General features: G+C 32.3%; 8 protein-coding genes, 3 long non-coding RNA genes and 2 other non-coding genes across 25 annotated transcripts; 5 read left to right on the top strand and 8 right to left on the bottom strand.

The window, feature by feature from the left end:
- Positions 1 to 445: 445 nt before the first annotated feature.
- Positions 446 to 18,386, top strand: LOC143187021 (uridine phosphorylase 1). Of its 2 annotated transcripts, none has more exons than XM_076390950.1 (6): positions 446 to 647; positions 10,436 to 10,559; positions 14,256 to 14,417; positions 14,512 to 14,697; positions 14,775 to 15,107; positions 15,248 to 18,386. In XM_076390950.1, exons 1-6 carry the CDS (start codon positions 613 to 615, stop codon positions 15,428 to 15,430), a joined length of 1,023 nt encoding a protein of 340 aa, XP_076247065.1. In that variant the 5' UTR covers positions 446 to 612; the 3' UTR covers positions 15,431 to 18,386. The 2 variants fall into 2 exon arrangements, with proteins under 2 accessions (XP_076247065.1, XP_076247064.1); XM_076390949.1 differs by lacking the exon at positions 446 to 647 and adding an exon at positions 9,414 to 9,680.
- A 2,542-nt stretch (positions 18,387 to 20,928) lies between these two features.
- LOC143186788 (uncharacterized) lies at positions 20,929 to 40,476 on the bottom strand. 5 transcript variants are annotated; one of them, XM_076390559.1, is made up of 6 exons: positions 40,198 to 40,476; positions 29,615 to 29,817; positions 27,420 to 27,668; positions 25,555 to 25,768; positions 25,164 to 25,298; positions 20,929 to 25,103 (listed from the first exon to the last, which is right to left on the bottom strand). In XM_076390559.1, the coding sequence occupies exons 1-6, from the start codon at positions 40,329 to 40,331 to the stop codon at positions 24,896 to 24,898; spliced, it is 1,143 nt and encodes a 380-aa protein (XP_076246674.1). In that variant the 5' UTR covers positions 40,332 to 40,476; the 3' UTR covers positions 20,929 to 24,895. The 5 variants fall into 5 exon arrangements, with proteins under 5 accessions (XP_076246674.1, XP_076246675.1, XP_076246677.1 ...); XM_076390560.1 differs by having other exon boundaries at positions 25,164 to 25,295; XM_076390562.1 differs by having other exon boundaries at positions 40,194 to 40,294.
- Trnap-ugg (transfer RNA proline (anticodon UGG)) lies at positions 30,628 to 30,699 on the bottom strand. The gene has a single exon. It is a non-coding gene; the product is annotated as a tRNA-Pro (tRNA).
- Trnap-ugg (transfer RNA proline (anticodon UGG)) lies at positions 31,018 to 31,089 on the bottom strand. Its single transcript has one exon. It is a non-coding gene; the product is annotated as a tRNA-Pro (tRNA).
- On the bottom strand, positions 36,481 to 38,088 carry LOC143186789 (uncharacterized). The gene is made up of 2 exons (XR_013003106.1): positions 36,777 to 38,088; positions 36,481 to 36,706 (listed from the first exon to the last, which is right to left on the bottom strand). It is a non-coding gene; the product is annotated as an uncharacterized LOC143186789 (long non-coding RNA).
- A 1,490-nt stretch (positions 40,477 to 41,966) lies between the features above and the next one.
- Positions 41,967 to 42,761, bottom strand: LOC143186802 (uncharacterized). The gene is made up of 2 exons (XR_013003109.1): positions 42,384 to 42,761; positions 41,967 to 42,304 (listed from the first exon to the last, which is right to left on the bottom strand). It is a non-coding gene; the product is annotated as an uncharacterized LOC143186802 (long non-coding RNA).
- A 2,928-nt stretch (positions 42,762 to 45,689) lies between these two features.
- Positions 45,690 to 55,004, top strand: LOC143186835 (uncharacterized). 4 transcript variants are annotated; one of them, XM_076390633.1, is made up of 6 exons: positions 45,690 to 45,866; positions 46,219 to 47,526; positions 47,635 to 48,222; positions 49,221 to 49,429; positions 52,282 to 52,410; positions 52,720 to 55,003. In XM_076390633.1, exons 1-6 carry the CDS (start codon positions 45,845 to 45,847, stop codon positions 54,445 to 54,447), a joined length of 3,984 nt encoding a protein of 1,327 aa, XP_076246748.1. In that variant the 5' UTR covers positions 45,690 to 45,844; the 3' UTR covers positions 54,448 to 55,003. The 4 variants fall into 4 exon arrangements, with proteins under 4 accessions (XP_076246748.1, XP_076246749.1, XP_076246747.1 ...); XM_076390634.1 differs by adding an exon at positions 46,087 to 46,161 and having other exon boundaries at positions 46,219 to 48,222; XM_076390632.1 differs by having other exon boundaries at positions 46,219 to 48,222; positions 49,248 to 49,429; positions 52,720 to 55,004.
- Positions 55,005 to 56,797: 1,793 nt separating this feature from the next.
- LOC143186836 (52 kDa repressor of the inhibitor of the protein kinase-like) lies at positions 56,798 to 58,356 on the bottom strand. 3 transcript variants are annotated; one of them, XM_076390635.1, is made up of 4 exons: positions 58,146 to 58,356; positions 57,659 to 57,913; positions 57,273 to 57,582; positions 56,798 to 57,121 (listed from the first exon to the last, which is right to left on the bottom strand). In XM_076390635.1, the coding sequence occupies exons 1-4, from the start codon at positions 58,214 to 58,216 to the stop codon at positions 57,029 to 57,031; spliced, it is 729 nt and encodes a 242-aa protein (XP_076246750.1). In that variant the 5' UTR covers positions 58,217 to 58,356; the 3' UTR covers positions 56,798 to 57,028. The 3 variants fall into 3 exon arrangements, with proteins under 3 accessions (XP_076246750.1, XP_076246752.1, XP_076246753.1); XM_076390637.1 differs by having other exon boundaries at positions 57,659 to 57,941; positions 58,146 to 58,332; XM_076390638.1 differs by having other exon boundaries at positions 58,133 to 58,330.
- A 1,175-nt stretch (positions 58,357 to 59,531) lies between these two features.
- Positions 59,532 to 62,027, top strand: LOC143186984 (uncharacterized). Its single transcript, XR_013003130.1, has 3 exons — positions 59,532 to 59,702; positions 59,931 to 60,039; positions 60,937 to 62,027. It is a non-coding gene; the product is annotated as an uncharacterized LOC143186984 (long non-coding RNA).
- A 4,827-nt stretch (positions 62,028 to 66,854) lies between these two features.
- Shn (zinc finger protein schnurri) lies at positions 66,855 to 151,649 on the top strand. Of its 2 annotated transcripts, XR_013003110.1 has the most exons (10): positions 66,855 to 67,347; positions 67,435 to 69,196; positions 126,723 to 127,204; positions 131,977 to 134,722; positions 134,963 to 135,083; positions 135,196 to 137,250; positions 139,010 to 139,196; positions 148,360 to 148,608; positions 149,085 to 150,069; positions 150,671 to 151,649. XR_013003110.1 is itself a non-coding variant. In XM_076390628.1 (9 exons), exons 2-9 carry the CDS (start codon positions 69,187 to 69,189, stop codon positions 149,637 to 149,639), a joined length of 6,405 nt encoding a protein of 2,134 aa, XP_076246743.1. In that variant the 5' UTR covers positions 66,855 to 67,347; positions 67,435 to 69,186; the 3' UTR covers positions 149,640 to 150,072. The 2 variants fall into 2 exon arrangements, 1 of the variants encoding a protein (XP_076246743.1); XM_076390628.1 differs by lacking the exon at positions 150,671 to 151,649 and having other exon boundaries at positions 149,085 to 150,072.
- A 14,599-nt stretch (positions 151,650 to 166,248) lies between these two features.
- LOC143187040 (uncharacterized) lies at positions 166,249 to 169,650 on the bottom strand. 2 transcript variants are annotated; one of them, XM_076390973.1, is made up of 6 exons: positions 169,124 to 169,650; positions 168,810 to 169,033; positions 168,657 to 168,725; positions 168,416 to 168,556; positions 166,980 to 167,697; positions 166,249 to 166,525 (listed from the first exon to the last, which is right to left on the bottom strand). In XM_076390973.1, exons 1-5 carry the CDS (start codon positions 169,192 to 169,194, stop codon positions 167,357 to 167,359), a joined length of 846 nt encoding a protein of 281 aa, XP_076247088.1. In that variant the 5' UTR covers positions 169,195 to 169,650; the 3' UTR covers positions 166,249 to 166,525; positions 166,980 to 167,356. The 2 variants fall into 2 exon arrangements, with proteins under 2 accessions (XP_076247088.1, XP_076247089.1); XM_076390974.1 differs by lacking the exon at positions 166,249 to 166,525 and adding an exon at positions 166,626 to 166,770.
- A 2,029-nt stretch (positions 169,651 to 171,679) lies between these two features.
- LOC143187119 (uncharacterized) lies at positions 171,680 to 236,486 on the top strand. The gene is made up of 2 exons (XM_076391115.1): positions 171,680 to 172,891; positions 236,235 to 236,486. The coding sequence occupies exons 1-2, from the start codon at positions 171,680 to 171,682 to the stop codon at positions 236,484 to 236,486; spliced, it is 1,464 nt and encodes a 487-aa protein (XP_076247230.1).
- Positions 211,688 to 213,711, bottom strand: LOC143187241 (E3 SUMO-protein ligase ZBED1-like). The gene is made up of 2 exons (XM_076391332.1): positions 212,096 to 213,711; positions 211,688 to 211,937 (listed from the first exon to the last, which is right to left on the bottom strand). Exons 1-2 carry the CDS (start codon positions 213,709 to 213,711, stop codon positions 211,688 to 211,690), a joined length of 1,866 nt encoding a protein of 621 aa, XP_076247447.1.
- Positions 236,487 to 243,793: the final 7,307 nt, after the last annotated feature.

The raw sequence follows: 243,793 nt of genomic DNA, 5'->3' as shown, positions 1-243,793 counted from the left end.
GAATTCATAATTTTTTAGTTTATTATCTATAAGCAATTCATTAATATTTTACACAAGTAGATATGTATTAAAGGTCAGTATAAATGCTATGACCTGTGACCCCATTATATCAATTAACAGTTAAGTATCTTTTATTCTTATTTTTTTTTTATTAACTATGTTTCTAAAATCATTGTACGTGCAATAATAGAAAAATATAAGTGGTACATATATGTATACTTGTCACGAAAGGGTTAAATTTTCGTGTAATTGGATTTGAGGGCCCTTGAACACCCATTAAACTCGTCCCTGGACCAATGAGAAAGTGGGACGCCTATGGCGCGTTTCCACGCGTTACCACGTTTTATTAAGGCGAATATGTTCGTCGAGAGAGAGAAAAGGACGCCTTTTACGATTGACAGAAAGTGCGCGCGCAGAAAGTGGATCCTAGTCTCTAATGTAGAATTCTGCAAGTTTAGTCCTGTGGAGGAGTTTAGGAAGGATTTAAGAAATAATTTAATAAGAACAGACTCCAATTATTCTATTCTCTCTTTAAACAAAGTTGGTCCTTATTTATTAGTCAAATTGTCATTGTACGAATCATTGTTGTAAACAAGTTGCGCCCAGGAAAGAATGAGTCTTCTACTGGAAGAGGAAGAAATTGACGAGTGAGTGATATCAGTTTTCTCTTGTTTCGATTTATATTTTCTTTGTTGAGATGTTTGTTATAGAAGAAACATAATGTGGTGTCATACGTTTTTTTCTAAGTGAAATGGTGGAAAAGTTTGAGGGTTAACTTTCACATTTTATATACGGAAATCTGAGGTTTTTGTCAAGGAGTATTCTACGACGGAATACGATCAATTTTTGTCTGATACGTTTCTTTGTCGGACCTCTGTCTTTTGAGATTATTTCAGATCTTTAGAGAAATAGCACCTGAATTATTGATTTTATCTATAATTTCGTACTTGGACTCTATCAGGTTTAGAGAAAAATTACAAGAGATAAAAATTGTTTATTTTGTCCTTACGAAGCTCTGAAAATTGTCTTGTAATTTTTTATCAACTTGTTTTCTTTGAATAAATAATTGCAAAATTGATTTTTTAATCGTTTTTACCTCCGATTCTATTAATTTTACAGAAAAACTCCAAGAGACAAAAATTGTTTACTTTCTTCTCATAAAACTGAGAATTTTTTCATAATTTTTTATTAACTCATCTTTTCTATACAGAGCATCTGAAAAGTGATGGAACAAGCGAAAAGAAGGTGTACTGTATGAAAAATCAGCTAAAAATGTGAAGCACAATTTTTTGATGACGTATTTTTTGCGAGAAAATTAACTTTGAATTTTAACCGAAAATGAGACTGTACCCACATATAGGTGTAGCGAGGTACAGGCGAATTGCTTCTTATAGCTTACCGTAAAAATAGTCAATGATCAGACCGTGAATGTTCGTTTTGTCCCGTGTACTCTTCAAGCACCCAAAACTACATTTCTGTACATTTCTACTCGATCATAATTCAAACTCAGTTTTCTCGAAAACTAAACACGATATAAAAAAATATTATTATATATTTTCGACTTATTTTTTCATGTAGAATTATAAGGTTTCAGCTTGACCTGACAGTTCTACGATACTATTTTCAACTCGAATGCTATTAACTCCAACAAAATTTTTCAAGAGACAAAAGTTGGATGTACCTTCAGATTAGTTATACCATCACCGATTTCAATGCCCTTAAAATGTATTGTCAAAGTCATTATTGTGAACAACCTTTCCCTGTACATATAGTAAGTGGTCGGCCTTAGTTTTCGAAATATTTGCATAAAACTGTTGCTATTATTACATTAAATTTTGCTTATACGTACGCGGCCATGGCAGCGTATACGTCAATATGCGACGGCCACTTTTCTACTGTTTCTAGAAACACTGCAACCAATGTCATAAGGGGTGAATTATTTAATTATCGAGTTCGAGCATTGTTTTTAAAATTTTTTCTTAACGGACCAGTCCAAAAAAAATCCCCCAGATGATCCATCCCTTATAAGAACTTTGTGGGTCTAAGTTGACCCGGAGGGCGAAGGTAACTTAAACCAAACCTACTGTCTGTATTTTAAAAGATCTCAGGTATGCTGAGCAACTGGCATTCGGCTCGGAAGTGACCCAACGCCAGGTGTGCATTTTTTTACAACGTTGTCAGATTGTATAGGATAGGTGATCGGATCTCTCTTTTTCCCTTTAAGAATTCGTGAGCGGTTATAATCGGTCAAAACTCCAGTCAGAACTCCGTTTAGAACTCCGGTCTAGACTGTCTTTTGTCAGAGAAAGAAACGGTCAGATCAAGAGTTTCCTCTCACCAATATCGAGTTAATTTGGTCAGCTGACATTCTTCAAAGATAGAAATTTGCTCAACCTGAATTCACGACCAGAGTTCAGCTATATCTAATTATGTTGTGATTATCTCTGTGATCGATTACTGAAGTAATCATGGTAATTGTAATCATTCACTGATTAATCATTATTGAAATAAATCAGTAACTATAGATAATTTTTTTAATCTACAATCATAAATGAATAATTTATATTTTATTAAATGCAGTAGATACATAATAAAATGTTTGAAATGAGAGTTATGTAAATTGAAGTTAAAGGGAGACATATAAATTATACTGTTTATACTAAAATCATAGTTTTCATCAGTTCGTATTACGTACAAAAATTATTTCTTCATTTAATTATCTAATAAAAATGTATTTTCAAACAATTGTTCCAAATATCATTATTGTTATTACATATTATAAAGGAACACCCTGATATGTGAATCTCCAATTTGTACGAAACTTGGCAATTGCATGTTTTTGAACGACAAACGTATTTATGTAAACAGTTTTTTTAAAACATCTATTTGTTTAAATTATAAAATATATTAAAAATAGCATTTTTCGTTGTTTTTCTAAATAAATTTTGATTGATCTTTTCTATAAGCTGAAATATTAAATACGGGTAAAATAGAGCTTTCGATTTTTGCGTTGTAACAAAATAAAAATGATCATCATGTTCATATTTTATGCGAAATTGAACCGTGCAACGAGTAGTTTTAAAAAAATACATATATTATTACGTTTTCATCGTTGTATTATGATGTATACATCCCCATCACTTCATTATTTTTATGCTGTAGAGTAAACGAATAATGAGAACCTTTGAACTCGAACTCTACGTCGATAAAAGACAAGGATAGGAATAGGGACTAAGAAATGTAGAAAGGAAAATTTCTTATTTGATATCAGATTTTCACGCAAATAACACCAATCGGTCCCTTGTATACTCCCGATGAAAAAGATATATAAAATTTGATTTGTAGAAGGAAAGGTCTTACTCGACCTGACCCGCACTTTTCTACAAACCAAGTTTAGATATCTTTATTATAAATAAGTGAAATCATGTCGTGTTCGGTACCATTTTCATCGGGAAAGCACAAGAGATTGACTGGTGTTACTTGTGAAAAAATTCAATAGCAAATAAGGGACTTGATTTTTTCGACTTCATCTTTCCCTTGTATTTTATAGCCACCGTTGTTTTTGGGTATCGAGCTCGAGTGGGAGCCGCCCAGCCCAGCCGTGTCGATAAGGGTTGACTCCAGACTCAAGTCCTGATCGTGACGTCTCTCGCTAAGTGGTCACAGACACCTGACTAAAACTCAATCAGTTAACTTTTTCTGTCAACCTTTTAACCGCTCATGCTTTTATGGTTAGAATTTTGGTCATCTTTTATGACTGTTATTGGTAGCTGAGAGTTATAATCAGTTAAGAATTCCGATCACAACTCCGATCTCGACTTCCTGCTTATATGGTTTTGGTTCGTCTGGGGATTTTTTTTTTTCTTTTTTTTTACTTGTCCACTAGGTTAACTTTATTCTACATATGCTACCACGGCAAGTACGTTTACGCAGAATTCAATATAATAGTAATAATAGTTTTCTGCAAATATGTTGAAAACTAAAATATTTAAAATGAAAAATTTTGTTCAAAATATTGATTTCTGTAACATTTAGAATTCATCGAAATTGGTGATGGTGTGACTAATCTGCAGGTCCACCAAAAATTCTTTTATTTTTCTCTCAAAGCCTTGAAAACTTTTTCATAATTTTTCATTAATTTAGTTTTTCTGTATAAATAAATGCAAAATTTGTTTTTAGTAAGTTTTAACTCTAATTCTATCGATTTTAAAGAAAAATTTCAAGAGATAGAAATCATTTACTTTCTCTTTAAGAATCTTTGAGAATTTTTTTATAATCCATATATTTTCGTAATAATAGAAAATACTTTTGTTTGGTGAACTTGTTGAAAAGACCGTTTTTCTACTGCTTCTATAAACATAGTACTGAACGTTTTGAAGACGTCTATTTTATGTCTATTTTAGGCCTAAACGTCTTTGGATGTAATTTGAACGTTTTTCAGACACCTCTTGGACGTGACAAAGACGTACTGATTTGTAAATTTTGAAGTCTTAAAGACGTCTTCTGAACGTTTTTAGGACTTACACAACGTCTTTAATATGTCTCGGTGTTATCTAGGATATTATAATAACCATTTACAATAACATAAGTGTAAAAAAGCCGCAAAAATTATCCGTAATTAGAAATATACTAATGATAGCCTTGGGCAATGCGAAATTAAAATGTATACACAGTGTTTCATAATTCATGGTACAAATTAGGTCAGGTAGATTTTATGACTGTAAATAAGACGAAAATAAAAAATAACGAAATTGCATGAAGGCTTTATTTTCGAGAAAATTAAATTGAAATAGTTAAGTACACGAGTACTTAATAAAAATCGATATCACGGATTTCACTACAGACCGCTATTGTGACTGTTTTTGTACATGGTACAATGTCAGGACTTATTTCCTATCAGAATATGGCTGAAGAATACATTAAACACAGGATAATAAATAATCAGTGTATTTTTAGTTGAATTTAGTTTGTTATTTTCAATAAAAATATTGTTCAAAATGTTGCTTGTTTCCTGAAGTGCAAAATTGTCATTTTTTAATTAAACTTTTAGGCCTGTAGTTAAATCCATGATATCGATTAATTATTAAGTACGCGTGTACTCGACAGACATTTAAATTTAATTTTCTTGAAAACGAAACCTCCCACGCAATTTCGTTATTCTTGATTTTCGTTTTATTTTCAGCCATAGAATCTACCTGGTTCAATTTGTACCATGAATTTTGAAACATTCATTGAGCGACCGAAGTTACAGTAATAAAGAATTATATAAAATGTAAATGTAAGGCTTATTCTTCGGATCCGCGGAACACCAAGCCTAGTACATAATTTTGTGCATAATTTTTTTATCTTTTACACACATATGGTGGACATTTATGTATAAGCAGAATTCAATGTAGTAGTAGCAATAGCTTTTTGCAGATATATCGAAAATTAGAGTCGACTGTCGATTGTATGCATAGGAAAAACTTGTTTAGAATGTTGTCCCTTATAACATATTTAAAAATCATTGAAATCCATGAACAGGTACCTTTTTGATAACTACCAATTTAAAAAAACAATTTCACAGGGTGTAAAAAACATTAATGGTCGTGGCTTTTAGGGGTGAATCTACATCTCTGGATCGGTGGAGAGTTGCAAAAATCCTGTCCGCAAAATTGTTTATAACATTGAAAGTTAATGTTAATTTTTTTTGTTACGTAATCGTGTTCCGATCATTTAGGGGAGGAAATGTTTGAAAGGAACCATATGCCGCAAACGAACCGTTTATTCAGAAAAAATTGTTAAATATTTGGCATCACACAGTCACACATAAATGCATGAGCCTACCACTACTCTGGTAAGCAGTAACGTATACCCTAATCGTGAACCCCAACACAGTGGCGTGCGTACTCCAATACAGGAGGCCTAGCAAGGTGCACTGTTCTGATAGGCTCATTTCGAGTAACTTTTCTTTCTCTTCAATCAATAAAATTAACAATCGTCAACTATAGGGTTATATGTATATAATGGTAATATGTTTACTTACCAATTCGATGTTCAAACGTTTTATCTCCTTGTTTCATTTCATTCTTGGAAACACGTTTCATTCAGCACTAATTTAGTCTTAATTGTTACAAATTCCCTAATAATAAAACTACTTTTAATAACACTGACAGTCAAACGCTAACGATTATGCACTGAAACACTAATAACAAATACCATTGCTCTACTGTAGTAGACTAAAAAATAAAAACTTCAAATAAGTCATGAAGAAAATCAACAGTCGCTTAGATATGCTTTCGATGTTAGTGTTAAAATGATTCTGATCTGACCTGAGTTTTGTAAGGCCCATTCCAATATTTGAATCTTTGTAAATGCAGATGTTCAGTTAAAGTCCAGTTAATGTTTGATTAATTATTAGTGTTATTCAGAGTGTTTTCATTATTATTTAATTTGTAACAATTAACAGTGAATTTGTTCTGAATGGAACGTTTTCCAAAAAATAGAATAAAACAAGAGATAGAAGGTTTAACATCGAATAGGTAAGTAAATATGTTATCATTACATATAATATTATAGTTTACATCTGTTAATTTTGCCATATAGATATTGGAAATATTGGAAAGAAAGAGAAGTTACTCGAAATGGGCCTATTAAGTCTATGCACCTTGCTAAGTCTCCTGTATTGGAGTACGCACACCACTATGCTGAGCCTCACGTTCAGAGTAAACGCTGTCGCATAGCAGAGTAGTGGTAAGTCCATGATCCTATGTGTGACTCTGCCCAGTTAAACCGATAAAAAATTTTTAACAATTTTTCCTTCATGTTTTTTTTCCTTGATGATTTTTGCTTGACGAAATGGTTTACGACATATGGTTCCTTTTAAACATTTCCTCTGCTAAACAATCTGAATACGATTACGTAACAAAACAAATTAACCTTAACTTTAAATGTTATAAACAATTTTGCAGACGGATGTTTTTACTAATGTCCACCGATCCAGAGGTGTAGATTCACCCCTTCAGTCGTGACCATTAATATTTTTACACCCTGTACATTTATATGTATTTATATTATATTTATATATTGGAAATTTTTTCAGAATCTTTAACCAACTTAACATTGTTTATTGTTCTTTAAGTTGATAACAACTTATGAAAAAATTGTTAACAAAAAAAATTTTACGCTGTTTGTAGTTGCTTAAATTGATAAAAAATTGTGGAAAAATTTCCAAAGCTTTGTAAGGAGTAAATAAATAATTTTTGTCTTTCGCAATTTTTGTTTAAATTGGTAGAAGTCTAGTTAAAAATGATTGAAAAATCAATAATTTTGTAACTGTTTTTCTAGCTATCTTAAAAAATAGAAGTCATACAAACAAATGTTTTAGATGAACGTTAATTGTATTTTTACATGGAGAAGGACTCCAAAATAAAAAATATAAATCGTTATTAAAAAAAAAAAAGTTGGCCTTGAAAACCCGCCCATTTTTAGCTCAACAGAAAAGTTGTTTATACTATATTGTGTCCCTCTTTATATCAAACAATTTTTATAATAATTGTTCCTGTATATCTTTAATCCTTTCTGAAATAGTGCACCGAATCCAGATAAATAGGCACCTTGTAGATATTAATTAATAAAATAACTAGTATAAATTTGTTAAATATATTTTTAATAAAGAAACACTGTGCTACTTAATCTTGATGAGATATTGACCGGGGGATTCCTTCAGGACTGTTGACAGATTAAAAAAATCAATTGATTGATCGATATCAGGTATCATGAATGCACAAGCTTTCCTGGAAGTCAGTTCTATACCTATACAAAAAGCTGTTTGATTCAGTTATTAGTTAAAATAACTACAATTTCATTATTCTCAAATAGAATAAGTGAAAATAAATAATTAATAAACTACTTCGTGCAAACATAATTCTTGATTGGAAAAGTTTTTATATGTTGATAAGATATTAATATTGAGTGTTATTACTGAAATGACAAATAAAAATAATCATGTACAAAGGGATTATGTTTCTAAAGATATAACAAAATTTTGATTATTCGAGTGAGCGAATACAATATTCTTTATAGATAATCGGATGATGTGAAGGTAGATAAGGATTTGTTATATCAAATTGATTTGGATAGAAAACTTCTATCAGAAATTAAAACAGAAATTAAAATATAAAATTACTTACTGCATTGAGAAGTTAACAATAAGCCTAGCTGAAGGATTGAGAAGTATAGTATCTACAATATATTGTTTCTTAAAGACAAATACATAGCTTTTATTACAATTTATTTTATTCCAAACAATATCGTTCAAATATTAACAAATGCGAAACATATCGTACAGTAAATTAGGATGTGTAAAAATCAAAGACTGTTATCTTTTCGTTCTGTTTATATCTCTAAGACTATTTTATCAGTTATTATGCGGTCAACAACCTAGATCAATATTCCTCTCACTTTTAAATGATACTTATTATTTACCCGCATGAAATTCGAAAAATTATTTTGTAAATAAAATTGGTGGATGGTAGACACGAATAAATATTGATCGTCATTAGAGGCAAAATTTATTCGGATAGTTTTATTTATATAATTAACACGTTCGCTGTAATATCTAAATTTCACTTTTTTTCGCCCCATTTATTATTATTAACATCATACTAGTGTTTGTCAAAGAATTATCAATCGACAAATATGACATTTCTGTAGATAAAGCACATGATCGATCGCTATCGATGTTTTCTTCGATAAATCAGACATTAAAAGTGCATCCTGGCGGTGCAGCGCGATGTAGCGATACTAGTTACATATACATCCGACGTACATTTATACTAAAGGCTCGTTCAAACCATTCAAGTTACTTCAATTCAAGTGTGGTAGAACACACCAATCAGTGTGTGTTCCCAGGCAAGGAAAAGTTAAGAGGACCTCAACTTCACTTGAAGCCTAAAAGGATATTTCAAGGCAAAGAAAATAACACTATCACATACAAGAACATTTCGAATCTATATTTGGTCGATTGTGTTTAAGTTTAGATTTAAGATTTAGATTGAAATTAGGTAAATATTTTTTTAAAACGTTACTTTTCAGCTGAACTAAACCTAAGTCAGACTTATGCCTAAACGATCAAATATGAATTCGACAAAATGTCCCTTCGAGGAAGCGTCCCTTCGACCACGTTCCCTAGAACCCTTTCACATTGGCGAAGTCGTCCAAAAATGATTTGCATTCAAGCTGGCAAAATTCAAGTAACCTGTCCAACCTGAACGAACCATAACTGGTAACCATTTGGCAGTGAACCGACGAGGTAGTGGGAATAAGATCGGTCGTCACTCCGATGGGGGGAGAGGGCATATGTATAAAGGTTTCCTGAAGCGTTGCGCATTCTATTCGGGGACTGGCTGTCACTGTTCAGAGTTTCGCTTCACGAGATTCTAGTCTGAACGTTACCAACAAAATTTCTTCCTTTATTCGATTAAACAAACTTCGGCGGCCACTTCGAATTAACTTCCTTTCACTCTATTGAAAAGTGCAATTCACTTTTTCGTGTAAGATAGAGATTCATTCTTTATTGAGATGCCCACGTGCACCTGCGAAAATCGGTTCCGTCAGGAAGAGGACCACGTATGTCAGCTAAAGCCTCCTCTCGAGGATGAGGAATTTGAAGAGGTTCAGGAGTACGATCCCGCGGTTAGGTATGTTTTGTAATATTTCAAGACAGTATCGTACTTAACCTTGGCCATTCGATGTTTGAAATACTGTACAGTGAGGTAATATATCACCGTTGTCTCGAAACAGTGAATAACATACCTATTATCTATTATTTAGTTTTTTAATAATTACGTCTAATAGGCCAACTAAAACTTCAAAGGGATCCATTAACTGTTGACAAGAGACAAATACTTGTCAAACATAATTTACTCGATAGCGAAGTGCACTTGTCTCGAAATAAAAATAAAGGGAAACTTTTTCTATATGATCCTATATTCTTTATACATCAACTGATGCAACTCATTTCTTTCCAGAAAGTATTATTAATAAACTACTTATAACGAAGAACCACTAGTTTAGGAGATATTGGCGAAATGATTAACATTCTAATCTATTTCATAGAAATATGCCATTTTTGTTAGTACCTTGAACAGTTTGCACAATGTCTTATAGGATAACTGTATTCAAATGCGCTTGAAACATAGGAAGTTGATAACAAATTCTATATCGGAGAACCGCTGTTGTGGAATCCGCCTGCCACTACACATAATGCTTTTCTTTAAGTTACATTATTGTCTATTTAAATATTAGGTATTCATTGTCTACTCGTGTATAATTTCTCATGTTTTCTGGCCTTATGGTCGACAGAATTGTATTTTTGGTTAGATATGATAATGTTAGAAAAGCCTATTTTTTCAAAGTAAAAAAATCCACAAATAAACAATGTTATGTGGTACAGGTACAGGGATGGGTCTGTGCGACTCCGAAATCCGAATATCGAGCTGATGGATCAAGATATTCTTTACCATCTAGCTCTCGGCAGTGGCTCCCACGATCTCGTTGAGATGTTTGGCGACGTTAAGGTGAGTGCCCTCTTATTCGTTAAAATTTCCTGTCAATTGTACAAAGAAATCCAAAGTAAATATTTATGTACCGCCAAGCAACCTCTTTGTTTTGCCTTCGTTCGTCTTATCTTCCATATCCATGTAATAGTTTTAATACATTCATCAAATAGCATTGCCATCGTTAATGATTACATCATACGTCCTTGCAAATCGCATACTTGACGTAATTTATGTATATCGATGAACAGACATACGCAACAAAAATCTCTGTCTGATTCTACTGTCGCGAAATATACAGGGTGTAAAGGCCGCTACAGCCATGCGTGATTCGCGGTTCGTAGTGTGGCTTGTTTGTAAATAGTCTGTAGATATACCATAGGACGATGCGTTTGAATTTGGTGCGTGGCATTTCGCCTCCGAGATGGCAAAATTTACGAACTTAAATAGATTTTATTGTTGCACGAACAGCAACGCATAGTGTGGACGAGTTCGTTCGTAATTCGTTGTTGTTCGTCCTGCCCGAGTTTCGGCATCGCTTTGTACAGCCGATAGAGCGTCAGTTAATTTTTTATGTAGTCGTTCGTGGTAGAAACATTATCAACATTTATAATGGAGCGGAGTGATAAACAATGTATAGATTTTATACTAGGCAATTGTTTTAAAACAATAAGTAATCTATGTGCCTTTGCCAGCTTTTATATAAACTTGTTGACCACCATTTATGAAGTCGCCCTTTTTCGATTACAGGCACTATATAGCAATCAGAATACATAAAATAATTGCTACCGCGAAGTCAAATAATATTTTTTCCTCAGGAGAAATCATTTTTCTTTGCCACTATCATTGGTTAACGAGAACCATTCGTATCGAGACATCTCCGCAGACTGAACAAATGTCCTGCTAGACAGCGCAAATTAACGAATCACGAATCACGCATAGTATATACTGTTAATTCGTTGCATCGACGAATTGCACAAATTAGCGATTCGCGAACCGCGAATCTTGAACCGTGCATAGTCTGTTCGGCGTTAAACAATTTACAATACGTGATAATATTTTAAAGGTTAGGTAGGGGAGCTCAGATGGAACAGAAAATATCCTATGGTATAATGTCCGATTTGCCTCCATTTTGCAATAATAATGTTTTAAAGTTAACATACCAATATTCTAAACTAGTGATTAGAGAACTTTGTAATTTCGTAGATACATTGAAGGGAAAAATAGAGTAAGAAAGTCTTAATCGATTTTGTTGTATCTCTTGAGAATCCTCGAACTATTTCCTGCAAAGATTTCGAATGTTTGAAGCTTTATAAAAGTTAAACCGTAAGACATACAACAAAATGCATTAAGATTTTTTGCTGTATTTCAGTCCTTCGGTATATCTTGAAAATTGCAGAATATATGCTCATAGAGCATTTTGTTCCATTTGAGGTTTTCTACCATCCTTTCAAATATCACCACGTATGTTTTTTACACCCTGTATGTGTGGCTCGTAGTAACAAATATTAATGTTTCTCCTAGCATCATATGACAAGATATTCTATGAATAAATAGAACGATATATCAATAGTTTAATCTCCTAAAGATAATATGGCTTGTACACTGTCGTTGCAACAGATTTACATAATTGCAAGGAATTATGTAATTCCATTGAGTTTTATCTTCTTTTACTTTCAGAAGATACACTTTTACAATTTCCTTAATTTATCATGAAAATAGCTGTACGTTTAATTTTGGCATTGTACTACTCTTGATCTAAGCTACCTATTATTTTCAAACAGTCCTGTGTTTTCGTTTTTTCGTTCCCACAACAAAATGTTTACAATACTTACAGTTTAAATTAGTGAATATTTATGTAGGCAATACACTGTGAATTTTACGATTCGCTACACAAAACCTATGGATATTTAAGTAGATATAAATTAATTGAAATATTTATTGAGCGACTGTAAAGTGAGTAAGTTGGTTATAAAGTCTGCATAAATTACACTAATTACATTGCAATACACGATTAAATTTTTTAACTTACTGTTATTTTTGTTGTCTCTGAGACCATTATTTATTAATTGCTCGCTTTTCGTAGCACTTTTCTTACTACTGACTCGACGCGACCGCATTTACAATGCACTCGCAGCCAATATCAATGAAGGTTTTACCATTAATGGAAAGCACACTTCGTGACCTAACTAGAACAATACCAAAAGTTCTGTACACATTCCTCAACTATGCAAGGCTGCTCTTAATCCTTCTGCCATTATTTTCAATTATCTTAGCTTAAATTGCATGTTTCATATCCACGAACAGAGCAAACATTCTTGTATTACAAATCGCAATACATCAAAATGGAAATAAACATTTGCGATACTGTAGATTTAAGAGAAGTGGATAAGGAACCTGTTCGGTAGAAATAGACTTCTCCTTTTGCATATCCATTACTATTCTTCTTTTGTTTAAGGCGCGCCGTTTATTATGACACGTACCTACCGTCATTATTATATAACACGATATCGATCGACCTCATTTATTTCGTATTATGTAATGCGAAAATCAATGCTCTATTTTCCGTATAAAATCCTTTGCTTTATATTGTGTTAAGATCAAACTGTAAAGCCTAAGAATCTACGTATGACGTAGCTACCCTGTTTTGTTTGTCGACGCAAATCGAGAAAGGTCTTCAAAAGTCTCTTTAAAAAGTCACCATTTGTTACTGTTCCCTTTGTTGCACCTTTTGTTGTTTGTGCTTCTATTACCAGCAACAAGTAATGCCGTGAAACCGAAACAAAAAAGTATTCCTCGAAATATGTTACTTCAGTGTGAACCTTAAGCCATGTACTACTTGACACGGTCTGTGTATAGTGCATGTATAGGAAATTCAGGAACCAAATGAAGCAAAGATAACGTGGAAAGTGTGACGTCGCCTGTGGACAATAGATGATTCAAAATGGTTGACACAGCATTAACTTACATTATAAATGATTAAACATAGCGCAAACATATTGCACTCAAGGTTGCAAGGAAAAACACAATATATTATAGGCAACAGTTTAGTTTATGATAAAAATAAAATATGCAGTAGGCTAACTAAAACTATTTTATTTTATAATCTACAATTAGAAATAAATGTATCCCAAACATTTGTGTACTATTCGTATTTTTATTATCCGTTATGCTAAAATATATTTTAAGAAAATAATTAGTCATTTTTTGCAGAATATTATCACTATCTCAATATTGAATACAAATAAATTTTGCAAAATTATAATCTCCAAAATACGTTATAATGAGTACCATTTAAAATTATAAAAGTACAGTAAAAATTAATGATTAAAATATATACTTGTGAAGAATATTTATTATCTTGCATACTTTAAAAAGAATAAATGTATACATTTATTTATTTATTTCTTACAAAACTTAACAACGTATTCAAGTCGAACATTAAAATAGTTTTACATGTTTGAAACAGTGGTATATTGCTCTTTTGAAACTATATATACATCTTGTCCACATGTGACGTCACATAGATGTTTTATATTATTTGCTTTAGGAAAATTATCTGATACTGTATCTATAAGTATATGTGGTCTAAGGTGTGAACAAAATGTTTCTATAAGTCCATATTTGTGAAAACATTTTGGAACATGTAGCAACAAGAAATGAGAAGATGTCCCTCGTCGCTTCAGCGGAGACATAGCTTAATAACGTTTTGTGCAGTTTGTTTGCATGGGAGGGACACCGAAACGTATGGAACAATTCGCTCATTTCATAATGAAGGAAATAGGTTACAAGATTCCAGCAGGAACGACGCTTCAAGACATTAGCCAGTATTCTTATCGATACTCTATGTACAAAGTTGGACCAGTCCTTTCTATTAGCGTAAGTACAGAAAAATTATTTTTGTCAACTGTTAAAAATGCCAATTGATCCAAACAAGTTCTTCCAAATACAACAAGATTTATTTTCGATTTAGCATGGAATGGGTATACCTTCTGTCGGAATCCTCCTCCACGAAGTCATCAAGCTGATGTACCATGCGAAAGTGAAGAATCCAATATTCTTCAGAATCGGCACTTGTGGGGGAATTGGTCTTGAAGGTGGTACCGTAGTCATTTCCGAGGAAGCAGTTGATGGAATGCTCAAACCTTACTTAGAACTGGTAATAGACTCTCTTTCATGAAAACAAAAAATATCTATGAATAGTTAGTTTAAATGAATGGTCCAACTATGTCGCAGCCTGTACTGGGTAAGCTGGTAAGACGACCCGCTCAGCTTGACCAGCAATTAGCTCGTAATTTGAAGACTCTGGCTCACCGTGATGATTTCTACGATACTGTGATCGGCAAAACTATGTGCACATACGACTTCTACGAAGGCCAGGGTCGGTTAGATGGTGCATTTTGCGAGTTCACTGAAAATGAGAAGATGGAATATTTAAATAAGTTGCACGAAGCCGGTGTAGTGAATATAGAAATGGAAAGTCTCTCGTTCGCGGCTCTTACGCATCAGGCTGGTATCCAGTCTGCTGTTGTCTGTGTAACACTAATTGATCGACTTAAGGGCGACCAGGTGCGTGTAAAAATAAAGAATCCAAAATTTAAGCAAAATTTTAACTAAAATTTAGGGACAGTAAGTCGCTTGAAAGAGCCAGCAAACGTTTTCAAATTCAACTTAAATAATTGATTTTAAAGTTATTATTGTGTATATAGGTGCTGGAGCCAAAAGAAGTCCTGGAGGAGTGGCAAATAAGACCACAGCGGCTGATTGCCCGTTACATAACTAGATACCTTCAACGAAAAGGTCGTCTTTCCCTCGAGGGACATGGATCGATGTGTGTCAAGAGTCCGCGTCGATTCAAATTGGTGCAGCAAGAATCAGAAAACTACGACTAAATCGAAATCCAAAAGTTTGATAAAGAATCGCAAAGGTAACATAAGGGAATGTACTGACTGATTCGATATAAATCGAATGGATTCTCTTGTGTTATTAAGCGATTTCTGTCCTCGCCACCCAGCCACGCCGACTTCTTTTCCAAAAATTTTGGAAATATCAAGTGTTCAGAACTTATTTTCCTTTTTTATCGTGTTCTGAGGGCGTTAATATGAAGGAGGAAAATAGAAAACCAGACTTTAAGCAAGAGACTTAACCTTAATCGAGGTAAATCCGAATGAATCCGATTTGTCAACTTATATTGAGTCAGTGCTGTACTGTGACTAGCAGCTAACCTAAAGCTAAACGATTAGCTCAGAAAACGGACCTCCTTTTATTTATTTATTTATAGCAGTCACAACAACGATACATAGTGACTTATAAAATGAAGTTTGAGTTTCTCCCAATTCCAAACAAAAGAAACAATACTTATTTTTTTAAATATACACTGTAAATATACGCTAAAAGTATTTTCTTTATTTTTTCTCTTTTTTTTCGAATAAATTATCTACGAGAATGGGATTTAATTTTAGGTACACTAACAAAGATTCCTTTATTTAATATCTAATATTGTTTATTTATGATTGAATGCTATAGAGAAAGTTTCATAACTGGGGGTACAAACAGAAGCATGGCAATTCCATATAAATTAAAAAAGTAAGTCGTAAATATAGAATAAAATTCTTTGATCATGCGTAATGTTCTATATTTTCAGCTTACTATTCCTTGTAAACTTATCCAATTTCCGTTTGTACCTCCGTTTATGAATTATGTTGTATGAGGTAGACACTTTTTGTAACTTATTCTTCTAATTCTATATAATTTTATGTAAATCTTCACTACTGGGTACCTAAAGTATTGTAGTATTGTCAAAGTTCCTTTTAAGTTTTATAATAATTGTAAAGAGAAGAGACTCAGTCAGAGAATCATGAACCTCGTCGGTTTTACCGTTCTGATGAGGTGACCCAAGTACAAAGCAGGCAAAATCTTTCAAAATATGACTCCCAAAGTACATAGTGTACTTACGGGTACACTTGATCACATATCTATTATCTGTGTACTTTCTGAACAGTTTATTTGAAAATATTACGATTATATGCACAGTGTTCGCACGCTCGTCGACCAAATTCTCTCAGAGTTTGAAAAATCATCGTATAACAAAAAGCCTTTTAGGTTTTGCAATAAGTATATCAATCATTTATTTTGTAAGTCCGGAATACTGTAAGCAGTTCTATTTATTTCACCACGTTGCGAAATTATTAAGCTATTTTTCAACAATGCAATATTTACTACGAAATGTTACGATTTATTCTTTGTACTAGTTGCAGCTATTCTGTAGCACATTCCGTGTACGTACGTATAAAAAGCACATGTGAGCAGCACCTTATATTTCAAATGTGAGATTGGATTAAGAATTGTTGGAGAATAGCGAAACAACGTTCGTGTGTTATGTCCATTTCAAGCATTTCTTATACTCCAGTGCCAAAAAAAATTGAAAAAATATTAGTTATCAGTGATACTCTTAATCTAATCTCAGTGTTATAATCTATGGCCAATAAAAGATCAAAATTATTGGCCATAAGTTAGATACCGTTTCCTCTTTGCAAAACAGTAAAACTGGACGTGATACTTTATAATATTACAATAGAAAAGTTGAGGCAGCTAGCGTTATTAAACGGGTTTGGATTTTATTCGTAATGGTTGCGAGGCAAATATATATATCTTTAAATCGTGTGTTTTTGTATGTTAATGTGTAGTACCATAGTAAATTATTTTATTAACAATTTTTTCAAAAAAACTTCTTCAAATACCTTACTTTCTATAAACCAGGTTTTAGAATAATTAATGTTTTGGTATACCTCTCATGCAGAACGCACAATTGCCTGTTCATTATTTATTATTATAGATATATAACTTTGCATAAAAGTTGATGGTAACTGTTACAAATGTTGTTAATCCTGTCACGAAGTTCTACGTGACGGGTCTTTGACATGTTGATTATATTTCTGTGACACACCGATTCTCGCGTTGTACCGTGTTTATTATAGCAGAGTTAGTAATGTTATACACTTGTACGATTAATGTTATACGCTTTCACTGAAGTTGTTGAACATTAAGTATAAGAATTCAATCTCAGAAAATAAAATGCAGAACTTGAAATCGAGTCTACTTCACAAGTTATTCTTGATGATGATTAATCAGAATTTATTTTCAAATTCGTCCTAAATACGTCTCAAGTAACTCGATTCGATTTCAATGATCTGAGAACAGCCTAAACTCTAAAAATAAGTAATTTAAGAATATTAGAATTTTTCGGTTAAAATTATCTTTTCATTCGATAGGGACGAACGAATCTAACACATGTAGAAAAAAAAGCATATATTGCTTGATATCATGAATTGTTTGTTTGTAATTCCATCAAATTTACGAATAATTTTATTAATAGATCAAATGATAAGTAATTCAGTCTGTGGCATTACGTTTACCTTTTTTATTTTTTATAAACAACGACATATCTGTGATGTGTGTTAAGAAATTGACGAGTATTACAAGTACCAAATGTTATACACATGTTTCCGATCCTCCACATGTATGTACGTATAAGCCTACGTGATGGATCGCCGATATTTAATGTATTCTATATTTATTAATGTCCCACTATTCCACAAATTCTGCACTATTATCTATATTCTTCGATTATCCAATTGCTATTTAATCGATGCAACATCTATGAGAAAGATGTTTAGTGTAAGCTCCTTATAGTACTATACTCTCACTGTGAACATATTTATTTCGATGCAAACTAGCTAATCAATCTTTTCAGAAATTGATTATCGCGACAGATCATATATCGATGTTATTTATTGTGCACTATGTTTTAAGAAGACAATAAAAAAGGATAAATACCGTGTGCTGATATTTTGCCCTTCGGGCAGTGTCCTGACCTCTTCCAAAATGGTCCACAATGGTTCGATATGTTACCCTCGACACACACTATGGCGAACGCGAAACGCGAATCATGTTGGCATACGGCGTTTGAAAAGGCAGTTTCTGACAGTGATTCGCCTTGGTGTGAACACAGGAAAACATGTTCGTCACTAAAGTATCCGTACTATTTGATAGGCATGAAATCAACCAACTAGTCATATTGAGCGTCGATTGACAAGGTTGCGTGAATCGTTCGACATCCACAACCAGAGGAAACGCACGAACGGTTCATTCGTTTTGTGGCCCATTCGCCAACAGGTACTCCAGAAAGATAATATTTGTGACAACCACGAGTGAAATTTTTCTGATAAAAATGAAATTCAGACAATTTAAAGTATTGTTTATAATATTTCTTCAAGAGGGAACGTACAAATGAAAACAATAAGAATGAAAATAAAAGCAATTTCTGTTTTTATTAAAACAAAGAAGACACTTTCGTGAATATTTTAAGCTAATCGTTAAATTGTTGTAGAATCGGAATTAGATTCGAGCTCCGTTGCAATCAATGTAACTCTTAAATTATATAAATAAATTTAGCTCAAATATTTGATCAGGTGTATCAGAACTTCGTTAAATTGTTATAGTAAATACTAGTTATATATTACAGTAATATTAACAATTATTTTGTATTTGTAATATTTTAATTTTAGTAAGACAATATCTAGCAACTGTGTTATAAAAGTAGTTGAACACTACCTAAATTAAACGCACAACTTTGAAATAATTTGTGTTTGTATATTAATACTGTATGACATGTTCCTTTTGTTGTATAATTTAGATTAATCGTATTTTTAGAATGATGAATGAATATGTTGTTATTCTCCCGTAGGATGTTTGTTAAAATAGTCTTAGATGTCAGCAAATAATTATGCATGTCGATAATTAAAGATCATTTATAAAATGTACAAGGGATAAGCTTAAAATATTCAAAAAGTAACCTAATTTCTTTTAATAAAAACGCAAATTACCTTCTTTTAATTGTACTTTTCTCCTTGAAGAAAATCTATTATTTACTAATATAAAAATATTGTTAATATAATAAGACATTTACACATTATAAGCGGGAGTCTAAATAGTCTGAATTACGCCGTGTTTGATTTCATTTTTATCTGGAAAATCTCGTCAATTCGTTGGGAATACTTTCATCAAAGTAGAATAACAAGTATACAAATTTTATATTACTCGAAATAAATATTGATATGTTTCCATCACGCGTATCATCTTTCTTGGAGTACAGTGTCTTACCTGTGGGTGATGAGAAAGGGTCGCTTGCTTTGGGGTAGTTCCCTGCATCGAAGAGATGCGGATCGTCAAGCTTTGATAGATGAACGCACGAAAACTTCTCTTCGAACCTCAAAAAGCGATGGACCAGAATCGTTACTGTGTTTCATGCTATCTCAACTCCCCTTGAGGAAGTTCTTCTGCTCAGGTTCAGGACCCGGAGAATTACAATATTTTTTAAAAAAAGTTCACAGTCAAAGGTCCTGGAATAAATCGCTGTGGAGACAGCGTTATCAAATCGTGAAAATAATGAGAAAAAGTCGGATGATAGTGGGAGAAAATAGGCCTATTCTACTTCGAAATTAGTATTCAACACTAATCACAGATCTCTTACTAAAAAATATCGCCTTCCCCACGTAGCTAGATCCTTTAAGGACAATATCATTTCTTAGCAACAGGAGGGTCGCTTGTTATAGTCAAACATTCTTCCAATAAAAGTCAGTAGCCAGTTGCAGTCTAGAATCATTCCCTGTGCAGGCAACAGTTTCCCAAGTTCCAGTCAAAAATTGTATGAAAGCAAGATAGTTTTGGTCAGGCTGATTGGTTTCGGTCTACCTAACAGGGAAACATCTGTGTCATTAGGTAAGTGAGCCTAAGCCCATTATAGAGTGGCTACTGACTGTACCTGAGTTTGCTAGGCCTACTTTGGGCCTCTGAGGATCTCTTGTAGAATCTTTAATATTCGAGCCTCTTTAGAATCAGTTTTTTTCTAGTAAGAATGAAACTCAACGAACTACAAGTTTTTGAATCAGTCTAATGGTTGCAAGTCTTTTCAAATCTTTTTATTGCGCTTTGCAATTATTGAAAATATAAAATGAATAAAGAAATTGGATAGGGATAGGGATATCTATATATGATTTTCTCTGGAGTTGTAGATAAAGTATAATAACAATAATAATAAATAATAAAATAATACTAATACACATTTAGCATGTATATATGAATACATATATTATATATACATACATTCATATATATATATATATATATATATATATATGTAATTCCATTGTATCATTTAATCAGCCTCTGTAATCGACAGCTATAAAACCGACATGACATTCGGATGAATTGCGCGTAATCAGTATGTGTACATATATCGTGTGTACGCGGAATAATGATCGCCCGGTTTCTTTTTCTTATTGCAGGTGTCGATCGTGGTTCAGGGATCTCCATAGATTGGATCCTTAAGTGGGATAGTTTATCATTATATTTAGTCGCTTAAATCATCACCCTCGTACCGCAACGCCTTACATTCCTACGCTTTTTATCACAATATACTCATTTTCTATAATGGAAATGAAAAAAGGGAAAGCAAACGGTATTCTATATTTGTTTTAATCGGTAAAAACGAAATCCGTAGGATACATTATCGTATGTAGTAGGTCTATCGATATTCACCAGCTGTTTATCGATTTCGGAAGAAAAGGAATGCCTCAACGACGCGTAACGCGACATTTATTCGATTTGATAGTGAAAGAATGTGAGTAACGCGAGGTCAAAGAGAAATTTCTTGTTTTCCTGACTACCTCTAAAAATAACACGGTTATTTTTGAGCTTGCGATGTGTAATATCTCCGACAGGGGATAACCGCGACACGCGTACGGGAATTAGGGCAAACGTTAGGATATTCGTGTCCCCTTGATCGATCACACCTCGTCGGATGATTAGAAGACTGGAGATCGAAAACGTCTCGTGAGCTTTGTGTATCGCTAAACAAGTAGACAGGTTTTTTGGCACACGCTACACTTGCAACAATCATCCATTCATCTCCGTTCCCTACAACTGTAAAGTAAAATCGCACAGATTATTTCGATTTAGCTCGATGATTGATATTCTTCGTTTCACTTGACATTTCTTAACGCTGATTTACTCTTGCATACGTCTGCTTTTACTCATTCATTCTTTCTTTTCTTTCACTATTGTTCCGGCGAATGCCTGAACAATCACCGTACAGACAACTACGTACAAGTATGCATACTAGACCGTTACAATTAGTGTAAATATATTGTCGGATATATCAGAAACCGAAATTCTTTTCTTATTGTTAGCAACGACGTTTGTGGTTGGTGGTTCTCTTTTTCACCTTTAACTTCTTTACAAATTATTCGATACGACATGTGCATTAACACATTCACGCTGGCGTGTACCACTGGTGGCTCACACCGTCCGATAAAGCAAAGTACTCTTAAAGCAGTCGCCTATTGGTGAGAAACTCGAATTGCAGCGCCGGCATGAATATGCTAAATACATACAGCTATATATTTACATATGTGTTCCTCTAATTCAAGATGAGAAAACAACTCCAGCACATTATAGACATAATATCCAACTTATTTTCTAATAAATGCATTTTATTTACACAACTCATTGTACTATATGTATAATATAGGTAGCAGCATTCATTTTTCAAAGGTTTCATTTTAGAGCTTTGATCCTTAGTAAAGAATTTGTAACAGATTCAAACAAATACAGTTCATTACCACCCCAAATTTTTCTAATTCAGTCTGATAATAATGAGATATTTTATAGAAAAATATATGCATCAAGTAATTATAAAATATTTGTAGTTTTATATGTAGGTATTAATGTTCGACACTTTGAAAATGAGCGTTTCAATAACTTATTTAAGCAACTAAATCATAATTTTTAACAAAACAATTTCTTTTATAGTAGATAGTAATATACAACAATAGTAGGTGAATCCATCACAAACCACAAACGTGTTTTACTTCGATATCACGAGATTATCTCGAGATAACAGTTCCGATGATCCTCTTTCCGTTCAACGTTTCATTTAACTACGTATTTACAGGACTAGAGTCTTATCTCAAATCTTACATGCCTGCTCGTATGATACATACACCTAAGACTCCTTGCGATGATCGATGAACTAAAAATAAATCGTTGATGAATGAACTGAACAATTGTTAAAAATAATATGTATAGAAATGTTGGATTGAAAAACTATCAATTCATTGTAATCACCGAACAGGCAGTAAATTATAAGCATAGTACGTGATACCTTAAGACTAAAATCTTAGACTATATGAAATCAGTGCCCACGATAATTTTTCAGCACCATTTCACAGCATTTTCAACGAATCCTAAGAGTCTTTTCTCTCAATTATTTTATAATATCATCAACGCCGCGTTTCACCAATTATCGTGGGCAAACGTGGTGGCTAGATCTTATCAAACAGTGAAATTTGTTAACTTGCCTAAATAAACGTAACAGAAACGCCTATTTTCTTTTTCTCAAGAAATGCTTCTTTCTGTTTTCAAGGTTTCTTTATGTTCGTCTGCCATTTATTATTGGAGCAATTTTGCTACCTTTCCTTCTCATAACACTTAATTCGAGTATTTCTTATAGATTAAAATGTGTTATTGTACCAATTTCCATTTTTCGTCATCATTTAGGTAAATTATGAATGCACTGTGCAATGAATTTTATTAATTCATTGTGTGAATCAGTTTTCAAGCAATAATGGAATGAAACTTATAAATGGTCAAATTAGTAGTCAATGTTTCTGTATGAATGCATATGTTTCCTCTATACCTATTTTTTTGCAATACCTTTTGAATTGCTTAGTATTTTTCGTCACACTATAGTTGAAAAGAACGTATGTATGTAATACGTTATTTATAATTGTATGACCAAGTTTTTTCACAACGAAGAATTAAACAATTTGTTCAAATAATGATTTAAAGTACATCGATAGTCGTACATATATAAAATCGAATGCTTCGGTGGTTCATGATATAATGATTTGACGTTTACGTTAAATTTCTCAAATTAAACGAAAAATCCCTGTTTTATGAAGAATACATTGAACGTTTAGGTTCTCCGTTTTCATTATCTTATTACTAAATACGTAAAAAAACCAGATAGATTGTCAATAGATAGATATTCAGATTAAAGTTGCATAATATTGTTTTTTAGGTAGAAATTTAGTAAGAATAATCAGTACACATGTTAAACAATACTGTCTCCCTAAATTGATTATGTTAAAATGACATATCAGTTGCTAAAGAAAGGTTCTTTTTTTAAATGAAAGTTAACGAAAAAACACATGTTACAAAAAATTATACATCGTTTTTAACGAAAGTAACAAGACAGTCGAACCAAACGAAACTCTTGTAACTTAGAACCGAACATATTCCATCAGCTGATCTATTTTACCTACTTTTTTTCTTGGTCACAATATATACTGTTCACGTTCGAGGCTCTCGTTTTCGTGGCTAAAGCCGAATAAATCTGGGCCAACTATAAATATCAATAGGAGCATGACTGGGTTTGTTTCTCACACTGTTTCAAATGGAAGTCTCAAGGGATCTTACGAAAAATCACAGGCATTTTTATGTAATCGACAGAGAGACTTTAGCTTCGACGATCGGTTTACTCTTCGCGTACATAAAGACTTGCCTTGTACGTATTAAAAGACGGAAAAAAAAGTATTTCTGATTGAGCGTCCTTTTGCGAGAAACAAGGATTGAGTAGTCTACTTAGTTGTTTAGAATGGCAGGATCGTACTTCTTAGTTTCATATGGAATTAAAACGCGCAAAATTGTACACGCTACATTTAGCTAAATAGATACGACATTGTGATAAATACGAGCTTGCTATGAATACGAGGATTCATATCCGGCGCAGAAATTACGAAACGCGTTCAAAGTTCATCAATGATGCAATTAAAGGGATGTTAGGTGTTTTGCAAATAATAAAACACCTAATTTCTTGAAGTCCGTGAACTGTAAAGTCGTATTTGCTTTAAAATGCATAGATACTTGACTCTCGGGCGTGGCATGTCTACTTTATTTGATCTAGATCCCCGCAGTCACGGCCATCGACATCACTGAGCTCTATCACACAACAGAAAGTTGGTTGCCAAGAATGAATAACCACCATAATGGTAATTATCGTTTAGCTAAAGTCGCGCTAAACTCAGGGAACTTCTTCAGAGCTGCTTTTGATTGAAAGCGTCGCGATGCCGTGACTGATACTGGTCGCCTTCGAACATAGTAGCCGATTGCTCCACGGAAGTCGTCCAGACTTCGTGACTTCGCCGAGCAATCGGTCTCCATTCTTTGTTTCGACTTTCCTAAATGGAGGAGGGTTCCTTGTCGCAACGGTGCACAAAGCCGTGCTGCTCTTGGGGTCATCCACTCGAGTGTTCAGGAAGCAGTATGCTGACCGATTTGCGGTTTGCAGATCCGTTGCTAAGGTTACTTGCTGCGTTCGTTGCTGCAAGAGCAGACGGGGGTCGATGCGATGGCGCGACTACACGTACTTCTGGTCGCGGAGAAGCCTCCCTAAGTGGACTACCGACGTTCACCAGGTCTTCTGGGTTGGTCAGGGCAGATGGTCTAAAATGAAAACTGTTCATTCAAAGTTCTGGACGTTGCAAACGGAGGAAAATTACCCACCTGTGTTGGGGTGGTGGTGTAGGCGTTCTTGATAGAGGAAAACTGGCGACTTCTCTCGTTACCGACAGTGATCGAATTGATCCAAATGTTTGGTCTGGCGATAAATTAGCACCGACACTTTGTACCATCCCACTACTGAAACACACATAAATATCTAATAACAACAATATTAATGACACACTATGTATTATGTAACGCTATTTAATATGTACATCTAGGAGCTTCCTTATCCATGTGTGACTTTCTTATTAATTTCTTTCGCAAATAAGCCTAATTTAGTTCTTCTTAACAAGAACTTTCAGCAATCCAATCTAGCATTATCCTGTATCATTAAAGTTTTAAAGACTATGCAATTGGAGGAAAGGTTTGTTAAGAAAGACTATGGTCTCACCTGACCGAACCTGAAGTAACCAAGAATGGCATAGGCGTTGGACATGGGCTTAAAGGCGAACTGCTAACTGAACTGCGAGTGCTGCTTAACACAGAATGGGGGCATTGCGGTGGGCCGACGTGTACACCGCCAGATGCATTTCCACTTTTGCTCGAGGTACGTCCCTTGAGACAGGGAATTTTCGACCATCCGCTAACGTCTTTGCCCGACACGCCTATCGACAATTTTCTGTATTAGTTGGGATTACTGCAAGCAGACACCATGTTTAACCATTCATTTTCTTTCAACTATTAATACTTCGAGGAAAATCTATTATCTATACTTGTTTTGTATGAATCTACGTTAGAATATGTACCTACATGTATCTATTTAGAATACATTTGCTACTCATGTATGTACATGAGTATCTGACGTCAAAGTCTATAAGTGTATAGATGAAATATTAAAGCTTTAATGCTAACATATGGCTATTACGTTAGAATGGAAAGCTATTGACGTTGTTAAGTGGAATTGTTTCATGAAACAAAGAATGCCACATTTTTCAGCTATTATTTATTTGAACAATGATTACGACAGAAAAAAAGACGTAAAGGTTATCGTAAGATCGAGGGCAACAGATGTCATGGACCCCAAGGGCGGAGCACGTCCTAGTTTAGCAGGCTAGTATAGCTATCTATAGCTAGGTCATCCACGAAGACTTTATTTTCTTACGAATATGATTGTTTTTAGTCGCAGTAGAGAACAGTTGCATGCAATTCGAATGATTAAAATATAAAATCTGAGTCAATCGTAGAATAAAACCACGGCGCGGGATTGACCAAACGCGCGCACTAGACGAGAGGAAACACGGAACGATGCTTAAGCAGGTGCTTTATTGATCGACGAATTCTAACATGACGACAGAATGCGAACAACGAAGCAGCTTTGGCTCGCCAAGTTCGTTAATCCCGCTGATGGGACGAGGCTTCTTTCAAATACATTCAGTTTCGACAAAATTTGCAACCCTGCGTGTTTGTTTGTGTCTTTAAAAATCTATAACGTTAGTGCTGTTGTTCAGCCATAAAGCATGATAATTTAATGCTAAAACCGTTGCCACGAAATCCAGTCAAGTGTATTATTACAGAAGATATTATACATAATAAACCCATGGTAATTGGAATAAACGCTAGATTATGGTAATAAAAGTTCTTAATAATGCTTTGTGCATGTATCTCTGCCTGCCGTTTCAGCTTCAATATTTTCGAGTATAAATACCTATCACTTACATTGTTATTCCAAGAAATAAGGTATTTAGTAGAGAGATATTACAGGCAGGATATCCAAGCAATTCATGTACATAAAAATATGAAATTTGCGATTTCAACTTCGGGTGCAAAAGGAGTAACTGCAGCAATAGTTACATATCCAACCGACCAGCGGAATAATTTGATAGACTCGTATTAGCCTGAATTCCGCGACAATCCAATTAGCTGCCCTAACCCTGATCCAGCCTCGTCCTGAATTTCAAGCAATTGACACGAACTAGTGCGCACTCTGATAAATTAACGTTTCCGATAGGCTTCCTAAGACAAGTCAAATTGACGTTCGATGATAGAAAACTGTAAAACGTCTTCAAGAAGCACCGAACTTATCTTTGTCCTATTTCAGCTATTCGCAATCTCATTATCACGCGTCTGAGCGTAATCAAGTTATCAGGAAAAACGGAATTCCTCTATAAAATTATGCAACGAAATAAAAATCAGAGGAAAAATAAGTTACTTCATTTATATTATAACAAAATTAGAAGATCGCAGTTTTTAGACATTGAAAAGTATTTTATAGCAGAAAAGAGACAAAATGTTACAAACATAATACGCAGGACTCACCAAGCATTTTTACACCTTGAACAGGACTCAGAGGGTAAAAGTCTCCGTGAAGAGGACAATGGAAACCGACTCTGCGCTCCCTTCGTCTCGCTCTCCTGGTAAGCATGCACAGCAACACACCAAGGCCTAGCATAAGACAGCCAACAACAATGCAAATCGGCCCAAGAATCCGAGAGTTTCCCGTGAACGCAATTCTGGCTGCATACGAATCCTTATCCTCGTCTTCGCCAGGTCCACGATAGGAGGCAGCTGCAACCAACAAGTACACGTATCAGACCTATATTTCGATTAGATATGTCGGCTATGGTAAAATAACTTTAATCACAATACATTTAAGAATTCTTCTAATAAAATATTCTACGTGTACAAAATGTGGATAAACTATTTAAAAAATTTCATTTTCTTGACCCTCTAAACCAAAACCTAACCTTAATCGCATGCACTCAGCGATCTCGACGCTGCGCCGTCAGGAAACAATTCGTCGACCTCTTTTTATCGTGGTAATTTTTCCCATCTTCTCGCTTTAAGTCCCTCGCTCTTTCACAATGCACCTCTCCTACCAGCAAAAGATTGAGCGTGCACGCTCTCCTTTTTTTCCTAAATTAAACGAGAGCTCGTTTATGCGACGATGAAATTTTTAAGGCGCCCACGAAATTCGCTTTTAACGAAGATTCCTAACTCAAACATTCTCGTTAGTTCTCTTTCGGGGAAGCACAGTATTTTTGACTGCGTTACGTTATGAATGTTTCAAATTTAATCTGCCAGAGTGCTTGCGGTAAAATTCACGCTTCCGTACCTATGTGTTACGTGTTGCTTTGAGCTTGGAGATTTTCTGGTTCCACAGGAACTACCACAGGTAGCCAAAAACGAAAGAAATAGAAAGCAATGAAAAAAAAGGAACTACAACACGATATTCGCTGAAAATGTATCGATTGCAAAGCGTATAACAAGAGGATCGCTATCGGTTGATGTTACTCCATCAGGATTTGCAGCGACATTGCTTAATGTAAGAATCACGAGGTATTAGTGGTTAAAAGGAAAACAGACTCTAGTATTTCAAGTGACCTTTTACTTCCTGAGTACAATATTCATTGATCGATATAACAATCTTTAACCGTTTATTCCAACGATGTCTGCCTGCCATCTAGCCACTGTAGATGTGGTTAGATGAACATTACGATTCTTTGAAAATTAATGGGGTTGAATAACATTGTCATTCAAGTGTTTACTGGCAGCTTTGGCTTATAACAAAGCTTCTTATTCGATATAACTAATCGAATTCTGTCGAAGTACGCCAGAGGCTTCGGATTAGCAGTCTACTAAGTAAGCTACGAATCCAGAGACGTTTTCATCCTTATATAGCATGCCATCTAACATTGGTATTTGCGTTTGTCTTCATTCTACAAATTTAGTACCTTCCTATACTAATTAACAATTTTTTAACAAATCTTCTTTACACTGAAACAAAACAGTTTTAATCCGATACTTCATTCCTTCGACGCCGTCTGCTAATCGAAGAAAAAAAATCTTTTATTATCTATATTTCGCTGTACTTTGTAACTCTGAGAATGGATAACATGTACACCCTGCTCAGACGATTCTGGCCGCGTCGATACCCTCTACTTCTTTCTTACGCGGGAGCCATTGAATAAGAGAAAGGAAGATAAAGTGTCGGTGCGGTCAGAATCGTTTGAATTGTCCGTACGCCTGTGAGCAAGAAGTTGATAAAAACATTTTCCTAGAATATACGTACTTTGCGTGTCAGTAAGACAATTTATACTGTTGATACTCTTCATTTAAGCATATTTGGTAAAAACTTCCATTGTTTCTATCTTTACTTATCTGTACTCGTGCGATTTCCGTATACTATGTACCAACATATTTTGTTTTTAGCAGCATGTCATCTTAAGACCAATGATAACTATTTCTCCGAATCGTATTCCATTATTTCACACGCGAAACAATTCTGATCGATTCGCATTACAAAGGAATTGATTGTGTATTCATCCTGGTCACCTCGTTATTCGTTCGATACGAAAACACTTTCATAAAAACATGAATAACAACCAAGGATTCTTTTTCCTTAGCTCGTTCTAATATTAGCGAACAATTGCGATGGGGCACAATGGTGTCAATATAGTGTATACAGACATACGAACTACGTAAGTAGAAACAATGAGGAAGAAGATACAAACCAGTGAGCACAGCGCCGACAAACATAAAGAGAAAGCCGAATGCCGGAAGAGCAATCTGGCAGTTCGCAGCTATTACAACCCCAGCCACCATCAAACCACCCTCAATCTTCTCTACTCGTAAGCGCGATATGGGGGTTGGACATTTTAATTTCGCGCCGATTCCACCACTCAGCGTACCCTCCTCAGCTGCCATGGCGCTGGGCCTGGAAAAATAGATCAAACACCTTTAGTCTAATATCCATCCTTTTAAATAATTCATACTTTGATTTTAAGCGATATACATATAAATATACATATACATATATATAAATACAAGCCCAGTTATTTAAATTAGTCTATTAATATAACATTAAGGAAATCGAATTTTTCATCAATTACAAGTAAAAATGTATACAGAATAAGTTCTTTAATTAATGTCTTTCCATATAAGTACATTTTCCAGCAGCATTTAAGGATCAATAATTTTCAGTAGAAAAATTGTCGATATCTGAATTGCTATAACTTTGTGAAAAAAGTCGCCCATGCAGCAATGAATCTAGGCTCATTTTTACGTATCCATCCTATCCTAACCGAACATTTTCTAAATTCAAACGACTCTTCGGAATTTATCACAATCTTTTTTCGCGATACAATTATGAATCAAGAAATTATGAATTCAATGGCGAAAGCCTCCTCTTTGCAACAAGCCTTCAAAAACTGATATAAAATGTTTTGTCGCAGATTTATCGCACTTTTATTCAAAGTGCGATAATTCTTTCACCTTTAAAGTTTCCGTAAAATGAATTTTATTTTCACTTTTTCAATCTGCATCCAATTATAAAATCATCTTTGAGAAAATTAAATTCCTCTTTAAAATGTGTCTAGTTGAATGCGAATTCCGAAAAAATCTAATTTAAACATTTCGTTATGCATATGTATAAAAAATATTGATTTATTAATCTTAAAATATACCTTCGGAACATGGGATATTTTAGTGCTGATAAATTATTTTAAAAATGTAAAAAAAAAAAATTGGGCTCAGCCGGGATTTGAACCCGGGACCTCTCGCACCCAAAGCGAGAATCATGCCCCTAGACCACTGAGCCTCTTGTGACTCTTGACGCTATCCTTATGTTTATAAGGTAAAAGGTAAACTAACTCCATAAACAATTATTTATAATTATTTCACTACATAATCACCTTCAAATAATTCAATTCGAATGCGTATATAAAATAATCAAATAACTGAAACTACAGAACACTAAACACATGCGTATCAGAACTTTTTTTAGTAATATCTTGCTATATAATTCTTATATTTCAAATTTGTTAACAAAAAAAAAATTATGAATTTCCATTTTGCGCGAAAAAATTCATATGAAATTATAAATGAAAAAAGAAACATATGGAAGAAAAAAAAACTTGGGCTCAGCCGGGATTTGAACCCGGGACCTCTCGCACCCAAAGCGAGAATCATACCCCTAGACCACTGAGCCTCTTCGATTTGTTTTCTCATGTACATTATTATACCGACACATTTGAAACTAGCACTTTTTCAACTGCATATACATATGTATATTGGAAAAGAATGCCGAATTTGGGCCACTAAAATATTTCTTACTGTATGTTTAAATATTCTGAATATTTAAAAGATAGCCGAAAACATATTACTAAATTGTATGTGGTTTCCTAAATTGTATCATTGGATTAAAATATGAAAATCATTAAGTTTTATTAAGAACAAACTTTACAAAACATATTACACAGACGTCACTATACCTAATTTTCAAAATTTCATAGTAAAAATGAACAATCTAAGCAATAATATTTTTTGAATTTCGTATCTACTCCTATACACGATGTATGAACCAACTATAACATTTTATGCATTTTATTATGTTTTCTTCTTTGATTCTTCTCGTAAGGTATTCAGAATTCTTTTTTGCCTTTAAAAATAGTATTGCTTTCGCAACATTCTACCATTATCTATACTGAACTGACCGAATTTAGGGAACTTGACCAAATAATTGAAAATGTTTTACCTAACCATAATTTTAGTTAAAAATTTCAAAATGTATACAGTAAATTGTAGCTTAATAAATATACTTTATATACAGTGTATATAGTTGAAAGTCACGCTATTTACTTTTGAAAAACTAGAAGACTTACAGTTGGATACTAAAATATTAGTTTCTCAGTTGTTAAAACACACTGCGTTTGCTTCCTTAAACATGAAGTGGTGCTATTTCGTAGTCAGTATTAGATTAACTTAGTATTGTAAGCAACATATATTGCCCGTGATACAGCGCAAATTGATTTACGCATTACGCCCAAATTCGGCAACCTTCCCCTGCACAATAAAAGGCGCAAAGAATCTCATCTTCAATGTGCCGTGTAATAGTTTTATGGAATATAAGTAAAGTATAGCAGCTATTTGTAAGCAAAGCTTACGAAACCATATGTTTTAATAAACTATGGTTCCGGTTACGTAATTATATCCCACGCATACGTAACCATATATAATCATATTAATTACGCAATTCTTACGGAATGAATGCATACCTAGTTACTATCTTCGTGCAAAGTCGCTGAGCTCAGGAAGCGATATAGAAATTTCCCATCTAAAGAAGTCGTACGTAATTCGCTAATACGAGTGTTAACAATGTGGCATTCGCGATGAAGAGCTTGACAAGATCAGCAGCGTTGGTTTTTCGCGACGGAGTTAAGCTCTTGAACTTTGAGCTACCATCGCCCAATTCATATGGACCGACCTATCCGCTCTCGTCATTAAACAAACCGATCTCATGCGCCGCATAATGAAAAGGGTACCTCATTAAATCTACTCCGATCCATGAAAGAAAATAGAGAAAGGAGGGATAAAAAAAGCGAACGCAAATTCACGTTGATAAGTCTGTATACTTATTGTTAGTTCGGAGCAAAGAAAGATCATTTTTTGCGTTATCAATAATTGGGCGAATGAAGTCAGTGTAGCGTAGAATGACCGATTTCCACGCGTAATCGTGGAAAGGGTATATCCGGTCTTCAGCGAAAAGTATTGAATCTAGAACGTGATCGTGCACGTTGCACAGGTGACCGTTGAACAAAGGCAATGGTACAAATTGAAAGAATATCTAGACACGTCGTTGGCAAGTAAAACGAATCTAACAATAAGCAAAATGACCTTGCAGGCAAAGAGTTGTGAACGTGGTGGGTCGACGACCGGTTAGTACGGCTCACGGGATGCAATAAGGAACGCCTTTCTACAGCCTTGACTGCAACCTCCATTACGTACGTCGCTGCTAGCTTCGTCACGTGTAAACGTGCGTCGAATGACGCTTCACTGTCGCTCTTCACCCCACAAACAATACGAACATAACTCTAACCTGTTATATATATCGCGTAGATGGATATTTCGATAATCAAATTATTATTTCTTCTGCTAATCGAACACCAGCTTTCTAAAGAACATCCACACTAATTCGTGAAATCGTTTTCGAGGCAGCCTGCAACACCACTCGTGGAATGATTATCCAGTAGTTTCAAATAAAAATGCTGAAAATGGAATAATGACTCATAATGAGAAGATGACTGTTCGCCGCGACGAGTTCACTATTATCTCGTGCCTAGTCTTTTCCGACGATACAACGCGTTTGCGCAAACTGTAACATGTTTTAAAACGCGTCATCTTCGGATGAAAATTCGGAAAAAGAAAATGATTCTACTGATGTAGATTAGTCACGTCAGATACAGAAATCGGTAGAATAAGCCCCAAGTCAGATATAGTAATATGAGAAGAATAAACCCCAAGTTAAATACAGTAAAGTGAGTATAATAAGCCCCAAGCCGGGCATAACAAAGTTAGTAGAATAAGCCCCAAGCCGGGCACAACAACAACGTCAGTAGAATAAACCCCAAGTCGGACATAAAAAGGTCAGTAGAATAATCCCTGACTCAAGCATAACAAATTCAGTAAAAGAAACCCCAAGTCAGACATAACAGAGTCAACAAAATTAGTCATAAATCAGACACCACAAGGTGAGTATAATATGCTTCAAGTCACACACAACAACAGTGATTAGAATAAGACCAAGTCAGTAGAATTAGGCCTAAGTCAAACGCAGCAAAATCAGTAGAACAAATCCCAAGTCAGACACATTTCACGCGTATTTTAGGTATTTTCTCAACAATTATTTCATTTTCGTCTTATCTTAGCATGTAGAATCAGCCTTTAAAACTTCTGGCACCTGTCGTCGAACAGCCTGTATACATTGTTCACTGAATTGAATTGTTCGTTAAGGGTTTGATAAAAAGCAAAACCGTCATCAACCTCTTTGAATTCGGGCTGCAGTGTTGAAGCCTCATCCTGCCCTGGCTATTTAGCAACGAAACCAAGTGCCTATCCACACGCGAACGAATGACGTGGACGGATGTCAAACTGAATTGGCGCAATGACCATAACCAGGGCCTAATGCGGCAATGAATGTGCGACCTTTCCTTACCGGTTAAAAGAATGGAACTGAACGGAATAAAATATCACAGTGATTTGTTACGCGTGGAACAATTACGCGAGCATAACATATTTCTTATAGTTACATATCTACAATGTGTACAGTATAGTGTGTTTAATAAATGTGCTTTTAACGAAGTGTCCAAAATATTTGTATTTTCATTACTTGAAATAATTAATATTCAGCAATAATTTTCTGATCCAAGCTTCATAGACCTCACGATATTGTGTGTATGTATCATCGTTGAGGAACGTTGCAACTCTGTTCTCATGGAAACCGGTTTGCGAAACGATGACCAATAAAAATAAAAGAAAGAGGAGAAAAAAGATGACGAAAACATACCGAGCAGGGTTATCGCTAGGATAGTGGGACTTGTCGGTGTGAAACGGCGGGCCGAACGTCATAACCGAACAAGTAGGTAGTCGTTGGTGTCGCTGGAGAGAATCCTTATCAACCCTGTACCGATTCTCATTACCGACCAAGTTCCTGCGACCGCCGAACAGTTCTACTAGTCAGCTGATCGCGCGATGTTTCATCGCTTCGCTCACTGTACGCATAATTGCTGGAATTTTTGCGAGACTTCTCCTGCCTGTTACTCTCCAACCAGCGGCTGTTACACCGCGAGGTTGCACGCACGAATCACAGACGAGCCGAGAAACAAAGGGACCAGTCGCGTTCCTTATTCACTTTCCAATTCTCGACAGGTTTGAACCTCTACGTGCCTTCCTGCCAAACCGTTTCCCGAGCACAACAGGTCGTTGTTCTATGCGTCTACCTCGCACACTCTCGCACACAATCGCACTTCGTTTCCCACAATTTGTATCACAGGATCACAGATATCTTTTAGCACCTCGAACCCGTGCTTCGTTCACGATGGACATCACTGTATCGAATCGTAAAAGATCACACCGTTAATGTAGCTAGGCGGAGTAGACTGGACGAAACGCGAGAGGGATCATGAGATTCTCTCGCAGCATTCGCTGCTACTGTCGTGAATAACGGTATCGAGGCGCGGTCGATGTACACAAATCACGCACAAAAATCAACAGAACGGCACTCGAGGAACGTGGCAGTGCATTGACCTGTCATTCCTTTAGCTTCCTCGTTCGGATCAGTCGTCTAGCGTTTCGTTCACATTCGATTTTGCGTCGACTCGTTGGTGAATTTATCCGTAGAAAACTGGTCGCGATGTGCAGCAGATTGCGCGACTGTACGTGAAAAACAGGAATACTCGACGGAAGCCGAGCACGGCCGAGATGAACCGAGAACGGAGAACCAACACCTCTCACTCGTAATGTACGACTGGCGACCAGCTTCGAGTCTCCGAGGAAAGCCGGCCGATGAACAGAGAGCCTCGACACCCCCGGTACCCCTCATCCTTTCCTCGCCTCATGGCACCCTGAACGCGTCATCCCACCGCGACAGAACATGTCGCTATCCTCAACCCCCTGCCTGCCTGCAACAGCATCTCCACCGATATCGGGCACACACATACATACTTGTGTATGTGTGCGTTCAGAGTTGTCACATCAAGCAGCTTCTTTTCCAATTTCTTCGCTGGGTAACGTGAAAAGTAGCATTCCTGGATGTTATTCGTCGAATACTACTGGCAGAAAGAAATTTGAAAATTATTGGGGCCCCGAGACAAAGTATTCAAACGTTTTTCATTGCATCCTCACGAAATACTCTCCGTTCTCATTGATTCGAATCGAATCGCGTGACGTGAAATTATACGTTTTCGTCACTTTTCAACGCGTCTCTTGCTACCTGGGTCACCTATTTTTACTTCCGTTAACTTTCCGCAGGAAACACTTGCACGCCGCCAGCACTCGTTCAGTCTTGAATTTGCAATGCTCCCGCTGCATATTTAGTTCAACGTTCAAAGAGAAAATGTACTTTTAAATACGAGATAAACTGGAACATAGGAATATTTCTGCCAGAAAATGAAATAAGACGGGATGTGCTAGAGTGGTTCATAAGTTGCTTTATTACTTCAAGATTTAATACTGATTTTCTAGAAAGGAAGAGATAAAGGAAGGAAGTATTATTTGTAGTTATGAAAAAGGATATCGTACGACATCGAGAAACTTATAGATGACGCAATCAATATCGTCTATCGAGTATCGAACGTCAGGTCATTCTTCTTACCCTCGACGCAGTCTCCTGAAGCCTGACCTACCCTGAGGTAGGAAGATATTTTTGAAACGAGTGTATTTGAACGATCGATAAAGGTGCTTGAAGGACTGAAAGATCGAATGATTACGAAAGCTACGCCTACGGAGAGAAAAGAAGGAGAAAACCGTTCGTACGCAATACCAACAAGTAAATTATAATTAGTACTACGCGTAATAAACACTAACAAGCATACAAACAAGTATAATCGCAGAAATATAAGATTTAATTACTTTATCTTCACATCAATTTTTCTGACATAAACATTTCTATGAAAAGGTGAGGAAAACATTGTCTCTTAGAAAACATGACTGTTTCCTCTCGTAGAAATCTGATCATCAACTTTCGTGGTAGCAATTTCTTCTTCGAACTCGTTTCTTCATTCCATTCCCCGAGTCTTCTTCAGTTGTCAGAGACTTACTTCCAAGGACACCTTTCATGAAAGTCCTACGTATTAGCTAAATTAGCCAAAATCAAAACATACAAACATCATTGACGCTTACGTCTTACGTGTTTCGTTATTGTCACCGGTTCAATGCGGACGGTCCATCACCGACCGCCATCCATACTTCCAAGTTGATCCACTTAATGATCACGTAAAAAAATATCAAACGATTGATCGTGCACATAATCTCAAACATATTGGTTTCGGAAGGCACGCCAAAAAGAAGGTTGCGAAGAACCGGCGCATCGACTAGAAAGGCCTGCTTCCACATTTCAGGATCCAAATTCGTTTCATTTGTTTCGATTTCGATTTTCGTTTCGGAAACTGGATTCCTCGGATACGTACAAGAACCGCTCAGCTCCTGCATCCAGTTTTCAATCGTCTCGAAAATTGAACAGACCTCGCCCATAGTTCTTTCTCGTTCGGTACGGGATTGTTCCTCGAAAAGCTACCATCGGCACAATCGACGGATAACTGATCTAGTTTGTTCATCGCTAGCCGATGGTTCCTGCTGCGAATGCCAACTTTGATGTTGCTTGCGGTTACCTAACTGCTCTAGAATCGTCATCGGTTAAAACTGCCCGCTTCATTACGAAACTGACAAATATATGTATTAATACGTAATTCTCGTTGATTCAAACAATGATTTAAGGGGAAATTCCAGTCGAAAGCTTTTAAAACACCGTTTTTTTAAAGATTATTCACTTCTGTGATCGTTGAAGAATATGTAGTTGAAAGGGAATTTTAAATTTCTAAAACTTACCAAAGTTATGTGCATTTAAATGGTACCTGCTGCGTGAGTTTAATATCAGCAGCTTAACTTTAAACGCGTTTCTCTCCGAACATCATTTTTCAAATTGGCAAGATAAATATTTCAAAAAGTAATGGATCGCTTTAAATGTATCTTTTTTTAAATTAAAGAATATATCTTTTCGTAGGCACTTAACCTGTGATAGGTTAATACCGTAACCTTTAAGTTCTTCCAAAATTTACTCATTTTATTCATTTTTAAGAGATGCTGGAATTGTGACAAAATTGGTAAAAATATTATGTTTGACTTTAAGGTGTCAGAAAATGATACAATAAAATTGTTTTTTCACTTTCGTAGATATACTGCTTCGAAAGTTTCATGTAGTTTAAAAATATATTCGACTTTTTGGGTTCCAGTTTAAAATCGAGATGCTCAACATCCAAATTTTTCAAGGACCACCCTTTTATTTGAATAAAATACAAAACATACCTACAATGTTTTATATGCTCAAAAGATATTATAATTACACGCGAAAACTACAAATTATCATTTTCTTTATTATTTTATTAGAAAATATCCTAAAAGTGAGCTTTCTGTAGGCGCCCAAACCGAAATTAGACCGAACTCCTTAACACTGAAAGTAGTTTATTACAGAGCATCGTTTAATATAAGGTAAGACTTCCAAACGTACCACTTACTGTGTGCTGACTAATTAATTGTACCTACCTTTTTATTTCCATATATAACAAGATGAAGCACTAGTAATCTGAAAATGTATGGTTATTCTTTAATGAAATCAAATATTTCCAGTTTACAACTACTACAACTTGTTATAGGTGGAATTAAAACATGGGGGGGGGGGGGGGGGGGGGGGGGGGTGTACTCTTACTTTACATACATACGTATAGTACGTACATACATTTCGTAACAAGGTTAAAAGATCACTAATTTTGAAGCGAAAAATTGTCGATACTTGAACTGTTGTATCTGTGTGAAAAAAGATCGTACAGCAGTGTACATGTCGTGCACTTAGACTTATTTTTAAACATGTACTTCCTCATCCCTCTATTCAATTTACTAGAAGACGTTTTCATTTCTTATACTCAGACACGAAGCAGAAAAGTGAAGTTGGCTTTTTACCCCGAAAATTTTCCAAATTTAAACGACTCTATGAAATTTAACAAATTTTTTTCGCGATTCGTTTTACAATGAACTTTAACACGTTGACTGCCACTTTCACTTCATTAAAAATTCTATCACTTTGGCTGTGATTCCAGCTTTAAAGAAAATTGTTTTTAATTCTTTTTCATGATTATTTGAAAATGTTTTGTCTCTTTTACTAAGTGTCGCTGAAATTCTGTATATTACTATTATTCATGATTATGTAACTTACCACTATTCACAATCATGTAAAAATTGTCACCCACATATGGGTGACATGGCAGTCAACGTGTTAAGACAGAATCCTTTACAGCGAATCCTTAAAAGTTGATGTATGATTTTTTATCGCCGATTTATCGCACTTTGAGTGAAAAGTGTATCTTGGGTTATTCTAATGTCGACGGCACATGTTTCATTCAAAGAGTGATAAATCGCCGATAAAACACACTGTACGACAATTGATGAGTGTTCTTTGTAAAGAGGAGGCTTTCGCCTGTAAACTCATCGTAAAATGAATTGCGAGAAAGATTTGTTAAATTCCGAAAAGTCGTTTGAATTTGGAAAATTTTCAGGGAAAAAACTGTTGTCACTCTCCTGACCTACATCCGAATACAAAACCATCTTCTCGAAAATTCAATTTAGGGATAAGAAAGTAGATGAAGAAAAGGCTTACTTAGAAATGAGTCTAGGTAACACTGCTGTACGATTTTTCTTCACAAAGTTACAGTAACTGAAAGACGCACAATTTGTCGGTTTAAAATTAGTAAATCTTTAATTTTGCTGCAAAGTGTATGTACGTTCATTCATTCTCGTAAGACGTAGGTAAATACGTTTGACGCAATTGCTTGCATAAAACGTGCGACGAGGACTAAAGAGCACAAATACTGTGATGCGATGCACCTCCCGTAGAGTGACACAAAAATAAACTCTCGGTAGAGCTTACAATCAATGACGTCATGCACGGTCAGAGTTCACCGGTCAGTGACCTCTATCCGTTCCACTCACCTGGTAGTAGCACTTACGAAACGATATGTATTTCAGCTTTGTGACGTTTGCTCATTGTCAGATTAGTTGTTCTGCGTGAACATGCTACCTAGATCAACGATACGACCACGCGATCCTGCACGAAAAGTAACTCGATACTACTCTACATACAAAACGGCACATCTACGATATGCCGACCGAATACAAGCACAATTGTCCTGAACCTTTTCCCATAATTGTACCAATTGTTATATCAATATCACTGTTCTGAATGTTCCGTAATATTAATACTACACAACGCAACGAGATTCTTCGAATTACTAAACACACTGGTCACTGAGGGCAATTGTAAGCTCGTCACTCGTGTAAACATAACATTTTTTGTTCGATGTAGACGAAATACGTATGAGATTTTTGGGACAGTCGAAAAATTGTACAATTTGGAATATATATACGTAGCTATATGCATGTATATATATATGTAGAAAGGAAAATGTCATTGACTAGCATGAAATTCCCCAGATGGGGGAAAGGATAGAAGAGTCGAAAAAGAAGGAAACACGATGTTCAGCTACTTACTTACTTGTTGTCGGCGTACCCTAGCTGATTAGACGATGACGATTCGTCACTGTCATTATTATCAGCCTCTTCTCTCGGGGGTTGCGCTGCGGCATGGCTCCTGTCGCCGGTCGCCAGGTCAGTAACGAGAGTGTACATCGACGGCCTTTAGATGGTCGCGAAAGGTCGCTTCCTGGACGACATTGTCGTCAGATTCGCGGATCAACGTGAAAAACACTTTTCCTGTGTTGTCCCTAGTATTAAACAATAGTAACCTAATTGAATAGATTCACGAAGAGGGCCAATTTCCTTTACGACCCTTGCACACCCAATCGCAAGTAGCGCCCTCGCACAATCAACTAACTGCTTGTGTACAAATGTAAGCCTGTGGCACCACCTTGTGCTTACTCTTGGGAAACTTGGGAAACTGTCAGAGTATCGTTCGTAAGTGATCGATGTTTGTTTGCTAATTGCATTCCAAAACAACTCTACCTACATATATGCATGAAATAAAGTAGGAAAGTGCAGTTACTGTACATGCATGTATACATACATACTTGCATACATCATGTGTAATATTACAACGTTAATTTAGTTATTATATCATAATTTGTATTCACGGAGCAACTTTTCTTAGTAGCTAAGATATATTTAAGAAAGTGAGATTGAAGAATGTTATTCTGTCCGAGAATGAAAGAAAAATAGTAGTGTAACACGTTCGGCAAGGATACCTATACCTATGTAACTTCTAGACGTAATACATATTTAGAATGGCGCAGCGACCTCCACTGTCTAGCAGACAAAGAAAATAATCGTTGCTCCAGTTGGATAGGCGCCAACAAATGTAGCTCCTTTTTAAGTTCGCCCTCCAAACGTAGCCTTGACTTTCAGGTCATGATATCATTAGCAGGTATCCCGCACCTGCAGTCTGACAATGAGACCTTAAAAGATTAGAATACGTATCTAGATGCAGCTGTTAAATTCATTGATAATGTCTCCTAAAAATATCTATAGGACTCGATCGATTAATTACACTAAATCTTTATTTCGTAATTGTGAAGGATACAAGTACTATTATAACTTTCACAATTAAGTCCTCAGGTTTAAATACAGCATTTTAAAATACAATAATGCTACAATATTTTCAGTACTTCAGCTTTCATTTATTTTTTTCGCGATCATTTAAAAGTTCAAAAGCCAATATCTTTTGCATAATTTTGAAACCTGACGATATGTTTTTTAAGTCTCAAGGCAAGATTGTCAAAATCAACTGAAGTACAGGGTGCCAGGATAGTGGTGGCACGTAATCTTAGACTGTATGTACTTATAGATATGGCCTTAGATGATTGCCCTGAAGCAAAGATAAAACATCTACGTGACGTCACATGTGAACAAGATGTATGTATAAGCTATACTAGTACGATATATACTATGTAGCTATTGCAATTTCAAAAGAGCGATATACCAATGTTTCAAACATTTAAAACTATTTTAATGTTCGACTTGGCTATGTTGTTAATTTTTATAAGAAACAAATAAATAAATGTATGCATATGTCCTACTTAAAGTATACAAGATAATATTTTTTATAGGTATATGTTTTAGTCATTAATTTTTACTTTACTTTTACAATTTTAAATAGTACTCATTATAATATATTTTGGAGATTATAATTTTGCAAAATTTATTTGAATTCGGTATTGAGATAGTGATAATATTCTGTAAAAGGTGTCTAATTATTTTCTTAAAACTTAATTTAGCTTAAACGAGTAATAAAAATACGAATAGTACATAAATGCTTAGAGGAAAATTATTTATTTACAATTATAAATTATAAGATAAAATAGTTTTAATTAGCCTGCTGCGTATTTTATTTTGATCATAAACTAATTTGTTGTTTATATATTGTCGTATATTTCCTTGTAGCCTTGAACACAGCATGTTTACACCATTTTTAATAATTTGTAATGTAAGTTAATACGGCGTCAACCATTTTGAATCATCTTTTGCTCACATGTGATGTCGCACTTTCCACGTTATCTTTGCTTCGCTCGATTCTGAATGACAGGAATCTGATACTGTAAGAGTCATCTAGTGCTTCATCTCTGAATTAAAATTGTTCTTGTAGTCTTCTAAGGAAATTTATTATCATATTACGTATCTTACAAATTCTTTTACTTGGGTGAACTTATCTTAATTATATTTACTTACATTTAGACAGTTAGACTAGATTTAATATAATACGTCTATGTATGTATAGATAATAAAATTATTAGCTGGCACTGTACATAACGTTAGAAAAGTATTCCAGGTAACAATTTCTGTCTGCACACCACAGACTTCTATACAGGGTGACCATTTTAACTGGAGCCCCTCGAAAGTGCTGCCTCTATTGGCCAGAGGTACAAATACAGAGGTGTTGTCCTCATTCTAGGTACTTCTTAAACGCTGGTTGTAGCTTATTATGGAACTGTCAATTTTATAACCTAAATAAGTGCGAACAAATCGATTCCTAGCTAATAATTATTTGCATCGTTAGTACACAAAATTGTTAGTTGTAAAATATTTGCAAACTATTTGCTTGGTTTAATTTGAATTTTTCACTCTATGTCATGTAAAGAATATGAATATAGTAATAATTGTTTGAACAGTGTACAAGGGTTAATGTGCATGGTTAATAATTGTTTGGACATGACTATATGATGAAACAATAATTTAATGACCCACTAGCATTGGAATGAGATGATGAAACACCGTATTCCCTAATTTAAAGGATAGAAGAATAGGTTACTCAATGTAATACTTTGTAGGTTATGCTATTACATCATGAAACTTGTAAATCTATCATCTCTTATATACTTCGACTTATTTATAACAAATCATTCACGTCAGATATCTTCCCCGAGGCATAGAAACTGAGTCTTTTATTTCTGTATTTAAGGGTGACAACAGAATTTTGAATGCCAATTACAGGCCAATAAGTAAAGGAAGTCTTATGTTGAAGATATTGGAGAACATGGTTTCCGATAAATTATTATTATTAAAAAATATGTTAACCTAAGAAAAATGTGGTTATGTAGCTGGCTGCTCTACTGTAATCAGTTTAACGAATTATAGTCATTATATTACAAATACCATTGAGGTGAGACAGTCGATTGGACCTCAAGTTTTGTAACAGGTGGACCCCAAACACTAAAATTTAGTAATAAGTACAGTAGTTTAGTTAGTTCAGGTGTCTATCAGGAATTATATCTTGAACCTTAGTCATTCAATCTTTTTCAACGATAACTGTAAGATTATTATTAATAGTATGTTTCTCCATTATATGAATGATGTACAAATGTTTTGCACTATTGTACATAAACATGATACTATCCTCCTATGAATTAATCTTTTGAATTAGGAAAAATGGTCTCATGACAACAATCCTAGATTCAATATATTCAAATGTTTTATGATTCACTATTGCCAGTATTCCTCCTTTGAATGTCATATTTACCTCCTACCTATTTTTAATGACTACTATTAGAAAATAGGCCAAGAACGCTTATATATTTTTCTTAGAGTTGTTTGAAGCAGAAGAGTTGCATATTTTAACAGCATTTAACATATCAGAACATATCAGAAATTATTAAATCGAAGTATGATTGCATTAAATGTCTGTATAAATAAATAGTAGCAACAAATTTATATACATATACATATTAGCACATTTGTGTTGACTAAAAAAGGGGGGTAAACTTTGCAAAAGGTAACTAAATCCCAACAAAAACACTGTCAGTGTAAAAATATGCGCCAAGTACATCTACAGAAATCCTGATTATTCCAATCTTACAAAGTATTGAAATCAATTAGTAAAGCCAAGTAAATTAGCTTTTTATAGTTTATGTGAATAGTTCAATATGTGCTCTAAAAAATTTGCCACATAAGCACTGCTTCAGGAGCCACAGACAAATTGAAAAATTAAACTTAAAATGTACTTGGCAGGTCCTTTTGCGAAAAAAATGTTTATACCAGGTCTGAATTGAGTTGAGAGAAGGGACTAAGAGAGACTAGAGGGACTAGAAGAGACTAGGACTCTAGGACTATAACTTTTAACTAGTATATCAAGAGTCTCGGTAGAAACTCGCGCCAAGTATATTCGCTCTAAGAATGGTGGGGATGAATCAATTTATACGTCAAATAAGCGATCCTACCAACCATAAAAAATTTAAACATTAGCAGCGACCGAGCTAACAGTCCAGAACTGTATTTTTAGCAGAGTTGGTACAAGCTTACTCGAAACTCCCTGCATTCTCTACATCTAGTTTTGAAAGAATTAATCGAGTGTGTATATGAGTGTACAACAATATAACTGATATACAGATACTACTTAACTTGTTCAAACCTTGCTTACTTTTAATTAAGCTATTGTGGACCATGATTTCGATGCAAAAGGGCCTGCCAAGTACATTTTAATTTTAATTTTTCAACTGGTGGATGACTCTTAAAGCGATGTTTGTTCTAAAAGTGATGCTTATGTGACAAATTTTTTAGAGCACACATTGAACTATTCGCATAAACTATAAAAAGCTAATATACTTAACTTTACTATTTAATTTCGATACTATGTAAAATCGGAATAATCAGGATTTCTGTGGATGACTTGACGCATATTTTTACACTGACAGTTTTTGTTGGGATTTTCTATACACGCACCATGCATCCAAAGGATGGAGCATTAAGTGGACTTTTAGACAAGAGGGTGAAACCGACCTGTTACGGGGCGGAGTACCGTTCGCTACATGCATGTGGGCAACGCTAAGTGGACACTTAGCCGAATTTAAGTACTAAATTAGTCGCGTAATTTCAAATTTGAAATTGCTTGGTAACGTGTACCGCCATTATTGTATATTGGTATGATGTACGTACACTGCTTTTGTATGCGTTTCTTTCTTAAATATAATTCAATTATTGTTTTGAGACACGTAATTGTAGTATTAAAAATAAAGTATTATACAATGTGAAAAACCAGTGCATTCACTATAAAAAACACAGTGCAGTATAATCCCTGTTAATTTAATACATATGCATTCAGTATCAGTTTTTTCTCTTGTATTTTCTGGAAAGCGGTATTTCTAAAGCTTGAATAATGAGAAATCAAATTTATGTATGTATCTAATTTTTTAAGTTTTTAAGTTTTTAACCTTCCATTTGATCTGTCAAATCATTCTCAAATTTAAAATAGCTCCATGACATGCCACGTACAACACCACTTATAGCCCACAGGCAAATGACAGCGCTGATCGCTCCGCAGTCCGCCCTTCTAACTATGACTTCCCCCCCTCTCGTCGGAAGATTCCATCTTTTAGATCCATGATAGCGTCCAACATCCAACGATTAATTCTCGCTACTAAAACCTGTCTCTGGCAGCGCTGACGATCTTGACAGGCAACCTGAAGTTGGCGTTAGCAGTTCTTACTTCTATATGTAGTCAAAGATTTGTATAGTCAATGATATCAGGTGTTCAACAAAGCACGTGTGCTTTTCTTAGAAAATTATAATTTCCTATCTACTTGAAAATATTTTTAAAAAGAATATTTTTCCTCTTCTACGAGAAGCCTTGTGGAAAACATTGCCTTCTGTACATTCCATGGGCCTTCTTTTGAAATACGAAAAATATATACATAAACATGGAACACAGCCCATTTCGAGGTAATTTAAGTTATTTATTACTTTTCACAAATTATTGTAAAGCAAAAAACAGCGATGATAAACATAACCTGTTTCATGGTAAACTGCACTGAAATTACTAGTATTATTATTATTATTATTATTACTATTATGATTATTATTATTATTATGATTATTATTATTATTATTGTTACTATTATTACTATTATTACTGTCATTCTTTTATGACTATTTTTCGCAGATTACTACAAAACAAAAAATGCAGAAAAAATCCTAACCTATTACGGTGCAAGATGTGCTTAAATAATAATAATAGGTGACAAACAATGTATGTTCTTCTGTTTTATCATTTATTTATTATCATTCTTTGCAGATTACTGCAAAGCAGAAAACAGCGAAGACGAAGAACATAATCTCAACTTACAATCTCAATTGTATGCTGAAATTTATTACACCTCGAACAAAAGAGCCAACATTAAATCACAAGCTTCTATTGACAATTCAAATTTTGATGAATTTCACAAAAAAAGCATTAACGACTCGAAAAATTCGATGGAAAATTTCTTTTTAAAAAATAATTTCACTAAAAATCAAACAACAGCAGATACAATTAATGACTCAAAGAGTGAAAACTTGTCTTCAACCATAATAGACAATAGATTGCAAATTAAGTCCATTCTTGACCCAAATGAAATTAGGGGAGTTGAAGATGATAAAAGTAACCTAAATATTCCTTGGAAGGAGGTTTTGGAGGATTCTGGAAGAAGTAATAAGTCTTTGCAATCTGAGAAACCTTTAACGATAAATCAGGAACCAGAAAATTCTGAACGTGTTTCAAGTCATAACAATCTTTATGACTCAAATAAAGAAGTCTATGTAAAGCCAGAAATTCCAGAAATAGAAATAAAAAAAGATGCTGAAGAAGAAGAAGAAAAAGAAAATTTAACTTCTATACAGAATGCAAACATTAAAATTACAACAAATTCTTCAGTTCAAAACTTTGCAAAACAGAATATTAAAAATATTAATGAAATTGAAGAAATTTTGAACACTAAACCCCAACTTGATGACTCCTTTAATATCTTAAAAAAATACGATTTTGCGAAGCTATTTATCAACAAATTGTATTTAGAAAAGTTTGAGAAACTGTCTAAAACATTAGAAGAATTAGAATCAAAAAGAGATTTCGAAGAGACTGACATGTTTAAGAAGAAAGTTGAAGAAGAACAGAAGATTCAAGAACCACAAAAGAGTCTACCAAAATTATCAAGTGTCTCAGAAGAAACAGAAAAAGATTCTAAGTATATGGTTGCGAGAACAGGTAAATTTTCAAAGACTGATGACAGTTTTGAAGAGATTCTACTGTCATCTGATTCGGAGAGTGTCTCCGAAGAGTCTATTCTGGAGGTTCCCATTCCACCGAAACCGCAGCCACCTGTTATTAACTTGGACGATTTTGACGAAGGCAATTCGTCTTCCAATGATGAAGAGGATCAAACCACCTTTATTATCGAAAGAAAAAATAATAAAAGAACATATCCCATTGGCAAAACCTCAGCAGCTCAAATCCAGGAAGATATAATACTGAACTGTGCAGAAGTCCAGAAAGGTGCAGCAAATATCCAAGAAATTAGGGAGTTGAGTAAAAGTATACAGAGAAGATCACAACCTTCTGATGGAAGTAAATATTCTGTTGAAGATAATTCTACTATAATCAAAGCTCAGGAAAGTCTTAATAACACTAGAAAATTGTTTGACAAGATTTTATTTGCTTCTCCTATGTCTTCAGAAGCTTTTGAAACCAGCAATTTTGTTTATGAAAGAGATAAAACTGAGAATCTTAGGGTGGCAATGCCTCAGAATTCTGAACTGAATTTAAACAGGAAAAGGCGTTGCGAAGATGATGGAGCTTCAACAAGTGCAAAGCAGAGGATTACAGAAGACAAAGGTAGATTTTTTGAAAGCAAAGAAACTGGATCTAAGGAAACTGGAAATAAGAATAAGAGTGAAGAAACTTTCGAACTTCAGAATTCTGAATCGAATTTAAACAGAAAAAGACACTGTGAAGATGATGGACCTTCAACAAGTGCAAAACAGAGGATTACAGAAGACAAAGGTAGATTTTCTGAAAGCCAAGATGTTGGATTGAAGGAACATGGGAATAAGAATAAAAATGAAGAAACTGGTTCAAGAAAATGCAAAGGTAAAAATAAGAATGAAGGAGCTGGATCAAAGGACTGTGAAGCTAAACCTAAGAGCGAAGAGGAATATTGGGAAGAATACTTCTTCCGTCCCATGTCAGAGAGGCTGAAAGCCTTCTACAATGAATCTCGAGGAGAGAATTTCGATATCCAGGAGATTCAGAGTAAGATGTCAAGTAAGTTAGTGAAAATAATTATTAATAATAGAATTGTATTCTAATGATACAGGGTGTCCCAAGAATGGTCCCGTAGAAAGTATGTCTCACATCTTGTAAACATAGGATGTCCCATTTTAATCTCGAAATAAATATCTCAAAAAATATAGGAGATATGAAAAAATGTCGAAAACAATATTATTAAACATGTCTGCAGAAGTCAACAGTGAATTTTACAATTGGAACCTATGTTTTTAGCTACATATTATTGTAGCTAATGTTAAGTTAAAAATTATTGATTTTTCAGAAATTTTTATCTTAATATATCAACTTTAAAGAAAAATTTCAAGAGACAACAATTGTCTATTTTATTATTAGAAAACTCTGAGAATTTTTTCACAATTTTTTATCAATTTGATTAACAATAAAGAATATGATGTCATGTTAACTTCAAGAACGGCTTGCGCTAAAAACTCAAAAACGTTTCAACATCAGCCGTAATAATTCACAGTCAAGAACATAGATAATTAAAAAAATCACCTCTGATTTTTGCAGGCCTGTTCAACATTGCAAGGTCAAACGAAAGACAGTGTCATCTGTCTCCCTTGATATCGCATAAGTTTTGTTTAAAATATTTTTTCATTTTTTCCGTATCTTTCGAGATATTCATCTGGAGAGATTAATCCTTTTACTGACAATTAAAAAATCGAAAAACGGTTACAAAATTTTCGATTTTTTTATGATTGAAATAACTTCTGTTTATGATAGGAAAACTACAAAAAAACATATTTTACCTATGTAACTAAATACAGAAATCGGTCTCTGCCTTGCGTGTACGTCGTATAAACTAAACAGTGAAAGGGTTAAAATGGAACATTCTGTATTATTCATGTCTCATAAGAAATCTCGAGAAACGCATTAGAGACAACACTTTTCACTGGACTACTTTTGGGAAACCCTATATATTTTCTTTTCATTTTCTCTGTAGTTAAGCACCGCATATTTTAAACAAATTATAGAGGACCCAAGACTTTGGGCTATTTTAGATGAGGACCTGATGCCAAGCCTCTCGAAGCGACAGAGATTTTGGAATGTGAAATGCAACAATTGTCATCACGAGGGTCATCAAACGTACAATTGTCCGCAGCCTAGGAAACCTCCTCAGTGTCATATGTGTGGCACCCCGGGACATACAGAAACTCGGTGTCCTCAGAAAATGTGTCTCACGGTGAGAAAATGCTACATAGAAAATATTCTTTTATTTAATGTCACTATTTATATATTTTTTTTAATATTTAACGTATGAAATCTTTGTAGGAATTTTTGTAGAAAATACGTTTATTATTACTTTTTTTTTAATATTATTATTATTATCATTAATTATTATATTACTAATATTATTGTTGTTGTTGTTGTTGCTATTAAATAATACGCTAATAATTATAAATATACTTTTTAATATCATAGTAACAAACATTTGGTGTTTCTAAACATGTGGGACATTTTTCGGGAATAAGTTTTAGACACTAGATACGAAGACAATGAAAAAATGTGACTTTCAGGAGTAAATCTACATTTCTGAATCGATAGACATTTCCAAAAGAACCCGTCTGCAAAATTGTTTATAACATTGAAAAATAATATTCTTTTTTTTATTACGTAATCGTATTCAGATCGTGTAGCAGAGGAAATGTTTAAAAGGAACCATATACCGCAAACGAACCGTTTAGTCAGGAAAAATTGTTAAAGATTTGGCAGCGGTTTGATTGTGTAAAGTCACACATAGGAGCATGGGCTTGCCACTACTCTGGTACGTGGCAACACCTACCTTAAATGTAAGGTCCAGCATAATTGTGTGCGTACATCAATACACGAGGCCTAGTAAGGAGTATTGACCTAATAGGCCCAATTCAAGTAACTTTTCTTTCTTTCCAATACTTTCAATATGATAACATTAACAAAAATTGCAATGGCAGAATTAGCAATTGTGAACTATATGCTTATATACAGTGATAAAATGTTTATTTGCCAATTTGATGTTTAAACCTTCAGTCTCCTTATTGTTATTTTATTTTTCGGAACATGTTCCATTCAGCACTAATTTATTCTTAATTGTTACAAATTCACTAATAAAGAAACCACTTTTAATAACATTGATAGTCAAACATTAACAACCAAGCACTGAAATAGTAATAGTAAATACCACTGCTTCACTGTAGTAGACTAAAAAATAAGAACTTCAAATAAGACGGCAAGGAAATCAGCGGTCGCTTAAACGTACTTTCGATGTCTGTGTTAAAACGATTCTGATTGGATCTGAGTTCTGTAATGCCCATCCTAACATCTGAATTTTTTTAAACGTAGATGTCCCGTTAAAGTCAGAGTTACTTTTTCTATTGTCCACCCTTTTTCTTAAGAATGTTTCTGGAAGCACACGCAAAATTGGTAACTGGTTACTGTCAACTCCGAGTTTGGAGTTTTAAGAAAATTGTGCGAAAAGCTCCGAAAGATCAGAACCGTTTTAACAATGTTACCGAGAGCATGTCTAAGCGATCGTTGATTTTCTTGCCCTTTTATTTAATGTATTTAGTTTTTTGTCTATTAAATTAGTTTAAATCTACTTTATTAATATTATATGTATATGTGCAGTATATATGTAGCATAATATGACAGTTATTATTATTTAAAGTATTATTAAGAGTGGTGCAGTGCTATTTGTTATTAGTGTTTCAATGCTTGACCGTTAGCGTTTGACTATTAGTGTCATTTAGAGTATTTTCATTACTAGTGAATTTGTAACAATGAAAACTAAATTAGTGCTGAATGGAATGTGTTCCGAAAAATGAGATGAAATAATAATTGAATGACCTTTTGTAGATAATTTTCAAATTCGTCTTAAAATAAGCTATAATACTAGCAAAAAATATGGTTCCATTTGAAAAAATGGTCGTGATCTTCACCTTACCTTTGCGCGTCCACCAGGAAAAATAAAAATGTCTGAAACATTTATACGTGTAATCAATATTTTTAGAGATATTCGTCTGTAACGCTTTATAATTTCCACTCTATAATCCTATAGTTTACAATTGTTACTTTTGCCATATCATATTGAAAAAGAAAAAGAAGAGTGTGGTAGGCCCATGCTCCTATGTGTGACTCTACACGATCGAATCTCTGCCAAATTTTTAACAATTTTTCTTGACTAAACGGTTCGTTTACGGTATATGATTCCTTTCAAACATTTTCTCTGCTACACGATCTGAATACGATTACGTAATAAAAAAAAAAGATTATTTTTCAATGTTATAAACAATTTTGTGGACGGATTTTTTTTACAAATGTCCACTGATCCAAAGGTGTAGATTCACCAGCTAAAGTCGTGGCGATTAATATATTTACAATATTGAAATGCTCTGTGAAGACAACGTTTAAATTTTTTAATGAAAATCTATATTTTGTATTACATATTTTTGAAGCTTACATTCAATTTATCATCCTGGGAGGATAGATAAATGGAAAAGACATGCTGCAGATAGTTAGAAGATTCGGGGATTCACCGAAAATACCCGAAAATCCCTGAAGGAGTGCTTAGGTAGTATTTGCGGCCAACTGTTCGTGGCTGTCTGGAGGGGTGCTCACCACGCGCGGCGAATCGATTATTTCCTTTAATTACTGAACTACTACAACCAATTCACTTGATATTAAAATTACTATTTAACCAGTACGCACTTGTGCAGCATGATCGATTGACTCCTTGAATGTTACAGAAATGTTAGAAAAGACCATTGCACATCAATTACAAACAATCTTTAATGGTTTGGAATTTTCCATTACATACAAATCAAATAACGTTAATGCTGGCGGCGTCACAACTTTAAACGTTGACAGTTCAATTGAAAATGTTTTAAAAATTTAAACACTGTTGTCTTTATAGAACTTTTTAACGTTCTGAGATAAATCACATACCCTGTATATTTATTTTCAACAGTCTATTTACAATAATCAGTACTGTCAACATATTTACAAAAATATAGTTTTAATATAGTAAATAGATTTTAATAACATGTTTATTTTTTATAGTGTGGAAAAAAACAAGGGACGTTCAGAAAAACTTGTGAAACCTGTCGTACATTATATTGCGAAATGTGCAAAGCTATAGGACATAAATCCAACGAATGTCCTGATCATTGGAGAAAGTTTCATCAAACGGTAGGCTTTATTCATATTTTAGTAATATGAGTATTACATAGAAGAGTTTTCAAAACTAATTATTTCAAACTGTTCATTAGAATTAATATTTGAACAAAAATTGTAACAAAAAATCGAACATTCGAATTTCAAAGAAAAATTCAAATTACAATTCGAATACAAATTCGGATAAAATTTCGAACAAAAATTCAAATAACAATTAGAACAATAATTCAAACAGAAATTCGAATTTCGAATTAAAATGAAACAAAAATTTAACCAAATAATCGCCTACAAATACTCTCAAAAACCTCATAATTCTCATTCCAGACCCGCATCTCCGAGATAAACGTCCCAGACAACCTGTCTGAAGTGATGAAGCCAGCGGACTTGCTTTTCTGTTGCAACTGCACCAAGCGAGGTCATGACTCTTCCACCTGTCACGAATATCAGTGGTCCCAGCACTTTCGAACCCCCTCCTATGTCACTAACTACAGCGAAAGTCCAATGCAAAGAAATCCACAAGAAAAAGACATGATTCCCCTCTCAGTAAAGACTTACGACAAGAACATGAAAATCAGACACGTTTCTTTTCCTCCTGGAAGAGATGATCTCCAAAACTGCCAAATTTTGTTCTCCTATGGTTCTTTTGAAACAAAAAAACCAAGTGGCGAAGAAGTCGTAAAGCAATTTCCCAATGAAGCCTCTGCCTTAAACATTCAAAGCTCTACGACAATTTTGGATCAATTATTTAAGATTGTAGGTTTTCAAATAAAAGTTTTCCGCAACCCAAAGAAGGTTTTAATGGTCAGAGTTCGCTCACTTTTAAATGTTGCGGAGCACATTTATGAAATGTTTTTATTCTGGTTGAACTTACGAGAGGAAGATAAGAAGCTGAATTTGGATACTAACCTTCCTCGGAGTTTGAAGAAACTTCTGACATTTTTAACGACAAAGTGGCAACAATTGAAGAAAGCTGCGGAGGATAAGAATCTACAGAAACGAATAAGGGATTTGAAGAGTTCAGAAAATGCAAAGAATTCTGTATCAAAGGTTTTAGAGGCTCGTGGGAAACTTTTAAAAATTTTTCACACAAAGCCGAAATTCAGTAAGCAGGCGATTAGATTACAGAAAATGATTGGAAGACTGCAGAAAAGGGCGAAGAGAATGGTCGGAGATGATGTTGTTAATATTCACATGTTTGTGAATATTATCGTTGTGTATAATAAACTTTTCTTGCCTAGGGCCTTGACAAACAGTGAAATGCAATTTCTGGAACAGTTTAACGAGAAAGAAAAAGAACAAGGAAAAGAAAATGAGAAATCGAAGAAACAGAAAAAAAAATGCAGTCCTTATGAAACTTTTTTGAAGAATTTGCAAACTTTTAATAAGTCGAATTTCCATTCACAGAGTAAGGAAGAATCTTATTCGCTTTCTTTTAGTGGAGACTCTTCAGGAAATGCTGCCTCGATTAGTAAAAGTGGTGCGAGGAATAATGTCGAAGAAGATCGAAGCAAAAACACTGAAGAAGAAAAAACAAATAGAGTTGCACAAAATCCATCGAAAGAAAATGTTTCAAAACATAACGCAAAAACTACTTCGACTGTGTCACTTGCTCCCTCAACTTCTTCGTCTTTCGAAAACTTCAGATTTGACTTCCCGAAGCCCACAAAAAATATTTCAAATCCTGTGCCTCGCATCGAAGCGAAACTTGATGCAAACACAGAAAAACTGAGTGAAGCAAAAGCTTCCTCTTCGCGACAGGAAGATGAAGTCCTCAGAAGCCAGAAGAAGTCGAAGAAAGCGAAAAAGAACAGACGGAGTTTGGAAAACAGTTCGCATGTGGAAGACCAAGCGTTAGAAAGTAAGGCGAAGAAAATCATAGGTGAAGCTCTAGCATTTAATTTGCCATACATGAATAAGGCTGTTGAAGAGGTTCGCAAAAGAATAAATGATGGGAATATTAAAGTAGAGCACATCGATATGTTGCAAAGACTTGTAAATTTAGAAAAAGAGCTTAGGCAATACGTCAGCTCCTTTTGTAGTTATTTAGAATGAATATTTTATAAGACGAATTGATTTAAATATACGAGTATGAGGGAGGTTTCAGAGATTTTTTGGCCAAGTTTTCTTTTAGCATATTAATTTACATATGTTTCGCCCAGGAGGCCACAGAAAAATTTTTCCCTAATGATACCAACTGATAGACTGCCATGGCTTCACTGAAGAAACAAACTTCGATCGCGGGTGACCGACCTGGCAGTCAACGTATTAATAGAAATTTATGGAGTAGCAAAAGATGATTACAGACTTTGTGATGAACTGGAAACTATAACGAAGAGAAGTTGAACAGAGTTTTCTCTGTATAAGTCATACAGAATCCTTCAAAGAAAAATTTCCTGATAAATAATATGAAAACTGATTGGCCATTTATTCCGACTTATATGCCCCTCGAAAGACCAACATTTTCCGATACTTTCTCAGAATTCATAAAAAATAATTCTCCGAATATTTTTTTATATTTTAAGCTTTACTATTTTCATCTGTTGATACATTGTATAAGATTAATATAAGAAATTATGAGGTAGCGAAATGTGATTGCAAATACATTAAATTCTTAATGTATTATAATAATATATTATAATATATTCTTAATGTATTATATATATAAATAGAATATATGTGTATAAAATATAAAGCTAAAATTCGCTCTCTAAAATTTTATTTCTTTTGAGATGAAGGCTTCAATGTTCTTTTTACGCCTTACGATTATTCATAATATATTGTTACAGAAATTATATTCATTTTATTTTAAATCACTGCAAAAAGAATTCATTTTACAGAAGGAAATAACTACTTTACACATCAAGAGCCACGGTAGAAGCTCACATCATGTACTACGTACCCAGCTCATTGCACTCTGGCCGCAGTGGACCACGCTGACATACACGTAGACACGTAGAGAATATACCCTCCGCGGAATTCGGCAATCAGCACTATCTGGCGATGTTTAAAATAACTAATATCGTTCTTCTACTTAGTCATATACAGGGTGATCAGTTTATCTGGAAACCCTCGAAACTGTTACCCCCATCGGCCAGAAGTGAAAATATTGAAGTCTTGTCTCCGTTCTAGATACCTTTTAAACGCTGGTTAGAGCCTATTATGGAACATGGAACTGTCAGTTCTGTAAACTGAACAAATGTAAATAAATCGATTTCTCCTCAATATTTGCATCGCCAACAAACAAAATTTTTAGTTATAAAATGTCCGTAAACTATTTATTTAACTTAATTTGAAGTTTTCACTTCATGTCATTCAAAACATATGAATATAATAATAGGTTGAATAGTGCACAAGAACTAACGTGTGTGGTTAACACGTTAAGCGCGATGTTAGTCTCTGGAAACTGACAGTGAACTTTTCATTAGGTATAGTTAGACAGCATTAGTCCGTGGGGACTAACAGTATCAAGGTAAAAAATAAACCACCGACAGGTCGTCTGCACGGAAAGTACAGTAAAATCGGCTTCGCGCTTAACGTGTTAATAATCGTTTGGATGTGGCAATATGATACAATAATAAATATTAATAATGATATAATACTTTAATAATTCACTATATAGCATACAAATGAGATGATGAAACACCATATTATTCAATTGTGAAGAACAGTAGAATGGGTTACTCAACCTGTTAGTTTGTCTGTTAGACTGTTACATCAAGAAATCTGTGAATTTATTGTCTCTTCCATGCTTTAACTTGTTTATAACAAATCTCTCACAAGTATCTTACTTGAAACATAGAAGTTGACTCCTATGAGTGAAGACAGTCTTTTCATTTCTAGTTGTAGCTGGACAAGCAAACAAAACCTTACGTCAAGAATATTGGAGAACATAATTTCCCATGGATTATCATTTTTATTAAAAAATGTACTAACTGAAGAACAACACAGTTCTGTGGCTAGCTGTCTTCCTGTGCTCAGTTTAATAAATTACAGTCGATCTATTATACATACCACTGAAGCAAGATATCAAGTCGATACACTAATTACTTCCAGAGAGGCGTTTATCTCTCATTTCATATTACTATCTCTAAACTGTTTGCTATCAACTTTAATCGTTTTCTCTTTCATTGGATCTCACATTTTGTAACAGGTAGATCCCAAATAGTAAAATTTCTCAAGTTCTACTTTATACAAATGACTTAAAAATCTTTTGCGCTATTGTAAATGGACATGACACCATTCTGCTACACTATTCTCTTGAACTTGAAAAAATGGAGTCATGAAAAAAGTCTTAAATTCAACACATCCAAGTGTCTTATGATCCACTATTGTCAGTATTTCTCCTTTGGATATCATATTTACTTCCTACCTACATTTTAATGATCACTATAAAAAGAGGCAATTCAGTTTTCTAAACACTTGGATTTATTCATCATTGCTCCATACTCTTTACCACGAGTGGTCCACGATAGCTGTTTATATAGATACACCTGCTTGTGCGTGGATGTTGAAAAGCGCGCCGGCTGGTCACACTTCCAACAGGGTTGCGACTTGGCAGAGATGTGGAGAGCAAGGACGGGAAGGTGACGGTAATGTGTTGTCCCGTGATGAACACGCTAGCTCAAGATTACTCCTACTTCCTACCTGCTCCTACGTATGGCCTGAGGACAGGACATCTTCGAGCTTTGGCTTTCGCTAACTCTCTCCAATTTGCACCCCTCTGTTTCTGTAAAGTAAGACAACTCAGCAAAAGAGGGGCAAAGTAGAAAAAAAATGTACATAATAATAAAATTTCATGTATTAATTATGAGCATAAAGGTAAGAAGATACATAGCAAAAAGACAAAGCATGCACATATTAGTAAAATTTATACATACCGACAGTATTTTAGAAACATCTTCATTAAGCATTTGTTTATCCCTCAGTTCTTTCAGTAAAGATTGTAAGACCTTAACTTTTTCTGTGAGAATTCTGTTTTTTTGCTGTAGTGCTTTAATTTGTTTATTTTTTTTTACTAATGTTCTATTCATGATGTGCATATAATTGTCGTTATTATTTGTTATATCACAATTTTCAAAGTCGCCAAGATAGGCTCTTCGCTTCTTTCTTGACAATGTCTTTGGTGGTACATTTTCTTGGTTATTATTAACACTATGTATGTCATCATTTATAAATTTATTTTGTGAGCTAAAAAGAAATTACAGTGATGTAACACAAATTTAAAATATTACAGACAGTTCAAATATTAATTATGGAAGTAAACCTTGCTTTTCTATTTTCTGATTCAATCCATGGAACATTGACTGAATGTAGCTCTTGTATATGATGCATTTCAGATACATTTAATACATTTGGCACAGCGTCAGGTTTTAATACTCGTCTTGAGCTCCAAGGATTTTGCACAAAGCAATCATTTGCAAAATGTTTTGAACACACTTTTGTATGAGATGAAGGCTCAAAATTGTCGCGTTGTATTGCTTGTATCCATTGTTTTTTTAATTCCAAATCTTTAGGAAATCTGTAATTTTTCTTTTTTTTTAAAACCGCTACGAATAAAATCTCATACTCAGAAACATTACATTTTTATTTTACCAATTATAGGTTATGCGATATTATATTTAGCTAATATTCAACATTAAGAATGAAGTGTTCTATTTCTGTAACATCCACATCAAAACAAACCTATTGGTGCACGATAGATTGAATTTCGTGAAGCGTTGCTACTCTAGTAATATACCTGAAACACTTACTGGTGGAAAGATGTGTTTGCACCATTCTTTTGCTTCTCTTTGCAGTTTTTAAAACAACAGGTTCCCACCATTATTAATAATTATTTCAAAACTAGATTCACACAAGCTGCTCGTAGCTTCACGTAAATTGCAAGTGTCGGTACTCCAGTTACTGAACTCCAAGGGGGGAGCAAGCGTAGATGTCAGAGTTGAAGACGCGTGTTAGTTCTCCCCGTATCGGTACGCGGTGCTAGCTAGATCACATACACATTTTTGCAACCTGTCAGTGAGCACCAGTCAAATATCTTATATCGATGAGAGTTAGTAGCCGCCATTTTTAAAGCTTCAATGGACTTTACAATTTCACCGTTGCACTGCATTGTATGGTGCATAGCAAATTATATTCTTTCTTCTTTTCTTTTCTGCATATTGTATTTGCTTGCAAAAGTAGGATTCTCAAAATGTATAATCTTATCTCTGTATTGTAAAATATTTATATATAAGTGTGGTATGTGTATCTTAAATTTGTGTATAGTAAACCCAACAAAAACACTGTCAGTGTAAAAGTATGCGCCAAGTACATCCACAGAAATTGTAATTATTCCGATCTTACAAAGTATCGAAATCAAAAAATAAAGCCAAGTACATTAGCTTTTTGTAATTTATGTGAATAGTTCAATGTGCGCTCTAAAAAATTTGCCACATAAACATCACTTTTCGCGGTGTGAATGTACTTGACGCGAGTCTATACCGAGACTCCTCATTTAAAGTAAAAATATAAGTCATTAAATAGATTGGATTTTTATGGAATTTTATATTTTCATAGCAGTTAAAAAAATGGAACTTAAATAAGAGTTTACTTCTTCCAAATACTGTGATTTGGACTTCATTTTTTACATTTTCTATATCTTTGATAATTATATGCAATCTGTAACTTTTTACACAGTTCAAATTTCCATAAATGCATAAAAATTTTATACTTTTCAGATTCTATTAATGTCAACTCGCTAAATGATGTCAATTGTACGATTAATTGAAAGTAATCAATAAAAGATGTCATATACATACCTACGTTATGCACTTTCACCTTTAATTTTTTATTTTAATTATATTTTATAATTTAAGAGGTAAACCAAGGCAAACGTGAATGTAATTTAAAAGTTTTTCATCAAAATTTTAATAAATTTCCACAATTTTAATGAAAAATTTTTTAATTGCGTTCTCACCTGCCCTGGTTTGCCTCACGATTAGTTAATCTTATTCGAATACTCGATGCGTACGCATATATGTATACACAATACATACCATGTGTCGTTCACATTTTACACATTTTAGTTCTCCCCAAATCGGTACGCGGCGCTGTAAAGATGACTTCAACTTTGAACCTGGGAGTTTGGCCGTCCTGTATCCAACTTTGACTATATTTACATTATTTATATTAGTTTTAATTATTTTTGTTATCGCCAAAAATCAACATTCTTTTCTTTTAACATTTAGGTATTACTCCTCAAACGTGTGCAGATATGAAGGAAAGAATATTTAGTTCCAAAGTATAGTCTTTATCTACATAAATTTTAGGTAATACTACTTTTTACTTTGCTATGAATGATAGCGTGTAAATAACTTTAACTTCTTTAAACTTTAACATCCGTTGATTTAATAAATAAACAAATAACATTGTATTCTAGTTCTTGTTCTTATTATCACATAGGATTCGATAAAAGATTAACTTTATTTTCGTACGATATATAAATATAATTTATTAAATGTCTTAAACTAATTGAAAGTATATATTCTTAACTATAGGTACTACTATCAATAAGGAAGATTCCAAGGATCATCTGTGTCAGCATTCTTGCAGGCATTAAGAGCCTTATTATCAAATATTCCAAGGAAGGAATAATTATAAGAAAAGGTAAAAACATTACAGAAAAGTAAGAGATTGCTTTATGTTTTCATATATGAACTACTTTGGGGCAAAAAGAGCTTTTTCCATATATATGATAAGTATTTAAATAAACCTTTAGCAAATAGTATTAAAGCCTAAGTAGTTTTACAAGACGGACAACCCATAGAATGTTTATTTTATTTCTGTACTTCTTAAGTTTACAGGTGTACTTTTTTAGAAGTAGTTTAATATATCTTCTAACAAAGCATTGCTTAAAATGCAAAAAGCATTAAAATTGATTTTAAAACTTGGCTCAAATAATGTAGCACTTTCTAATGCTTTAAAAAATTGAAGTTCAATTCATGTCAGATTCAAATAAACATTATATTTGTGTGCTTTATTTGACACTCACAGATTGAAATTTATCTGTGATCTGAGATTATGGGGTTTTCATCTTCCTATGTTGTGTAATGTGTTACTCTATAGACCTATAGACACTCTATGTAAGCTCTTGTGTTCATTCCTAAAAGATTGTGATTTAAATATATAATGTCACCACCACGTTTACTACTAATTAAGTGCTTTTAGCGGACATGTACTTATTACACTACTTATACAACGAAACAAGTTTAATATTGTAAATGCTATGTTTGCAATACTGATTGCAGAATAACTTGCTATTATAGGTTGCACTTGCACAAATAAATAAATAAATTAAAAAAAAAACATATTTCATGTATGGACAAAATGTTTCTGAAAGCAAATTTATTTTATTGCTCTGGATGCAATGAAATTTTTGAATTTCATAGTACACCAATGAAATAAGCCCTTTTAGCCCATAATGCAAGTGTTTTTATGGTAAGAGATATTAACTCCAATTAGAAACAACCTATTACTTACTTTTTATACCTTCACAATTTTCAGGTATCGAATTACGAAACAGAGTACGCGATTGTATCGCAAAGTTATTTCAAGCAGAGTTACACGTGAATGTTCTTGCTACGAATATGGGTACAAATTTCATACAACTGGTAAGTCTTTTAGGAATAACGTCAGAGAATCAAAAATTTGAAGTCAACGGTAAAAGTATTTATTACATTTTTTATACATGTTGTTTGATTAAACCTACTAGAAATAACTGATCGCATAATGAAAGTTTATCTATAAACACCAAGAAAACGACGTGATCATTAAGGGAATAGTTTTATCAATAGGATAAAATACAATTTTACAAATGCATACCGAAACTCATAGACGGTCATATAAATCCTACTTAGTGCTTTTGATAAGATGAAAATATTTCTAAGAACTAGACGTATTAATCAAGATTGTCTTGAAAACTTGTTTGGATACGTTTGGTAACAGGAGGCAAGGAGTTTTACTTTTGTAAACCCTACGCCTATACAATTTAGTAATATGTTCCAAAAATAATTTTACCATAATTAGTTTCATACAAGTATAATGAATTATAAAAATGATCTCAGTGAAATTTTGACTTCTGTTAGAAGCTCTGTTGTAATTTCCTATATTGTACAAAATTTGCCAGAGTGAGTAATAGCAGTAGATTTACTAGGTCTGAACTACAGATGTCTCAGTTTTATTTGAGGTATGTCCAAGTGGGTATTTATTACTAATAACTGTAAATATTTATACATGTGACATTTACATTAAATTTTCAGAGGGATGTATCGATTTAGAAATTATTACTTTTTTAATGATAAGATCATTTACAAAAATTTAAGGGTCCATAGCTAACAATTTATACATTATGTGTACAAATTGGAACAAACTTTTGCTACAGCTTTTGATGAACTTACGATTCAACTATTTATGTATTTCACAGATGTATTTATACTTTAAAATAGTTAAATAAAAATTGTAGAGAAAATAAACAAAATTGCAGACACAACAGGAAATTCTAAACATTATCACATATGCATACATATAACAACAGTAAATAATATAGCTAATATTTTTTGCTGTTACAATATATGTCAATGTGTAATTTATTACTTTATAGTTTGTTATTATTTATTATATTTTATTCGTGAGTTGTAAACCACAATTTTTTAGAAATTGAATAAAAAAAACTATATTACTACACAGTTTACTTCTATAAACCTCAACTACTACCAAAATATAATAGTTATTACATAGATGAATAAAATATAATTTTTGATATATTACATATTTGAAATAAAATAATATAATATATGTATAATAATATGTATATAGTAATAAAAGTATATATTAACATACCTATATGCTAAACTAATAATCAGAGAATTTTACAGATGCATTCAAGAGCAAAAATAGAGCAAAAAAGTCTTAAATACATTTTGTTCTATCCCTTACAATTTAACTTCTATAAAATTTGTATAAGATGGATCGCGAATTTGTAAAGTTTTATAAAAGTTAAACTGTGAGAAATAGAACAAAATATATTAAAACTTTTTTGCTCGTTTTTTGCCCTTCTGTGCACCTGTAAAATTAAAAAATCCTTTGATTGTTAATTTAGCATATAGATATATTAGATTTAAGGCAATATTATTGCAAAACGAAGGCAGATCGGACCAGAGTTGGACAAATTTTATTTTTTATTCAATAAAATTGTTATTCGTATTATTCGCGAATAAATTTTTGTTTATTAATTGGAATAACTCTGTAATGAATAAATTTCCGAATTAAACAGTGTTTGAACATGTATATATTATTACAAAATTTATAATAATTAAGTTATTCGAAAGTTTCTTATCTGAATAAGTTTTTATTCGGATAAAAAGTTATCTGTTATTTTCGAATAACTTTGTTTTATTCGTGATTTTTATTAGAAGATACTAAAAAAAAAAAATTTACTTGAAATATAATTCGGATAACGCCTAGGACACTATGTGATACTCATAGGACCCTTTTCTCCAATTTGGATCCTCTACCATCCCTTAAATTAAAAGATCAGTCTATATTTGTTACACCCTATATCACTGTATAATATCATCACAGAGGTTGTGATATCATACTTTAAATATTGCCGCGCTTTCCACTGTTCTTGATAACTATATTTCTTTCCTCTTTTACTTACTGTCCAATAAAAAGTAACAGAGATATATCTTTTTAAAGAACTGATATGTATACACGAACAAATGTATTGTTCATGTCCCACGAGAAGTCCCCTACGAAACATTGCTTCTAATGCTTTCCAAGGAACTTCTCATAGGACACGAATGGTACATATGTTATAAAGATCGAAATTTAATAAATTATAATAGTACGTTTAGGCCAAACGTGTGAATGCTCGATCTTCTTCCACTTTAACAAAATTCACATTTGCTGGCTTGGTTTAAACGTACCTTAATTGGAGTTTACTATCTTACGTATTTAATCTTAAGTTAGAGTTATTATTATTAAAATAGGTGATAAGAACATAAAGGATACAAAACGATGAATTTTTGTAAGATTGGGCAAAATGTGCTAATACATTATTTTTTGCTATCAATATTTCTGATGCATTTCAAGATATCAAATATAGTAAGTATTATAGGCATATCAAAACTAAGGGAATGTCCAACAATTTTCGAAGTTATACTTTTGATTCTCAGTTTGATGCTAATCTCATTGTTCGGTCGATTTAAAAAATATATAAGTAGATTTTTTAAAGTCTACCCTGCAAAATAAGCATGTTAAAAGGATGGAAAAATGTCAAGAATCTTACAGGAAAAAAAGATTACGAGGGTGCACGCTGCATGATTTATGAATCATTATGTCGAACATTTAAAACGACATTTCTAACAATATATAAAAATTTAAATCGTTTTCTTCACTCGCTCAAAATTTGCACATATTTCTATGTATTTTCTTAAGAATAAAGCAATATGCATGAACTAACAAATATACTCTTTGTAGGTGTGTTTCAGTAACATTCAAAAGATTGATTTTGTCTATAGTTTTAACAAATCTGAAATAGATAAAGCAGATTATCTCGAGGATTACTGTTTACTATTGTTTTCCCAATACTTGCTATAACAAACAGTTTTGTATCATTCATTTTTTACACTTTGGAAATACGTAAAAAATAGAAACAATAATTCAATTTACATTACTTTGTTTTATTATTTACATAACATTTGTATTAAAGTTGAATTGTACGAATGGAAGCATTATACAAAATTAAAATTATTTATCCCATCATTATATTTTATGTTCGCTATGTTATATTTATACATCATTACTGTTACATGTATATGAATCATATGTATCGTAAATAATAAATATTTAAAATATTTCCTAGGTTTGAATTCGTTGCTACGTTCGCTATATATAGTTTGAAATTACTTTCAGTGAAAGAGTTTTATTTACGCGCATATTATTCACAGTTTTTGATAAAACCAAAGTGAGATCCTACGAATATGGATTAACTTTGAAAAAATGTTTCACGTTATAAACTCGTCAGTGAGTAGTGAGCCTATATTGAAGAAACGCTGTACGTTGTAATATTTAATAATAATAAAAATGCTTAATATTTTCATGTAAAGTTAATTTCTATTTCATAGGCTGAAGGATGAAGCAATCAGAAGAGATTATTATTACGCGTTCTACTCGTAGTTAATGTAATAAGTACCTAATGACCCAAAGAAAAGACTATTAAATACCAAGGCAGAAAATTCGTGTGACGTAAGAAGATGAGCCAGCAAATTGAATTATTTTCCTTTTAACACACTGCACAATAGCACACGGTCGTGATTAAAGGTCTTATTATTGTCTTTAAACGAGAAACATAAATGAAACGGAAGGTGCTTCGAGTGCATGTATACATATGTAGTGACTACCTACAATTCTGCATGAGTATTGTTAACTTTGTCTCTTCATGGCTACGAAAATTTTCGTATCGAATAACGTCAAAGTCTACCCAGGTTGTCTTATCGTAAATAACGTAGAACATAGAAATAACGCGAAATATAGAACACAGAAATAGTGCATACGATCGATGCTTTTAATTTAACCATAGACGAAATTTTCAAAACTAACACACGAGGGTATATATATTTATTAAAAAAAAAGTATTATCTGATTTGTTTTTTTTATTACTGCTGAGTGTAGTATCAGCATTTTCATATGTTTAGTAAATGTTTTATTAATGCAGCTTATGCAATAATATATTTCCCGTCAGAGTATGTAAGTACCTTTTATTTTTAATTTTTTATTGTCATTTCATTTTTTCACTACTAAATTTTATAAAACTCGAGGACAGTCTCATCAGACATATCTTACCCTGAAAATCTTGTATATACGTTAATGTAAGTATTAATAATAACTTTCACATTTTTCTCAAAATTAAGACAGTTATTAGAAGAAAACGAAAATATGATTGGGTTGAAAAAACTCGAAGAATCTATATAGTAAGGTTAAAATATAAATATAATCCAATTAAATACTAGGCTTTCGTTTTATTTAGCGAAACTGCACAAAATTATTATAAAATTATAACAATTTATGTACAATACGATCAATACGTACATATAATTGTTGACTGATAAACTCCTATATATTCAATTTTTATACATATACAAATATTGTACGAAACTACGAATTTCAAAGGATTAATTTATACTTAATTAAATAAATTCCAATATAACAAACTTAATTAAAGATTTAGAAATCAAATATTTAAAAACACGGAAATAATAAAATCTAAATGATTCGAACGGAATTTTAATTGAGTTTTTTCAAACATTAAAAATAAAAGAATGAAAACTTTATGGATATTTCAAAACGATTAAGCAATTAATTAAAACGAATTCAATCTCAGTTTGAAAGGTAATATCAACTAAAGCATTACATATTTTTGTTTTTTTGGTTACATATTACACGATGTTTACAAAAACGATAATAATCGTATAAATACTTTCCATCTTGATGATCTTCTGGCTAATATATAATATTATACAAATATTATGGAAATAGATACCAAGCAAAGTTACAGCACGTGATTTTAATTCGAATTGTTCTTTTCCAAATGAATTGTAAGTATTTTAAGTTTAGTTGTGAATAAATGTTTACCTACAGAAAAAGAATATGTAACCTCTTTTTCTATTATTTATGGTACTAAAGAAGAATAACGATAATATTTTAATATCATATCAGGTAATGTTTTCTATTGCTCCTAGTTTCTACATCATTGTTAGTTGGAAATACTGTATATTTAAATTAATCTAATTCAATAAAAAAACCTAAGCACAAACTTCATACGTTTATAATAAATTGATTAGTAAATTAAGCAAAAACTAAAATAAGAAGCCAAAAGATGGTATCAAACTTGGATTCAAACCCAGGCCAAAAGAATAGAAGGCTGCTGTACCTACACATATACTCAGATATGCGAGTATTCATTTATGGACCGACAATTCAACACCGAATTTGATTTTTCAAGATAAAAGTGGCTATTTCTGATTGTAATATGCGTGAAAAGTCACATAGGGAGCATCTACATCTCCGAAAACTTGATCTCGATCAGAGGAAGACAATGTTGGTCAGCGTTGCCCCTGTTACGGAAGAGCATCTCGAAGGATGGTACGCGTGTGAACGAGTCTTTAAACTTGTCTCGCAGCAACGTCGAATCACCTCGTTCCAGTAGACGGGCATAACAGACCCCCACTCTGTATCAGTCTACGTTCCGTCCAGTTCCGCCGCGCCTCTCCGCGCCGTCCCTTCCCGTCCCTTCAGCGGGGACAGCTCGACAGAGTGCGCGTTCGATACACGGAATCGCCTCGTGGTTCTCGGAAGACAGTAGACTGTCGTCAGCCACACCAGACGGCGCAGCGTTCGCTCACTCGTTGCTTTCTTGCAGATACTCGCCCACTGGTTCACCCACGGTTACTATTACCTCGGTCTTGCGACCTCTCTTCGACTGCTGGCAGCGGCACACTCAGCTTAGCGGGCCGCCAGTTACGCAACAATAACAACACTGTCGAGAGGTGTAGCATGCGCGTGCTGTGCCACCTATACGCCGACGAACGACCCTGGAACGACGAGCTACCGATTCGTCGCCGCAGCCGCAGCCGCAACCGCCGCCGCCGCCGACGCTTCTCCTCTTATTACTACTGCGATCACTTGTTGAAAACTCAGTAGGAGAGCGAGCGGGCATTCGTTTCGCAACACAGACACGCTGCAACGATCGCCTTCGAGCGTGAAAAAGGACTACCGTCAAATAATGCTGGCGATTGCGGTCCAGGAAGACTACAGCAAGTGCGTGCAGTCCTGTCAAACGAGAATTATGTTAGAGAAAGAGTGATGGGTAGCGATGAAGAAGACGCGGTGGGAAACAGTTTGAGTCTGTGTCCAGTGAGTATCACGGGTCTAACTTTTAATACGCGACACGCGCTGTCTGGGGATCCTAACTTATGGAGGATCGGATCGATTCGTTTTCAGTTGAATCAAGAGTGATCGAGTGGGAAATCGTCACGTCGGAAGTGCATTGAAACAGACCGTTTAAAGCACCGCGTCCATTTCCATTGCTTTCTACTTTTTATCTACGATCCAGCAAAGTGAGAAAACTGATTTTCGTAACTCCGTGACTTTCACAACGGAAAGTTAACGTGCAAGAGAGCAAGGATCGTTCGGGTCGAAATTATGTTGGAATTCTTCTCCGTCGAGGATTGAAAAGGAAAAAGTAAGTGACGAAAAAGGAAGGAAAGAAAGAAGGAAGGAAGGGTCGAGGAAAAATTCGATGGCAGAAGAGCCACGAGATGTAATTTCCACAGAAGTACGTGAAGAAATGGTAGGCGAAATACGTTGCGATTAGGCGCCAATGACGTCAGGCAAGAGTCGTGGAACCGTGTAAGTCGCAAGGGGAATTCATTCGTGGAGTTTGTGGTGCGTTTATCGCACAGTGCGCCGTCATTGTATTGGTGGTATTTCTGGTAGCAGTAGTAATCGTTGTAGTAGTAAAGTAACACACATCAGTATCTGCTGGCTATATAGTATTGGTGGTGGTAAGAGTCGTGTAGTGGCCTCTTCTTGGTATCGGTGTGCAGAGCAGTGGCGGGGCTAAAAGAGAACCCGTGTGGAATTACTGCGTGGTCCGTCGTCGTCGTCGTCGCCGCCGTTGTGCTCGTGCTCGTGCTCGTGCTCGTGCTCGTGCTCGTGTGGTGTGGTAGCCAATTATATTTTCTACGTGTGTGATTCGCGGGCAGTGACTAACTGCTTGCCGTTAAGTGTGTTAGTAGGAGATATCGTCGACGAACCCCTTCCCTGCGTTGGTGTGCCGTCTACGTCAGCACTGGTCGGACGGGATTTGCATAGCAAACAGATTGACGCGCTGGTAAGTGGATAACGAGAGAGGAGTCGCGACTCTGTGTCCCACCACGTACCAAAGAGAAGAAGATAGATAGTTCGTGTGCGTCTATTCGTGTTGCTCGCTCGTGCGCCGCCTGTGGAAGAAAGGAAGGAAGAGCGAGGAGAGCCAAGAGACGCAGACGACGGAGCAAGTGAAGAGCTTAAAATAGAAGAATGACTTGGGCTTAAGTACACACCAGGGGGACGGGCAAATAAAGAGTAACCAGAGAGGGTGTCTCCTTCCCGATTTTCTTCCAACGAAATCTGTTTCTGTGCTTTTTCTGTGATACATTTCTATATCGGCGAGTATCGCGCTCGTAATCGTTTTACGAAAAATCAGACAAGATACACGCGCGCGCGCGCGCTTATACATATATATTCTTTACATATGTAATGTATATACCTAGTATCTATATGTATATACATATATAATATATATAGAAAAGCATAATACATACATATATATTATATGTATAGATAGAGAGTAAACACACTGAATGATGAAGTGAAACTGCAGGGAAGAAATCTTGAGAAGACGGGAATTTGTTATCGTATTGAGAAAACCGATTGACCGGTCGTAAGTGTTCTGTGATAACGACAACGTAGTGTGTACCGAGGGATAGAAACGAAGGGTGATTCCCACCTACCACCGTGAGCCTGCCTGACATCTTTCAGTCTCCGTGGAGACGGTGGATTATCGTAAGAGAGAAAAGCTGGAGGTGTTTGCATCTCGGTCTCTCCTACGATGGATCCTAACTCGCGTTCGTATTCCTGCAGAGGCTGCAAGAGGACCGAGGGTCGAGCTATGCCGATGGAGTAACAAGTGAGCGGCGAAGCGGCGTTGCCATGACGACAGGTGAACCATGAGCTACTCCTCTTTCCGCTTTAAAGCAGTCTATCTTTCTCCCTTTCTACCCTTTCTCTCTCCCTTTTCTCCCCTTCCCTTCTCCCTTTCTCCGCTTCATCTTTTCTACTTTTTACTAATATCTTCCCCTCGCTCTTTCGTGTCTCATACCTCTCTACCCATGTATTAGTATTAATTCTTTTCTCCTTTGGAATCTACTGTTTACTATCTCTCTCTGGTCTGCCCACTCCCTCCCCACTTTCCCTCTCCCTCCCTACTCCGTTAGCCTCTCTTCCCGTTTCTCGTGAAATTTATCCCTCTTCTTTCATCTTTCCTCCGTTCCCAGTTTTTTCCCTCTTTTTCATCGGCCGATCCCCGCGATTGTTTCTCTTCGCGTCTCTGACCTCGCGGAACGACACGCTGTTGTTCGTCTTTCAACTTCCCGACGATGGGGATTCTATTCATTCTGTTTATCTACCTGTCTCTCTTCGATTCCTTGCAGATCTTTTATCCCCTGTTTTCTCTCCGTCGACTATTTTCTCCTTCTAGCCCCCCACTCGTGAAAAGAGTCGTGTAATCTCTCGCACTTGCTTACATACGTTTGGCGTGCGCGCGCGCGCGCGGTGAATGTAGTCGTGGCATGCTTAACGCGTAGGTCGTACGATATTCCAAGTACGCTTGGCTATTTTCATGCTACATCGGAAAGACACCTAGCGACACACCACTACGTGCTGTGACGCCCCGCGACGCCGACGTCTTACTAACTCTCGCACGTATCTCTGATTGTTGTGTGTCAATGCCGTAACTCTGAATCGAATGATTAGATCGCTTATCAAACGTCTCAAAATTCTGGACATTTCTGTTTCTCATTTTCTTATGATCTTTTTTAGAACTTCGTTTTTCTCTGTTAACACGTTCCCTGTCATGTGTACTGAAAACACCGGCAAAACGTTATTTTTAAGAGGTGTTTACCAAAATAATTATAGTAATATTGACTGAAGCTAGTCAGGAGTCAGGTTTTTAAACATTAGTTGATGATTTTAGGAAATCATTTGCACATGTTCCATAGAGCTTTGGTTCTACTTCCTCGATATCAAATCACGTGCATATTTCGTAAATCATGTGATCGTACGATTATACAACCTACATATGCATTTCTGTTTTGGGGTAAAGGAAGAAATTGCTCTAATGAAGGGCAAAAAGTATTGGAGTTACCAAAGCTAAAATAAAACTTTAACGAGACTTTGTGAGAATTACTCTAACGAATTATATTTATCTATTCTTTTGTTGTTTTAATAAGATACATCATAACAGTCGATCATAAATGATAAAGACTCAAAAAATATATATATATACTATCTGTTTTACGATAAGTTAGAGATATAGAAGAAAATAATAAGAAGAAATAAAATGATTTATTTTGTTATAACATGCATTTTATAGTATTTATATTACTTTAAGTGATCATTCACTAGTAAGACAACTACGATATAAATCATTTTTACATATTTGTTAGATTTTATAATGTATAGTGTTTTTGACATTACACTGCAGTATTAGATGTTAGATTATGTGAAAGAATCTGTCGCAATAATGCAGTAGCAATAGGAATGTATAATCTGTAGTTAACATTGAAATATGTTATTTGAAACGTGTTTGACCACTTCAATTGAAGAAAATAATAGCTTTTTAAATTTAATTACTTTTCTGCCAGTTATTATTATCCTTTTAAACATATTGTCTCATAATATACTATGATTATAGCAAGTTGAAGTTACAGTGTAGTATAGAATAAAATTATTTATTAATGAAATTTTGAATTATTAATTTGTGTTAACAAAAAAAACACACACACACAAGAGAATACTCACATAGATGCCATTCAAAATAATATAAACATAGGTCATCATAGATTGCAAAAAGAATTTCACAAAAATTTATACATATGTATACACATGTGTTTGAAATGAAAAATTTGTTTACAGTTTACACGATGAATTTTGCAATATATGCTTCTTGAAGTTTGTTTCTTTTTAAGATTGTTTCTGATACTATTAAAGGTACATATTTTTTGCTTACTTTTTATTACTGTTTCGAAAATCTGAAGAGAAAACAATTGATTATGATTTTTATATTATTGTAAAAGAGCTTTTTTACAAATTCCCTCTTAGCTAAAAGAGTTTTATGTATTCTTTGAATTCTATTACAACTACTTGTCTTAAATATTTTTATGAGTTAACATGATATATTAATAATAAAAATAGTAAGAAATCGCCATGTCAACACTGTTTAATTTTGGCAAATAAGCGTTACAAAGTACTTATTACGCTATTCCTCATAGACACATATTGTTAATATATTTACTATTAATATACATACATGTGTATAATATGAAAAATGTATACTAAAAATTTAGATCTAAACAAATTGAATGAATTATATACCTACAAACTATAAAATGGAGCGTTTAAAAATAGAAAGGAACCGCGAATAAACGCGTAAGATGTTATATTCCGGTTATAATAAAATATACATACATGTGTAGATCTCATTCCAGTAATATAGAGTAATATAGACTATAGAGATGGGTTACGTATAGTTAATATTTCATTTTAAAATGTACACATCTAGGTATTAATTAGGTGTAACTTTTTTTGGACACAAATTCAAAATTATAAAATATGAGTCTATTTTTATTACTCATGCTTTTTCAAAAATTAATTATGAGATTTAACTACTACTTTATAATACACTTCTCACATCCATTGGGATATTTCAAAAACATTCATGAAGGAATGCAGTTTTTATAGGTACAAATATGTTTTTAACGTAAATTATAGCTATCATAATATGTTTATAAACAATTACAACTTAGAACATTTCGACTTCAACTAAAATCAAACATTATAAGCGAAAAGAATAGCGAACTGAAAAATAAAAATTAAACGTTATATAAATTATTACAATTAATAATTCAGATGATAAAAAGCAATCAATTTTTACTATGCTATATAGGTACATGGGTAAATTAAATCTATTGTTAAATTCAAATACAACTTCATAGACAATATTGCTTAATTATTTCTCTTCCTATTTTGCAATGTCTGTGTTGTAGGCTTTTATTATTATTTTTGCTAATTGTAAGAAGAAAGTATAGAAAAGGATGAGTGTTAACAAATTCTAATTATAATATGTTATTTTTAATGACTTCCTAAATTGTAAGAGTATCGTTATGAATGTTGTGCATTCGCACCAACTTTGATACTGTACAATGCTTTTTACCACTTGTAAAGTGTTGAGAATCGCTTAGGTACTGTTTTTCTTTTCTACTCGATAACACTTTACGTTAGATCGCAATTAGTTCATAGATAACTTGCTTACTGTAATATACAGTCAAGTCAGAAAGAAGAAAATCTCTAATCCAACGTAACTGTGTTAATAACTCTTCACGTCCAATTTTTTTTATAACATTGTTACCTTCACTGCCAATCTGAATCAACAGACTATCCCAAACTGCCAACCACAAAGCTCCCGTTAACTGAACATAGATCCATCACGCGATAGCGCGTGACCGGTTACTTGCGAAGAATCAGGACCAACGCGTTAGCGCGTGATCGACATCGAATGTATTATAAAAAGTGCACGAGTCAGATTCGTGAAAAAACGTGGAAAGGTTAAGCAGTAACGTAACCTCTAGTAGGCTCTACGCGTTTCTTCCGCTGTTACGATTCGTCGAATTGGCAATGCATTTATACCAGAACGCAATATGTTCTGATGAATTGTACTGTTGTTCTATGCAGGATACAGAGTCGAGCATAGTGCGTTGCGCAGCTTAATACATATATTTATGTATATGTAACCACGACATTAGGATAGTAGGGAAAAGTCTTGGGCATAAGTATTTACATGCATATGCATATTGTATATGTATCGATAATCATTGTTTTGAGTATCAAGCTAAAATAAATTTTTGTTTAATTCTTTTGCAAACGTTTGTAGATTTTCTATACTTAAGATTACTAAAAGACCTAAAATAAATATGTCATTTCATTTTAAAGAAATTCCGATAACTTTGAAATCTCGAAAGCTATGGCCAACAATTTTTCATAATTTTTTAATAATATGAAAAAATGTTTTTTTTTTTTAATATTATTAAAAGCAATAAATAAAAAATAATTATATATACATAACTAACTATAGAGTCGTGTGACTGATGCTTTGTTAACTTGCAAATTTATTTTTTTTTTGTTCATATTGAAAGATGGTATTGATTTTCCTATTATCTGAAAACCCTAGGGGAAGAACTTGATAAGTCACACTTTCGTAATTTTATAGGAGACCGATTTCAAAGTTAGAAATCAATCTCATATTTATAAAACTGTTTTAATATTTGATTGTTAGTTTATACAGGGATTTTATTGATGGTATGGAAAATTTGGGTACTCTAATAATTTTTTATTGAAACAACTTATACAGAAAAGTAAAGTTACTACTTAAAATAAAACACTTTATTTTCAAAATATTCAATAAAAACAGGAAAAATCATGTAACTAAAGTTGATAGATGTTAAGCAGTTCAAATGAAATAGTAGTATTAATAATGCGAAAATATTAATAATAAATTGTAATATTATTAGTATTGCTTATACAGTAAGATTCTTTTTGTATTAAAATTTCTCGAAAAAGTTTTCAGCTGCTGGGCTGCAAAACATTTTTAAATCTTGTAAATCTTTAAAATTTCTCATGGATTTGTTAAGTTATTTCCCTATACACGTTTTAAAAAAATGCTTATATCTCGAAATTTATCAAGAATTTTCCCTTTTCGCTTTGGATAATTAAAATACTCGATCTTAGCTACCAAATGACATCAAAAACAGAAAATCCGAAAAAATGGACTTATCAAGTTCCTCCTCTGCAATCTTCATTTACCAATAACGAGCAAATAAACGTATTACACGTAGGGCAGAAATTAAGAAAAAATGTGGAAACGTTAGTCCATCGTTTAATACATTAGAATATTCATACAATGAGTAAAAATATATCTGATACACTAACATAACTTTATTGTCAATTTGATTAATCGTATCTTTTGTTTCTACACGTAGATATATATAGTAAAATATTTATATCAGACTAAAAGATATTTCTTGATTCATTATACATTGAGAAACAATTTAAGAAGTGAATCTACAGATTGAAATAAGACAAAAATCGAGAATAACGAAATTGAGTTCGAGTCAAAGTTCAGCCAATGGTTTTGAAATTTTACTAGTAGCTGCTACTTTCATATTTATTTGTACTCATTGCTGTTTGCATCCTAGATTGACTTTGGTCCAAACAGTGTTTATAAGAACAACTGGCACTATTTGTTGTTAATTTACTAAATGATAAAAAAATCTTTAACGATTGTAAACACGTAATGGTATATTCCAGGTTATGTTTTTGGAAATGTGTGTTAAGTCTCGAAAGAACTATTTAGGTTTCAAATTATTCCCTTTGTCGCTTTACAGTTTTCCAATGCTATACATATGTATCTTCCTGCAAATTCGATTATAGTAATTAGTAATTGTTCAGCAAATAATTTGTTTTTGTAGTACCTCGCTCATATAGGGGAAAACATTTTTAATACTATCACTAAAATCACAACTTGATTTTAATATTAAACAATTTTGAATCACAGATAATTATGATACGTTCAAACTCAGATTTAATAGGCGTCAAGATCACATTAAAATGCCTAAGTGTTGTGAGTATAGCACATAAATTTAAATAAGATTCATCGATTTCTATTTAGAAGAAATAGGTGCATATTTATTAGTCATCTTCTTTAAATTCAGTCAGTTAAACTTATGTTTATCTAGATATTTATTATTACATATTTTAACACTTTTACAAAACATAAATTTTACTAAATATTATAAGTACTTATTTAATTTTATTATAATTTGAAATTAACTAAGTATTAGATAATAGAGATTAAATGATGTGAAATCCATTAAAATCACACAATTACTCGTAATTTGGAGAGACAATCAGATTTATTTAATTTCTCGATTAAATTTATCAGAGGTACCATACATTCAGAGGTTTTCATAGCGCTCATTCAGTGATGCCATAAAGTGGTTACGGCCTTGTAATAAGTTTAAAAGGATTGAATACACATGCATTTCGTGTTGGAACTACACGCGGTCTCGTAACTTTCGCGGCTTCGATGGATTGGTACAATTTCCTCTTTATCAGCCTATTTACATATAAGAATTTTCATTGTTATTATAAACACGATATATCAAGTACCTAGACAGAGCTGTAGAAAGCATAGGCACTACATATTTCTGAGAATCGACAATTTGTTTACCATGGATCCAATGGTTCAGTAATATAGCTTACAGAGTTTATAACCAGCTATGTATTTTATATTATGGTGAAAATTGTTATAGCTACGTATATCGAGAAAGATGAACACGTTAATATTGCTTTTAATATCTAGAGGTTAAATCCATAAACTCATGTAAGTACAGCTAATTCCAAAGTACGATGACATTTCAAAGTAGAATTGTAATATTTCCGCAAGTAGCGCGCTAGTTTTTACGTAACTGAATCTAATTCTGTTACTGTGATCAGTATTTATGTACATAGCACCATTAATGTTTGCGTTGAAATACATTGTCAGTGATAACTTAAAAATATATAAAAAATATAATTAAAATTTGTACTATTTCACGTGTCGAAAGTGTTTTTCATGGTGGGCTGCATTACATATTATTTACATTACTTTATTTTATACAATATATCAAAATATGCAAGTATGTGTAATGCATGTTTGCTGCAATAATATGACTCCGAAATTGGTTGATTTTGAGTTGCTCTTATAGAAAGAATTGTTTTTACACTAACAAAAGTGACGATATTATATCATTTCCATCAGAGATTTAACGTTATATCGAAATTAATATTGAAATACTCGAAAAAGAATTGTGAAATGTCGCGAATGCATAACATCTAATGTAATTTGTGATAATACGAATCATAAGAGCAACACACAAAATTCCTCTACCGCATAAAATAATGATATTGTACTATGGTGTTAATATTACAGAAAAAGAAAGATAATTATTGAAAAATATAATCAAAAAATGGAGCATATTTACATAATCACTGAGATATAATAAAAGTGAAGCAATTACATTAATTAAAAGTGTTGAAATACAATGTAATATTATTTACTATAACGGTTGTATTGTATTTATATTCTGATTATTATTTTTGTTATTTACCAAACAGATATAGTAAAGAGCTATTAGTCATCTGATTCAATTACGAGTTAATTTTTCTACAATCTGTTTAATAGTAAATTTAATCTTGTACATAATTATAATCATAGGTATACGTATAGGTATTTGCTGTGTACACATGTATGTACACACATACGTAACTTACTGAATTTAGGAGCATGCGCAGTTACGCACACGCAAATTGAAAAGCATTAACAATTACAAAGTTATAATATGTTGTATTATAAATACAACTTCATTAGAAATAGTGATTAGATTTAGATTTGCTGTTGAATTTTTGTGTTAAATATTATATCAGGAATATGTTAAAAAATACGATTATTCTATTAATCATATCAGAATTGAAAATGCCTAAAACTTTAGAAGAACGTTTTAACAGTTTAGTCTTCTATTTCGATATTTATATTCTGTTTACAGTATTTTCTATAATGAATTTCGCGTGATAAAACCTGTGTGCATTATGTGTATTAAAGAAAAGATATAGTGGTGAAACTTGCCGTTAACTGATTGAGTGATAGAATGCAGTAGACTGCACGTAAATAATGAATGATTCACGACTGTAAATTTTCTGCAATATTCTATGTGCAGGATTCATGACCTAATCATCCATTCATATGTAGTAGTTGGTCATTATGGCGCACTGAATGCTATTCAGTCACGAACAAGCTTGGAACTTGCCTGGAAAATCATTAATGGGAATCCATATTGGTGATTGCGAACTTAGTCAATGAGGCGTGTATTTTTCATTATGCATTATTAGTTGTTCAATCAGTTACTCCTTCCTAAATTTCATATTTCGAGCAAGTGTAAATCCTCAAAAAAGAAAATGAAATGTTGCTGCATAAAATTGAAGATATATTTTATAGTGTAGAAGAATAAATTTCGTAAATAATAGACAATTCATTGAATTCGCGATTCGAAGTGAAAAATTTGGTAAAAACTAAAAAATTGCTCACCCTTTTTTATTATTATTATTATTTGTGAAGGTGCAACCTTCAATAGGAAGTTATTCTGCAGACGGTATTACATACATAGCATTTACAATATTAAACTTGTGTCATTGTGTAGGTAGTGTAATAAGTACATATCCGCCGACGGCACACTTAATTGGTAGTAAACGTGATGGTGACATTATACATTTACATCACAATCTTTCAGGAATGAACATAGAAGCTTAGAGTGTTTGTAGGTCTATAGAGTAGTACATTACACGACATAGGAAGACAAAAACCCGTAATCTCAGATCATAGATAAATTTCAATCTGGGAGTGTCAAACAGAGGACACTGCCACAGGACATGATCTATATCTTGTCTCTCGTGTCCACATGAACAGCTAGGGTCATTTCCTAAATTGATTTTAGTTAAAGAGTAGTTGACTATAGTGTACAAATCTGATTCTGATCTGACGAGATAAATTTTTTCCTGTATACCAGGGTTTCCTTCTTTTGCCGTGAAATTGTTCAAAATAGTTTCTACCCTTCAATCGACCCTCATTGAATATAAATTCATTGGTGTTATTGAAGGTAAGTGAGTTGAAAATTTCCCTTAAAATCAGTATAAGGAATTTTGAGAGAACTGTCTGGTTCAGCACTTTTTGTGGCACTTTTGGCTAATTCATCAGCATTTTCGTTACCATGAATGCCCAGATAAGATGGTACCCAGTAAAATTGGATTTTGTTGGTGTTACGATATTTTAGGCGGTGTTCATAAATTTTTTTCCTGATGAATATATAAGGATTAAGACTAATGCAAAGAGAGGGGTATTTAAGGGATATTAAGCAGCTTAAAGAGTCAAAAAATATAATAAAGCTTTGAATATCATTATTGAGGGCAGCGTTAACAGCATCCATGAGTGCAACACACTCAGTCGTAAATATGGATGCATTTTTACTTATTCTTTTTATCACTGATATGTTCAGATTGTGACAGACACAAGCTGTTCCAATCGCAGTGGCGTCCTTGAATTTACTACCATTCTGTGAACATGGAGTGCGTCCTTTTCACGTAGGAGATACTCAATTAGGAGGTTAGGGATTTGGAATTTTGAATCGATTAAAGTTCGACCGAAGTCAGCGTCAGTATGAATTTCATTAAGTAGGGCGGAATAATTATGATTGTATACATTATAACAATTAGAAGAATATATACAATCAGCTAAGTTATTTTAATCTTTTAAACGTCGAGGCAACAATCGATTACAAAGTTTAAGTTTTAAATTACGAGTTTTTATAATTTGTATTATAAATTAATATTCCTATGTTAGAATTAATTTTAAAAAGATAACTATTACACTATTATTATTGGATGTGTATAAAAAAATGTTGGTGGAAGTACTACATCTAAGTCCCAAGACCAATCTTATGGCACAGTATTGAATTTTTTCAAGTGTTTCAATCTGTTTCTTCTGTGTTGCAAAGTAAACAAAACTTCCATAGTCTATAATAGATCGAATAAAATTCTTATATAATATTATTAATGTTACGGGGTGTGTTCCCCACCAAGTGCTTCTGAGAAATTTGATTTAGTGCCCTATAGCACCTTTCTTGCACATGTTCGATCTGTTGTTTAAAAGATATTTTATAAGCAAAAATGATACCCATAAATCGCATTGTCTCACTGGATGCAATAGATACGTTATTTGCCATTATTTTTGACTTTTACAGTAAAACATTACGTTTATTAAAGTGCGGAACACTTTTCTGCGGAAATAAATCGAGTCCTAGATCCCTTAGGTTCTTGTAGATTACAGAAATGGATTTTTCTAAAAGATTTGTACATGAGCTCAGCGAAGACCTTTTACGGTATAGAGCAAGGTTATCAGAAAACTGTGAAACAGTAACGCTCTTAGGAAAATTTAAAATAATTTTGGGAATATAAATATTGAACAGTAAAGGGCTTAGTACCCCATTCTGCAGGATACCTTTATATACCTTCCTGACATTGTTTTCTGCGACGTCTGTGTAGATTGATCTTTCGTAAGTTAGAAACTTTATGAATTTAATTACCTTATGAGGTATTATAATTTTGCATTGCTGAATTTTCTACGCAAATTCTATAATTATATTTCTATCAATTATAAAGCATATTAAGATCATTTAAACGTAAAATGCTTAAAAGCAGTGAATCGAAAGAGGTTAATAATGTCCACTACTGTGTACCTTCATATATTAATTTAAATTCCACTGGGAATTGTATAAATTGCATAAATCATGTAATCGTTTCAAAATGAAAAGTACTTGAAGCTTGAAGGACTATTAAAAAATCTCATTTGAAATTATGATAAATTTTAATTCCAACAAGAACAAGTATTTGAATGTTTTTGCGCGAAAAATTACTACTCCAAACTACTCCAAATTAGAAAAAATAGTAAAAGACAACGTTCGTAATAACTACAAAATTAGTTAACCGCGCAAAATAAAAATAAGTATATTTAATTTAAATGCAAAAAGTGAAGCATTAGTTATGTACTCTGACGCTAAAATGTTTGAAAATTCAAAAAGTGGAGTTAATCAGTTTGACCTGCGAACGACTTAATTCTAGCTTACAAACAAATAACTGGGAATCCCGTGGATACTCGGCCATGAACGGCCTAGGACACGTAGACGCACGGGGTGCATAACCTAATCGCTCGTTCACCGCTCCATCGGTGAGGCGTAAGTTGAACGACGCGATCAGTAGAGTAGAGCTTACTGCTTCTTCTCGTAGCGAGGGTCCGCGAGGAAGTGGGAGAACAAAGGGCAGGAGGTGAGCGCGGTACGGTGCGGTTCGATTCGTTTCAGCCCGTCGTTGCCTGACGTGACCGAGCAAACTTCTATATGTATAGCCTCGTGAGGGGCGTGGAGGGACGCGGAGGGCTAGGGATTTCCTCACGCTGGCGGAGCGCCGCGGGGCGGAGGGAGAGTCGAGCTGAACCGCTCTGAGCGGGAGTCCTAAAGAGACGCAGCAGCACAGCAGGCAGCCATGGACTTGCCTCTGCGTCGTATACATATACGTATATATGTACGCATATGTACACACGCTTTGGCTGGGCGAAGGCGCTTGCGTGCGGGGAGGGTGTTAGCACTTGGTCAGACGAGGCAGGATAAGAGAGGTGCTTCGTCAGACGCACAGCCCAGCCGCACGCGTGACTCATTTGGCTATTGTGGGAATCTCCCGTTCCTCTGCCGGTGGCAGCACTGTACGCATATCGCTGAGGATATTCCCTGACTCGTTCAACGTGGCATGTATCCGTATCAGTATACATATGTATGTGTGTTGTATATGTGTATGTACGTATGGATATGTAGAATATTTTGCGCCGTTTCGTTACTGTTTTTGTGGTTCAATTTATTTAAATCGGTCAAAATTTTATGTCTGAAACACGCTGATATCTGGGCATGTGTAATGTGAAATTATGTTTTCTAGAAACAACTGTTTTTATGTATGTACATGCCTATGGATGGAATCAAATTATGTCTTGAAACTATTTCTAAACTGCTATTAAAAAGCTATGAAAGTCTTTTTCTAGTTACTTGTATACATAAGTAGTGATTATTGAAGTTGGGTGGTTGACTTTGTAAGGAAAGTTGCTACGATTCATTTGAATTCATAAAAACGTTACAAAAATGATAAAAATAGCATAATAAATTTTAAAACTCCTGAAATGCCTCCATTTGACATACAATGGCTACTGCTTGAACAGTTATAAAAATATTCGTATGAAAAATAGTAAGTTGTTAAATTAACTTAGACTTAATGTTTCTTCTATGTCTTCTGAATTGTACAACGTGCTTGCAGACTCTCGAGTTTTTTAGAAGAAAGTAATTGAAATAAACCTTATTCGAAAGCGTACGAATGTGTATGTAGCCGCTGTCGTAAATAGGTCATTTAATGAAAAAAAAATATTAATAAACAGTAGCTAGTTTCTTTAGTTTTACAAGTTCAAAAGTGATATGTATTATATACGTTCATGTTTAGATTCCGATTTATAAATTTCTATTGGTCCGATTACGTGAATTCAAAGCCTGTGCTGTTCAAACGAGGGCTTCCGAGGCTTTTGGGACAAATCTCTTATTCCCCTTCCCATCGTCAAGGAAACTACGCGACGTTATAAAGATTGTCATGACAAATCAGCGTCACCATTTCCAAGAAAACTGAAACACTATGTATGACATATGTATTATTACGCTGTGTTCACACTGGACAGAATTGTTCGCGAACTGCTTGCAAACAGAAACAACACCGCGTCCACACTGAAGTTTGAAAACAACAACAAATTACAAGTAGTTATAGGCTTGTTCGCTGGATGCCTGTGGGCAATTCGCAACTAATCATAATCATATTCACATTTCGTTATTATCATAAAAAATTACGGAAAAAAAAAACATTTTTCTATAAACATTCATTAAAATTACAGTTCATTCCTAGACTGCAGATCTTTATGCATTTATAAGAAATTTTAATATGAAAAAAAATACAGAATTCATATAATATACAAAAAACATATACAAAATAATGAAAGTTACCTACATTTTGTAATAATTGAAGGATGAATGAAATCTTGAATTAGTTTCTATTTCTCTAATTTTATTTATGAAAATAGGAATTTGTAGAAATATTCATGCTCTATTCATTGCTGACGCAATACTCTTCCATGCGTCCATTCATTTAGATCTTATTTTATAGTGTTCGTTTTACCGTCTCACAAGCATGAATGATCATGCCTGATATGATTGATATAATTCAATTAAGATAGGCAAATTGAAATCGTTCGACTACATGCCAATGCTTATTTACAATTAAAGTTGCAGATCGGATGCAAACTGAAGTCTTGAAAGCCAGATGCTCATGAAATTCACCAAATACATTTATGTTACGATATGTTACAAATATGTCTACAGTAGTCTATATACGCTTCGAGCTCGCGAACAGGTCCTTTGATGTACTGATCAGTGTTCGTTGTTTGTTGCTTGCTGTTCCCGAAAATGTGTGCACTGCTGGCGAACATAGTATGCGAGCTGTTCGCGAGCTGTGAAGGTTGTTTTCGCAGTGTTAACCTAACATTCATGCCTTAAGGCTTAAAGGAACGATTAGAAGGCGAAGCAGGCGAATGAGAGACCCTACTATTAGATAGGGTTATCTTAAACTTACAAAAACGTACTTACTTACTTACTTACTTGTCTTCTATTAATATTACTACATACTGTTCGTGTCTCACAAGATATCTTGTGGAACGTATTAGGGACAATGCTTTCTACGGGACTTCTCTTGAGACATGACTTACATACTTGAGTATCTATTATATAATAATAAAAGACTACATTCTTCCTTGATTACGCTGAAATGGATCATACCGTTATATGAGGAATATTTGTCTAAAAATTAGAGTATCTTCATATTGGTTACAATATTAACCATACTTAAGAATGTATCTTAATTTTTTTTTTTTTTTCAAACAAATTTAAAAAGTTTTTAAGAGGAGTACTGATTTGTAACTACATATTATGTAGTCTTACCGAGTTGTATATTGTTACTGTTACGTATATACATACAGTTTATTTATGTAAAAATAAAGTATACAGACAGATAAAATATACAAACACATTTTCGTACTGAAGCATTTCATTGCTGTTTCACCTTTTATATTGAAAATAAATACAAATATTTTTCTTTCGTGGCGTCAACTGATTTAGCAAATGAGCGACTCATAACTACGTATGGTTTGCGATCGTCTAGAAGTTCTCGTTGTCTTTCAATCCACCATAATAAATGTCTTATGATCAGATAACGACATTACCGACAAAATTAGGCAAAAACATGGGTTTACGGAAATCGACTTTTCGTCCTTATATGATAAGATTTTGAGCTGGGAAAGGGTTTGTGCGAAACAAAAGAATTCATTGCAGCGTGGTCTGGTCATGATTTAACGAGATTCTGCTGATATTTAATAATACAAGCGTTACAAAGTACAGAAAAACTCGATTACTCACAGCCGCGGAATGTAAGCATTGTTATCCAATTTAGAGATTGTTTTGAACGAAATCATAACCATTCTGCATTGAATTTTTTTCTTTTGAATGAACTCGTTCCCAGCTCAAATATTGTCATATCAGGACGAAAAGTCGATTCCCGTAAATCCATGCCTCAATTGCTTTTTGCTGGGTTATTGATAAAACAGAATAAAAAATGTGACAAATTTAGTTGGATTTTTGCGAACTAGACGGCGCCTAATTTGGAAGGTTGCCAGTATCTGTGATACCCAAATTGGCGATGCGAGTTACTGAAAATTTGCCCCTCCACTACACATGCCACCGCAGGACTCGCGTGTACAAGAAGTCAGCGATTCGGAACCACTTTGGACAGCTTCGGAAAGCAAAAAAGAAGGCGAATGTAAAATGAACCTTACTCTCTTGCTCTTGAAACTGAAACATTGTCCAAGTCGTGGGTGAGCGGCATTAGCCATGCGCGATCTTCTTGATTGTCTGAGTATTTTCATTTTCCAATTCACAGCTAAAAGAGGACTCTTCGATGTGATCCTCAGAAGGTTATAGAGTGAATCTAGAAATTAAACGATGACATTTTGTAGAATAACTCGTGCTAATGCGTATTTCTTTTTAACAATTGAAACGAATCTATGTACAGGCTGTAATAAGACGCGTGCTATAACTGTGAAAGGCGTCTACGTGTAAAGATAAACCGAAAATATTGACTGTTATACATATATAAGTCCGGAAATGGTGAGGTACACAGATATTAGACGAATCTTTAAATTTAATTTTCCTGAAAACTAAGTACCTTATAAAAAGAATTGTATTCTTTGTTTTTTGTTTATTTTTATATGTATGTAGAATCATCCTCTTCCCGGTTCTATCTGTTAGAACTGTCGTTTCCTGAGTTCAATCTTTCGCGGGTTTTTTTGTTTTTGTCAAGTTGACGCACCTTTCTAGTATTGTGATTTCTGTGTTGAGTTTTGCGCTCACAATGTTACCATACCTGAGGTACGAACGAAATAAAAAGGAAACGTGGTCTTACGTATAAAGAATTTTTGATTATACTAATTGTCCTCGTTTCTTATTAAACTCGCGTCGCGATTAAGTACATTTCAACAGTATCGCACGCCCTGCCACAACGTACATGTTCGATACCCACTATGGAAAGAGCTATGTTTTTTAAATATTTAAATTGCATATAACAGCATTTTACAAATATTGTACGTTTTAAATACAAATTTTAGTATACAAATACATATCTAACACATAGATACATACATTTGAACTTTCTTTTGCCTTTTTCTGTGTATTTTACCGAGGAATTTCCACTGTCTAGACCCTATACTGCGTTCACTGAGAGAACGCAGTCGTTTCGCGCAGATGGCTTCCATTGCCCCGACTGACTTTTCCACTGAGATTGGTGAAGGATTCAAGAGCCTAAAAGGACACGCCTTGCTTCTTTCTACTCTGTATACCTAGTGTCCAAATGAAACAAATGTTTCTATCTATTAAGAAACAATATTTATTGAGATATCAATGTATAAGAATCCACAGCTTATTTGATTATAAAGAAACAGCAACGGTAGAACTGTTTCCTGGATTTCCTACAAAATGTTCGATGCGACCAGGTAGTTTATGACACGGGAAATCTAGGGTCGTTTATGGTATTGCAACGCAGTAAGAATTCTGACTAGTACCAGTACGTTTTCGGTCGACAGAGACGATATTCAAGAAGATTTTTATTTGCTAACAGAGCCGCATTAATACTTTCGGAGAAAATTAAAATCTAAAAGAATATCGTTTGCTTGCTCAAAATTTCTTTCACACCGTTTATGCGCTAACACTTGAAGAAGTGACTTTCTTTAGAAATGGTAGAACCTCCAAGGGCCCAACAAGGGGTTCATGGGTAGGGATGTGCTCGGGAGTGACAGAGCCAATAACTAATGAGCGTAGGCGTGAACTGCGCAAAGGGTACGAAAACTCGTCAACCGACAACTGCGTTCTCCCAGTGAACGAAGTATAGATGCAACAGCGTCGAAACACGCATACGTGTCCGTGCATATGGGATCCTCTGCATTTGTTTTCTTACATGTTGTATGCGGTTGTGTGCGTGTACGTAGCGGCTAGCTACAACGTCAGATACGTTATGTTAATTCTCTGTAAATACATGCACATGTATATGTATACACGCAATGTGTACTTATGTAGAGAAAAGTACAAACATTTATTAGATATCTACAACATTTATGTATCTACGAATGAAAATTTGTATACCAAAATTGCAGTATTTGTGAAGTAATATTACATTCAATTTAAATATTAAAAAATACAGGGAAGTTCTTTCCATACTGGGTATTGAAAACAAGACCTGTCATTTAGAAATAAATCATCATACGCAACTACCCAACAGCCTTCCTTGAGACTAGTATTATTTTTTAAGTACATACGTACGGACAATGTTTTAATTGTTCATAAAAAATGCACTTAGAGATATTCCCCAGAATATGTCATCACTTGACTTCAAGATTTGGGACGCATAAAACAGGGATCCCTATACAACAATAAAAACATACCTCATTTAACCAGAAATTCCGTCCGTGTAAATGAACAGAACAGTACTAACAACCACTGCCAACAGTTTGAAGCAAATCGGATGATAGTTTACACCAGTTTACGGAGTTATTGTTAGCTTTTAACACCTAGAATTTGGATTATATAGCTACAGTATTATCGCGATAAATGTAAAAGAAATGTCTTTCCAATTGCCTGATCTAAATATTCTTAATTCTATATGTATTTAATTTTGCATAAAAATAAAGCAACACATATTCTGTATAATTTATTTATTTTAATGAGGCTCTAGAAATTTGGAACGTCTCGGGCCTCTTGAAGACTAGATTAGCCGCTGCTCTCGTTTACAAATCGAAAAAAGGAAATATTTGGGCAAATGAAAAGATTGTGCCTGGCTCGTGTCGCTTGCCGGCAACTTGAACAGAGTTGAATCTCAATGTTTCAGGAACGAGAGAGTAAGGGTCACATTTGCATTCTCTCTCGACTTGTCGCAACTGTCCGAAATGCCGATCTCATGTACATGTGTCTAGTATAGCAATATATATGTAATGGAGGGGAAAATTTTCTAACTCGTGTTTCCAGTTTGGAACCATAGAGTGACTCCATCTCGCCTACATTAGACAGTCGCGTATCTGTAGGTAATACTATTACTATAACGAAAACTGTAATAGCAGATACTGATCTGTCGATCTCGAAAAGTCACGTGACTACCATACCCTCGTAAGGTTATGTTTCTCCTAAGGAACGAAAGAGAAAAGACTTCTTAGTAATTTTTTTATTTGATGTGATTAACCTCTTTGGTATGATCGTTAGTTTTAATTGATACTATAAAATGCATATAGTCAGTCATAAAAATTTTCATTCACCCATAGAATTGTTTATATCCAATTTATAAAAAGGAATTACGAACGCACGCTACAACAAAATCGTTTATGCTTTCGTATCAATACAGAAAAATTAAAGTTTCTCGGAATATTCATGTATTTCAGGAAGAAATGAAAAGACGTAAACATATAGTCCAGAAGTCTACATACTTTTGAATCATATACATAGTTACGTTTTTATCGTACTACTTTATTATAGGTAGTATAATAAAAAGCATAAACAAGTATGTCAGTGTTGCAAAAAATCATTAAAAACGTATACTTAATATAATATTAATATCTCATAAGTCCTCTTCTGACATTTACAGCAGTTTGCAATATTCTTGGCTTATTAATATTACTGATTTTAATACATCCGCTGTAAGTTCATCTTGGGCCGTCCTTAAGTAAGCTTTTATAGATTTTACTTCTACAATAGTATAGGTATTTTCTCTTCCACCTATTTGATTTGACCCAAGTGTATTTAATTGCATTATTAAGATCTAGTGATATAGGTGATATGCATAATAGTTGTGGTATATTAGCTACAGCTTTGATAACTCCTTAACAGTTTGGGCCGTATACGAAAATAGTAAATTATCTCGTAATATGGTAAAACATTTCAAACGATTCAATAAATAATAAAACGTTCCAATAAATAATAGATTTTCCAATACCATCGTGTTTAAATGTTGGAACTAAATTTCTGAGGTCTATTTGCACGTTTCGTTTACGTTGTTATGTATACATAATATACATCTTGATCTGGTGACCCCTTTTGGGACATGAATAGAGACATAAAGGACACGTATGCATCCTCGTGTAGTTCTTTCTCAATTTAGATACTATAACGTACAGATGTCAACAACGAGATTGGTTTAGAGTCCCCATCAAGTATTCATTAGTAATACCACACAGTACATTGAAACACTTTTAGGAACTCTTTGCAACCCTCGATTTTTATTCAAACATAGCTATCGGTAAAGGCGTTAGTCTCCGCGGCACAATTACACTGAAACAATTATGGCATTCTATATTAAAAAATATAGTTTTTTTTAATTTTTCAAACACTTTGATTTGAAAAAAAGTCTTTATTATCCAAGGTGTATTGAATAAGGAAGAGTTACGAGACTAAATGAATTATCCAAAAAGTGGTTCCTGGTGTTAGTCATACACCAACTCGTTTGTAACTAACAAACCTGGATTAAATATCGACCCTCGGTTTCATATCCAATTGTTTTAATTACAAACTTTGAGCTCCTGACAACATTAAACCATTGTTTTCCCGCCATATTTGAAAATATTATATATTTTATAAATAATAATAAATTATACTCTTCTCTGGAAATAAAATTTCCGAAATTCGAAATTTTTGTATATTGTTTAGTAAAATCAAGCCGCTTTTTCTGCTTCAGTTTTGAAATCAATTGTTTTCTTTTTGCTATTCTTCCAACCTTTCTTATAATTTTTCTGTCTATTTCTACTAACTGTTGCAAGTTTTCTCTAATGGTTGTGTAATCTCTTCTGTTAGTGTCGCTGTAATTATTTTGGGATCTTTTACTTCTTTGGTTGTGATTTGAGCATCTCGATTGTTAAATCTACAAGGTGTAAACAATTTACGTGGTAGTATTTTAGAAAATAGCAGGGGAACTCGAATGTCGAATCGAACTTCGATTTGTCTCCATTTAGTAGTAATAATGATTTCAAATTAACGCACCAGTATGTTATAATAACAATCAATGGGTATTGTAATTTTGCAGATTCACCGAAGGGTAGAAATAGAGCAAAAGAGTTTTAATACATTTCGTTGTATTTCTTACAGTTTTACTTTTATAAAGCTTTAAAAATTCGAGACCCATTTCCTACAAATATCTCAGAGTTCTTAATTTAATTAACTTTTAATAACCATTTAAAAAATTTCCCTGTTTGACAATTGTCTTGCATGATATTTAACTATTATTCGGCTGCACCCAGTATATAATTCGATGGCTATATGAAAACTTTACTGACTAATTGTATTGATTAATTGTACATACAGCCGTCTCTAATGGCTATAGTAAACTTTTTATGGATCCCATTAGTGTCCTAAATCATTATCTTTCATTTAATGTTTTTAATAATGTATTAACCCCTTGAGTATATTTGACAAGTCAAACTCGCTTTGCATTTCTTGTGTCATAAAACTAAATAACTAGTGTAACTGATCAATTATGTGGCATTAAATTGGATTCACGTGGGAAATTTTGTAAAATGAAATCGGTTTCCAAGGGTAACGATACTCATATATTTGAAAATAATGAGTAAACTTGGCTTCAGTTGAAGTTGATTAAAAAATATATCAAATGCTCTTTTTAATAAGCGCAAATTTTTTATAGGGTGCGCTTAATATTTTCTTACTCTGCATTAGTTTTAATGTACTAACATATTTGTAGTTCAAATCCTACTTTCAGCATATCAATTAATAATTCCATTTCTTCTTTGAACAAGATTTTTAACGTTTTCTTTGTCTTGTTGAAGATATTTTCTATTCTTTCATTACTTATCAGATCTTGAAAGGTAGTTTATAAGTAACATCTGATCTAAAGATGAAGGGATGAAAATCTGTACTGGGTTTTGTTTAGTGTTTTATTAGAAATATTTTCATATCCTTATTTTATGCTACCACATGAAATGCAAAAAGGTTGCAAACTAAAGATCTTTTTTTATCTAAAATTGTCTCTTTTCAAGAATAGCCCGAAAATTTTTAAAATAAGCAGCGTAAGGGTTAAATAATTCTATTCTTTTTTTACCAAATTTATTGATTCTTTGGCTAATATACCTACATAAATTTAATTGATCTGCACAATAATGTAAACGACCATTTTTCCTTTCCACATACAGTATTTTTATTATAATTATTCATTATTCATTATATGAATTGGAACAATACCGGATATAAATATAAATTTGTCTATTGCAGAAGAATCTGTATATCTTTATTTGTAGCTACTGTTACTATGACTCAAGCTTTAATATCAAAGTAACGCTTTAACAGATCTGTGACATCGTAAACTTTGTACTTTGTAGCAAGTTAATGACCAGGACAGGTGCTCTGTTTCATAATTTCTGTATGCTACTTCAATACTAATTTAATTGCGGTGTAATTTACATTTATATTAATGGTGTAATAGTTCTGAAAAGTTTGCTAATATAATAAATTCACTGTGTGACGTAAAGTTTTATACGATCTTACTGATCATTTTAAATCTAAATATAAAAGTAATGCTTTTATGAATGGAAAGCTTTTATCAGATTTTTACACTATTTGACAATTCAGCAGCAAAACGCAGTTCTTCAACAGATCTTAATCTACTTAATCATTTCTCTTTAATTCTAAATTTTTTGGGCTTGTTATAGTACTCTGTGATGGATTTAATTCACCTTCATTTGCTCGATATTGTTTCCTTATTTAATTCAGCCTAAATTATATTAATATACTTAATCAATGCTCGATGTGTCATTTCGTATGCAAGCCATGTTGCATGTGATTCATGAACATTCTCATAGACGCAAATACAATTCTCCAGTTCGTCAACTTTTATTTTTCACGAAACTTTGCGGATTTGTTGATTAACCGAAAATATTCGACACGTATCTTTTTTTGCATTATTAAACGTATCGATTGATGTTCTGTACAAATGCTTTAAATAAAGTGATTGCACATTTCTAATAATGAATCCACTTGTATAAACAGTCTCTAGAAATACTTATTAGTTTGACACATTTAAATATTAAATGTAGCATCAGAAATCGAAAGCAGTACCTGGTGATGGAAACTGATCTTTTTACAAAATAGTGCTTTATCTTATTAAATTTAATCATTTCTGCTGCTTTTAATATTGTACAAGATTTTTGGCGAAAAATACCTTTCCTTAAGAAAAATATGACGTGGATATCCACGTTAAAAAACTCCGCGACATCTACTTATATGTTCACACCATTCACATTGAACGCGTTAAATTATATAAATATTAAAAATTGACACTTTTGTTGTTTGCCCTGCAAAAATGTTGATTTTCTCGAAAATGTACATGTAAATACTAAAGATCGAAATACGAAACATGGCAAAGAAGTATTTTCAATTTTTGTGTTAAAAAAAGAAGAAAAGAACAATTCTAGCTCATTCTCATTTTGCAAGAAAGAATGGGAAACAATAAACAAAGAAAAACATACGGTCGCAGCAAGATCGTGCGTCACAATATTGTTTGTGCATTGACCTCTATGATGTTTCCATCATTGTATTACATCTGTTGTTAATATAGAATACTTGCAATACTACGTCTCTGTCGTGCAAATGACCCCCGTATTGATGAAAACCTAGCAGGTGAAGATAATTGATGAACTGTTATTGAGTACCTAATACCTACCACGTATTTGTAAATAACACTGTTCAACACGGGTCTGATTTTGTAAGCGTGAATAAACATTTCTTATAGATTTCGACGTGCTGATTACGAATCTGCAAACTGTTTTTTTCCAGAACATACAGTTTTTGAAAAAATCAATTTTGAAAAAAATGACAAATTTTCAACTTTGGGATTTTTTTGTGCTTTTGCCGTAGTAGTTATTTAGTTGCTCTTTGCTCGAAATGATTCTGTGGACTCTCCCGAATAAAAGAATATAAATAGTTATTAGATTATAAACATCGAAATAGGTTTAAATAACAATTAAAGTGAAAAGGACACCCAAAACGCACCCATTTTTGCTGATATTTTTCTCTTTATTTCAAAAAATAAGGGTCTAGGAGAAAATTTGACTATACCACGCGATAGAGCAACCCTTTTTACTAAGGAAAGCATCAAGTGAATGTTCAAAATTATTTTTGTTTTCAATATAGAAATAAAATAGTTTGGCGAAACGCGCGGCGGCGACAGTGGTACTCAATGACGGCGGCGCGCGCCGGTGAACGCCTCGCCTATCGCCATTGACGTCATTGAGTACCACTGCCGCCGCCGTGTGTTTCACCAAACTATTTTATTTCTATATTGAAAACAAAAATAATTTTGAACATTCGCTTGATGCTTTCCTTAGTAAAAAGGTTTGCTCTATCGCGTGGTATAGTCAAATTTTCTCCTAGACCCTTATTTTTTGAAATAAAGAGAAAAATATCAGCAAAAATGGGTGCGTTTTGGGTGTCCTTTTCACTTTAATTGTTATTTAAACCTATTTCAATGTTATAATCTAATAACTATTTATATTCTTTTATTCGGGAGAGTCCACAGAATCATTTCGTGCAAAGAGCAACTAAATAACTACTACGGCAAAAGCACAAAAAAATCCCAAAGTTGAAAATTTGTCATTTTTTTCAAAATTGATTTTTTCAAAAACTGTACGTTCTGGAAAAGAACGGTTTGCAGATTCGTAATCAACACGTCGAAATCTATAAGAAATGTTTATTCACGTTTACAAAATCGAAAAAAAGTCAAAATTTGTCGAACAGTGTAATTAACGTTTCTGCTGTAAAAAAATGAAAATAGAAACAGAAACACGTGAAAAAACTGAATACGTTCACTGTACTGTGTAAGTGTGTGAAAGCACGGTCTTTTCCCGCCATTTCGTGGCTATTTTCATAATATGTACTTACCACTTGTTGCTTGACAACTTATGCGGTTGTTTTAATCACGCTTTTAGGCCAAATAATGTAAAATTGTGAAATAGCAATTATAAATTAAATAATAATTTAATATAAGAAAATGTTATATTTATTAAAAATGAACGAAAGTAAAGTGAAGTTACAATTAATGTATCGTTTACGACGCCTGTTTTAAAACTGAAGACGTGGTAGATATCGTATAAAGTATAAAGATTTGGAAAAAACAGATCACATGTTTAGACTAATATACGTGACTTGTCATTTTGCAAGACGCACGAGTGGGAATCTACTTAGAGATTATATTATACCTAAAAGTCTGGACTACTATGAACATGAGGGTACTAATAATGATTTCGACTGTTTACATCATTTTGAGTACATTTGAGCACTTAAGTTTGTCATTATTATGAAGTTTAATGTATCCTAAATTAATGTACGAACAATCGTGGGGGTATTTTTTGGTACTTTTTTTCAAAATGATTTCCAAGGTAATAAACTATTTATATGAGAAACTATACATAATACAATTTTATATAAAAAAATAGTAAATTGAACTTATAAAAAATCCATGTCCGTAGTATAAATACGCATTGCACATAGCTGATAGCATGCACTGTTTCCAATATATTTTTAGTCTCAATAATTTTGACGAAAAATCGGTAAACTTAATTTTACGTTCCCTTATTAACATTTTACGATATAAGGATTCATACATTATAGGTACACTTAGAATATTTCCTTCTGTTCCACTGATTGAAAAACTGAGCTCATGCGAGTACGACCTGGTTGCACTCGTAGGTCAGTTAAAATTTAATCAAAATTTTCTTGAGTAGGGTGGGGTTTTATGCCAGAAATCGAACCTTTGACCCTTCAACGATAAAGTATTTTGACTTACGGAAGTACTCTGCAACTCGCAAATGCACATAAAAATTACATCATTAGAAAGTTGGTGTTTTCTAAGATAAGTAATACATACACATTTTAGAATTATTCAACAAGTATTTTAATTTTAATTACCTTCTCTTAAATAGAATCATGATACGGCGCATGTAATGTATGAGTATTGATAAAAATGTGGGGTACTTGTACATGTGAAATTGTAAAGAATAGTTATTTTGTATTGTTTAGTATTTAGAATATAAAATGTAACGTAGAACGCATTCAAAATATCAAACAAATTTTAAGAATAGGTTCTATATACAAAACAAATTAGTATGGACGTGTTCGAAATCACTTAGGATATTTCTTAATTAGAAAAATGTGTGTCGTTTGTAATAATTGTATTAAGTTTCGCATGACAGTAGAAATTAGATATTTGCAAAATATAAGCAATACAGAAGCAGTGTTCATATTGTATTAAAAATAAAGAAATGTAAATTAAGAAAATGTTGACGAAACAAAATTTTATTTCAGTATATATATATATCGAATGTCGTTTGTAGTGGACCTTCATCAGTTGCTTTAGCTTTTATTTTAGCAGGGCACAGCACAAATGTGTGGCAACTGTGCGAGGGTCTTACATAACATCGCGTCGAGTCGTGGTCATCTTGAGCATTTCAAAGAAATTTCCCCTCTTTCTTTGGAACGTTCAGGAAAAGTTGTCACATGTGCTCTACGAAGACTATCGAAAAAGGTCTTGAAAACGGCAGAACCATGTTAGCCATAGTAGTAAGCAGCTTGCTTTTGAGCCATGCTTTATAGCTTACAGACTTATGTATTTACACACAAAACATTATTTGTCATACACATCCATGTTTGTCCTAAAAAAGTAACAATTCCTCCCAGTGAAAATCTTTGTAACTTAACTTCATAAGTTTGGTACAGGATAAGAATTTTGATAAAAATTAAATTACCAATTTCTAGCTTAATATATTTTCACAATATTTACAAAAAAAAAAACTGTTTCATTAGAAAAAAGTAACTATAACTGAAATGTATGAGAAATCAACCTCACATTCAAAATTGTACAAGATGTGTAATAATGTATAATTATATTTTATACATAACCATTGTGTACAAAACTAATTTTAATATTTAGTAAGACATCGTTTATTGTTTATAACTTACAGTCGACGTGGAATTGATCATACTAATTTTTTACTGAATTGAAATCAATTTTGGCGTTCTTTTTCTTTATATTCTTATTCATATTTTTCCTCACAGCTCGTTTCCACGTGTTCACCTAACCTCTCTTCTATACTTTCTTTACCGATAGGGCTTTCTACTGTCTTCACTATTGCAAAATTTTGCTTTCTCTGTTTCGTTCTTACTTTCCATTTTACATAATTCGCTACTCATCACAGCTTCGCTTTGATCTGATCTGATTGTATTCTTTAAATACTTTCCCGCGCAAAACACCTGAATTAGGTATACTATTGATGTTTGTCTTGCTGATTGATGTTGGCTTTATGAAGTCATTTTAATAGAATTAATGAACTGTGACAAGAAATATATTTTTTAATGACAAAATTATGAATGATTAGAGTATTCGAACGGTTGTTCAGGTAATTCATGTTGTGGTGGGAATCATTTTTCTCTCAGAGTTATATTTTCTGATATTTTAAGATCAATGAGGATTTTTTTAAAATGCATGTACACACTTTTATCATCATAATGTAATAACTGAAATCAAAACGAATCCAACGACCTATAATACATTGACTTTCACGTGCGCTTGAGCATAAAAAATTCAGAAATTTTTGGGAGTGGATATGAATAATGCAATAGCTACACTACAGAGATTAATCAAGGGAGATTTATTGGAACAAGTGTTCTAAATTGTTTTCGTTGATTTTTACACATTTGTTAATTCGATTACAGAAAAAACGTCGCGCATTTGCGAGTTTCGGAATGTTAAGGCTGGTTCAGATCAGTCAAGTTACTTAAATTCAACTGATTTGAGTCTACTCTGCCATGTTCAAGCAAATTAACAAACATCAAGAATGTTGCCAAAAGCGCACGTTTTGTTTGTTATGGATTTACATAATCAAATAATCAGTACGCGTCACATCTTTCGACATCATTTTTATTACTCTTCTATAACAAGTTGAATTCAAGTTACTTTTGAACCTAAACCACTTGAATTCAAGCAACTTGATTTGTGTGAACACATTGAGTACAAGTGGCCTGAATTCAAATAACTTCACTAATCTGAACGAGACTTTACAAGCTTGTCGAATTCCTTCTTTCACCTCATCACGTGTTCGAATTCATTTATTCGAAACTGTATATTGGGATGCTGGGAAATATCAGTTTTGCAGATGTAAAAGTAAATTATTATAGTTTTATTTAATCAATTAATATATATTTCCGTGTTTTCTATGATTCCAGCCCTTCTGAACTTCGACTTCATTTGATGTATTTATCTTTACTACTGTCTAAGTAATTTTGCAATAATCTAAATAGGATAATTCGATGGTACAGAATCTGGGGAATACTGGGGAGGAAGAATTTCCCAACTATGATCTTTACTTTTTTATTACGTATTTAATGAGACGTGTGGTCTAGCATTGCCTAGATCCTAGATTCTAGAGCCAAGTCTATGCATATGTTTCCTAATTGTTACCAATATCATTTTGATAACTATTTCGTTAAGAATTGTTAATAACTCTTAATCAATTATTTCTTTATAATTTCTCCTACAACCCAATATTATTTCTGTTCGATGCATATTAGTTTTCACTGTAGTCATTAGAACAGCATTTTCAGTAGACCGATGTGATGTCTCTTTTGCACTACATTGCTGCATAATCTCTATTTCTCCCCTCCAGTTGTAATTTGCTGCAAAAATGGTTCTTTTTCTTCGTGGGAAAGCAACGAAGCGCATAGTAATAAACCTTTATTATCAATAATTTAAAACTGTTATGTGGTATACATTATGTTTTTCTACTACTCGCCAAGATGAGTGTCATGTGGATTTGCGACAATAGTTTTTTTCAAAACGTCAAACAGTGAAGGTGTGCCAAATCGAGATTTACTTTAGTTGAAAATGTTACGTCGATATGTATGTTTATTTACTAGATTTGCTCCGAAAATCTGAGAAATATTTTACACACAAGTAGTTAGATTAGCCTCTATATTAAACTCATACAAATGCCTAATATTATTCACCAAAAACAGACTTAATCGTTTTCCATGTCTAACTATACACTAAAGCTGGTCGAGCTACACTGATTTCATAGCTCAGACAAGCATCAAGTGTTTTATAAAACACAGAACATTGCAACGTCCTGATAAAATGATTTTATCGTTAACAATGACATGTAAGCCATTTGGAACTGTTTATTCTATTACAGTAAAAAATTGACATTGCTTTTCCACTAATCCTACAGAATTAGATATTCCTGCTGGAATTCTGTCAATTACTCCATATCAAACTTTATTATGTAGAATGAATGACATTTCTTTTTTTATACATATCTCCCAGGTATCTGACTACAACTTAACTCTATCATAAAGTAAAGAAACTTAACATTCTTTGACTTGACTTTTAAAAATCTTTCGGGGTTAGATAGGACTTGAAATATCTTATGAATGGGTCATTCCACGCGAAATCGGGCACGTTTCGGAGCAAGTTCTTGTAATTTGCTCAAATTTGAATATGTTGTAGTCTTTAACGATATTTAAACGTGCCCTACAGGATTTTTCAAAATTTTTAAAATTGTTGATTTTACAGCTGTTTGAAGTTAAGTGCTACCTTTTTTTTAAAAAATTATAGCTATTGAACTAGTAAGCGGATGGAGATGAGCTTTACGGTGCTTATAGAGAAAACATTGAAGTTTGTAAAAAAAATTATTTCATTTAAAAAAACTTGTTTTTTAATCATCTTTTTTGCAATTATTTTAAACAAATGCAGGTTTTTAAGATGATGCGCGATTTTAAAAATCTGAAAAAAAAGGAGAATATAGTTTGATCCTTCCCCTTGATGGGCAAACTTTCAAAAAGATGGACATTTTAAAATTGGCCCTGTGAAAATTGCCGAAAGTTGACGCTGCGTCGAGTCGCACTGCCGCGGCGGGCGCATCATCGCTGGCATCCTAGTCGACTCCAGCGGACGAACGTGCGTTATTATTTGGAATCAAGGCGACTTCACCCAACATTACTCTACATTATCTCCGAGCAATTGCAAGGTTTAATGCAATCAATAAATATTGGTAACTCAATCTTCGTCTTATTCTTGAAAACATAAATATAATCTCTTAAATCCTAGCTTTCATTTCGAAGATTTTGGTATTAATGCAGAATGGCACTTTTTTGCAACTTCACATGGCAAAAATGAATGTGAACTTGTCAATAAGTATCATTGACAAAGAGTGAGTTACCAATATTTGTCGCCTTGATCGCAAATAATAACGCACGTTCGTTCGCTGGACACGAGTAGGCTGCCAGCGACAACGCGCCCGCCACAGCAGTGCGACTCGACGCAGCGTCAACTTTCAGCAATTTTCACAGGGCCAATTTTAAAATGTCCATCTTTTTGAAAGTTTGTCCATCAAGGGGAAGGATCAAACTATATTCTCCTTTTTTTTCAGATTTTTAAAATCGCGCATCATTTTAAAAACCTGCATTTGTTTAAAATAATTGCAAAAAAGATGATTAAAAAACAAGTTTTTTTAAATGAAATAATTTTTTTTACAAACTTCAATGTTTTCTCTATAAGCACCGTAAAGCTCATCTCCATCTGCTTACTAGTTCAATAGCTATAATTTTTTAAAAAAAAGGTAGCACTTAACTTCAAACAGCTGTAAAATCGACAATTTTCAAAATTTTGAAAAATCCTTTAGGGTACGTTTAAATATCGTTAAAGACTACAACATATTCAAATTTGAGCAAATTACAAGAACTTGCTCCGAAACGTGCCCGATTTCGCGTGGAATGACCCGAATGTAAGATATGAAAAAAAATTGAAGAACTATGAACTATCGCAAATTATGTTACTCATCTTCCTTGATAATAATTATTGCGCAGTTAATTATATTCTTAAAAAGGTTTTTGAAAACCTTTAACGTTGAGCAATATTGACAACAGTTCAAGTCTGCAAGAAAATGAACTTGAATTAGAAAATTAATTGAAATGTTAAAGAACGAAGGCTTCCACAGAACAATGCGAATTTTCCGCAGCGATTTTGCAGCGAATTGAGAGAACAGACATATGAATTGATAGTGTGAAGAGGATGCCACGAAAAATTCGTCGCAAATTCGCTGCAGCCGCGGAAAATTTGTGTTGATCTGTGAATGTGAAGGCCTTGAAAAAATGATAGAGAAATTAATTTTCCCGCCAATTTTCATTACCAACATAAATGTACGAAACTAACTCAAACCAGTCTGGCCTCATCGACATTTTCTATCTTTCTTTCTCTCTCTCTCTTATTCAATAGCTCCCATTTAAGAAAGAGATAGAGATTATCTATTCGGTCATATTCGCCTGAGCTGGGTGTACATACGCTCAATTTTGTGTACAAGTGTGCTATTATATAGAAAGCTCAAAGATTCAACAGAACCTTCCATTTTATACAATTGCAGTCGATTTACTAACTTTAAATTCTTTGTTACACAAACTACATTCTGCAAGTCTATCGTTGGATGTGATGTAGTGTATCTAAACCTAAAACAGTTTTAATTTTCAAAAGCAATAAATTGTGATATGAAGCGAATTAACAAATTGTTCTAACAGCTTCGAATCCGATGTGATCAATTCGTAGATCAGACTGGAGAAGCATAAATACGTGGAATATAGAATTAAAAATGTCGACCGACTGACAAAATAATCGAAGACGTCGATATTCATCGATTGTTGCTGAGCTTAAAATAGAATAACAAGAAAAAGAGTTCATAGTATAATGTGTAAAATAATATTATTTTATTTTAAATTGGAATGAAGGAAACGATTGTTTCGTTCTTTCAAATATTCTTTCTGCTCTCATAGTTGTAACAATATTGCCAGTATCTGTTGCCAGAAAGACATCTTGTTTTGCTTTTCTGCGCCTTTCGAGAAAAATGTTCAGAGTTATATGTATGTATCCACGTTTACCGACTATGTTCCGAAACGATTATTTTTCGATATTGACAACATTGTAACAGCCATGAGTAAAAAAACAACTGTTTCGTTCATTCAAATTTAAAATAAAACAATATTATTTAATACATTATATTATGAACTGTTTCCCTTGTTTGTTGACTTTTATATTTAATTACACTACAGAATGTGAAAACATCATTGAACCTGAAAATTCAAGTATCGAACAAAATGGAAAAACATGATAAAGTACCATATTTATATGATTATAAACTTTTGAGATCCCGATCACTGCCAGACTCAACTTCAGGTTTTGAGTATCCGAAATCGCAGGTATTTACAAAGTTTCAGAGTCCCGACTTAATTCCAAGAAAGATTCCTAGTCTAAACCAGAAATCTCAGATACTTACCTGTACATCGCTATAAATCAGTTTTAAAAGTTGAGGCAGAAGTTAAAATTTGACGCATGAAATATTCGATATGTTGTTTAAGCAACAGGAAGGCATAGTAGCAATGTTAGCATATTTCAATATTTTTTTCGATCTTTGGTCAACCTATCGATGTGTGATGTCCTCACCGATTTCGATAAACTTTAAAGATGTTACAAAGGATAACATTCTGAACAACTTTTTCCTATGCAGGTACTAGACAGTCGGTTTTAGTTTCTTTCGTGAAAAATCGCTGGGCAGAGCCCCTGGTCAGGGGTTGGGGGCCAAGCCTCCTATTACCTGGAAAGTAGAGGTTCAACTTGGAAAATACTGTCTAGGCTCGGTAGTCTGCCATGGAAAAGGGGGATGGATGTTATACATTTTTGCACGCGAAGCGTGCCACGAAGAAACGAGTGACGAGGTATAACTTTCAATTTATTTAGACTACTCTGAAGTAGTCTTCTGAAGTACTCTTCTGAAGTAGTCTTTTGAAGTAGTCTTCTGAAGTAGTCTTCAGTAGTTTTCTGAAGTAGTCTTCACTAGTCTTCTGAAGTAGTCTTCACTAGTCTTCAATAGTCGTCTGAAGTAGTCTTCAGTAGTCTTCTGAAGTAGTCTAAGAAGTCTACTGAGCTACTTGAAAAATAATCTATTCTTGAAGTAACAACATTATTACATGAAGTATTTCACACGGAAAATGAATTAATGTATTTGCAATTGAATGACTCATATGTGTCATGATGAAATTAATTGGTTTCTTAATATACCGCTTCTATATTATATGTTATATCAGTAATATTTCTTACTATAATATCATTGCACACTTATCCTGTTACTACGTTTACTATTTACGCCTCCCATGTTTCTGTTAAAAATTAAAGCAAGTTTTTTCTGCGATAAATAACATAATCTGTAAGCCTTAGTAATAATATAAAATCTACCTAACATATACAGTTATTATCGTTTCACATATGTATCATTATAATAAGGTATTAATATATTAATTTAGTAAATAGCAATAATAACATTGTTATTAGTATAATTAATATTAATAGAAATACTGTCACTACTATTCAATACTTATTCTGAATATACTTTGAAAAACAAAATTTTCAATTAGAAAATAAATGTTATTTCTCTAAGTAATCAATTCTTCAATTTACTATTTAATTGATCAAATGGAGAACATACGATCAATTGAAATACATTATTTATGAAATAGCAATTTACGTTATTTGAAATAATTGTTTTTAAATTACTATTTGAAATCAGTTTTGCCCAGGTCTGCACAAATTATTATGTGCTGAACAATTGTCGATTTTCGAGCTGCTGCAATTTTGCGAAAAAAATAGTACAGTAGTGAACCTGTGTTTATCATAAAGGGCAAAGCTTCTATTTCGGCATTCTTAGATTGAATTTTTTCGAAGACGCTCTTCTACTTGGCTGCAGGCTGAGAAAGAGAAGATGATTTTTCTCCGAATATATTTCAAATTCAATCGACTCTCTAGTACTCGTTAAATTTTTTTCAAGACTGGTTTTTCAGTATACATTTCAAGTTTGTAATCTTTCTTTGTCATCGAAACTTTAAAAATTGATTTACGATTTTATCTCGCCGACTTATTGTCGTTTTTGAGTCAAAAGTTTGACTCTGGCATCAGAATAGCGCAATGATCCAGAGATCGAAAAAATGGTTAATGTTTGGGCTACTGCAATAAGAAGTGGTACAGTAGTGACCCTAAGTTTATTTTAAATTGAAGGGCAAAGCCTCTACTTTTTATTCCTAGATTGAATTCTTTTAGAAACGCTTTGATACTCGGATGCGCAGTGAAGTATAGGTGGTTTTTCCCCTGAAAATTTTCCTAAGAAAATTGTGAAACTTAGAAGCCACAGTAGATATTTAGAACAGCCACATGCGGTTCGCGAGCCACGATTTAGCCATTGTTGCTGTAGACTGTAGAAGATACGTAATTTGATGTATACAATGGCAACAGTGCTTGATTCGCATTTCAAACTATTAAGCGAAAACGTTGAAAACGCTAAGTCATTAATAATACTGCATATTTCAAATTTCTCACGTAATGGAAGCGTCTCATTTGAAATGAACTAGAATACATTCAATAATAATTATACACCGCTTTGGATGTCTTTTGGCAACGTATGTTAGCAAAACCTAATTAATGTTCACAGTTTCGGACCAATAAATATAACACAAGTTATACACAATGGAAGAAAGTAACTACAAAGTGGACACGAATGAACGAAACATACCGAAATTTTGACCTTCGATTCCGCCATCTTGTTATTTCAGAGAACAAAGAATAAAATACGAGAAAAATGTGAAGGAAAAAACAATAGAAAATTTATTTCATAATTTGCTATCTGTTAGCAGACTCAACTAACCACGAGATTCACACATATGCATATAATTTATGTTTTATAAAAGATTATTTCACGTAAGCCTTTTCATTGTTGGTCGTGTGTAGACATTACTCTAAAAAATGTATTATCCATTGAAATCATTGGAAAACCTCAAGCGCAAGAATTCAATTTTCTACCAAAACATTGCCAGTATTGTAGTCCCAACAAATATCATTTTTAATCTTATTTCTACCACTACAGTGTATTTCTCCTTAAAAATATTTTCGACGTTACTTGCACATGCTACACGAAAATCATGTTTCTCTTTATGAAGTACGCCTTCATTTTTATGACAAGAAATTGACTTACAGAAATTATTGCTTATACTACAGTTAGTAGTTTTCTTGACTAAAAAATACTTGGTTGGTTCTTTTGTAGTTCAGTCATAATAGATGACAACACAATCCTCTTGTAACAGATGATAGTCAGGGGCGACGAATTTCTTCTCCACCGTGGGTCGCTCTCCTAGGGTCTGGATTAGATATTATCTATGTCAGATAATACCTGTTCGTTTATACTTATGATAGTTTGGTTTGTGTAAAATATTAGAAGTGTCTACTTCTTCTGTAATAACCCTGTGTTTATAACAATTGAATTTCATTACCAAAGGGGCCCACCAAATATGTTTTAGTCAAGAAAGCTACGTAGCGTCAAAAATATTTTTAAGGGGAAACACATTGTAGTGGCAGAAATAAGATTAAAAGTGATATTTGTTGGGACTACAATATTGGTAATGTTTTGGTAGAAGATTAAAATCTTGCACTTGGCGTTTTTCAATGATTTCAGTAGTAAATATGTACGATCGTGCGAACTATGTTTTGCATACAGTATGTAGTAGCGATTGAAATTGCACTACCTTACAGGCGCCGATGCTTTTAGTTTGACTGACATAAGACATAATCTGTGTTATTAGCTATTAAAGTCCGAATTCACCTGTTTTACTTAAAATTTTGGTATTTATAACAATTTAGATGTATTTGTTTATCAGGATTATAATCATTTTCATATTCAACAGATTTTATTTTTAGCTAGTGTTGTAATTCTATTGACCACTACAGTACATTAAGTTATGTAGGAGGCTTCTTATTTTACTTCAAAATAGGTACAGACGTTCCGAAAAACAAAAGTACAACACACGCTAAAAATGTTGCTTACTGAATACGAAAGTAATTATGTTGTTACCAAAATTTCAAATAAAAAGGAAAAAGGAATTCGATCTATAATAACCAATGACACAGATGATTACTTCTCTTGTGACAATTAAATTAAACATGGTGGCACTCATAAGATAGTGCAATTGTAATTACCACTACAGTATGCGTATTTGGCGTCGCGATGCTATCGGATTAATCGGACTGCTTAACCTGTTTCGACGGAATGTGCGAGTGATCTACCGCGTCTGGTATCCCTCCATGTCGTACCGAATACCCCTCCCATAATGTATGGTCGCGCATGCGCTTTTACGTGATGGACATCGAACATCCATACAAATGTACTATGGAGAAGAAATCTTGAAAAATGATAAAAGTTACACTTTTCAGAATCACGTCATGAGATCTCAGCAACAGATGCGCCGATTTTGATGACATTAAGCTTAATTGAGAGATTGTACCTACGTTATATTGCGACAATACTAAATTGAATTTTAGGTTTGAGTTATGGATCCAGTGATATACATGATAAAAGTTTTCCATGCACGAAACTCCAAACAATGTACATGGTAGTGTCGACTACCATGCTGCTTGATTATATTCGCACATAGCAATATAAAATATTCAACACATTAGAATATATTTAGAGTAAAAGTAGAAAGAAAAGATAAACCTGTTATTTTAGATTTCAAGCCGTGGTTACCAAAGCATTAGTGCAACGTTTCACAATCCTAAGCAGGGATTGAATGAAACTGTAAATATTTATAGATAAAAGTTAGTTACTTAATTTTAACTTTTAAATTATTTTTTTCTGTTCTAAGTTAACTTTGTATTTTAGTACCTTAAAAAGTCAGTTTCAACAGTTATATTGTATTCAATTAATGAACAGACATTTTAAGGTAACAGATAAAAGTTTTTTTTTTTTAATTAGCGTTATTTAATTATAACACTACATAATTATATATCCTAATGTATTACTTAAAGAATTAAAAGCGGGGTTTATTTTGTTGTAGGTATAGTTACGTAAGGAACTTATCTTTTTAAAACAAAGTACATGCTACAAAACATAGATAGTGCACAGGGCTACCAAAAAGATGAGGATTTAGAAACCCCATCTTGTTAATTGTTACCAAAGTAGTAATAAGGACAGTTATATCGCACATATACATATATTTCAAAAACGTAAAGTCAAAAACAATATATTTTAACAAGAACCAAAAAAACTATTTATGAGTTCAGAAGAAAATTACTTATTAAATAATACTGACATGAAGAATAGTTTTATGTAATGAAAGTTATCTTATTTTAATAATTCATTTAAAGAATAGTTATGCGTTATTTGCAGTAGACGATTTTGTTGTCATTATTTAAATAATTTGTAATTTATACTTCAAGAGTTCTTTTAATAAACTCTACAATTTCCATGTTTAATTAGCAAAATTGTGATAATTAATAGAAGTGTATTTACCAAAGCGATTCATAATTTTAACACGAAAATCACTATTTATGTGCAGTCTGCAGATTTTTATGCATTTAGAGAAATTTGATATGCATAAAAAGTTACAGAATATGTATAATATTCAAAAATATAGAAAATATGAAGAATAGAATATAAATTATAGCTTTTGAACGAGAAAGAAAATTTTTATTTAGGTTCCATTTCTTGAACTATCTTCGTAAAAATATGGAATTATATAAAAATCCGCTGTTTAGTGACATGTAATATTTGTATTACAACAAAAGTAATAGGAATTACAATCTCTTATACTTATACCCACATATGGTACGAACTAGAGTCATCGCGAAGACAAGAAATTGAGTTTGTTTTACAGTTTATTAGTTACAGTCAATTTAGAATCTCAATATCAGTACGTAAGTAGTAGCTGCAAGTTGCAAGGAAGTGAATGGCGTGGGCGAATCTACAGTTAAACTGTAGAGAGCTGTTAGGAATGTTAGTATGACCTCGTAACTTTGTAATTCAATACATATTGAGCGATAAAACTATATTACTAAAAATTCTCGTAGATGAAGCTTATTTAGAATAAACAGCAAGTGGATACCCATCTTAAGATTGTACGATGTCCATCACTTAATAGCGTGTAGTATACAGAGTGTTTAGGTACAGGTGGGGAAAAATTTAAGGAGTAAACGGTAATCAGGAATAGCAAAACAGCGTTTGGGCCTTCGTTAATTAATTGAAAGCGTTTTAAGAAAGCAGTGGTTTGCATAATCACTGACGAAAGGAGTCACCAGTCGCTTTAAATAGCTGTGATGGAAATCTATAATATTCAGTCTGGATAGTGGCTATGTTAAAAGCTTTGTTCTGACAATGCTGCCATTCGATTTGCCAAGTTTTAGGAAAATTTTACCGATTGTTAATTGTTTATAATTAACAGGCGGAGAATCGAGTGTAATTTTATAATTCAAATTTGTTTAACGTGTTTAAGTAACTAGAATGTAGATTTCTCTATTACGCTAAATTTAAGTAAAGATATGTTTTAGTTTGCTTGCTCCTACTAATTAAGGTTGCATATTTTCATAATTACTAGCATCTAAAATCTATATCTTGCGCAAACAAATTTTCAAAAGACTTGTGGAATATATTTCTGAAGTTTTTTTCAATACATAACTTACGAACTTCTGTAACTAATATTCGTTTATTTTTCTAATATAGTTCTACTTAATGTTATTCGAGTATTTTCGCCTCAATTATAGTTTTTATTCCTATTAACAATTTTCTTCATTTTGAGAACCATGTGAAGCAATTTGAAGTTTATTAGCTACATCCGTAATGATAAGCTGATAATAAACATTGTTTCATATATAAAGTTTTCAGAAAGAAGGTAAACTAACTCTGCTATAGTGCTCATGACATGCCTTAGTAATTTGCATGATGTAGCTCTGGCCTCTCTGCTTACGAACATATGTACATCTACCTAATTTATTTAGGAAGGTATGCAGAATATACGTCTGATTCGTGAATCCACAAATATGCGTCGCCAATAGTATATTCGTGTATCTACCCTGCGTGTAGTTTCTCACGGAAGTATTTGAACGATCGCCATTACGCACATCTTTAAACGATACAGATACACCTACATATATGTATATAGGCCTTAAGCTTTTATGACAAGCATCGACATTAATATAAAATCGAATAATCTTCGTAAAAATCATGAAACATTCATCATAAAACTGGACAGAAAGGAGGTTATACAAATACTCGAATGTTTAAAAATGGATGTGTTTACAATGAATTTGTAAATGTGAATGTGAGCTTCATGTAATAATTGTGTAAAAGTGTTTGTAAAAATTAATATAAAAATTCTATTAAGAAGACAAGTTTTGTAAAGTCGATCTTTTTAGTAGAAATAAATCTGTAATTTATTATCTATGTTTATGATATGAAATGTTTCATTTCAGCAAGATAATAATTTGAAACTTACCTACTGCTCGAGTTGTATCTCAAGTGTCTTAGTTCTTTTATATTTGTAATACTCTACAATTTCTCATCTACAATTTCTACTGTTCGCTTTTTCGCTTTCTTTAATTAAACGCCATTATTTCTTAATTAGACTTTCCACTTACTAGATATTAAATCTGTCTTAATAATATACATGCTTTCTGACCCTTTTTTATCATCTATCCCTTGCCTATTTATTTTCTGAATTCGTTGTACGTAAATTGTTAAATATATGCTTTTTCTAAATGCAACCTATATTTTTTATTCTCAAATTCTACTCTACGTGAAGATATGACTAACTTTTATCAAAACGTTTCTTTGACAACTTCTATTTTTTAAGATATTTAAATAAACACAATTGCAAAAGTATTTATTTTTTAATCTTTTTGAATTTGAATTCTATCAGTCTTCAAGGAAAACTGTAAGAGACAAAAATTGTTTATCTTGTTCTTATGAAGTTCTTGGAATTTTTCCGTAATTTTTTAGCAACTTAATTACTTACTTAAACAAAAACGTGATAAAAAATTATGAGAAAATTCCTAGAGCTTTATAAGAAGAAAATAAACAGTTTTTGTCTTTTGCAGTTTTCTTTGAAGACTGATAGAATTCAAATTCAAAAAGATTAACAAATAAATACTTTTGCAATTGTGTTATTTTTAATATCTTAAAAAATAGAAGTTGTCAGAGAAATGTTTTGATAAAAGTTAGTCATATCTTCACGTAGAATAGAATTCAAGAATAAGAAATATAGGTTTTCGTTTTAAAAAAAGAAGTTGACCTTGAAATGGCCTTGAAGACTTACACACATTAAGAAACTAATAACGCGTGATATTGTTTTGATTGTGACCTAGTTGAAAGTGTTGGTGCTGAATTAGTATAAAAGACTTGTAAAGTATTAGGAGTTGTTTTTACTAACCATTTGTATAAAATATAGTTTTAAATGTTGATACCTTTTGCGAATAGAAAATAGAAAAATTCTGACAATCTGCTGTGTAAAGTTAGTTATTATACTCAATACCCATGATGGATGTTTTTAATTTGTCGGTTTCTTCACGCTCATTTTTATATTTTTATATTTTTTTTTTATTGTGTATGAATAATATGCAACAATCATAAAATATAAAATTAAGTAGAAAGGTATTGTAAGATAGAAACCTACCCCACTTTCATATGTATAAAAGTATAGTATACCTACTGAAAACGCCTGTTGATTTTGCAATATCATATTGGAAAGCATGTATTTCTTCGTATCTTTTATCAGCATTTGAACATACTTTATCTTCAGTATACCACTAACTACTATGTTTGATAACATTGTTGATTGTATTATTGATTCTGTACCCCCAGTGTACACATGTATTGTATGTATACATATGTCTGTAGCTATTTCTATCATGTAATGATTTCGTATTGTTTATACATATCCCATATTATGTTTCATCTATACTTCTTTTATTACTTCCTGTTTTTTGTACATATATCTTAATACATACATGTATTTGTTAAGCAGTTAATTCCATTCCAACAAAAATTGTTTTATCGAATTTGATTATTAATAAAAGGGAGTTTTAAATATAATAATAGAATCACATTGTCCGTTAAAAAAATATATTTCTTTGTCGCAGGATTGTTGATCAAGTACAAAAATTCAAATATATAAAAATGAGCATGAACAAATAAAAAGACCGTAACACTTCCGTCATGAATATTAAAGTTCAAATTCATGGAAATTCATTGGAAATTCATTCATTTTTTAATTTTCCAAAACTGATTGAAAAGAAGCCTTTAATCCTAATCTAATATTTGACACTACCTATATATCTATCAACAGCTATAATGTTAGTCGGTTTAGGTACTAACAAGAAATGCTCATTTGAATCGTGATCTCCTCTTGTGAGACTATTTTAATCTGGATGTAGATACACAAGATATATCAATTTATGTATTCGTAGTCAAACGTAAACTCAGCCTTTATTGAGAGCAGTAATCAAAAATATAATATTTCCATTTAAATACATGTCATTGACATTTCCTAGAACTCCTATTTAGAACTCAAAATGATAGTCGTTTGCTTCAATGTATACCTACCTAACAGATCTTTTGGATAGGTTAGGATATAGGATGTTCGATAAAAGGTGTTAGAAGTTTTAAAAGTGATTTCACATACTAAAATAGAAAGAAAATAAAAATAAACGACAGTGCGTTTTAAGCTTCGTTTACTAGTGAGACAACGCCTAATGGCGTGTTTAGACCAAGCGAGTGAATACTCGTTCTTCTCCCACCTTAGCAAAATTCAAGTTATTATGGCGGAATAAAATCGACAAATGAATGAAAGAATGCTCGTATCACTGGAATTTTGTTGAAGTGGAGGAAGAAGGAGAATTCGCTCGTTGTAAACGTACCATAGAATACACGTGAAATGTGTCGGATATGAAACTTATTCCGCTGACGTTGTGTCTGATCTGACTCACGCATGTCGACAGTAGAATAAGTTCCAAGTCAAACACATTTCAAGGGAATTTTAGACATTTTTGCAATAATTGATAACACTGACACAAAGTTCTTTATATAATTTTGTCGTTCTTGATTTCATCCCATTTTGACATGTAGAATCACCTCTTAAAATTTCTGACACTTATTGTCGAACATTTTGTATAAGCATATATTTGTTTTTTCGCACAGCAATGTTACCACATATTAAGCGCCAAAGGTTTCTTTCATATTCATTGTCATCATAGGTTTTTGTCTCGACAAATCATATTTTCCAATTTATACCACACGTAAAAATCTAATGAAGCCAGATTAGAAGAACTAACTGGCCACTGCACAGTTTCTTCCTGTCGTTTGATTCGACAATCGCTAAAAATCGTCTCTAAGAATTGATAGAATGTCTCCAAAAAGTTATGGCGCAATTTCACGGAATAATATAGTGCCTTATGTATTGTTTCATAACTAGAGTTTTCACTAGATTAATCGACATATGATTCGTAATTAAAATTTTAACTGTAAACAGGATCTTTATAAAAAATGCATTGTCGTTTTCTACTTACGCAATGCAATTTCTGTTTCATTATGTTCTACAATATCCTGTACGTTACTTTTTAATTATATATTTTTCAAATAAATTAATTGTGTATTTTATACTTCCAATTCTTCAATTTATAATAGTCATCTATCATCTGTAATAAATATTACGAAACAACTACATAACTTAATTACATTTAGCAGAGCCTGCAATTTTTATCACTCTCCATATACATACATAGACTACACCTCGTTAAAATCAGTATCAAAATCCATTTGAATAATTTCGAAAGTATGCCCTGAATAAGGAAAAAACTCGGTTTTCCTATTAATTCTAACATTAAGTGGTTAACTAATTACAAGGATTAGTCAGCAAGCAGTAGGAAATGTATTATACATGTACAATAGTCTAAACGAACCATTTATGATTCGTAATTGATCGTCTACTGCGCGAATTATACTGTAATGGATCTCTCTACGATCAAGGACCCACAAAGTAACTGCAACAATAACTATAACGAATGACGACTTAAAGGAACAAAGTTTGGCTAAGCTTGAATAAGTCTAGTTTCAGGGGATGGAAAAAGGCTTTCACGAACAGTTATCCATGAGTATAAGTCAATTTTAAAGTTAAATGTGTACTAGCAACTTTATCAATTAACTTTATTAATTACTTAGTTGTTTCGAATGAGCTACATTATTGCTTTTTCGACTGTTATACTGTAACAGAGAAGAAAGGATTGCTATGAGTCAAATTTGGACTCCGTCACCCTTGCTAGTTCTTCAGTTTCCCGATATTTTGAGTCCAACAAAGCCAAAAAACCGATAACTGAATTTTGTATGTATGGATGAGTGTGTCTATTATGTTGGTATCTACATAATTTGTTTTATGACTCTGAACTAAGTTATCGAAATTTCATAAAATTTGGTAGATTCTGTATAAAGGGCATTGATGTTATAAAAGTTTCAAAAAGTTTGGCCCAGATGCAAAAGAGATGTGAGGGAGAGTATAGGGTATCAAATCTGAAAGGAGGTTGAAGTTACAGAAAATTTTATGCTATCAAGTTTTTAGCACATTATAAAAAAACAATTTCGTTAAATAAGATATTTCTTAAATGTCTTCCTCTCCACACCTAAAAATAAGGTATTGGGAAAGTATCGTAACTTCGTTGCCAATTTTTTTATGGGAAAAAGTGAACAGCTAACGTTTTAGTTGCCACAGCTTTTGCATAACCTCAAAGGGCTCCTAAAAGATTAAGAATACTCGAGGTACATTGTAACACTTCATTTCTTGCTGCCTGACATTGTGTGTTCACAGCCGTCTTCTTGTGCCATCTATTTTCATTGCTTAATTGCTGTAAAACTGACTGTTCAGGTTAGTTACAGTCGTAAATAACAGCCAAGTCAAAGTGACTCGACGTTGACCAGGCGAGGGTAATCACGGTTTTCATTTACTTATCAGCTATATGCTAATTTTAGTAGACATGTATTAAGTAAGACATCGTATTATAATTATTTCAAAAATGGTGAATCTTTTTACGATGAATTGTATCTGTTTTAAAGCACATCATTACATGTTCAACCATGAAGCCGCTGCCAGTTCATATGTACACGTTTAACAGCGACAAACGATTCATTCTTTTTGTGTTTTAAACTAAAAGTTCTCCTATTTTCTCAAAACGTCTCGTGAAAGACTGATCCTTTTGATTCATTTCTTAATTATCACATTGGATCAGATATTTCTTTTAGAATAATAACGTAGAATCTTAGGTTCCCCTTTCTTCAACGTAGTAGTTAAACAAATTAAATTTTTGTTGTCAAAAAAGGTGAAGTCCTATTATACTTAACGTATAAGGTCTCACTACTGGATAACGCTATTTTACAGCACTCATGGTTCGGTAAAGGGCCATCCATATGCTGTGCAGATCTTAGGAATTGGCGGAAAGAAAGCTAATCTAATTGGTCATAGCGAATGAAGTCCGTCTACTTGGATAATATATATAATATTCTGTGATAAACTTAGAAGAAAGTTTCAATAAATAAAAACAAGGCGACGCTGTCAAGAAACTGTCAGGTTAAATTGGTAGGACTGAACGAATCAGTATGTTTAGACGTACACGTACCACTACTCTACTCTAGCTGTAATACGTTGGTAGAACTGATGTTGCACAAATTATCCTCAAACAAAAATAGGTCGAAACGAGGAAATGTTCTCTGTACATTTTTTCCTCTAAGGTGACAAAGGTGGAGACTAGCAGAGCGAACGATAAACCCCCTTTGCCTCTGTGCCATCCCAGTCCAATTCCTGAGCACTGCACAGTACTATGTATTCAACAGAGTGTATTGCGACGAGACCTACTAAATTCGTCACACAGTTAAGGTAGTTAATACTTGCTTAATAATTTCTTTAAAATTCTGAACTGGGACATGCTGGACACAGGTATTTCTCAAATATAACTGTTCTGCATCATGTACTTTTAGTGAATATTTGAATCTATCCAGCGATCCATAATAGCATGTGTCGGTAAAAACGAATTTTCTTGCTGTAAGTGCTGCCATATTTGGTATGTACCGCCTCTAGTTTCTCAGATTCCCAGACGTTGATCCTAAAGTATTAAATTTACTTTGGGAGAAAATAAAATTCATTTCCAAAATTATAAATCTTTTTCTTTACATTCTTTTGCAAATTCAATCCTTCTTGTACGATTAATATCGTTAACAGATGTTTTCGTAAATACACGGTTTTGTTGTGCCCAGAATTCCTTAAAATTTTTCGCATATTTTCTAAGTCTTCTTCCGCTTGAGAAGCTATAGTTGGATCACTTATTTTTAGATTGTGACGGATTATCTGCAGCACAGACCTCAAAATTAACATGAAACAGTTATCAATCGAAAGTTGAACATACTAACACATTTATTACTTCTAATCGAGTCTTTCTCAATCTGGTACTTATCCTCGTCATCGTCTTCTTTTTTTATTTCTTCATCGCTGCCTTCATCTTCTTCGTCTTCTTGTATTTTCGCTTCCCCAGTATCTCTCTTGCTCTGTGTATAAATAGCGTGATCCAAAATTGTCAAGCAATTCGGTGAACACCGAAGAAGAAAAGTTCCAGTGCCCAAAGTTTCAACTTGCTAGGAAAATACGCGTGGAATTCACTGAAATTTCAGTCATAATCCTTTTGAAGCTACCAAAAACAGCCCTACCTAATGGTTAAGTTGTTGAATGATGCGTAGCATGTATAGTGACAAAACTTCAAAGAATTAACATCCAGTTTTAAGACCCAGAAAATTAATTAGGAATGAATATGAAATTACAAAGCTTATTAAAAAGAAATTAATTATTCGTGCATCTGAAATTGCATCGAAAGTTCAAGAGTACATGCACGAATAAATCTATTTAGAAACAATTCGAAGGATATTTGATCGTGCTAGATACTAGTTATAAAATTAGAATAGCTAGGAGCAGAAAAGCAATCATCTCTAAAATAAATAAAAAGAATTAAAATACGTTTCAAGATATAAACGTGAATACTAACTTGTGGATTAATGTAATATTTTTAGACGAACGTTAACAAATTAAACAGAAATGATTATTATTAGAACTTTGATTTATGAAAAATTCGATTAATGGAAAGTTCGATTATTCACAGTGTTGTCTAAGAATAAGAAGTTGTTTTTATAATATTTTCTTTATTAGTTACATTTTGCCTTTGGACATTACAAACTAGTTATATTAGCCTATTACTGTACACGCTCGTTTACTCGCCCACCCATTCACTCGCTCACTCACACAAAAAATCGTTTTTTATTTAGCTTTCCATTACAACTATCCGAGTTTTAGTGAACCCTAGTAAGTAAGGAAGAGAAATATGTATTTACCTGTAATGCTCGTATTTCAGTTATACATTCTCTCTCTTTTTCCTCTTTATAAATTGGAACATAGTGAAATTATAATGAAATTAGCTGATGAATATGATAATATAGAATTGTTGTGTTAGTTGTTAAATTTTTATTATAAAGTCTTTATATTTGTTTAATATTAATATCTATAACATGTTTCACTATAAACAATATTTTATATGATTATTCGAACAGTCATTTCATGTTTTGGTTCGGATAATTCTACTGTGCCGAATCCGAATAAAAAAGTATGCAATTCACAATGAAATGTGGAAGTATTTAATTGTAGATACCTACATATTTTGAAATAAAATTTGTAGAAGTACTAACAAATTACAATTCTGAACTTCGTACCACTAGGAACTGATACCTATTGCTGTGTATTAATAGGTATTTCGTTTCTTTCGTATTTTCTTATCAATGTGAGGGATTTTAATTACGATTTAATATTATATAAGCCCGTACGAAATCGCGAGTTTATTTAAGACATTGTTGAGTCCATTCTGAATTCGAATTAAATGAAATCGAGTCGTCCGTTATTTTCTGTGCAACTTGAATCTCTGCAAACCGCTACTAGGGTTTAAAACGATGCTAGGTAGCCCAATTAAAAAGGAAAAGCGATATGTAAAACTAAAACATGTCTCGTAGGAGAAATATTCATGAGCAACAGAACTGACAAAACTAACTGATTATTGAAATTCATCATGATAATTATAATCGTTAATATCATCACCCAGATATTTTAGAACCTCTTATAAAATTTATGATTATCGTAAAAGCACATTGCACTATAGAGTACTTTCTATCTAAATGCATCTATATGTTTGTAGACTCTACTCTATGTATATCTCTATATCTCTATGATACTCTACATATATCTTCAATCGACTCGGAAAACTAAACAAAATACGCTCCAATTTAAATGATCATTATTCTCATTTCTTGACAAATATTAATTTTTGTTTATACAAATTCCTATTTTCATAAACACAATTAGGAAAATAGAACCTAAATAGAGATCTCTTTCACTCTTGAAGTATTGTAAAATGTATTAAACCTTCCATCTTTGGTACATTTTTAGGGGCCATGAGGATTGTACATTTTTGTACATATTAAAATTTCCTATAAATGCATAAAAATCCGCAGTCTAGTTATTACAACTACAAATACCATGGTTCACGCTTAAATTCCAATAGAGAAGACGAAAATAATAAAAATTGAATATTTTGTAATTAATGCTTTGTAATTTTGTTATTACTGCTTGGGATACTAGTACTCTACAAAAAACCTTCAGTAATAATAAACACTACATGTTTAGGCGCCTACAAATGCAAAAGATCCATGAAACAGGCTGACTTACAAAAAGCTTGTATATTTTAATGTTATAAATACTTCAATCTTTTTTGTTTTCAAAAGGCAGCAGAATTCAATAATGTAAATTCACTTTAAAAAAAGGAAGTGAAATGTTGCGTCTACGCAATTTTGAGCTTTATTGAGTTAAACATCTGTAATTTTAAGGTGAACTGATCTAAGTCGCATTTTCTTGTTTTCGAGACATTGGTGTTTAATGATTTTAACTTTTATAATGTCTTATGAATTTGTGTCTTCTTGAATCCTTATTTTTACGTGAAAACAATTCGTTTAATGTTATTTCTTTTTTGTGAAAATATAAATTCTGTATTATATATTTCAATTAAGGCTTTAACTCGATTTTTTTGAAAATATAATATGGGTCGTGTTGCCTTAGAGCCATAGACGCAAGTACCCAAGCATTGTATACGATTGAGACATTGACAGACGGAAAGAATGGAGGTCTAATTGATCAGAGTGGAAAAGGCCACTCCTCGTCTCACACCCATTCTTGAGTCTAATGTATTATTAGCGAAAGCGATTACGCATACCATTTATAATAACGCGATAGAGGGACTTTTTTTGACCCTGTGATATTTCGTGACATGAAAATGGGAAGATGGCGAGGAGGGAGCCGAGGAGGATTATCTGTCTACCTTTAAATTTTTATCAGATTTTAATATTGCTAATACAATTCCAGTTGATAAAATATGGAAGTATTAAACAAATATTGGAGGAACACTAGCTTCTAACATCTATAGAATAATATTGTTCTATTATTTAATTGTACTCACAAAGCTTGTGAAAGTATCTCTAAGGACATTGCGCTTCTAAAAATTGTGTCGATCTCGATACAACTCCACGCGGATACAATAAGTACTTTCTCAGCGAAAACATTTAATTTGTTACTGAAAGTAAATTAATTATACGTAATATATTACATATGTAGATGTCTTTCAGTGCACAAAATCATTATACCTGAACCGTCTGGCGACTGGATGCAGCATTAAGAACTGACAAGGGTTCATTCTGAAATGTCAGTCTTCGACTTTGATAGAGTAACCGCCAACGTTTGGCAGATAGAATGGCAGATAGGAATCGTTTTTTCTTGGCTAATATTCATTGTCAGATTGAAAGGGGTAAAAGCCGCCTGTGCAAGTTTAGGGGGAACACCTATCGTACTTTTAATACCTCTGAAATTATTGTAGAAAAATTATGTAAGTGAAGTGATTGTATAATTTGAATCAACTTATGTGAACAATTTTTAAAAGTAGCTATTAGTCTAAAAAATGTATTCACAATTAATATAGGTATTTTCATTATTTTCTTCGGCAAAATACTGATTAGTTTTTTCGCAAATTTATATGTAAATATTAAAAATCGAAACATGCCATGCAAGACAAGTAAAATTTTGAATTTTTGTATTAACAAAAAGAAAGGGTGAGAGTAATCGTAGACTATTCAAGTTTTGCGTGAAATTAAACCCTGAAACGAGTTGTCTCGAAAAATACATATAGCCTTATGATGTTTTCATCACTGTGTGCATCATGAAATGTCAAATTGTTTATTAAATTTATGTAATGTTGCATACTCTTCGTGAAGGGTGAAAACGATTCAAAATACAAGTGATGACACTTGGTGCATAGTAAGTAAAGATAGGTTATAAATCCGTTTTCATTCAAAGTTATTATTTATTGTTCATAAACAAATGTGATGTCTACTTTACATTACATTACAGAGTATTGAAAATATTCTAAATCAAGTCAAGTAGTTGAATTGAGCGCGAAGACTGGTTGATTCGTAACTTAAAGATTTCGACTATAAAATCCTGTATGACTTTACACATTTTTTAATTACAAAACCAGTTTACATATACTCTAAAATTTGGGGGGCTAAGAAAAAATAATACGTGTCGAATATTTTTGGCTACCTTGCAAACCTGCTAGGTTTCATCAAAATCAGAGGTTAACAGTTTGGAATGGTCTCTCGTAGATAGTGAATGTAACATGCAATTACTATTGAAATATATAGTAGCCCATGTGAAATTAAGAGGGGTTAAGTCATCATTTTGATATTTTTGAAATTATTTAAAAAATACAATCCCCCAAAGTTTACAGTTTTTGACGATTCTTACGACAACTATTCACGTTTAAATTTATATCTCCGAAACTTTCAAGACTACAAAATTCAGTTTTTTTCTGTTAATCTTGAAGAATATACGTATTCGAATCAATATTTTTTATATTTCGAAAAAGAGTTTTTCAATACAAAAAGAAATATTCTTGTTTTGCAAATTTGAAACTTGCTTCGAATGTCAAAAAATTTGAAAAAAATATGTCCATATTCTCTAGTCTTTCCCCTTTCAATTCCAATTTTTTAATTCGCAGGCACGAAAAATTGTACCTGATATCCAGGTACAAAAGTGATCGAGTTGGCGTGGAATGGTCCGTGCACTCTTGTTATAGTCTATTAATTTTGTTTTTTTTAGATTAGACAGAAAGATTAGAAATAAATTAGCGTGCACATTAGTATGCACATAAAGTATGTACATAGAATGGTATATAACTGTACAATATAGGTACCTACATAGCAGGAATGTATAATGAGAATGCATAATAAATAAAAATATACAAGTATTTTCGTTCGTATATGCATTCATACAACTTTATAAGTGTACCATACCCAAATGGAGTTCGAAGTTCGACAGGAATAGATATAAGATATTTTGCACCCACTAGGGAAATCAGGACACGAGCTTTTTTTATTCTAGTAATATTACTTATAAATACCTAGAAAACCCCAAAATGTGAATAAAATTTACAAAAAAATGTCATTTATACCAAGTCTCGGAACCGTTTTTGCAGATTTTGACACTATTTTTTTAACGACTATCAAATTTTTACGAGCAAATGAAATTTATTTCAGTTACGAGGTGATGAAGTACTTTAGCTTCCAATCGTTTTGTTTTTTTCCATTAATTGCCTATCTAGGAAACTTTCCTTGTTAGTTACTAAACAAAAATCATAATTCAAATGCTAATAATAAAAGTGCTTTACTGTAGTTGAAAATTGAACTATACATGGTCAAATTCTCGATCTACCGGTTCCTAACCTATTTTGACGTTTTTCAAATATGCTATAAAGGAGGCGATTTTAAATAACTTTTTCATTTGCACAAAATTGGCGGTCGGCCTTAGTTTTCGAGATATTTGCATAAAACTTTATGTACTACACAGTTCGCTTATCTATTGTTTCTATGAACACAGTGCACTAAAACATTAAACTTGGCCAATTTCAATGTTGAATTTCAACGAAATATCGTTCCACATTTTCCATAATGTTTTCATACATGTTAATATTCTCCTAATTCGAAAAAAAGATGCACCAGAGTTGGTCTGGGTTAGGCCCTTTTACGGGGGAGGGTTTCAAAATTTTGAATTTCCTCGAAGACAGTGTATTTAGCACTGTTTGGTACACTATGTGTCGATCAGTAAAGGAGTTGTACACTCGTTGCGCATATTGCCTGCCGATTACCACGATGTCTTTATAGGAACAATAGATAAATGGCTGCATCGGGCTCGCGCATACACTGTCGATAACATGTAAAAAATATATGATCCCATTTAAAAAACCAAACTTATCTCTGTAAACAATAATGATAAAAAAAAATTGTTACGGCCAAAATCAGCCCCCTCTTGCCATTCGATTTCATGTAAAAACTTTTTTCGTCTCTTTATAGGTTACCAAATAATCGACTGTTCAGGATTTCGTGGGACATACTGTATAAGTTACAATTTAACTGTGTAGTAGAAAGTTGTTTGCAAATACCTCGAAAATTAAAGCAGACCGCCTATTATGGGCAAAGGAAAAAGTTGTTCAAAATCGCCTTCTTTATGACATATTTGAAAATCTTCAAAATCGGTGAGGAACCAGTATATCGAAAACTTCATCCTATGCATATTATATATCAATCAAAAATACGATATAAATCAGACTAATTGTAAAATTATGCAATCTCGTTAACTATAATTTGAATCACATGATATTTGATCAAACCCCCGATTTATATTTCATTAAATATGTATTGCACTCAAGTGATGAGCTCCATACCTATTTCAGAATAGCATCATAAAACAATGGAATTACGCGCATCCATTTGTTATTCAGCATTAGTAAGTGCTGCGTGGATTTCCATTTTTGTGATTCGTGAAATTGTTTCATTGTGTTTTCTCTTCTGCATAATTTGACTTCCAAATATTAAGTATTAGTTTCTTACCTTTTATTTGTATAGATAGAGGCAATAATAGTAGGACTCCTAATAATAACAGGACGCATTGTCAAATTAAAATTAATAAAATTCGAATTTTTGGAAAATGTGACATGTGTCGTTTTGCTTTACAGCTATAGATATGTAGTTATACGAAACTGTTAACATTGTCAGATTATTGTCATCGTTATAATACCATACTTCATGTTAAAAATTGAAACGAATATCACTCGTTTTGAATGATTTCTGATCAGCGTAATGACAAGCAAGACCATCACTTAGTAAACTTTTTTACGGTCTTATCCATACGTAAGCAGAATGATTTGAACTGTTGAACTCGCCTCCTTCCGCTTTCATAACGTAATTCTTGCACGAATCCATAAAAATGACCTTTCAGGTCTTGAATATTGAATAATCTTATAAATACATGTTAAACGTGCTTATCTAGTCGAGCCTACTTAATTAATTCTAAGAGAAGGACTAACACTCTTTTTTACTGATATTGATTTTTCTTGATTCATGCACTACAGCGTGATTTGAAGTAATTTCATCTACTTTGTCGTTGCATGTCTGCATCCTATGGTATAATCCATGTCTAAGCCATATTTAATCATTTATTTGCTAGGCTGCAATTTCTACTCACGACTGTGAGTAAGATAGAAAGTAATCATAATAATCTATTATAAATCCTCCTTTTCCCAATATTTTATTCTGAGTATACTTAAACATTTTTTTCCCATAGTGTATTTAAACTCTATGATATACAAGGTTCTCACATTTTGTCCCTTGTAGACTGTTTGTCTAACCAACGAATCACATGATTGAAAGCAATAGCTTATAGAGAGACATCTACAGTTCATTCTTTCAGTTTAAGTGTAAGTGTGTAGTATACGTTATACGTTTAAACAATAAGTACATCAATCAATGAAATATCTGTTGAAAGTTAAGAAAGAAAAATTAACTAAAAAGAAAGTATAACATAAATATTTTCATGTTATTTATAAGAAATATAAACACTATAAATAATAAAATAAGTAGACCCTATTTTATACCACACTCTCCTATTTTAATAGATACTTAAAGAGATAAATGTTATCTAAAATATGAATGCAGTTTGTTAAGTGTAGTTACTGATATTTTTAATAATTAATTTTAAGGTTAATATTAATATTTCAAATTAAACATGCGATTAATATGAAATTTTGATTTCTTTATTTGTTATGTAAGAGACTTTTATTATGTACAGATTTGTAAGTTAAATATAATTTGTTGTAATAATATAAATTGATAAGGTATTAACAAATTTTGTACAAACAAACATTTGGTATATTTTATCGTCATGTACACGCAATTACACATACATATCTATGTGTTTTAAACCGAGAATGTTATAAATTATGAAAGAATGTGTGAAAGAAAACATTGACCTACTACTATTAGAATGTTGATTTTTTGTTTTAACTACTCCTAACATAGTTATTTTTTACTAAAGTAGTCGTAGCAAAATCCTTGTAAAAAATCTACTTCTTTCATTACGTGCTAGATATGTGTAACATTAGCAAATAACAAATTTAATGATAAACAGGAAGAAATCGACTTTTCACAAGCGAAACAAATTGTCGTTTGATCCTTTCAGCAATCTCTGGTAATTTAAAGTTCCATGTTACTAACTATAAAGAGATACACACTGTAAATTATTTTTTCAACAGAAAATGTATTACAAATAGGGATAGTCTATCGAAAATGGCAATGTTATATCGATTTTTCGAAAGATCGACTTTTTTACCACACATCAATTTTTTTTGTTTTAAACAGACTTAAAAAATTTGTTGAATACCCAGTTCTTTGATTTTACATCGAATCACATGTAAGAAAATCTGTTTTTACGTTTAAATGGAATTAGCACCAATAGTACCATTATTAGTACCAATTTATTTAACCTCGATTTGCTTCCTAAAATTTAATTTTTTATTTTGTGTACTAATTTTATTAATTTTGTTTAATGTTCATAAATACTTCTTCGCTTCTCCTGATCATATTTTTTTAAGTTGTATCCCTTTCCTCGCGAGCTTTACTTATTTCTTTATCGAAATCGAAAATCTCTTTATGGTCGATTTCTTGCTGTTATTTAATGTTAACTATGTTTACGATTGTAGTCCACAGCGTTGTAAATGCAAACTTTAAAGAAAAGTTCAACTATTGTCTTTATGTAAAATTTAGTCGCTTTTGGATATTTTAATTTACATTAAAATCAAAATATTTCCTAAACTGATGAATTTAATCATAAATACATAATACTTTTTTATAAGGAATATCAAGTTGCATTGATTGGTGCGATAGAAAATATATGACCTCATTTAAAAAAAACATTAATGATCTCCATATGTTCTATGCACGTCCACCAATAAAAAACCTAATAACATCAGAATATGTCCCTTTCGAAACCTTTCAACTTTATCTGAATTATTTTTGATTGTGTATCATAATAATGATGTAAATCGAGATGGTAATATCTGGTGAACCACCCTGTAGAAATCTGATTTGAAATACTTTACACAGCCCTGATCGAAATTTCGAGCGCTTACCACGTCGTAAATTTCTCATACCTTTTGAGTAGACTTTTGAGAAATGTAAAGTAAAAGTCTACACTATATGTTATATAACAAAGTTATGTATCATTTAAATAAACAGAAAAGAGAGATGTTATACATATGTTTCTTTTCTAATTTCTAAAATGTTACATAACCTTGTTATATGATATGTAGTGTAGACCCACCTTTAGCTGCAGATGTTTTTTGCCTAGTTTCTTTTGAACTTTCCCACGGACATCTCTCATATACCATAAAAATGACACAACTCAGGAAACGTGGTTTACAAATTACGACTATAAAGCAGTTTAATATAAAGTACATTTTGATAAACGTACATTTTTGAATTGTGTCACTTTTATTGCATATGACCGAGATGTATACATACGTATAGATACCTATACTAACATTTAAGCAACTCCATTCCAAAAATTGATCGAAACGAAAGTATAGTAAAATGTATCAATAATTCAATAAGCGAAACAGGCTGACAATAATAGATCTTAAGTGCCGCGCAGGTCATTTCCAGCGATGCGACGTGAGAACCAACTGTATGAATATAAATATCGATACACGTTCGGACCTCGGTTTTGAAACGATTCGAAATTATTCAAGTATTATTTAGATTAGAATCATTTCAAATCTTAAGCTATGCCATGCTATGTTTAAAAAATATGCTGCAATACAATATACACGATGTTTTTAGCTTTTAGTGTTTGCACGAGGAGCTAAACGAAACTGTGCTGCTTGTTTCGAAAGCTACGTTATTGGCTCGACGTAACACAAAACTACCTCGTGAGCGATTTTTCAGAAACAAGAAAAGTATAGCCAGGTTTGCCAAAAGAATTCCCTTTTGTCCACTTGGAAGGAGTGGGAAAAAGGGAATTCCTCCGGCAACCCTGGGCATAGTTTAACTTCGTAAAAAAACAGCACAACATAGGTTAGCTTTTGGTGGAAACGTTTAAAGTTAGCATAGTATAGCATAGTTTAGCTTTCTGCTGAATTCCCAGCTTTGTTGGAGACAAGTACCCTTAATGAAATTTAAACGCCATGAAAATATTGATACGTAATAATGAAATGTAAACGTTTGCAAGATATTAAATACTTTGGTTCGACCGCTGTTATATATGGATATCAAACTATTGTACAGAGCTGAAAAGAGTGCTAAATAGTCGAAGGAATGTGGGTCTAATGGGTCACGCTAGAGTAGGCCAATCTTCTCTTATACGCATTTTCGTTATTGGCCGAAATCAGCGCAAATAGAATCGAGAGACGAAGAGAATGAAGGAAAATAACGAAGAGTGTTAAAAGTGGGGACTTGTGAAGTGAGCGGAGTAATTTATTCTCTTTACCCTTGTGCCCAGTGATGTCAAGTAAAACAGTTCAAAATGGTTCAAAACTTATATACATGATGAAAAATTCGAATCATTTGAATCTTGAATTTTGATTCTAGTGAATCTCTATTGGACAGTCTCGGTAGTTTAACAAATTTTGAAAGATATTGGTCTCGAGAAGTGGGTAATAATTCAATATCTTAGAAGTATTTTTAATATGGATTTTTGTCTAAGTAAGCAGTATCTACGGTTAACTAAATTATTAAAGCAAATTTGAACAATTCGAGTTGTCTTTCAAGACTTGTTGAATCTTCATAGTCTTGAAAAACTTCGAATCGGTTCAAAATTAAGATTTGAACTCCCTTTACTATTTGTTATATTTATTCCTTCAGTAATATATATTACAAAGTGTTTTAACAAATTTCAAAATATTGAGCACAGTTTCGTTGTAAAAATATAGGTATACTGTTTTTTTTCACAAAATATTACATTATTGTTTTGATCTTGTGTCTTAGTGACATAGAACATAATTTTAGTTGATAATAAATCCTTTGATCATTAAAACTTTTGCAAGGTTTACAGTACAACTCATTTAAAAGAAAGATCTTAAGTTTTCCAGATTTTCAAGAAATTCTTACTACGAATAAACCTGAAGGTGAAGGAGGCTCACGTTACAAAATTTGAAACATATTAAAAGTTACAACATAGATTTGAAAAACTTCAATTGATTTTAGACTCACTGCTAAAAGCTACATATCATCACGAAAATAAAATTAATAATTTTCTAAAATTATTTCACTTTTAGTATTTCAGAAATATATTCTCCCCATTATACGTCTTAATTTGATGCAGTAACGAAGTTTATTTACTTAGTACTTATACAGATTGGTAAATGCTCGATAATACATAATACATTTACTGAAAATTAAGGTCACTACATGTCGGATTATACGTTATTACTTAGAATCAATTATTTTAAGAACAGATTGCTTGCATCTGTCGTTAGAACCAAAAAGAAAGAAATCATAGAAGTTATAGAAAATTAAAAGAAATGGGTTCACGTGTATAGAGTAGGTACTTGAGAAGAAGTATGCAGATAGCAGAAAACAGAAACAAAATAACCTGTTACGTTACAATGCTTTAGAAATACGTTCATATATTTATAGTTATAAAACAAAATGATCTATCACGCATTTTTGTTTTCAAGATATTAGCGTTTAAAGTTTTCTACTTCAATACTGCCTTATGTCTGTTTTCTTGAACCTTTATTTTTAAGTGAAAAAATTCTTAATGTCCTTTAATTATGTCCTTTAATTAATATCCTTCTTTTTTTCTGAAAATACAAATTCTGTATTCTAGATCTCAAGTAAAGCCTTAACTCGAATTTCCCGAAAATGTGACATAGCTCGTTTCGCCTTACAACCACAAATATTTTCATGATACTTTAAAATTGAATTCACAATTCACAACGAAAAATACATAGATGCATGTATTAAAATTAAGGAACGTGATTTTCTGAAATATTAATAACACATACATTAAGTACAAGTTAAAATGTTAGCGTTCTTTCAAGCTCAAACGCTCATTGAACCAAGTCTCACCCGTGTTTACTGTTACTCGAGTATTGACAAGGAAAGTTTCTCAAATGGGCAATTAGTTTAAAAAAAACAACGATTGGAAGCTATAGTACTCCACCCCCTAATAACAATAATATTTAATATTAATATTAAATTAATATTTAATATTAATATTAAATTAATATTAAAATTAATTAAAATTAATTAAAATTAATATTAAATATTATTAATTTAATAATAAATTATTTAATAATCATTAGAAAAATGGCGTCAAAGTCCACTATAAGGGGTTCAAAAACTGGCTCTAAATGACATTTTTGCGTAAATTTTGTTCACATTTTGGGATTTTATATAAACATTAATAACTTATTGACCCTATACGATCAGCATATTCAAAACCAAATGTTAAATGCCGCCACTATGACGACATTCGATTGCAAAGGGTAAAATGTTCAAAACGTATTGACATTACCAAAATACGGAATATGAAGTTTTAAATTCTATTGATTTTAATTATTTAATCAATAAATTTGAAGAGCTTAATTGTAAATCGAAAAACATTTAAAATAATAGATATTAAAAAGCTAAATAATAAATTTTCGCAAAAAAATACTTTTGAATCTAGTATTTCAAAAGCTTATGATTTTTGCTTACTCTTTTTTTTTCATTGCCAAATGACAAAAATATAATAGCCTGGCAAGATAAAAATTTAAGTCCCGCCCCTGATAAGACCGTGACGTTTTTGTCGTTGTTCTATACCTGCTTTAACTATCTTCAAAACAAATCCTTTCAATAACTACTGCAAACGCAAAAAAGGTCTCTTCAATTGTTAAATCATCTATTCGTCCGTCAAATAAGAAGCACAAACAATTGGTCAGATATAATCCTACCCTTTCTATCTTTTTTTTATATACACGTAGACATAAACATAAACATAGATTTGAAGTAGACTTGGATTAGTATTAAAAAGATTAAGGTTAGTAATTTGTATTGCAAATTCTTTTGCATGTCTTCGAAACTAAACCCTAATGAAGGCGCAGGCAACGCGGCATGGCAGTGGTGATTATTATATGTACATTATGTGTACATACATCCAGCTCAAACGATTCTAGCTGCACCGAGACTTTATCTTCTTCTTGCACGGGAGCCATTGAACAAGACAGAGAAAGATAGAAAGTGTCAGTGTGTCAAGAATTGTTTGAGTTGTCCGTTCCTATAAGTGAAAATTAGGACATCGACCTTGAGAACATATATCAAAGTCATTAAAATCGGTACTATTCCTAATAATTACCAATAAATCTTATCAGCTTATTGACGGTAGTCCTATAAAAATAAGACGAAAATTGTTACTAATTATTCGTCGTAACGTAATTGTTTCACTCCTTATCGTTCTACCTATTTAGGTTCGTTATCAGTTTTTTAGAAACCAATGAAGGATATATAAAGCGTAGAGTAAACAGTGCTTGCAAAAATTTACATTTACTGACTCAAACCAATCGTAAGGAAATATCAAATTTAATCGCTTGGAAGTTGAATCAACATTGAGTACACGTGAATAACTTGTACTTACGCGTATATATATTTACAATTAGTACCTATTATTATTTTACGAACAAATAATCCAGTACTAAATTTTCTGATGTTTTAATGATGTTGGGATAAAAGTATTTGTTAAGCAATTTATATTGTTGTATTGTTCCAGAGACTCATAGCGTGGCGATGACAGACCCACAGTTATCGAATAACAACAATAACAATAACAACGATGGCGAACCAAAGTACCTGCACAAAAAGTTCAAGAAAATGGCAACAACTGAGGTTACGCCGAAGGTGGAACCAAAGAAGGATACCGGGTCCAACATCGGTTCTTCGGAGGAAACCAAAAAGAAGGATTCGACTAAAGACCCAAAAGAATCGCTTAAAGACCCGATCAAGGTGGAAGTTCCTCTGGAGCCTGCTGATGGTGAACCGACGGAGTCTAGGAAAAGCGGCTACGTGTGTCCTTACTGCAGACTCTCGTGCGCAAAGCCGAGTGTTTTACAAAAACACATCAGAGCTCACACCAATGAGAGGCCCTATCCTTGCGTTCCCTGCGGTTTCGCATTTAAAACCAAGTCAAATCTCTACAAGCACTGCAGATCTCGTGCTCACGCTCTGAAGATGGAAGGTGGCGATACCAGCAAGGTAGATACATTTTCATTTACATATTTAGCATCTATTTTCGGTGCATTAGCGTGTAAACAGATACAGTGACGCACAAATTTGTCCAAATTTATGAGGTCAAAACATTGTCAATTTTTTAATCACTGTAATTTCGTAAAAAAGAACACTAATTTTGCTGAAGTTGGTTTAAAGGGCCAATACTGTATTTTCAGATCCTTTAACCCTCCGTAGGTACACTCGGCTTATTTTGCCCGCGACTATTTTTTTACCGTTCTAAGCTGTCAAAAAATCTAAAAAAGTTCCAAAATATTTATTGAAGTCTCTATTTTAATGTGAAAAATAAAAATTTGGAAGAAGTTTACAAAATAATCGGAATTTCCTGCGGACAAAATGGGCCCAATATGTCCACAGAGGGTTAAATTGAATTTTCACGAAGATTTAAAAAATTGTAAAATTAAAAATTCATTCAGTTTCAGTTTCTTTACAAATTTTGTTTGCGATCCAAAGCACCACGTATTTAAAGACTGAAGTCTCGCAATTAAAACTCTTAGATAAATGTTCGTGTACGATTTTTTATTACCGAGTTATTCCACTTCGAATAAAGTGTATATTACCAACAGAATAATACCCAAAGTACATTAGGAGGAGTTTAATACGATCGAACACACACACGAGATCTAGGTCTAACTATATAAACTCGCGTGGTGAACAAAGACCAGCAAAATGTCGTGTGCTTATTCTAGTTATAACAATTAGGGTCGAAGTTAATTTGTATTCTTAATATTTCAATGCCACTAACACATTTTATTCCAAATGAAATAACTTGGCAAGAAAAAAATAGCACATCAACGTCTATCATCGTTTTTTTAAACGCAAGGCTTCAATTTTTTAAATATACGGTAATTTTAATCGCGGAAAGAAATTTTTAAGGAAACTGGAGTCATTTGAATTTTTACAATTAAAAAAACTATCTTCACTTTCTCATTTACTTCTTTTAGTGTAGAAACATCTACGTCGAAATTCAACTTAGGAATGTGAAAGTTGAGAATTGGCCCTTTAAAATGACTCTAGAAAGATTAGTTTACGATTTCTTTTCCCGAAGTTACAGTAATCCAAAAATTGACAATGTTTCGGTCTAGTATTTGAACAATTTTGTTCGTCACTGTATTTATTTTCCTTTATTTTCCTACTATGTCTTTAACCTTTCTATGAACAGATCTACATCCTAGTTGCTACTTTTTAACAACTCCCACCTCTTTAATTTGGGTGTTCGAGAAGCATATAGAATCTGATTAGAGAACAGAATAGAGGATGGTCGACGATAAGTGTCAGAAATTTGAACAGCTCGACAGTGACGTAAGTGAATTTTTCTAAGTAATTACGGCACTGCTCAATTTTATTCTTGATTTTTATCTCACTTTGGAATGTGGAATTCTCTACCCCGTAAAATTTCTGACATTTCTCCGGTGAAATTTATGCCATCATACTGGGTTTGCTGATCCCTAAAAAGTAACGCGAATTAAGAAAATAATACTAAACGCTATAGAATTTAAGTAATTTATAATGAAGTTACGTCACATAAAAAAAATAATTTCCCCAATTTCAAACCAACTTCCAAAACCAAACATTAAAGATTGTACGATTTGCATAGTGTTTGGTATTATTTGAATCGAGTGAACATAAGGGATACTACTAATGTTACTCTAGTAAGGATACGATGCACGATAACAGAATTGAATTTTCAACACAAATCTATGAACTTTTTTTTGGCCAATACTGTGCATTTCACCGGCAATACCATTGCATTTAATTTGAAATTTTTATAATTCCTATTTTACAGCTATGAAAAAATGTTCATTGATTTAGGAATTGAATTATTTGGTGTCAATAAAAGATTCACTACTACAATGTTTTCGTACGATAGTATGAATTTGAAATGGAAAGTAGGGAAGGGATGAATTAATCTCTTATAATCGAAAGTTTCTTTATTGTAGTGGTAGATTACATTATTCACTTTAAAATAATCTGATTGAGATCGTGTTTAAACTTATTTTTATCAGTAAAATCTTGTTAACATAATGGGAATCTTCTCATTGACATAATACAGAAATTATAAACATTTAATTTGTCATAACTGATTCATCACGTAATGCATTAGTTGGATTCGAACATAAGGAGGTCCAAGGGTCGAATGCAACTGATCTAACCGACCGCTGGTTGAAGTGATCTGATAGATCTTTTAGTGATAGGAATATTAAGGTGTTCAGAGTAAACGAAAGTGATGCATGTTTTTCAGTATTTAATAAATAATGGAATAAATACACGATATAAATTTTGTAATATCGAATCTTTATTGATATGAACATTAGGCCGCTCCTCGATGTAATTGCTCAAAATTTGTGATTCGAATTTAACGTTTCTCGAAGATCACGTTAAAATGGTGTCTGACTTATTAAAAAGCTTTCTTCAAGATTATTATCTGCTTCAAGATTAGTGATATCCCTCGATCGTCCGCTAATTTAGGGTCAATGAACATGAGTGATATTTTGATGCGCGATCTCGTTGCGATCTGTCTTCGTTCTTTGTAATTGGGAAAACAAAGAAAACGTATGATCGAAACGAAATCGTGTATCAAAATATCGCTCGGGTGCATTGGCTCTTACTCATGAGTACCAGTGAATATTCGGAATTTATTGAGATAAATTTGTCTCGCGGCTGCACTCGACTTGTATTGGCTGACAGTGGGTAATTAGTTCAGATTATCGATCACGGAATATTGACACGTATGTCAGCAATTTTGATTGTTTGACCTTTCGCTATGTGCAAAGTTTGAGTTACTACAATACTAACAAATACGACGGAATATTGCATTTTTTACATTAACTGATTCACACAGCTGCTTGATTAAAGAATTATTCGATTGGTGATGAAATCTTTCTTGGTATTGACTTCATCTTTTCTACTGCATAAATTTATACATAATGGTAACATATAGATTTATAAACGTACTGTTTGATGTATTAAAGGATGTATCAAGTGCGAACGAACATTAAAAATAGAGACAAGTATTTCATTTATATTCCAATAACACATTCATTTAAGAACAGTATAAATTTTTCTATAGATACCACTTTTTTTATTAAATCAATGTTTTAGTAACAATTTTAGATGGCACTATATTTTTAAATAGAATAATTGTATTAATCTATAGGCATATATAGTAGCTAATATTTATACAGTAACGTAATATATATAAATAATTATTATAATGCGTATACATAGATATATTAGGTCGTTGGCTAAGTCTTTTTAATTGAACTATCTGCTGTTAACTTTTATTACCTCCTCCACTTCTCTTGTAAAAATTGTATATCATTCCTAAAGAATTTCGAGGGTTTAGAGATTTTACAATTTTTCACTCTGTAGAATTTTCAAACTGATTGCTCTCCGAGGCTGTGTTGCATCATTTGAAACGAATGGTAATTAGAAGGTGTTGCATCTGGAAAATGTGCTGAATAAGGGAGAATTTCTTATCCTAACTTACAAATCAGGAGAAAACAAATTCCAATACCGATGTAAAATTACACTTTCAATCAAAATATGCGGAATCCACTGTTCTTCCTTTTGTACTTTTGTACTTTAAACTTAAGCTGCTTTGCAAGCTCACTGGACGATTGAGTTGGATTTTCTTTCAACAACAGCAACAAATCATCTGTTTCCATTCCTGCTGACCTTTCACTGTGTTTTCATCACTTAAATCAAAATTTCCTCTTCTGAATTGTTTAAACCATTTTCCGCACATATATGCAGATATAGTGCCCTCACTATAAGCATCTTCAGTAAACCATTTTATTCCTATCACTATTTTTTTCAACTTAAAAGTCAGCAGAATGCAACCTCGAACACGCTCTTTTTCAACTATCGCTTTTTTCAATAAGAACATTTGAACGTTTCTCACTGAAAGATAAAAAATCACAACTAACAATCGTTGACAATTATACACACAACGTACACCAGTATCATCCGTAAGTAATCTGTAGAACTGAATGAATGACCTACTAAATGGAGGGTTAATGGCAATGAATGATTTCATTCATTCAAAATGCGGGCAGACCACATAAATAACAGAATGAGAAGAATACACTTATTCGGTTTGCTTCCGTAAAGACGGATTGTTGGAAGATAGTTCTTGTCCCACTTCTGGATGCTGAAGCCTCCGCGGCAAAGAACTAAAGTGCAGCAAATCTCTGATAAAACTTTCATATGATTCTCGTCCTCAGATTACAAGAAATACTGTAAACAATGGGGGAACATTTGTAATACGGGGTAACATTGGCAGTTGAGTTTGTACGTTTCTAATGAGATTGTATATAATTTTTAAAGATTTCATTATTGAAAAATTGATGAATTTCAATATTTGTATTTATGAAAATTCGAATTTTTGTGTTTTTGAAAATCTGAAGATCTTAATTAAATTTCAATAATTACATTGTAAATAAATGAATAAAAAGATTAATTTCTAGTAAAAATTTCATATCTTTGATTATGTACATTACTCTAAACTAATCAAGACAAAAATACATTAATCGTTAAAATAAACTGAAAAAATTAAATGAATTAGGTATTAAAAAAAAATTGTAATGCCAATGTAATATCAGATTGATACGGTGTTATCTGTTAATGCCATCCCGTAACCGGGGTAACATTGGCAGTTAATTAATGTACGTAGTTGAATGTATCACTTTTCGAAAAGTGATTAGTTTCACAGAATAAACGAAATACATTTTTTACAGGTATCAGAAGATTCAGACATAAGCCTGTCCGATAGTGCAAGCAATGGTACTGGTACACCACCGCCTCCTCCGTCATCGACACCCACGACGATCGTTACTACCGTGAAAACAATTAAAACTGGAAAAATCTATAAGCCAAAATTTCATACAGCACTTCAGTGCGTTAATAACGACACCGAAACGTCTTCTCTTTCATCCACATCTTCCACTAATAGTTCTTCCTCGACGTCTGCTATTGCTACTTCGAAGCTTAATCCAGAACAAGTACAAGAACATATAAATAAAATCATTACTGATAACCAGGTGATCGTTGACGCGGTAGATCCATGTCTTCACAAGCTGATTCAAAGGCAACAAAGTCTCGTAGAAATAAAGCAAAGCGATCAGCCGTTGAATCTTACTTCCGCCGAGGAATCTCTTTCAAGAAAACGATGTTACAGCGAAAGCTTTATTCAAGAGAATAAAGATTGCCCAAACAATTCGGAAAGTTCTGTGATCAAAGACCTCGTGTTGAAAAATCAAAATTCAAGTGAAGAAGGAACGGTAGAAAAGGAGGAATATCTTTGCCCCTCTTGTGATATCCCTTATTCGAGCATTGACAATCTCGATGCTCATAGGAAATACTACTGTAGAGGTAGCGTAAGTCCTCGTAGAGAATATCAGATAGAGTTCGATAAACGAGAATCTGAATTCGACACAAAGTCTTCCGATTATTATAATACGTTACAACCTTTACCTTCTCCCGGACCACTTTTGGGTAACACAAGACTCGTCGATGCATACGCGCCACCAATGAAGAAGCAGAAACCAGAATCCGTGCCCACTACGTTGAGATCTCTCGAAGAGCTTAGTAAATATCCGCGACCGAATTCGTTACAAATGTTTGGTGGGGAGGTTAGGATACTGGACAACAGCGGAGAAACGAAAACTATGAGGATCGAGCCGCGGCAAACGAATTCTCCGACGAGCGAGCACATTGTGAGTACTAATTGTGCTACTTCGGAGACTGCATCGATTGTAGTTCGATCAGGTCTCCACTCGGGAGGTACCATGCTGCACAAACCGCCCAGCACGCCAACCAGCACACCGAGTTCCTCTATATCCTTGCCCAATACGCCGAAGATGTTGGCGCCGATCATACCGAACATATCAACTCCAAACATAACCCCCAGTATGTCATGCTATAATTATCTGGAGCCACATCTAAACCCTCTTACGACTATCACTGCCTACAACCCTCTAACTTTGCCCCAACCGGGCATTACGAGTATACTTCACGGTGGTAAAGTTATACCTTATGTTCCTGGCATGCCCGGACCACACACCCTGACACCAACTATGGACATATCTTCAAGCATAGTGACTGGAGATACCGGATATAAAGTGATACCAGGTCTACCTGGCCTTCATACGACCTCTCAACCTTTAGATCTCGCCAGTCCAGTGAAAATACAGGCACCGAACATACCTGGAATTCCAGGCCCAATATCCACATCGATAATGGGTCAGCCGTTGGATCTCGCGAGCCCAGCAAAGGACTCGAGATTTGGCTATAAAACTCCTCCAGGAAACGATATTTTGAAGCCTGGATTTACGAGTTCGAAAGTTCCTAGCGTTAAGATTGAGACTTCCACCGAGAAATATCGTAGGATTCCATCTACGAGTGAAAGTAATAAAACGGAGCTTGATCGCCATATTAAAAATAACGTGAGTAATAAATATAGAAGTATAGAAAGTCCGAGAGAGAGAGCAGAATTTTTGTGTGAAAGAAGCTCCAAAGTCGACAAAACTTTTAGTTATGGAAATAACAGCGATTCGGATGTCGCTTCTTCAAACTCCTGTAGCAAATTGAAATATTCACCAAAGGAATCTACTGAAAGCAGAAAGAGGCTGTCAACGTGGAATATAACTGAATTGGAAACCTGCAGGATGCCGGTTGAATCTTCACAATGCAATGCAATATTTAAATATGATTCGCCACCTCCTATCGAAAATGGACGTCTGAAAGGGAATCTGACTGAAAATAGAGGAAAAATGATTGAAAATTATAATGTTTATAATGGAGCAAAATTGGAAGCTGATTCTGTACCATCTATGGTGCTAGCGAACCAAGATACTCCTAAAACTGAAGTGCCAAGCAAAAGTTCCATGGATATTGTTAAGGCGGATGAACGCGAGGTGAAATCGCCAAAAAATAACGAGGTTACAACAGAGGAGATTAATTCGAATAAATTTTTGAGACCTACTTCGTTACCATTGAAACCAGGTACTTTCACGCCGAAAAAACATCATGGTATCACTCCCACGGCAAATACGCTTCCACTTATTAGCCCAGAAACTCCACGACCGAAGAAATCTTACGGACAACTTTACTTGAACGGACATGCTTATACATATTTAGGCCTGAAGTGTTCCACCAGAGTATTTTATTGTACCCTAAACAGGCCGCAGCCTATGTATGTTACACAACAACACGGTTTATCCATGTACTCAAATTGGAAAATATGTAAAGAATCACCGTCTGATGTTGATATGGTTCACTACGATTCAAGACATAGACCGCTTAATTATACTACTGCCTGGAAAAAGCAAGATGATATTTTAACGCATTCCTCGCAACGACCAACTACTCCCACAAGTGCGGATAGTGAAATGGACAGCGACATGCAAGAGAAGGCGAAGAGAATTAAAATATTTGAGGGAGGCTTCGAAAGTAACGAAGACTACACATATGTTAGAGGAAGAGGTGAGAAAATGAGATTTCAATTTGCATTATATATTTGTAGATTTCACATTCAAACAATGATCATCAATTGTTATACTGTTTTTACTATTTATTAGAAATTAGTAATGTACCACAGTAGAGAATGTTAATACAAATATTTTTTGTTTAACATCTGTATAGATACCTGTATCTATTTTGATTTTGTTCTGAAACAACGAAGTTTCAGGACCCTATTATTTATTTGTTTTTCTGGTTTGTAAGGTCGAGGTCGATACGTTTGCGATGAATGTGGTATTCGCTGTAAGAAACCATCAATGTTAAAAAAACATATCAGAACACATACAGATGTAAGACCGTACACATGTAAGCATTGTGCTTTTAGGTAAGTAATTGTAATACTCTTTACAGATTTTTTCATTCTCTGTACAATATGCATCTGTATACAAACTTTGTATGACAAATACATATAATTATTTCTTTTTTCATTTATGCAGTTTCAAAACCAAAGGTAATCTTACAAAACATATGAAATCAAAAGCTCACTACAAAAAATGTATTGAACTGGCCATCCTTCCTGTACCTACAACAGTTTGTGATGATAACATTGATAAAGAAGCTATTGCTCGGCTAGCAGCAGGTGACAACACTGAAGATTCCTCAGAGGAAGAAGAAGAGAGCGAAGGAGAAGAGAGCGAAGAGTCAGGAAGTGAAGAACAAGAAGCTGCTCAGAGTTTGCTAAGCCTTTCACAACGTAATACAAATATTCTTCCAGGGCTGTTACCCTCTGGAAGACCAACAACGTATCCTTACTCGCTAACTTTCTCAGTATCATCGCCACCCTCGAGTGTGTCGATTACAATAACCAACACCCGTTTCGTCAATCAAGATATCAGTACCCAAGGAACCACTCTTGTTCGAAATGATTTATCCTATCGTTATTATTTTCCATCAAGCCGAAACGTTCCGGAAGAACCAAGGACTACTGTGATTCAGTCCTCGAAAAAGGAGAATTCTAAACTAGAAGTGGAAGTGATCGATACAGATTCTCGAAATAACTTGTCACAGCCTATGGACCTCACAACGAAATCCACTGTACAATCGTTGCCGTCACCCATACTGCAAAGAGCTAAACCAACAGACATTTTAACACCTGTCTCGGAACCAATCTTGTTACAAACGATTGTTCAAACTATGGAAAGATTGCCGATACAAGGAAGGGAATGGAAACCAGATGCCGAAGGTCACATGTTGCAAGCATATCTCACTGAAAGACACGTTATGGACAGTAAAATTAAGCAACAATATCGAGTTGGAAATACGAAAATGGAAAGGCAACCGAACGAAAGGGATAATATTTATTCGAGGCAACCATCTCCAAGATCAAGAAGCATAGAATCAAATAATATTTCTACTGTAACTTATGTCGACAGTAAGATACAACAAACTGTAATGGATTCCAGAATCTTACATATATCAAAACACAACACAGACGATGTTAAAATGGATATTAGCGAACAAATTTATCAAAATAATGTTGCAATGGAACGTCTGTCGTTCGATATTGAGTCGATTCACAAAGATAAAGAGCAAGAAAATCGAACATTGTCTGAAAATGAGAATTTCGAGCATACAACATTAATAGATTCTGTTAATTCTAAAACGAGCATGGAGTATGATATAGTTAAAGGTAATAACTGCGCCGATAGAGGAGCCACTTATTCCGCAGAATCCCCTAGTAGGAGTACACCGCAAAATGTTGAATGTCATTCTCCAAAGTCTTATAATATAGACACTAATAACCGGCTTTTATCAATGTCACGCTTAAACAACGACAATGATAAGAATATAGTGTTGAATTCTAAGAGGACAATGAACGAATTGGAAAGAGCTCGAGAATGTCACGTGGTTAATCAAGAAATGCGACCAACCAGTCATGAAATGAGAAATGTATTAACAGATCTGCGAATGCAGAGTCAAAGCCCTCGAAATTTGGATATGAGACCGCCTAGTAGAGAAATGCGAGCCCTCAACCAAGACTATAGAGGTCAGTTACAAGAATTACGACCTCCCAATCAAGACTATAAATTGTGTAGGCCAGAACTGAGACCTCCAAGTCGCGAATTCAAACCTCCAAACCACGACATACGGTCGAATCCAGACGTAGTATCTTCGAGTAACATAGAAATGAGGCATACTAATGGAGATAACAGACCTCCAAGTAATGAAATTTTACTGTCAGAATACAGACATACACAAGCTCAGGAGCAAAGTATTAACTATGAAATAATGTCATTAACAATGCACGAAGCCTCAAAGATACAAGATGTATCGAGACGGCCAACTGTAGATGTGAGAAACGTGGATCGAATTGAGGTGAAGCATACGGAAATGGCCAAACAGAACATGGTAGAAAGCATTAAACATACGGTTGCTCGGAAAATGGTTGTCGGAGGACCAGGTTTCAGGTCACCCTCGCCTACAGCGGGAGGTACCAAACCACAAGCTGAATTTTTACAGCCTTCTAGTGGACCTACACCTAATTACGTCAGGTGAGTAATATAAACACAACCATAACATACTATTCATGATATTTAATTATTATCCAATCATTAAGATATTCGAGAGCTATTCTTTTCTTTTATAAAACATTATTAAACCCAAACATGGACTTCTATTATTAACCTTCAACTATGGACACTCAATTTTAAGATACAAAGACTTTAATTATGATCTATTGATACATTTTAATATATTTTGATATATTATAAAAATATACTATTAATATATTTTATTTTAATAAAATAATTATAAAATTAATATGGTATTAATTAGAATGTAAAAACGAGATATTACATTATATTCCCCACTTCCATTATAAAATCTTTCACATTTAAATAAGAGCAATAATAAAAATTTATCACGTAGAATCCATCAGGCTCCATGTTCATAGTTAAAGGTTAAAGGAAAAATGTGTCAAATTTGATTAAGCAAAAATTGATTAAAAGTTAAAAATTTGTATTTATATTTTACTTCTAGTTCCATATTGACTAACAACATCGATATCATTTAACTGTCAGACATCGATTTGGATGAAGCTTTGTTTTTTGTCGATTATGGTACATGTCGAATGAGTAAAAAATTAGAAATTTTTAAGCATCGCATATTTTTTGTTTCCCAAATTAGTATGTCATAAAGCTGTTTACGTAGCTGAATTCATCACTAAGGCTACTTTCGTAGTAATATTCACGTATGTTCATTACTCACGTAGCTGCATCGGAGTCTAAGGTGACTGTCTCAATACCTGGACGCTTAAGATGTCATATGTCCCAGTAAGTGGACAATCTAAAATTCCATGTTCTGACATTTAAATTACGTCCCAGTAGCTGAATATACTATTTTATAATACAATATTTTTTGTTTTCCGTTAGGTACGTTAGAATTCAAACGTAAAATTAAACAAAATTAGAGTTAGTGTTCAAGTACCCGGACGTGGTTGGCTACTGGGATGTTTATCTTATTCACATTGAGCACAACGATACATGATACGCACATCTATAAGATTCACATGACTTTTGAAAACAAAATATGCGAATACAGGGGCATTTCTGGGAACAAGTAACGCGACTTGTCCCTAGATATGTATGTTAAAGAACTCTCAGCCATGCCGCTATCAAAATAGCCATAAGTAATATCTTTTGTAAGATATTTACTTCTATACATGTAAGACTGATATATTTAGCATAAAATATATAATCCAGCAGAGATTATAATCACAATACTATACTTGGGAGCATCTTAATAGACATTCACTTACAATAAATCAAGTGGCCCATCAAGGGGACCTCTTCGCGTAGTTAATTAACTTATTACTAAGCCTTAGGAACTTATTCCTAAGCCTTAGGAATTAGTTAGTCAGTTACTTCTAGTCATTTTGAATATGTTTTATATACGTTTTTCACATCACATTAATAAAGTTCAGCTGAGAAACACTGGGAAATACTTAGAATTATTTATTGTTAGTAATGAGACATGGAGACAATAGAGCAAATATCTTGCTATGTCTGTTGAGTTGCTCTCGGTTGTAGTAGCATAATATTGTTTCATAAGTCATAATTTCAGTAAGGGCAAAAATAAACTGAAATGCTTTGAAAGAAAATTTTCACTATTACTTAATTTCACGATCATTGAACAATTCTGCAATATAAATACAACGCCATTTTAACATTTAATTTATTTATTATTTCTTTTTCTTTCGAATATCAAAATACTTTTCGTTGAAAGAACTGAATCTACCGAATGTAGTTACAGTGTGACTGAAGATGGTAGAAGCGTCTGCGGAATTTGTAACAAGGTGTTCAGCAAGCCTAGTCAGTTAAGGTTGCATATCAACATTCATTATTTTGAGAGACCATTCAGATGTGAAAGTTGCGCAGTTTCTTTCCGAACCAAGGGTCACTTGACAAAACATGAAAGATCAGTTTCTCATCACAATAAGGTAATTAATTAAACATCTATTCATTATAATTATTCATTTTTTTATTAAATAAGTATTAAGTAATTTATTTACAATGTTAATTTATTCAATGATGGTTCTTGTAAAAACTAATCTAACTTTCAAACAATGAGCATAGCAATCAGATAAAGAACTATTGTAATTCATTATACTAAACATTCTGAAAATTGCATGCATATTTTGGAAAAAGATTTCCACAATATAAAGAAACCGATATATTTTTATTAAAAATAGTTTGAAATCAAACGATGATTCATGATTAGAAAAGTGTTATCTTTTTGTAGATTTGCTACTTCTTCAAATGTAGTCACTTGTCAGATGAGTGGAGACTTTGTTTAGGTTTCAATCTACTGATTCGTTGAATTGGATCACAGTATTCTATTGAGTTATACACTGAAGTCTGTTTAATTTATCCGTTCCAGTTTTATAAAATTCTCTGAAAAGTATCTCTATCAACGTTTTCTAACGGTGAATCTATATCTGGAATCAAAGCACGAAATAAATAGCCACAGTGTGTTCTGTGACTATCATGAAACTGTCGAAGGGCTATCGTGGAATTATTGCGTGACATTTTTGTGACATTAGTCCCAAACAAATGAAGGCCTTACGGCAATCTAACAACGAGTTTCTCGACTTATTTCCAAATGGAGACGCAACTTTATTTAAAACTTAAACATTTTCAGAGTTTATCACCTGCTCTTTATTAATCCTGCTTCAATTGTGGTATCACTTTTTCATTCAATTCGATCGCGTGACAAAGTTAAAAAAATTTTAATTTAATAATAGATTAAGAGTTGCTATATACTTATTAACAAACTTACGATATACTTTCTGTCATCATTAATAAGAGTTCATCAGCCTATCGGATATCATTTCAGGACAATTATAATTACATATCTAATGTTCTATACTGCGTTCACTGAGAGAACGCAGTCGTTTCACGCAGATGGCTTCCATTGCCCCGACTGACTTTTCCACTGAGATTGGTGAAGGATTCAAGAGCCTAAAAGGACACGCCTTGCTTCTTTCTACTCTGTATACCTAGTGTCCAAATGAAACAAATGTTTCTATCTATTAAGAAACAATATTTATTGAGATATCAATGTATAAGAATTCACAGCTTATTTGATTATAAAGAAACAGCAACGGTAGAACTGTTTCCTGGATTTCCTACAAAATGTTCAATGCGACCAGGTAGTTTATGACACGGGAAATCTAGGGTCGTTTATGGTATTGCAACGCAGTAAGAATACTGACTAGTACCAGCACGTTTTCGGTCGACAGAGACGATATTCAAGAAGATTTTTATTTGCTAACAGAGCCGCATTAATACTTTCGGAGAAAACTAAAATCTAAAAGAATATCGTTTGCTTGCTCAAAATTTCTTTCACACCGTTTATGAGCTAACACTTGAAGAAGTGACTTTCTTTAGAAATGGTAGGACCTCCAAGGGCCCAACAAGGGGTTCATGAGTAGGGATGTGCTCGGGAGTGACAGAGCCAATAACTAATGAGCGTAGGCGTGAACTGCGCAAAGGGTACGAAAACTCGTCAACCGACAACTGCGTTCTCCCAGTGAACGAAGTATAGAGAAGATTGGGGTCAGCTGAACCATTTTCATTAAGATAGGTAGTTAGTAACCACCAGAGTTCTGCATCGGACAGGTTCTATCCGCGGTTCTGTTTTCTCCAAGAGTTGGATAGACTGTAAAATCTACGCAATTTATCATTTTTAGTGTATGTACATTATAGTTATCTAGCGTAGGAAATTAATAAAACTTAAAATACTATAAATAAATTATAGTTATAAAAATAAACATAACGATTTATAACATGTAACTAAAACTACATGTTGCACAAAATAATTTTATGTGCTATGTATACATGACAAAAAGACACCAAGTAACAAAAATAAAAGAAAATAAAAACTGTTAATTAAATATAATAAGCATTACAAAAGAAAATTTTCATTTGCGAATTTTTTAGTCTCAGAGGTGTAAGTTACAGTCAGTTCCATCTGTCGAATTTTGAAAAAATAAAATGATGTGTTTGTTATTCGATATGCGTACATTAAAAATATAGTCTATATAAGTTGCGAGGAAAAGGAGTACTTTTATAGAAATATAAGAACTGCTATGCATTCATTGTTATTTTACTCCTTTTTGAATTTTATTGAAATGGTTACTATTTCATCAACTGACTGTTTTTATTCTTCATTTGACAGTAATAATATTTAACATTCATTTTTATAGAAATTTCATAAATATGTATGACAATGTGATTAGTACTATTGTTATATTTTAAAACATTAGAAAACAGAAAAATAATCACATTACTTTATTCATTTTTTAAGTAAAATATCTTTCTGTTGTTTCATCATTAATTTTCTTTAATATCTACTTTGTTACTAAAATCGGTAATAACGTGTGTGTTAAAAAAAATTTTATTTTGAGACAGTAACTATATTCCAATATATTTATTCATAAAATAATGATCGATAAATAAAGTAAATGCACGAGTGCGAGCGAGTTGGATATATGTACGGATATATGTTGTTGCTATTGACAGATAAAAAGCAGCGCCTACGCAACTTATCCGATAGTGGGTACAGTTGGATCAGACGGAACTGAAATACGAAAGGGTAACAGCCAAGTGAACCCGCGATATATCCGCCTGATGCAGAACTCTAGTAACTACGACAGGGATGGTATGAAACCTGCTGTCTGGTGACGTCACGAGGTAGAGAGAGAACTTTTCGAATGATACGTGGATTCTTAGCAATCACTGGTTATCGGGCCAATCCCCACCCCATTCGAAAAGTTCGTGTTTTACCTCGTGACGTCACCGGACAGTAGGTTTCGTACCATTCTTGAACTACGGTACTATAACATTAGGGTTTTAAATAGGAATGTACAATACGATTGTAGTTAAGTTCTAAATTATTCAAAAAAGACTTAAAAAATATGTTAGAGAACCCCCCCCCCAGGAACAACTATAACAGTGCATGAAATGAAACATGAGACATGAAATGAGCAGAAACTATACTGTTTAGTTATATTGATTAAGTCAAAATCGCAGAAAACACTTATTAACGTATAAATTTACCTCACGTAACGCACATTTTTCACCAAATAGTTATAATTATTAGCATTCTTGACGAAACTAAATATTTGAGAATAAGTCTTGTCGTTTCAATACAATTATGTTGACGAATTGTTTAAAAAATTAAAAAAAAAGATGAAGGAACATTAATTATTGTTACTTTAATGCACTTGTCAACAGATTATCAATTTTCGGTAATTGAAAATCTTATATTCTGAAATAGCCAAGACAATCCATAATAAACTCTAAATTGTTTTTAAATTGAAACTCTAAAAGCTAGTCAATGTAATAAAGTTCTTCTGCTAAAAAAAGAAGCTTCAAAGTGAATCAAAAAGAATTAATCAGATTCATAATTTTATCATGGCGCACATAATTTGAATAGTGTAATTTCTCACAGAAAGGCTCAAGGCTTGAAACGGTTCCAAAAATAACTGTTTCAAACTGTTACATAAATGTATTAACTGAAACAGTTATGAAGAACTTTTATTCTAAATAACTGTTATAAAGAATCGAAATTTCGGACTATGTGTATTTGTTTTAGTTACGCTTCTACGTCAGCTCCCTTATCAGTTCTATAACTGTTACTTTTTCGGTTCTATATCGATTCCAAAACAGTTATAGAACCAATTCTCACATCGATTTCATTACAGTAAATGAAATCGTACCATGTCAGAAGATACGGCTCTAAATGTCGATTAATCTACATGTACAGGGTGTAAAAATATTAATAGTCATGGCTGAAGGGAGTGAATCTACGTGTCCGAAAAATAATATTAATTTTTTTTATTACGTAATCGCATTTAGAACTTTTAGCAGAAAAAATGTTTGAAATGAATCATATGCCACAAACAAACTGTTTAGTCAGAAAAAATTGTTAAAGATTTGGCATGGGATCACATAGGAGCATGGGCCTATCATTACTTTGGTACTCAACGTCTACCCTGAACGTGGGGTCCAGCATAGTAGTGAGCATACCCCAACACTGAAAGCTTAACAAAGTGCATTGACCTAATAAGTCTAATTTAAGTAACTTTTCTTTCTTTTCAATACTTCCAATATAATATGGCAAAATCAACAATCGTGAACTACAATATTATATGTAATTATAATATATTTACTCACCTAGTCGATGTTTAAACCTTCTATTTCCTGTTCTTTTGTCCTAATTTTTGGAATACTTTCCCTCTAGCACAAAAGCGACAAATTCACTAATAATAAAAATCTTCTAAATAACACTGATAGTCAAACGTTAACGATCAAGCACTGAAACATTAATAACAGATAGCACTGCACCAATCTTAACAGTAGTTTAAGTATTAATAACTGTCATATTGTGTTACATATATACAACACATACATATATAATACTAATAAAGTAGATTTAAACTAATTTAATAGACAAAAAACTAAAAACTTTAAGTAAGACTGCAAGGAAACCAACGGTCACTTAGACATGTTTTCGGTGTTGTTGTTAAAACGGTTTTAACCTTTTGGAGCTTTTTGCTTAATTTTCCGAAAATTTCGAACCCAAAGTTGACAGTAACCCGTTACCAATTTTGCATGTCCTTTGGGAGATATTCTTAAGAAAAGGGAAGGACCATAGAGAAAGTAACATTGACTTTAACTGGACATCTGCGTTTACAAATATTCAAATGCTGCGATGGGCCTTACAGAACTCAAGTCAGGTCAGAATCGTTTTAACACCATCGGAAGTACGTCTAAGAGACCGTTGATTTCTTTCATGCCTTAAAACAATAAGAGATATAAAATTTAAACATAGAATAGGTAAGTAAATATAATTACATATAATATTATAGTTCACGATTGTTGATTTTGCCATATAATATTGGATGTATTGAAAAGAAAGAAAAGTCACACGAATTACTTATTAGGTCAATGCACCTTGTTAGATCTTCAGTGTGGGATACGCTCACCACTATCCTGGATCTCACGTTCAGGGTAGATGTTGCCATGTACCAGAACAGTAGTAGGTCCATGTTTTTGTGTGTGACTGTACACAGACAAATCGATGCCAAATCTTTAACAATTTTTCCTGACTAAACAGTTCGTTTGGGGCATATGATTCCAATGAAACATTTTCTTTACGAATCGATCTGAATACAGTTACGCAATGAAAAAATTAATATTAATGTTTAATATTATAAACAATTTTGTGGACGAGTTTTTTTTGCAAATTTCTACCAATCTAGAGGTGTACATTCACCCCTGAAAGCCACGACAATTCATTTTTTTATACCCTGTACATAAGTATATTTTTTAGAAAATTATTATAAAAATAGATACATATACATACACATATCAACGCTGTCCTGCAGCAGAGCTCTTAGCTCACTTCCTTCCCTTCCAACCGCCTTTTTGGTTTTTGTTACTGTAACATATGTCATTTATAGTGTTTGAGCTTTCTTCACATAAAGACACTAACGTAAATACCGTATCATGTCGCGTTGTTTGCTTCACAATGAAAAGGGGAGTAAAGCACAGAGCACACGAGTTCTTGTTTGGACAGCGCTGATACGTGTATATACATGTATCTATTTTTTACAATAATTTTCTAAAAAATATTCTTATGTACATGTAGTTACATTAATCAACATTTAGAATTGTGACCCTTGACATATTACGATTTCATTTACCGTAATGAAATCGTTCAAGAATCGGTTCTATAACTGTTTTGGAACCAATATAGAGCTGAAAGTATAACGGTTATAGAACTGATATGAGAACTGACGTAGAACCGTAACTGAAACAGATATAGTCCGAAATTTCGATTCCTCATAACAGCTATTCAGAATAAAAGTTCTTCTTAACTGTCGCAAGAACTGAAATCGAAATTATAACAGTTTTCAACCAGTACATCGAGAACTTGACCACAAACTGTTTAATACTAGACTCGTCATATAAATTATGACAAAAAGAAGTAGTCGATAGAACATTGTTTTATAGCTCACAGTTTGAGTAATGGTGGTTTTGATTTCATCTTTTGATTTTGTTTGTTCGACTCGAACTTTCCTTCAGAATTTAAAATGTCCTACGAACTGGCTAATATATCGCATTGGTGAGCCTAAGACTTTTGACATTAGGGAGATATTATAGACAGGTCAAACGGGACGCTTAAAGCATATACATTTATAAACATGGCGCGGGCATCAGATAATTTCCCTGAAGCAAAGATAAAACATATACGTGACGTCACATGTGGGCACGATGTATAAGCTATGCTAGTACAATATATACTACCTATGCAGTTTCAAAAGAGTGATATACCAATGTTTCATACATGTAAAACTATTTTAATGTTCAACTTAACTATGTCGTTAATTTCTGTAAGAAATAAATAAATAAATGTATACATATATTCTTTTTAAAATATACAAGATAATATTTTTTGTATCATAATATATTTTGGAGATTATAATTTTGCAAAATTTATTTGAATTCGATATTAAGATATTGATAATATTCTGTAAAAGGTATCTGATTGATTATTTTCTTAAAACTTATTTTAGTCTAAACAAGTAATAAAAATACGAATAGTACACAAATGTTTGGAGGAAAACATCTGCTCACTCGCAAATCAGCATTTTTGCCTCACTCGATTCCTGAAGTTCGTATGCACGCACTATACACAGACCGTGTCTGTAAGTATAGGCTTGATGCGGCAGAGCAGGACTGAATTTACAGTTTCCTGATCCCTGTACGAGTATCAAAAAATTAATATTTAATACGTCTTTTAAAAGGTGACGTTCTAATACTTTTCCATTCATAATCAGAACTTGAGACAGTTATAACTAAAGCACACAGCGGAAGCAAAAAGGCAAACGTAGATTTCTAACTGTTTATTTCAGTATTTTTTCAGGTTCGTCCTTGAACGTATCACTTGAACGTCATTTGACAGACACGCGAAAATTTTGTTTTTCTTTGCTGACTCGTCTTATTAACCCGAGTATATTTGAATACCGAGTGGTATTCAGATCTCCATAGAATTACACAAGAAGAGCGCAAAACACAAGAGAATCGGGAGAGTCGTCGGAGTTGGGCATCAGTCCACAGACGGTGAACGTTCATGGTGGGTCTGAACTCATCGATGAACTCCTCTTTTTCTGCGATTTCTATGCTATAGATGTATTATGTATAGTACATAGGTGTGAGAAATTCTTTTAGAATGCGTTTCTAATTGACGGTTCTGAAGTAAGTGCTGTGGGTTTCATCACAGTCCTCTTATCAAAAGACATAGGTTTTCCTACTTCATAGCCAGATCCTCCAGGATCAATATTCTTATTCTTTAGTAACACGACGTCGTTGGGTCACTTGCCATTTCCAAACATTCTTTCATTAACAAGCAGTTTCAGAAAGCCAATAGTTAGAAGACCCAACGTGGTCGCTAGTAATCACCTGCTGGTAGAACTGTTTATCTGAATTACTCTCTGTTTAGACTACACACATCCTAAGTCCTAATCATAAATCGTTAAAGACCGAGCATTGTCGCTATTATAAATTTGGAATACATCATTTCGTAGTTATTAATCAGTATTATAATACAGAAAGATTAATGGCTACTTGTATGTCACTCAGTTTGAAGGTAGGAATGTTTCAGTGCAGTGATAAAAACTACACACCTGAAGACCATTATAAACATATCATGATGTTACGATTTATATTTCTAAAAAACTGTTACCTGTTTCTCGAAACATTCGTTTAGTTAGTTAAAATAGAAAGCTATTCATAACTTGAGAAATTGTTGTAATAAGTATCTGTAAGCAATTTATTTTTAACTTACGATTTGACAAACAGAAATTGAATGATAACAAATACGATGAATAAGATTTCCGTTAAAAGTTTTTCTTTATCACCGATACGATATAACGAAATCTATCTTATTAGAATTAAACTTTTTTTCATATACATATAGCTTAAATATTTAATATGTAATTGAAAGCATAATTTATATGATAATTTAAGCACTACAGTACATAATAAATATAGATATGATACAGAGAGAAGATCAGATTTTTTAATTGAGATACCTTGTGGATGCTTGGACCAGCATAATACATCTGGAATTCTTTTTACGTGGCAGATGCATAATTGTGTACCGTATAAAAAGAATGGTGTAAACAAAGTTGTGTAAAACTTGATTTATAAGTTGTAATTTGTAAGTCTTAACTTGTAGGTGAATCTATGTTTACACGATTTTTTACACTGTACACGTCTACTGCATAAAAAGAGACTCATACATTCATAATTTACTTCTTTAGAAAATTAGTCGTTAAAGTAACATGCTATTATGTTTATGCATACCTACATTATTATAGTAGGACACTACAAGATCATTTATAAATCCTTTACTTCATAGTTTACAATTGATCTCGATGACTCTAATTCAATTTCTATTTCAGTAAAAATTACGTATGAAAATTAATAATTTATGTCAATTGTAATTAATAACAAATTTTTCCTTTTTTTAGGCGTAGTCGCGACACATTATGATTTTCTCATTCTTTGCTCCCTTTCTGTTCATTTTCATTACCGTTCTTTTCCATTATCCCGAAACAGAATTATGCATACTCAAAACAGATTGCTCATCTTGATACATGCTTATGGTCCTGAGTTATACGTAGATATTTAAACAAAATTAGAATTAATAGAGAGAGTGATATTTCTTCATTCTCTCATATAAAATAAGTAGAATAAGATCTATATCAAAATCGTGCAATATGATCTCTACATTATACATATATTTTGAACAAAAGAAACCGGTAGTAAAATCTTTTTTCTCCTGATAAGCATAATCAAATAATATATAATAGGTATTTCCAACAATAATAAATTGACAAAAAAGTAAAATACATTAAAACACGGAAATTTTTCTATGTAACAACTTCTTATAATCTCTGAAATCACTCTTTGTAATTCCAGTTAATTAAAGATACATTCAATGTTTTACATGTTCTTTATTAAATTTACCAATTTGGCAATGAGACTGAAAAGCTCTTTAATTTTATTATTGACCATTATACATTACAGGTCAGTATGACTTCCACATTTGGGGCTGCTACCACCAGCAATCCTAGACCATTCAAGTGCACAGACTGCAAAATAGCGTTCAGAATACATGGACATTTAGCAAAACATCTTCGTAGCAAAATGCATATTATGAAATTAGAGTGCTTAGGTAAATTACCATTTGGAACATATGCTGAGATGGAAAGATCCGGTATCAATTTAAATGACATTGATACTACTGACTGTGATAATAGTCTTACTAGTCTTCAGGTATGAGATTCATCCAAACATTTTCTAATATTTTTTACAATATTCCTTAATATAGTTCTTTATTCAATTAAAATACATGTTATGAAATTTTAATGAAACAAAATCTTAATCTCTTGTAGTTAATTCTTTCTTTCTTTCCAACACTGTGATTAAACTATTTATTATTTTTACTGAAAGTATTCTAACGTGTATGATATATGTATGACAAATATTTAATTACTAACATTGACAATAATCAGTGATCATGCGTAACAAATGTGTTCAAAGCAACAAATCAGACGTATTATGTATATTATGTACATATTTAAGGCAGTTAATTACGCGCATAGCACATCATTTCAACGCAAGTAATAAAAAAGTTAGGTAGAATCGTGGAAGTAAACATATATTATATACTTTAGTTCTTTAACATATAGCTTCAAAGAATTACTTTCTATTTCTATCCTATGTCGTCTACACTGTTTCTTTGATTCTAGATGTTGGCTCAAAGACTTTGTGAAAAGGATTCTAGTAAAATAGGACAGTGGGATCCCGAGACGATTCCAAATCAAATAATTAGTGGTGGTGAAACTTCCTCGGACGAAGGCGAACCTATACCACAACACGCAATGCATCCATGTCCTGTGAAAGTGACGGATGCAGAGATGTCTCGATCATATCATGTGCCAATTGCCAACGAAGATTCAAAGTCTGATGTTCTCCTTGGGAATTCTCAATTTAATCAACAGAGACGAGAATACAGCATGAAAGAGAAACCAAATCAACAAGCTACGTTTTCTGTAGAAGATTCGAAAGTGGATGAAAGCATACAATCATACAAGTGCCAAGTTTGCACAGTATCTATGCGTACTATGAACGAATTGCAAGTACACTGTTTTGTTGAACATAATATCGAATCGGATTCTAGTACAAATATACACGGGGATAGAAATGTGAACATGTGTAGAGAGAAAGAGAATACTCAAAAAATAATTATGGAGGAATTTGTAGTCAAGGAAGATCAGAATAGACAAAAAGCTGAAGATACATAGTGCCAAAATAATATAATAAATCAGGAAATCAGTGAAGTTGTTCTTGAATGAATGTTGTACAGATGAAATAGTTGTAGTAAAAAGATACCATCACATTTCGAAGGAAATTTCATGATTAAAGATAGTGTCACTGGTTAGAAATAGTGTTCATTGTTGCAATTGCAGAATATAGAAAAGTGAAATTTCATTGCAAAATACTCATATTTAAGAAAATTTGTCACTATAGTAATATATCGTAAATACCACAATCAAGACAAATTATTAATAGTGTCACGAAAATTTGGCTTATCTAACTCCTAATTTACGAGCCAACGTAAATAAAAAGTACGTACATTCAGATTCTATGTACACCGAAACTCAGTAATTTCTATTCATTCAAATCATATATATCTTGCTTTGTAGTACATTGAAGAAATACTTTCAGCAGAAGGTAAATAACATTTTAAATTCTTTACTTCAGATTTTTTTATCAGTAAGAAAATTTTTTCCTTTTTAAAGATCTAATATTTTTGATAAAACGAGTATATCTGAAATTAGTTATAGAATTATAAAATTACATGAAATTAAGCTTAACTTCTTTTATAAAAGAATTTCGTTGATTCTTATTTAAAAAGTGTTTAGTACTTGAAATAAGGAAACAATATAAGCTCCTTTGAGTACCTTATGAGTACCTTTCCAATGGATATAAGAATTCTTTTTATTGAAATTTAATAATTTATTTCTGTGAACAACACTATGTATTTTTGAATTCTGAAAAAACACTCACAATGTTTCAACTATATTCATATAGCCAAATTAAAAGTATTAAATATAACTGTACATGTATGTACATACATAATAACACATGCTACAAATTTACAATTAAGGATATAGCACAAAATATACCAAAAGTTTATAGAAAATTTACTAATCTATCTATAAATGTCATTCTGAGAAAAAGACAAAATATGAAGTCATAAGATTTCTTTATTTCTTTCATTTCATAACATTGCTACTAGAAGCTAATGCTCCGTCCAAAATCGTTTTTTTAGGTTTAGTCATGTCAGACGGATCGGCCAATATTAATCTATAACTTACATCCCATACATCTCCAACGACTTGTTTCAATCTCTCTCGATCTGGATTAAGAACATAGGCCGTCGCGGCATAAATACATAATTTGGAATCTTTCGTCCACTCATACGCGAAATATTCACAACCTATTGCCAGATTATTTTTTTTCTTCGTTATTATCTTTTCCAGAATGTTTCTTACATTTTACCAATTGCAAAGCATCAGCGAATGGTACTAGTTTTCTTGGTCCTAATTGTATTTTTTTTTAGAATGTCTTATATTCACGACAGTCTGGCTCCACTTTTGGGACTTATTACTCCGTCTTTCATTGAGACAGTAAAAGCCCAGTCACACGAGCGTTGACGGACGATTTATGTGTGCCTTTGTTATTTTCATCTGGAAAAACAAGGAAAAACATACGATGGACGTCATAACATCTGTTATATTAACACTCGTGTGACCAGGCTCTAAATGTAATTATATGGTATCATTCGATTATCATATTTGCACACTACGTCAAAGTCATACATAAGTGGCAAAGTTAATTTTGTATCATTAGTAAAAAACGAGGTTCTGATTCCTTAGAACAACTCTAACTTCAGAAAACTTCTTTGTGATATGATTGTATATAATTAAAATTACAGTTAAACACTGTAAAAATATATACCAATTCAAAATATTGTTAGATTCAAAATTTGGTCTGATAAATTTTGGGAATAAATACATTAAGAGATTTGAACTGAAAACCTATTCTTGAGAAATGCCATAAATTTTCATCAGAGATGTCTACAAATATTAGAAGCAAGAACATCGTTAATTCCAATTATTAAAAAGTCAAGAGAATAGATAATAGTTAATAGTCATCATATAACAGGGGGTGAAAGAAACATAAGTATATGCATGTTCCTATGACTTTTTTAGATAAATTTAGGTGTTCCTTTTGCTGTATAATAAGATCTGCTGTATAATAAGATCAGCTGAGCTAAGACTTCATCCTGAGCCTCAACTATATTCTGCATTACTGATGTTCCTTTGAGTTTTTGAATATCTATTTTTATTATCTTTGTCCCTTCTAACATAGCAGCTCTTTTATGCAAACTTTTTCAGTCTATGTAGAATATACTTTTGAAAGCACTAATTTTAACTGACCGAATGTTTTCCTTCTATAGACTTTCTTCCAAGTGACAGTAACACCTGCTAAATATTTGAAATTTATTACGTTGAAAGATAGGTTGCTATGTCTCAAAATTCTATAATAAGATCAAAGTGGTCCCAACTCTTCTTTAATTGCAATAGCCATCGAGAAGAAATAACCTATGTTCTACATTACTCTCGCATTCAAGTGTGTTCCAATTTACGGTTCAAATAACGTCATTGCAACCCTTATCTCTATAATCTCAGTATAATTTTCCCAATTGGTACACTCATTGTGGCAAACCCTGTCTTACATCGATTAGATATATGAGTATTTAATTGTCTCACTCTTACATCGTCAATGAAATCTTTGAGCATTAAGAGGATGAGGAAACGAGAGGTTGCTCTGACTTTTACAGAGTTCATAAATATAGTAACATCTGTTGTTTCAATTGTATCTTCAATACTGGTTTCTTTCGGTTTGTAGTCTACTTCAATATTCTTATCGTGATCCAATAAATATTTTGAATGAAATCCACGAAGTTCAAATGGTTTATCACCCTAAATGCCAGATATTCATCTTCCAAATTGTAGTTCATAAACCAAAGTAAACTTGAATGAACGACTTTCACCATCACAACAAAATGAACCCTGCAGTCAAAGCTTCGTACTTAAGCTGATTCATCTGAAACTATGAGATTATATTTGCCACTGCCATTCGAATATCATTACTACCAATCTAGGTAAACAAACTCATCCATATGTTAATAGGATCTGTCGATACTAGTGTTGATATTACAAGGTTGCTCATTATATAAGTATATAAAGGAAGTATATAAAGGTATCCAATTCTTGTTAACTTTTTCAATTTGAAAGGATTTAATTTGACCATTAGACAATAAAATAAAACTCCAATCCTACGTGCTCACCAGCCTGAATCACAGTCGCTGTAAACTGCAATGCAGTGCAATCCGGCAACGTTAATTGTGTTTGTTTTGTACATAATCAATTCTTCAGTTTCAAGACTAGTTCTATGTATGTTTCTCTGAGTAACATACGTTAGACATATGGGTTGATTAACAAGGGTTTAATGTACTTCTACCCTTGAAAAACATCCAAATGAACACGATTTATTGCTTTCTCCTACATATACGATATATTTGCCATATCTGTCACCGCCAATCTCCGATCAGCAACTGTGCACACTTTTTCTCAACCATTTATATTATACAATACGTCATAGTTATAAGACGAAACTGAAAAGTCGAATTTAGTACTTAGTCTTGTCGTGCAACTCTGTCCTTTTCCATTGTACAAATATCTTCATTCTTTTCAAGCTGATTGAGCAATGCACCTCGAGCGCTCAAATGGATTTCTGTTAATTGGCATGGCGATGAATTTCAATGTCGTGCCCATGTTTGATAACTTTTATCCATATTTTATTTAATCGTGATTTTTCATTAAAACAACTTTTATATGCGATGCCTTCAATACTTTTCTGCTCAATTTTATTATTTTGTGTTTTAAGCTTCTGTACCATGGCTACATATTCTATATAACAAGTACTGATTTCACCTAAAGCACCCCTTACTCCAGTTTGTCTGTCAATTAAAGCTACTTTGATTTTAGCGATTTCTATCCCAGAACAAATCTGAATAGTTTCAACTGCTTCAGTGACAAAGTCAATGTTAGCTTTCAGATCTGCAGCAGTCTTTGTCGTCCAATCTCCCAAAGAAGGAATAGTAACATCTTCAGCTTTCTTGACGCGATACACAACTCTAACAATACTATTGCTCAGCGGCATACTCCATAATTGAAGACAAAGATTGGTTCTTTCCTGTTGTTAATGACTTTTCCATGAACCATATCAATCATCATGCAGATCTAAGTAAAGCTTATGGTCTGTAACACACCGTTCTTCTTATTTTTCTATAATAATATTGGCTTACTTTAGGCGGCGCTAGATTTCCAGTTGCAGTTAAAATCTGAGCCTGCTTGTCTGGGTTGACTAAACAATTTAGCAAATGCCTATAATCTGACCGCTAACGTCTAAACCTCTATATTCACCTCGGCTGTAATGATTTGCACGTGTACATCCTTACGCTTCTGCGTTTGCTCCTGGCAACTCATCTCTATATTACTACTTTAAGTAATTGGGTAAAATGTATCTAAATGTTGCCTGCTTAACAGTTCAAAATCTCACTGTACACGCTGGGTACTTCATTCAATTCGCACAATGACTGATTGCTGGTTTAATTTAATTTTACGTCTTACATCATTAGACAAAGTTCGAGTAAATATAGGCCTTCCATTGACTATGCTCTTCCAATATTTTCTTTCGACCCACGAAATTAATGACGCCACAGTGTTGTTGAAGACGGCTAATATGAATACTTCCAGAATATTTCGATGTATACGTTTGTGATGCGGCTGCATACAGAACATAACTATTTCTTATTTGTAACTGTCTTCAATTTGTGTATTTGTTATTACAAATAAGCAAGGCATCAAAGCCTTGAAAAGTTAATTAACATCGGTTAAACATATCCCACAGAGACCTCTTTTCTTGTGCTTAGCAGCGACAGCCATGTTGTCAATTTTCAGGCTCTAGAAAAAAGTCATCTGGATGTTAGTTTTTATAGTCATATAATTTGACTATTATGTTGGATCAGTTCCTAATGTTAGGCGCTCTTGCAATGCCATTTAGCAATCCCTAGACTTATACAAAGCTAAATCTGTCTCATATTAACAAATATTCAGGCGAGAAGAAAAAGTAAGCCATTCCTTACTATGCCAATATATGGATGCTATGAGTTATTTACAGGTCTATTTGCACAGAAGTGGAATTCTGACATGTGCACAATTATTATTTATCCACTACTGTTTCATCGGTAGCTTCTTCACGCGGTATTGTTTGCTACTCGCCTATTGTATCAAACACAATTAGTAAATTCACCCGGTACTAACGGTACCGAATCTACACAGACAGACTGGTTCATGCTGCTTGATCTTCGTTAACATTAAACATGAAGAGAGAGGTCTTTACTCTAACACGTGCTTAACCCTTATTATCAATAATCGGTTACCTGGGTATCTTTTTTCCCATTTTCTTTAGAGGACAACAATTTTGGTTATTGGCATAAGGGTTAAAGAATACTAATTATACAGTTTTTATTATTAAGGTTTTCGGGTGTAAGCCGCATTCTTTTAGAAGGATTATCCCAACGTTTCGCTAGTACTGTAGCTGGCTTCATCAGAAGTCAAGAGATACACCGATACAGTAAAATACTCAATATCAGTACAGTACAGTATCAGTGTGTCTCTTGACCTCTGGTGAAGCCAGCTGCAATACTAGCGAAACGTTAGGATAATCCTTCCAAAAGGTTGGGATAATCCTTCCGACTTACACCCGAAAATCTCAACAGTAAGACTATTTGATGTTGAGCCGTGAGAGTCTCAAATCTATGCATCGAAGGATTCTAAGACCCTCTATACACTTACACACATTGTGTGCACAGACTACATATTATAAGCAATGTCGTGTGTACACATTTAGTCCTATATTTCAGTACCTCAGAGTGTACTAGCCGATAGACTGTCTGTGAATAGTCTATAAAGCTTGCACATAAAACATAAAACATCCACAGATCTTATCTGCGAACACGTGACTGCAGCAATGTCTATAAGTGTATACAGGCTTTCATAAATACAATATGTCAAAGTATTATATAAACTGTTTTTTGTCATTACAAAAAAAATGTGGACAAATTTAAATAGTACGCAAAAGACAGTACTTAAATAATAACCAGGTAACATTCGCAATTCGATTACAGATTGAACAAAATGTTAAACCAGAAAATTGAATAATATGGAAAGGTTTATTTTGCTACAACTTAACTTTTCTCATGAATACAGTAATGTATGTAAAAAATACATTGATTATTTTCTAGATGCAAGTACATATCTTTTTTATGTTAATCAATTCTTTGGAACATTCTACCTAAAAAAGTATCATGGTACCATTAGTTGGTTTGCTGACATTCCAGTTGACATTCCAGCTGCCACTGGTATTGAGCAACTAAAAAATATTAATTTGCCTAAAACAAATGATTGTAAATATTTTTTCTCCCTCCCCATCGAAATACGTTTTCGCCCCAAAATGATACAATAAAAAAATCAATATTTCATGAAATACTCAAACTATCTCGTGAAATATTAATTTTTTAAATATTATACCATAGTACTTTTTATACAGAGAATTTTAAATGATCGATCAACATAAAAAAGTATGCAGTTTTATTTTTAAAAAATAGTACAGTTAGATTTTTTGTGTGGATCGTCGCATACAAAAATGAAGTTATAGAAAAACAAATATTTCTATATCATTCAATTTTTTTTGATAACTTTCGATCTAAACTCGGGACATCCAGTCCAAATTCATGAATTGCTCTATATGACCTCTTTCTGTATGCTCTGTTCTTATAATTATTTAACTGCACGTAAAATACTTGACCCGAAGTCTTGTATTTTGAAGCCACCATTCTCAACTGTTGATATTCTTGACATATCACGATTCATATCCAAGTTTAAGAATCTAGTTATTCCCCGCCGTAAATCTTCGAAATCATCAAAGTGATTTCACGTATGTTTTGGGAGTCTTGCACAATAGCTATATCTCCTGAAATCGCTCTTCTCTAAATCTTATGAAAATGTCGACCAACTAAAAAAGATTTTAACGATTCCTGCTGTATACTAATAGTTTTACTACTAATAGTTTTCAATCCTTAACATTGCAAGTACCGAGGAGAAGTCCAAGACCTATTGATATTCGTAGAAAATTATGAGAAAACTGTTGTAAGAAAACTGATTGATTTCCAGTCGGCAGTCGAAAGAAGTGACACATTAATCCAAAACCACTATATGTAAATAGTGTTGTAAATAAAGTATTGTACAATACTTGATGAACTTAGTATGAATACTTAGTAAATCTATTACTAAGGACTCTTTTTCTTAGAATGACATACATAGTAGATTAATTATTGAAGTTTTACTTGAAACTTTTGGTATACGTGTGTAATCATAATTACACAGAGTAAAGCGAATATTCTAACTCATTGACGATAGAATACGGAAAATTCCGTCTTCTCATTCGTTGTTTGTATCATTATAATATTCAAAGTGACAATCCTTTTATTGTTGCTCGTGTTTTGGGAGACATGAAATATATGTATATATATTTTTTTGATATTTCTGGTGGAAACAGAATAAGGGATGTGCAAACAGTTCCATGTGCCGGTTATTCAAATAATCGGGTCAAATCGAGAAAAGTCGACGCTCAGCGAGTCCAGGTGGGGCCCAAGCTACACAGATGCATACTCGATCAACCCGATGTTGTTAAACAATTTTATGCTCTCGGGTGGTCCAAAATGTTTGGGTCAGATCAGCAGAAATCAAGTAGGATCTGTTTAGGATCATGCTATGATTTCAAAGTCGATATTATAAATAATATAATTAATCAAATGGTAATGCTAAATGATTTCTAAACAGACAGAAAGAAGAAAAAACAAATATTTTTAAGTATATTGAAATTAATTTATTTTAAATTAGCATTTAAGAAATATATTTCTTTTACGATTGTGGACAACAATTTTGATTTTGTCTCAGTGACTATATTTCCAGACAATGAAAAAAATTAATTCGCTTGTTATTTATGTGACGTGATGGGTATTACCGGAACAACTTGCCGTATAACAAATGATACATAAATGAATCTTGCACCATTTATGAAATATTATATTTTCCGAAAAATGCATTACATTTACATTGTACATTGAAGTTTGAATTTTCTTCCCCTCTGTCTGGATGACCGCGTTTTTTATTCAAAAATCTGTTACATGTGATTTCGTTCCACATAATTAACGAATCATGATATAAAAATAATTTTTGAAATTGGTATAATTAATTAAGGAAAATTATCTTTATAATTTTAAAAATTATCTGCCCTACTGCTTTTCTTTAAACGAATCAGTATGTAAATGAGATAAATTACATTAACGTGTATACATTCTATACATTATACGCTATATAACGGCCACAAGATGAAGAAGATTTACAGAAAAAAATCTATGACTTACAAAAACCTATTATACTCTAGTGTTACATATAAATATTTCAATTTTTTTTATTTTTGACCTCAGTGGATTAATATGTTACGAACACTATTATCAATATGTAAAACTAAGTAGTGCAGTTTTTATTCCGTGAGACTTTTTCTAATCCGACCCAAAAATTTCAAGCTATCCGAGAGTATCTAACTGACCACTAACGTAGGGTTACCCCCATTTTCGTTTGTCGGGAACCTGCTGGACCCTACTCAAGACTCTGCCCATTTCCCACACTCGACCAAGCCCGTGATCTTGAGTAATCACCTGTACATTCTTACCGATGAATAATTATGTACATATATATATGATGACTGTACCTAGAAAAAGTCATATGAATTTGAAAATCTTCTTGGGCTATTATAGTTTTAATCAAGCAATATATCAATCATAAATATTCATTTGACGTTTTTTATTATTTAAAAATATACACAATAAACGTAAAGAAGGCTAGACACTTTACAACAATAAAATTGAATTTAACCAATGTCTAAAACCCAATGAACTTTTATTTATTTACCGATTTTGGTAATGTATTTTTATAACCATCTGATGAAAACTGATTGAATAATTGAACATTAGTGTTTTATTTTATATTATATTTTGATTAAATTATTACACAAAATTTAAGTTACAATTTTTTAATCTCTTTTCAAAGAAATTTATGTCATACTGATAACTACTGTTATTTATTCTTCAGACTTAGAAATTACTTTTCCATCTCTTTTAATGTGCATTAAACATTTTATTATTGTTTCTCTGTTTAATTGTAATATTGACACATATGAAAGAAAAATTTAATAACACAACAAATTTTTAGTTACATCTTAAAAGTTACATTCCTTTACATAGAATTTGATTTACATACATAGTTTAATTCATTGTGTTTCATGTTTAAGTAGTCAAATAAAATATTACTTTATTTATTAATGACCTGTAAATTTTGATGGCTCACATAATATCTTACCCATAAACTTAAAAATTTATTTATTTTACAAAATAGAAAATTATAACTTATATTGATACAGCAAAAACAGTAACCTACTCCACAAAAAATTACCTGCTATTGTTATATTTCAAATAAAAAACTGAAAGTACTGATAGAAAGCTTTCTAATTTTCCTCCGAAAAGTGATGGAATGTACTGTATAAGAAAATAGTTGTCATAGGAAAAAAAATATAATATTTATATACAATAGCGTTGTATCAGCATGAGGTACAATGGACTAGCATGTGATTGTGTATTTGAAGTGCAACATTGAAGAGTATTTTAACATTACAAATTAATATTATATCATAATTATTGTCACATGAAGCATATATACGTTCAGAATGTGTTACTTAAAACTAGAATTGCGAATATCTTCACTTTTTGATAACTGTATGATAAAACTTACTTTTCTGTTTATAAAATGACATGGCTTCTTTTAAAAATTTCAAGACCAATTTCAAGACAAGATTTATGTTCTCTATACAAACTAATCTTAGAAGACATATATAATAGTACTAATTTTGAAAAAACTTTTCTTCTCTATTATAATACAAACACATTAAAGTCCATTAAAGGAAATCATCAATTTTAAAAGAAACTTATTTAAAATTTTGAAATTTCAAATATAACAAGCTTTGACAAGAAAAATCTCTACTGGAGTACCTATAAAACATTTTGTTTCTCAAATATAATAAAAAAACAACAGAAATATTTGTGATTCCAGCCTTAGGTGACCCATATCGTATATATTTGTATGATATTAATACGAGCAATTATGAGAATTATTGTTGATAAAAGAGAAGATATGTTTGTATATATTTATATATGTTACTATGAAATCATGTTAATTTTTACAATAATTTTAAATAATCCATAATTCGAAACAAAATTGGTTATCCAGATTAATTTTAAACTCTTTCATTTTGAAGTGTCTTCCAATTCTGTTAATCTTGTATCTGAAGTACATATTTAAAATGTACTTTTTTCTTTTTTTTTAAGAACAAATATTAGCTAAAATATATTATTTTCTTTTAAGTAAAAATTTGATATAAATTCATTATTCTTCATAACAATTTTCTATTACATAATAATAAGGTTTTATTTGTAACATTACTATAATTCTATTCATTTCAGTAATATTATAAACAAATGAATGAGAGTAAAGCTGTATCTACATTATTTAACACATAACTAATAACATAACATGTCACATAGCAAACTTGCAAAACTTGTTTGAAATTGAATATAGTATTAGATATTTCAATATTATGTTAAATGTAACATTATCTCAATGTTATATCTAACATTACATAAAATATTATTTTCTGTATTATATAGCAAGTTATATATTATTCAACAAATGTTGTTAAAGATCTAAGAAATTTAGAAAACAATGAAACAAGCTGCTGTTGTCATTCTTTATTTACAAACTTGTTATAATACAAAAAATATATCTCTATCTAGTAACAAATTATAAAAATGTAATGTGCAATTAGAAACAAAATTAGAACCAAATATGTTATATAACAATATTTTGTTATAGAACAGTGTAGAAACAGCTTAACGCTTTTTTTCTTATTCAATATTGTCAGCATTATTAAATTGTGTTACATGATATACATATGATTGTTAGCATACAAGAATTGAATAATTCTAAGGGGGAAATTACATAGCACATATGTTATTTTTTTGTAAACAGATAAAAGTGACAATATCATTTCTTAAAATAGAATATCATGTTCTTCAAATTAAAGTTCGAATGTTGAATACTGAGTATACATGTATTGATCTCGATTGCTTTTAAGTCTAATTTTTTCTTGTGCATAAATTTTTATTCAGGGTTAAACATTCAATAGCACTGTAGTATAAAAAATATGATGTTCCACTTTGTTGAAGACCTTTAATTTTGTTAAAACTCCTTCATGAACAAAAGTGTTTAATAACAGTGTACAATTTGATTCAGAAGTTAGCTGAAAATGTTGGAGGTTTATAATACACAGTAGAAATAAATGAAAAACTGTGCTGTGTGCTATGTGACTATGAAGAATGATAAGTACTATAAAAAATCATGAAATATGTAGTTAAGATTTCTACATTGTACATAAAATTAGGCATTTGGAAAAGAAAAGTATTGTATTTTAATTAATTCAAGAACTTTGAATGATAAAATATATGAACAATAAATGAAATTATTATTCTAACTAAATAATTAAAAAGTAGTATGAAACAATGTACTTTTTACCATGAAATGATACAAGACAGTAACTGTTATTATTAAGCTGGGTAACCAATTTTCCAATCTTGTTTAAAACATTTAAGGATCAACATACCTTCCATAAGAGACAGCTATTCTATCTTATAATTATCTTTCTACTATACAGCGGCCAATTTATAACATCTTACTCAAGCACAACCTGTCTTTCTTACTGCATAATCAGATTTGAATTATCATAACTTGTACCTAACTGTGCTTGAGATAAAATGGTAGACGAGTAGAATGATCGCACAATCATATACATTGACGTCCAGTTAAGGTAACTGTTGCCAAACAATATCAATGTAATATAGTTTAAAGCATTTGGTGTATATTCTTTCTAATGCTATCAACTCGGGTTACTAAATCTTGTATGAATTTCTAAAGTGTGCAAGTGTGTATGTTTACAATGCCAAGCCAACAATATTTATATTTTGAAAAAAGATGAAGAAAAAGTAAGTTTTACATGAAAATGAACATAATTAAAAGACCAAATTCCGGGGAGCATAAATATTTTGGATGTAGCCGAAGCTAAATTTCATACAATATAACATTTATGTCTTGACTATGTCATATGCGATTACTAAAGATTATGATTCTAGATATATTTTCGGAGCACTTGTCCTTTGTAGAAGTATTACATATTTTCAATAATGTAACAAAATGTCATTTACATATCAAATTTATTGATTTAGACATAGGAAAGTATCAATATGTACACTTTTTATCATTTATACTCTACCGTAGAATAATGTTATATAAAAAACATTTATATTACATTACAAAACAAACTTACTTTAATTTAAGATATCACAAATATAATAAGTATCACATTTGATTTATTATATTTTGACAATATCCTTAAGCAGTTAACATGAATGTAAGTGTCAAAATGTTATCAGTTACAACATGAATAAGAAGTTCTATTAACAACCTTGTATATTAAATTCAAATTAACTTCTAATACATTGAATTACATAACTGCTGAATAGGAATCTTTCTTGATCATTTTTGAATATAAATAGGAGATAAAATATAATGAAGGAAGAGAACAGCAAAAAATTGTAATTACATTAGTTCCATAAGTACAAGACATTTATCATCTACAATAACTCGTATTGTACTTGGCTTGTTATCATAATTATAACACAAGAAATAGAAAAGAAATACTTTAATTATGCCATAATTTATACCTCTTCATATTTTCAATTATTTATTCAAAATGTTCAATAAATGTATTTTATTGATATGTATTTATTCATATCTTTCATGACCACAACAATGTATTCAGAAATATCATACAACATGTGTATGAAAAAAGATATTTTTCAATACCTATATTGTAATATCATGTATCATTTTTTTCTTTTAAATTTGGGTTTTATGTGTTTCCTTCAGGTTTACTTTACAATTAACTACAATCATGTATTAGATTTGGCTCTTTTTAGTTTCTAATAGTTAATAGGTAGCTGTTAGTAGTTAACTGTATTATTAGCAATTGTAAATTGCCACAAACACTCTTTATGTAAAACTATTCAAGGTAACTATATAAAATGTAAAGCTACACTGAAATAATCAATACTTTTTGCTCTCCTGTAAAATTTCGTTTTTATCAGATACATGGTATTAGAATGAAGATATAATTTTACTTAAACATATATTAGTTAAACGTTTACATATTTGTGGAAAATTTGTATAATTTTATAACAAGCTTAAAACTTTAAAAACGGAAGAAGTGATATTTGAAGTTGGTAGTAAAACTGTTCAGCAACAAGAATTAGATCTTCAAACGAAGAAAAGTACATAAAACAAATGTATTTTTAAATTGAGATGAAGGAGAAAGAGAAGTTATTGTAGGTGATAAAATGTTTTACACTAACACAACTAGTGTATTATCATATTTAAACCTTTTGTAAAAAGTTGGCTTGGCTTCTTCCAAACTCAGTATTAAAAAATCTTGAGAAAAGGCAGAATTGAATTTCTAAGGTATAAAGTATTTGAATTGAGTTGTCTTTTGCAAACACTTATCTGACTATTTAGAAACTATTAAAAATGATCAACTTTAATCACTTTGTTCCAAGGAGAATTTCTGAAAGAATCCCTGCTGTGTCACAAACAATTTCAACTTTCTAATAATTGCTGACAGTAACACTTACAAATAGTTGGTAAACTAGTATTTTACACGTATTATAAATAAAATAGATTACTAAGATTTTATAAATATTTGTCTAATTGTAAGCGCATATATGTAATTTAAAATATGCTCGTGTGGCAATTATTTTGTACGCTTTTGTAATGAGTTGCTAGATTAACAGAAAATTTCAAGTTTGAGACATTTTATTCATGAAGTAAGAGGAAAGTAAAAGCAATCGGGCACTTGCTCGTAAATATCGAATAGCGGGACCCGAGTAAGATTTTATAAATTGTATACACAGAAACATAACATCAGGTTTTACAGAATATGAGTGCCAACACTTTGCTAGTGTAGCTGTCACTGTTCTTCCTAATTGTGTAACTTTGTTGAACTATTGATGAAAATGTAATTTATTTATTGTAAATAAAAAACATATATTACTTAAAATGTTTTATATTATATGGTCTGCATTAATATAGAATGGATGGAATTTCAGTAAAAAATATGAAAAATGTTATAACTGTCTACGGTAGTACCTACCACAAGCATAAAAGTACAACTTTATGAATAACACGGGGTGGGAATAAATATTTCATTTACAATAACATTGTGTACTTGTTTATTAAAGACTATACAACCCTTAAAATACCATTATTACAAAATATTTTCTTAATTTACTTCCTTAAATTTGTAGTCCATTATATCTATTGTATATTATACAAAATTGCTTTATCGTGCATCAAATACAACCACTAAAACAGTAATAAGGAAAATACTGCGTTTATTGCATTTATATTCATTTACTTTAATAATTGAAATTTTATTGCAAAAGGATACATCTTTTAGTGCGTTTCTTGTACATAATTCTGTATCCACATTCCCTGCATCGAATTGGATCTCTAGGACGTATTTCATTATCATGATGGCATTCTGGAAAACAAATCATTTGTTTCATTCCAAATACATACATTGTATTTACTTAAAAGAAGTCCTATTAAGTTTTATGTAATATTCAAAATAGTATCTTTAGTTTATAACAGGTGGTAATAAATATTGACAAATTCTTTGATTTATTAATACTATTTTAAATTAACTCAACTGCTGGAGTAAGCTATGCATAGCAAAATAAACTTTTATAATCATGATAATAGTACTCAATAAAGTACATTAATAAATAAGAATGTAATAGAGCAGTCAATCAATCTGAAGCAAAACACATGACCTAAAAAATATAACAGAATTCAATTCTATAATATGAAGGAATTTAAACAAAATAAAAGTCAATTTGAATTATGAAATTTAAATTATGTGAATACTCAGGTGTCTTATACATAACTAAAAAAAGTTATCATTAAAATTGTTAGAGATAGAAAGAAATGTTATGTGACATACAATAATGTATGTTCTTATATTAATCTTTTTATACATCTCATTCATATTATGTTACTTGTGTAATATGTCATTCAATTATGTCTGATATTTATGACATGTAAAACAGTACTAAAGTACAAAAAGATACATTTGGAATTCAATTGAATTATGTCTACATGTCAAATCTAAAACATTAACCAACCTTACTATTTTTCATTCATTCAATTGATGTGTATTTCAAATACTTTGCAAGACATATGTTAAAACAAAAGCAATGAAAGCATATAGGCACTGCTTGAAAATAACTAATACCTAATCTTACAGAAAGAAAAAGCTAGAAGAAATTAATCCTGTAAACTACTTATACAGAGTGTGACAAGTATACATTTCAGTATTTTAAAGGGTGATAGGGCACCTTAACAGGATTACAAAATGCCTTATGACATAGTGCTCAATTTACCTTCATTTTGCATTAATAATGCTTTAAAGTTTACATGTCTACACAGTGAATTTTTAAAAGGAGAAGATTGTAATTTTGCAGCTACATGGAAGAGGAACAGCAAAAAAAAAAAGTCTTAATAAGGTTTGTTATATTTCTCGCAATTTAATTTTTATTTCAAAATAACCCAGTAATTCAGAAAGCAGTGACTACTTACAGTAAGAGTCCCATTGAAGGTCTTGTATTTATGAGGATCTTAACACTTGTTAAGGGCCTTTCGAAACAAATACAACCTTCTCAAGCAACCGAATATTCTAGGCCAATGAACTCTTCCAATATGTTTGTCTCAATAATTTACATGAACTATATTTTGTTTTAAATCATGGTAATAACTTTAAGGCATTATTACTGCAAAACAAAAGCAGATTGGGTACTATGCTATAAGACATTTTATGTTCTGATTGAAGTACCCTATCATACCTTAAAATATTAAAACATATACTTGTTACACTCTGTATATTTTAATGTAGCATACAATAAAACAAATTTTAAACATGTAACTAACAGGATTAAGCATTGATAGGGAACATTATTAACTATGCATGTTTAAAATTATAACTGTACTATACTACACAATATCATATTTTAGATTGCATAAAAATAGTTACATAAAATATACAAAGTTAATTTGATAAACTATAATATATTTCTCATAAAATATGTTATCTATCAACTTTAATTAGAATTAAAAAAAATCCGTTTTTTAAAATTAATCATATTAAGATACTTGTTTACTTAACCCTTTTGTAACCGAATGACTGTTTCCAACTATCTTTTATTACTCTTTTTTTTCGTTAAATAGGCTTTCAACGTAATTTTAAGATCGATAACAGAAAAAATTAAGTGGAACATACATGTCTCACTAATGACGAAAGGATTAAAATGCAATCACATGTAAGCTAAACTAGGTTACAAATTATACTTATTCTTTTAACCATACCTCCACAAATATAAACCATAGCCTGTTTTGGAGTTGATTCCGACTTACTGGATTCCATTCTAAATAAAATTACGAATGTTATTACAATATTTTCACTATATCGTCAAAGAAAATTTGTCCAATGCTTCACTGTAATAAACGCATCAAGTTTACGTCGTTTATTGTTCCTCCTGTTACAAAATAGTAAACATTTGTAGCGACAACTACGCCACCTAAGCGTGCCTTAGCGATCACTGTCCCTAGCTGCAGATGGCAGCTGTTTGACCCCGCGAAGGGGACAGGAAATTCAATCCATGTCGAGTCGAGACTTGTTTTTCGATCCAATCCAAGAATTCGAAGCAACGAGGTGGCTGCAAAAAATCAAGTAGCTCGAATTATTTTAAGTATCACAAAAGAATCAAATATCTCGAATTTACTGAGCCATACATTGATTGAGGAGAAATTGAAATTTTAAGCTACTCGACTGCATCGAACGTATAAGTATTGCATACTTTGAAAATTTTTATCCCAGTTTACCCATATTGAAGCAAGGGTATACCAAATAATAATTATTTTTATAGACAAAAGAATTTTTTAACACACATTTGCATTTGTGCTGCAAGTAGATAAAATAAATAAGATTATGTCAAAATTGCAGTAGTAGTAAAATGTATGTGCTATACAGTGCAATACTCAGAAACAATAACAGTGCAAATCATATAAACAATACATATATGTGTATAGTGAACACGCAACATTTGAGTAGACTGAGTAAATTAAATAAGAAAACAAAAAACAGAAGTACTATCATACTATCATACTAACCGACAATGCCTGAGTGGTAGGGCAGTGTAATAGCAAACTTCTTCACTTCGCCATTATATCTTTATCCACAGATACCTTGTTTTTGTCTTTATTTCATTACGAAATATATGCGGTACTGTGTTTCCAAAATCGTTATTTAACCCTTACGCTGCTTATTTCTATTTTCGAACGATCTTGAAGAGTGTTGTCTATTTTAGACGAAAAAAGGTGTTTAATTTTCAACTTTCTTTTACATTTCACATATTAGTATGTATATTGGTATACATGTCGTTATAAAAACGAGGACGTATTGACTAAAGTCGAAATTGACAACGAACGGGAATATAACGACGTTCGACTATAGTCGAATACGGTAGCGCAAGGGTTAAAACATCGTATCACTCTTTATCCATGAAACTTTTATTTTTCAGTTCTAACAATAATTTGTTGATTTTTACTTCTTTTCGTTGTACTTTACGCTTCCACAATTTTACCTCTGTTTTCAAAGACAATACTTGCTTTTTATAAGTTTCCTTCTCATTTGCAATCAAGAAACGAAACATTTCTGCTTGTGTTTCCATTTCCTTAGAATGGTTATCTTTCAAAGTGTCAATAAGTTTTTTTAGTGCCTTATTTTCTTCTTCTAGTTTTCTATATTCACTTGTAGAAGGCTTTAGAATATCTACAGCATTACGTTTTATGTCTAAATTTATTAATAGCTTCATTTCGATGTTTGTATCTGTTAACAAATATATATTAAAATTATTAAATATACGCTAATTAAATAAACATATTGCAAAACTTACAAAATATTGCAAAAATACATACAAATTATAATATTAATGTAAATAGAATATTTTCATTGGGTCAATTTTCCGAAGTTTTACATAATAACCGATCTGCGTGATTTTTAAATATGTACTAACGGCGATATTTTAAGCAACTTTTTCCTTTGTATCAAACCAGATTTATTTTAGTTTATGAGATATTAAGGAAAATATATTAGTGCAATACATCGCAGTTTAGCTATATGTACACATGCATTGTTTATGTTAACGGAGATGTCCAAAGTTACAGCGACTTTTGTTGATATATCGCAGATCGTTCTATTGCTTAATGCATTGTTAAAAAAGGTGATTGGAGTTAGTCTAGGCTACATTTTTTTAGCTAGAAGGGTTTTAACTAAACCCTAAAACTAAAATAGACCTGGTTTTAGTGCAAAGGAAAATGTTACTTAAAATATCACTGTTAGTAACATATTTAAAAATCATGCAGATCTATTATTGTGTAAAACTTTGGCAAGTTCGCCTTTCATTATTGTAAGTTATCAAAATTCTATACCAGTTGCTTATTATCTTTCAATTTTACATAAACAAATTTTAGTAAGAAAGAAGAGAAGAAAGAGAACAAGAAAGAGATTAAGACAATAAAATTTATAGACAAGTCAAAGAACTTACCTCTTACATCGTCTGGTTCCTCCTTTATAAAAATATTTGTAGGTGACTGTGAATCTGCAAATTGTGCTCCCATTGTTACTTTATCATATTTTACATCACCTGTTTCCTTATTTACAAACATATTCCTAGACGACTGTGAATCTGTAAGTTGTGCTTCCTTTGTTACTTTGTCAGATTTTAGATACATTAAGAGAACATAATATACATGTATTATAAAAATGATTGTAATTGAAATAATTGCCTTTTACAGAGGAAAGTTCATTACTCAGATCGCTGAATATTCCCTGCGAGGTTGAAGTATACAGATCCGCTAAAATCATATAATAAATACTTTTTAACACGTTTTACTTGCATATATAGAATAGATATCAATATAAATTAGTATTGCATTAACATTTATCTGTGACAGAATTTAGCTTCTGCGGTGTGTCCTTAGGTAAATTTTTTGAAGGTATTGTATCAGGTTTTAATTTATTCACTTTTACTCCTGGAGTGTTGTAAAAATCGGTACATTTAAAATGCTTTCCACAAATTCTACTCGACGTAGTGGGTGTCCAGTCTTTTCTATTTACTGCAGCAATCCATGCTGACAATAGCTTTGGTTCATTTAACGGAAATCTAGAAATTATCCAATATAAGAGGGTAGACTTTAAATACAATTTAATATAAAACATGTTTCATACAATTTCAAAATAATATAATACCCACTGGAAGAAGCTAATTCTGGAATTTTTATTTTTAACGTTTTTACACTGAACAATTGCACATTTCGTCGGCATTATTACACAAACATTTCTCGTTATACACGTACGTCAATATAACCTCATTGTTTCTGGCGGTTTCAGTATTTTTTTTTTTTCTTAAATAAATACATCATTATTAAATTAATATTTCGTGTTTCATTCATATACCCTCATGCTTTGAAATAAACTGAAAAAGTACTTTTCATTGTATGTAACTTTAAAAAAATTGCACTGAAAAATACTGAATTCCTACAAATTAATTATCACCTGAGCCACTAACTTTGTACGAAATTACCGACTCGAGGGATTAAAGGAAATTTAAGGACTTCATCTGCAAAACATTTATTCCTAAAAAATTATTAAAACCTCCTACTGAACTTTTCTTATTGTTAGATTATGAATTTCATTCTTCTTCAGAAGTGTTTGTTGATAAGTTTTAGAGAATACAAGGAAACTTTTCCACCTATTGCTACTTTACATCATTTTTTACAGTAGAAACCTTTTAAATACAATTTCCAATATATACGTTTTCATATATTTGGTCAGGTAGATTCTTAGAAAAAATTATTGGGTACTTTTTATGAAAGACCTTTTGAGATTACGAATAGAAAATTTACGGGACATTACGTGACTTCTTCTATGTGTATGTATATATGTAACATGTATACATTTCAACTTGTTTGATTGGACAAGGTTGTATACTACCTTATCAACAGTTTGTTTAAAGTAGTTCATGTAGAATGTTTGTATTATACCATAATATGATAATAAGATAAATTGTACAGTTATTCTCTATTTAGACTTAATTTTGTACTTATATATCGTTTACTTGCTTATACTGAAGTATGAACATTATTTTAAATAGACGAGTATAAAAAAAAATGTTGAAATATTTATATTTTCATTATTTAAAATAGGTATGTAATTTTGAACGAATTTTAAAATAAAAAATATCAACTTTCTAATAATATATAGTATTACCATTTTTATTAAAATTGTTTTAACTTGTATAAGAAATACTAAAGATCAATATTGCTTACACTTTTATTGATACTTTGGTGAATGTGTAAAATTAGTTTACTATAATATAGTATTTAGCGAAGCTGGATTATGTAATTCGATGTAGATTTATACGTATAGATTATGAGATTTAAGATAAATGTAGTAGTGTTATTATCCGATAAGTGAAGATTCGTAAAGCGGTATTTGTTTATACAAAATTTATTAAAATCATATTTTTCCTTAAGTAGACACAATGGATTTGTTAATTTTTTGTATTATTACATTGTAACAAGACATAACAAAGTATGGCACGTAATAATAATACCAAACCAAATTAAAAATTCAAAATTTCCATAAAATATTTCATTACTTAAACATTCAGTTTCGTAGTTGCACGTCATATTACAAGTACTTATGAAATATTTCGTTCGCAGTCCATCGTTGCAAAAAGTGATAATTCTGACAGATTTCTTTGTAAAGGCTAGCCAAGCTTTTCATGCATTAAGTGGAAAAACCGTAAACTACATATTGTACTCTTTTATATCAAACGATATCAATGATATCGTAAGCACTGCAAATTTTCCATGCTTCTAGAAAGAAAACCAAGAATAATACACAAACATACATATTTTTGTTTAAATAAAGCGGTTATAAAAACTAAAGGTCTTCGAGAGAAGTTGCGAATTTCAATGCGCTCTCGTGACACAGGTAGCAGAAAAGAAAGGAGAAATCAGGAACCAAAGCCAACTAAAAGGTTTCCCCAGCAACAGAATTGAATAAGCCGAAAAACGGCCAGTAGAGGCGTCATTGTCGGCAACGCGGTCGAGAGATCTGAACCAATGGCAGCGGTTGGCAACGAACGGCGGGATGAGAGGCATCATCCCATTGGTCGAGCAATCGTGAAGGGAGCAGCGGTGGGACAACGGATAAACAGATTTCAAAGTTTCGAAGTTTGCTCGCAACGCAGGAGCACGCAGATTCGACGCAGGAGCAGATGTCGCGTGCGCATGTTTTCTGCATTCGCTATACAAAACATACCGCCGAATTCCTACGTACATCGCGGGTACCGATAACATTTTAAACTGTACTATTCGGTTCTCGAACCTAGTGTATCTTGTGATTCGTAGGAAAGAAAAACGGCTTGTGCTTGCGAAGAGGGTAGGGGTGACTTTTACCATTGAGGATATTCGAGCGAAACGCTGCCTACGAGGAGGCAGTTTCCCGCGCGACGCACGTGAGTGTAGTGAGTGGGGCGATGAGAGAGTGCGGAGAGATACGGAGAAAACTCGTGACCGAAACTTCAAAGAGACAGATGTAACGCGTAGTAAGTGGCGAAGACGCGAAGAAGGAAAAACATCTACGAGCTGTCACGACACAGTTTGTTCCTGTTCCTCGTGGAAACTCGAAGGAAAAGACATTAATATGCTCTTTACCCGGGAGCGTTTCATCATAATCGAGTGCAAGAAGAGGTAGTTGGCTCGGCACGCCTCAGTGGATTTCCCTCCAAAAAATGACGGAGATGGATGAGATAGAAAACATAAACATCGGCGAGACCCCTCACAGTACAATAAATTTGAGTAATCGTAGCTCTCATCTGAGTATCGACAGCGGTTATTTAACTCTTACTCCTCATTCTGGTGTGTATACTCCAGTAGTTTCGGGATGCAAATCCAGATTGTCTATTTCGTCTAAGAAGCATCATAGAGTCAGATTGGATCCTCTGTTGTCAGAACGAACTCAGAGGCATCGTTCGAAATTGAATCATCTTTTGCACGGGTCCGAATCTAGTTATCTCGTGCCTGAGAGCTCAGGAAAGGAAAGTTTACTTAACAATCCGTCAATAAATTTGAGCGATGACAGTCTTCGGAATTCGAGCATCGAACCACCTAGCAGCATTGAATTTGCAAGTCGAGAATTTGATGGGAATTTTCGGAGTAGGTCGCGTCGTAATTGGAGGGCGACAGTTCCTACAACGCCGGCTTCAACAAGATTGCAACTTCTTTCGCCGCCGCCGTCGCCGGCAGTGCCTTCTTCGTCGTTCATAGCATCTGAGCCAATCGAGGAAGATGTGGAAATGAAACTAGTCATCGTGCCCCAGAGCACACCCCAGATAATCACGTCGCCTAGACATAAAACACCTCCACCGCCCTCGCGTGTTGTTATCTCACCAACCTGTAGAGGTGTCAGTCCTATAATTAGTTCAGCGGACAACAAAAAGCTGAGCGAGCTCTCTATTACAGATCTTAGTGCCATTGTTGAAATCAAGCCCAAAAGATTAAATTTCAGTCATCCTGCTCTCTCTGTGGCGGCACATCGGACTAGAGCCACTCTAGATTATACGGGTAAAGAGACAGTGGACATATTGTCGCTTCTTGGCGACAAAAGTAATCACTGGAGGATAGTCTCCAAGATATTGTCTTATCTTGGGTCGCAGGATCTGTGTTCAGTTAGCATGGTATCCAAAACATGGAGAAGAATTTGTATAAATGATTCTAGAGCTAATATGAGAAGACTGACACATGTAATACTCAGGCAGAATGTTAAGGAAAATTTGAAATTAATCAAGAAATCAAAAATGGAAGGGGATATTCAAAGCAGTCCAAAAAGTAGGTACGCTAGAAAAGGCTATCTGTTGGAAGTACAGAATCTCCTTCAAGTACAGACGCATCAACGGCCACCCAGCAGTCCACCTGTTTCTCCCAGCAAAGTGAAATTTCACTCTTTTGTCAAGGTAAGTCAAACACAATAAGTTTATGGTAGCTTAAAATTCATGAAGTAGAACTAGTAATTGATTTTGAATTAATTGTCAAGTACATAATACGTAAAGATGATTAAAAAGATAAAAGAAATAGAAAATTAATTCAATCAATTTTATTAATAAATAACTTTTTTTGTTAATAAATAACTTAATCAATTTCTCAACAATAACATATAAAACTACGAAATTTAATTCATCAATAAATGTGTACTTTAACATTATACCTATAATTTATCAGTAAATTTGCACGAGCGTGAAAAAAGGCATAATAAATTAATTTTGGCACTAAAAAAGTAACGTATGTTAATAGCTATTAAAGATATTACGGAGAATTGCGTTCTACGCTCTTATCGTAAATTGCACTGTTAGGCATTCAAGTGTCAGTACCGCCAAACACTACGTGCCTTTACAATACTTTTACTATTAAAAACATTTTCTTTAGTGTATTTTATAGTAACATCGTTTCTGCGAAAATTTACATATATTTAAAAAATATTTTTTGCGTGATTATTCGTAATGTTTAAAACGGTAACGTTAAATACATTACTTAAAATTTAACTTAAAAATAATTAGGTATATAAGAATTATTATTATTAAGGACAAAACAGTTATTTTTATTATCTTACTGATATGAAATTGAATTGAACCATAAAATAGATTGAAATTTTTATTGCAATCTCAATACCCTGCAGATAGTTTTTAGAAAAATACTGACAAAATTATATGTATTTAATTATTTAATGACTTTTGTAACAGTACTACATCTTCTACCATGGTTTAAACCTCTCAAAATACATCTTTAATATTATAACATAATATTATAACATAATATAACATAATATTATAACATAATATTATAACATAATATAACATAATATTATAACATAATATTACATAATATTATAACATAATATAACATAATATTATAACATAATATAACATAATATTTAATAACATAATACAGTCTACTTAAATATTTTATTGATGATTATGTTAACAGTAATTACTCCCAAATTTCTTTTGAACATATTCAAATACCTAAATAAACTTGAGCTTTATATTTTATATTTGAATAATTTCAATATACAATAGACAAACAAAAATTATCCAATACCTTTTAATTATTAAAAATCTAGAAACTGTTTATTCATCATATACGTATGTGTTTGTACAAATAATAAGGGAGGAAAAGGAATAATTTTCTTTTTTGTACAACATATCTTAACTTGTTTTTACATAATGTGCATCAGGCGTCTATTTGTGAGATATTTTTTAAACATTTATTCTAAACATATAGCTGTATTAAAGTTATTTAAGAGTAAAAAATAAACTCAGTTCTTCATTTCTCAACTGCTCTTTAAAATGTCTAAATATGAGTGATTCTACAGAGATGGATATTATTTGGCATTGATTTTGTCCATAAATTTTTTAATTTAATTTATGTATTTTGAGAGGTTTAAACCATGGTAGAAGATGTAGTACTGTTACAAAAGTCATTAAATAATTAAATACATATAATTTTGTCAGTATTTTTCTAAAAACTATCTGCAGAGTATTGAGATTGCAATAAAAATTTTATGTCTGCAACTATACTTAAAAATTTTCATTTGAAAAACCAAATGCTATGTCATTAACCATCAGTTTTAAACTAAGTTTTAAATATCTTCAACACTTAATAATGATAAACGAATTGAAAGTTAGAAAGAAAAATAAAAATAATTGCATTCCTTTTCCAAATAATAAATATTTCTTCATATTTCTTCATAGTTCTTCATTATAAATGAACTAGTGATCAGTCTTGACAAATGCCAGTTAAACATAAAAGTGAAAGTAATTGTACATCTTTTCAAAATAACAGCTGTAACAGAAGATACACATTAAAAATCTACAATCATCTAACTTTCTATATCTGAATCGTTTACCCTTTGTTTATTAATTAATGGATACATTCTCTCTTATAGTTATAATTTGAAGTGGTTGCACCTACCCATTTGATAGAAGCAGCTGAAGGTACTATTAAATGAAACAAAATTCAATTGATTACTGAAAATTAAGTTGTTCATTTCTAACATATCCAGCTTTAGATATATCCACACGTATCACTGTATGTACACACTGTTACAACAGGACTTTTTTTTCTCGTGAAGTTCTTGATATATTAGTTCCTCACTGATTTTGATGATTTTCAAATATGTCATAAAGGAGGCGATATTTAACAACTTTTTTCTTTGCACATAATACACAATTAAATTATACCTTATGTGTATACCTTATCGACAGCGTATGCGCGAGCCCGATGCAGTCGTTTATCTATTGTTTCTATAAAAACACCGTGGTTAGTCGGCAGGCAACTCCTTTGCCGATTGACATATTGTACCAAACAGTGGCAAACACATTGCCTTCGGGGAAATTTAACATTTTAGAAATGCAGCCAGGGGAAGGGGAGAAGCAGTGCAGCTCTGCCATTCTTACAAAGCCCACCTCGTAGGAGGACCTAAGTCAGACCAACTCTGATTCGTCTTTTTTTTTTTTGGGTTAGGAAGATATTGACATATATGTAAATATTATAGGAAATATCGAATGAACATTTTGTTGAAACTCAACATTGAAATTAGCCAAGTTTAGTGTTTTAGTTTACTCGTTATATGAGCTGCTTGCCGACTGCCGCGACGTGTTCATAGAAACAATCGGTAAATGAAGGTATAGGAATCACGCATACACCGTCAATAACGTGTACATATAGGGTACAATTCGACTGCGTAGTGTTTATATATAAAGTTTCTTGAAAATATCTCGGAAAGTAATGTGCAAAGGAGAAAGTTGTTCAAAATCACCTCCTTTATAATAGATTTGAAAATCATTAAAATCGGCGAGGAACTAGTACATTCAGAATTTGACTTTTTTCCCTCAATTAAATCACCAAATTCTTGAAAATTCGTTGACTACTGATGAGTATCAGTAGTAAATAATAACAGTTCTTTTATAGACTGCCTTTATCTCGTTAGGAACTCCCTTGCACTGTTCAGTTTCGTGATAGTTCCAGTAAAAATTGATTGTTTTTATTACAAAGAACATCATTTTATTCCAATTCAATTCAATGGTCCATCGCTTGAAACTTAAGGATTGGGTATTTTCAACAGTAGATGGTAGCTCGGCTAGGAGTTTCAAGTGAACTCGCATTGCAGGTACATTATGTTTGGTGATATAATGCATTAATGATATAATGCAATCTTGACAGAGTTTTTAACATTGACAACCATAATACAAAGAGTTTTTTGCGTTCGTGATTGTCCAAACTAGAAACTTATACTATACATATTTACTGTCCTTACGAATAGAATTGCACACGATGTTGGATTAAGGTAAAACGTACAACAGACTAAAAGATAACTTGGCATATTAAGTTATAATGCTACAAGCTCAGATTAGCTGAATTGAATATGATGTTTAAATTTTAAATACTTATTTCTTTATAAAGTAATGTCAAAGAATTGCTTTTAGAAATAAAAAGTATAAAACTTGTAGAAATTATTTTACAAAAATTGTAATTTAAATTGTTCTAAATCATGGTAGTTCGAGTAATCGAGGTCCCTTATTAAATATGAAATTTTACTATAAATATCGTAAATTAAGTAATTGTTTTTTTACGTACTTTTAGCTCTAGCTAATTAAATTTATATCGAAAATTTTTAAATAATATACATAATTAGAAGAGATTGAAGTAGCGATTAAGGGTCTACAGCTGCTTTGTAATTTTGACTACATTTGTAAAATGGTTTCCTGTTACTAAACGTTAATTAAGTTGCGGTTTGCAGTTTGTGGTTCCCAGCGTATTCATTTGCGAGTTGAAAATATTGCGGTTAATGTTTCGCTGTGTGTAATACTGAGACAACGCGAGACCAAATATTTACTTTCTCAACGTACTTATTACGATTAGAGACTTTGAAAGGCGAATTCTGCAAGACATCTTTTCAAAATTTACGATAAAATTCTCGTTGCTCGTATCCACCAATTAGATACATTTTTCAATTTGTCAATATATTTAATACTAGTCAGAGGGATCTTGGCGGTTATACAAGAACTGAATCGTGTTTTTGGAGATTTCTGACTATCTAAATTCTAAATACATGTCGGTTGCGAATATCCGAAGTGCAAACATTGTATTATTGTATATTTATATAAGTACATATTTCGGTTACACATATTTGAATTTTGATGGTTAACTTGGCTGCAAGTCAGGCAATATGTATTACGTTTAAATATAAACGTAAAATCTTAGAATATGATGAAACTTGTAAAAGTTTCTTTTCTAGTGAAAATGTATTCTACGGAGATGATGTCAGCTTTTTATATTAAATTTTGATTAAATATTAATTAAAGGGTTAAACCACGATTTGCAAATAAAACAATGATAGCGTCGTTCTATCAAATATAAGATTAAGTTTATTATATTTACACATTCAAGTGTATAAAAATCAAGGTATGGCGTGGTACATTTTTTTACATTTATATTACAGAGATACAGAATATTAAGTATTCTAGTATGCTTTGGTGTAAGTATTTTAGGTATTACCTAGATATCATTTATCCGTGCTGTGCATCAAAAGGGTGTGTTTTTGGTATAGTTGTCGATAAGGTACCTATTCGTTAATTTCGATGATCTTTAAGTATATTATAAGGAACAATATTTTGAAAAACTTTTTCCTATGTATATAACAAGCAGTTGGTCCTAGTTTTCGAGATATTTGCAAAAATCTGTTGCCATTATTACATTAAATTTTGCTTAAATATAATCTATTCTATATTCTGCATATAAAATGCGAAAAATTTGTGCCTAATTTGAAATATACTAGGCTTGGGCATTCCGCGAATCCACGAAATGCGAAATTAAAATATAAATCATCCCCTGAGTAACCGAAACTATGATCGAAGTTACAATGGTATCAGTATCAGCCTCACATTACACATCTATTATATGTTAATGAATTATCTTAAAAAATTTTCTTCGCGGAACTTGAAATCATAGTTTATAAAAATGCATCAATTTTCTTTGAACTTTAAGTAAGGTAGCAATGCTCAAAGCTATTATTTTTAAAAATGACTAGAGAGAAAAGTCTTGCTATTTTACATTTGTTTGCTATCCATCACCATTCACAATTTGATCCTTGCTATAACCAAAATACGTCACTTTGAATCGCAATTTTCCCTTATCAGAATCACCTGACAAGCTTATTAGAAGGGCTACAGTTGATAATCTCTGCTCTGGTCGCGTGGGACGAGATATCTTGCGGAACTAATATACATATGTATGTAAATTCGAGAAGATTTAGCAGAGTTGAGGATCCAATCACGAGCAGATTCGCATATCCTCGATCGTGGTAATAGATACAGATTTGTTTATGGATGCTGCGAAGTGATCTCGTAACAGCCAACCTGTTAATCATTCCAATTCTATCATCGATTAAGTTACTTTTTCAGTAAGGTAACCCTATTACTATTATAAGAAAATAGTAATATTTTTAAACGAAACCTTAAAATAAGGATAATGGTTTAGATTAATTAGATCAAAAGTATTAACAAATATGTGTTTTCTGTTTTTGAAATTTCGGAAAATTAATACACAATTTTGAAAATTTTAATGCAGTACCATTACAATGTATAACTGAAACTGTTTTTATGAGAAGGTGTTAATTAAAAATCGTCAGGTGTCTCTACTCAATCCTGTACAGGATAGAAAAAAAAGTCATGGACTTCCGGACAGGGGTGAAACTATAGATGAGAGTAGATGAAGATTTGTGAGAAAACCTTGCTGTGAGAGTGCTTATAATATGAAAGATTAATGTTAATTTTTTTTTTTAGCATGAATGTATTCTATTCAATGAAGAGAAAAATAGATAAATTAAGAAAAAGATAATTAAAGTTTCCACTAACATGAGAACTAACACGTAGTGTCATATTCACTCTCTTTATGGAGTCGCTCGCCACTTCTTAAGGCTGGTTTAGGCACATTTAATAACTTATACAAGTGGCGAGTAATTTAGTAACTGACTGTGTATGAACATTAAAATTTAGTCAAGTCGACGCTAATTTTTAGTGTTCATACACATTAAGTTACTAAATTATTCGCCACTCGTCTAAATTACTGAACGTGTTTGTTTCAGTCTTTATTATTAGTGCATACATAAATATCCGAGCACGAGCAGTATTGATGCTGCCTAATAGCATGCATCTTTTGTTTTTCACGCACTGCAGCAAGCTTGTAGAATGGCGTGCGGGTAGAATTCACGCACACCATTTGGCGTCAGCCTCAGTGCCGGCCAAATTCTTACTGACAAAAGAGGTCGGGAGCGATCGAGGAAAGGGTGCACGTTGCTCGTGCAAGCGGTAGCTCTACACGCTCTTATTTTAGTCTAAACCTGAACTACTTTTTGCACTAAAACAGGACGTTTTCGACACAGTGTAACAACTACAACTTTGCATTGAATAGAACACTGTAAACAAAATTGAATATTAGATGCTGTACCGAATTTTGCAGGAAATTTTTAAACTAATCTTGCACATATAGCTTAAGAGAGTATTTCCACTTGGAGGCTTCAACTTTAGGCGCTAATTAAAATAAAGAATTATATAATTACGGACAAAGAATTTTAAAATATTTCTTACTCATTTAATAATTTTTCAAGATAACACAAAAGAAAGAAATAATTCCATGACAAATAGAAAATTTTGACTTTATATGACCGTCATTTTGTCAAAATACATTTTCTTTATTTGAGGTCAAACGAAAACTACATTCACATTGTTTAAAAGTACCTTTGATTTGTCTACTTCAGATGAATGTAATGATATGAACCGTGACAACCATTCAAAACGACCATTACGGGAAACATGCAATAACTTCAGTAATAATAAAGATAATTGTACGAATTATACACTGCATTATCTTAAAAAATGATTAAACATGTAAAAATATTGTAAAGCTCTTGGTCTCTAATTGTACAATAACTCTTTATGTTTGAAATTGCCCAAAATCAACGCCTCCAAATGGGAATACCCTCTTAATGTTCCTCGATAGAAGTGAGTCGGGCAGACGAATACGTGGCCAAGGGAAGAGAGTCGTGGAGCTTCCCTCTTTCCTTCTGCATCAACGACGCAAGGGATCTTCGCTTTTGGAGGGCATGCCGCCGCCGCGCCGAGCCCTCCGGCAAAAACCGGCCACAGAGAACAATGCGAATATATTACAGTATTCGATGCAGAAACAAAGAGCCGTATGCCTTAGCTCTCTTTCCTTTGGCTTTTACGAGGGTGACATAATAAAACATTAAATTAAACAAACCGCTCGTGGTCAACTATCGTTCCACGAATAACCAATACGTACGTGTGTAAATATTTTTTTGATACATATTTGAAATGTAAAATATCTCTTCTGTGTCTATTGTTAGACAGCTGGAAATAATTTGGTAAAATTTGCCGTAAAATAATTAAAATAAATAATTGAGTAACATTTTTATAGGAGTGCGTGTGTAGGTAAAAAAATATTTTAAAAGTGATTAAAACACGTAGCACCTGTTTTTAGTAGTCGGACGCATGAAGTTATAACAATTTTTTAAATAATCAGCTTTATTCTGTAATCTGTGTTTTAAATTTTTGCTTTTTCCTGAATGCTTATTGATATTTTACAGTGATTATTTTTTGAGAACAGAAGGACATTTTATGAATCTTTAAGTCAATAAAACGAACCATTGAAGTTACTTGAAATATTAATATAGTAACCTTTTTATACATTTTGAATTTCTTAACCCTTTTTTGACTTTAGCCAGCTTCATTGTAAGATACCATACAAATTCCGTTTATAGCATGAAAGACCAAACTCGCCACTCAAGAAAGGGGTCATATATTATTTCAGCACTTTTTTTTTATATTATACATATACATTATACATGTACTTATCTACTTATGTACATAGGTACAATAATTCGTTACCTTGTAACTGGAGCGGCGTGAGACCACTTTTACACGATACAAACTTATGTTGTAGAAAATTTATTGCAACTCGTTTGCCGAAATTTCTCCGTAATTTTGCTATTTCATACAAAGTTAAATTGTTGTAAATAAAAATGTTAAGATATCAAGAATATATGGAAACAAACTAGTATAAAAATTTCAAAACAAATTTTACACTGTTATTTTTTATAGTAAAATTGTATATTGTTTCAATATATACAGGCATGTATGTGTAATTTACTGTCAATAATCACTTTTTTTAATAACCATAATTATTCGAAAATTCTTTGAAAGGGGTGTTACCAGTTAGAAAACAAACAGTACTCATGTTATAAAAATGGATGATATTACCTTCAGTAATTATTTAACTATTGACGTTTTTACTAGAAAACAGATAGACCTATAGACTATAAAATGTACAATTGATTTAATTTGCAAAATTGTTCGTGCTTTTGAAATTTCCTTGTTACCCTCACGTATAAATTACAAAAGTAAACAAAATATGACTTCTTAAAATAATTCAGTTGTATTCATAATAACTTTTTACATCAGCAACACTTTTCAAGATACTCGATTATTGTAGTTTGTGTCACACTTTATCCATGTATAAGTGATACATATACAATGTATTTGTTACTGTCTATTAAAAGCACATTACTGCCGTGACAAATTATAATCTAATCAAATTGGGATCATTGGCCCTTTATAATTTATACGAAATATCTGTGACAACTTGTTATCGATTGAAATTGTATAATGTAACTACTGTTTATAGTACTTATAAACTGTGTAAAAAGATTCCAAGCAAATGTGAAATATAGTCTGAAATACAGGATATTTCTTACATAAAAAATTTTTAATCAGTTCTTTTTACACTTTTACATAAAAAATTATTAATCAACTCTTTTTACATATCGTTTATTCAATTAACGATTCTTTGTTTCCAAACTGTTTATTTCTACGTACAATCTTTTGGCAAGGCGTTTTCTAGACGCTTCGACAGTCTATGCATTTTGTGAAGAGGTAGTGCATAGCGAATTGACTAAATGCGTCGAAGGCACGTCCACTTGGAAGTGCAACTCTCCCCTTTTCCGGAGACACTTTTTTCGCTTGAAGAGCTACGAAGGGGCCTTGAGGAAGCATAGAGTCTGTATTAGTTTTTTGAAGGAAACAGTTCGAAATCATTTCTCCATTGTATAATCAAATGCATTCATTTATCATTAAATTCTACCCGTTTCGAACACAACATATCCTATTCCATTATGGAATTCGATATCAGCCAAATAACCGCCTCTGGCCGCCAAGCAAGTATGGCTTCTTTTCGCCACATCTTTCACTACATTTCAGCACAATTGAGAAGTGATTTGTTTAATTTCGTAGCCAATATTTTGCTTAAAAGCCCTTGAATTCTTGTTGACTTGCTAGCGTAAATTGTTTTCATTAAATAACTGCAAAGCAAAAAATCTGGCGAACGAAGTGGCTAATCAACATCGTCAAATTTTGATATTTGACCTGGAAATATCAAACGTCCGTTAGAATTCGTATGGTCACATGAACTGTATTACACGTTGCATGGTCCTGTTTGAAATCATATCTACTGGTAATTATAAAAGTAGTCTAAGTTAAAAATCTAAAAAAAAACTGAAATTTTCTCTCTTTTAGTATTGTATAGAGTTACGTTACAAAATAAGTTATAAACTGAATATTTTTAATGTTTTGACTTAGACCACTTTCGTAATTACCAATACATATGTGCTATAGACCTGATCAACCAATTTCAGACAAAAAGAAAGAATTGCGTAATTTGTTTTAAGTATTAACTATTGACGATCTGTTTTCATCAAATGTTTTAATCACTGAACCACGTTGTTTAAGCGTCAGACTTTTTATAATGAAATATCTGTCGAAATAACACGACAGTCGAATCACAACTAAAAACAAACGCTATAAAAAATATCGTGCTCTTATATAAAAAAACACCTTGTACATGGGTACACTGAGCCCCGAATGACATAACTCACAGGTTTCGCTGAGTGTCCTGTAGCCAACAGAGTAGTCGAATTTTATAGTTACTTTACTTCTACAAAGAGGTTGAGAATAATAGAGTTGTAACAAAGAAGTTTGGGAGTAAATAAAATACCAAATTCTTCATTGGAAATTATTACACGATACACCATGAATATATTACCAGATGGATCCCTTAATGTTTCTTCGTGATAATGAGACTAACCCTGAAATAATTTAGATTATTCTGTGTACGATAGACAGGCTAAAATTTGTGTGAGAATTAAGTTTTTCATATAATACTTCATTTTTCTTTGTTCTGTCACACAATCAAATATTATAAACAGGATGCAGAATAGTTATAGAAACCTTATTACAAACGTAATATTTCTAGCTTTGTACTTTTATCCTCTGAATTTCTATTCATTTGAATAAATCTTTAATGTTTGGTTTACGTTGTATGATGAAAAATTCGTTAATATCTTCAAGTTGCATGTAGTCTTTGCTCCTAATTTCCTAACAATCTATTCATTTGAATAAATCTTTAATGTTTGGTTTACGTTGTATGATGAAAAATTCGTTAATATCTTCAAGTTGCATGCAGTCTTTGCTCCTAATTTCCTAACAAAACGTTTGTGGGTAAATTTTGTGTAACAAGTTTAATCATAAAAAACAATTTTAATTCATGGATTATATTTTCATAATCTGGAGGAACTGTGTACGTTGAGTTACTTACCAAAGACATGTGTTACAACAAACTAATACTTTATTTATAAACATTATTATAAACATTTATAAACATTATTTATAAAGATTTACATATTTCTTTATGTAGCTGTAAATGTGTCAACTTGCATTTCTTAAATTTGTACATTAGATATTTTGCACATTCGTATATGTTACGAAATATATAAAATGGTTAATTTCCATTTAAAAAAATATCAAATAAAGGATTGAGGGTAACGTACAATTTAATAAGAAGGCAAGTAAGTAGAAGTGGAAGGAAGAAACAGCTGAAAGGAAGGAATGAAGGAACTGTTCCATAACGAACAACGGGGGTAATTTGCTGAGTAGCTATATCAGGCAATAGTGCGATTAATTTTCTGCTACATGGAACTTCCTTTTCCCAAGTTCTGTTTCTGGAATGTTTTGTAGTTCCTGTCGATGATATAGTCACATTCCTTTCCGTCGGATTCTACATTTTTCTTCATAATGCAAACAAACAAACCACACGAAGTGGAAAAATTCAATATTGTTATTATTACCATTGGTCAGAGATACGTGAGAGAAGAAATCGTAATATAATTTATAGTATCAGCTTGGGACAATTGTTCGTGAATTATCATTGAGTTCAATGCACAATTCATTTTATTCTGCTTGATTTGACGCTTGATAATTGTCCTCGTTTTTATCTATATAGTTCTAAAAACGAAAAATTCATTACAGACTAGTCGCTAATCAGCCAGATATAGATAACAGGTTAATCTTTACTTTGTTTTCCACTGTTTATCTTTCATCAAGTTCAAAGCAAACAATAATATCTAAACCAAGGCGGATTTCTAATATACATGTATATGTAGGTACTTATTGCACGTTATTGAATATGAAGTGTCAGAAATATACATACATATAATACTACCACTACCACATTTCATTTTTGCTGCTACGAAAGGGCGTTCTTTTACTTCTAGGCAAAAGTTTCTCAAAAAGTTGCTTTCGTTCATATTGCAATAAGCAATTAAATGTATTACGTTAAATATATATATAAATTCTATGTATAATCGATAGTGTAATATCATGAAACAGTTGACCGTTTTCCTCAATTTTGATTTCCTTTCGCTGTGCAAGGGTGCTGTTGCAGTAGTATCACGTGCACATATTGACCCAGTAGTACGGAGCACCTGGCCAGGTGTACGCCTCCTTCCTTTCCTTGGCATTTCATGAAGCGTGAAGTGGTCTGGTAACGGTCGAGCATTCAAAGAGCAGAAGGAAGGAAAGAGAGAAAGAAGGAGGGGAACAGTTCGTACATAGTACATTGGCACTAAAATAGAAGCTATGAATGAACTTGGCACATATACAGGATTTGTGTAACACAGTTGCTTCGATAAATAGATGCTTACACTTTTCATTTATTTATTTGACGTGTTCATTTTCATGTGATCGGAATATATGGATCTTTTCAATTAATTAAATATAGTTATCGCACTAATTCATTGAAAATTCATTAAAATGTATGTTATATGCATGATTAGCATGATCATGTACAAATCAATTCGATTATTGCTTAAGCTGCAACGTTACAATATTCTTTTCCACAGTTTTGCATCAATTATTGCAGTAGAGATCGACAAAGTCAATAAACATACAAAATAATTAGCATCTCGAATCACTGATTTGCTAATTGATGTTTTATTATGTCTTATATCAAATGTGTGCCTTTCCTGAATTTATGATTAGTTCCTCAGTTCATAGTTGTAGCTTCACAATATAACTATAAATATAATAACCAATTTAAAACGTTATTGTGATTGTATATTTGATTTTATTGTGATGTAGTATTTTTGGGAATCTATATTTTTCTCTGCATCAAGTTATTTACAATACCTTTATATATATCTTTATTTAGTAGTAATTAAATTTGTTTAATCTATCATACCATGTTAATGATTGATTCTAATGCAAATTACTTGATATTTTCTAAAGACTGATAACTTTTATCTTGTACCTATAATGCAAAAGAAATTCGCATATTTCCTTGGTAGAAACAGCGAAGCTACAGACAGAAATATTTATGCATTCATGAAATTCAAGATGGATGCACATTTGTAAGCAAGACGTAAGCATCATTCGACGTGTGGCGCCTTTCCTGCAATTCAATGACTGCTCTATCCTTTGCAGAAAGGATAAGTAGGTAACGCTAAATGGTTAAAATGAATTTCGTGGAATTCAAGAGGTGCCATATCCTTGGGTGCCATATCAGAGGAAGTTTACAATGCGCGTATGCATGTATGTTTGCATTCGATAAGCAAGAAACCTCCTCAGCATCAACATCAAACAAGAAAGTGTTACAAATTAACGTTCAGTATTATTTCGTGAATACTTTTCGAATATCCTGTTCATTTGAAAATTATTTTCTTTTTTAGAAAACCAGTTCTACATCAGAATATTAAATAATTTATTATGATACTGTTTGATAAAGGCAATTTCAATAACTCGTGTTCTCAATGATATGCAAACATTTGTCAGACGAAACCTCCTTGGTTTCCAGGAGAATACGATACATCAATGGTTTCTTTATAGACGCAGGTATAGAAGTGATATCATAATCAGTTTCTTTTCTTTAAATTGTACAAATTATACGTCTTAATACATCGATTGACGTAGCTCATCATTTTCTAAAAAAGTGTACTAAACCAATTATAATAAAGAACCACTAGTTCAGGAAATACTTTAATTAAAAAATTGCAAAGTATAGATGTTGGTATACACACAAAGTGCACGTATGCTTTATTATGTAACAAACCTGATATTTTTACTTTTATAAAATTATTGAGGATAAATGTAAGGAGCTAATTCGTATCATTTCGTTTGTGACTTCATTAAAAAGTTGCGATATACGATAGAAAATATTTGCGAAATGTGTTCTTAATTTTATTTAGGACCCTACGATAAATCTATTTCATTTGGTTTTTGCGATTCATAGAAATTGTCTGCAGAATATAAAAGAGAAAATACGTAATTTCTTGATCAATGTGTCTGAGTTTCTGTAGGTACTGCCGATGCTATCCAAGCGAGGACACGCGAGTCCTTTGAGACTCTTCTACTCCTATTCGCGTCGTCAGGTAAACCAGGCTAAAGAGATCGTCACGACAGGGTAGTGTCTGTTGTTAAGACCACTCAAACACAATACAGGTCGTATCTATGTATTAGTGGGTGAATGGAAAGGTTGAAAAGGGAGGCAGGTCAGCGAAGGGCGGGTTTTATTACTGAACAACGCTGTTCCGTTTCGGTATTAAACGAAAAGTGTGAACTTACATAAATGAAGCGTTTGATAATGGCTAATTATTTTTTGGACGAATTACTCGTTAAAAAGAAATTTCAAATTGAAGTATGAGAGACGTATAAAACTGCAGATTAATGAGCATTGTGTATTTATAAATCTTGTGCAATAATTATCTGAGACAAAAGCTGTTGCCAAGACTGTATTAAATAATCTTATTGAAATGTATTTGATACTTTTCTGATAATATAAAAGTGTACAAATACTTATGCACGGAAGTATATACATGATTAAGGTTCAGAACAGCGTGAGATGGTTCCAAGTAACGATGTGACATGAACAAGTTATTAAAATTTAAACGTTTATTTAACGCGATTAGGGTAAGTTGATATAATGAAAGAAAAGTGGTAGTACATATTTAGTGGGTAAATAATTCGTAAAAAGAATGATAAGTATTAACAACAATAGACTTGTTAATAGGAAGCGAGGTATCCAGCAGAAAATAAGTGCTGAAAGTAGTTACTCTATTTAATAATGCAATTAAAATGTTTCAATAATTGAAAAATGACCAGCTGTGATTTTTTTTCTTTGACATGTATAGCAGGATATTATCGGTTTAACACAAAATTCAAACTTAAAGTATTATTTTTCTAATTGCTAATTTTATTATTTTTTCGAAAAATTGTTATCGAATCATAGTTCTGTGTGCGTAGTGAAAAGTAGCACTTTCCATTTGTCCTACGAAAAAAAATATCTAATCTGTTTCGACTATTCAAGAAAAAGAATGTTCCGAGAGTTAACAAATAATATTTACAATACAACAATTTTATTAACACAGAACTGATGTCAAATTTTATAAATGTTTCAACACCGTTTGAGTAATATGGACAGGGAGTGCGATAACACGTTCGTTCTCTTTAATCACAAGATTGCACCTGTCCGCTGGTCCTTTTTCGTAAATGAACTCCTGCTTTCTTGGTAACGATGTAATATTTTATCAACTTCGGTTAATTCCACATCGAACGTTTGTTATGAATAGTAATATGTTCTGGTTGTAGCACAAAATAGTATCATATTTGGACATTCATAGCGAAAATTAACACACGATATCGTTGTGCCAGGAAGGGTAGTACATTTTGGATTTTATGGCAAAATATTTAGATTTCAAATATTTTATTAAATATTGAAGTATCGAAAATATTAAAATTTTAATCTGCATATATGCAGGGTGTCTGTTTTATCTAGATTTGGTGGAATATTTAAAATAGGATTAAAGATATAAAGAAATTGTTTGATACAAATATTACACTAATATGCTTTTTGTCGGTGAAAGAATGGGCGGGATTTCAAGGTCAATTTTTTTTTCTTTCAAGTGGAGACCTATACTTTTTATTTCGGAATCCTATTCTGCGTAAAAATGTAAAAATACGAGCAACGGTTGTGTAAAATATTTGTTTGTACAACTTCTATTTCTTAAAAATATTTAAAGAAATAACTACAAAATTATTGAATTTTCAATCATTTTTAACTTACTTTTATGTAGTGAAATTTGTAAAATTTGTAACATCGGTTACGAAGTAATTACACGCGTACTCGACTGATGTTCAAATTTAAGTTTTTCGAAAATGAAGGCTCTCTCGTAATTTCGTTACCCTTGATTTTCGTTTTATTTCGGGCCTCTTATTTAGAATCATTTTGATCCAGTTTGTATCAGGATTTCCCGACCACCTTATATAACTTTGATTAAAACAGTATACGTATGTATCTCCAGACAATGAAAGAATGTAACTTTGCGTAATTGTTTATATCTTTAAACTAATCGAGTATATAATAATATTTCACATATATCATTCGGGACCTGGTTGACTCTTTTTCTTGCAAGGGATAGGCACCTACATGATCTTTGAGAACCCATCGAAAGTACGCTATTACGCTGATACTTCGTGAAATGCAATCTAATTTTTTATCAGTTTAAAATTATAGGTTGCGATCCGTTGCAAGTAGTAATTATAGTGCACCGACCTCTTCTTGTGGTTTGGGGATTCTAAGAAATTTCGGGAGGAGAACACGTCTGGGTCTTGGATACGTGCAGTAAATTATACGAGGAAGAAGCAGCTGCATTCGATAACTTTGAGCATCTGTTTTATAAAATCATGGAGTAGAGAAATTTATAAAAATTTTATTCTTAAACAGTTTGATGAATTTTCTATTATTAACTATTTTTCGTACTCATGTCGATATAATAAGTAAGTACAGAGTATTTTAATAATGTAAGTATCGTTAGTTTCTAATTTTGAGATTTTTAAAGGACTGTGTTACCAGAGATATATTTCGCAACTTTTTCTGCCAGCCTACATAGCTTTTGAACAATGGTATTTTTATATTACGTAATATCAGACAAAAATATAAAAGGTGTTCCTTCTATTTTGAGAAAGTATCTACTATCAATTTACTACAAATGTCTATATAAAGAATTGTATGAACTAAATACAATTCAACGTTTTCATATCATTTGAAATAATTTTAAATGATAGTAATCCATGTGTTAGATGAACATAAATTCAGCCAATGTAAGCCATATTCAAGAAAGTAGTTTAGTGAGTATAAAAAAGAATAAGCAAACGATAAAATGAATTTTGATAAAATCAAACGTTATATTTAGTTGAATAATTGAAGAGGCAGATAATTTATAAACCAAATATTTCTTCATATCCAGATAACAAATGTTTCATAGTCACCCACAAAATCTGTGCAGTGGCATGAAGAAAGGTACTTAATACAAACATCTGTTTTTGTTAATAAGTTTCAAACTTAATATTGAAGATTGTAAACATGCTCCATAGTTTAAAAAAATATTCATTTAACGTCTATCCGCAAATTAATCGTAGAACAGATATTTAAGTTAAAGTGAAAACATACCTCCCCAAGTTACTTTTTTTCGAGTTTCTGTTAGACAGATGTGTATTAAAAATTATATGACTTTAAACACGAATATATCTATCATTTACCACGTACACGTGTATCTGTAATTTAACTTTCAACCCCTTCACCTACAATTTTCTTTCGTAATGTTACCACCTTCTTGTCGATTTGAAATGGCAGATTCTCTCCAAATGCCAACCTTCGAGCTCCCTTTAACTGAACATAAATTCGTCACGTGATGGTGCGTGACTGGTTACTTTCGGACAAGCTTCATTACGAGTTGTCGCGAAATTGGCAGCGAACGAATTGTAAAAAGTACACGATTTCGACTCGTCAAAAGAAAAAAAGAAAAAAAAAAGAACACTTGGAGGGGTTAATACATTTCAAGCCATGAGTTTGAGTGTTCATCTTTGTATATGTGCGCCCATCATTGCCCATGCGAAAGAGCTCCCTTTCCTGGTTTTTTAATCTGCACGAGGAAGCAGGTAGCAACTTTGAAAGGTTTGTGCGTAGGTTCGCGTCAAGGTACATATGTATGTGTATTGGGTTCGCTGAATTTACAGCCAGGTAGTCGTTTCGTGCACATATTTAGAGAAAAGGCAAACGAAATCCGTCTTTACTTTGAATCTTAGTCCATTCTGCTACGCATATTCTTTTTTCTATGGAATAAAATTTAGAAAATTGGGATTATTGGGAATAGGGGACACCTCACTGATTCCAGTGATTCAAGGTCAACGTCCTAAGCAATTATGTGCTATTCATGTAACCGCTGCACAAGCGTCCAAATCGTGGAGAACTTGATAAAAATCCCCACATTTATATTGTATCTTTTATCATTATAAAAATGGTCCTTTCAAATGTTTAGAGATCGCAGAATCTGATTTTCAACTTAAAATTCGTCAATTAGCTTAAATCTAATCCCTGCAGAAGGAAGAAACATTATTATGATAATTTTAAACTTTCTTTCGTAGTACTGCTTAACCCCTTGACGTACAATTTTCTTTCCTAATATTATCACCTTTGCTGCCGATCTGAAACGCCTAACTATCTTAAACTGCCAACAGTAAAGCTCCTATTGAGCGAACATAGACGTCTCACGCGATGGCGCGTGATCGGTTACTTGCGAAAAATCCTCATCACGCATTACCGCGTAATCGGCAGCGAAGGTATTGCAAAAAGTACACGAGCCAGACTCGTTAAAGTACGGCAAGGAGTTAACGTGTTTATGTTGTTTAAGGTTCATTGTACCATAAAATTATTAACAGAATGTAACAGCAGGTTGTGATAGTTTTTTTATGAAAGAAGAAAGGATTACATTACAAATTTAATTGATATAAATTCACATATTTAACATTGAACATGTTTTCATTCAACAATTTTAAATACATGCTCAGCTGTAAAGACCAAAATTATAAGGAATATTTTGTCTTCAAATGAATTTAAAGTGTTACGTATCACATAAGTACACGTACTCGTATGTCGGTTTATATTGTTGTTCACTAACATATACGCGTGCCTCTTCCACATCGTGTTCTCCACTCTCTTCTCCTTTCAACGAATTCTTTTGTACTGCATGCCGCATCTTCATTTGCACAGTGAAAGCTATTATTTCTCTACAGCACTTCGTTCGGATTGAGGACTCGCCGCGATTTTATAAGTTTCATTAGACGTTATTCTTGTTCCTCGACACTTGTATGATAAACACGCAGTTGATCACAAGAACATCCGGTCACGTTCCTCTTATTAAATACCTAAGTGTCATGTAGGTATGTACGAATACCTACACGTACGTACAGTTACTCACAAATCTGAACGTGCACATCACGCGAGTGTTTATTGAGAAAAACAAAAATATATATATATAAAAAGAAACTATTAATTTTGTTTGAACAAATATACAATACAGATAATATATGCATATGTGTATTGCATTATCAATTAATTACGAAAAATGCATAAATAACGAAATCATACGGTTTTATTAAACAGAGTGAAAGGAAAACATGTAAGGCAAGTGCACGTACTATGCAACACCTGATTTTAAACATTAGCAAAAACCAGAGAAATTATTTTTTTCTAATGAAACAAACGCAAATAGACAAAGAAACTAATACAGAAATATATTTAAATAATTAAGAGTGAAAAAATTCAAATTATAGTAAGAAAAGTAAAAAATGGGAAAATCGATAGTTTGAAAAAGCGGTGTTTAATATGGAATACCTAAAAGATCTTATGGAAAACTGAAAAAACTAGGTTTATTATAAAAAATGAATTTTTATTAAGAAATGCAAACAAATAAATATCTTTTATTTTTTAATATTTTTGTGTCTTTTACATGGTAGACACATCAACAATATGTCTTTAACACTGCATTCTTCATGTCCCCATTGAAAACACCAAACACATTGTGTCTATGTTTTTGTGTTACTATTATTTTTATAATTACAGTATTTGTTATTTTATAATCTTTCAACTTTACTTTTAGCTTCCCCCAAAAACATTCAATCTAGGTGTGTGTAGAAACCTAATTTTTAAACTCTTGAAATTTGAATCCGAAAGTTTGTAAGATTTCAAAATTTTTTAATTTTTCAAAACTCAAAACTCTCGAAATTATTTAGTTTTAAATTGAAGTCCTAACAAAATTTGTGCATAAATATTTATTGTATGTAGTTAAACAAATTATAAGCAAAAGAAATAACAGTATACAAAAATATCTATTCTAGATTCTTATTGAGTGACACTAACATTCAAACTCTTTCTCGATTTAATTTATCTCCTTTTTTACCGACTATGGAAATCTATGTATCGAAAAATCAAAAAATACCCTTGATGGTTGCGTGAGGGGGTATTTTTTAATAATTTCTGTGAATTTTGGATCCTTTTTTCTTATCTGGGTTTGGAGAGTTTCGAGTTTCGAGTCCTGAAGAAAAGTGTAAAGTTTCAAATTCTCGAAAATCGAAATGTTTCAAGGTTTCGACGTTTCAAAAAACTCATCCCTACTTCAATCAGATTAAGATTAGAAGACTGTGGTGCTGTTTGACAGTTTTCATACGTTATATACGGTGTCCCATACTTTTCAATTCAGATTTCGCCAGTGTGTTATACGAATAACAATAAAATTATTATTAGACGTCAAGTAACAAAAAGTTTATAAAAGCTTCATTATCAAGTTATAATAAAAGTGTGAAACGTGAGGAATTGAGGGATACGATAATACTATTTGTCTTCGGTAGTTCAATACAGAACAAGACGAAGTATACCTAATGTTCCTGTTATCTGTTGTCATAAGGTATGTTTACTGTTTTCATAAGTATGTATAATACATGGTTCAGAACAAAGATAAGTCACATATTGTACTAGTTACAAAGTTAATTTCAATCGTATCTTGGAAAGTAATGGTTCATGATCTTCAAAATGCCAGATATCAATAATGACATAATTAAAAAAATAACTGGTTTTGAGTTATTAGTATTTCTTAAAAATCAGATTTTGCACGAAATAAAATTATTTCCTCGTTTCTCGAAAGAATTATAATTTTTAAGCTACGCCATTGTTACAGCAAATGAACGATAAGTGTGTCGTTTGTAGATGGTTTGTGAGCTAAAAATTCTAGAGCTTCCATTATAAAATATGGCGAAATGTTTCTTGATAGAAATGCATGACGTTGCACAGTGTTCGCTAGTAAATAGTATTCATTCGAAGCTATGTATGATACATATGTATGTATGTACAGGGTAATCAGTTTAATTGGAAACTCTCTAAGTGTTGGCAGTATTTACAGTAAATGTCGTAGCATTGTAAATACTGCCAACACTTATTAGGGGGTTTCCAGTTAAAATGATCAACCTGTATAGTACTCCGCTGACAAGAAGCTTACTGGCAGGAAAACAAGCCTAATTGGACACAGAAGACTTCTTGTCAGCGGAGCACAGTAAGTACATGCGTGAAACAGGTTCTTTTCGTTCTGTGTCTGACAGTGACAAAAAAAGTATTTTCAATTTTACAGAATCCACAACGACTTGAAAGAGTTTAAAGTGTTTCGAATGCTTCTCTTCAGCCGCTGTTCGTCATGCTTCTTGTTAGCTGCAACTATCTCGAAACATTGTTAAACGAATCACATGTTATTTTTGACATTTTTGTTATAACTTATAAATTGATCAATTATAGACTTTTTGTTACGTGACATTTTTGTCTTATTTTTATCTGTAGAACACATTGGCAAGGTTCGAACGGGGATTGTCATATTAGAAATAATGAATAGAGAAAGTAATTTTCCTCAGTGCCTTTTTTCAGTTATTCTTGAAATGTTTTGAGGTGCTTTTAAATATTGACATGTTTCATTGTATGTATCCATTGTAGATTCAATAAAATCTATTCTTCTGGTTCCTTTCACTGTCACCCAGTCTCATATAATTATAGTACTAGTATTTTTTGAAACTGTGTATTTGGTTGTCGTCACACAATTTCTTTTCCATCTGTTGTTAGCCGAAGAAATTGATTTTCAGATTTGAAATAAATGCGGCCTAATTTCCTGTGGCTGATTCTTCCATTGTATTTTTCATTGCGTAAAATCCGACGAATTGTTTCACTCAATACAGATTTATTGATTCTTAATGGAACTTCCTTCGCTAATTTTAGCACGCTAAGTTTATGATTCATTTTAATTTGACTTTAATCAAATTCGGTTCTTTTTCTTGATACTGTTTAATTCGCAACATACTTTCGTATTTAATGTTATTTACTACTATCTGTTTATTAATTGAATAGGTCTTACCTATTATTCTCCGCATTTCATGTGAATAGGATATCTAAAAAAAAATAAATAAAGCTTAACGTCAAATGATGTCACTGAATTGAGGTCACTTTTACTCTTCGGAAAAGGCTTTTCATTTATTCGTTCTTTTTAATCTTAGTTTCCCTTGCATCTCTAAATAATACGCGCATCTGTCGCACTTTGAGGATTTTCCCGATTCTTGTTTTCTGTTTGAAATGAATTTCTTTAAAATTGAGTCAAATTTTGAAAAATCATGAAAAATGCAATTGTACTCATTTATATTAAGCATGATTTCCTTTTACAAAGTATAGTATCTAGTGACATATAAGTAAATGTTTTGTGAGTTCTCGAGTGTGAGGAAATAATTATAAAAGTCAAAGAAAAGTACTCTGCTCACTCCAAGCACTTTGATTTCACAGATTCAAATTCACCCAATCAGCACATTCATTTCGTAACTCCCACGCGTATTCGTCCATTGTCATTACGTCATGCACATTCGGCGAAATTTGTTGACGTATGCTTCTATTCTCTGTTGTATGTAAAATGTATGTATACAAAAAAATGTGTAACTTAAAGTTATAATTTTCTAATGAAATATTAATGAGAATGAAAAATAATGAAAAGATAACATTAAGTATTTACGTGTAATATGTTTAGATCAAGCGAGCGAATGCTGTTTTTTTCGTCATTTCAGCAAAATTCAAATAATGCGAGCATTTTTTCATTCAGTTTTCAATATTATTAATTCATGAAGTGGCAGAAGAACGAGCATTCGTTCCCTTGGCCTAAGCGCACCATAAAATTTCGATACGATAGTGGTGTAGCGAGGCTAAATCTGTGAGCATGCGCAGTAAGTGACAGCTGATTCAAATCTGTTATCTTTTCTGGTATAGTCAGTAGCAGGTGTTCTCTTCGTACTTGAGCGGTTACCAACCACTTTTCTCCTATCACTTCATTAATCGCTTGCTAATTTCGAGAGAACTAGTTCCCACTAACTTTAAACGATGCTATCTTGCGCGTACATTCCGTTGTCAAGAAGACTTAAATCGAAGAAAATATATAAGGGGGGAGTGTATGCAACGGCTGTCGTTTGAATTTACATATTGCTTATTTACTGAAACAATGATATAATTAAAAAATGATCATTTTTTGAGATATGAAATGGTAATTTCATTTCGCGCAAGCATCAGTATCTTTATTCTATTAGTAACTAGATTGCAGGTGTTTATGCGAATTCCAATTTTAATTAGCACAACTAAACAAGTGGAACCTAGTTAAAAATTTATTTCACTCTTCAAATATTAGGAAATGCGTGTAGCTTTTCATATTTTGTACATTTTTATATTTTATATGGATGCTGTACTTGTTTGCAAAATTTTGTCATTATTACAACAAATAAGCGGTGTGTATATACGACTCTAGAAACAATGTTTTTCTTTGTCTAAGATTATTAGCAATTATACCTTAATTTAATAGTATTCTTACAAACTTCTCGAACAGTCTCAATGACTTTTTTTTAAAATCATAATATGATTGTTTTCTTGGTATAATGTAAATATAAACATATCGGTGAAATTATTTCTGATTTTACAATTTCAACTTTCTCGAATGTTTTTCTGGCATTCATACATACATATTGTAGGTGGGATACTGTTATTTAAAACAGTTAAACAGTGTGCCTAATTTTAATTAAAGTTTGCTATTTACGACCTAATTTCGTGTGGGTTTTAATGACATGGAAATTGGAAACAAATTTGTACAGAGAATAGACAACAAAACTGTTTGTTATAATATAGAATAATATTTCAAACAACAGTTGTTGCGTTGGAAGGAGGATAAACACTGCTACAATTAATGTTTTTTTTTTATTTTAATTTTTTTATCGAGATATCAAAGTCACTTTGAAGTTTTCAATTGTAACATATAAAGTTTGACTCTGATATTGAAAAGAGTAGGGGAGAAGATGGAAATATGTACCACTTTCTGTTTTTTGCGAAAAACGTATGGGTCATTCCACGCGAAATCGGGCACGTTTCGGAGCAAGTTCTTGTAATTTGCTCAAATTTGAATATGTTGTAGTCTTTAACGATATTTAAACGTACCCTAAAGGATTTTTCAAAATTTTGAAAATTGTCGATTTTACAGCTGTTTGAAGTTAAGTGCTACCTTTTTTTTAAAAAATTATAGCTATTGAACTAGTAAGCGGATGGAGATGAGCTTAACGGTGCTTATAGAGAAAACATTGAAGTTTGTAAAAAAAATTATTTCGTTTAAAAAAACTTGTTTTTTAATCATCTTTTTTGCAATTATTTTAAACAAATGCAGGTTTTTAAGATGATGCGCGATTTTAAAAATCTGAAAAAAAAGGAGAATATAGTTTGATCCTTCCCCTTGATGGACAAACTTTCAAAAAGATGGACATTTTAAAATTGGCCCTGTGAAAATTGCCGAAAGTTGACGCTGCGTCGAGTAGCACTGCTGTGGCCGGCACGTCGTCGCTGGCAGCCTACTCAACTCCAGCGGGCGAACGTGCGTTATTATTTGGAATCAAGGCGACTTCACCCAACATTACTCTACATTATCTCCGAGCATTTGCAAGGTTTAATGCAATCAATAAATATTGGTAACTCAATCTTCGTCTTATTCTTGAAAACATAAATATAATCTCTTAAATCCTAGCTTTCATTTCGAAGATTTTGGTATTAATGCAGAATGGCACTTTTTTGCAACTTCACATGGCAAAAATGAATGTGAACTTGTCAATAAGTATCATTGACAAAGAGTGAGTTACCAATATTTGCCGCCTTGATCGCAAATAATAACGCACGTTCGTCCGCTGGACACGAGTAGGCTGCCAGCGACGACGCGCCCGTCACAGCAGTGCGACTCGACGCAGCGTCAACTTTCAGCAATTTTCACAGGGCCAATTTTAAAATGTCCATCTTTTTGAAAGTTTGTCCATCAAGGGGAAGGATCAAACTATATTCTCCTTTTTTTTCAGATTTTTAAAATCGCGCATCATCTTAAAAACCTGCATTTGTTTAAAATAATTGCAAAAAAGATGATTAAAAAACAAGTTTTTTTAAACGAAATAATTTTTTTTACAAACTTCAATGTTTTCTCTATAAGCACCGTAAAGCTCATCTCCATCCGCTTACTAGTTCAATAGCTATAATTTTTTAAAAAAAAGGTAGCACTTAACTTCAAACAGCTGTAAAATCGACAATTTTCAAAATTTTGAAAAATCCTTTAGGGTACGTTTAAATATCGTTAAAGACTACAACATATTCAAATTTGAGCAAATTACAAGAACTTGCTCCGAAACGTGCCCGATTTCGCGTGGAATGACCCGTATATTAAAAATAGACAAATTTTTTTTTCATTTTTGTAATGATTACATGTAACACTTCAAGATTATTTATACAAAAAGAAAATTAAAAACTTAGAAGACAAAAAATTTCAAGAATGTTTGAGAGTGAGAATAAAAAGTAAGAAACAATAGAATATAAATAACTGTATGAACTTTTCGTTGAAACATATTATTATTAATTAAAGAAAGTCAGTATAAGTTTGACATTTAATGAAAGTTTTCTAAATTTTGACAAAAATTAGAAATAAGAGCATCACTCTCAGATCAGACAAACATATTCCTGAAACCAAAGGGAACGAATAAAACGTAATGAGGAGAAGTTGTAATATGGATTACCTCGGTCCAGATTGCCACCTTCTACTATCTTTCAAAATAATATGGAAACGTTGCACATGAGAAAGATATTTCCAAAAAACTAAATACAGCATTTTGAAGTTCAACTTTGTGACTACTTATGCCTCTATAACTAAGATATTATTTTTGTTAATTAATATGAGAAATAATCTCACTCAATAAATCAATTAATTAATCTCGTGTTAGCAAACTTTTTAGACGTATAAAAACAAAAAATCACACCAGTTCTGTCTGACGACCAGGCGAGAATATTCTAGCAGTTATTGAAGAAATAAAGGCCTGGTCCATACTATGCACAACCCCGAGTCCATATTTTCACCTTCTCCCCTACTTAAAAACTAAGTAAAAGGCTACAGGAGTATATGAGTCCAAAAACTAATAGTTATCGAGATAGTATGCTTCAATGAATTGTTACTTGTTCTTTTCTTGCTAATTTGTAAGAATTTTTTATAAAATCTTCATAGTAATAGTTTGCGTGAGTGTTTGAAGGTAGATCTCTGGTAACTTTAGCTAGATGTCAATATTTTGTACAAATGAAAACTTTGTCGTCTCATATTTCTACTTTATCTCATATTCCTACCCTCTTCTGTATTGTTTAGTGCTTATAGATGTCTCTTACAGTGTACAGTAGTATTTTCATCATAAACATACGTACATAATTGCATGGAAATAGTTTAAAAAAGTCTTCATAACCTGAATAAAAACTCCCATAGAAATAGTGTTAAAAAGTTCAGTGGACATCATGACAAATGAACCAAAATATATGCGATACCAAATTGTTTTGATCGTAAATGCGAATAAATCGATTTATGGTGAAAATCTCACGTCAGTTTCCGGTGTTGCAATCAAATTCTGCTATCGATCTATATCTACTGATCTTCCAAAATAATATTAATCGTTAACATTAATTGTGAACAACCGTTTACGTATGGATACATATTAGAGAAGACTGTGAATATTGTATATCGATTATGCAACTAAGACAATCGTAAGTAAGAAATTGTCTCAGATGGAAGGCTCAGCAAGGCTTAAGGGTCGACTGCTTCCGGCGGAGATACGAATTGAGTCCCTCTAATCTCTCCGAGGGTTTTATCTTGCTCAGTAACGAGCAGAGATCGTGCACGTTGCTGAAACTCTTTTGATCCTTCTACGAAAAGATAGCATAAACTGCTCTGTCAGAATAACTCGACACAAAATAACGCGCACAAATTTATTGCACAGTTCTACGTACATATATACATATATGTTCGTATAATAAAGAAGTACTTTTCGCAATTGCTGAACGTGTTAGCGGGAAAAAGATATCAATTTAAAAATTTTCGTTATTTATCGTTTTTTTCAAAGTTGTGTTTTTTAAACTTATAATTTTTATAAATGTATTTTACTATCATCTGAATTATTTTTGAAATAAATACTCGTGTATATTTTGTTATTAGTGCATGAATAATCATTATATGCATACAGCTTCAAATGACATTAAATTTTTTATTGGAAGTAATTGAAAGAAGCTACATTCTCTTCATCGGTTTTAGTGAATTTTTCTGGCATGAGAATATCTTTTTAATTGGGCGTAATATTAGTAAGTGTATATTTATGACACTAATTTTGTGATTTTATTGATTAAGACTGTTTGTCTTGACAACAATAGCAAAGGTAAAAAATGGTACTGCTGTAAGAAATAATATTCAATAAGGTATAAAATTAAAATATAAGATCGAGTTTATGGCAAATTACTCCTTATAAAACTACACTACTAAATTAATCATTGAATAATAAAATAATTACTTTGCTATTAATTTTTTAGTGAAAAATAGCAATTAAAGAAAAAGTATATTCGACCGCCACTGACCACATTGCAAATAATCGCAAACGAAAGTAACATTACCTTATGTTTTTCCAATGTTCTTATGACTTTAACAATGTAGATTTATTTAGTTCTATTGTAGTCCTACAGTATAGTCGAATATGTATTTACATATAAATAATTGCACTATAAACATCAAGTTATCGAGCCGCTATTCTTCTTTTAAGCATTAGATTTTTTCTTTAGTTTTGTGCAAATGACAATTTTTGAGCTAATAAAAACCTAGTTAATGTTTAATAAAAAGTTCACTTGCAACATAGTGTGCGTGAAGTTATAGGCATGTACCTACTCTTTCTCTGTATGCTTCTATGGATATTATGCTTGATGTAGCAAATAGAAAATTCAAGAAAGGTTAGGAGTATTTAAAGAGGAAGGAAAGAAAAGATAGGAAGGGACGTACAATACATTCTCCCTATGATAATCTACCGCGTAACATCTGCTTAGAATGTGAACGAAGTTACATAGATACAAATCGTGTAACATTGTTGCCCGAAGACTCTTTTCTGAATGTAAAGTCAATTTTCGACTTAGAAAGAGCTTGCTGCTTTTTAAACGTGTAGTATACGCACGAAAAGGCTTAAGTGTAGGGTTCCATCTACTTTATGGTTGCTCCATGACTTCTTTTTTTAAATAAAAGAGACATAAATTAATTGATACTTAACTAAATAGTTGTTAACACTAGTTGATAGCTTAGCGTCTATCGTTTGGTCCTTGAATTCCTCCATGACCACCTTTTTTAAGGTAAGAATTATAGAATTCTAAAATAATTTTTCAGTTAATAAGTTGGTTGATATAAATTGACTAAATAAATAAAACTAAAATTAAAGTTAAATAAATCAACTGGTTAATAACAATACTTCGAATTCTTAATGGTAGTTTTAAAATTTTTCAATTCTGACCATTTTTTCTAATAATGTGAATTATTTGCATATGAGTTACTTATTTGCCAAATCGATTAACTCTACAAAACAAAAATGATTGTGATTATTTTAAATGTAAAAAGTTAGGCAACAAAGAAGTTTTTTGGCAGTAAAATTTTACAAAGTTCGAAAAGTGAAATTAATCACTTTGTGCTGTGAACGTTTCAGATGAATCTTTGTTGCACTTCATTACATTTAGATTGCAATCTATTTTTATATTTTATTCACTAATACTTGATAGAATCGTATACTTCTCGAAATTCAGTTGAAAAAGAAAAAAGAAAGAAAAGAGATATGATCAGGAAATCCGTTGGAGAATGTAGAGTTGAAGATACGTTAGAGCCACGGTCAAGCTAGGTCCAGATTTTCTCAAAGCTTTCCGCTGTACGATCCCTCGCCATTGATTATTCTTGACAGTCTTCAAGAGAGGATCCAAGAGAAGAGAAGGAAAAGCGATAGCAGTGTTGGGAAGAGAGAATGAGAAAAACTGAGGGCTGTGGTAGTTAGGGGAGAAAAGGGCGGGGCGCGGAAAAGATACGGACCCAGGAATGTACAACAGCTGCCCCTATCCCCATGGGTTTGCTTTTGAAACCCTGGCGACAGCAGTGACGGCGGCAGCGGCGGCGGCGGCAGTGCCACTGAACGAAAGATAATAACTTACATGGTTCGGGGTACACATTTCCCCTTTCCTTTCTTTACGCATTATCTACCATTCATATGCTACTAATTAAACAGATAAGAAGTTTTAATTTGGGATATTTTTATTCGGGAACTTTAACTTCTAGTAAATTTCAACTTATTATTTTTACGTAAAACTATGTATAGAGAAAGTAGTTAACAAGGAAAATCCTGTGTTTCCTTTTTTTATGTAAAACTCAGCATGTAATGGAAATTGCAACTCAAGACGCATGCGTTTCTTGTGATGTAGTATGGACCCAACAGGAAAAATGAAAATGGTAGTATGAAAGAGGAGGAGGAAGAACCTCCCCTGCTTGGAATGAGAAACCTCGCTGCTAATGGAGTGACAGCTGTGCTCAGAAAATGTTTTTGCCCACGCTTTGGGTTTCCTTTTTCTCGGTATTTCCTTTTACATAACTGTGGACTCCGTCTTCACGTATACGCAGGTTTATCTGAAAATTGGCTAATCCATTTTCAACCCTTTGCGTTCGACTGACATCCCTAAGGGAACGTTATGAATTGAAAATCATGAATCTTGAAGTGTAAAAGGAGTGCACAAGCTATCAATTAATGTAAAATAGATTTCAAAGAACTAGTTTTCTCTAACTTGTGATTATTCTACTTGGATAACAAATTTTCATTGTTATCTTGTTTGCTGAGTATGCTTAGTTTGGTTTACACAAACGTTAATATTTCTCTAATTATTCAATGAAATATTTTAATAGATTCAAATATCATGTGCAATTAAAATTTTGATATCAGATTTTGCATCAGCTTTATGAACTTCTACAACAATTAGTTTTCTTAATGTAAAAATTATCTATGACTATTTTAATGGCGTAATTGCTGGATTGATTTGAAAATTCATTGGGTAGTAATTTAAACTGAGTTTTGATTGCAAATAATCAGCGTATCGTTTGCTGAGGTATTGAATTTTCATAATTTTTAGTAAAAGCTCGTATTTCATGTTTTGTTAGATTTCAAGATTTACTTAAATTAGTGTCGTTCGTACTTTCGGGAAATGTACCTATAACCAACAGGATGGCTCAACCGCAGGGAGATACTTATGTCGTCTTCTTTCAAGGAGCGCAGACATATCCAATTTAAGTTTACATATGTACTTCCTTCCTTCTGCAGAGACCCAAAGTAACAATAACTTTTTCGTAACGATCTTTACCAGAAAAATAAAAAGGCAAATTTCCATTTAAATGTAAGGCAGTGTTCACTAAATGTTAGAGATATTTCAGAAACTGAAATCATTAAAAAATATTGATTTTTAAATGTTCTAATTGCGAATAACTATAAATTTTGACGGTTATTGGAGACTATTATGGATGACAAAAATTGTTCTTGGTTACGAATAATCATCACCGCTTACTGATACTAATTACTAGTACTGCTAATTAAGATTCATAATTGTTAAAAGTAACTGAATAAATTTTTTGTCTTCGATAATGGTTATCTGTGACAAAAAAATGATCTCTATTAATAATGGTTATTCGTAATCAAAAATAAGTTCCATAAAAATAGTAATCAACAAAATTTTAATTGTTTATAATAATCAAGCGTAACCAAGATCATTTGAACAAAGATTTTAATTCTTATATTACAACCGCTTTAATTTGGATTAGAACAGTTACTTATAATCTCTAGTTTCTTGTTTCAACAAATTATTGGGCTTATGGTACCTATACGGTAACTTAGCCAGTAATCGAATTGCGTTAGAACGCATCGTATTGATACATCTCAGTAGAAACGGCGACGATTATAGGGTAAAGAGATTTAAGAGATCAAAACTAAAGAGATTTCATTGAGTGAATCGAATCAAACTTACACTTTTCCCTTTATTGTTAGAACATCACTTTTCTTGTAATCATTCATCGGTTATTATCTTAATTCTACCACATTAAATTCCTTATAAAGTGTTTATTATGTAAAAAAGAAAAAAAATGCTTCAAAGAAATGGTTTATAATACCAAGAGGAATACGCATATAGATAATAATTAGCTCTTTGTTATTTTGCTTTTCTATTAAGATTTGAAAGACGACTTGATATAATTGTAACGTTTAATATTTAATTTTAGAAATCGAAAGACTTATTGAATGTTGAATAAAATCTATTAAACTGTAGGTATAGGTTCAAAAACTAGTAATTGCTGAAATGTTTCTTGAGTGAGAGATAATGATTAGATTACGGATGTTTATGCAAATTCCTATTTTCGTAAATACATTTAGGGAAGTGGAATCCAAGTAAAAATTCGTTTTACCCTTTAATTACTATAAAATATACTTAACTTCGGATATTTTTTGCATCTTTGCACATTATATGAGTTCTGTAGGTCTTAGCGTATTGAAATTTCTCATAAATACATAAAGATCCTCTGCCTAATAATGATACTTTAGTAAATGAAAATTCTTATACTTCTCTGTTTCACTGCCTTTCCTTCGGGACATCTAAAAAGGCAAGTTTGTTGCAAAATATATCTGTTCACACGGGGAATCGTATTCATTGATAGTCTATGTAGAGGTGATGCTAGGGATGATGTTATTTGATCCGATTCGATTCGATTTGATATATCGATATATCAAAAATGTCGTTAAAATATCGTTAAAATATCGTTAATGGGAATACAGAGACAAGTGATTCAAGTAGAGTACGGCAGATAATACGTTTTTATTTAAATCTTCTTATACTTTATTGACACAAAATTATAATCAGTATTGCATTCTACATTCCTCATTTTCTCAGCAAAATCTGCTGGTTGCATGTCATTTATATTTATATGTGCACCCATTGTTAAAGTAATGGGTGCCTCAACAAGAGCACAAGATTTATATTGCGCGCCATTTTTGTTTTGTCTTTTTGGCGGCGCTAAAAGATTTATAGCTCTCGCGTAGACACATTACGATTGGTCGTCATGGAATGCTACACGAATGACCAACTCACAATTATTTTGAAAACTCATTATAAGTATGAGCAGTTCAATTGTTTCGTAAAATTTCACGGAAAGAGTTCGCAAATTGCGTGCAATTTGTCGCCGACGAAATACTCTATATTAGTCTACAGTTGAAAGGTTGATCAACAAATTTAAACAAATTGGTTCGACTGAAAATATGGAAAGTCATAAAAAATATAGAGTAACTAAAATTATTGCGAAAAATCCAGTAATCTTGATTTGCCATCGTTCACAGCAATTGAACATTTCGAGAAGCCCCATGCAGCGAATTCTCACGAAAGATCTGCATCTGCAACCAACGCAAGATCTGCAGTATCATACATTTGCCAATTGTGTAATGGAAAACTAAGAAGTAGACAGCAATTTTTCACAAAAAGTTAGGTTTAATAATGAGATGCACTTTGAATAAACAAAACTGTCGGATTTGGGGTGAAAAGAATCCCTGAAGAGACTGTTCCATGCGGATTTTGGACTAGTGGAGTAATTGGGCTGTACTCCTTCAAAAATGCAATGCATTGACAGTGAATAGCATACGTTATCCCAACATGAAAGCAGACTTTTTGTTGCCTTAATTGGAAGGTGTGGATCTCAATCTATCACGTTGCACGCGAAAGAATTGAGTTGTTGCAAGAGAAATGTCCTGATCGTTTCACTTCACTTCAAAATTTGCTCACATGCGATAAAACTGACGTAACTCAGCAAAAGGTGGTTTACAAATTACGTTTATAAAACAGTTTACTGCAAGGTATATTTTAATAAACGTACTCTTTTGAGTTGTAACTTTTATTGCATATTGGCGAATTGGTTGCTAAAATCGTTGGATGTGAAGCTGTGCGACTTTTTTCTTCGAGATTTTGTGAGGTTTCGTGTCTACTTCACAAACCAATAACAATTTCTGAGCTCGAAGTTGAAGCTTCATGAAAGTGAGGTTATTGATGAAATTGATTGGCGCCAACAGAGTTATGGGAGACATTTGTCTAATATTGTGAGCCACACTGTGTCGCAATGTGTCTACTTTATACTAAAGTAAAAATATCAGCACTCTTCGAATAAATGATGCGTTTTAAAAATAAAATTAATTATTTTCTTTACTATTTTGATTACTTTAATATATTCTTTTAAAACAATTGGACAATCCAAAATTGTCCAATTTGTAGAATACGTAAGATGTGTTTCAGTGTCTTTAAAGTGATAATTGAATACTTTTAATAATATACAAATACATATATCTGGGCATTTGTGTCCTCATTTTTCACATTAGTGCAATGAATCATTAGCATAACTTTGAAAATGATTATGTAATTTATACCGAATAATTCTGTAGTTGCTTCATGTAACGGTTTTAAAATGTTATTATCAATGATCTTCTTCCCATTTAGTATACATATAATAAATATAATCGCAAAACAAATGCTGTTACATACTATTAGGCTATTGTTCACCATTATTAAAAGAAGTTTGTGATTTTACTTTCAAAGGTAACAATTTAAGGCGTGGAAATAATGCGAATTATGCGTTAGATTATTTATAATAAACGATTAGCTTGCATAGATATACACGTGGTTAAAGGATAGATAGAGACGGGGCAAGTGTTGTCTTATTTTCTAGCATTTATTTCTTTGACAAATTAGGACATATAGCTATAACTTCGAGTTATAGAGGCAGCAATGATAAAAATTTGATTTATAGAGGTAAACTTCAACTTGTAGAGGTCTGACTATTTTAAATTCAAATTACAGAGGTAAAGAAATGCATCTAAATATGTATATGGCAAGTAATTCCAGTTAAAGTAAGTTTTCTTTCAATTTATAAACGTTTTTGAGTGGAAGAAGTTCGAGTTATTGGAGCTTGACAGTATTTAATATTTTTCTAAAAAAAAGGGTCAATTTAATACTATATGAGGATTAATAACTGTACAGGCTACTCTATTTGTTTATAACATTTGTATAATATATACGTCTAATTTCATGAAGAGATTTAGCCTTCGTATAGGTTAAGTGCCATATTTCTTTCCTATATTGTTGTCTCCTTACTTTTTGCACTCATGATCACTTGCTGTTGTTGAAAGGATATTATTAATTAAATTAAAATCAAAAGTTCAAGGTGTACGAATACTTTTTCCCCTGACTGTAGGTATGTAACTTTAATGTGCACTTAACTACATATACGCGAAGTGCCTTATGGGTCGTGTGAAGTGAAACACAGTGGCTGAAATCAGTAGAAATGCGCCATCCGAGCAGTCAAAAAGAATAAGCGAGTATGTAGTGTCACATGTGTATCGATCCAGTGGCGTCTTTTCAGTCGACTATTTCTCTTATTTCTCTATTTTTGTGTTACTTAACTATTAAAGTATTATTTTAAAAATTGTGAAACTGTTGTAATCCTCCTAATCTCATCTTACATGTTGGATCAAAATGATCTGTTGATACCGATATCGATAGACTTGATGTTTATCGGTGTAGTTGAAACATTTTAGACTCATTCGAAGAAATTCTGTCGTCCCTATATATTGTATTTGTGAAATCTAAAACTATAAATAATGTATGTAGCAATATTTAGAAGGGTGGTAGAGGAACTCTAATGGAACACAAAATTTTCTATAACATAAGTTCGATTTACCTACATTTTGCAATAATAATGTCTAAATTATTATTGCATATTGCGAAATAGAAAAAAAGTTTGAATACATTTTATTGCATTTCTTACGGCTTAACTTTTATAAAGTTTTCAAAATTTGAAATCTATTCAAGAATACTTGAATACGTTACAATATTTTAATATTTTGAATACTTGTTTAAATATACACATGAACATATAAATAGTTGTACATATGTATATACTTAGAAGTATCTAGACGTGTAATAACATATAAATGTTACTTAAAACTTTCAAATATTATAATAGCTAAAAATGTGTCTTTGTAACTTTCTTGTTTCATGTTAAACCAAATTTATTCATAAACTTAACAATAAGATGAAATGAAATATACGTATCGCCAACATATCCACACTGACGCTAGATTAATATCTAATGCCTGAATTAATTGCCATTAGCTGTTTATAACTTTTATAATTGTCTATAATACGTTTTTCCTAAATGTCTCCACAAGTTTATTCGGGACAGTTTTTCCTGTACATGAAAAACAATTTTACAGTAACACAACATTTTGCTATACACATAACGGTAGTAGTAATAAAAAAAGAGATAAAATCACTGTAAATACTTTTATTCCTCATTTAAATTACGATCTGTGTAAAAGAAGTGTCTAGACACCGAGCAGTAGTGTATTTACATAGTATGCGCAATATGTGTAACACAATTCGTTTTGTCTTTTTTCTTTCGATTCGAAGTGTCTAGCCCCTTTTCTCTATTTTGTCGGTGTGCCTCTGTCGCCTCGAAGCTCGCGTGGACGGGCCTGCGGCAGGTCGCACGAGTAACAGAGAGAAACGGTCCTTGTTGCTATGCAGCGAGCGACAAGGAAATCCGCGAGAGGGATGGAGACAACCGACCAAATCGAACGACCAAGAGAGCGCGACCGCTATGATTATTATTTTGCAGGCCGAATAACCAGTGTGGATGGTAGCCCTCTGGAGAAGCCTTGTGTTCCTGTCGTATTCGTTGCCGCTCGTTTGGTCACTTTTTACACATATACCCACACGAACGCACGCGCACACACAGTACAATACAAAAACACACACATTCATTCATACTCTCTTTCTCTCTCTTTTTCTCTCTTTCTCTTTTGTTTCCTTCATAAGGTTCTTGTCTTTCAATTCGAGGTTTGTTTGATTATCGTGACATTGTAAGTGCAACGATGATGAGTAGTAATACGATTCGGAAAAAGTGAATCTAATTACACGTCTAGGTTTTCGTAAACGATTATTGATCATTTAAAAAAATTTTTTTATTTTTATGTAGTCTCTTTTAGTTATGAGCCAACTTGCAACATTGACACAGGAGCGCAGAATATGAACTATGTTACCAAAATTTGTTTTTTATTTAAGAGTGTAAAATATCATATATTGAGTACTTACTTTCCTAAGGATAGTATATCATTTTGGTTTCGTTATATCTATTTTATTTAAATATTTATTTAATTCGTCAAACATTCCATCAAAATACTAAGGATATTAAAATACATAAGGAGTAATCGGTTTTCATAAAAATTGATGTGTATATAAAAGGTGTATGTCATTCCCTTAGAAAAGGAAATGTAAGATTCAAATATATAAAAGTGATAGGTCCACCGTATTGGTATACACACATCTAACCGTGCGTCACTGAAAATAAACTGCGATCTTGGAGATCCTAAGATAGGAGGGGAACAGGCATGAGCTTTGAGAGTCAGCACACTAACCAGGCTAGACGTCAAGGGCCCTGATGACGTAACGTTGTTTACTTTTAAGCCTTTCCTTGGCAACAGGTCCCCTTCCGCAGATTCAGCATGAGAAAAAGAGAATGGTCCAACGAAAAGGATAGATACATAGAAGCAAAGTCAGCCTACATATACATATACATCCTACTTTTGGTTGATGTAGTCAGATACTAATTTCAGTTCTAATAATTGATTAGAATTCATTTAATTCGGGATGTCAGATTACACGCAACAGAATATACATTTCCAAAATTTCGTGCAAGAATGTACGTATATATGAATAATGTAGTGTAGGTCCAATGTGAATAAGTGAAGCATTCTTGTGGAAAGTAACGTAAGTCCCAAAAATGAAAACTTTTTCTTGCTAAAATTTTATTTTTGGAACCACATAAAACATTTTTTTAAAAGCAAAAGTGAAAAATTTTAGCACACACGCTACTTTTCACAAGAACGTTTCAATTAAACCTTTAATCCTCATTTTTTTTTAATTATCTACAAATTTTAATTTTAATAGGTATTTTTTAATTGACTAATTTTACGAATATTATGGTTTCATACATATCTATAAGTCTTTTTTTTCTAATATCATTTGAAAGTAGATTTCCGGTATTTTTATAAAGATTATTTTATATTTGTGTTCTTTTAACTAATAATAATTGGAATTAGTAATATAAGCCTAATTATTCTATAGACTTTATTAGTATAAGTCTATTATTATTCCATGAAATTATTATAAGTGCAAGCAAACTGTTTTTGCAATGATTTTGTTAATAGATTTTTAAAAACACATAAATACCAATAATTTCCTCTTTAAAACATTTCTTTAATACACGATAAGCTAGTAGCAATCGATTTAACTATTGTGCTAATAGTTTTGTATCATTTTATTCGCGCTGTAGAAGGAAATATCTATGTATTTTTATCGTCTCCATAAAAGAATACGTCTGATTAATATTTCAGCAGGTGGCTGTGAATTTGTAAACTAATTCCTCGAGCTCCTCCTTTCTTCGGCTATTCACGTCTCTCGGATTCCTGCCACCGCGCCGCCCCCTCCATGTCCTTGATTTTGCATGACCTAGACAACACGCTACAAACAACTGTCCGCATGATATAGAATGTTCTTTGAACGTCCTTGACTTCTCCGCTTCGCTAAATTGATGTGCAGTGTATGGATGCACCGTTGTAACGGTGTTGCTCCCTTATTTTCTGTTATAGTTTTTTACCTGTTCATTCGCACGAGAGGTATTTAAATCGGACCCCATCGACAACAATCATGGAAAGGAAACCATACGTTACAGCCTTTTAATTTTCCTCGTTAACTCTTTAAGTTTTGCATTTTTTTAGTAACTTGATTTTCATGAACAAGGTGTAACGTATATAATGTGTACGTCATTCTTTATCAGACTGATAAGTATTACTAGATAATGAATATATAATAATAATGAATCACTTAGTACCCTACGTATAAATTACAAATTCATCCATCCATTTATTGGTAAAATTGTGATAATACTAATGAGTATTAAATGGATGGATAAATTTGGAATTTATATGTATGGTTATAAGAGATTCATTATTAATTTATGTATTTCAATTTAAAAAAAATCAAAGAATGTTTAATTTATTACATTTGATAGCATTTAATTTAAGTTATTATTCTTATAATTTTTGAAAGAAGAAGCAAGACTTTATTTTGAATAATATTTGAATGGCATTTAAATTCTTCTGATAAACTTGTTTCGTAAAATGTAAAAAAATAATGGCCACTGCCTTCAGCGATGAGTCCGTACTTTTGGTACATCAAGGTTTTTAATGAATTGAAAGTGATATGAAAGAATCACTAATGACACCTTTCTGATATTTCTTTCTCTAAGATTTTTAATGTTTCCTTTAATATCATTGCAAATTGTTCGAGTTATGTTGTGTTTAATATAGGTAGATTTTAGCAGAAAATATTGCTTCGTATTTTTTCCCACTGGAAATTCTATTCTTATCTTTCTTTCTAGAGTTTTATAGGCTATGTAAACCTGAAATACTAGACAGACGCCAGTATCAATGTAATAGGTTATAAGATATAATGTGACGGAATAATTACAAATTACAATTTTTTGTAAACTTATAAATCATTGCGCAAAAGAATAGGTAAAAACAAGTTTAAAAGGCGCTTCTATAGATAATTCTATAGGCTTCTATAAGTCAAGCTTTATATTACTTATTTATTAATTGATGCTTATATCAAAAGTAGAAATAACTTATGTACGTATACAATACTTTTATGTATCATGTGATATCATACATTTATGGAGCTGTGCTCATAAAGAGATATCTTAGAGATGGATAAGCAATAGACATTGAGAAAGTCGGAAAAGTCCTCTGTGCTCGAGAGGTTAACTTCATTAGCGAGCTAGAGGTCTGACTATCGATAAACTTATTGATAAATATCAATAATATCGGAATATTATCGATACTATCATTAAGATCATTAAGGCAAATGGAACAGAAGCAATTGAATTGATTTAATTAGACTATAATGTATCATAAACTTATTTAAATATATTTATCTTCGTTAGAACTGATTACAGAGAGCATGTTTATATGTTTTGGCTGTAGACTGGTTCTTCTGTCAGAAAGAATCTGTCCAGCTTTGGAAAATAATCGGCCACTTGGGATTGAGATCGCTGGAATAGATAAATATTTCATTGCCATAGGCCAAAGACGAGGAAATCTTGCCGCACCTTCAGTTGTCCACCATGTTAGTGGATTATGCTTCCTATTAATGACGCTGCATTTCAAATATCTATAACATAAAACACATAACATATTTTGTGTATTTTATAATATAAAATACTATACATAATATAAAATAATATACACGTATACGTATGTAATATCATAAATATTAAACACACATATGCAGGTACATTATTCAAAATTGTATCCTTAAAAAATATTTACCTTTTCAATTCGTACTTTATGGATGCAACATTGTCATCAGAGTCAGTAGTAGATTCTAGATTTTGCACTTTTTTGTCGAAATCTGTCCATATACTATTATCTGCCTCTGCATCATCATTTATTGTTGAAGTACTGTTATTGTTACTAGTACTAGACTGTGTATGAGACTTATTTTCTTGAATATTGTATTCGTTTATTATATTATTTTTCGCCATTTTAACATATTCTTTTGATTCAAATGCGATATTTTTATATCGCGGATCCAAAATTGTAGATATTGCATACGTAGGATGAATTTCAATGTCTTTAAAACGGTGATTCAGTTCAGTTAATAAATTTGTACGTAATATTTGAGCATCTGTAGATATATCTCCCTGGTTTTTAATAGCACCTTCAATACAATGAATTATTGGAATAACTTTTGATATCGTCATATAGTTTTCACAGGATAAGTCTAGAGTTGCTTGATAAAATGGTTTTAAAATATTCGTCGTATCCTTAATAACTTCCCATTCCCCAATTGTCAAATGTTCTATATCTTTTTGATTTAGCTCATCGAAAACTGCCAATAAAACTGTTCTTAATTCTATAAAACGATTGAGCATTAAGTAAGTTGAATTCCACTGTGTTGTTACGTCTCTTTTCAGACTTAAAATTTTAGTTAAACCTTGTCGAATTTGCTGGTTTCTTAGTAATTCAGATGCAGCATTATTGGTTTCGAAGAAATGCGTAACATTTTGACACTTTTTAATAATACTGCAGATATTTTCGCTGTTTTTTATAGCATTGCATACAACTAAATTAATTGCATGTCCGAAGCAAGGTAGCTGTTGCCATTGTGTTTTTTTAATTGCAGCTACAATATTGCTTCCATTATCAGTTACAACAGAATGAATCTTAGAACTGATTTGCCAAGTTCGAGTTGTTTGCATAAGCACTTCGTATAAATTATCAACAGTGTGTTGCATTGGCAAATGAGACACTTGCAGTGTATTTGCCTCTACAGAATCATTCGTGAAGAAATGGACAATGGTGCCAAGAAATGACATTTCTCGATGAACATCTGTCCATAAATCAATTGTAATATGTACGTGTTGAGCAAGCGACAATTTTCTTTCTATTTCTTGACATTTTTCTAAATACATTTCCGTCAAATATTTACTGACTAATGTTTTTCCATCAGGTATTTCATACTTTGGGTTCAATGATTTAACAAAATTAATAAATGCTTTGGTGCTTACCATCGAAAATGGATGAACATCTTCTGCTACGAATTTGATCAGAAAATGTGTAATTTCTTTAGATCGTTTAGAATCCATAGGATACTTTTGCATATCATCACTATCTTTTTCTACACTTTGTATATCGGTGCCAGTACTAGTAAATGAATTGGTATCGAAACGTGTAGCGTTCGCCGTGACTAAATTCTCTTCATCTAATGAATTATTTAAAATATTTTTGTGAAATCTGCGTATGTGTGACCACATATTTGATGTATTATTAGAGTGCTGTATTGTAGCACTACATATATTACACTTAACAACTTCGTTATCGTTTTCGATGCAGTTAGAAAAATACATCCACATAGCACTCCTTTTCGCACGAATTTTTGGCATATTAAATAAAAATACAACAGCATTTAAAATATAGCAGAATGATAATTAATTGTACAATATTCTGTAAGTTTTAATCACATTTCACTCTTAGTTACTCTCTCAATTTTCAGTGTAACTCTGTCGCTGCTCGTTCCAGACTAACGATGTCGTTATCGATAAGTATCGATAAGTATCGATAATATCGAAATATTATTGATAATATTGTTAAAATATTGATAATGGATAGGAATGACATTTGAAGTTATTATGTTGCTAATGATTATCGATAGATTAGAAGAATATAAAATATACATATATGTAGAAGTAGACTACAATATGTAATTTGTCAATGTGTAAAAACTATTTATTTTTGTTACATTTCTGTGCTTTGGTTGCAACTGGGTTCTTCTTTCAGAAAGGATTTGTTTAGTTTAGAAAAATATCTTTTCGTTAAATACAGGAGTTGGAGGTATAAACAAATATTTAATTGATACTGTGAAAAATTTCAGAAATAATATGACACGTTCTGTGTTCTAACGTGCTATTGTTATAGGATCATATTTTCTGTTTGCATAATATTTGCATTAAAGAAGGCTAGAATGTAGAAAAGTGAACATGTTGTCATCAGATCTGTACCAAAGGTATCAGAGGGCATGATCTCTGCTGTTTTACTATTGTAACATAGAAGGAGCAAGAAAGTGTAGGCGATAATGATATGCATATACTTAAATATCGTTAACCTGTCAATAATCGGTAACAATCTCTCTAATAATTACTTTAAAAAAGAAGACATAAAGCCTACAATCACTCTTATCTGTTATCGATATTTTAATTATATTACCGATATATCATGAGATAGCGATAATTTGATAACAGCATGTGCCTCAATTGGTTCAGATAATCGATGTTCTACTGTAATTATTAATGAAAATGTATACGTGGTAACTTGATTTATGTACCTGAAGTCTCGCCATTTTCTTTGCAAACATAATACTTGCATCCTCTATTAATTCCTTAGAAACGAAAATTCTGTAATGATTAAGGACAAACTTATAAAATAATATAAGACATAATAATGAAGTTATAAAATTTAACTGAATTAGAACTTGGTACTGAGCATTCTGAATATATATGTATGGACAAGGCGATTAGTAAGACATGTAAAGAAATAATTGTTACAGTTTTTAACTCTTTCACAGTTGGTAATCCTGACACAAAGATCTTAGCTAAACGCCACGTTTCAATAAATTTGCAAAAATTGATTGCTATAAATTTGAAATGACGTAGAACTATGGCAGCGGCTACGAGCTACAGTACGTAATTGGTATCATAAACTACTTCTTAGAAGGTCGTTACATCTGACAGCTATTCATTGGCGGATTTAAAGAGCTTGTACTCTAGTAAATAGGTCTAATTAAAAAGATAATAGAGAGACAAAAGTAATGATACTCTCGTCATGACGTTAAAGCTGACAGCGTGATAGAACTGAAAAGCTTAATTGTGTTCGATCAACTTGACGTTCGGTCACTTTTACCTGACGATGAGCAAACTCCTTCGTTATCTTGTTTAGCCGTCCATTCATAGCGCGTTCCTTGAATGAAGTAACTGTTTAGTTCTTGCTGTATGTACAGGTACTTCGATCATTGAAGCAGATTTTTCTACTTTCTCTGATTATTTCAGTCTATTAAGATAATGCACAAAGTATGCACGATGAGATTTATTAGTTTGATCGATGATGTACTAGTCAAGGTCCGTAGCAATAAAGCAAGTAATTAAGAGAAGAAAAATCAACCAATATTGGTAAAGATATTATCTATAGGTTCAAGAAATTTTCAAATTATTTCAAGAGAACAGCTAAGATATTTAATTCGTAATTGCTGTATTTGAATATGTTAAATGTTCGTGTTGGTGAGAAGGAAGAATAAAATACCAATACAGGAAAATTTAGCTTACTATGAATCTAGCTGATTGAAAAATTTACTCGGTGAGGATTTGGTTTATTATGCTAAAAATCTGTATTAAACATTTATAACGTTTATATAAGTTAGTAGTTTAGTTTTAATATCATTCATTTATTTATTTGCATTAACAATGACTTCCTTCAGTTGCTAATGTTTTTATGGATATTAAGCAGAAATGTTACGAACACAATTCTATTTCAAAAGAAAAAGCAAAACACTTATGAATCTTTTCAATGATTTTGTGAGCTAATAAAATACATCAACCTTCTAATTGTTAAAAAATGCTAAATAAACACCACGAATCATTAAACGGGCTTGTTATGTATTTTTTGTTTGTTTTTTGATTTGTGAAATTATTATGAAAATTTGAGGATATGTTTCTTCATATATCTATTTCTTTGAAAATGTGTTTTCATTACATAATAAGCGTATTCATTTGTAGACTTCTTACACGAGGATTTTTTACTCCAATTGTAAGGTCTCAAATGAAAAAAAAAATTATTATACACTTACGATATGCGTTTTTACAGCAAACTATCTTCTTAGTAGTTGTACCAGATATTTATTAACACCCAATAGTCATAAAAACATCCATTTTGAGTTTCAACGCAGTAGCAAGGGTAACGAATAACAAATGTTAGTTATCGTTCCATGTGTATTAGTAAAACGGATAACTGTGTGGTATTTATCTAAGTTATAAAACATGCAAAAAATATAATAGTTAGGGATTATCGGAAAAGATGTAATTAACCGTCCTTTCGGGAAGAGGGTGGATCTTCCAAATCGTTGTAGGTGTAGGTATTGAAAGCGAAGGTGGCCCGATCTGTTAACAGACTCGAGGCTAAAGTTCACGGCTAACGACGATTCGATAATGAGGTAGAGATAAGATGCAGGTGGGTGTTCCACTGGTGTCAGGTTCGAAAGGCCATTTTTTGCACTTCTACAGATTATCTCGGGGAAAAAAGCAGTATGGAACCAATGGGGGTGAGGGAAGAGGGAGGCATGTTTCATTATCGAATTCTAGGTACAGCCAGTCGTTAATTACCTAAAAACAATTCGCTCAGACACAATTATGCATACAATCATCATAGTTCTTAATAACTTTTCTTCATCGCTGTGAGAGAAAGTGAATCCTTCTGCTTCAAACAGTACTTGATTCTTATTAAGAAAATGAAGATATTTTGAGGTACATATAAAAATCTGATAAAACTGTATTTCAGCTGTTTCTTTCAGTGTTTTCAATTGTTATAGTATGTACTTGTCTCGCCACTAGGTAGCAGCTCAAGAGACGTGTCCATTTGTAGCTAATCGAAAAAACTGCTTCATCAGGATAACGCCAAATAGCGCGCATTATTTTTGGACACAAAATAAACTTCTTCATGAATTGAATTCAATCATTGTTGTATGTTATTTGAATTTGTTACTAGAATACCAGAGTTTTTTACTACCTATTTAAAAATGAAGTATTTTTTATAATAGAAGGATCTAACTTCTATCAGAGTGACAGAGAAAAGTCATGAAAAACTGTGATCACTGCAAAATTGTGATTGAGCAAATTATTTTTGATAGAATAACTCAATCTGTTTGTTTAGAGTAAAAGCCATTAAAACATGAATGTATGAATACTCATTTAACAAATTATAACAATTGCTGTATTGATAATAATTTTGTCATCATCAGCAATCAATTTTTATCAATAATTAATTTGGATATACTATGCTGCATAATAATTGTTTATAATTACAATATCTGAAATAATTTTCTAAAAAGAAATATATTATATCTTCTAATTTAGTATATGAATTATTTTCACCGATTGTAAAAAGTACCTTTCCGATATTGTCGAGATTAGTCCTTTAAGTTAAGAATATGAAAAGGAAGTAAGTATTATACTTACTACAATAGAATTTGTTCTTTCACACACCTTTTTGTTACTTATTTCAAGAATTAGATAACGTTCAAAAAAAGTCAATATGAAGAATTGTTCTTTACTGAATTTATATTTATCTTCATAGCCTACTTTTATACTTCGAGCTTTGTTGTTAGAAAACTTCTAATGGTATAAACGTTAAGCTGTTAAAGAGGACAGGGTATCCTTTTCTACCATTTGGTCATTCTGCTACTTCAAGTGGTGTGACTTGCAAACATTCTATCGCATTATATTCTCTTCAGAATTAATATTTCTCAGTTTAGTCCTTTTCAACTCATTTAGAGGTGAGTAAGCTGGAGAAAGGAAGTCCTTAGGTCGATTATTCCTGGAAATCTACCTCTTTGAATAACCTTTGAGTTAAGGTTTCAGATCTGTAACAGTTAAACAAGCATCGCTGTATATAAACGCGTTCATAATATCTTATTTGTTTAAAAAAAAGACTTCTCTAGTATCGCGTTAAATGTCACGTAATTATGAACATATAATTGTAAAATCAATGTCACATATAATTTGATTAGAAAGTGGTGGTTACATTCATCTAAAGATTCGCAGAAAATTTACAAGATTGAAAATTTAAAAAAAAGTTATTGAAACTGATACCAAATGCCTCTCCACTAAAAAATACGTCTCTTAACTATATTATATTAAATTTCCATGAAGAAATATTATTAACTAAAGAAAGATATTGCCATCAATAGAAGACATGTATTTTTGTTGGTGGGTATTCCCTAGTTCAAACGATGACTCTTAAAGGAAAAAGCTGAATGAGTCTTAAAAGTAGATAAAATTCAGAAATCCTTGCCGATTTCACTTATTAAAGTTTTACTTTCAATTTTTCACTAATTAAAAATTGAGAAACCGATTGTTTCATTGAAATTCCATACCTCAATTTTATACGGCCGCTATTTTATAATAATTAAAACATCAAAAAGAAATAGACGCTGTAGAAGTGTTTATTTGTGAGAGAATTTGCAACTTGATATATAAAAACGTTTAATTTATTTTTCTGTTAGGTATGTATTCTTTTACATAATAAATATTCATATCTAAAAATTGCTTAATTTCTAGTTGATTTGTGACATATTCGCAAATTTGTTTTTTTCACATCGATTATTCGAAAAATCCATTATTTGATTAGAGTTGTCTTCCAATTTTCTCAGATAATCGACGTTTTACTCTATTGTGACAAGTTCGAATCGTTCGGCTGCCATGGAGTCGCATTCCTTCGAAATCTGCGCAGCAACTGGCGTTGCCGAAAAGAATTGTTGGGGTCTGGGCCTGCAATCGACTTCTCTCCGTTCGTGTTGTTAACGAGCAACGAGAAAGCGACAGGCACGGTGCTCGCTCGGGAAGCATAAAAAACAGAAACAGTTAAAGATAAACAGAGAGGAGAATAGTATTATTAACGAAAGTCTGAGGGAAACAGACGATTGCCGAAAGAGAGAGGCTGAGACAGGTCCTGTTGCCGAGGCTCGAGCCGAGCCCCTGTTGCTACGCGGTTACAGTGCATCGTGCTGAATTCGCAACGAGACTTTTTACCGATTGCGTTGAATAATGTATGTATAATAGACGCGTGGACGTGGCTAGCAATGATTTTGACACTACCAGTTACTTTTTTCACGGATTCAGCCTTCCTTTGCCACAGGATGAACGGCGGGGTAACCTTGAACAGGTCACGTCACCCGACAGAAATCCTGTATCCTGGACCCTGATCACTCGATCAGTCGCTAATTGCGTCAATTCGACGTTGCTGCCCTCTGCTCAACTTCCTCCTTTTAAGTTACTTTCCTGTGCTTTATTTTTTATTAATTAAACGATAACGCTTCTTTTAAAGTGAATCTAATATTTATATAAATTTTGGATTCTGAAATGCGATTAAGTGTTTATTATTATACCCTAATGATACAACAAATTAATTAGAAACGACACATTTTCAGAAAATTCTTTTGGAGTTCTTTTGGACAAATATTACAGTGTTGATCAAATATTTTCGTTGTTAATATTAGTCATATAGTTAGTAAACTTAATTAGCAAACTGAAAATTGAATGTAAAAGTGGTTGTAATTGGTATCCAAAACTTATTTATTATGAGTTAATAGCAGTAGTATTTTTAACATTTAATATTTTTCATATAAACATGTTTAACAAAACATGTTCTTTTATATATGACGTGAAAAGAGATGGTATACATTCGAAATCGATGCTAGTCAGATTAGTCAAACTTCCAAGAAGGATGATGATGCACATAGAAATACATGTCCTTCTGACGTCAGATTGAAGAGTTTAATGAATCGATTGAGCTGTACTGCAGAATTTAACTATATTTTTATGTGTACATAATTATGTATATTCTAAAATCTATGAGAATAGACTGTTCATTAAGTTTCTGAAATATTTTCGGAATGTTATTGATTTCAAATGGTTGTTAATCTAAATCTTTTTGTAAACTTCTTTCATTTTTAAAACATTTTATATGTTTAACTAACTTTATGTGAATATTAAAAGTACTTCATTTTTAAATATATTTCAAATTCTGTCATGGAATGTTATGTTAATGTTATGGAAATGATATTTTTTAATACTCTAACTCGAGATAAAGGATGAACAGTTTTCCTCTAAATGGGTATAAACATACCTACACGTGTATGCCTGAATACCCAGAACCACATGGCATGTAACCTTCCCGCGCGACTGCGCGCGCATCTTCCTCAAAACCGCTTCCAAGGCTAAACGGATCTTAATGAATGGCAAAGAAATGTCTCACCAACAGCTCGTGTCTCGCCTTTGCATGATGAAGGACGAAATTGACACAAATGCATAACTTCCAAATCCAGACAAATGCACGTGCACAATGTTTTATGATAAAAGAATATATCCATATAATAGTTATTTATGGAAAACGATTTTTTAAAAATATAACAGTCATTTCTTATTCGGGTAGAAAAAATTTCTTTTTATTCTTTTTTCTTAATTTTCACGTGAAGATGAATTTCGCAATTAAGGTAGACACCTGGTTAATTGACGTTGAAGAAAGGTATGAGGTTAACTGGTGGAACAGTCGAGATGTAAATTGTACTCTTGCGTGCAGGAAGAGCCTTCAGGGCCAAAAAACGTACTTCGAAACATCATGAACTTCATTTTTTCATGAACAATTTTTTAATAAAGAACAACCTTCTGTCGTGAAGCTTGAAGGTTGAGAGCAATTCTTGCACGTTCTCACGTCCACGTGCTGCTGCTATTGTGTTGTTGTTGTTGTTGCCGTCTTCCTTGTTTCTAACCATCCATAGTTCCTATCCCCGTCTGCTCCCAATCTTCCGATCTCCTTTTCTTCCTTACCGAAGTTTCTCTCTTCTTTTTAGACGTTTGCTTTCTCATTCATTTATCTCCTTCCTACCCATGGGCTTCTCTTTCTCCCCACCCCATAAGTTGGGCGTCCCGAAAGACACGTTGGCGTCAGATGGTGGGGATCCCGATTAACGGACTCTAATTGCATAGCAACAGTGAGACCGAGATAATGATACATCTGACGTGCGTTGCCGGCGGCCATCTGGCCCACTTTGAAACCAGAGATCTCTTGGCTCCATGTACGTATATGAGAACTGTGTGTGCGCGCGTAAACTGCTTTAACTCCCCTGCAACTTGCACTCCGAAAGTCCACCCGCCAACTTTTGGCGCGAACCTCTTCGGCGAACATAATCCTACGATATTTTCCATCCTGCATCGCTTTTTTTTTCCATTTCTTATTGAACGTTATATATTTTTTATTTTTCATGGTACCAGCTGCTTAAAACTTTCGGAGAATCATTCTAGTCAGTCTTCGAGTAATTTCAATCGTCGTAATACTGATTTGTGTATTCACGTATTACGGTTGAGAATTTATGGTGCGAATTAAATTAAAATATAATACATTAGATGCCAAGTATAGACATTAACTCATAATATTAAGATGGACAATGGTGACTTTTAAACGTTTTATAACGTTTGGATATTGCAGGCTGTTAAAAAGAATATATTAACGTCGTTAAAAAGAATTTGGTGTAGATGCAATATCATATTTTATATCATCAGTTCTATTTTTTCAGAACAGATACTTTCACACAAGTGTTAAATTCCATAAGATTTAAATTATCAATGTTTGTAATTTCCCCCTAAGCCATTGTATAGTATGAGTACCTTAATTTCTAATTGGACACAAAAACTCAGTGATTAAATTAATAGATCTGCGTCAATTGTTATTAACGATGAAGTGTAACCTAGGATTTTTGAATTTGAATCTCGACACCTCATATACTTCTACCCGATTGGTATTTTATTGAAAAAAATTTTATCATTTGTACAGTAGAAGTATTAGAATAATTTATTATATATTTCAAATATTTAATACGTACTTATAAACTTTCAGTTGATTATCGTGTGAAAAGTAGGAGAAAGAATATGAGAATTACTACAATAATTCGGCTGAATCGTTTGAAGTGACCTCGAAACAATTTCTTATGTGTTTCATCCGTCATTTTAGGCGGGAAGCATGATGCATAATACATTAGGCATGAGAAATAATTTCGATCACATCTATTTTCATTAAAATAATAAAGTTTCAATGACTGCTTTCTTAAGACTAATGTTTAAAGAAACAAGTAATGTTTTAGAATCTTTTTCATAGGTTATTACTAAGTGGAAAATTTCGTACTTCTGAGAGGATAAAAATTTTGGTTTCAGTTTTAGTTTTCAATTTCTTAGAAGTAAATAAGTCGCAAAACTGTGGAGTCATTCGCTGTTCCTGAAGCTCGTTTTAGAGGACATCGGTTGCTAGTTGCCGCCATACCAAACAACAACTGGAAGATCTGAAATAAAAAGCTTTTAAATGAATTAAAAATTATTATCGACAATGTAGTATTCGATTTTTCAGAAATTTTAATAATTGTAGAAATCATCGCAGTTGAAAGGAAAATAATAGTTTTTACTCTAAAAAATAAATTTTATTTGCTTACGAAAAATAAAAAAGGTACGCACTATTATAGATTAGTTTTTAGTTTAGGAGTCAGTGAAGGGTATTTTTATTTTTATTTCAGACATTGTAATAATTAATGTTCCATTAGAGCGGGTAACTCTGCCATTCTGTAATATCCTTACTTTTAAAAAGGCGCAAAATAAAACTGAAGCTTGCATTTATATCCTTTCACAAACACAAAACTATTCATTTAGTAATGACCAAAGACAAAAATTGTAAAACATGTTTTTTGACGTCTTAAGGAAGTGTCCTTTTAGCTCATTGCAGTGCATGGAGAGGAACAAATCAATTGAATGAGTAGTTTTAGAGTTATCTTTCATATCAATTGGAAAAATAGTGTTTTGCTGATAAATACATTCAACAGTTTGAATATAGATAATTACCATTTCCCAGAAATTTAAGGTGACATCTTCTATGTAGGTGATTGTATATACACATTCAAAGAAGTAATGAGAAAATAAACGCAGTAGACCACACGTAAACTCAAAAGAGGTTATGTGCGTTTGGAAATTGTGACTAATCGCAGTGGTAGTTACATGTATGTAGAAAATCTCATCCTTATAGCTGTTTCGCGTTAATCTGCTATTCTAGTCTCATAGAATAAACCTTCTATTTTCTCGAAGAATTTCAGAAGATTACATTTGACTCTGAAGGAGCCGACAGAGTCTTCTTTGTATGTACATAACGCTCCTGTCTTTGCAACCATCGTGCGTCATAATGATTGGCAAATACCTATTTAGCTATGATATTACCTGAACATTTTAATTTTGTAGGTATTCATCATTGGGAATCATATGATTGGTCCCATTTATTTGCTTACATCGTTAACAAATACATTATATCTGCAAATTTGCGATCGATGGCCCACTCTCTGTTGTCCAGTCAGATGACGTAATATTATTATTTGATTACTAAACTATTTCGATGTAATGGGAAAAGATTAACCTTGTTTTTCAAGAACAATTTTATGGCTCGTTTTTTGAACAAATTTCGATCGAACAAAAGGTGTAGAATCCTGTTGTGTTGGTCGTGACATGTTATTTTTATACGCTCTGTTCAATCGCTCGAAAAATATCTTACGCTCTAACAAAAATGTATTGTTAGGAATGGAACCTATGATTAATTGCACATTTGTATCAAAGCACAATAGATACATATAGCCCTGGTCGATTGCATCTGCGTGATGCATGGTAGCAACCCCGCTGGAACCACGTTAACTTTATAAATACAGCAGGACCCCAGTTATTCGAAGTACCACAAGATTCAAACTTGAAACACCCCTTGATGACTAGTTTTATTATTATCAACAGATAATTGTTAAATAATAAATTTTTCGAGTCTAAGACGATATTCTACTGCATTTTTGTTCCTATTATACAGGATATTTATAACCTTAAAGTATAGGAAGCATGAATAATTGAAATTTGGTTAATCGAGGTTTCACTGTAATTCTTGTACGATTTAAAGGATGTATTCTTAGCATATTAAGTTATTAAATTGTGGAAAATCCTTTAATTTACCCATCACAATTCACCAAAGTGGGTTTCTTTTTTAATTTATGTGTATTTTGTAATAATTCTTGTGTGAAATGAAGAATTTATATAAGCTAGTTCCACAAGTAATTTTCCAACCCTGTATGCTGTATATCTATATTAGAATCTACTTGCCTGTGAAACAAATTGCGAGACAGATGTTTATCTTAAACTGGCTACCTCAATAATGTCTTTCTAAATGCGGTTTTTTGCAAGTATTACGTTCGTACCTCTTCGAGACCAGGTCACGCATGTATCAGTTTTTCTTTTCTATGAAAATTCCTTTCTGTCGAGGAAGATAGAGAATGAGAACAAGTAGAAGAGCACTGCAAGTTCAGCAAACATCAAAATATCGCTATACTATATTATGACGAATAGAGTTTATAATTTTTAATAAAATTATTCAGTATAGATAGGTTCATATTATTCAACTATTAGCGTTTCTTCAAATTGTTTTATAATTTAAGCAATTACAAACTACCTTACGTTCTAACGCAAATGCATAAAAGAAAACCTGTCTCTTCCAAGGTGCTATTGGATAACGCGTGTAAAAAAGAAATTTTGAAGTATAGCACAGTTCAATATAGTGTCAGTGTAGTATCGATATTAAATTACCTCTAACAAAATGAGATATTGTTATCTATCATTTTGTTGAGCAAAGGGCTCAGTGTAACAGAATTAATTAAAATATGGGAAGGCGATTAAGTTTCAACTCGAAATTAAGATGAAACTTCAGAGGTTGAATGCCGTAAAGAAACGTCAAACGATGAGCCACAATTTATTAAGACTAGTCGAAATGATCGAATGTAAAGGCTTTCTTTTTTGGCGTCGATATGAAACTCGAGCCAGTAGTATAAAAGGATAGATAAAAATCAGATTTGTCGAAAAGTAAAGGGGAGGGCAGAATTTCAGACAACCGTAAACGAGGAAACCCTCGTGCATGTTTTAGGATTAACTGAAGTGAGATCTAATTTGATGGAATCAAAGTCCGAAATTCGACACCCACCTAGCATGTTTAATGGAGATATTAAATTACAGGCACACCTTGATTCGATGTGATAGGCAAAAAAAGGACTCTGAGAGATAAATGGTCAGAAAATTCCAAAGCTGCCGGTTATGTGCTGAATTTTTCAATCTAGAATTCTTTACGAGGTTATTTTGCTCAGTTCATGCATAGAGTCTGACGTATTAAGGCTTGGTATACGCTGTTTTATTACTTATTATACTTTAATATTATTTATTCATATTATAACAATGTGACAAGTGTCCAGGAGATTTGTAACTATGACAAATATAGTTTACCAGATGATATAGGTGAAAATAATTTTTATATGAAAAAATGTACGTAGGCATATTTACTTTTTACGCGATTAAGAACTGTCTCTACGAATAAATTTGTTTAATTTTATTTTCCTCTACTTCTGTTTTTACTTATTTTTATGATAAAAAGAAGCATATGTTCATTTGCAAAATGACTTATTTGTTCTCTCTTCCATGCCTAGTCAATTGAAAAATTCAGTACTGGAAAGAACAGACAACGTACAAACAATATTTAGCAATGTAAACCATTTGAAAATAACTAAAATGTAAAATACACTGCTTTTTAATGATCATGAGTGTTTGCCACCCTATTTTCTAAGGAAATTTTTTTTCAAAATCGTACATTTTTTAACATGTAAAGATATTCGATGCGTACGTAAATTTGAAGTTGGTCCGTGGAAAAAGATTACAGGATTTTATCATAGTGTTCAAGCTGTTAATACTAATAGGACAAATAGAACTAAAATGTGAATAACAATCAACTTACCTCCCAGCAATTAGATTCTAAAAAACTGGGATTAACTTTCGCCGAACGATACGTTTACATTTTTTTTTCAATGTTCGAAGCATTATTAGTGCGAGATTTAAGAGAGCTTTGCATCTTGTTGGCAGAGATAAGTCTTTTTTAAGAATAAAAAAAATACGTATTTTGCAATAAATCATTTTGTATTACATGTAAATTTGTAACAAAAAAATTGATAATTTCTAAATCAAAGGAAGCTCTTAATGGAAATGTTCAAAAAAGGTGACAGTATCCGCAACTTTTTTTTAGGTGTTCTAAAATAAAGGAACGACAAGTATGTGAGCCGAATAGGCTATAAGTGCTAAAAAATTCTAATTAACTATCCTAATTCGATTTATTACAATACTATTACTCATTGGACAGTAACGAAACAAACTTTTGTTGACTAAAGAGAAAACCTTCCATGCGTGTGTGTTGTAAGTAGATAAATTTATTAATAAACATGTAGATTTTGAAAAAGATGTTCCTCATAGTTCTTGAGGAAAAGCTCCTAAATAACACTTTGCTTCACAATTTAGCTAAAAGTACAGAAGGACCTACATGCATTTTAAGTAAAAGTCACCATAAGTACATGAAATTCATAAAGATATATTTAATATAAGAATAACTGTCGTAAAGATGCTAATTAAATATGGTATACTATTATCGTTATATTATATACCTCATTAAAGATATTAGCAGTTAAAACGAAAAACACGGATATTTATCAAACCTTCCGGTCTTGACAATCTAAACTGCTTCTTGTTATCGCGCCCACATAATTGAATACCGAGATCAGAAACTGAGTAGAAATGTACCGACCACACCACTCGAATTCTTTCTATATAAAATGCTTGTTAGTATTCTGTGCGAAATATTTTAATATCAATTATTTGAATTAATTCTAAAGTCAAGTTCAAAGGACAATATTCACCGTATCTTTATTTTAAGAATTTCATAATTCTTTTGAAGGATATTTAATGATTTTTTAAATAATTTTTCATTCTTTTTCAGTACACAATATCATTCTATAATTTACCTATTTCATGATTACAATAGATGTTTATATTATACAAATTAAATTAGAAAATTCATGTAATTCAAAGTGTTGTCGATCGTTGATTCCTTTGTAAACAGACAATTTAACTAGTTCCACTATAATGGTCACCTTATTTGTTTAAAATATACACCTGTTTGACAAGATAACGCTTTGAATTCCCCTTCCATCCTAAACATTTTGAGAAGATTTTAGTTCTACCATAACTCAACTATTTGAATTTAACTATGTAGTTGAATTATTGCAGTAATCGTCATGGCTTGTGATCAACAAAATGCGCGCGCTTACCAATACGATACTTCTACTGTACATCGACCCTGACTGTAGTTCGCTAACATGAACAATAAAAAGCTGTTTAAATCAATAACTTCATTGCCAGTATAGTACAGAGACAATTTGTGACTTAGGTGGAAGAAAAGGGGATGATTTCACACGTGAAATAAAATTGTGTTTAAGCCTTTATTTATTAATTTAAAAAAAATTGACTTAAAATATCTGAGCGAAATTCTGCGACAATCGACTTGGAATGTGGCTATAATAATCATTACTTTTCATAGTTTTATCCCGATGATCATCTTTACGCTGGAAATAGTGTCATTGGAGATTTGTCGAGTTTTAATTTCTGTCTTATTTTCGTGACTAGAGTCACTTCTTCAATTTTCTCCCACCTATAACCATACACCTTACACGCAGGCAAGCAGCATCCGCTGTTACACAGTCAGGTTACAGGAACAGAGTATAATTCTGAGGTTTCCAAAAGCTACACCCTTGTTCTGATATATTTATCTAAGCAATCCTTATTGATCCGACATAAAATGTTATCAACAATTTCTTTTCATAGATAAAAAAGATTCTGTGTCGTATTTTAAATTGAAAAATAAAAAGAAATAATTTTCTTTATTTATCTTAAGAATCTTTATAATTAAATATGTATTATAATTTATGAAACGTAACTTTTTGAATAATGATGATATCTTTTAGTTTTTCAGAAAATATTACTTATGATCAAGGTACTAGGTAGTAAACGCAACGTATTTTGAACATATTATTCGTTAAAATTTTTGAGCTAGACAGAATGTGCTATTCATAACTTTAAACTTCACCAGTGGGTTCCGTAGATGAAAGTAAGGCTCAAATGTCATGTAAGGAAAACGCGATGTAAACGCAGTATTCACGTTTTCATTTCAGTACTAATTTCTTTTTATTTGATGTTAATTATTGCAATTTTATTCAATTTGCGTAGATACTTCCTTATAATAAACCTTTACATCCACTACACAAGCATACCCTATATCATAGGTTCTCCAAATGAACGATACCACCCTCCTGGAGTTGCTGGAACGGTCTAAAAGTATCGTAGTCGTCTTTGAGTGTAGTTGGGGGTTGTTGAATAAAACAGGTGAATACAGTAAAGGGGTCATCTTATTTATCACGTCTTCCTTTACTATGTCGTAGGACGTAGGTATAAATGTAGATATGTAAGCGAACGCAAATTTGTCATTGCATCTTTCTGTTTGTCTGAAAGTAGATTTTTAAAATGGGGGTGGGAGAGAGGGGTCTGAGTAATTTTTTTTGAAAAGCGAGCGTTATGTCAAATAACTTTGAGAATCTCTGCCCTATATCAGCGGATAACATTAGATACATATTTGGTTTTGCTCTGTATTGAACAAGAAAAAAAATGGTATTAAAGTGCGGCTCCGCTAAGGCAACAACGGGCAACATTTCGTCCTTTCTTGTAGATGCATGTTCCAAAAAGTTTCTAACCAACTGTAACTTATGGAAACTTTTTGTCCAGGAGCAACACAGTCCAAAGAACATTTGGATTTTGTAAGTCACATGTGTTGCCTACAGCAAGTTATCCACATATATACGTATAAGCTGCGTTTGTTGCAGCGACTATAAAATCGGGTGGAAAAACGTACATACTAAAGAAATATTTATTTGTGTTCAGAATAGAAACAAGCAACAAGTGGCGACATTGTCACCAATAACAGAAACATAAAGAAATTCTTGCAATAAGTGGCAACTTTTTCAAGAAACACGAAACAGCAACAAAATATTGCTCATTATTACCTCAGTAGAGGCGTACTTTATAGTACCTTTTATGTTTCATACTTTTCTTATAACTTATTGGTGACGTTTTTATGGACTTTCCATAATATTACAGGACACTTTAGATATTTTAGAACAGACTAGCGAACTTTTATATTCAATATGTTCTGTTAGTTTAATATAATATAATTTCTATCGGAAACTTTCACAGAGTGTTTCCTCTATAATTTAGTGTAACATCTTTCGTCTGTTTTCTGTATTGTAAGTACCATTTTCCGTTGATCGAAAACCAGCGAAGCAACTTTGTAGGCCTTATCGTATGACAACTACGTATCTACATAGATAGGCATTCTGTTTCAAAGGAAAAGCCAATACAAACATTCACAGTTAAACACAATGACGCTCTTTATTCTCGGTTCAACATTGTGCTCGATTTGATCGCGGCAAGAATGCTTACACTTCTTCTATGTAGGGGGCGGTACCCTGTAACAGTGTATGGGTTTATCCATATGTTTCTTCTTTATAACCAGTCTACATATCGCACATGTATTTCAAAAGTGAGACAATTCAAAAATGTACGTTTTGCAGGAGAAGCAAAAAATTATTTATGAGTTTAAGAGAAAATTATTTAATGAATACATAATGTTGATATAAAAAGTAGTTTTATTTAATGAAAGTTGTGTTACTTGAATAATTAATTTAATAAAGTTAATGTCTAAAAAATAGTTGTATTAAATGATTTCCTTGTTATTTAAATAATTTGTAATTTATATTTGAAGAGTTCTTTGAATAAATTCTATAATTTTAATGTTTGACTAGTAAATTTTTTATAATGAGTAGAGGTGCATGTATCAAACTGATTTATAGCTGGAATTAAAAAATCATGTTTTTTGAGTTGTGTCACTTTTGTAGTACAGCTGCGATATGTGAAGTATATACTACACATATAATTGAGTTTTTGAACGCAACTTTTTGGGTACATATTATATATTCTATAGATTAATTTGAAAAATTGATTGCAATATTAGAAAATATTCTATTACAGCAATCAGTTTTCTATGTATCATAATTAATTTTAATTAATTGTATTCATTTTCCCTTTCTTAATAGGATTAGAAGGGAACAATTATTTAGATGCCATTAAATAATTATTTTTTCATTCATAGTTGAATTTATATATGCCGTTGCGGGTAGCAAGGGCGAACTCGACAATTTCACGAATACTTTTATTTTATTCGCTCTGTTGAAAAATAAATAAATAGCATTTTTCTCAAAACTAGGATTTGTTGAGTTCATCTCTACTACCCGCACACCTTATGTGAGTTGAAATGTTAGGTATTTTCTTCTTGCAATTTCAGTTTAGCACAACTATTTCACTACAGTTTCATCAAACTATATTGACATATTAATAAACCTAGTATTTATTTAAGTGTTATACGTACCTACATATATAGTGAAACATTTGATTTGTCTGTATAAATACAGGCTTAATGTTCTGTCATATGGATACACATAATTAAAGAGTTTGAATTTTATGGTGATCCTTTTCTTTGCGGTAGCTACATAGTATCTGAAGGAGGGTTCTTGATTTCCAGCAACAAATGTGTGTGGGAACGATAACTTGTGAAATATTTGGGTACAGTCTGTTGCGACATCGTGTTTCCGGTGTGTATGTGTAGTACAATGTAGCTCTAACCTCCAACCAGCTGCGCTATATTGTGAGGGGAAAGCACATTGGTTAGAACCCTATAATTATTTTTCTACATTTTAGAACTCGGATGCCTTAGACGCGGCGGCACAAGTCCATATATTTCAAAAGTCCGTTCAGTTGGGAAACTACGTTTTTTGTGTTGGGTATCTTCTTTCTTGCGTTGAAGTCTCCATCTTGAAATCTACATTTATGACGCCGTTTGCGAGAATTCATGAATAAATAAATCATTCAAAGGATTAATAATAATGCAGAATAATTAAAACTATTTTTTGTTTGAAATGTTTGCAGTTACCATTAATCATTAAAATTACATTTTATAGAATAGTTGTAAATTAATACGATCGAATTCTTTTCACGTGGTAATATCACATTTGTATACGGGAGTGGTCTTATTGTAATTTAAATAGTGATATTAATTCTTGTAAAGCACTAATATTATGTCTATCGATCATCTCCATCATTGCGAAACCGTTTTTTCGTCAGCAATGTTTTTGAATTAAAGAAAATGGTAGAAAATTGTATTTTTAAAAGTACTAAAATGTACTTTTTAAAAGAAATGTATCTTTTACTTTTCAAAACCTTTTAAAAAGTATATCTGTTTGAACTACTTCTTTTAAAAATTTTGGAGAAAAGTATTAATTATTACAATCATAATAGGAACAAGCGTGAGTGGTCTACAAAAATTTGTTGAAAATGGGCGGATATGTAACTTTAATCGCAAGTTTTGAAATGAGAAATCATACCATTTTCTTAACTATGAGACAGTAACTTCCATTACATGTACAAATTAAAAACAAATGTTATCAAATGATAGAACTTTAAAGGAAAGTTGTCTAAAGAAATGTGAAAAAATTAGTAAGTATGTGTTTTACAATTATGTAAGAACTAATTATTCAATTAAAAATTTTGTACGTACAACTACTGTTCAGAATTTGAAGTGAACCGACTAAAAATTAACTGAATCATTGATCTGTTCAGTTTGAAAAACATGATTTCAAGAAAAATGCGTTTAACGTTTCAAGCGACCATTTACGAGCATTACGCTACATCTAACAAAACTGTATCTTATTGCTAATCATTTTTACGAATTTTACTTTAATATTTTGAGGGATCATTTTTAGAACCTTAAACATTGAAAACAGCTGAAATAAAATTTTTAATTCTTTTTACAGCCCGTCCTAGTCGTTCCCTCCCTTAATTCAAAATTTGGTAATATCTTTTTAAAAAATATCTTCAAAATTTAAGATTTTGTTATTTTAAACGAAAGTGCTAATATTCCACTTAGTTCGAAGGTATCGAAAATTATTTATTTTGGAAAGGAAACCGAGTAGCGTAAGTGATTCTTTCGCAGCTCAATATAACAAATAATGCATCACACCCTTATATCAGGACCGTATTGACCTATCTCGCTAAATGGGTTTTTCCAAGAACTTGGGTCTCATTGCTGTAATAGCTACGTGCAGTTGAATTTTCATGTATAGTTAATTTTGCGTGGAAAGGTGAAATGGACCAGTACATTTGCGCTCCACAAATGGCCTTCAAAGTTACTCGAAAGGGACGAAATTTACGACTAAATGTGAATGGAGACACGCATATGCACACTACACTGAGAAAAGTTTTTACTTTTCATGCAAATTTATTGATTCTTTCAATATATTACTCGCATACGTGCATGGGCCCGACGTGTGCAGCTGCATTCGGGTGCGCGGCTTAACCTTGTGGACGACAATTCCTTCGGGGTTGGTTGTAACAATAGACCTATTTCAATGGTTCACGATCTTGTCCGCGCTGTGCAACTCCATCAGTGAAATCCTACGCTACAACTAAATCAGTGAGCTGAAAAAGAGTACAAATCCAAAAACCACATTTTCAGATATTTTATGCCAACATGTACTGTGTGTTTTAAATATTTGAATTTCATAGCTAGAGTGTATTAAGTCTACGTGCTTTTTGTGTGACTTAATACACTTTGGTTCTGGGGATTAGATATAGTTTTGAAATTATTGAAAAATGACTAATTTTGGATTTGTATTATTCTTCAACTTTTCGATACAGTTAATATCCAAAAACTAAGCAAAGTCGGTAATGCATCATATTATTCATATTCTGTACAGAATAAAAACAGCTTAATAACTCTTTTATTCTAATTTGTAGCTGTCACAGAAAAGTTTATTGCACAAAAAATGGACAATTATTCTGTTTAAGAAGAAAAAATTGAAATCTGTATCTGTTGTATCTGTATGAAAAATCATGTTTAAACGCATGATAGAAAATTTGTAATAATCTGTAAAATAATTTACTCAGTACTGTATATTAGCTGCTGAAAATAATATTATAATTGATTATTAAAATTAAGAAACAATTCCAATGAATATATATCAACAAATAAATAACAATTTTTGTTGTAGTAGTTACGTTTCTATAAATATTTTCAGAAATGAATATGTACACTTTTGTTTATGTAATATTTACAATTAAGCTTTGTTGAGATAAGTGCCAATGTTTTTTAATATAAGTTGATGAACAAACAGAATTATGCAAAGTAGTTTTTAGATTAGCTATAGTATTTGGATAGAATCAGATTTAAAATATTTTCCGAAGTATTTGCTTTTGATTTGTATTTTGTATCACTTACAGTATTATCATCTTAATTTAGACTGATAACATTGGTTATGTTTTTCGAAAATAATCAAAAGATTCGCGAGTTTACCAATTGTGTGGCAGAAAATACATTGGATGATGTAAGCGTTGTAAGGTGTTACTACTGACAAAATTACAAACTTTTTATTACATTTATTATTGTAAAAAGTATTTATCGATCCAGGTGCAATACCAGAGAAAATAATATGCTTCCACGAGGTATACGAAGAGTAAAAATCGTCCAATGTGTTTTTCTGTCGCGTTTCAAATGCTCTGGAGTATCCTTACCATTTTTCTGCCATTCTCAACGTTACCGACTCAGCCTAAAATAAAATTACAGAGTTACAAGTGGTAGGAATTGAAATTACTTATTTCCGCGAAAATTTGAAATATAAAAAGCTGTAAATCCTAATTATACGTTGTCATTGGATGTCGTACAGTGACAAAACTTATTTGACTATTCGACACGACAGTACACAAACAAATAATATTTATATGTGTGGTGCCCTAAATACCATTATATTCGTGTGATTCATTATTCATAGAATGTTGGTCGGTTTATGTTGCAACGATTTTGACGTTGTACGACATTCAATTAGGACAAAGCAATGAGTGGTTTACACAATTCTATACATTACCTGTACGAAGGAAGTCATGTCGTAATTCTAAGCATGACAACAATTATGTTCTTGGCTATAAGTAGCAGAAAGTTTAAGAGATAATTCTGCACATTAAAATAGGATGAAAATCAACAATAATGGAATTGCAACTTGACCTTTGTTTCTTCATTATAAGCGTTTAAAAATTGGTAAATTATTCCTGAAAGTCGGCAAATCAGATGACATCACTGCGAACACAAAGCTCATGGCAGCGATTTTTTATACATTTATGGCAACTTTCAGTATGTAAAAAAAGGACAGTATTCACATAATAATCAAAAACATACAAAATATCAGAAGTTAAACATGCTTTATAATGTTTGAAGAACGAAATAAGTCATTTAGTTTGGACATGTGTAATTGTGTTTATAAAAATAGGAATTTTGCATAAACATCCACAGTCTACTAATAATAAAATTAACAAACGAAGGTTCAAATATGATTTTGTTATTCTTGATTTTCGTCTTATTTAGACGTCTAGAATCATCCCTTTTAAATTCAACTTAGACTTGAACAATATTACCGATTTTCTTTTCTTTTATGTGAGGCTAAATTTAGATCATGAAAGTAAAAAGTGCTTTGTACATACACCTGAATACTTTGCGAAAAGCAAACTTTTAATTGAAACGAGATAAGGTGTAGCGTGAGAACACACAATTCAATTTTTCTACCGAAAGGTGTCGATTGTCTGTTTCAATTCTTCCCAGAGACAAATCATATATCTACAAACAGTACAACGCTATAATTTCTTTGCCAACTAACCCTTCTGCAACGATTAGTTCTTCAATTGGCCGTTATTTGTGAGCAGATGACGCTAAAGACTTTCTCGAATTTCTAAGCCGGTACTGCAGTTGCCTGCAGACACGAAATCCCATATGGTATAAGATCTATTTGTATACTCATCCATGATAACGACGATGCTCTAAAGAACTATCTTACCATTTTCGTATCACAGTCCATATTATCGGTTCAGTTCGTAATAAGATTACAGCATTTCAAGTTGCAGGAATTCAAATGAATTATTTCTGGATAATTAATTAATGTACCGTAGATGAGACTACAAGATAATCATGAAATTATAGGATACATATAACAGTCTATGGATCTTCGTGACTTACATACGGAAATACCGACTGGTTTATTTAAGAACTACTGGTTTTTGAACGTTTGCTTTTGTCGACCAGTAGGTGTAGGAAACGCGTTGTGTTTTCATCACTGACGCTTTTGAAACCAGAAAATATTTCTACCTTATTACCAAATACGTAAGGTGTTTCATGTAACACTATCTGCTTTACACTTCTCTGTTATTTCAAATAATAAGTGAAAATAGCATTTACAAAAGATCTATTATTATAAGAAACGTAGCGAAGACTAGTAATAGTTTTTCTAAGATAGATGTTGATTTTTGTAAGTTTCGTATGGTAAAATTCAATAGAATAATGAATTCTGAGTATAAAAGTATTAAGGTATATTTATTTTGAAACTTATCGTTACTATGATCATTGGGGTAATTTAAGTGCGACATTTGTTTGACCTCACAACCAGTTTAAAAATTTAACAGTTCATGAGAATGTATAAATAATGTATGGTCATACTACTAATACAACGTTATGGTAGTGTTTGAATATTTTGTGTTTTTGTCGTTAACAAATATTAATTCGAATAGTCTACTCAGTAAGAAGTCATTAAGATTTTCTGTAATATCTCGTGGATTTTGCCTTTAAATTGGTTTTAATAATCCCTCTAACTCTTTTATACTGAGGTACGCGTTATTAATCGTCTTTATAAACTCTCTTTTAAACTATTCCCAAAAATGCTCAATAATGGTGATATAACAGGCTGATCTAACATTGTCACAATACTTTTAAGAAAATAGTTTTTTTTACTGTTGTTGCTGTGTGTATTGCCGCGTTATTTTGTTAAAAAATTCATTCTTTTGTTCTCCACTACGCTACACTAAACTTTTAAAAAATGTGAAGAAAAATACTTCAGTTCTAATCCATGTAAACAAAAGGCTCTTTAAAATAGTTTATAAAAAATATATAAAGTATACAATAATAATGATAATAATATATTGAAGCATTTGCAGAAAAAATAAATAATTTTGAATATTACTTATAATATACTATGTGATCTCAATTTAAACAATCTCTTTTTGCTTTCTTTTTCTAGGCTAGTCGTACACTTGCACCCTGGGAACACTTGCTACCATGTCCAAAGTGTTCATTCCCTTGTCACATTGATGGTGAGAAAAATGTGGGAAAATGTTCGAGGCAGGGTTGCTCGATAGAATTTTGTACCTCGTGTTCGTCCAGGCTTCACACTGGTCCTTGCAAAACACCTCTATTGGCCACACCGACTAAAAGGAATAAACGTCTGGTCGTTGGCTCGAGACAAAGCAAGCGGAACCTCAGGAGATTATAACGGATCATATCTGAAGAAATGTTAGTCGTTGAAGAAATTGTATTAGAAAAGCTTTCGTTTTTAATGTGTCGTCTTTTATAGAAACAATTAAATTATTACCTAGCGAAAAGTTTTTCATGTATAAATTGTGTCACATTTGTACGGTTTGGGACTTAAGTTAAAACATAAGTAGTCGATGTTTCTATAAATTCAAAGGATTTGAGATTTTAATGGGCTGATGGATTTAACGAAAATTGTTGAAGATGTAAAACATAATGAAAGTCAAGTATACCATTATAATTTCATATCTGCTTATGACTACTGGATGTTGCGTTTCGGAATGAGAGAGAAACTGAATTCCGAAATAATTGGTAGTTCGAATGAAACATTTTTTGTAAGTCACGCAATAATATCAATTTGTTCATGCAAACAAATCAAAGATAAGATCTTTGAGACGAAGAGAAAACGCGTTGAAATCTTGGTTGCCCGCTGCTGTGTTATCTTTTATGGGATCCTGCGCATGATCAGTAATATTGTCAACTATATTCAGAGTCATATCATTATTTTCGATACATAAGTTAACCATTGCTGAGAATCTTACTGAACATGTACAGGGCCCTTAGCTGATAGCTATACATCGCGATAAACATATACAAACATTGTTAATTTAGCATCGAATGAAAGCAGGTTTATCAAATATTAAAAATACATCCATTATATATTTTCGTTTAGCTTCAAGTTCAGAAGTCGTCGTGTTACGAAGGAAGTGGTTTCCTCTAAGCCATACATTTGTAACACGAAAGGGAAATTCACTTAATTGTACGATTGACAGTAATTTGAAATATCTTTACTCCTCTCGCCATTAAATTTCATAAACGAGTTGCCGCAACTGAGATTCGAGATGTTTTCGATGACCAAATAAGATGAAGGAAAGGGAGATAACCGAAGATCATTACTTAAAACATTACGAATAAAAGGAAAAGAAAGATCAAGAGATCGGGAGAGGGAGAGTAACTTATTTATTTCTGTGCTACGTAAAGTTTTCATGTATTGAATTTCTATATTTATTGTGTAGTTAACAACTTCATCATTTTAACTGCTTGGTAAATCTCTTTATTGATTTTAAACATATAATATGTCATACATTTGGTTCATTTCAATATAACTATAAGATAATGTATTGCATGCACGTATGCATTTAGTGTGGTCAGTGCAGTCAGAATTACTTAAACCGAAAGTAAGTCTATTCTATGCATCGTAATAGTTTCAATGTCTTTTTTAAAAGGAACAATTTTACCGAAAATTATTGAAATGTATTTGCTTGGTTTACTATGTTCATTATAAATTATTTCATATGTGTATGTTGTCTGTGTTTCTTCTCTATGCTCTCGGTACACACACACACACACACATACTCTCTCTCTCTCTCTCTAGGTCTTCATAAAGAACAAAGAAAATGTTTTATCTCGTGTGTATATATTTCTCCTAGTCTCAAAAAATACGAGATCAAAAAAGAATCATCACGACTCACGTAAAGAGTCGTTTGGAAAGTATTATTGAAGTAGTATGTATAATTGTAGAATAAGGTAAAAGGAAGAAAGTATGGGTGGACAGAGAAACATTGTGTAGGTATTCTAATGCCAGAAAGTAGAGGATAAGAGAAGTACCGGAAAATGGAGGCAAGAGAGGTAATAATGACGAAAACTTTTATATGGAAAGAAGAACTCGATATTTCCACACGTTTGAATTAATAATTTTCAATACAGTTAATTCGTTTTAATTTCATTTCATTTTTGATGGATTGTCTAGAACTTGGACATTTCTTCTTTCAAAGTTTTTGCCAATATTACGCTTAAAATGTTGAAGCACGATCCGGTACAGTCTTCGTGCCATTATGTAACTTATACGCCATAAAGATTGTTGCCATCACGTATTTCGTTCTAATACTAACACAAAGAGAAAGAAAGATAGAACAACGAACTCTCTTTCTTTTTTATTGCCATTCTTTTTGAAAGCCACAATATTATTTCTTATATTGTTTTTAGTGTTTCGTATGTAATTTTATTTGAATATTCGTTTTAAAGTTTCAATGGAACGGCAGTTTCTTTTCTGTCTCATCGTTCGCATTCGAACGTCATGTTTTTGTACCGGTGTATAACGAATCGCAAAAGACTGTGTGTAAATAACCAGCGTATAGTAATATATGTATTTTTATTTGGTACGTGTTTCGTGATTGATATTTAATCAAATTTCGACAGTCGTCATTTTAGTTTTCCTTTCATTTCGTATTTAAACAAATTTTTGATGTAGCTTACAAAGCATTTTTTATCTTATACAAATTAAAAGAAAAAGTGTAAAAATATCTACAATTATCAATCATCTATTGCCTCAAGCAATTATTACAGTTTAGATGACAAAAAATGAGAAACTATTTCGAATATCAGTCACGAAATTTCTAGTTTGTAAAGCTAAAAAGCAGGTTTTAACTTTGATGCGTCTCTCTATTCAAAGATTTCAATATTTATTATGAAATGTCGTGAAAAGATCTGTTTCTCGTTATTTCCACACTTTTAACCAGAGTCTTAATGTTTCATCGTGCAACGTTTTATTTAACATTTTATGCCGTATATATAAATTACCATATGTAAGATTCAGACATTTTAATTACAAAATGAAGTCAATTTTATTTTTACCGAACGAGGTCTGTAAGTATTATCTAGATATATTTTTTTACCTCATGATCCTCTTCATACATTAAATATGAAGAATACAGTATCGATCATGGAATATGTAATTTTCTTCTGAAGCAAATTCTAAATGTAAACAATGGTATCTGAACTAACACATACGTAATTTAGGCTACATTTTTTTATTAAATGATTCCTTAACAATTTACGGCATAGGTTTTAAGTAACGTATGTTACCTTTTTATTTCGGCGAAAAATAGAATCTTATATTTTTACTCTTTTTATTAAATTATAGTACTTTAATTAGCACGATATTTTGCTCATAGCATAATTAAATTTTTCTCTTTTCTTTAAATCAAGTTAATCAAAATAATCTCAGAACAGCGTAAGTGCAACGAGCGCACGCGACATTTCTGTGATATGGGACAATATCATTCCAGTGTATGAAGTATGTTAGATATTCATTAAATAATGTCGTTATGCTCAAAGATTTAATCAAAAGATCGATCGTTTTGTATATTTTTGTTAAGTACGTCTACTAGATAAGGTTATCATATAGTATTACGTATTATAAGTTAGAAACAAAGGGAGAAAATAAATTCGTAGATAGGAAATGCAGTGCTTTTGAGGTATGGCTAGAAAATGCCAAAATCATTAGATACATGCCTGCAAGATTATTTTTATACGCCAGAAAAATATTTCTATATATTATAAATACGTTCAAATAATTTGGTAATCGATAAAACTTTACATAATGTGGCCTTTTGAACAATATTTTTTTATTACGTAGTACGCGATAGGTATCTGTAAAATATATGTATAATTAAATTAAGATTAGTGATTAAAGAATAAGTCATTGTATATTACCTATAGGTACTAGAAGAATAATGTGCCTTATATAAGATAGTATGCAAACATTAAATATTTCACTTTTTGAAGGATCGAGACGAGACAAACAGTAAATTCCAGTCGCATGTAAAATAAAAGCATAACAAGTATATGTAATAAAAATTATAATTGATTATTTTTGCAGTTCAGCATGAAAATTAATTCTTTCTAAAATTTTATTCTTGTGATATCTTGTTTAAATAAAACAAAAAGTTGATACATAGAAAAGAAAAACGATAGTAAAATTTTTGTTTATCTTCAATATTTTTTCATTTCATTTAAACATAAACCAACACTTTTATACAAATTGTCCTTCAAAAAGTTAAATACTTCTTCTCCTTATTAATCTATGTTATATTACATACACGCATATAAAATGCTATTTACGAAGAGTCATTGATACACATAATGATTACTTCAAATATTGTTTTACGTAATTATTGAATATGGTACGCTCGATGAGAGCTTGAATAAGAAAATTTGTTCTGTTCTATCACGTTTTCTATGCGTACATATGCCTGAAAGTAATCTTTATTTTTTAAATAGGTATGTAGAGAAAAATTTTTATTAGAATTCACGTTACTGTCATTTGTAATACATTAATGTACTCTTGCATTATTCATTGATTTTCAAATAATCTTGGATAAAAAATTACGAGTAGAGAAAAATCAAATTTTTCTTATTTACTTAACAAAAAAAAAATGTTAATTTGAACAGCTTTTTTCTTATTCTCCTCAAAATTGAATTGCAGATCAAATAACTTCAAAACTGTATGTTTTAAAAAAATAAATATGCAAAACGATATTTAGGTAATTTGGAATACATGGGCTATCCTGTATACCTATGTGTATAAAGTATTTTTGTCTGAAGCGGGTGTACTTTTAGGTCAGTCCTGTAAAATATTTTCATCGTTACCAGGATCCAAAATATTTTAAGCAAAAACCTCATTTATTCATATGCTTGCATTGTATAGTAAAAGAAATCAGAAACAGATAAGTTTATATTTTACAACTCTTTTAACATGCTAACTTGAAAAGATAGCATAAAGAAATAAGTGAGAAGAAAGACTTAACTATACCATCATTAAGAATGTAACGATAATAGTTTTTCATCTCGAATAAATTGGCAAATTAAAATACTAAAAAAGGAAAAAAAATACAGTGGTTAGGTACAAGAAAGATAGCAATAAAAATAAGCAATGAGATAATAAAAGATGATAGAAATTGAATGTTTGTTTACAGTAGATAAGTAGATAATTGGAGCTGTTTATGAAACAGTAGTAAATAAAATAGGTAATACGGCATTATTTTAAAACGTATAACTTCATTTTAATGTCAACAAAATTTGTAGAATTATTTTAAAATAAGTAACCTTTGAAAAAAGCTACATTCGGACAAAATCTTTTAACATTAAATATACGTAGTACTGTCGACTTGAGCCTTTACAGTCTGAGACTGTATCGAAACGTTTATTCGGGGCAGCAAATGTTCTGAAAAATCGAGTGAGCGAAAAGTAAATAAAGACTGAAATATCAATACTCATCAAAGGGAAAAATTGTAAAACTTGATTTCGAATTGGTAATTTACACAATCAAATAAACTAGCTATAGGATGTTTGAAGCTCAACTAAATTCACTTATAAAAAGTAGTCATAGTACCATATTTAAAAGAATCAACTTAAAGAATAGAATGAATTACAATAAACATGAAAAGCTTATTTAAATTATGAAACGAAATATCACAAAATAAATGCAAAAAGTGGGGCACTTAAAAGGAACTTAAAAAAGTTATACATCTTATTTGATTACTAAGGTTTCCAAAAATTATTACTGAGTTTTACAGAGAAAGCTTCAAGTGTCTTGTATCAAACCGTAAGAAAAATACAATCTTTTTTTACTTTTACAATCTAATTGAGTTCGGCTCAATTTTATTGCTACTCGTTATTTCTCCTTTTTTGAATTGAATTTTCGAGATCGGCTTGCCCCGATAAACGTTCAAATATTATCCAGACTGTGAACGCTAAAGAAGGCGTTACTGTATATAGTTTTCACTATGGATTTTAATACTCAGGAGTTACTCTGGCAAGAACTACTTTTGTTTTTAAGATAAATTATTAATTAAAAAAAAGAAATCCTTAGCGTTGGGAAAAATGATACCAAATACAAGAGCATTGTTATTATAATAATTTAAGAGGTCCATATTTTTTTAACAATTATTATATAATAAATATTGTATGCATTCTTCTCTTTCCTTTTTATAATTACGTATTCTACATTTCTTGTTATCTACACAAATTCGAGAATGCTCAAGATTCTCTGTCTCTCCATATGTTTTTTTATTATTTTATAATTGTATTTAGATTTAACGATATCGGTTGTATGAAATCTGAATGTGTTAAATGAGTTAAATTATGTTCAGTATCATTGTTTGAATAAAAGACTATTATTATTAAATGTACATTCTCCTAACGAAATTTTGTACGCCCTTTTAGGGCACGTTCCTGTATTTTGTCGATAAAAATATAGTCAAATATCTATTTTCGTTTTCATTTCTTCTCCAGTAAGCATTTTATTTCGAATATAAATTGATTAAAAAAGGATTCTATGTGTTACCCTTCGTTTTCAATTCTCAATACTAGTAATAGGCATTAAAGCACAGATTAAAAAAAATTCATTTAATATTATATCCCTTGAAACTGCAGTTGAAACATATATGTATATGAAATTATCGTATATATTAGGTGCTCTAAAAAGTTCGAGCAGTTTTTGTGGCTTAGAAGCAGAGTTTGCTTTAATATCGTTTCAATCACTTTAATTGTTCAAGTAGTCACCGTTATATTCGATAATCTTTTTCCAACGGGATACAAAATTGTATATTCCGTTCTTGTAAAAATGTACCTATAATAATAACGAAAATTACCACATTCTTGATTTTGAGTCACCTGTGTTTGTAAATATTTTTTCTGTTAGGGGAGTACGATCAGACATTACGGACAAAAATAAGCAAAAACATGGGTTTACGTCCTGCGACTTTTTGTTACTGCATGAGAAGATTTTCAACTAGTTATGGAATCTTTCGAAAGAAAAAAGTTCAACGTAGCGCTATCAACTCGTAGTTTATCGAAATTTTTCCAATATTTAGTAATACGAGCGCTACAATGTAGAGCAAAAATCTACCATTCACAGCTATGGAATTGAAGTATTCTTCTGTAATTTAGAGTGTTTTGAACGAAATCACGAGGTGACTGTGCTGCGTTGAACTTTATTCTTTCGAATAAATCCTTTCCAAGCTCAAAATCTTCTCATATAAGGACAAAGAGTTGCAGGGCGTAAACTCATGCTACAGTATTGGTTTTTGTTGGGTTATCGATAAAACAGAATAAAAAAATGTGACAAATTTAGTTGGGCTGTTGCAAACCAGGTGGCGCCTAATTTGGAAGGTTGCCGATATGGAATCGGACTCTGCGATACCCAAATTGGCGATGCGAGTTACTGAAAATTTCCCTCTCCACTACATACACCACTGCAGGAGTAGTATGTACATGTGCTCGGCGCTTCGGGCCATTTCGACAGCTTTGGAAACTCAAAACGAAGAGCAAATGTAGAGTGAACCTTACTCTCTTGCTCTTGAAACTGAAACATTGGCCAAGTCGCGGGTAATCGGCACGAGCCATGCGCGATCTTCTCGATTGTTCAAATATTTTCACTTTCCAATTTACAGCTAAAAGAGGACTCTTCGGTATGATCCTCAAGGG

This window comes from Calliopsis andreniformis, unplaced genomic scaffold (assembly GCF_051401765.1).
Source record: "Calliopsis andreniformis isolate RMS-2024a unplaced genomic scaffold, iyCalAndr_principal scaffold0022, whole genome shotgun sequence".
NCBI classification, from domain to species: Eukaryota; Metazoa; Arthropoda; class Insecta; order Hymenoptera; family Andrenidae; genus Calliopsis; species Calliopsis andreniformis.
This window is presented reverse-complemented; position numbering and strand designations above follow the sequence as displayed.

What these genes read in the sequence shown, in the direction of transcription:
- LOC143187021 (XM_076390949.1), top strand. Translation starts at nt 9,562, where the DNA reads ATGCCCACGTGCACCTGCGAAAATCGGTTCCGTCAGGAAGAGGACCAC. An exon ending in AGATGTTTGGCGACGTTAAG is followed by an intron (nt 10,560 to 14,255) that starts GTGAGTGCCCTC and finishes CGTTTTGTGCAG; the next exon opens with TTTGTTTGCATGGGAGGGAC. An exon ending in TCAAACCTTACTTAGAACTG is followed by an intron (nt 14,698 to 14,774) that starts GTAATAGACTCT and finishes ACTATGTCGCAG; the next exon opens with CCTGTACTGGGTAAGCTGGT.
- LOC143186788 (XM_076390559.1), bottom strand. Translation starts at nt 40,331, where the DNA reads ATGTACACTCTCGTTACTGACCTGGCGACCGGCGACAGGAGCCATGCC. An exon ending in CTAGGGTACGCCGACAACAA is followed by an intron (nt 29,818 to 40,197) that starts GTAAGTAAGTAG and finishes CTATTTTTCCAG; the next exon opens with GCCCAGCGCCATGGCAGCTG. An exon ending in ACACCACCACCCCAACACAG is followed by an intron (nt 25,104 to 25,163) that starts GTGGGTAATTTT and finishes TTTTCATTTTAG; the next exon opens with ACCATCTGCCCTGACCAACC.
- LOC143186835 (XM_076390631.1), top strand. Translation starts at nt 45,845, where the DNA reads ATGGAACACAGCCCATTTCGAG. An exon ending in GATTCAGAGTAAGATGTCAA is followed by an intron (nt 48,223 to 49,220) that starts GTAAGTTAGTGA and finishes AACAAATTATAG; the next exon opens with AGGACCCAAGACTTTGGGCT. An exon ending in GGAGAAAGTTTCATCAAACG is followed by an intron (nt 52,411 to 52,719) that starts GTAGGCTTTATT and finishes TTCTCATTCCAG; the next exon opens with ACCCGCATCTCCGAGATAAA.
- LOC143186836 (XM_076390635.1), bottom strand. Translation starts at nt 58,216, where the DNA reads ATGGTGGGAACCTGTTGTTTTAAAAACTGCAAAGAGAAGCAAAAGAAT. An exon ending in GCAAACACATCTTTCCACCA is followed by an intron (nt 57,914 to 58,145) that starts GTAAGTGTTTCA and finishes GAAAAATTACAG; the next exon opens with ATTTCCTAAAGATTTGGAAT. An exon ending in TCAGAAAATAGAAAAGCAAG is followed by an intron (nt 57,583 to 57,658) that starts GTTTACTTCCAT and finishes ATTTCTTTTTAG; the next exon opens with CTCACAAAATAAATTTATAA.
- Shn (XM_076390628.1), top strand. An exon ending in CACATATGTTAGAGGAAGAG is followed by an intron (nt 134,723 to 134,962) that starts GTGAGAAAATGA and finishes CTGGTTTGTAAG; the next exon opens with GTCGAGGTCGATACGTTTGC. An exon ending in CAGTTTCTCATCACAATAAG is followed by an intron (nt 139,197 to 148,359) that starts GTAATTAATTAA and finishes TATACATTACAG; the next exon opens with GTCAGTATGACTTCCACATT.
- LOC143187040 (XM_076390973.1), bottom strand. Translation starts at nt 169,194, where the DNA reads ATGCCGACGAAATGTGCAATTGTTCAGTGTAAAAACGTTAAAAATAAA. An exon ending in TCCAGAATTAGCTTCTTCCA is followed by an intron (nt 169,034 to 169,123) that starts GTGGGTATTATA and finishes GATAATTTCTAG; the next exon opens with ATTTCCGTTAAATGAACCAA. An exon ending in GGAACCAGACGATGTAAGAG is followed by an intron (nt 167,698 to 168,415) that starts GTAAGTTCTTTG and finishes ATTTGTTAACAG; the next exon opens with ATACAAACATCGAAATGAAG.
- LOC143187119 (XM_076391115.1), top strand. Translation starts at nt 171,680, where the DNA reads ATGGATGAGATAGAAAACATAAACATCGGCGAGACCCCTCACAGTACA. An exon ending in AATTTCACTCTTTTGTCAAG is followed by an intron (nt 172,892 to 236,234) that starts GTAAGTCAAACA and finishes TTCTTTTTCTAG; the next exon opens with GCTAGTCGTACACTTGCACC.
- LOC143187241 (XM_076391332.1), bottom strand. Translation starts at nt 213,711, where the DNA reads ATGCCAAAAATTCGTGCGAAAAGGAGTGCTATGTGGATGTATTTTTCT. An exon ending in ATAAAGTACGAATTGAAAAG is followed by an intron (nt 211,938 to 212,095) that starts GTAAATATTTTT and finishes TTTATGTTATAG; the next exon opens with ATATTTGAAATGCAGCGTCA.